The following is a 243,793-nucleotide window of genomic DNA, read 5'->3' on the forward strand; positions in this document are numbered from 1 at the left end:
ACCTGGGTGGCTCAGTCTGTTAAGCATCTGCCTTCGGCTCAGGTCATGATCCCGGGGTCCTGGGATCGAGCTCCACATTGAGCCTGCTTCTCCCTCTCCCTCTGCTCCTCCCCTCTGCTCGTGCTTTCTCTCTGGCTCTCTCCCTCTCTCTCAAATAAATAAAATCTAAAAGTAAAATAAAACGGGAGTCCCTTCAGCTCTCTACTTCAAAACTAGTATGTACTGGGCCCTTGACCGGGTACAGGGAAACAAAGACCAAAAGCACCCTGGAGGGAGGAAGGCAGGATACTGGGAGGGATGTTTTCCGTGCAGGTGTCTGAGGACAGCAACAGAGGGAAAAGCAGCTAGGGATGTGTGGGATCATCTGGGACGGCTCTCCAGGAGAGAAGGCTTTGTTCCATCTTCCACAGAGAGCACCTCAACCTCCACCAGCCATCTTTTGAAAATGTGCACTTGGCTACAAGAGACCAGAGATGAGAAGGATTTCCTGTTGCTAAGGGTTGGGATTTCAGGCTCATTTTCTGCCATTGAGGCATTTTATTTTATCTTACACAGAAGGACATAATTCACATTGTTGTTTCCTGTATACCATATTGAGATCCATTAAGGCATCTTGCAATCTGAAAGAATTCTATTTGCAGTTCCCTCCATAAACAGAATAATTGCCACCACCACTACCCCTCTGCCATTTACCTTTTTATCTGGCTCTATACACTAAATTTTCTAAATTTTATAGTTTATAGAGTTTGGAGTTAGTGTCATGTACCAAAGTTTTTGGCTTTTAAAATTTTCTGGCCTGTCATTGCAAAATCGAGGTAAACTCTTATTCGATTGGTGCCTAGTTTCATGAATTTGCTAATGTGATTCTTTGTGTTCTCTCTATACCGACATCTTCAGAATTCAGAGAGGTGATATGAGAGTTCTGGTGCTAGATGAAATTGGCCAGGCACCTTTGCAGAGCATGTTGCACAAATACCTGAAGAAATGCTTTTCTCTCTCTTCAAAAATGTCATTTTCCAGGCGCATGATCTCATTGCTATAGAATTCCATCTTTGGATAACAGCATAGCCAAAGTCGGTGCTTAAGTACTTTGCAGGATGACTGCAGAAAAATTGTTCTGGCCTTTGGAGTGTGTGGGGTTATGGGCTGGGGGCAGGTGTCCAATTACACTTCTTTCCTCCAGCTCTTAAATTGTCTCCTTCTTCCTGCCCTTGCCCCAAACCTGGATTTCACTGGAGAATTCATTGGCCTAAAGTGCAGAACAGATATTGGAAGTATTTAGATGCTGGAATACCAGGTGATCACAGGTACTTCTTGGCAGTTCTGCTTGATCTTGGTGGAAAAGTAATTCCAAATGAAAGATGTTGAACAGGGAGCCGTTCCCAGAACACAAAACAAGCTTTATTATTTTTTTATTTGTAATCATCTCCTTGAAATGGGGAAATTTTTAACCTTTTTGGTTCCCTTGGAGAAGAGAGGACCCAACTAGATTTCTTGAATTCTTCCTTACAAAGGTCTTTTTTTTTTTTGGTTCCCTAAGTACTTTTGCTGTTGGAAATAAAGAACTCGTCAGACTTAAGTCCTTCAGCAAATGTTCTAAACACCTAATTTGGGCCAACACCTTGTCCCGGGATTGGCCTGTTAACCTTTCACCCTTTACCCAGGCTGCCATGGGGGGATGATCCTCTTAGAATCCTCCCTAGGCAAGGCCACAACATGGGATTCTTAAGTCTATTTAACCTGGGGATTTGGGGGAGGCGGCTTTTCCACCCTGCATTGTTCATCATTGCCGTTTGTTTTCTATAGTTCCTCCCAATTAGTTGGCCAGGGCTTTGAAAACACATGTGATTTTAATGCCTTGTAGACCATTCCTCTATTCTGACAGGGAGAAACGAGAGCAGGCTCATGACACTTTATAAGATGTCATCATGCTTGCAGATCCAAGCGTAGTCCATAAAGAAATAGGTATCCCACATATTACATCGTACACAGACAATAACTGACAGGTGTAACACCATTTAGAATTTATAAATTATTTTCGATGTCTAACTTCCTTAGCTACTTAAAATAAACCTGTGGAGTAAGTGGCAATTATAAATGCCAAGTTTGCAGATGAGTAAACTAATGGCAAGGAAAGTCCAGGGACATTTCCAGAGTCACTTAGTTAGGTAAACCTTTTTTTTTTTTCAGATTTTTTTTATTATTATGTTATGTTAGTCACCATACATTACATCATTTGGGGGTTTTTTGGGGGGGATCTAGTACATTTTTATTGTTATGTTAATCACCATACATTACATCATTGGTTTTTGATGTAGTGTTCCATGATTCATTGTTTATGTATAACACCCAGTGCTCCATGCAGTACGTGCCTTCTCTAATACCCATCACCAGGCTAACCCAGACCCCCACACCCCTCCCCTCTAGAACCCTCAGTTTGTTTCTCAGAGTCCATAGTCTCTCATGGTTCATCTCTCCCTCCGATTCCCCCCCTTCATTCTTCCCTTTCTGTTATCTTCTTCTTCTTCTTCTTTTTTTTTTTAACATACAATGTATTATTTGTTTCTGGGGTACAGGTCTGTGATTCAATAGTCTTATTGCCTGTTTTCCGTTTCCTATCTCATTGGAATAATAAACTTTTAAAATTTAAATAATTTGCTGTTTCACTTGATTAATTCATTTTTCTTAATAAATAACAACCAGCTAAGGAAAGTAGGACTTACCATGATTCTCCTGTTCTCACAGTGTAAGATTGGCAAGAGCATAGAAAAATAAAAGAAAAATAAAGCATTGGAGTCAAATAGAAAATCTCAAAAATAGTGAGATCTAGTGCATTTGAGAACTTAAGATATGAGATGTTTGGGGCACCTGGGTGGCTCAGTTGGTTAAACATTTGACTCTTGATCTCTGCTCAGGTCTTGATCTAAGGGTCATGAGTTCAAGCCCCGTGTTGGGCCCCATGCTGTGCATGGAGCTTATGTAAAAAAAAAAAAGATATTAGATGTGGCATTCTATTTCAGGAAGAATACATGTTTCATTTTATAAATGGTATTGACTACCTTCCTGGAAGAAAAAGACCCCCTTATACACACCAAATTGAAATATTACAGATGGATTACATATTTTAATGCTTTAAAATAAAATTAAAATTTTAGAAAATTTGGGAAAGCATTTGTAGAAACCTGTTATGAGGGAAACCTTCCTATTCATAGGACCTTGAAGCCATGATGGAAGAGAGATTTTTTTTTTAAAGATTTTATTTATTTGTTTGACAGAGACACAGCGAGAGAGGGAACATAAGCAGGGGGAGTGGGAGAGGGAGAAGCAGGCTTCCCACTGAGCGGGGAGCCCAATGTGGGGCTCCATCTCAGGACCCTGGGATCATGACCTGAGCCGAAGGCAGATGCTCAACAACTGAGCCACCCAGGCACCCCGAGAGATGTTTTTTAAAGTGACAAATATACCGTGACAAAATTAGAAAGCAGTGGTAGCCTAGAAAAAAATAAGAAATACATGACAAACAAAACAATGTTTCTACTATTCTATATGCTCCCATAAATCTTAAAAGGCAAACCTTAGAATTGAGCAAATAATATAAACAGGAAATTCACATAAGAAAAAATCCAAAAGTCCTAAAATATAAGACAAAAGACTTAACCTCAGCAATCAGGGAGATGCCAAATATAGTAACAGTGAAGTACCCATTTTGACCCATCAAATCGGCAAAACATAAAAAGAGCAATACCATTGTGAATTGGAGAAGATGCTAGAAAACTGCCATTCCCACAAATTAATGGGATATCGGAATTTGTCTATTACTACAGGCTTTTTGGAAAGTAATCTGGTGATACATATTAAAATAGACTTCATTTTAATGTATTAAACTTCCATTAGCTCAAGCAATCCTGCTTTAAAAAAATACGTTCCATAGAAATAAAAACATTAAAATAAGGTTCTAAGTTCAAGGGTGCTTATTATAGCAATACTTATAATCATAGAAACAAAAATAAAACCTTAAGTATTCATGAATAGTGGTATCTAGTAAATGGTAAAACAAATGAGTATATCTACTCTATGGAATATTTTTCAGTCTTTAAACAAATTACTGTATATCTTTATCTCTTAACCTAGATGGATCCCATGTATTTATTAAATGAAAAAAATAGAAATTAATCTGGTATGATACATTTTTACTTTATAAAATTTTACAAGTTGTGTGTGTGTGTGTGTGTGAAGCTATTTGTGTGTATTGTGAACTTATCAGCCAATTTAGTCATGCACTAAATGTTACTAGGGTCATATTAGTAAATAATACTAACCTCTTAAAAGTTTTAGATAGGTTTGGGGCACCTGGGTGGCTCAGTTGGTTATGCATCCGACTTTTGGTTTCAGCTCAGGTGGAGATCAAGAGGTGGCAATCTCCTGGTCTTGTGATGGAGCCCCGAGTCTGGTCTCTGCACTCAGTGCAGAGTCCGCTTCAGATTCTTTCTCCTTCTCCCTCGCCGCTTGAGCAAGCATGCGTGCAGGCACTCTCTCTCCATTTGATAATATTTATTTAATAAATAAATAAAATCTTAAAAAAATAAAGTTTTAGGTAAGTTTAATAAGCAAGTCTCAGACTCTATCCCACTGCGTATATGAATATTTATAACAAGCAAGCACACACAGGTCATATCACCAGTTCTAGAAGCTCAGCTAAGTCCAGCTCAGTCCTTTAGTTCTTTTCCTCACCATCTTGCATGACAGGTTCACTTGAGCCAGATGTGACAATATGGCAGGAGCAGAATTCTGTTCTTCTTGTAGTCTGTATCAGGCCATCAGAAATTCTCCCAAATTGGACCAGTACTTTTTTTATATAAGATTTTATTTATTTGTTTGACAGAGAGAGAACACAACCAAAGGGAGTAGGAAAGGGAGAAGCAGGCTCCCCGCTGAGCAGGGAGCCCAATACAGGGCTCTATCCCAGGACCCTGGGATCATGACCAGAGCTGAAGGCAGACGCTTAATCGACTGAGCGACCCAGGCCCTAGATCAGTACTCTTTAGGATCAAGTCTTAGACACCATCCCTGAGTGAGCAGGGTATAGGCTTTGCTAGACATTTAAACCCTATCTGTGGGGCGCCTGGGTGGCTCAGTCGTTAAGCGTCTGCCTTCAGCTCAGGTCATGATCCCAGGATCCTGGGATCGAGTCCCACATCCGGCTCCCTGCTCTGCGGGGAGCCTGCTTCTCCCTCTCCCACTCCCCCTGCTTGTGTTCCTGCTCTCGCTGTCTCTCTCTCTCTGTCAAATAAATAAATAAAATCTTTAAAAAAAATTTTAAAAAACCCTATCTGTGCAGGGAAGTGGAGTGTCTCTAAAAGAGTTTAGATAAGTCATATATAATTGAATACCACCAATTTCACCAATGAGAACCCATTTTAAACATCTATCACGCTAACAAGCTACTAATTTCACCTGTGAAAAACCCATTTCTAACATTTACTATACTAATCAGTGAAATGTCTGTATTGATCAAAGATGAAGATTACTGATGCAGTTACAGTAGCCACATCTGAATTAGGACAGCTGACTTGGCTTGTGACTTAAACCAACTAACACAAACGACTATCACATTGTCTGGGTTCAAGCATTTTGAAACAAATTAGCTACATCATAACAGTATGATAGGGAGGAGGCAGGGTGTTCCACGCAAGAACAATTCATACTGGTTGAGCAGAAATGGGATGAGGATGGAGCTAGAATATTAACTTAGTCTTTATAGACCTTTATATCATTTCCTTTGACACAACACACATATCATTTTTGTACTTTAAAAATCTTAGAAACGTATTTTTGAAAGAGGCAGTAACATTTTACGAGTAAAAGCAAGGATTGCCTTTGCACATGCTCTTCTTTCTACATAGAACATCTCTCTCTTGTTCGTTAGCAGTGTTCTGCCTCCAGTTCTGATTCTGAACCCCATTTCCTTTGGGAAAGCTGCAGACAGTCACATGCTTGTTCTCGATGCTCCTAAAGCGTTCTAAATATTGCCCAGCAAAAGATTCATAACAATTCCTATTTGTCTGTTTTTCCTGTTATATTATACATTTTATACATGCCTTATTCAATGCTATGTCTCCTAGCACCATGCCTAATAATACTAAGTGCTTGCAAATCTGTGCTGAATTCATGAATGAATGAGGAAGTGAGTGAATGTTGAGATACAGCATTTAGTTTGCTTGTGGGACCTTTGCCTTTACAATGCTTATGAAATAGGCTTAATAAGATTTCAACTTTCTTGCTCAGCCAATTTATTATCATCGTTTCATGCAAGAATATATGCATCACTGGCATAATTTTCAATACCAACATCTGCAGTCCATAAGGAAGGAATAAAAATCTCCTCCTATAAGTTGTCAGGCATCATGGAGTAGGAGGTGAAATTATACTACTCCATACCTATATTTTGAGTCCTGGACTCACCATTTATTAAGTGTGGAATTTTGAAAGAGACTTTTAACAACTCACTCTGAGTTTCAATTTTGTCATCTGTAATATGGAATAAAAATCACTACTTCAAAGAATTACGGTAAGGATCAAATGAATGTGGAGACGCTCTGTGAACTATAAAGTTAGAGATACATATTTTTTATTATAATGAATGTAGGATGAAGTCTCACATTTCCTTCTGGAGCATTAAGGTTTTTCCATTGTTAGGACTAGGTGCACCATATTTAATCTTTTGGGCACCTCAGAAGGGAAGAATCATAGGATCATAAAATATTAGAGTCTGAAGGGATCACAAAATCCTAGGCCATCCTCCCCATTCTGTAGCTAGGAAAACTAAGGTCCAAAAAAATGTTCTGACTTTACTCAGGCCATAGGGCAAGTTGGTTCAACTGAGGTCATCATATGCAAAGGATCGTCTTAACATCTTTTCACCAACTCACTTTTTTGTGCTGCAAAAAGAAACTCATTTCAGGCAGAATTTGCCTTGCTTTGACAGAAAAAAGTACTCTTAATCCCAAGCACAACACAAAGACTTCTTTGAAGAATTTATTCATGTGTTGAGCAGTGAATTCAATTATTGCAATGACAAATGCAAATTTCCTTGAAAAAAAATGTGTCATCTGTTGGCCAATTCATAAACGAATCTTACTGCACAGTCTCCATGAGCTTGTGCAAGCCTTGTGCAACTCCAAGGAAACAAATATTAATGGCTATGAAAAAAGCCACAAAAACTCTAAAGTCTGACACAATAAAAAGAAAGACTGTGAACCACAACTCTGCCTTCCCATTGATACTGTGTTTGGGGAATTGTTTTGGGAAGAGAGCTTGGGGTTTTGTTTTTAGTATGGTGACAATAACTATCCCTTACATTTCTGAAGGCCTTCAGAATTTTCAAAGCGAGATCACGCACATTCTCACTTTGATCCTCTCAACAGCCCTGTGATGGAAGCATGCAATTTTCTAAGAAAATCCACTCATGTTTTTCAACTGATCTCCTCTTTTGTTTCAGGCATATTGCGACTCAAGGAGCTACAAGTCTCAAGTGCGAAGAGTCAGAATAATTCAGAAAGACAAACATAATGGTTGAGTTTTTCTAAAGGAGCTGTGTGTGTGTGTGTGTGTGTGTGTGTGTGTGTGTGTGTGTTTATGTGAATGATAAAGAAATAATAAGCAAATGTGGGAGGGAGTGGTGGAGAATAAGAATTGCAGTAACCTATGGGAATAGAATACATGTGACAACTGGATTTGCTCTTTTAAATTGTCTATTTATATGCTTCTCTTCAGATAAGGCTAAAGACTTTGTAACCTCAAAAAGATTTTATTTATTTATTTGTCAAAGAGGGAGAGAGAGAGAGAGGGAGGGAGGGAGAGAGAGAGAGCACAAGCAGGGGGAGCAGCAGGCGGAGGGAGAAGCAGGCTCCCCGCTGAGCAGGGAGCCCGATGTGGGACTCTATCCCAGGACCCTGGGATCATGACCTGAGCCGAAGGCAGATGCTTAACCAACTGAGCCACCCCGGCATCCCAATTTTGAGGAAATTTTAAGTTTAGCATGGCAGTGGTAGTCATGGTTGGATGATTTCTTCAGTAACAGACATCACTAGCTATGCAATAGCAACATTGGGACAATATAATATGGTGAGTAGGAGTGTGGACTCTGGAGTCAGACTACCTGAGTTCAAATCCCAGATTCAAAACTTACTGGTTGTGTGGAGTTTGGGTAAGTCACTAAACCTCCCTGCTTCATTTCCTCTTCTGAAAAATAGTTATAATAATAGTACTTACCTTATAGGGTTATTGTGAAAATTGAATGAGTTAGTATATATAAAGTGCTTGGAACAGCATCTGATACAAAATAAGTACTATATGTGTTTGCTATCATCATCATCATCATTGAGCATCAACATTGTTTCTGAATCTATGTCCCCGACCTCTCTTTGAACTAGGTATTAGAGTGCAAGGTGTGTCTTATGATGTACAAGGCTTTATAGTTTGGGGTCAGTGTTTTCTGAACCTTTTCACATAATAAATTGATGTGAAAGGATTTTGCAACCCATTTTGGAATTTCTTACACAGGGATTAGGAGTCCTGGCTCTAGAACCAGACGACATGCACAAAATCTCTTCTCTACCTCTTGCAAGCTATATGATTCTGGGCAAATTATTTAATCTAACTGGAGCTTGGTGTAATAATGGTACCTACCTCACTGGGTTGTTTGAGGCTTAAATGAGATAATATACGCAGAGAGCTTACCAAAAGGGCTCCATATAGTTGTAGAATTTGTCAGCATAAGAGGAGGAAGAGAAATATACTTTCACTCAGAAACTAAACTTCCAGGGGCACCTGGGTGCCTCAGTTGGTTGAGTGTCCAACTCTTGATTTCGGCTCAGGTCGTGATCTCAGGGTCCTGGGATTGAGCCCCACAGCAGGTTCCATGCCCCACGTGGAGTCTGCTTAAGATTCTCACCCTCTCCCTCTGCCCCTCCCCCCACTCACTCTCTCTCTCTCTCAAACAAATAAATCTTTTTTTAAAAAAAGAAACTAAACTTCCATTAAAAAAAGAGGAATCAAAAGAATAGCAAAAATGTAACAAAAACTTAACTGTGCCAAGTCTTATACTAACTCTGTATGTGCATTATCTCATTTAATAATGATGATAAATATATATATATCACTCCTGGTATATTTCTCTTATCTTTTATTCTATGACACAATTTTGAGATCATCTTTTTTCTCTGTCTTTTTCTCTAAACAATCACTCTCAGCTGACCTAGACTTATGACGCTTTAGTAAGAATGTTGAAAAAGTGAGAACTGTGTCAGTTTCTTCAACAGTTTTCATCAAGACATCAAATCTCCATCTTAAGGTGCTCAGGAAGGAAGGACATTATGCACTGTCCTGCTAAAATGTGCCCTCCGTGGTCAACGATGTGCTTACTTAATGGCACAGTGGAAAAAATATACATGGGGAATGAAAATAAAGAATGTCTCCTTTTAAGTGCTAACACATCTTGGACTGATCTCTTTTTTATTATTTTTTATGAGAGTATAGTTGACACACAATGTTACATTAGTTTCCAGTGTACAACATAGTGATTCAACAAGTCCACACTTTATGCTCTGCTCACCGCAAGTGTAGCTACCATCTGTCACCAGACAACTCCGTTACAATATCATTTTTCTGTGCTATACTGTTTATCCCTGCAATTTATTTGTTCCATAACTGGAAGACTGTCCCTCCCACTCCCCTTCACCCATTTTGTCCATCCCCTCATCTCTGTCCCTTCTGGCAACCACCAATTTGTTCTCTGTATGTTTGGGTCTGTTTCTGCTTGTTTGCTTGTTTATTAATTTGTTTTGTTTTTTAGATTCCACGTACAAATGAAATCATATGGTATTTGTCTCTGTCTGACTTATTTCACTTAGCGTAATACCCTCTAGGTCCATTCATGTTGTCACCAATGGCAGAATCTCCTCTCTTTATATGGCTGAGTAATATTCTATTATATATCTATATCACATCTTATTTATCCATTCATCTATCATTGGACACTTGGGCTGCTTCCATATCTTGGCTATTATGAATAATGCTGCAATAAACATAGGGATGCATATATCTGTTGAAATTAGTGTTTTTGTTTTCTTTGAATAAACACCCAGTAGTGAAATTACTGGATCATGTGGTATTTATATTTTAATTTTTTGAAGAACCTGTATATTATTTTCCACAGTGGCTACACCAATTTACATTCCCACTAACAGTGCATAAGAATTCCTTTTTCTCCACATCCTCACCAATACTTGTTATTTCTTGTCTTTTTGATTCTAGCCATTCTGAAAAATGTAAGATGATATCTTATTGTGGTTTTGATTTGCATTTTCCTGATGGTTAGTGATGTTGAGCATTTTTCCATGTGTCTCTTTGTCATTTGTATGTCTTATTTGGAAAAATGTCTATTCAGGCCCTCTACCCATTTTTAATCGGATTATTTGGGTCTTTTGTATAAGTTGTATAAGTTCATGATATATTTTGGATATTAACCCCTTATTAGATATATCATTTGTGAATATTTTCTCCTATCCAGTAGGTTGCCTTTTTGTTTTGTTGGTGGTTTCCTTTATTGTGCAAAGCCTTTAATTTGTCATAGTCCCAAGAGTTTAGTTTTGCATTTATTTCCCTTGCCTCTGGAGACATATCTAGAAGAATGTTGCTGAGGCCAATGTCAAAGAAATTACTGCCTGTGTTTTTTGCTAGGAGCTTCATGGCTTCATGCCTCACATTTAGGTGTTTAATCCATTTTGAGTTTATTTTTGTGTATGGTTTAAGAAAGTGGTTGGACTGAATTCTTGAGAAGATTCTCAGTTATAATCCCTGTGGTCTTCTTTGAGAGCTAAAGCTGACTTAAATAGATAAACGGCTAGCCTCAAAAGCAACTTGATTGAGGTATTGATCATCCTTTTGCTCTGAAGCAAATTCTGGATTGTATGTATGCCTGTTATAGATAATGTTGTGTATTTAATCTAATAACTAGACGTAGGCTTTATGCTTTATTTTCACAAACAATCTAGATAATGCAGACTTTTTTTGGCTGAAATTATCTAGACCAACATTGCAGTGAGAGAAATGTTCCATATCAGCAATATTCTATATGGTTGTCACTGCCCACATGTGGCTCTTGAGCACTTGAAGTGTGGTTAGTGCAACTAGAGTATTAACTCTCTAATTTTACTTATTTTAATGTAAATTTAAATAGGCAGGTAGCACAATTATCTGTTGCTCCGTGACTGCTTCTTTTAAGGTCTGACCACTGAGAGAACCTGGGAGCAGAAAAGGGCCTAGATGAAGCAAAACCCAAAAGAGTAGCAATCTAGTGCCTGGATCTTGGCTCCTCAAAACTTTCTCTACTAAAAGGAACCAGAGTTCCTTTGAGAAATGACTGATTCAAGGGCTGGGGCAAAGAAGATATAAGATGAGCCCAGAGCCTTGTTTAATCAGAAAGCAAGGATGTGTTCAAAGAATAATGGACACATGTTAAAAAGACACAGAAGAGTTCTGGTTTTGATCCAAATGGAACAAGCATCCTGCACTCTATTGCTTCCATTGACTACAACTAAAACCCTGGACAGAATGTGTAAAGCAACTATTAGAGGACTCCGGAAAGGGGGTGGAGCAGCAGACTGTGGAGGGAACCAATGTTTGAGGGATGACCCAGATGCGAACCTCTAAAGTTGCTTCCCTTTTTGCTCCTAGATATTCTGTCTCGGGCTCTAGAGCAGCCTAAAACCTAGAACTACAAGTGGGTGCAGACAGGAAGGGCTTTAAGAAGAGTCCATGCTTTGTAACCAGAGGGCTTAGAGAGGGGAGTCCTGTGGGACACAAGTCTTTTAACTTTTCCACTCTGAATGAGAGCCAGCAAGGGAATAGCAGGTCGCCCCACCCCCCCTTCAGTGACAGCAGCAGTGGAAGTGGCCCTGGTAGTGTGAAGCTTCTAAATTTTCCCCACCCTTTATCAGGTGAGCTCCGTTGGCCTGGGTAGAGGTGCCCACTTACAGGGCTGAGCCCTTGTGAGTTTCCATCATATAGCAAGTGAGCACCAGCAACAAAGGGTCATTACTGACATGCTCTTTCTGCCATGGCCAATAATTCAAGACAGTCTTATCTGCTTGAGTTGAAAAAGCTGAATCTTTTGTCAGTGCTCTGGATAGTAGAAACAAAGGAAGGAGACAGAATACAGAATAGAAAATAATATTGGGGTCTTGGTATAACCATGCAACAGGGAAGACTGACCCACTCTATTGCTCCCAAACACCTGCTGCTGTGTACTCCCTATCTGACTGTTATAAACAACCATCCACTGGGAGGCAGCCTGGAGGCAAGAGAACATCCACTGTTTCCACCTCAGGCTATTATGTTGCTTATAGAGGCCAAGGTGGCACCTAGTGATCAGAGTGGGAATAGAGTAGCAAGACTATTGCTAAGAGACAGAAACCACAAGGGTGGTGTCTACATTCAGGGACCATGAACAGGATTTCTGGCTTTGGGCCTTCGTCCACTGTCACTAACAGAACACTAACAGTCTAGCCCCCTACCATGGTTTTAAGGGTTGTTATTGCCAGAGAGAGATTGCAAGCTTCCAAAATAATGTGTTGAAATTGATTAGCTTCTTTTGCAATCCCTAGATGCCAGAGCTCAGAGCAATAGAAGAGAATTGCTAAAGCAGTGCAGCCTTCAGAACAGGAATTCCCCCAAAATGTACCTCCCTGGAGCGGCCATGAGGCAAAGGACAGTGAAGCTTCCATCACTTGCAAACTTAGCCTTTGCTAATACAAACAGAACTTTGTTTCTCTCTTTTCCTGGCTAGGATGTCTCAAGACGTATATCCTCCTCCCATATCTTCCCAGGCCCAAGATCTCCTCAGTCATCCCTCCAAGCTCATCCCAACCCTGAGAGTAGAACTGAAAGCAGAGAAGGAGGAGGGACCATATTCCCTTTGGACCCAGCTGACATCTGGATGTTCAAGCCTGGCCTGATACATTTTTCCCACTTTAAGAAATACCCCAGCTCTGAGAAACTTCCTCACGACTGATTGCAATTTCCTTATTATCTGTTAAACTGGGAGTTTGAACTAGATGGGTGTTCAGGTTTTTTTTCTCCCCAGATTCCTCTGGGACATGGGACTCAGGCATCTCATTAACTAAAGTGCACCCGATTTAAGGAGCCATGGCATATGAATGGGTCCTTCTAATTCCCTGGCACAATGCCACGGTTGCAGTAGGTTTCTTAGTGACTATTCCATTGATTACTAATCTGGGGCAAAGCCAACACAACTAAACCTTTCTCCATATAGGTTCATTTTGCCTTACTGTTCTTGCCTTGGGCTGTTGTAGTCTTTTGATGAAGGTCTTAAATTAACAAGCTCGTTTCACATCTAGAACTAAGACAACCCTTCCTGTTCTCCCCATTCCAAATGAGAACAATTTCATCCCTATCACTCCAAGATCCCTTGTCCCCAAAAGCTCAGATACCAATTAGCCCCCATTGGAGATTAATAAACAATACAATAATGACAGATAAAAAGACTAATTCTTTGGCTGAGAGAATCACTTTAATTAATTTAATCCCGGCTGAAAGATCAGCTGTGCTCAGGCCTGCTCACCAGCAGGGTCCATTTATCCCAGTCTGTCCCTTCCTTGAAAGCCAGGGTGTGCTTGGGAGCTGCACTTAAGCAACAATGAGAAACAGATTGGACTGTCAGGCTTCATTAAAGGTCATCATTAGTATTCCAATTTGAAGACCGTCGCTCTAGCTCAACCTTTCACCAATTCTTCCCTGGTGCATTGTGAAGTTTGGTTCAGCTGTGAAACGTGAAAATTCTCCCTGGGCTCCCCGCACCAGGATGAGTATCATTTGACGCTTCTCGCTCTGCAGCTTAAAGAGCAAATCCCCCGGGGGGAAGTGACAGTCCCAGGACTCTATCTGAAAATCAAGTCCTGTGCAGCTGCCTGGGATCCGAACATTTCAAGGGATGGAATTTTCTAGGAGTCAGCCACAGCAATCAGAAATAGGACTTGTCATCTTCTCTGGGAATCTGTTCCAATGTTCTCTTGAAAACTAGCTGAAAAAGACTTCTTAGTGGAACCCCAGCTAGTGACAAATAGGAATCACCATTATTACTCTAGGCCAAAAGCTCGGTAGAAGGACAGGAAACCACCCCCCCACCCCGCCACGGTCTGCCATTATTGCCCTCAAAGCACAGTCTCAGCTGGCTTTGGGGAGACAGTTTTCAGCCTGCTCACTGAGCACAGGATATGAAATGGGCATTTTCCTTCTCTGCAAACAGCCAATTTTTAACTACGTTCCCTCTGCTGAAGCAATTTTTATTTTTAGGTGATTGTGCGCATAGGGGTAAATTTTACATACTTTTTACCCTTTTTCCTAGTAAGTAGAGCAACAGCTTAGTCTCTGCCTGTTTTTGGAATTAGGTCACGTCCTCTGGGTGCTGCTCCATCACCTGTCTTTTCTGACTCCTCCTGCCAGGTTGTTTTCAGCGGCTTATTTTGGTTGTTTTTCTCTTGACCCTTTGAACCCGCTTTTCTCACATCTCAGTTGGTGCCGGGCCATGCTGTTCCTTTTTAAAACTAGGGTCTCTTTTGCACTGGATTCTAATCTCCAAATGAATTTGTCTCTGGAATGGATCTTAACCCTTCCTTCCCCCTTCCTTCCATGCCTCCCTTCCTTCTGTCTTTCCTTCCTTCCTTCCTTCCTTCCTTCCTTCCTTCCTTCCTTCCTTCCTTCCTTCCTCCCTCCCTCCCTCCCTCCCTCCCTCCCTCCCTCTTCCTCCTCCTCCTCTTCCTCCTTCTCTCTCCCTCTCCCTCTCCCCGACATTCTCTCTTCTTTCACTTGTCATTGTTCAGGTCGGTAAACAATGTCTAGGAGAGACAAAGTTAAACAGGAAAATAAGTGGACTGTCAACCACATTTGTCAACAAACACCTGATGTCCAGAGTGGTGTGTTACCGAGGACAAGGTTTCACTGGGGACATTTTCACAAAATCAGGGGAAAAGTAACTTTCAAGTAACTGCACTTATAAATGAGCCAACTTAAGCCTAAGTCTACCTTGCTGCAGTGGTTTCTGTTTCTGTTCGAGTGTCTTCTGAGGCTGTATATTTTGAATGGTCTGGCGTTAACCATAAGGATGAAGTCTTAACATTCACAGATCCCTCTGATGAACTCAGCTTCTGACAAAGCTCAGCTCATGGGCGCCTGGGTGGCTCAGTCGTTAAGCGTCTGCCTTCGGCTCAGGTCATGATCCCAGGGTCCTGGGATCGAGCCCCGCATCGGGTTCCCTGCTCTGTGGGGAGCCTGCTTCTCCCTCTCCCACTCCCCCTGCTTGTGTTCCCTCTCTCGTGTTCTCTCTCTCTGTCAAATAAATAAAATAAAATCTTAAAAAAAAAAAAAAAAGCTCAGCTCATGTCAGTGTTTCTGTGGGGCTTCCTCTGACACTCCCCTCTCCAATTAGAAGTCAGAGCAGCCTCATCTGTGCCCTGGAGCTGTCCAAGTACATCCTGAATGAGAGCAATTTTAGCACGTCATTCTAGCTGCTTGTTTATGTGTCTGTGAGTAACCTGCAAGCAAGGATGGCTTGTGGTTGTTCTCATTTGCTTTATTTTTTAAATTCTTATACCCTTAGCACAGGCCTGGCCCAGAAGGAACATTCAATACAGATTGACTCAAAGAAATTATAATCACCACATGGCTCTCAGCCCTCAGTCCACTGGATTGTAAGTTCCACAAGGACACAGAACGCAAAGTCTTGTTCACTGCTGTATTCCTTAGTGTCTGGGCGTATAGTAAATGATCAAATGATCAAATAATAGTTTTGGGGTTCCTTCCTCATCACGCAAGGCTCTATCCTTCTGGAACCTGAAGCAGGAATCATATTTTAAGCCTCTCATCTCTGCTCAATGGCAATGTTGATAATAATGGAAATCCCTGATTATTTATGCAACACTCTGTAGTTCACAGAGCTTGGCTGTATAACGTGTCCTGTTGGACTTATGGTACCAGTGCCTTTTGGAGGTAGTGAGTCAAGAAAAAGGGCGATGATCTCTTGGAGTTGTGTTGCTAGACAGATCAATCAGTTGATGGAGTGCCTGCTGCCTGGGAGATAACAGGTGCATGAATAGTCATCAAATGAACAAATTAATGATCATGGATTGAATTCACAGCGCTGTGTTAGGGGTCCTGGGAAATGTTTTTTAAAAAGGATGAGATATAGGTCTTTGCAAAATAGGCTGAGGGAACCCTCAGCAACTTTGTGCCCTGCCCTTCTGGCCCAAAAGGGCCCTACAGCCTTTATTCACCTGGATATCTGTGCTGTGTGATTATAAGTCCTACTAGTTATGAGGCGAAGAGATCCAATAAGTCATTGATACTTTAGTGTAAATTAGTGATAAAAGCTCCCACCATAGGTTGAATTCTGCTTCTCAAGTGTCCAGGGTAGGGCCGTGCATGGAGTAGGCAGTCTATAGATGTGTAGAATCTGATTGAAACAGGAGAGGAGAAAGAGGACCCAAAGAAGGGTCTTATCAATGGAAGGATTTGCAATATATCCTAAGGCAGCAGGGTCTGCTTGGCTTCCCTTAAAATCTAAACAGTTATTTTCCCTTTCTTCACCTAATCCACGCAAGATCCCATGCATTCTGCAGAACGGTAAGATAAAATAAATGCCCTTTGTTACAAAGCCTCGAGTTTGGGGAGTGGTTTATTATGCAGCTTTATCGAAGCAATAGGTGACTAACTTAGTGTGGCGCAGGTGCCTTGAGGGGCTGGTCTGGCTTCGGGCGGGGGGAGCGGTTGGGTTGGGAGGTGTGGATGAAGCGGGGGAAACTAAGCAGGTGGCGCAGGACTGCACCCCACTCCAACCACAGCAGCCGTACTTTTATCTACTTTACATACCAGGCGTTGAAGAAGGGCGTCTGAAGCAAAAACATTTTCAAACCAGAGTGCTATTTGATCTCTAATGGTTTTTACAGATTGGAGTTTCTAGGATCCTATGAAGACTTCCCAAGTTCTGAATTTAAATCTCACTAGAAATAAATGTGAATCCCAGAAATAAATACTATAGGGAAGGAGAAACAGCCTTCCCCACTGGACATTTCCTAAACTGCAGAGGTTCTGTCTGCTCATCAGACGCCCTGCATGTCACCTAAATGGGACCAATGAGAATTTGGAACTTCATTTGGTCCCTTCTTGGTACTCATTGGTGGTGCTGTCTGGCCACCCATATCATGCTATCTTTTAAACCTAGGGGGTCTTTTCCAGATGGCAGGCTCAGTGTTCTTTGGAAAATGCTTAATGCAGAACCCCCTGTAGTTGGCAGTTGCCATTATTTGGCTGCCCAGCCATTAGTCCCACTACTTTTTTTAAAATGCCTTTATTGAGATATAATTCATAAAGCAAAAACTGAACATATTTAATAGGTACAATTTGATGAGTTTAGACATATGCATACACCCATGGTACCATCACCACAATGACGGTAATAAATATCCTTCACCTTCAAAAGTTTTTTGTGTCCTCCTTTTTTCTTGTGGTAAGAATGCTTAATATGAGATGTACCCATGTTAATAAATCTTTAAGTGCGCAAAGCCATGTTAATTATAGGCACTATGTTGTATCACAGACCTTTAGAACTTATTCATCTTGTGTACCTGAAACTTTGTACCCACTGAACAACGATTCTCCATTTCCAGCTCCTGGTAACCACCATTCTACTCTCTGCTCTTGTACGTTTGACTATTCACATAAGTGGAATCCTACAGTATTTGGCTTTCTGAGACTGGCTTATTTCACTTCATATGATGTCTTCCAGGTTTCTCCATGTTACTGTAAGTGGTAGGATTTTCTTCCTTTTTAAGCCCGAATAAAAATACAATTTCATTGTATGTATATGCCACATTTTCTTTATCCATTCATTTGTTGATGAATACTTGGGTTTTCTCCATATCTTGGCTATTGTAGATAATGCTGCAGTGAACATGGACATGCAGATATATCTTTGAGATCCTGATTTCAACTCTTTCGGATATATGTCCAGAAGTAGAATTGCTAGATAACATGGTAATTTTATTTTTAATTTTTTGAGGAACCTCCATACTGTTTTCCTTAGGAGTTGCACCATTTTACTTTCCCACCAACATTGCACTAGGATTCCAATTTCTTCATATCCTCGCCAATGCTTATCTTTTTTTTTTAATAATAGCCCTCCTAACTGGTGTGAGGTGATAGCTCATTGTGGTTTTGATTTGCATTTCCCTGTTGATGAGTGATGTTGAGCACGTATTCATGCATCAGTGGCCATTTCATACATCTTCTTTGGAGAAATGTCTTTTTGAGTCCTTTACCCATGTTTTAATCAGGTTACTTGGTTTTGTTTTGTTTTTCTTTTCTTTTCTTTTTTTTTTTTTTTTTTTTGGCTATTGAATTGTAGGTAGTCTCACTTCTTATTTCCTTTCTGGATACTTCCCTTTTCTGTGTAGTCTTGGTAGGAAGTAGTAGCTAGCTCCTATCCTAGAAACCCAAGGTGCTAGATTTCACTCTCCATTTCATGTACAATAGAACAGATATGTGACTTCTGGTGGATCCATCTTGAGCAAGTAGTGCAAGGATTTGGGAGAGATGGATGTCATCTGCATAGACTTTGGACTAGACGTTGGTGTGGCCATTCCTGATGCTTACCCTTCCAGGAGTCTCATGCTTCCTTTACAGTCTCTAAGCCTGGTCCCTCAGCCTCCTGTCAATTCTATGAGCACCTAGTGTCTACCTAATGGGCTTCTTTCTTTTTTCCCTAATATAGCCAGAGTCTGTTTTCATTGATGCAATAAAAAATTCCAGTGATACTCTCTGTAAGTTCACTTTCCATCTGCCTCTTCCTCTATAGATTCCCATGGGAAGAAAATTGTAGATGTGCTAAATGTCTGAAGGGAAGAATACAGGCAAGAGACCAGAGCTAAACATCATGTTTATAGAGTCTCAGACCTCAGTTTCTCACTGAGTACATTTAGAATAAGAATAAATGGACTTGTGCTTTACCAAGTAGTTAGCTAAAGCCCTATAGTCATTATAAGCTGTTATAGGAAAATCTGGAATAGACAATGTTCTTTCAACCTTCCTCCTTCAGGGCTATCCACTGGTTCCCAATCTTTAGTGTGCCTAAGAGTTATCTGAAATTTTGTTCAAACATAAACATCCTGGATATCCTCTCCCCACCCTACATCCCAAGATTCTACTTCAATAGAATCCCTTCTGATGAAGGTGGTCTCGGGATTAAACTCTGAATAACACAGGAAGCCAGCCTAAAGATGAAGCCATTACACAAAGAAGGAAAAATTAGAGAAATTCAGACAGAAACAATGGTAGAGCCCTATTCAAGCTGTGCCTAAAATCTCACTCCACCTATAGAGTTGAGAAAGAGAATACATTCCCTGTGTTATTATTTTTAAGACTTTATTTATTTATTTTAGAGAGAGGGAGCACTAGTGGGGGGAGGAGCAGAAGAGGAGGGAGTGGGAGGGGGAAAGAATCTTAAGCAAACTCTGTGCTGAGTGTGTAGCCCGATGTGGGGCTCGATCTCACAACCCTAGGATCATGACCTGAGCTGAAACCAAGAGTCGGAAGCTTAACCAACTGAGCCACTCAGGCGCCCCTACATTCCTTGTATTATTTAAGCCAAAATTAAAATTTTGGTTTTCTGTTACTTAAAACTGAAGGCATCCTAACTGGTATGAAAATACTTTCATCTCATACATATGATTGCATAATCACAACTACCCATGAAGAAGGTTTTAGTTTTATTCCTATTATCAGATGATGAAACTAGCTAAAAAAGCTGGAATCTTTGCATAAATCAAGCATAATTTAGAGCCAGATCCATGGAGGTAGGTCTTCTTGAGGCATAGTGACCCTCTATTATGGAAAATAGGATTGTTACCCCTATTGATACTGATTTTGCATTCCACTACCTTCCTGAAGTCTTTTCTGAAAACTGGGCCCATTCTGATATTCATTATGTGCATATAATTTGGTTTTTCTTACATAGCCTTATGTTTCAGTATTTCCTTTTTTCTCCAACTCTCTCATGAGTTTCTTAAAGACAAAGACCACATCTTGAATCCCTCACATTCCCCAGAAGATGCTCGACCTAGAAGATTGCCAATTATCGGCTGACTGAATTATAACAAAAGGACAGGTAAACCCAAGGGTAGAATAAACTGGTTTATTCAAATGTGTAACTGAGTTCCAGTAGTTTCTGACACATAGTTTGTCCTTAAAAATTTTCACTGAATGAATATCAATTGAACTTTTCTGTTATAATGAGACTCCATGTCCATGAATTGGAGAATGGACTTTTTAGCAAAACATTGACAAACTAACAGTAGGTTAATATAGGGTCTCATCTTTTCTTCAAAGAATAATGCTTTGAGATTGACAAATGCTTTGAGATTGAGTAATTTGAAGATTCCGTGGGATGCTCTTAGCATCAGTGCTAGTGGCACTAACCATGAAATGTTTGTAGCTCAACTTTCACATAATTTAAGATCAATATTTCTGCTTTGTTGTGCAGTACAGAGCAAGAACTGCATTACACTCAATAAAAGTTACAGCATACTCAGACCACAGGTTAGGACCCATAGGGCAAAAAGAGTTAAAAATTAAGGAATCGAGAACCAAAGATTGAGATTCTAGATTTTATAATATGTACCTGCCATGTTTTAATAATATTAATAATTACAAAATCTTATATGTTGCCTAAGTCATAAAAGTTCAAAACTATGCTCTTAACTTGGCATTTCAACATGGCATGGTAGAATAGAAAGTAATTGTTTTAGACTAGAACACCTGATTCCATTTCCAGCTCTAACACATACATGGTATGGATGGACCTTAGGCAGGTCATGAACCTGAGACTTCTTTCCTCTTCTGTAAAATAGAGATGACACCAAAACCCCACTCCACTGAGTCATTGCAAGGGTCCAATTATGCAATAGGTGATGGAAAAGTACTTTATTAAATATATCATTTCGGGTGATTTGTGTGGCAAGAACAGAAATGTCAAAGTAGCTTAAATAAAGAGAGAAGGTATTGGCTTTCATAACTGGAAAGCCCTGAGATGGATTAGGCTTTGCTCTTCTCTGTAAGTGTATTTATCATTAGGTTGGTTTCATTCTTAGTTTTACGATGGCTGCCAGCAGTATGCTGGGCTATGGACTTCCTTGTTCACATCCTGGGAGGAAAGATGCTTCCTATAACCTTCAAACAAAAGTTCTAAGTTTTCTTGTGATTGGACTATTCCTGAATAACAAGAGAGGTCAGGATTATTCAGACTGGTGTAGAGCAATCAGGGCTAACCCCAAGACCAAAAGATGAGGTCAATATTACCAAAAGTACAAAGATGATAGAAAATGAGTAAAGTTTTCCTAAAGGAAAGTTAGGAAACTAGGGGTGGGGGGGAGGAAATAAACGCTGAGTGGATACAGATCTTTACTCCACTGTATACAAGCACAGCTTTATAGTTTGATTGATATTAGTATCATAGCTCAATTTGGTATACATCTGTGTATTTAATCTATTTTACAGTTTTGCTTTAAGATATTTAAGTGGTTTAACTCATGCTATTTCCTTCCTTACTTTTTGTTGCCACTTCTCAAATTACTGCAGTGCTTCCATAATGAGAGTCATATACACATTTGATTTGTAACATATGGAAATGCATGAAAAACTGGAAAGCCCTGTGCAAATGGCAGATACTTTTCCTGCTACTTTGCTTGTCAATATGGGCCTTTGGCTTTGGGGATGGTGACTACCATGTTAGGATTGTGTGATTCTCTGGATGGCCACATTCCTTGGAAGCTAGATTTATTCATAAAGGATATGCATTATAGGTTCCAAGATGAAACTCCTCCGCCCAGGCCTTATAAGACAATTTAGCCTCAGGCTTTTTTGAACAGGTGGCTCATTGGCTCTTAGTATAATAATACTAGTAATTTTGGTAACAGCTTTATTTGTATAATGACTGACAGTTCACAAAGTGCTTAAGAAGTCTAGGAGCTGTGGATGGATGTGGAAATTCTGTAGAATTTAGTCCTAGGTGTCAGATCCCTGAATGAGTGGTATGTCTAGTGTAGACTGAGAACGATCATAACCAAAATTCCTAGTAGCATAATTATTTAAGATCTAAACCCAATTTTATTTCTTTATAAACTTCCTAAATGTCTGCAGTCTTGTAATTATTGCATGTTTTCACATAGCTTAGCTCATTTGATTCTCACAATCTCTTTTGAGGTAGGTAAGGATTATTAGTTTATTTGCTTTACTTTACAGTTGAGGAAACTGAACCCCAGAAAGGATAAAGGACTTGCCAAAGGTCAAATAGAAAGTGTCAAGTCCAGATCTTTTGATTCCAAATTCACTGTTCTTTCTACATGCATATCAGATTCACTTTGGACTCCAGGAAAGGACTTAAACATTTGTGTTAGTAAGCGCATAGAATCAATTAGTAAGATAGGAATAGAATCCTGGGGAGTTTTACAAGGTCAGAAGTGTCTCCACCTTAATCCCAAGAGGCTGCAGGAATGGCTTAAAAACTCCAACTCTTAAATTCTGGAATTCTGGAATCCATATTTCAAGGGCAGATCATCATTCCAAGAGCTTTGATTACACTGTTAAGAATGACCTACCCATATTAAAGCATCTGTTTCTGACAATTAGCATGTTTTACTAACAATTAGGTTCACTTTTGAACCATGACTGCAGAGTGAACTAATGTTCTCTGGCAGTCCATCTTATCCCAGGGAAGGAGTAATACCATCCAAATGAATTCATGTTGGCCCTGTCAGAAGTGTGTGCTCTCCTCCACGCAATTCCAAGGGAAAGGGCCATCCAACTTTAAATTGAGGAATTTGGTTGGCAGATGAAGCCATTCATGGGGCCATTAACCATAGTTATCCAAGTTGATAACCATTACTCTCTTAGAATGGGTTTGATTTGAATCACTAGTTTTCCTACAAAGAACATATTTTTGGTTTTCATCTTTACTCCTATATACATACAGTCCTTGCAACTCAGATAGTTGCAGTGAATATTTCTTTTTTTATTTTAAGATTTTATTTCTTTGTCAGAGAGAGAGAGAGAGAGAGCATGAGCAGGGGGAGCGGCAGGCAGAGGGAGAAGCAGACTCCCTGCTGAGCAGGGAGCCCAATGTGGGACTCGATCCCAGGACCCTGGGATCATGACCTGAGCCAAAGGCAGATGCTTAACTGACTGAGCCACCCAGGCATTCCTGCAGTGCACATTTCTTTACCAAAGCACAATACATTTAATATGGTAATTTTGATATTCATTTTTGTAGAATGTTAGAAAACTGAATGATGGGATGCCTGGTTGGCTCAGTCGGTTAAGCATCTACCTCCGGCTCAGGTCATGATCCTAGAGTCCTGGGATCCAGTCTCGTGTTCGGCTCTTGCTCACCGGGGAGCCTGCTTCTCCCTCTGCCTGCCCCTCCTCCTGCTTGTGCTCTCTCTCTCTCTGTCAAATAAATAAATAAAATCTTTAAAAAAAAGAAAACTGAATGATGATTTTGTAATAAGCAAAGTGAATTAAAGCAGATGCTTTTGAAGTTACAGGGGAGGGTGGTAACATGGATGTGTGGGGGTTATTTTTTGTTGTATTAGCACAACCAGACTATTGCCAAAATTATCTTCAAATAAATGCTCATATTTTGGATGTTTTATCTTAATAAGCATGTAAAATTATTTTAACACAACAAGCACATGTTTATCTTAAAATTTAATTACTATGTTTGCATTTCATTCCAGTCATTTACATGTAACTGGATTTGTACCAAAAAGGGTATAAGGCAGGATGCTACATTTTAATTAAAAAGTAAGATTTTTAAAATGCATATATAGAGAATATTTCAGATCAACAGAAACCCAAAATACTAGCAGCTGATGTTTCACTCATCTTTTTGTTTATGTACAGTTTGAAAATAAACTCAAGTCTTTCCACTTTCCCATTCCCAAATGAATTCTTGATTCAGCCTGAATGTGTCCAGGCGAGTAGTGATGGTAGAAATCTTTCTGAACCTGCAGAATATTTACTGCTATTAAGTGTTAGACTCCCATGCAACAATCCCTAGGGGACCGGGGAGCTTCAGTGACTCCTTCTGGTCCTTGGTTCTCCTTTCTTTAAACTCGCCCCAGACAACATTGACTTGCTGACTGATTTATCCATAGCACAGTGATTTATTATGATTGACATCATGGGAGGATGGATGTTGTATGCCCAGGTGAATTATATTCACCAATTAAGGCTTAGCAGTCTTTTATATTGGAAAAATAAGGACTACATTATTATCATTACTACTGTTATTAGATCAGGTATGGGGATTTGACAAGAAAAATGGGATTATGAATTCTTGGCTTGCTGGGCTCTACTCATAAACCTTTCTTTGTTGTTGTGGTTGTTTTTAAGATTTTATATATATTTTTAAGATTTCATTTATTTCTTTATTTGACAAAGAGGTTGAGAGAGAGAGCACAAGCAGGGGGAGCGGCAGGCAGAGGGAGAGGGAGAATCAGGCTCCCCACTGAGCAGAGAGCCCTACATAGGGTTCGAACATAAGACCCTGGGATCGTGACCTGAGCCGAACCGACTGAGCCACTAAGGCACCTCTTAAGATTTTATATTTAAGTAATCTCTACACTCAACGTGGGGCTCGAACTCACAACCCCACATGCTCCACCGAATGAGCCAGCCAGGCGCCCCTCCTAAACTTTAACAACATCTTAACGTATAATAGGATATTTTCATCTGCTGTGTTTCTGCAAGAACTCTAATTTCTATATTCCAGTGAGTTATATTATACTGATCTCCATAGTCAAAGATGGTTTTTCAGCATGAGAATGAATGTGGCAGACCCAAACTAATTACACTTTTCACCCAGGAAGAGGAGGAAAATGAACTGTCTGCTGTTGTAATCAGATTATGTATTACTTGTCTTGTTCAGAAATGGGAAGCATTGTAACAATAAAATTTGGCAATAATAGTAATCAGTTCTGCTGCAGCTATTATGTCCCGAGCACTTCCTGTCTGTTGTCCTTTCCAATCCTCGCAAGAATCCTGTGTCCCAGGGCATCTATTCTACAGAAAATTTGTACCCTTTTACCAACTTTCCTCACGTCCCCTACTTCCCAGCCCCTGACAAACACCATCCCGCTCTCTGTTTTTAGTTTGACTTTTTTCCTTCCCTGATGGTATGTTTGTCATTGCGGTCAGCTTTGAGATATTTAGCACTTCACTGCCCTCTTGTGCTTTCCTCCGAGTTGACAACATCAAGACGAGTAAAATCCCCTCACCCCCTTCCTCCCACGCAATCTTTCTTTTTCCACTTCAACAGTTGAGTTTGCCACTAGTTTTACATTTAAATTGAGGTTTTCGAAGGCTCTTCGCAGATAATGGTGTCTTTGTCCACACTGGAATCCTGAATGCTTCCTCCCCTGCACTCAAGATTTTCTCCCCTTCATTGCTCTCTTAACAGTAAATTGCATAAAAGTAGTAAAAAGACCCCAAACCAGCCAGTTTCTAAGAGCTCAGATGTTTGAAAGACAAACTGCAGTAGTTATCAAGCTAAGTGGTTGACTGTGTTCTGACAATTCATTTTTATAATTACTCAATTATGAATTCCCATTATAAATAATTAATCAATGTTAAATGGATCTCCTGAGAGGAAACACATTTGACAAATGACCAAACTGATGAAAACCCCAACTCAAAGGCATACTTAAAATGACTTAAGAGGAAAAGAAACAGAAATTCTTCAAAATGACAAAAATGCTAAAAGATATATAAAAAAAAAACTCTGTCCCCAAAGTAAACCAAAACAACCAATTTTTGTAAAACCAATAACTGAGAAAAATTAGTTTTTTTCTAATTTAGTTTGCTCACCAAACCATATTTTGACTAAATTGTCCTAGGAGCCAACTTAATTTCAACCAAATTGCTTTCTTTCAAATCATATGTAGCTAAATTATTTCCAATTTGCATTTGGCCAAATCTTATGCTACCCTTACAAGCCAATCAATATAAGACATTCAGTCATCAAAATGAGATTTTTTTTAAACCTCTTTTACCCAGAAATGGCATGTATGCATTAAATTTATGTCTTCCTTTGTATATCTTGCTTGGTTTTTCAGCCTTTTCATAACCGTATAATTTGATCCTCACAAAAAGCTGAGAGATCATTCCTATTTTACACCTGAGGAAATGGAGGTTCAGTGAGGCTAAAGGATTAGTGGCAAGTCTAGGATGAGACCCCAGATCTTTTAGGCTCTATGCTATGGCCAGTTCCATCACAACAGTGACAAGAATGTAAACCCTTTTCCTTAAGGATGGAACGGAGAACAGAGTTGGGAACATTCACATTCTGTTGTGGTGTACTAAGCAGGAACTCACAGGATCCTGCTGTGGAATCTGAAGGAAAGGAGCTCCTTTTAAGGATAGAGTTGAAATATCTATCAGTCAATATGTGTGTGTACGTGTATTCATTTAGCTCCTACGATGTGATGATATGAAAGAAAGAAACAAAAAGGGATTTTTTAAGATTTTATTCATTTACTTGAAAGAGAGGTTTCTTTAGTGCCTATATTATGTCAGGCATCCTCCTAGGTGTTGAGGACATAACAGTGAACACCACAAAGGCCTGCCTTCATGGACTGTTCATTCTAGTAAGACTGTAGTAAATAGGAGACCACAGTAGGTAATTGAGGGATAAATGTGGGGGCTCTGAGAGTGACCTTGACCAATACTCAGAGAATGGAAGTCAGTGAAGGTTCTAGTGTATGGAAGTGTGCCTGTAACATGGAGTTTCAAATGACTGAGGTCATACTTTCTAAACATGTTACAAAAGCGCATATTTTTGTCATTTCTGGGGAATATCAATTTTATAGTAAGAGTAGGAGTAGAAATGTTTTTAGATCTTGATGCTTCCATTTATTAGCTGTGTGACTTCGATGGGCTACTTAATGGTTTTTACTGTTTCCTCATCTGTAGAATGAAAATCCTATCAGTACCTGTGTCATCTCTACCTCATAGAGCTATTATGAGGATTAAAAGATAAGACAGAAAAGACATGGAAAGTACTTTGCACAGTAACTGACACACATTTAAGAATTAATAAATATAGCCGCTGTATCAGTCAGGATGCTTTTGGTTGCAAGTGATTGAACCAAAAGAGAATTTATTGGCCTGCATAATTATATCTCCGTCTGTGATTTCTGCTGGACTCCCAAGGATGGGTAGTATCTGAATAAGAATGAATAGACACTGAGCTCTTAAATCTGAATGGGTCCAAACACTTTGCATGAATTATCTCAGTGAATCCTCACAACACCCAAAGAGATAAGTACTGTAACCACCCCAGTTTACAAATAAGGGAAGTAGGGCACAGGGAGCTTAATAGCTAGAAAGTGGCAGAACTGGGAATCAAACCCAGCTGTCTTACTCCAAGGCCTTTGTGCTTATCCCTTCCACAGACTTCCTCTGAAGAGTTTAATGGTGAATAGATGAGGAAGATAAAGAGAGTTCCAAAGACCATTACAAAAATTTTGACTTGTGAGTTACTAAGGAATTCAGCGGAAAATCGTGTGTTCACTTTTCGTGGCACCGACAGCATCTGACCAGCAGGCACCTACAAAGCAGCTAATAGATGTTTGCCAAATGAATTCATTCATCCCTAGAAAAATCTCCTTTACTTCTGCATTCTCCAACAATGCTTAATTATTTGTTTTTCCATTTGTGAACTACCCACCTCGCCCAAAAGTATTAGCCAGTAAACTTATGCATATAGTCATTTCATTAAAAAAAAAATCAAAAGAACTGATAGTGAGCATCCTTATACTACGTGAAGACCAAAGATTTTTCTATCCTGGGGGTTCCGGGAAAACACGTTTCCGCCTTCTTTGGCGCCCCCTGGTGCTTTGTGGCGGAAACTAATCAAGGGTGCCGAGGCGGGCAGGACTGGAAAGGCGTGAAACTGAAATTGGATCTGTTTTCTACATAGTACACACACACCCTTACAGATCACACGTTTGTTTTCTCTCTCTGAACGCTACTGCAACCAGTGCCTGTGTCAGGAATTGTAAAATATTATGTGACCTGGGCTTCCCTAGGTCCCCTAGGCCGTGATCTCCTGTATCAGTTTGACTTTCCTTCCGCTCCTGTTCCTAGATTCTGTCACAGTACTTAGATTTTTTTTTTAAACAAAGTTTACAAAGTTCTTCCCTGTAATAAGACATGTATTCAGTGCCTGTTTTATGCTAGATACTAAGTGCTTTATTTGCATCATCTCATTTAACCCCCTAACAAAACCTCCATGAGTTAGGTAATTATTATCATTCACACTTTACAGATGGGAAAACCAAGGAATAGAAAATCTAAGGAACTTGCTGAAAGTCACTTAGCTAGCTGGTGGCAGAGTCGGAACTTTAAACCAGGTGCACTAATGCCATGGCATATTCAGGTAATTAGCCTCTACTGCCTTCCCGTGTCCTGTCTAATTGGAATTTTGCCATCAATCTGTGCAGTAAGCTGGTTTTGCTGTTATCCCCCCCCCATTTATAGATGAGGAGACTACAACTAAAGACTTGACCAAATGTACAGCTAGTCAGTGTATAAGCTGGGGCTTATAACCTGAAATCCTATGCTCTTTCTATATTGCACAGAACTTTAAATAACCAAGGATGATCGTTATTTTAGAAAGTCTCTCATATGCATTACTTCCTCCTCTTTCCTGCAGTGATTCTCGGGTCCACACCTTCATCCCATGGGTTACTCTGGCGAGGGCTTCAACCACAAACCCTCTTCTGTCTTTATCCCTTCTCTGCACACCCCTGCTAGCTTCATCTTCATCCACTAAATGTAGAGCTCATCGAGCAACTCTTTTGCTTAAATTTGACTAACATTTGTCCCGTTTGCCATCTGTAGCGGGTTGAATGGTGCCCCCCACCAAAAGATATGTCCACATCCTGACCCTTGTGAATGTCACCTTGTTTGGAAAAAGGATCTTGACAGATGTAATTAAGTTAAAGATCTCCAAATGAGATCATCTTGGATTACCTGGGCAGTCCAATGACTGTCCTTGTAAGACAGAGAAGACACAGACACACAGAGGAGAAGGCCATGTACAGACAGAGGCAGAGTGAGAATACTGTAGCCATGGCCATGGAATGCCTGGAGCCACCAGCAACTGGAGGAAGCAAGGAACCGTTCTCCCCTACATCTTCCAGTGGGAACGTGGCCCTGCCACCACCTCGACTGCAGACTTCTGGCCTCCAGATTTGAGGGAGAATAAATTTCTGTTGAAGCTGCCCATTTTGTGGTCATTTGTCATGGAGGCCCTAAAACACTAGTATACTGTCTCTTCACTTCTTGACATTTAGGGCTCGAGACATCGGTGGCTTCCCCACTCATCCAGCCCGATGTCTCAGATAAACCCTCTGCTCCAGGCTGGTGCCCCTTCATGGTCTTCTGTATGGGACCCTCAGATCCCTAATGTGCTTTCCCTCGTGTTGCTTTCTCTTTACTGGAAAGCAGACATGCTATTCCAATAGAAGTTTTGGTAACTCATCAATCTCCCACCTTTGATCTTTTAAATGCCATCCATTTAGTACACTTACCCTAGATTACCCACCTGGAGTGCCATTATCTTTCCTATCTTGGACCCTGGCTAAAACAGAGGGTGAAGGGCTGGAGCCACTCACAGACTTCAGGTTATCTTGTGGGGTCTGAGAGAAGATCACATGAAGGAGACTAGAGTCAAGGGAGCCAACGGGACTGAGTCCTGGCCCTGTTGGCTGAGACCTGACTCTAGGCTATGCCCAAGGCTGTCACACACACTAATTTTTCATTTGCATGAGCCAGCATATTTTCTTTTTTGCTCCAAGCATTTTGAGTTGATATTTCAGTTGCTTCAGACAGGAAGAGTCTTAATTAGGTATAACTAAAAATATAGCTGAAAAGTGAAGATGCACGGATCCCTGATCCTAAAGAATCTCCATTTGACCTTAACACAGAATCACCTTCCAGTTCTGTTTCCATGAGGCCCAATCCTACAGCAGATAATATTTTCAGGTTTCTCTGAGATTCTGTCTCCCTTACACAATATGTGTATTCTCATAATATTCGCCATCTTTACTCAAGTAAGCATGGGTGAGTCTCTGCTCCTTCAAGCAAAATGAACATAATAAAACAGTTCTCTTTTTACAGATAACAAAATGGAGGCCAAGATAAATGAACAAACGTCATTTAAGTAAAGGTGATGTCAAACCTGAACTTGGCAGGTGGGTCTTCTCGCCCAGGATCTTTCTGTGTTCCTTTTCCCTCCTTCCCTTATGCTTTTCTCTTCCCATTTGCCATGAACTTTTGTGGCCTAGGACATGTCACATCATCTCAGGGCCTTGAAGCTTGCCAGCTGTCAAAGAAAAAAAGTCATGGGCTTGTCTTTTTCTGAGTTTCCATCTCTTGTCTCTATACTCACTTGGCATTTAGCATGTGCAAAACCCTATGAAGGTTTTGGGGATGCTTGATAATGTTAACATGTACTTTTATTTAGCTCCTCAACTATTCATAACTTGCCTTTTCAGGTGAGAGTAAATATATCTGGTATCTGATTCACCTTGGAAAGATCTATAGTGCCTAGTACAGCATTTAGCTCACATTAAAAAAATCAGTAAGTCCCCACTGGCAAGATTGACTCAAAGGATTTTAGGCAACTGCTGGCTAACCTGCGGAAACAAAATTAAGGTGGCTCCAACATGATAGAAGTTTACTTCTCTCTCACTGCCCACAGGAGGGCAGGCAGTCCAGGGTGAGTGAGTGTCTCTGTTTTAGGAAGTCATCCAGGGACTCAGGTTCTAACTTCTTGCTCTGCTATCTTCTAGGGTATTTTTCTTCCCATAGTCAGAGCTAGCTCACTAGCTGGCTCACTGGCTCAGAATGTACCACATTCACGTTCTGGCCTAATGATAGCAGGAAAGGGAAAGTGAAGGGAAAGCAGGTAACTTTCTTATTAAAATGTGATTCAAGGGGCGCCTGGGTAGCTCAATCAGTTAGGCCTCCGACTCTTGATTTTGGCTCAGGTCATGATCTTTGGTCATGGGCTCGAGCCCTGGAACTGGCTCCGTGTTCAGCAGGGAGTCTGCTTGAAGCTTCTTTCTCTCCCTCTTCTGGCCTACCCACCCCCCCCGCTCATGCTCTCTCTCAAATATATAAATAAATATTTTTAAAAATGCAAAAATAAATAAAATGTCATTCAAACAGGTACATATTATCTCTGTTTGTAGCTCATTGCCTAAAACATTGTCACATAGTCACATTGACTTGCAAGTGATACTGGGAAATATAGACTCTAAATGGACAGTCATGTGGTCAGATATAACTTGGGACTCTCTTGCTAAAAGAAAGACGAGGAGCCATTTAATCATTTAACATTCACTAAATGACTAAAATTAAAAAGATTGATGATACCAAGTGGGTAGGAGAATAAAATGGTACGTTCACCTGAGTGAACTCTGGTCATTCCTCTCGTAGGTATTTACCTAAGAATAACGAAAACGTATGTCCACAGAAATACTGGTACAAGAATGTTCATAGGAGCCTTATTCATAATAGCCAAAACCAGGAAACAAACCAAGTGTCCATCAACAGGAAAATGATGCAACATGTTGTGGGATATTCATACAATGGAATGCCACTCGGCAATACAGAGAAACAAAGTACTGATACATGAAACATCCAGGGCTGGTTTACCCATTTGGCACAGCAGGCACAGTGCTCAAGCCCATGAGAATGTTCTGATTTCTTTAAAATCAGGAGGAAAAGTGAACTTTTAGGCTGAAGAAAACATTTTATTAATGTTAATTAATATGGACATATTTGTTTTTATAGCAACACAGTTATAAGATAAAAATTTTTAACTATTTTTTATTAAGAAAGGCCCCATGAGGTCATTAGGGCTTGTGAAGGTCATAATGTAGCCCTACAAACAATAAGGATGAGTCATAAAAGCATTATGTTGAGCAGAAAAACTTGAGGTACCAAAGAGTATATGCTGTGTGATTTTATTTAATGAAGTTCTGTAACAGACAAAACTAGTCTGTATTAATAGAGATCAGAAAATGGTTGCTTCTGGGATGGGGAGGGATTGCCTAGAAAGAGGAATGAAGGTATGATTCCAGGATGACAGAAATGTTCTATATCTTCTTTTGGTGGGTTACCTAGGTGTATACACAATTGTCTAAAATCGTGGAACTGAACTGTTAGGACCGGTGCATTTTATTGTATAGCAGTTATGCCACAACTAAGAAAAAGGAAGAAGGGAAGAATGGACACTAGAGGGAAGTTAATAATCTCTGCAACAGATATGATGAATGAATTCTTGAGACAGCGCTAGCTGACAAGATTTTAAGTTGCATTTTAGTAGAAAAGCTGTAGGGACTCAAAGAGAAAGGTCTAAGCACCATGACAGGCCACTGGGGAACGAATCACTCTGCTCTGTATCATTCAAGGTTTTTAACTGCAAGCAAGAGAAAGTAGCTCTGGGCATTTAAGCAGAAACAAAATTTTTGGAAGAAGAACAGAAACTATAAAGAACAGGCTCTGAAAACAGGCAGGAATTGAGGAGGCAAAACATAGAAACGATCATACCATTAGTTGGCTGACAGATCAGAGGATGCCCTTACCCTTTGCCTTTGCCCACCCAACCAAACCCTATCTCAAGCTTTCACTGCATCTATTTATTGCTCCCCAAAGCGAAAAACCTATATGGCAGTGTCCTGACTCCCACTTACTTTGGAATTCCCAAAAATAGGGATAGAGTTTGAATGCTGGGCGGCCCCAAATAACCAACGTTTATAACACAATCTATCTCTGTAGTTTAGATTCCTACTTGTGATTCTAACTCCCTGTCCAGGACTTTCAAGATCCAGGGTGTGTCCAGTGTAGATTGTTATGTTCTAAACACCACTGATCTGGCTTGGGAGAGGGAACCACAGGATCAGATGTGGAAGATCACCCTGGCTCACCATCTGGGACCTGGGCAGGGAAACCAGTTACGCTGGTGAGCTATGGTGAGAGCGAGAGTTACACAAGAAAAATATCTGAAAGGCAGATAGGACAGGGCTTGGTGATTAAAATGGGCTATGGAGGGGCGCCTGGGTGGCTCAGTCGTTAAGAGTCTGCCTTCAGCTCGGGTCATGGTCCCACGGTCCTGGGACTGAGCCCCACATCGGGCTCCCTGCTCGGCAGGAAGCCTCCTTCTCCCTCTCCCACTCCCCCTGCTTGTGCTCCCTTTCTCGCTGTGTCTCTCTCTGTCAAATAAATAAATAAAATCTTTAAAAAAAAAATGGAAATAAAATGGGCTATGAAAAAGCCAGGAAAAAGGAGTCAAAAGGGACAGCCCAAATTTCTGTCTCCAAATTGAGACAGGAGGGAGGGGTGAGGAGTGTGAGAATGCATAGGCACAGTGAGACCCAAGAGAGGCAAGGAGGAGGTTTGTTTCATTTCTGTTTGGGGTGGCTGGGTGGGAAAGTTTAAGGTTTTGACGTAGTGAACTTCAGACAGAGCTGTCCAATACACAACTGAAATGACACGTTTTAGAAAGAGACCAGCGAAGGTCCAGTCTATTGGCTGAGGCCATGCGTAAGGGCGAGCTTAGCCTGGGTGGTGACACGAAGCGCGGAAGCTTGCGACACCGCCTGGCGCCGCGCACGTGTTCGCGGCCGGCCAGGCCCAGCGCGCAGACACCCGTCCGCGCCCACCCCCTCCGCCCTCCCCCAGGCCCCGCCCCCACTGGGCGGGGCGAGGCAGTAGCGCCGCAAAGTCACCGGAAGACACAATCGGGTAGGCGCGGGCTCAGCCGCCTGAGACCCCCGGGCGCACCTGGGAGGGGCACCAGCCAAATGGGGCGAGGGGACGGGGAACCGCCGGGAACGGGTGATGCCGGGACAGCCGGGCCCGCGGCGCTGAGCGCGGCCGTGGCGGCTGCGGCGGCGGCACTGGTCGCCGCCCTGCTCCTGCTGCGGTGTGAGGACGCGGGATCGGGGGCTGGCTCCAGGTAACCCCTCCGCGCAGGGGGCCAAGCTGGGCCCTCGCACCCCAGTGGGCGGAGAAAGGAGGAGTTGAAACCGGGAGTACCGTCGGGGAACGAGGCCTCTGGGTGCCATGGCACCTTTCTCCTGTTAGGGCCCCTTTGGAGGTGTAGATTGGCTCAGGTGCGGTGGATGGCCAGGGTGTCACGCCCTGCAGGAGATTCAGCACTTTCCCCGGGGCCCAGACTGCGGAGAATAACAATACCTTTTCCAAGCAAATAAACCACCATTGTTCCCCAGGATAAGCAAGGGCCATTCCTTAAACATCCCAAGACCAGCCGCTATCGATGTTATTTCTGCAGCATGGCCGAGACTGAGGCGCTGCCGAAGCTTCGGGAAGACTTCAGGATGCAGAATAAATCTGTCTTTATTCTGGGCGCCAGCGGGGAAACCGGCAGAGTGCTCTTAAAAGAAATCTTGGAACAGAGCCTGTTTTCCAAAGTCACACTCATTGGCCGGAGAAAGCTCACCTTCGATGAGGATGCTTATAAAAATGTGGTGGGTATTTGAGCTGGGACTCAAAAATGTAATTGCAGTGATTCTTCGGGGTGAACATATATTCATGCCTAAAGGCTGAACATTGCCCGGCCGGTGGTGGAGGAGAGGTGATCACAATGTGGCCGAGAATGGTCTGTGAGAGGCCCTCCTGGAAGCTGGAGTCCTGGTATAGGCCCAGGTTGGCCTCCTCACTCACTGTATGACCTTGGGCAAAGCCCTTCTCACAATCTAGACCCCTATAAGGCCGGCCTGGCTTGTAATGAGGGCTTGGAAGACAGAGAAGAGCAAGTTTTCAGGGCCATTCAAGCTGGGTTCTAGAGACAGTCTGGTAACCTGGGGCCATTTTCTCAACCACTTTGCTTGTTTTATTTACCTGTCCACCCAATATTAATGTCAGTGAATTGCAGGCAAGGTCTCTGGCAATAAAGGTGAGATTATTCACCTACAAGAATTTCCCTGCCTAACTTCCCAGGGCTGCAGCCTTGTAAGTGGAATATTCTCTTCATTGTCACACTTTCATGGTTAACCAAATGACATGCCAGACCTCCCCTAAATGTTTGTAGTCTGAGCTTTGTGGAGATTCCTTTCCCCATGTAAAGGGAGTTGTGAAATGCAGTAAATTAAACTATAATGTAATCCTGAGACCCCACAGCTATAGACATTGGTCCCACAGGCTTCACAGGTGGACCATTCCAAATACCAAGTGGTCTCACAAATAAATGTTCTTAATCCCTGTAGGTCCATGGTCAGGTCATTTTATGTCTATCTTATGTCCATCAGGACTTTACTGTTTAAAATGGACATCTTTGCTTAGACTTAGTTAATATGTGGTCTTCACAGTCTGGCTTCATGGAGTGTGTCAAATACCTCCAGTAATTAGAAACTGAAATTGAGTTCTGTGCTTTGATAATCGAGTTTTGGTGGCACGTCTTTTGGTTATGCACTTAACGGGAACATACTTTTCTTTAGCATACTCACAGTGCCAGAAAAATCCTTTTGAAAGAGCTGATGGTAAGGAAGGAAAACTACATTTTATTTGAACTCCTGGATGATGGGAACTTCTCAATCTATCTTTTTTAAGTTTCACAACAAACTTACGAGGTTACGTGGAGGTTCTTTTTTTTGTAAGATTTATTTATTTTAGAGAGAGAGAGTGCATAAACAGGAGGAGGGACAGCAAGAGAGGGAGAAACGGACTCCCTACTGGACTGGGCTTGATCTCACAATCCTAAGATCCTAACCTCAGCCATAACCAAGAGACAGACCCTTAACTGACTGAGCCACCCAAGCATCCCTACATGGAGGTTCTTTTTTTTTTTTTTTTTTTAAGATTTTATTTATTTTTTGACAGAGACAAGAGACAGCAAGAGAGGGAACACAAGCAGGGGGAGTGGGAGAGGGAGAAGCAGGCTTCCCACTGAGCAGGGAGCCCGACGCAGGGCTTGATCCCAGGACCCCAGGATCATGACCCGAGCCAAAGGCAGACGCTTAACGAATGAGCCACCCAGGTGCTCCTACGTGGAGGTTCTTAAATATGAGTGAGCACGAGAATTACAGAGGGTGCTTATTAAAAGTGCATTTTCTGCTTCAGAAGTATTGGTGCAACACCTAGGAATATGCCTTTTTTATCAAGCACTCACTGGCTGATTCTAACACAGGTGGTTCACAAATTGGACTGAAGGAAGGATTATCATTCCCATTTTGTTGCTGGAAAAACTGAGGCATATGACTTGGCCAAATAACTTGGCCAAAATTACATGCTTAGTAAGTAGCAGGCTCAAGAGTTAAACCGAGATCTTTGAGATTCCAAACACCATTCCTTGCCCTGACATTGTACTTCATTAGTATCCCTCCTGGTAGTACAGACAGGTCTTTTATTTTTCCAGAGAGAAAATTATAATTGAACCTGACTTTAGAGATCTGAATCACTTACAGTCCAGTTATGTATACCGTGGACATATAAGTGCATTGTTGATTTTGAATTCAGATTAATTGCTTTTTAGTGGGGGGAAAAATGAGCTTGCAAAAAATTTTTATAATATGATTATGCATTTTCCTTAATTTAATTTCTATTTATCTTATTAAACTTGGTTTGTCTCCCAGCAAAGTATCAATTTGGTAAATAGCATCTGTAACAGTCACTTGATCATAGGTCTTAAAAGCTACCCAGTACCTTATTTATATTGTGTAAATTATTAAGTGTATCCATGCTTCATATCTAATGCCCCAGTTTTCTGCCACTCTGCACAGTGCTGCTCTAGCTCTATCAGAAGTTTCTTACTAAGTAAAATAAGCACACTATGTGGAATCGCGATTCCCATGCCCTAAGAATCTGTCCTACTAAATCGCGACTCCCATGCCCTAGGAATCTGCCCTACTAAATAGACTAACATGGAAAAGATAGAAGGAGATTGGCAGAAGAGATGCCAGAGCAAAGAGCTTGCAAAATCTGATAATAAGTGGGCAGACTCTTCACTTATGTTTTCTAATTTATTCTTTAAATCTAGAGGGGTATTTTTCTCTCTCTCTTTTAATAACATCAAGTTATATACAGCTGTGTCCTTGTTGTCTAGAACCAAGAAGTGGTGGACTTTGAAAAGTTGGATGACTACGCTTCTGCCTTTCAAGGTCATGATGTTGGATTTTGTTGCCTGGGTACGACCAGAAAAAAAGCTGGAGCGGTAAGGAAGACATAGACCCCTTTCCCTTTGCTGTCTGGTAATGTCAACTATTCCTTTCTTGCTTACTCTTTTTCCTTACATCCGTAGTGCTTACATGTAATAAGCTCTTATCATTTATGATTTCATATGCTGCCATAGCCTTTGCTATACTTTGAATAGTACTGATAAATTCATCTTTCCTTCAAAGTAATCCTTGAGTTCAGTCCTTCGTGCTGGAGACATCATAAATATTTACAAGGTCTTGCCTCTTGCAAATAATTGCTATCACTCCGTCCCCTGACTAAGGCAGACCATTATGTCTGAGTAAAAGTAAATGGCTCATGCTGTTAGCAATAAGCTTTTTTTTCTTATAAATGTTTTAAACTTAAAGCATTCTCTCTCACATATATGATTTGCTTCAACCTGTTTTCATGCCAAGTTTTATTTTTTATTTTATTTTTTTAAAGATTTTATTTATTTGACAGAGAGAGACAGCAAGAGAGGGAACACAAGCATGGGGAGTGGGAGAGGGAGAAGCAGGCTTCCCACCGATGTTTTCATGCCAAGTTTTAAACTTATGATATAGAACATCAGAACAGAGGCACGATTCAGCTAGCCTTTAGTGATGACTCAGCCTTCAGTGGTGATTCACCCCAGTGGTGATTCAGCCCTGACTGACGCAGACTGTTCTAATCCATGTTTTATCTTCTTTTTAATGGTATTCTAAATCACATCAGCCTCTGTCCAGAAGTCCTAGGTTACTATCTAGTTAAAAGTCATTGCTTACTATGTAGAGCCTCAGCAAGTGTTAATACCTCTTAATTTATACCTTGACTATAGTTTATTCCTCTTGCAGAGGATTGTTGGAGCTAAATGTGTTCATTTATTTATTATTATTTTTAGAGAGAGTGTGCAAGAATGGAAGTTGGGGGGAGGGAGAAGGGAGGGGCGGAGGGATAGAAAGAATCTCAAGCAGGCTCCACGACTAGCGTGGAGGGCGAAGTGGGGCTCGATCTCACAACCCTGAGATCATGACCTGAGCCAAAATCAAGAGTTGGACGCTTAACCAGCTGAGCCACCCAGTTGCCCCTAAATGTGTCTACTAAGGTATTATGTTATTATGGTAGTAGTATCAGGATGCTACCATGGGGCCTTATCATAGATTTATAAACAGGCCCATGTATCAGAATCATTAGGAGGGCACATGGTTAAGAACTATTGGTTTATACCAACTAAGGAGTTCAGCTCAAATGTTTTTCTCTGGCCCTGTTGGTGATCCAAAGAATAATTCTATTTATGCTTTTGGTAGGGATGTATTTCCAAATCTTCTGCAGTTCTGTCATGTCCACTTTGGAACCCAGCTGGGTTTTGAGCTCTGTGCTGGGAAGTATGGATTATAGAGAAGTTTGACTCGCCCAGGAATTGGCACATTGTGTCTCCTAGAAAAGGTCATTATCCTGCTCAGCAGCTGGTACAGTCATTTCTGTCCCAGCAACAGTCACAAGCAATGTGCCCTCTAAAAAGCACTGAAAAACTTTTGTTCTAGTACACTGCAGGTTGAACTGTCTCAGGTGCCAAACTGATTTTGGTGGTTACTCAGCAAAATAAAAATGACTGCATTAGGCATAGAGCAGTTGATTTTCATCACATAAGGCAAATCTCATTATAGGGTGCTGCAAGAAAAAGTCGAAATTGCTTTGTTGCATTCAAATTTTGTAAAGCAATTTTAATCAGAGGAATTGTATGTCTTCACTATCCGGAATATTTTTTTTAGGTGAAGTTGGTTCCCCACCCGTCAGGCTACTCAATACCTTTTGTTCTCCAAAATCAGTTTGAAAAGATAAAAGTATTCATGGTAAGCAAGAGAAAAAAAACTAGTAAGCCAAATATAACCTCAGAAATGAGTTGGAGGTTAAATGGTTTAAGAGGATAGTGACAGAAAGTAAGCTGACATTTCCTCCAGAATGTCTTTTTTAAAAAAGATTTGATACTAATTTTGATTGGATGCAATATAAAGTTTGGAGGTCGGGATAACTTCAGGCAATTTAAGAGGTGACGGTTCACAGGTGGTTAGGTAATAATAGTTATTTGATGGGGGATTGTGCATTTCCAAGCTCACCCTACCTGGTATTCTGGGTCAGCAGCCCTGACAAAGAGCTCACAAAGAGCTCATCAGGTAGATACTGAGAAGCTAGTGCAAGCCTGGTGTCATTCTGTAGCTGTTTTGTAACTGGAATAGCCCACAGTTTTCCTTAGCGGTAGAACTTTCCAGTAGAAAAACTTCAAGAAATTCAGGGTTTCTGTCTCATTATTGACACCCTTGGGGTAGCCATCTTATTTCCCTATGATCTTCAGTGTGTGAATTTGCTGAGGCTCTTACACAAAGCACCATACCCAGGGTGGCTTAAACAACAGAAGTCTAGTGTCTCACAGCTCTGGCAGCTGGAAGTCTGAGATCAAGGTGTTGGCAGATTTGGTTCCCCTGAGGGCTATGGCGGAAGGAACTTCCAGGCTTCTCTCCCTGACTCCTAGATGACCGCCTTCTCTCCATGTCTCTTCATTCGGTGTTTTTCCTGAGGGTGTGTGGCTATGTCCAAATATCTCCTTTTTATAACAGCACTAGTCCAGGTAGATTAAGAACCACCACTCTCAGTATGACCTCACCTTAACATCAGCAATGACCCCGTTTCCAAATTAGGTCACATTCTGAGGTACTGGAGGTCACGACTTCAACATATGAGTGTTGGGGAAGACATTACAACCCATAAAATTCAGGCTATTCAGATTTCCCCTGAAACTGGTGTCGGGATAGGTCCGTTAGCTTTTTCAGCTGTTTGGAAAACCATTTCATTTAGTCGTGTTAGATGCTGATCTTTTTCACACTCACAGGCCCCAGTTGTCCAAAAGTGCAGTGGCTTCCTTACTTGGCCCCAGTCCAGATCTACTGGGTCAGAATCTCTAAGGCTGGAAGCTTGGCAGCTATTTTTAGCAAGCTTCTTGGGAAATTCAGACACAGCCAAACCTCCTCTTGTTGGACCTGCTTTCACAAAGCATTAGGATGTGTTAGTCTTCCTCTCCTGCTGCTTTTCTAGGTACTGGAGTCCCATATGGCCTTCACCTGGCTTTAAGAAGTAACTTGTGTGCTAGTGAAGGTTGTAATACCCTTTGAAAACCAGATCTATTTTGGCCTGGGGTGTGGAGCAGAAACTCACAGATGTCACTGAGAATAGCAGTTTCCCCTTATTTGTCTTCAGAGAAGGATGTGGTTCGTGAGTTTGAGGTGGTGTAATGTGGTTTTGCCTCTGCATTGGCTTCCTCACGGTCCAGGTTCTTGGATTCTGTTGAATGGACAATGCTGGTAATGCAATTAAAGCCGCCGTTGTAACATTTATGAGGCATCATTAGAGTCTCCTGGCTTCTGATTCGAATCAGAATGAAACATTCTTCTAATCCAGGGGCTTGCGGACCACAGGCTGTGGGCCACATACAGCCTACCTGTTTTTGTGTAGCCCATCGAGCTAAGAATGTTTTTATATTTTTAAATGGCTAAAAAATGTCAAAAGGGGAATAATATGTCATGACATGTGAAAATATAAGAAATTCAAATTTCAGTATCCATAAATAAAGTTTTATTAGAACACAGCTGCTCTCATTACTTTATATATTATTTGTGGCTGCTCTGGTACTGTGATGGCCGAGCTGTGTCACTGTAACAGAAGCCTGCAAATCTGGAAGTGTTTGCTATCGCATCCTTTACGGGAACAGCTGGCTGCCTCCTGCTGTAATGTGTACTGTTTGATTTGATGTAGAAGGGGCTTGTGAAGTCATAGGGCCCCCAGTGACTTGAGGCTCTCTGTTTGGATACCAAATAGCCATGGGGCCTTGGGTGTGCTGGGTCACTCCCCTGGGCCAGTGCCTCCTCATCGGTACTGAGAAGGAGGTGACCACTGACCCCGTTAGCCTGCAGAATTCTTTGACTTCCATCACCCAGAGAAAAGAATGCCCCAAATGGAAACATTTTGTGAGGACGTAGAGATGGACTCAGGAATCTCAGGTATGTTTGGTTTTCTTTTTCTATCCAGAGCTTTTTCTCTAACCAAGATCTTGGTTCTACCGCTGTACATCAAATATAGAGATGCCTTCCAGAAATACAAACAAATGGGGTCTCAGATTATACCATTTGTTGTTTGTCAGCATCTCTGTCTTCTAGTCTAATTTATAGGGCTGGCTTGAAATGGGAATAAAGAAGAAAAAATTGAAGCAGGAATATGGCTAAGTGCGCCCCTTTACAGAATGACAGATCCTCCCTCCTTGGAGAAGGGTGCCCCGGATGTTGAGTCATTGTGGCATGCTCTCTGGTCGTGCCCGTCACTGCTGAAATACCTTGTTAGGAGAAGTTGTTCTCAAGCCAACGTGTTCCTAGTTTTCAGGACTGTGTAAAGATTAGAAGAAATACTTAGTAGCTTTGGATTTTAATAAGATTTAAAGAGTAATTGGAGAATTTGTCTCCCTTGATTGTGGAGCCTGTGAAGGTAGCTCTGCTGGGTCATATTACATTGTGCTTATTCTTTTGAGTGGGTGATGGGAAAGGAAATTTATAGTGGGAACTTATTTAATCAATTCCTTTTTCTAGAAGGAACTCTGATTCCTAGCTTAAAGTAAGACACACTGACTATAGAATCATAAAGACACTGTAACAGAATGGACTTAATGCTCTCAGAAGAGATGTCTTTTCTCCTGCCATATGGTTAGGGAAACTAAATATGGTTTTTCTGGGAAAACACATGAAAACTGTGTTTCTGGGATATGAAGTAGCTTGTTTCTTCTATTGTTTTTTTTTTTTTTATTTTCACCGTTAGAGAACAAGAAAGGATGTTAATAAGATTTTAAAGATAGCTTCCTTCTATCCCTAAATGGAATCTTCCTCACTGCAGAGAAAATTAGTGTGTGTTGCTATCTCCAAGTCTGTCACCAGGATCCACGCTTAAGTTTGGTTTCTAAGTCCTTGAAAGCTGTTGACCCCTTTGCTTTTGAGTTTCATTCACCAGCTAAAAGGCCACGCATCAGGGTGGGGGAAGTGAAATTCAAAAATTGTGGGCTTGGAAAAGTGCAGATTTATAATCAGCTTGGGGGCTCGGAGGATTTGTGAAATCATTTTGGATTAACAGCCATTGATTGCTAATAAAACAATATTTAGCTTTGTCCAGAGAACAGCAGTGGAGAAAGGTCCGGGCACCTTGTCAACAGGGCCCATTGAATGGGGGTGACGGGCTAAGTGTGGGGGTTTCTGCAGCAGCGTGGGTGCTCGTCCTTCACAGGGCCGTTGTCAGTTGTTAGCCAGGCCCGTGAAAGGAAGGACGCCAGAGTCTGATGGCTAGGGTGGTATTGATGTGCTTTAGCTGACTAATCAGATTGAAAAAGTCCCATGGCACTTACGTCACTTTAATTTTCATCAAACAATTGGAGATGGCAGGACTCTATTAAGGAGAGGTTGATCCAGAACTAAAGCCAAATAAATTAGGGTCTCAGTTTAATCAAATTATCCCTTTACTGGCTCTGGATTAAGCGAGAGAGACAGCGTCGGTCCAGGGACTTGTGATTGGCTGAATCTTTCCTTTATTTTTAAAGAAGCTGATGAAAGAAAAAAAGCATTTTAACAGAGACAACGATGATAACGCTTCCAAGAAATAGTGCTAAACAGCAGCAGCAATGAAGAGGTTTTTATTTCACTAGTCAGCGCTGTGATTTCATTGTGAGTAACAGAGCTGGGCTCGAAATCAAAGTTTGGGGATTCCTTCTGCACACGTAAAATCTCAATTCGGAGAATGGCTCTGAGGAGACTCACGTCCCTCTCTCAGGAGGAGCAGAGCAGTAAACTCGATTTGCTTCACACGGGTGTGAAAGAGCCGCATCGTGAGCTGGAATCAGTGTGTAGGCAAGTCTCCTGTGAAGCTTGAAGTGCAAGTGTACAACACGGAAGGGGGTGGTGGTGATGTGTGGGTGAAGAATGACATTTATGTTACCTGCCCTGCAGGTAGTGGTTAAGATGTACTGTCACTGCCGACAGAGGACAGGAGAGACTTTGGGGGTAAGGGGGACATTCTAGTTCTTGATCTGGACGTTGGTTGCAGAGGGGGTTCAGGTGATGAAAAGTCACAGCTCTGTCCTTTCAACATGTTTGCTTTTCTTTTATAATCGACTTCCATACAAATCTGAAAAGGTGTGGGCCTGTTGTTTTAAGATTGAAATCTGTATTAGTTTCCTACTGCTGCTGTAACATACTGCCTCGAATCTAGTGGCTTCAAACAACATAAATGTATCATCTTACAGTTCTGTAAGTTAAGTAAATCCAACGTGGATTTCGCTGAGATAAAATCAAGGTGTCGACAGGGCCACGTTCCCTTCTGGAGGCTCTGGGGGCGAATCCACTTTGTTAATGTTTTCCAGCTTCTAGAGGTCGCCTGCATTCCTTGGTACGTGGTGCCCTCCCTCCATGTCCAGGGCCAGGAACAGGAGACTGAGTACTCCTCACACCGCATAGCTCATCCCTCCTCTTCTGCTTCCCTTTTCCACTTTTAAGGACTCTTGTGATTACATTGGGCCCAGTTGCAGAATACAGAATAATCTTATTTTGAGGTCAGCCGATTAGCAACCATAATTCCACCTGCGGCCTGAATTCCCCTTTGCTGTATAACCTAACGTATTCACGGGTATGGGGATCAGCACACAGACATCTCTGTGGGGCCACCCCAGTTATGAATGAGTCCTTTTCATTAGCTGGAGGCAGTGTGAGATAAGAAGGAAGATGGGTACAATGGAGAGCATGGCTCAGAGGCAAGAATATGCATTCCACTCTCCGCTTTCTCTTCTTACCACAAGTTCACCAGGTCACTGGCCCTTGTTTTCACATCTTCCTAATGAAGGGGTTGGACGTGGTGTTTCCTGAGGTACAAGACCCACCTCTCCTTATGAAATAAAACATTTAGGATCATTAAGTACCCTAGGGCAAATTTTTAATTAAAAAAATCATTAGGGTGGTAATATCTTCCAATTTGGAATCGTCATTATAGAAAACCTCACTATACAGTGGTAGGTCTAAAGCTCACTAGACTTTAGACTCTTCTCCAGTGCTCTGGAGTTTGAGGATGGCCAACATTTGTGGTAGTCCTGAGAAACTGTTGCTTCATGGCATTCCCTTATCTGGGTACAGGCATGTGTCCTTCCATGAGGCCCAGGCAATGAGTTTACATTCTGTTGTTTGCACCATTCTCCCCACTCCTCCTATTTATTGCCACTTAGGTTTTTTTTTCCCCCAATTGGATTTGCCTTTTCTCTGCTTTTATTGGACTTTTATTCATTCATTCAAATGTTTTTAGATTACCTATCATGTGCCGGGAATACACCGATGCTGAGATATGAATTAAGAAGAAAGACCCTACCACTGCACTCATCGGACTGAGTCTAGACCAGGGGGTCCCCAAACATTCTTGATTATATACTTGTCAGTAAAAAAAAATGTGAGGATTCACTCTTTACTGGTATATGAAGTATGTTGTAAAACATACCCCAAAATTGGAAATTAAATAGACTTTGTTCTCATAGTGCCTGGAGAGAGTTCTCAGCTATGCCCTGAGACCCCCGCCCATTAGAGCTGACACAGAGAAAATTGAGAATCAGAAAGTTATTAAAAGACAAAGAAATGTGTGACTTCAGGGTGTTTCTTAGCCTGGTCTTATTGTTCCTTTTGTTCCTTGCAGATTGGTTTGGTGTCTGTGTCTCAATGTCACTGTCCTTATTACTTCACTGGCCTTGCTGCCGCAGCTGGTCTGCCTATCCTGAGCATCACACTTGGAGCTTTTCCCAGGGCCTACGCTTGGATGCATTTTATTTAGATCTCCATTCCCCTGCAGGCCTCCTAGCCTGCCACCCAACCTAAATAGTAATCTTTAAGATGAACTCACAGCTTTTTGGAAATAACTCACATCCTTTTCCCCCTCAGGAAGGATTTGTTCGTGTTGATCGAGATTATGTCCTCAAGTCTGCGGAACTGGCAAAAGCTGGAGGGTGCAAACATTTTAACTTGCTGTCCTCTAAGGGAGCTGATAAGTCAAGCAATTTTTTATATCTGCAAGTTAAGGTTTGTGCACATTTCTATCTTGCATATACTTTGGAGAACCCTGGCTAAGTGGCACTACAAAATAATGTAAAATGCTAACTGATACAGAAATGCATTAAATGCATTATATTATGCATTTTCTATAGTGGCAGGGACTGTTTTTTGCACGGATATGTTTAGTAAACAGGAGTGATTTGAAAGATAATTTCCAATGTCTTTCCCTGTGTTGATTATCCAGTAATCATGAAATGAGTTGTGACAGCTCTGGTCTTGAATATCAGTATGGAATCTTAGCATTAGAAGAGACTTGGAGGCAGTGATTCTTAAACTTTTCCAGAGTAGATGATATTTTAGTATTGGGTATGGCTCTTGTCCTCAAGGTATCTCTAATATGCTTGTTTGGGGATTCCCCAAGGCTAGCCCCAAGTTTGGTAATTTGATAGAAGGTCTCACAAGATGCAGTATATAGTTACATTCACAGCAATGATTTATTACAATGAAAGGCTAGGAAGCAAAGTCAGTAAAGGGAAGGAGTGTATGGAGTGAGGTCCAGAGGAAATGGGTACAAGCTTCCAAGAGTCTTCTCTCAGTAGAGGCACACATGCTTAATTTCTTCAGCAATGAGTGTTGAGAAAATGAGAGAAATTTGCCTGAGCGCCAGAGTTCAGAGTTTTGATGGGGTCAATCACATTGGCACCCTGAGCCTGGAAAATGATTATAAACTTCCAGAAGGAAAGCAAGTGTTCAGCATAAGCCACATCATTTGTACAAATAGTTTAGGTAATGTAAACTACCCTATCAGTTAGGTAATGACGGGGACACTCCTGAAATCCAAGTTCTCGGACACAAGCCAAAGGTCAACCTTGCAGGCAGAACTTTGTAAGATTAAAATAGAGTCTCAGCCCTGCTATGTTAACTCTTCTATGCACCCTGCTAATAGAGACAAAACATATCTTTGTAAAAGCTAAGAGATTTGTCCACATAAACACTTGTATGTGAATGTTCATGGCAGCATTATTCATAATAGCCCGAGTAGAAACAACCGAAATATCCATCAGCTGATGGATGAATAAAATCTGGTATATACATACAAAAGAATATTATTCGACTGTAAAAAGGCATGATACATGTGATAACATGGGTGAACCTTGAAAACATTATGCTAAAAGAGAGAGGCCCATCACAAAAGGCCACAACTTGTAGAATTCTGTTTATATAAAATATCCAGAATAGGTAAATCTGTAGAGACAGAAAGATTAATGGTTGGCTAGGGCTTGGGGGGAAGGGATGGAAGTGAGTGCTAATTGGTGTAGGGTTTCTGGGGGGGGCGGGCGAAGAAATAATTCTAAACTTAGATTTTGGGGAAGGTGGCATGACTCTGTAAATATACTAAAAAACATTAATTTTTAATAAGTTTTTTAAAAAGCTGCTCAAGATTGTGATGCATCAGGTGAGGTGCCAAATGAATGGTATGAACAGGCCAAGAAAGAGGAGAGCATACCATAAAATTCACAAGGCCTTCAGATGTCCCTGTGTCTGGCATTTCTGTTCTTGGAGATGCCTGGCATGAAAATTCATGGTTGGTTTAACGAATTTAATTTAAAGCCGCCATATAGATGTAATCTCAGTCTCTTGAAATTTGATGGGATTTGTTAGGAAGACGGTAATACAGAGCATCTGTGGGTCTTCTGACCCACTGGAACTACCTGAAAACCAAAAAAGGTGGATGTTCATCAGCCTGCAACATTAATTCTAGACTAAGGGGAGGTTATTCTTTGATGGTTGAACTCCTAACATGTTACTTAGTCTCTGGATCTGTTTTAAAATCAGTCACATGAAAGGCTGGACTGACTAGGCAGCCATCCTCTCATTCAGGACATCAACTCTCTACTGCCTGTCAGGATAAACGATCTCTTCCTTAACTTCCCAGAATCTAGAATTCTAGATAAGGATACTTACAATTATTGAGACCCGCAGAAGCAGATTATCTTCAAAACCCCAAGTTATTCCCTCTTCAGCATTACAGTAAACTGGTCTTCTTGATTAAATACTAAAATTTGGTTTTGATTAACAGGGAGAAGTAGAAGCTAGGGTTGAAGAATTACAATTTGATCGTTACTCTGTGTTTAGGCCTGGGTAAGTATTCATACTGCCTAACAGTACAGTACTGTTTGTTATGCCCCAGAAGTTAGTTTTTCTTTTTCTTTTTAGTTTTTCATTTGAAGAGGCTGACAACTAAGATATCTAAGCTATGAAAGAAGTCGACTAGAGGTGTGGATTGCTTCTCCGAAGATCATACCTTCTGGCTTTGAAGGAAAGGGTAGACCGTTTGTTGGTGGCAGGTTCAGAGTAGTCTGGAATTTCCTGGGTGGCTTTTGCTGCCTTAAAAAAAAAAAAAAAATCCTCTTCATTCACCAAATAAAACCTTTCACCCATTGTATTAATCTGTTCAGGCTGCCATAACAGAATAACACCACAGACCGGGAGGCATAAGCAACAGAAATTTATTTTCTCACAATTCTCGAGGCTAGAAGTCCAAAGTCAAGGTGCCATCAGAGTTAGTGTCTGCTGAGGCCTCTCTTCCTGGTTTGTAGATGGCCTTCTGTCTGTGTCCTGACTTGGTCTTTCCTCTGTTGCACGTGGAGAGGTATCTGATATCTCTCCCTCTCCTGCAAGGATACCAGTCTTGTCCAATCAAGATCCCACCCTTATGACCTAACTTAATCTTAATTACCCCCCATAAATGCACTGTTATCAACTACAACCACACTGGGGATTAGAGCTTCAACATGAATTTGGTGGGTTGGGCACAGTACAGTTCAGAGCACCCTCTATGGTCTGAAGACAATAAACCATCTCTTCCTCTGCTTTTCTTTTTCTCTTTAGAGTTCTACTGTGTGACAGGCAAGAATCTCGCCCAGGGGAATGGTTGGTTAGGAAATTCTTTGGCTCCTTACCAGAATCTTGGGCCAGTGGGCACTCTGTGCCAGTGACAACTGTGGTTAGGGCCATGCTGAACAACGCAGTGCGCCCAAGCGGCGAGAAGAAGGAACTGCTGGATAATAAGGTCATCCATGACCTGGGGAAAGCCGATAGCTCTCTCACGCCATGACCACGCTGGAGAAATGCTTTCTACTGTAAAGCTCAACACCCGCCACCTCACTGGTACTTTTCAGGGACCAAAAAAAGTCAGTGTGCTTCACCAGTCTCAGCTGCCCAGATCCAATCAAAAATTACTGTGTTCTGCACCAGCAGTTCAGAGCCTGGTCAGACGTATGGATACATCACCCGGGGAGCTTTCAAAAATAGAGATTCGTAGGCTCTACCTCTAACGTCTGAAGAAGAATCTTCAGGGTATAAGGGCAGGAATCTGTTGGTTTTTTTAAAGCTTCCCCTAGTGGTTCTGGTGCCACTGGTGGGGCGGCCTGCTTTGAAAAGCTGCTCTGCAGCCAGAGTAGCAGCACAAACCTTATCTATTATGCAGATGATCTCTATTCTATTCTAAAATTGTCATTTGTGTCTTTGAGTAACCTGCCGCCGACTGCTGTATCTGTGTCAGTGGGCATCATGCCTTACTACTTCTTTACAATGTATAATAAAAGTCATTATATAACCGAGCTTGTATAATTCCTGGGAGAACTAAATATAGGAAGGAAGATAAATGGACAAGTCCTGGGTGATCGTTAGAAAATGTCCACGTATCGGTGGTAATGTGCAGCGTTTTGGCCAGTGGGATGATATAACAGTGCTAGTGTTTACCCGGTGCTGGCTAAGTGCCAACCTATGCACATGCTCTCTGTCCTGTAACCCTCCACAATTCTTATAATCCTGATGGGTGCTACTATCATCCCCATATCTTAGATGGGGAAACTCAGGGCCCAAAGCTGAAGACCTGAAGCTAGGCTATGGCAAAGCCAGGATTCTAACCCAAGTCAGCCTGACCCATAGCTTGTATTATTTTTAACGACTCTGCAAAAGCCTCCGGTATCTGTGTATTTCCAGGAAGTTCCAGTTAACAGTGACTGGATGAGTACATGCTATGGATGAATAAAATTGAAATATTTGTTTTCTTTTATAGGGTTTAGGATCCCAGTAATGATTAACCACAAAATGTTCACATAGCCATTAGAAGTGTATGTCATGGTGCCACACTTCAAAAACTACAGAAAAGGAAAGATACAGAAGGAAGGGTCAAAGTCAAGAGGAGTACACAGTGTTAATTTCCATCCAGGAACGAAGGATAATGGTGAAACCCTGTCTTAACCTCTGTGCTGAGGGAAACAGTGATTTGAATGATTCAGTCCATTTTTACAGGGTCTACAGTATGCCACGTACATTTCAAGCTTCAGTGGACACCAGACGATAAAGGCCATTCCCTTTAATTGGGGGTGTATATCTGTAGAAGGGATTGGACGTTCCCATTGTCAGTCACCCCGGAAAGAGACATATTTTAGGAAGGGGTGGGGTCGGGCGCCTGGGTGGCTCAGTTGTTAAGCCTCTGCCTTCAGCTCAGGTCATGATCCCAGGGTCCTGAGATCCAGCCCCACATCGGGCTCCCTGTTCCACGGGAAGCCTGCTTCTCCCTCTCCCACTCTCCCTGCTTGTGTTCCCTCTCTCGCTGTGTCTCTCTGTCAAATAAATAAAATCTTAAAAAAAAAAAAAAAAAGGAAGGGGTGGGGTCTTAGGATGTGGACTTTAGAAGGGAGATGGAACATTCCTCCTGCCAGGCAGGGTTCCTTTGGGCCTGGACTCTGAAGAGCCTTCGTGTTTGGGTGATAACAGGCATGGGTTCCAAGGAGTGAGGCATGAGGCGAGGGGACCCTATAGGGACATCCTGAGGCCTGTGGGCTCTAAAAGCTACCCACAGTGGCTAATTTTAAGTTATCCTCTCTATGTTATTTTCTTACCCACAAAACCTTCTGTCAGGTCACGTTCAACTTCCTATTCTGGTCTCAATAGTGAGATGGGATGTCACGGGTAGGGTCTGTCTGTGTTCATCTTTGGATTAGAAAGGAAAGTGGCTCCCTCCCAAAACCAGCATCGTGGTGAGACAAAAACTTAAAGGGACAAGATTCTGGCTCAGTCACCCTCCTAGACTGTGTGTTATTTACTTTAGTGTGTTAACATCGACTGACTGGGTGTTACAAAGGAACTGAGCAGATATCCCTCCAAATGTTATACACACAGGGAGAAGGTGGCCCATGCTGGAGGAAGAGTTTATGTTGGAAGGATAAAGCAAAAAGGTGGATGGGCCCAGGTACCAGAGGCCTTGAATTATTTAATTCAGCATCCTGAATGCTTCCTAAGCACTCCTGGACACACAGGCAGTGTGGATACATCAGGGAACAGTAAGTTTAACCTATTGGAGCCAGCAGCTATTCTGGCAATATAAGGACAAATATTCAAAACTAATACTTGATACATTCTGTCCTCTACAGATAAGAGAGAGGAGTACATTCAGAAGAGTTGAGCAATATAAGGCATCATTTTCACTCAGCAAATTTACCAAGTACCTACTATGAGTTAGGCCATCTATTATGTGACAGAGAAATGAAAGCAAAGAGACAAGGCCCTTTGAGACAAGGCACAGCGTTGGGGGTAAAACCAAAAAAAGAAAAAAAAAACAAGCAAATGGTACATGCTCAGTAAGAAACTAACAGAGGGCTGCTGGAAGGACAGTGGAAACTTGTTGAGAAATGGTGGTTTGTATTTGTAGAGCATTCTTAGCAAAAGCCTTGAGGTGTGAAAATGATTAAAGGCTGGAGGGTGGGTGAAGGGTTGGGTTGACATGGAAGTCAGGCAGGGTTATGTGGAGCCTGGTAGGCCAAGGTAGTCAATTTAATTGGATAAACATATGCCAGTCTCTGGAACTAGAGCTTGGTCAATTACCTACTGAAATTACTGCTGCCCGCTCCCACCTAACAAAGCATTCTGTGGTTTGAGTAGATGTTAGGAAGGGGAAAAAAGGCATGAAGCACGCAATGTTTGTGTTTTTCCCACCCAGCAGCCATTATGTCACTTTCTAAACGTATGGAAGAGCATCACTCCGTCGCTTAACCCAGCAGGTCAGCTGCTTCCCATTGTTTAGGATAAAGATAACCTTTAGCTGACCTGCTGCTTCCCATTGTTTAGGATAAAGTTAACACTTGACGTCTAAGCACTTTACATGTATTAAGTCATTTTGTCCTTAGAGTGGCTCTGTGGCTAGTGCGGTTATTATCCTTGTTTTGTAGGTGAGGAAGTGGAGGCGGTGAGAGGTCTTGATGTTGCTCAAGATCAGAGTGACAAAGTGACAGACATAGGATTCAGACTGAGTAGGTTGGATCGGAGTCCATGCTCTCACTTAACCACTGCACTTTAAAGACTAAAATCCTTAAAACAGTCCTCCAGGCTTTGGCACTTATGTGTGCTCTGTACCCCCACACTGGCTCCTGCAGTCTTGTCTCCCCACCCTGCTGCACCCCAAGGGAATCAGGGAGCCCAGGAACCAGAGTCGAGTCTCAGGCCCTTGCTTGCGCTCCGTTTCTCCGCCAACAGAGGGCGCCGCGGGTAGTCCGCCCCCTCCACTAACGGCCTATTCCTCGAATAAGAGACGCACAGAGGGCGCGGAGCCCATCGCAAAACCGCTGGGCGCCTGCGTCTCTGGGCTCAGGGGCGCAGGGGAGGGCCTCCCGCTAAAACCTGCCGCAGCGCGAGGAGGAGACAAAAGACACATCAAGGTCTGCGGCGTTCGGTCCAGCTTTCAGCGCCTACTCGGCGCGCGATACATCAACCTTGCCGCTGGCGGAAGCGGAGCACCGGCTCCCGCCCCGCCCCCAACTCACGTGACCAACAACCACGGCCTCGAGGCCGGAAGCGCTTCCAAGCCGGCGCGCGCGCGTTCTCGCGTTTGTTGGCGACACTCAGGCTCCCCGAGTTCCGTCCCTGCCTTGCGCTCGCGCTCGTTCGCAGGGTTCCGGGTCCGGCTTGCTCGGCGGCGGCTGCGCGCACGCTGCCCAGCCGGGTCCCCGCCCCCAGGCGCGCGAGATTCCGGGGCAACACAGCCATGTGCTCGTTAGCGTCGGGCGCTGCGGGTGGGTATCTCCGACCCTTTAGCGCCGTGTTCGCCCGGCACGCAGGCCGCCGGGCGGGAGAAAGACCCTCCCCTCCCGGCTGCGGTGCGGGACGGTGGCCTGGCTGGGAGGGTAGGGGAGGCGCGGGCGAGGGCCGCGGGGGAGCGGGAAGGAGGGCAGCGCACCCCCTACCCCGCTCCTCGTGCGCCCGGCTCGCACTGGTGTCCGTCCGGGGCAGGGCTAATCGTTTGCGTGTGCTAGGCGGCCGGGGCGCTGTGGCGGACGAGGACGACCTGCCGGAGCTGTCCGACAGCGGTGACGAGGCCGCCTGGGAGGACGAGGACGATGCTGAGCTCCCCCACGACAAGCAGCAGACCCCCTGCCTGTTCTGTGACAGGTTCGTCTTCCTCAGTGCCACGCGCCACCCGTAGGGTGCCCGGGCTCCGTGGGGCCGTTCGTCCGAAGTCCAGCCCGAGCGGCCTGCCCGCGAATCCTTGAACGGGTGGTGTGGAGTGAGGGTTTGTTGAGAAAAGGAGGAAGCACAGTGCTGTCGAGGGAAGAGCCATGAACTGGAAGCCAGGTTAGGCTAGCTTCTCTTCCACAGGCCTCAGTTGCCCCTTGTGTGAAATCTGAATCCGTGGTTCCCAGACCTAGTTGTGCGCCCTTGTCACTTGAGACTTGAAAAAGATGCTGAGGCCTGCGCCACAGCCCTCCTAAATCAGGGGTGGGGCCTAGGAACCTTCTCTTTTTATAAAGGCATTTTCTGAGGTGATTCTAACGAGGAACAAGTTTGCCAGTCACTAAACCACATAATCCCTCAGGACCCTTCCAGCTTTATCATTCTATACTTCATTAATGAGTACCGAGCTTCTCAGCTGTAATATTTCCACTGGAGCCGTCTGAAGAATCACCTTAGGTAGGGGCTCCCCACCCATTGAAGGGAAAGGAATTGATGCCTTTTTCACTTAGGAAAAAGACGATGCTATCAGTAATTTGTTCAAGGTCACAAAGCTGTGGTTTGTCTTATATCCAAATCCATGTTTTTTTTCCACCTAAAATTCTGCCTCTTCATCTCAGTAAGCTTTAACTTTGGTCGACTTTCTGGACAGGTGGGCGTGAAAGAGTCCTGCTTGGCATTGGCCAGTGTTACCTGAATAAACATTTTCCAGTTGCCCATAAATCTGGGCATGGTGCTGATTGGTGGTGTATTAGTTCCTCCTGATTGTCATTGTTCTCGCATGTAGCGCCCTTTGCATAGGTACAGAATGTCTCCATATACACCAGTTGTCATAAAATAATATTTTTTGAGCATCAGGGATGTACTTCTTTGTAATAGGCTAAGTACAGCAAAGTAAACATTTGTTGAAAACTAACTGCTGCGTATGGGCTGGGCGTACAGAGGTATGCAGCTCCTCCTCTGTGTATTCCTACCTTAAGTATCCTTCAGTTTTGCAGGTCACATAATAGAGAGGCTTGGTCCTCACAATGTCTGTAACACAAGTACTTTCGGAACACTACAAGATCACTTTGGGAATATGCCACCTATAAAAATTACATTTTATGCTTTATTTCTAAAAGGAGTCTGAGCTGTCACAGTTCAAAGCCTCTGGAAGCAGCATTGACACAGAGCAGAAAAGAATCTTCTGTAGGGAATTTTCATATCGAGAGAAACAATCTATCAAAGGGAGTTCTCTTCCTTAAAAGCCTTTTGATAAATTCAGTGCTGCTATTTGGCAAATAAATTAACCTTGACATTTAAAATGTAGTTAGTGTAGGGTGTAGAACGGGACTCAGAAGTACTGATTCCCTTTAGAAATGCTGGGTCCCTCTCATCTACAGGTATGTTTGTTTTTTCTTAATTGGATATAAAATAGGAATCAGCAGAATGGGGGATACATATTTAACATGAAATCAATATTTAGACTTTTGAGGGAACTATTTCATAAAGTTATTATTTGATTTTTCAGGTTATTTACATCTGCTGAAGAAACGTTTTCACACTGTAAGTCTGAGCATCAATTTAATATTGATAACATGGTCCATAAACATGGTGAGTATTTTTTAGAATAAAGAGAATTTTAGTTGTGAAATTTAAGTTCAAACTTTATATTCTTCCAGATCTTTCCTTTCCTACACAAGCTCAATGTAGTGAAAAATATAACAGCAACCTATCTTACGAAGTTGTTTTGACAAGTAGCCTTTGAGGGAGGACTAATTATAAGTCATTCTTCTAGATGAGATTCACTATATTTAAGATTATATTGACCACAACTAAAAAGGAAAAACAACCTTGGCATGTGATTGCATTTTTATCATATTAGAATTAGGGAGAGCAAGGATGGAGGTGGACTTTGGAAAAGGAAGTGGGTCATTGTGAAAAAAGCTTACCAGGTCGAAGCATAACATGAACTTCAGGGCATACAGGGTTGAGTTTGGCAAGAGTATAGAAAAAGGAGTGATGAAGTTAAGGTGATGAACAAAATATTTAGATGATTCTTTTGAAACTTGCATTTGAACATACTTCCCTTATAATTAAAGTCTTCTTCTTTAAATGGATGCAGAAGAGTTACACGATTCCACTAAAATTAACTAAATACAGAATTGGTTTTTTTTTAGTCCCTATATTTGCTATCAACTAGAAAAGACATTAAATATGTGATAAAATGTGTTTATAAATCAAATTCAACCGCAACTGCTTTTGTAAGACATGAATGACTTACTGGGTTTTTTTATGTGCATTTTTAAACTGAATTGGAATCCTACCTTAAATATAATTCTGCTTTTGTAAGACATGAATGACTTACTGGGTTTTTTTATGTGCATTTTTAAACTGAATTGGAATCATACCTTAAATATAATTTTGTAATTTTTTTTCACTTAATAGAGGTTTTTGTATGCTGTTGTGCATATAAAACATTTTTAAATGCTGTTATGTTTCTTATGACAACATTTCTCACAACAACTAATACCCAGTTGGTTAGATAGCCTGTTGCTTTTCCTTGCTTTAAACAGTGCTTCATTTCTGGAAAGAGAACAAGCCTCATTGTTTTTTAATTTATATCATTTAACTTCATGTAAAAGCTAGTATACTTTATATACTCCATGTCCAGGCAAAATTGTAATTTGGTAGGCACCCTAAATGTAGGGAATTTAGAGACTTCTGGCTCCAATATCAGCTGCCAAATACTTGGTAAAATCTACAACCGAATTTTCCTGATTTGTTTTGTTCTTACAAATGAGGATTTGAATTCTAAAAAGTAATTTCCTCCTTTTTAAAAATGCAAGAAAAACATTAAAAACTGTTATCCATGTGGCTGTTTCTCAATTAAAATTTTCAGAAGTATTTAAGTCACTATTTCTAGTTCTTAATAAGAAATTCAAAATATTTTTAAGTTGTAGGTTAGAGGTTATTATCTTACCAGAGAAGCCTCTATAGAATAGGTCAGTTAAACAAAACTCATATTAAAATAGGTGAATTATCTTTTTTTTCCCCATTAGGACTTGAATTTTATGGATACATTAAACTAATAAATTTTATTAGACTTAAGGTAAGTCGGTAGCTTAATTTACAATTTTGTTTGGAAACTAAAATACCACAGTGACTATTGGTGTGTTGATTTTAGAAGAATACAAAGAACTATATAATCCTCATATTGGGGGAATCCTGGACTTTAGGAACTAGTACAACATACAGCACCAAGTAAATGAATACACACCATGCTTAGTAAAGTTATCATTTTTAACTGTGTCCCAGAGGTGAATTGATTTTATGTGCAAAAGTAATTCAGTGTCAGGTAATACTGATACCCAATATTTCCCTAAATCAGAAATAATTTCTAGTGTGATTTCAAGTACTGTGGTTGCCTTCTTGTTCTATGTTTTAAATACTTAGTCCTTTTTTCTCTCCTGTTCTAATGAATGTTTATGATGCTACTTCCCCCAAATCCAAACAATAAAAAAGTATGTAAAATCATATTGCTTAATCTAAGCAATCATCCAATCAGGTTAATGAAATGACAGGTGAACATAGACTCCTTAAATAGAGATTTTATGTGAAGTAGACATGATTCCTTTTTGGGGGGCTTAATTTTCCTATTTTTTCCGGGGCGGGGTTGTGATTATATGCAATGAAAAAACATGCAATTAATTTTACGTCCAGAATCCTACAGTTGAGTATATGAATTCCATATACAACCCAGTGCCTTGGGAGAAAGAAGAGTATTTGAAGCCAGTATTAGAAGATGACCTATTACTTCAGTTTGGTAAGATGAACATACTGGGTCTACTTTAACATAGGGTCATTTGTAATGGCAAATCGTGGTTAAGTTTTCTAAGAAAATATATCGTCTCCTTAATTCTTTAAAGACCTTGCTAGGTAGTTGGTTTCAATAGCAAAGTTAAGTTATTTAAGAACTGATAATTACACTGACCATTACTAGAGAGAAATTTAGAAATACGAATTTCTTTACTGTGTACTAGATGTTCTGAAACATCGGGATACTTGAGAAAATAATTTTTAGTTGTAGACTAATTTTTCTACTAAAATTGACTAAAATTTTAATTTAGTTAAATTAACTAAATTTTTAATTTAAATTAACCAAAATTTTTAAATCTACTGATTAAAAATAATTTTATTTTTTTATTTTTTTCTGCTTCAAAGTAATTTTAAAGTAGATTTAATAATATTTGCTGCTTTTGTCTGATATATTTAGATGAGATAATTGATTTTTTTAAGACATCTAATTTACTGAGTTTTTTTTTTTCAAGATTTTATTTATTTATTTGACAGAGACACAGCGAGAGAAGGAACACAAGCAGGGGGAGTGGAAGAGGGAGAAACAGGCTTCCTGCCAAGCAGGGAGTCCAATACGGGGCTCAGTCCCAGGACCCTGGGATCATGACTGAAGACAGATGCTTAACGACTGAGCCATCCAAGCACCCCTGAGATTTTGTTTTGATGCAGAACAGATTCCACTCAAATTTCCATGGGCTTACCTGCATACACTAACTCTATAGCCTTCCTTGTGTCAGGGCCACTCTCATTTCTTGACTATAGCTTTCTTACTTAGTTATTTATTCTGTGCATTTGCTCATTCCCTGTTTTACTCTTTTTAAGATTTATTTATCTGAGAGAGAGAGAGAGAGCAAGTGTGTATACGCAAGTGGGTGGAGAGGTAGAGGGAGATAATCTCAAGCAGACTTCCCCTGAGTGTGGAGCTTGTGGTGGGGCTTGATCCCAGGACCCGAGAGATCATGACCTGAGCCAAAATCACGAGTCAGGCTCTTAACTGACTGAGCCACCCAGGCACCCCAGCTCATTCCTTATTGAACAGGGATCTTGTGAAAATTCTTTTGGCTTCTTATAGATACTTTATTGTTATAATTTATCAGGGTTAATTATGCTTTTTTTCCCCTTATTTATATTATCTTTCATGTTTCTTGTGTCAGGTGAGGTAGAGGGTTTGCTCTCTTCAGGTCAGTGAGACCATTCTGAACGGACATGTACCTTCACATACAGAAGTTTGACAATGTGGAGTTGAGCAGTTCTCTGATTAGTGAGAACTGTGGAGACCTACTCATTTCCTTGAGAAGGACCATCATTAAGTTGTGTGGCAGTGCGATGTAGTAGTAAGGACCTTAATGTAGGATTCAGGAACTGTGTGACCCTGGACAGAGCTTTCTGTTATTAAGTTTTCATCTGAGATTCTTTCTGGCTCCAAAATTTGGTGAGTCCCTGGTTGATTCTTTCTTGTTTTTACAATTTCTCTCTAATTTCATTTCTCCCAAGAGTGATCAAAGTGATCTCGTTGATAAATGACAGAGTGCCCACTAAGTGCTCTCCATGACTTCCTAAATTCAAAATCATTTATTGAACACTCACAGGATGAAAGTAGTACGTTAAATGCTTTAGAAATGTAAAGAAATGAATCTTTCCCATAGGGAGCCCACAGTCTTAAGAGTGTTTTGTTTTTAAACGCCTATCTTGTATTATGAGGTCAAATATGATAAATTTCGTGAGAAGTAGAAAAGGTAGTACTGTTCAGAAGAGGAAGAGGTTATTCAGATCAACAGATATTGAATGTTGTGTCCTGGTCACTGTGGGCACAGATCGGTATCGAATCTAATTCTTCAGTGATTTTTAAGTTAATTTCTTTCAGCCTTAATTTGTGAAAAGGTGATAATGACACCTACCTTATAAAATTGTTGCAAAGATAATGCATATTAGCACAGCACCTGTCAGAGGGTAAGTGCTTAATAAAGGAGAATTTATTGTTATTAGTAAATGAATAAGGCCTACAGGAGTTTGGATGAAGAAGCCATGATTGCAATCTGGAACACTTAAAGAGGCCTAGTAAAAGAAGGAGAACTTGAACTGGGCATGTCCTGGAGTGCACTGCCTGCCTTCTCTCAAATAGTCTGTGCTCCTAGCCCTTGGTGGAGAGAGATGGAAGAGAAAGTCATTGTTCTCTTGGCTCCAAGCTTGATTACTGACCATTGCACCTCCACTGCCTTTCAGTAAATATCTATCGAGCATCTGCTAAGTATTAGGCTTTGAGGATTTAAAGATGATTGAATTAATAAAGGAGATAACTAAGAAAATAGGCAATGCAAGTACAGTATAAAGGGGGACAAGTAACTTTACAGGGGAGAAACCTGGCAAACACTACCGTAGCCAGATAATCACATCAGCGATAAATCATGTTGATATTATCAACTCTTTATATAAATGTGATGAGAATGGCACTTTCCCTCTAGTCTTCCTCCCCAAACCAATAACCTCAGTCTAACCATGAAAAATCATCAGACATACAAAGTAAGGGTCATTCTACAAACTACCTGACCAACACTCCTCAGAAAACTGTCAAGATCATCAAAAACAAGGAACATCTGAGAAACTGTCATAGCTAAGAGAGGCTTAAGGAGACCTAACTGAATGAATTATAGTATCCTGGATAGGATCTTGATACAAAAAGGGGGTGTTAGGGAAAAATTAATGGATACGCACTTACTTTTTAACACAACAGTTTCACAGATAAGAATCTATTTTGAAGGTACCCCTCCAACATTCTGAAAATTCATGTACACAAATTTAGTCAGTATAGCATTGTAATTTCTAAATATTGACAACAATTTAAATGCTCATACATAGGAGAATAGTTGAGTAAACTCTGGTATATCCACACCATCTATTAAAAAAAAAACCCAAAGATCTCTGAACTGATAGAGTGATATCCAAGACATACTGTTAAACAAGAAAAGGCAAAGCTCAAAGGACTATCTATGGTATGATATTCTCTTCATGTAAGAAAGAGGGATTTGAGAAAATGCATGTATCTGCTTACTTGTACAAAAGAAATACAGGAAGGATAAACTAGAAACTAAAGAGAGTAGTGACTTGTGGAATTTAGTGGGACAGATACGGAGAGAAGGGCACATTGGGGTTGAGGTAACAGGGATAACGAGGGAGTGGCGTTTCTCTGAGGATCCCTTTTGTATAGCCCCGACTCTTAGGACTGTAGTAGTATTTCTCATAGCCTTCATGTAATAAAAACAAACAACAAAACAACCAGGTTGTGTGAGGGTAGTAGTGGTGCAAAATGGAATATAAACACTAACAAATGAACTCAACTATATTACAAAGGAATAATGTAACTGCTGAAGGGGGTGGCAAAGGAAAGAGCTGTTTGAGTAACTAAAATCTTGACTGGATATTGTGCTGAGGCTCCAGGTAAAAAGACTACATAAGTGCTGCAATCTAGTCAGTAAAGGTGTTTCTCGCAGGGTATGTATAAATAGCAATTCTGGGACTACGTATTGTCTATAGTAGCATGGACAAGTAAGTAAATATATTATGGATAATAAGAGGTAGCTTTCTTACTGTTGGAGGAGGTTTCAGATACAGGAAGTACAGAAGGATGAAATGAGTCCTATGGTGATAGATTGGGATTGGAGATATCAGTATAAATTCACAGTTTTTAATATACATACAGATAGATACAGAAATATAAGTGTCTGTGCATGTGTGGGTTAGTATATACACATGTATTTCCTAGCTCTGTTGAGAGAGCCTAGAAAAACCCCAGTAGCAATGAGTATGCCTATTGCCCAGATTTTAACACTATTGTCCAATAAAAGGAACCAAGGCTCTTTAGAAAAGTGATTGATTCCATGGATGGTGCAGGATGATAAAAGATGAGTCTGGAACAGCTTATGCCACAAAGTAAGGAAGTACTTGAAAAGATAGGGAGGGGGACCTTACACAAGAATACAGGAGCCAACCTGAAGGACTCTTCATGGCCACAGCTGGAGTAATTTGAGCAACACAGAAAGTGATAGTATTTGGTTTTAGCCCATAGGATAGAATAAATATCCATGGATCCATACTGACATAATCAACTAAATGAATAAACAGAGAAGGAGCAGCTCGAACTTAGAGTAAAATTTTCATTAATAAATATAGAAGGGAAGAGAGAAATAGAAAATCACCATTAGGCAAACACCATAGTAATAACTTGCAGAAAAGATCCACCAATGGAGGGGCATCTGGGTGGCTCAGTTGTCACACATCTGCCTTCAGCTCAGGTCATGGTCCCAGGGTCCTGGGATTGAGTCCCGCATTGGGCTCTCTGCTCGGCCGGGAGCCTGCTTCTCCCTCTCCCACTCCTTCTGCTTGTGTTCCCTCTCTCGCTGTCTCTCTCTCTGTGTCAAATAAATAAATAAATAAAATCTTTAAAAAAAAAAAAAGGATCTACCAATGGATGCTAAGATTAGTGGGCAAAATTTAAGATGAAACAGGATTTGCATAGTTCAGAGTATCTCCCCAAGAAATTTAAATACAAAGGAGATGTTAACTTTTCCAGGAGACAATACCACAACTGAGTGATCAAGGTTAACATCACCATTAAGTTCTCTTGGCACCTTGGTGAAATGCACTCAGGGTATAACATCATTTTTCTGCTGTTCTTGCCAAAAATGTGTAACTTTATTCCAATAATGAAAAAACATCAGCCAAACCCAAGTTGACGGACTGACTACAAAATCAGTACTCTACAAAAGTGTCAGATACAGTTCTTGGGTGCAGTGTTCTAGAAATAGGTAGTTAAAGGTGCTGAATATTTTAGTGTTCCGATCTTTTATATGTTTCTGAATTTTTCTAATTCATCATTCGTTGATAGGGGTGTATTTACATTTCTGTGACTGAAGAATTGTCTGTTTTTGCCTTTTAATTCTATCAGTTTTTGATTTTGTGAGGTTTATACTCATTTATAATTGTTATGTCTTCTTGATAAATTGACTATCCTTTGTGGTAGTTCTCAGCTGCCAAAATGAAGTATCCACGTGATTTGAACCTCCTGAGACAGAATGTAGATGTGGAAATTCATCTTCCTGAATATGGTTTAGGACTTTGAATTAGACTTTTGATAAATTATAGTTATGGATCTTAATGTTGACTGAATCCTTTGTCCTTTTCAACATTTAATATATATGATTATCTACATTATTAGTGTTGAAAGTTTTTACTCTTATTGCAGCAAAAAGCAAACAGAAACTTTCTAAAACAAAGAAATCAGTTCCTTTGTTCAGTTCTGATCTGTAATTTAAACTAACAAATTGGCTTATAAACAGTTTGAAGAAGTTTGAAAACAAGATACATAGAGTTGTAGTAAGAAGTAGAAAATACGGTGTACCGTCCTTAATGTATTTTGTTGTTCTCATTAATTTTTGGTGAATTAAATAGTGAATGAATCTATAGTTTTTTTTTTAAAACAGAGACTCGGCGTTCTGTCAGACTGATAGAGATTAGTGGCATACCATACTACTGCTTTCAGAAGTTTGACTTAGGCTCTAGTCTCTAAGTTATAATATTCTCATGTATTTGTTAAGCTTATTAGTTCTTTTTTCTCAACTCTATTTAGAAGTGTCACAACTAAAAACTGAATAAGAAAAAAAAGCCATGTTTCTCCCAGTACTGTACTGAAGAGAAAATATATCCACATTGTTTTTACTGCTTTAAGTTGATCTGAAAGTTAATTGGACTGGTTAATAGACACTGGGATTTTGACCACAGTCACTGACTCCATATATTAACTTCTGTTTGCAGAGTTATGAGTTCTACAGTGGAAGTTAATGAGTTTATACATAGTGAAATTAAAGTTAAGTCAAGAACTTTTAATATTAGGAATTAGGATATCAATAATATCAGCAATAAGACATCGGTGTATAGATTGTACTACCCTTTACCTAGGATGAATAAGTTACTGAATGTATAGAATTCTTTATGTACACACTGTCCTTAGTGAATATCTAAATGTAATACCTGTTATTCTATAAAGACCCAGAGTCTGAGAAGGGACCTTGTGTAGTGGCAAGAATATGAGCTAGGAGGGCAGGCGTGGGTCTGTATCTTAGTTTATTCATTCAATAGCCAAATGACTTTGGGCTACTCACTTAATTTCTCTGAAATTTATATTTCCCATGCCTTAAATTAGGGATAAATACTTACATCTTAGGTTTGTTTTGAGGAAGAAACGAGATGCAATGTGTGTACTTGAAAGAAACCTGGTGATCAGTACATATTAGGGCTTTTTCCTTTCACTTTTTTGTTTCTTCCTGCGTTTGGTTCAGTATAATTAATGCTTTTATATATGGTTAATTTAGCCTCCTAATGAAAAACTTTTGACTGTCAGCATGCTCTTTAAATGTAAATGGAAGCAGTCTGGATATTAAAGATTTATTTAATTAGAAGTACTTTTACAAATATTTCTCAGTTGGCTGCATAATAGGCACTTAGTATATATTGATAACATGTTTATGTTTGCTTCATTGTCAGAAGATGGCCTGATAATAATGTCCATTTATTTCTTTAGATGTAGAAGATCTTTATGAACCAGTGTCAGTGCCATTCTCATACCCCAATGGACTCAGTGAAAACACATCTCTTGTTGAGAAGTTGAAACATATGGAAGCCAGGGCACTGTCTGCTGAAGCTGAATTAGCTAGAGCACGTGAGGATCTGCAAAGAATGAAGTAATTTATCAATCTTAAAGAAAAGTAGTTATTTAGAGCCCAAAAGTAATGCCACTAATAATAAGGTGGAATGTGGTAAAACTTTTCATGTACTGGAAAGCACAATGTAGGTATTTAATTTTAAATTTATTTTAAATTAATTAATATGCAACATTTTCATATGTTATGTAGTTGATTAACAATAAAATTTTGTGGTTTTACTTGTTCTCACATACTTCTTTATAATTACTTTTGTACTAATGGTTATTGTTCTGGGAGTGTTGTCCTCTTGAGTGCTTTTGTTCTTTGGTATTGCCTTCCTTTGAACTACTCTGTATCTAATAGATTTTTCCATTTGCTTTTTTTCTCCTAGGCTTTTAAAGGGGAGTAATTAATATTTTTTAGGGTTGGGGACAATACAGGGTTGAAATTTTTGTTTTTAAAGAATCAAAGTATAATTACGTAGTACTTAATTAGAAAACCAGATACATAGGATGGTTTTCTCCAGTGAGTAAATTAGCCTTCTTCTGGCTTATTACTTCACAGAATTTAATGTGCATATGAATCACCTGAGAATTTGTTAAACTGTACATTCTGATGCAGAGGTCTGAAATAGGGCCTGAGATTCTGCATTTCTACCAAGTATAGCTTTAGCTGTTGGATTTGTAAGTTGGTTGCCATTCCCTCAGTGCCCATTTGATGGTTTGCCAGAAGGTCCAGCAGGGAACATAGTGTAGCTGATTGTGGTTCCCTTTCCCCATTTTGAGATTTTATGCTAGTTAATCTGATAAACAACGACAACTCTACTATCTGCCTCTTTGCATTTCTCCTCCATGTATACATTATAGATTCTTAATATGTTGTGATCAGAGAGGGAATTGAGCTTTAGAGCAGCAGTGGGTGGTGGTGGTGTATGTAAATAATTCTCAATTTGGGTCAACTTTTTGTCCATATAACCCTTCCATGAAATACGGTTTCAAAGAATATTAATAGTGTTGAAATATACCACATTGATCAGCTGCTAAAATAGGATTTTAGAACAATAGAAATAATAAAGTTGAATAAAGATAATGTGATTTTGTTCAGTTGGAATATACAAACAGCTATAATCTTCAGTTGGCAGTGTTTTTGTGGTTTGCAGAGGGAATGTTTACATACGGGTTTAAATATGCTGTTGCTTAAGATCCAGCAGGGGGAGCCTTCAGTTCCTTAAGATAGAATGTTGTGCTGGAAGGCTCATCCCACTGCATACCCCACTCCCTCCCCTTTCCTCTCCCTCAACCTCTAGCCTTTCCTCTTTTCATGGTCCAGTAAACCTGTCTCAAGGGTGTATTTCAAATTGATTACAGACAATTTGCTCAGGATTTTGTGATGAACGCAGATGTCAGAACCTGCTCGTCATCTACTGCCATCGCAGACCTCCAGGAAGATGAGGATGGTGTTTATTTCAGCTCATACGGGCATTATGGGATACATGAAGAAATGCTGAAGGTTAGAAAAGAGCACAAACGCACCAAATCCATACAAAAGGAAAAAGAAAATAAAACAAGTTCTTAATATATATGCTGGGAGACCTGGGGGTTTTTTGGGTTTTTTTAGAACTGCTTTTTAAATCTCTTTTGTGCTTAATAGCACATCTTGGGTTGAAAAGACTACAGGAGCATCACAGCCACTGTAAATTCCATTTAAGATCATTAATCTTTATTATGAAATCTTTACTTTTGCTTGAAATAGAACAGTGGAAAAAACTGCTGCTGGTTTTCGTCTTCTTAAGAGCAACTATTAAATGGGAACAAATAAATTATACGTTTGCCTTTTAATGTACAGAGGGGATGCTTAATTTTAGTGTTTTAAAAAGCAGTACTGACTTCAGTTTGGGCAAATAATTTTTTGGTACAAAGTTTAATTATAAATAATCCTCACAATTGTCATGGCATAACTTTTTTACATTTGAAATCATTGATATGTAGAATTTCCTAAATTGGTCAAATCAGATTTTTAAATTTGGTTGGTTTTAATTTTTATAATGATAATATCCATATAAAATATAAGTAGATTTCTAGCTATAACTAGTAATTATACATTTGATTACGTTATTATAGATTGTAAAACAGTAAGATGTAATTTTTTAATTCGGTAAAACTAAAAATATCTATAGTTGAACAAGTGTTGGAATGTAAAAAATTTATTGAAAATATTAGATGTTCATCTCTGTGGATTTTAGATGCCCCTACCTTTTCTTGAAAACCAACAAAAAATTCGTTCCTAAATCCTTCCTCACAAGATTATTTTATTTTGGAAAGCCCTGAGACTGTGTTCCTGTGACACAGATGCGTTTAAAACACCTAGGGATATTTAATAACACGTATGTATTTTGTTGAGTCAGGTTTGCAGGATCACAGAGTGGAGGTCTGCTGATTAATAGCAATTGTAATTACTTGGGGTGTTTTAAAGTAATGTCATGTTATTTCTCTACTAATGACATGTCACGGTTGTGCTTTTTGTTGTCACTTGGGTAATGGCATAGCGTTATAAATAACAGTTATCTTATAAGTGATAAATTATTTTAAGTCCAGAGTGAGTTTGTTTAAAAGAAATTGACTTACTCTGTTTTCTTTGTTAAAATTAATTTTATTGTGCCTAGAATTTTTTTTATTTTTTTATTGTTATTTTAATCACCATACATTACATCATTAGTTCTTGATGTAGTGTTCCATGATTCATTGTTTGTGCATAACACCCAATGCTCCACACAGACTGTGCCCTCTTTAATACCCATCACCAGGCTAACCCATCGCTCCACCCTCCTCCCCTCTAGAACCCTCAGTTTGTTTTTCAGAGTCCATCGTCTCTCATGGTTCATCTCCCCCTCCGACTTACTCTCCTTCATAGAATTTTTTTTTTTTAAGGAGTTCACTTAAGCCCATGTTTGTCATTTTAAATCGCCCCATCAATTTTAATGCCTTTGGTATGGAAATTGTGTGGGTTTTCAGACAGATAAGGTTACTGAGACTCCAAGGAGATAGTACATAAAAGTATCCTAGGTACAATCATCAAGGGAATCCAGTTTGACTACTTACTTCCCAATGTCTGTTCTGGACATTTGTAGCTGTATATCCATAACTAGAACATCTTCATACCTGATGGCATATCCCTAAGTCCTTTTGACGTACATATGGATTTAAGAAGTTCCAGCTTGAAGTTTCCAGTGCTAACCTTTTCCCTTTTAGAGAATCATTTAAGAATCCCTATTAATAAAATTTTCCATGCCTCACTTCCTGTTAGCTATTACACAATGTAATTACCTCTCCTTGGTGATGACTTGATTAAGTGTTCATAGGAAAAAGGATTTATTCCATGCAAAAAGAACTATTTATCCAATTTATATTTTGCTAACTTATATACTGCGGGTGAGTAGGAAATGTTTATATCAAGCTGTTTCTTATCAAAAACAGTTCTTAGCTCAACATAATCTGTTTAAGGTTGTGCTACTACCAGAATCTCACTTGATCTTTATAAATAATTTAAAATTGAGAAACCATGAATAGGATTTATTTTTATGCTTAGAATTGGCCTTGCTTTTTATAGGGAGAGTATTTGGATTTTTAGTTAGTTAGTCTCATATTTCAATGACACTATTTTGGCATATGTTGTGATTATAATTATAAATAAAGGTACTTTGTGATCTTACTTCCTGGAGTTCAGATGAAGATAACATTTTGGAATTCCAGAGATACAGTTGATGGAAGGATGGATTACGTGAACTTTCAAAATCCTTTGCCGCTTAATCTTTCTGAAGAACAGTCATTGTTGACTAATGTTGTAGATCTGAGATGCATCACTCTCTTTTTTCCCAAGAAAAACATTGTTCATCCTGGTGAACATTTATCACAGATCATAGTACCATTAGATAATTTTTCTTTACTGCATTCTTCTCATTGTATCTCCAGCCAACTCATGCATTCCTTCCACCTTCATGAGCCTGTCATTTAAAACATACTGTCATTTATATATATAAAATTTGTAGTATATACTTTACTGTAGTCTCATTCTTAAATTTTTTTTTAACACTTGCAGGAATAATTCCATGGCACTTCACTAGTCTTAAAAAATTAGTTTGCTTCTTAGTATTAGAGCTCTGATTTTATTTTTCTTTTGTGTTTCTTAGTTTTAATAGGCTGGTGAAAAAGATAATTTTTAAGATTTCTATCACCTTGTTTTGTATTGAAGTGTTAGTGTTTTCTTAGAATACATTTTTAGAAGTGGTTATGAGTGCTAGTCTTTTATTTGCTTGCATTTTCATGTTTAGTGGTTTTTCTTTCAAAACTTCAGTTATTAAATTGAAGCTCTGCTATGTCCAAGGCACTCTGTTTGGTATACTTTGGATTTTATTGCCCCAGAGTGAGCATGTGAATGAAAGCAGATGGATCTGTAGAAAGAGCACTTATAAAGGACTGTAGTTGAGGGAGCAGCGGTGCATGGATTTAGGACAGGAGCAGTGGTGAGGCAGTGTGATTGGCGAGAGCTTTCCAAGTGACTGCCTCCTAGACTGATGTTCACCCAGCAAAAATCACTGGTTGTAATATAAGATGAGTATAAAAATGATGGATGTATGGAATCGTATATATTTTTTTAAAAGACTTTTAAAATTCATTAGTTAATATGTGTAAATTTATTTAAACATTAGATTCTTTTAGTAAGTCTTAAAATAATTTCAGGGAAAGGTTTAATAAACCTTATTTAAAATTTTGTTCATAAAGCAATTAGAAATAATTCCATCAGAAAACATGGAATTCTAAAAAAAAAAACAAAACATGGAATTCTGCAATTCCCTGTTTTTATATCCTGTAATTAAGTAAAACAACTTGGCTTTTAATTTAAGACCTTTATATGCTTTTTGCCCTAAAATTGTTTTTTGAAGGGTATAGATTGCATAAATTTTGATATCATAGCATTTGCTGTAATATTTCTTTTTACCTAGTGTGAAACCCAAAACTGGAATTCCTAATCTATTTTTATCGTGCTCATTTTATTTACTTCACAGCAGAGGCCCTTACTGCTTAATTTGCTGGCCGTATATGTCTCAACTGAAGTAATTTAAAAGGGAATTGGCTCTATTCTTGAACTAAAATAAATGTTTGCATTCAGTGCCTGTCTCAGTCACAGGTCATGTGAGACTCCAGAGTGTAGAAGTCTCAAATGTGAGCTGCAGGGCTCAAATGATTTACCTATGGGATTATAGACTTTTAAGCATCATTTCCTACTACAGACATTTCTAGAAACAAAACAGGATTATAAATCAGATAGGTGCTGATCAGTGACTTTCTTAGAAAAACCATACTCCATGTGGCTTCATTTTTTATATGTAACTGTAGCTTTTACATTCACCTGTTTTGGTTATTTTTCTCCCATGTTTTAACATAGCATTTTAACATTTAACATAGTAGTCTCCCTTTACAACATACAGGTTGTCAGGCTCTAGATTCCAGGCCCTATTTGAAGGAGCAAAACATCATGTTCAGCTTCTGTTAGCTTTAATTATCAATTGAAGTCTTGAAATGATAACGCGTGTCAAGACAAAAATTTGTACATGTTTAAGAATTTCGACCTTATCTGACTTTAAGTAATTTTCTTTGTGTGTCGTTGGCATTTCTATTTTTTCTTGTTTTCTTTTAGGACAAAAAAAATAAGCTTAGCTTTCCAAGCAAACTAGCAATATGTGATAAAATAACAAATAACTTCCTAGAAATTTTTATATTTTCAGTCTGTCCTATAAACAGAATGCTTTTCTCTACTCTAGGACAAAGTACGAACAGAAAGTTACCGAGATTTTATGTACCAAAATCCACATATCTTCAAAGACAAGGTGAGTAGCATAGGCTATAGAATTGCACATTTCATGTGGATCTTGGACAGTAGAAGTCCTCTCTTGGGTCTCATGGTGCTAGCAGTTGATTTAGTGTACTCTGGCTTTATTTCATGGAAGACTTTTATGATGCTTCTCTGTGGTGCAGAATCCTGATAGCAGAAATGCTGATTGGTGCTGCCATTCAGTGTATAGATTTTTTAAATTGAAATTCATTAATTACAGTGACATGGTTTTAGTTAAACTTTGCTTCTCCAGATTATTTTGCTTAAACCAAACTGTTGATTTACTGTGATTCCTATGAATTTCAAATGTATCAGATAAGCCCTGTACCAAAGCATACTTTTAGTGATTACTCTGGTGTGTGTTAATTAGTTAAAAATTAATAATTTTAAGAAGTTATTAATAAGTAGGGTCAAATATTGTAAGGTAGAACTTAGGTCCTTTAAGACCTCATATACCCCTTCATGAGACACTTTGTATTTTACAGTTAGTCTTAATATCATTTCAGGGTATTTCAAAGATGAAATTTCACACTGTGTTTGTGTGTGTGTTTGTGTGTGTTTGAAATTTGTGTCATTTTTCTTTCCTCCCTTATGAATTGTTTTCATTTTTTCTTCTTCACTTCCTCGTTCCCTCCCTTTCTACGTTGGCATGTTTACCTAAAAGTTCAGATTTTCTGTTTGTTCTTTCTTATTGGAAATTAGTCCACTAATTTAGTCAAAGATACTATCATTTCTGCCACATATATACCTCTGGGAATTTTTCCCCACCCTTTCCACTTAAAGAATATATATATTGACAACATACCAGGTTTTTATAATTCCCCTTTCACCTTCATTTTAAAAGATAGTTCTCCAAGGTTATTTCATAAGCTTTACGTGATACTGCAGCAGTGACTAACAATCTTTATATTTTAAAAAATTTCTTTTCCTAATTTGCATATTGTTTGGAATATAATACAGATTGGCTTTTCATTTTCCTTATCTGTTTCCCAAGAGCTGTGTTTCACTTGTGACTTAGCTGAGTTAGACAGTTGAAATTTATATGGTACTCTGATATCTTTGCCAAAGCATTACCTAACATGAAAGGTTTATGATAATATGTATTTCTTTGTATTTACTGATCCCCTGTTATAGACAAATAGGTGATTTCATTTTTAAAATCTTACTTTTTATCATTTCTTTGTACTTAGCTTTTTTGTGTGCTTTTTATATGTTTTACAGCAGAGACTAAGAATTCTTTTATGTTTGGTTTTTATAGTTACACCCAAATGCTGGAACAATTTATTTAATATGTCTGAAAAACCACTTTGTTTCCCAAGAAGCAAATATGTTACTATTAAAAATTTTGCTTTATACTTATAGTTAGACTGTATCCAGATTTTTCTTTTATTTTTTCATTAATATGTTGTAGAGAAATTAAGCATGTATTGGCCTGGGTCATTAATCCTGCCTGGCTTCTCAGGAACGAGATATATAATAATTTTAGACAAGTGGATGGATCTCTTTGGGCCTCATCTGTAAAATGAAATCATTTTAATCCCTTCTGGTTTGAAAATTTTATGATTTTTTTAAATTGTAAAAGCACTGGTTTTGAGCCATCTTTTCATAATACTTTTTGATGCAAATACTATAAGAATTTGTTAAGTGAAAGTAAGTTAGAAGTATCTTTTCCAGTATGCTTCTGAATAGACTCTTGTCTTATGATATCTAAAAATATACTGAAAAGGCACAAATATTTATAATTAGAAGATTAATCATTGAGAAATTAAGTAATTCTGAATATTTCTATATGGAATGCATCTTAGTGGATTCATAGACATACAGTCACTTTCTGCTTCTAGTTTTTAATTTGTAACGGTATTATAGAAATGTTATGTATATATGTTATACATTTTCAGACACAATACATGCCCATGGAAAATATATAATGTTTCAGTTATTTTGTGCTTTACTTACTGCTCTTACTGGAGACATTAAATCTGCCAAAGTCAGAAAACAGCTTATTAATAATTTAGGAGTATTTTTCCTTAGCAGTTTCTCTAAAATGCTTTCATTTAAGTTAATCAGTGTGTAATTAGTTTTGCTTAGCACTTATGGCTTCTCAAAAATATACTGCAATGTAAAATATTATACCTATCAATTTTTAATTCCTTAAAAAACACTTTCAGGGTTTAATTTCTGTAATTAACAGTATTAAATAATCTAGCACTTTCATATTTTTAAATGATTTGGGATACTTTATCATACTATGGCTACAGATTTAGAAAATTTACTACCATGTGTTTAAGTAGCATTTGATAATTTATATATTGCTTTCAAACACGTTGTGTCATTGTCACTGTATAGTATACCTATAACTAGGCAGGGCAGGTATTTATCTCCTTTTGCAAATGTAGATATTTGAGACCAATAGGTTAATTGACTTGCCCTAAAACAGGCAACTAAACCAAAAACAAACACTTTCCTCCTAGTCTAGTGCCCTTAACCTTGTGCCACTGCACTTGAAATACCATTATGTTAAAATAGAATGAATAATTAGGGTGGGATGCATTATTTTAATTGACATTTTTCATACTTGGGTCATACAATTTTTGTGTGCCATGATAAGAATATGTTCATAAAATTATCTTTTTTAAATGTATGAAATAACTTGTTTTCCTATGTTTTATTACCATTGTTTTTGTTTGCTTTTATCTCCATTTGGTAGACAAACTTTATACAATACTAGCTTCTATATCATATAGTGCATAGTAGAGTTTATTTTCAAAAAGATGCTTATAATGAAAAATGTGTTTCTTCCTTTCTTCTCTTCCTCCATCCCTCCCTTCTTGCCTTCTTTCTTTTATTCCTTAGTACTGTTTGAATTCACAAACCTCCTGTGGAGGCCATATGGTTTCTCAGATTTAATTTAATTTGGGTGGCACTTAATCATGTTATCACGCACTCGTAATTAATTTCTATTTGTAGTCCATTGAAGAAATTCACAGTTAGGTGCCTTCACTATGCTTTTGATTATTATCTACAGTTAAATTGATTCACTTTTTTTCTTTTCCTTTTTTTTTTCCTTAGAAAAAGGAATCAAATTCCTTCATTTTATAAAATAATGTTAGTTTATTCTGTCATCATTTTTACCTTCCTTTGATTCTGTCAAGTTTTAAGTTTTAGTTTATTACCTAATTTTGAGTAGGTGTAATAATTAATATATAATTAAAAATATTTTTAAAAATATAGCTTTAGAAGCAGATTGGCCTATGTTTGCATGCTAGCTTTACAAATTACCAGCTTTATGATTCTGGACCTGTTCCCTTCCCTCTCTCAAGCTCTCTCATTTGCAGAATGAGGATTAAGTAAGACTTTTATATATATATATATATATATATATATATATATATATATATATATACACACACACACACACACAGACACACACACACATATATGTACATATATATAATACATACACACACGTGCATATATATGCATATGTATATAAATTATGTGTGTGTGTATAGGGTTACAAAAGAACACATACTTTAACTGGAGTATATGATATATATCCCTCTGTACTTAGCTTTCTTCATTCAGCAGCTTTTCTTAAAGATGATTCCTTATTAACATTCTTTTAATGACTTACATGTCCAATGGAAGAATGTCCATAAGTTTTAATGTTTTATACTAGAAACAATTCATATAAAAGTATAAAATATTTAAATTTGTTTTTAATATATGTGAGAGTATAATAATAAGATAAATTCCTTTTTTTTTTTTAAGATTTTATTTATTTATTTATTTGTCAGAGAGAGAGACCACGCACACAAACGGGAAGGGGCAGGCAGAGCAGGCAGAGGGAAAAGCAGGCTCCCCAATGAGCAGGGAGCCCGATGCAGGGCTCGATCCCAGGACCCTGGGATCATGACCTGAGCTGAAGACAGACGCTTAACCAACTGAGCCACCCAGGCATCCTAAGATAAATTCCTAGCAGTGGACTTCCTGGGTCAAAAAAGGTTATTTATATCTTGGATGGTGTTAGTGCTGCCAGTCTGTCTTTCCATAAACGGTGTTGTGATTATTGATATTTCCAGTCACCATTGCCAAATACTGTAGTATCATACTTCTAAATTCCACACTGACTTTTTATTTTTAATTTTTAAATTTTGCAAATATCTTATTTCAGTGAAAGTTTCTCGGAATTTATCACTTATGATTGTGTTATATATTTTCCCACTTTTATGCCATATAATATTTCAAACTAATGTACTCTAAGTGCATATGCTATTATAATATTTTCTTGCTGTTATGGTTAATACATTTTATTTGTAACTTAAGAAAATGTTTTTTGTTTGCAATGTCATATAGTTTCCACCTTAAAATCCTTAACTTTTTTGTATGTTAAAGTAGTTATGTTAAAATGTGCTGACTCAACTCTAGACGGGGCACATGTACAGGAAATAGATTCTCCCTCTGAAAGCATATGGGCCTTGTCCTTCTTGAAAGGGCACGGGTTAGGAGACACAGAGTAGTAACCTTTTGACAACTTTATTTCTTCAACAAAAATCAGGTTGTTTAGATTTCTCTCCTTTGGAGTCAGTTCCAGTAAATTATGTTTTCAAGATATAATGGAATGAAGCACTCTACTCGTAACAGTAAACAATACAGAGATAAAATGCATATGAACAAATTTAAATAATATGCAGGGGTTATATGAAAAAAAGCTTTTTTTAAAAATCTGAAGGACATGATAGATGATTTAAACAAATTGAAAGACTGTGTTCTTGAGTAGGAAAACTCAAATTGTCCATTTTCTCTAAATTAACTTAGAATTTTAGCTCAATCCCCATAAAAATACCAAGACTTTTTTTTAAAAACCTAGACAAGTTTATTCTCTTGTTCTTATGAAAAAATAAATATATAAAATTTTCCAGAAACACTGTGAAAAAAATTTTGCAGTGAGAGTATACCAGCCTTACTAGGCACTAAAACATTCTGTAAAGCTTCTGTAATTAGAATAGTTACTGGCACATGATTATGTAAACTAATGGAGCGGAGTAAAAATCCAAAATATATACAGAAATTTTCCTTAATGCTCAAGGTCCCTGTCTTAGTCCATTCTGGTTGCTGTAACAAAAATACCATGAACTTAGGGGCACCTGAGTGGCTCAGTCGGTTAAGCGTCTACCTTCGGCTCAGGTCATGATCCCAGGGTCCCAGGATCGAGCCCCACATCGGGCTCCCTGCTCTGCAGGAAGCCTGCTTCTCCCTCTCCCACTCCCCCTGCTTGTGTTCTCTCTCTCACTGTGTCTCTCTCTGTCAAATAAATAAAATCTTAAAAAAAAAATCCAAAATATATACAGAAATTTTACTTAACGCTCAATGTCCCTGTCTTAGTCCATTCTGGTTGCTGTAACAAAAATACCATGAACTTAGGGGCACTTGAGTGGCTCAGTCGGTTAAACGTCTGCCTTTGGCTTAGGTCGTGATCCTGGGGTCCTGGGATTGAGCCCCGCATTGGGCTTCTTGCTCAGCAAGGGAGCCTGCTTCTCTCCCTCTGCCCTTGCTCATGTGTGCTCTCTCTCTCACTCACTCTATCTCTCAAATAAATAAATAAAATCTATAAAAAAAAAAATACCATGAACTTAGTGGCTTATAAACAACAGAAATCTATTTCTCACAGTTATAGAGGCTGGGAGGTCCAAGATCATGGCACTGGCTAATTCCGGCGAAGGCCTGCTTTGTGGTTCATAGAAATGCCTTCTTCCTCCAGAGAGGAATCTTTTATAAGGGTACTAATTCCATTCATGAGGGCTTTGCCCTTATGACCTAATTACCTCCCAAAGACCTTCATTTCTAATACCATCACTTTTGGTTAGGATTTCAGCATATAATTTTTAGAGGGACACAAATATTCAGATCGTAACAGTCACATATCAAATTAGTAGGGGAAACACAGACTGTTTAATAGCATGTTGGAACAGTTGGTTAGCCATCTGAACAGAAGTACAGTTGAAACCATACCTCTTAGTATATACTATGATAAAAACAAACTTAATGAAACCATAAATGAACTAGAAGGAAATATATGAGGTTGAAATAGGGAAGAAGATGGGGAGGGTCAGTCTAATTATGATCAAAATTCAGAAGGAAGCCATAAAAGACATGACTGATGAGTTTTACTATAAGTAAAGAATTTCTACATTACAAAAGTCACTGTAAGCTGAATCAAAAGACTAAAATATATGCTGAGAGAAACATTCCAAGTTATAGAGGTCTAATCTCCTTAGCTTACAAAAAACTGTAATTTGGCAAGATTTATAAGAAAATTTTGATTAGAAATTTGATAAGAAAAAACTTAAGAACTGGAAAATAGAGAAAAGATATAAGTACATAGTTTACAAAAAAAGAACCGCAGATGGCTCTGCAACATAAGGAATGATGCTAAACCTCATAATAATGGAATTGCATGTTTTAACTAGACCAGTATATCATTATTTTGTACTTGCAAGATTGGCAAAAAGCCAAAAGTTTCATTGTATGTTCCATAGGCTAGTCTCACCTGTAAAGCCATCAGCACTTAAAACATTGCTGGTTGGATTGTCCTATGAAAGATAATTTATTTGATTATGTCTACCATGATTACAAATATGTATATTCTCTCTGACACAGTGTTTTCACTTTTAGAAATATATTCTACAGATTTACTCATGAGTGAATGGGGTTGGGTATAAGGTTATTTATAGCTTTGATTATCATAGTAAAATTTCAGAAACTACCTAAATGTCCATCAGTAAAGAACTAGATCAGTAGATTCTGGTATAGCCATAATATGGAATCTTATACAACTGTATGAGAGAAAGAAGTTCTGTAAATTGATACAGGAAGATCTCTACATTACATTGTTAAATACAAAAAGCAGTGTGTAGCGAGGGCAGTGGGTATGCTTCCATTTGTGTAGAAAGGGGAAGGAAAAAAATGTATTGTGTTATATTTGCATAGAAAGTCTCTTGAAGGATAAATAAGAAATAGTTTTTGGTGTGTAAACTATGTGACTATATTACCTAGTTGAAGAATAAAATAATTCTTGAACAATTTAATAAATTCTTAATTCTAGTTCTGTTTTTCTGACAGTAGCTTCCCATTACTCAGAATAAAATCCAAAAGTTCTGTGTGATATGGCCCTTCTTAACCCCTCACCTCACCTCCAAGCAACCTTTTCTCACCCAGCTTAGCCACATTGGTGTTGCTTTGCCTGGTATTTTGTGCCTTGCCTTTAATATCGTCCATGGTCAGAAGACACTCCTCCAGATCTCTGCATGGCATGCTCCTTTATTGCCTTCAGTTCTGTGCTCACGTGTGTCAGAAACATATTCACAGACCTATTTAAGATTCTGAAAAGATGTATCCCCTCTTCCCTGCTCTAACCTCTACTCTGATGCTTGATTTTTCTTTATAACACTACTATCTGACATTATTTTGTATTTGTTTATTCATTGGTCTTCTCCACAAGATGGTAAGCTTCATTAAGACAGGGACTTGGTCTTGTTTGTGGCCGTATCCCATCACTCTGATCAGTGCCTGCTCTTAACTGTGAATATTTACAGGAGAAACCTGAAATCATTTCATATTTTGGGATAAGTACATAGGATTTAGACCATCAATAATGAAAGACTTAAGGCACTACAGTTTTCAATAATTTCACAGAATAGTATACCTCTTTGTACTTTGCTTAGTGTGTGTCCTCAGCAATTTGTTTTTGTTTTTTATTGACAAGCAGGTTTCACTATACTATCCTGGAAATAACATGCAATTCTTGATTTAGAAGTAATTGCTTTTTACCTGTTCCCAATATCATCTTAAACTTTGGTTCTTATTGCCTTCACCAATGGTAATGAGTATCATTTTAATTTATTTTTATTTTTTAAAGATTTTATTTATTTGAGAGACAGATATAGTGAGAGAGAGCACAAGCCAGGAGGAGAGGGAGAAGCAGGCTCCCTGCTGAACAGGAAGCCTGTTTCGGGGCTCTATCTAAGGACCCTGGGATTATGACCTGAGCTGAAGGCAGACGCTTAACCGGCTGAGCCACCCCGGTGCCCCAAGTATCATTTTTAAAACTTATATTTTGAAGTTCTGGAAGCCAATTTATTTTTATTGTACCTGTATTGTTTAAATGAGTTGAATATTTAATTTTGGAAATGGAGGGGATATGACAATATTCTACATCTAGGATTCCTTTATAAACATTTTTTAGTTGTATTGGATCAAGCTATCCTGCTTAAGTTAATTCCTGCCTTTCAAACTTGAGAAAGTTTATTTCTACTAAAATTTAGAATTACTAAGCCTAAATTAGAGCATGCAGACAGTAGGGAAATTACAAACAGAATACTTCCCTATTAAATCTGTGGAAACTGCTTATTTCATATAAAACATCTCTTAATTTACATTGTTGCATCTGATTGTAGCAGCATATGGCCAAACATGCTATTGAGAATATGAAACAACTGGCTTAATCAGTAGAGTACAAGACTCTTGATCTTGGGGTCGTAGTTCAAGCCCCATGCTGGGCATAGAACTTATGTACCCCCCTCAAAAAAAGAATTTAAAACAACCCATTGTAATGATACCTTCAGTTTCTTCAAATAGAAATTACTACCATCGTTGATCTGTAAAATTTTAAAATTTCGTGGTCTGTTCCTTGCCAGTAATGTCAAAATATATGAATAGAACTTAAAATACTAGACCTTCTCAGTAATACCTGTTTTTTTTATTACACCAGGTAGTTCTGGATGTTGGTTGTGGAACTGGAATTCTCTCTATGTTTGCAGCTAAAGCTGGGGCAAAGAAGGTTCTTGGAGTTGATCAGTCTGAAATACTTTACCAGGCAATGGATATCATAAGGTAGATGTATTTTAAGGCTTGACTTAAGATTATTTTTAAATATGATGATTTAACAGGTCTTCTTGTCTTTAATAGCTATCTAATGCAAACTCAAGATGTGTCTTTTAGTAAAAATTCATTCCAGAATAGTAAGATTTTAGGTTAGATTGAGCTAGGCATGTTTGAGCTATAAACAGTCTTTTCACAGTTCTCATTGATGAGAATTATTTTTATATAATTTCCTATCTTTCCAATTATGGCTATAAATATGCTAATTATAATACAAAATTAGAAGTCGTTGGCATATAGAGTAATATTGTTAGAAGACTCAACAAAACTAAATATTTATTTCAGTAATGTTTCCTTTAGCAAATAACAATCAGACTAAAGACTAAGGGTTATTTTTTTTCTTTTTTACAACACTAACCTTTGTGCCTCCTTCAAATTAAAATAAGTAAATTCCAAAATGACTACAAACAAAGCAGAGTGGATTTAGTTTATCCCCTAAAACTTAATTTTATTCTCTAAAAATATCTCCTCTCTGAGGAATTAAGTTAGGTTAATCAATCAAGGATTGACTTTACAATTGGCTTATGTTGTAGTAAGAAGGCCTTTTATTTGAACTACAGCTTACAGAACTAGATTTCTTTAGCTGTATACTTAACAAAGCACCTTAGACTTGGAACTTCGGAGTAATTTTGAGAGTAAATAATAGGAGCTTCTCAGCAATTTTCTCCCCCACAGCCTCCCCCCTGCTTTATTGAGATATAATTGACACATAACATTTTATAAGTTTAAGATATACAGTGTATTGCTTCGATACCTTTGTTTATTGTAAAATGACTACCACCGTAACATTAGTTAACACCTCCATTGTATCATGTAATTACCATTTTTGTGTTGAAAATATTTAAGATCTACTCTTTTAGCAACCTTCAAGTATATAAATACAATATTACTAACTATAATCACCTGCATACATTAAATCCCCAACAATAGTTCTTAAATGGTCCTCCCATTGGTACTTATGTTCTCTTCTTAAAATTGATTAATATTAATTATTTCTTAATAGTATTAAATTTAAATATAGTTGTGTAAGATGTTTAAACTTTTAGATATTATCGCATAATGTAGAAGTGTAGTGTTGTGCTTCAAAGTGCAAGGTTTGAGTCAGGATTGGTTTGAATCCTCACTCCTACTTACCAGTTATTTGAACTTCAGTGAAATTATATCTAATCTCTTTGACACCTGCTGTTTCACTGTCAAAATAAAAATAATAATGAATACCTCATATGATTATGAGCAAGGTAAGTTACAAGTAAGATAAACGTATAAATTTCTTTGGCATATTGCTTGGCATGTAATAGGTATTCAAAAGTTAGCTACTAATATTACTAACAAGTACCAAATTAATGTTAATGAAAAAATTACATTGATCTTGCTTAGATTTTTCATAGTTTTGGGTTTGTGGTTATTATTTTCATACTGGAGAAAATGGCGTATGCGTTGCATGTATATAGGCAGCTCTGTAATCTAGTGAAGTTTTTCCTAGTTCTTAGCATACCAGTAAGGACATCATCATCATTTTGGCGTTTCCGTAAAGAGCACCCTCACTTGGTTGTGCATTGCCATCCAAACGAATATGAGAAACAGTGTTCTAAACAAGAGATTGTTTTAGAAGAATTATCAAAAACTTATTGTTGATAGGAAGATTACGATAAGATATTTCTACTTGAAGCCTAATCTTATAAAAGACCATGTATATTTATGTATTAATTTTCATTTTTGGTTTCTACAAAGTGAGACTAGCTGTGCTCTCATTATAATTCCTTTATGGAAGAAAAAGATAGTAATAACACTCATTTTACTTTGTATTGTTTTGTTTTGTTTCACTTTATTTCACATAGAATTCCTAGTGCCTTTTTACAAATATCTTTATACAATGATTATATTCACATTCATTGTATATAAAATTTAGTGCTGCAGTGTATGGAACTTTTACATAGGGCATTTATTGAGAATGACTTAGCACTCAGTTTTAGGTACTTCACTTTAATAATAAAAATTGCTAACATTAGTACTCTGTTGAATTTCCTTTGAGGTAGATATAATTACAGTATATGATTATCCTTATATATATATTTTTTAAGATTTTATTTATTTATTTAACAGAGCACAAGAGAGGGAACACAAGCAGGGGGAGTGAGGGAGAAGCAGGCTTCCTGCTGAGCAGGGAGCCCGATGCAGGGCTCGATCCCAGGACCCTGGGATCATGACCTGAGCCAAAGGCAGATGCTTAACGACTGAGCCACCCGGGCGCCCCATGATTATCCTTTTTATAGAGATTAAGAAATTGTGGCAGAGATTAAGTAAATCTCCTTATTTGTAGTGGAGCCAGGATTAGATCCCAGGCAGCCTGACTCCATAGTTCATCCTCACAGCTAATTTACTGCACTGTATCTCCGTTTGACTACTTACAGGGCATGTGTTAGTTGTATTCAGTAATTTGCTTTACTTAGAACCTATAGAGTTTGAAAATCAGACCTTTTTGCTTTAGATAAATTTTGTTTTGGATAAGCCAACATTAAACTGTTTCTTTGGAGATATTGTCCTTTGCCTACTTATATTGTGAAAAAGATAGTTATTTCCATAGTGTCTATAAGCATCTCTCCCTTGTCTTTTGTTTGAAATTTTGAAATTTATACTGTTGGGTAAAAGAACTTCTTTTCTTCTATTGATGAATGTCTCTCTAAAAGGATATGCAGGAAACAGTTTACTGTTAATATTCTCACAATTTACTGGCTCATTGTTCTACTGGTTGAGGAGGCAGCATAGCATTTCTCTCAGCATCTGGAATCACATGACTTGATTTCTGGTTTTGTTTTTGATTAATTAGCTACATAATAATGGGAAAATTACTTCTTTAATGTCTGGTTTCTTCCTTTATAAAATGAGGTTGATGGTGGTAACTATCTCATAAGATTGTTACAAGGATTGAATCCATTTATGGTCCTTTACAAAGTGGCTGGCATGTAATTGCTTACTAAATTTTATCTGTAATTGTAGTATTATTAATTAGTAGTAATAGTGGTATGTTTAGCTTGGTACCAGTGCCTCAAATAATATTTTATATTTTGTTGGTTGTGTTTCTAAAATAATCGCTCATTGTAGCTATCCCCCCAAAATATGGTGACTCTGTTTTCTGCATTTTTTTTTCAATTATTCATAGTCTCTACTCTCTTATACCATTAAACTTCAAGCTTTGGCCAGTTTTATTCTGTACTCACCCTTGAAATCTGCTCCCAACTTCTCTCTCTCTCTCTTTTTTTAAGATTTTCTTCTTCTTCTTCTTTTTTTTTTTTTTTTTTTTTTTTTTTTTTTTTTTTTTTTTTAGAGAGAGAGCTCATGCATCCATGGGGGACGGTTGGGAAAGACGGAAGGAGAGTGAGAGACAATCTCAAGCAGACTGCATGCTGAGCACAGAGCCTGACCTGGGGCTGGATCTCATGACCCTGGGATCATGATCTGAGCCAAAGCCAAGAGTCAGACGCTCAACTGACTGAGCTACCTAGGCACCCCCTCTCAACTTCTCTTATACTTGTCTATTATTGTATATTGGAGCTTTCTAGAATTATCAGTCAGTGAAAACAACTCATCCAGTTAGCAGGCTGTGAGTTGTCTTTGCTCTTCTGAGGCTATTTTGTCAGAGATCTGTACATAGCAGAGTTTCTATAAAATTCTGTAAGTTTACATCTGTAAAACACTTTAAATTCTAAGAGGGACACTTTTTTTTTTAATATTTTATTTATTTGACAGCGAGAGAGGGAACACAAGCAGGGGAGAGTGGGAAAGGGAGAAGCAGGTTCCCACGGAGTAGGGAACCTGATCCGGGGCTCAATCGCAGGACCCTGGGATCATGACCTGAGCCGAAGGCAGACGCTCAACCGACTGAGCCACCCAGGAGCCCCGAGGGACACTTTTAAAATGCATTTTTCATTACTTTTAAATATATTTAGTTTACAGTCCTTGAGTTACATTCAAAATATGATAAAATAATTTGTATTCCTTTATTTAAAAAAGATCTAATATTTCTAAAGAAATGAGTTTAGAATGGAGTAAATATTGATTTTAATGTAAACTGACATGTATATTAGAGCATATATGTATATGTCACATATAAATATATATTTTTTTGGCTTAAGAAGAAGGTCAGGCTTGCAGTTTTGAGGTTGCAGACATGAATAAAGTAGAACATAGGTTTTCAAAGATGTTGTATTAGCAGGGGAAAATAGAACGCAAAGTGAAATATGGAAGGAATGCAAAATTGTTTCTTATTCATGCTGTTGTACTTCGAACTCTGAAGTGAATGATCATTTTTTTTTTTAGAGATTTTATTTATTTATTTGACAGAGAGAGACACGGTGAGAGAGGGAACACAAGCAGGGGGAGTGGGAGAGGGACAAGTAGGCTTCCCGCTGAGCAGGGAGCCTGATGCGGGGCTCGATCCCAGGACTCTGGGATCATGACCTGAGCCGAAGGCAGACGCTTAACAACTGAGCCCCCCCAGGCGCCCCATGAATGATCATTTTAGAAACATAAACTTACCTAAGGATAGCAAAGCTATTGAATTGCCCGACAATTGTATATTGTATTCACCCTCAGGAAGCAGGGATAGCTTCTGGTAATATTTTTACTGTTACTCGGGCTGCCTTTGGCTTCTCATTGACTCAGCCATGGAATAGCTCATTATTCAGACTTCTGCATGTTATTGCAGGGGAGCTTTCATGAGAAGGTTGATCCATCATTCAGCTACAAGGCAATACTTTCAGTCTCACTCTGACATTAAAGATGCAATCTTTTATATTGCCTGTATCTAGAATACTGTTAGAAATGAAACAAAAGCCTAGAGAATATTTGATATGTTGTCATGTTTATATAAGTGTCCTCTGGATTCTAGGACAGGAGCTATATTTTCTTAATCTTTTTATTCCAAACACCTAGCAAGGTGTCTGATTCACGGCAAATGCATAGTAAAGGTCTTTGAGAAGAATGAACTTAACATAATGATTTTAAAGATAGTGGTAGCCCCTATATCAGATTTGGAACAAGATCACAAAATATACCAGGATAAATTCTTGAAATAAAGATGTTCCTTCGTATTTTGTTCCTAATTTAATAGAAATAACATAGGAGAGTGAGTTAAAGCTGCAGAGAATTTTGAACTGCTGATAAGGCTAAAATGGTAAAAAACATATTTGCTGCTCAAAACCCATAGAATTCTTATGAAGGTAATGAAGGTGATCAAGGCACTGTACAAGAAAATTAAATTCATTTTTTTTCCCACCCCACCAAACCCTTAGTTTCCCACCCACTCAGTGATCCTGTTTTGAAGGTCTCATGACTACCCAGTAGTCCAGTGGTTGACTGGGAAAACTCCTAAAACTCAATATAAAGTTGTATTCACAGTTAAGATTTATTATAGCAGAAGACACAGTTCAGGGACAGCAAGAAAAAGATATCCATCAGTAAAGATGTCATGTAGAGAGGCTCCCAAGTAATCCTTTATTTGCAAGAGTCACACAAGATGTACTTTTCTCTCTAGCTGCAAGTTTCAGAGACACATGTAAGATGTCTCTGCCTAAGGAAGTTTGCTTGAGTCTTAAGAGTCCATAGTTCTCAAAGAGAGCTAGTCATACAGGCACCTGCTCTATGACCCGCCCCCCCCATGGTGTAAATGCATGTCAGACACCAGATACACATCAGGAATATTCATGTTTACTTTAAACATGCTGTCATCCTGGTTTATCCTGGTCCATGGCTTAGAGCATATAGAATAGCATCATTACACAATAATTATGTGAATGTTCAGGACTTTCGTTAGAGTTTGGTCAAGAATTATTGCCATGGTTACAGAGATAAGACCTAAGAGAACAGACCTGCATTGATGCTTTTTTCGCGGGTAAAAATTGAAAACCTGGGATTCATACTTAACCTTTGCTTCTTTTTTACCAACATTCCTGTTGGAGATAATCCTGTTAACTGAGAATCCTTAATGTTTCTCAAATCCATTCCTTGTCTGTTATTGACGTGTCTTGAATCCATGTCTTAGTTCCCATTCTTACGTTTCTCATCTGAATTCATACAGCTGCGTGTAACCAGCTCTGTTATTTGTACGTTGCCTTTGCCTCCCAGCGGCTGTCATCTGTTCTCTCCAGGGCAGCCAGACTGATTTCCCTCCTCAATTCTCCTCCCCTTTAAGTAAAAAAGGGGAAAAGGATGTGTTTTGTGTTGGGAAGACATAAGAGATGATAAAGAAGAAACAAAAGATTACCTGTGATCCTAGTATGAGAGATCACTATCAGCATTTTGGTAAGACTTTTTAAAGCTTTAGGTCAGGAGATGAAATACATAAAAATGTGAGTTTTTCCAGAATTTCAGCTCTTCAAGGTTAGATAGGGATTTTTCTCTTTTTTTACCACCAGGAAAGGTAATGTGGCATATAGTAGGTATTCAATTTAAATACTTATTTAATCAGTGAATTTATAAATTAATGAATTTTCAAGACCCGGGACATCAAACAAAGCAAATCAACATCAAACCTGAAAGCCCATTTTCTCTGCTTGAATCCAGACAATTCTTTTCATCGTTTTTTTTTTAATGTATTAGAAGCTGAGTTACTGCTAATTTTAAACAATAAATGTTCTCAGTGTTAGTAATTCCACAACTACACACCTGTAAACACAAATGATACATTTGGGACGGAGGCAGTTCATTGTATTCGAGGAATACAAGCCTTATTCTGACTCCATGTCTGGGGCCTGCATTTGAAATGATCTGCCTGGTAGTATTTATTTTTCATGAGATATACTTACATCTACCATTTGTCTCAGATGGTTAAGAATCCTTGTTTTTAGGGGGCACCTGGGTAGCTCAGTCTGTTAAGTTTCTTCCTTTGGCTCCGGTCATGATCCCAGGGTCCTGGGATCAAGCCCCACATCGGGCTCCCTGCTTGGTGGGGAGCCAGCTTCTCCCTTTCCCTCTGCAGCTCCCCCTGCTTGTGTTCTCTCTCTGTCAAATAAATAAATAAAATCTTTAAAAAAAAAAAATCCTTGTTTTTTTGTTTGCATTTATGAATAGAGGACTAGATTTTTTAATAAAGGTAGCTGGAATGTGTTTTGTTTCTGAGGGAAGTGGAGGGAACCCTCTCTTTCTTCCATTGATTTTTTCAGTGTCTGTCATTTCTACCTTGTATACCTCTTAACCCCAGGGCTTGTGTTGTGAAGAATGGCCTCCACCTCCACTCTAATCTCTGCTGTATGCACCAAGCACTGGAGCCTTCTTGACAAGTTTGCCAATATAATTTAATCCCCCTTTTTCTCTCACTAAATTATCAGAATCTGCTGCTTTGATATCACCTTCTAAAATCTTTGCATTTATCAATTTACTGTTGTATTTTATATTGCTTTATTGTCATTTCATTGTGCTTTGAGGACAAAAGAGAAGTATCTGTGCTTGGGTGCCATAGTGAAATGAAAGCAAAGTACTATTATATAAACCTTATACATTTTTATATCAGGATATTCCCTCCCTACCCTTCCTTAGCACTTATGTATTCTTCTAGATGAATTTTGTCACAAACTTTAAATGCCACTTGCTTGATTACAGGTCTTCATTGCATGAACTTCTGTGATGCTTTATGCTGCTTTTATTTATCTCCCTACTAGACCATGTTCTTCTTTGGACCTACACCAGGTCTTTAATCTCAGTCACATTGGACAGAAGGACATTACACATTTGATCCTATGTTTCCCATTCTGAAAAATCCTGAAATGACTCTTTACTACCTTTAAATAAAATCTAGACTCTTTAGTATCACCTCTACCTCTCAACTTTGTCACTGTATACTTATTACTCTAATCATAGTAAACTATAGTTCTTCAAATTTGCCATTTCTCTTAACACACAGAGACACGTGCACACAGAGATGACCCTCCCTTACATATATGTATGTATATCTATATATATATATGTAGATAGATATATAGATATATATATGTCTTTGTGGGTGCTGTTTTCCTGGTTAAACTCAAATGTCCCTCACTTACTTAAGGACTTTTTATATAAGCTCTGTGATACCCTATGCTGTTTACTCTTCTCTCTCCCTTAGACCATGTTCTTAAATGTATGGACTGTGTCTTTCATCTCTGTATGCCCAGTATAAGATAATTAATCATGCTGATGTTCCTGTATCATGAAATAAAAGTTAAATTGCTACTTTTATGATAGAACAACCAATACTTTCCCATCTTATTTCCTAACAAAATTTTCACTCAGAAAAATAGATGATTTCAGTACTTATTGGATTAGTTAAGAGACTTATTTAAATACTCTTCTTATTACAGTGTCATATTTCTATAGATTAAAGCTATGCTAGTTTCTGAGCAGGTGATTCTAGAGATAGAATTTTTGGCATGCTTTTATGCTAAAGAAAGGTTTAGTGAGTAGCCACTTGAGAAAAGTCAGTAAAAAGTATAGTTTTTTTCATGAATGGGAAATCAGGTGGTGGTTAGGATGAGCAGTCTCAAAAGAAAGAAGTTATCTGTGTGAATGATATCTGTGTTCAGCTGTTTAATACAGAATTACTGGGAATTATGGCCTTTGTCTTTTTTCTGTGTATTGCCTGAAATGTTAATCTTTTCTGTTATATTTATATTTGAACAAGTAATTACTGATGCAAGTAGGATTATGACTTGTAGCAGACAATAAACAGCCTGAGCAGATGGCCTCTTACAGAACACATCTTGTTTCAGCGTTAGCAGTCTGAAGATATTTCTAGGCAATGGGAACATTTTACTCTTTTAAGAAGCTCACTTTTTGTTTCCTTTGAAGTGTTTGTAACCGTTAGAGCCTTAATAAATATTTCAGTAAATAGGGCATCTGGGTGGCTCAGTCGTTAAGTGTCTGCCTTCGGCTCAGGTCATGATCCCAGGGTCCTGGGATCGAGCTCCGCATCAGGCTCCCTGCTCCGCGGGAAGCCTGCTTTCTCCCTCTCCCACTCCCCCTGCTTGTGTTCCTTCTCCTGCTAAGTCTCTCTCTCTGTCAAATAAAGTCTTTAAAATATGTATATATATGTATTTCAGTAAATAGTAAGCAACTACAGCAGTTTTATCAGAAAGAATTTTATTAAGTACTTATTTGAAAAAAAAACAAAATATGATAAAACATCCCTTTTTTTATTTTTGTATGAAATGTAACATATGTATTAAAAGAAGAAATAGAACATTACCACACGATAGATAGAATCCCACCCACCTCCATTTGCCCTTTTTCGGTCAGATGCTGCCCTTGCCTGATTGAGGAGCTACTGTCTTGACTTTGATAGTAATTACTTCTTTTGTGTGCTTTATACTTTAACCACTTACATCGCCATCCATCTAAGATAGTTTACTCAACTCTGATTTTTTTAAATAAACAAAATGATATATTATGCATTTTTTTTGTCTAACTTGTTTTGCTCATTTTTTTTAGTGTTCATTCATGGTATGTATAACTGGAGTTCATTCATGTTTATTATTGTAAAGAATGCTATGGATGACTATATCACAATTTTCTGATCTGTTCCTGATGGACATTTTTTAGGTTTTCCAGGTTAGAGCTATTATGAAAAATTTTCTTACAAACTTTTTGTACATAACAGTTCTGGTTGGTATTGTCTTATCTTTTCTGTTTTTTTCCAGTTGGTCTTATAGAACCTCATTGCAATTTAAATTTACATTTCTGTGATGACTAATGAGGCCAAGCACCTTTTTAGGTGATTATTGGCCATTTGAGTTTCCTTTTCTGTGAAATATCTGTTGATACCTTTTCTCAGATTTTCTTGAGTTGGATCTTCTCCTTTATTTGTAAATGATCTTTATATTTTTAAAATTTTAGTTGTGGGCGCCTGGGTGCCTCAGTCGTTAAGCGTCTGCCTTCGGCTCAGGTCATGATCCCTGGTTCCTGGGATCGAGCCCCGCATCGGGCTCCCCGCTCTGCGGGAAGCCTGCTTCTCCCTCTCCCACTCCCCCTGCTTGTGTTCCCTCTCTCACTGTGTCTCTCTCTGTCAAATAAATAAATAAAATATTTTAAAAAAAATAAAATAAAATTTTAGTTGTTTATAGGTTTCATGTAATGCCGATGTCTTCTGTCATTCTTGGGTACCTTTTCACTTTCTTCATAGTGTCTTTTGATGTACTGAAATTCTCAGTTTCCACATAGCAAAATTCTTGTTTAAGGCTATTTGTGAGCTGAGTAAGAAACTTTATTGAGATATTCTCCTATATTCTGTTGTAAATGCTTTATAGTTTTGTTTTACATTTAGGCCTATAATCTCTTGGGCGTTGTTTTTGTATATGGAATAAAGTAGTGATTCAGTTTTATTCTTTTGTTTTTTGTTTTGTTTTTTTGTAATCTGTTTAAATGACCTAGTTGTCCCAGTCTCACTTACTATAGAGACCATTCTTTCCTCTCTGCTTTGCAGTGTCATTCATCTTTGTCAAGACTCAAGCACCCATATATAAGGGCAGTATAACCTTTATACTGAAATTCTACTAAAGCAGTAGAACAGAAAATTACAGATTACTCATTCATGAACATACATGCAAAAATCTTAATCAAAATATTAGAAAACTAATTGAGCAATATATTGGAAGGTAAAGTTTATCCCAAGAATATAAGGTTGGTTAAGTATGAGAACATCAGCCAGAACAGTCTACTGAGATCATCTCAATAGATGCAGAAAAAATGGTTTGATAAAATTCCATATCCATTCAATGTATCAATGTATTACAGTGCTTAGCAAACTAGAGCTAAAAAGGAATGTCCTAACATGATATATAGTATCTACAAAAAAAATACAAGCTCTATGGCCCATATCTTGATGAAGCATTGAAAGCATTTGCTTTAAGTTCAGGAACAGGACAGAGATACCTGCCATCACCTCTTCTGTTAACTCTGTAAAGGAGATCCCAGTACAGCAAGGCAATAAAAAGAAAGCTATGAGAACTGAAAATGAAAAAAGAAAACTATTCATATTCACTAATGGTATGTTTATAAATAAGGACTTCAGAAATAAACTATAGGGTGCCTGGGTGGCTCAGATGGTTAAGCGTCTGCCTTCGGCTCAGGTCATGATCCCAGGGTCTTGGGATCGAGTCCCACATCGGGCTCCCTGCTCCTTGGGAGCCTGCTTCTCCCTCTGCCTGTCTCTCTCTCTCTCTCTCTCTCATGAATAAATAAATAAAATCTAAAAAAAAAAATCCATATGAAATCAAATTTTAAAAAATAAACTATAAATAAATTATTCCAATAATAAAATTATCAAGATGCTGAATACAAATTAATATACAAAAATCAATTGAATTTCTATAAGGAACATGAAACAGACATTGGAAATTAAAATATGTCAAAGTATATTGTTAATATTTCTAACCTCCTGGATAATGCAAGGACATTAATTCACTTTTAATGGAAAATTCACCCATGGGTTGAATATCCCCCAGTAAAGGTTGTGCATATCACAAGTCAGCTGTTATAACTTCTTCTTAAAACATTTTCTGCGGGCGCCTGGGTGGCTCAGTTGGTTAAGTGACTGCCTTCAGCTCAGGTCATGATCCTGGAGTCCCGGGATCGAGTCCCACATCGGGCTCCCTGCTCAGCGGGGAGTCTGCTTCTCCCTCTGACCCTCTTCGCTCCCGTGCTCTCTGGCTCTCATTCTCTCTCTCTCAAATAAATAAATAAAATCTTAAAAAAAAAAAAATTTTCTGCAATAATTTCTGCTTAGGATAAGCCTGTAAAGACCTTAATGACCCTGCTAGGATATGAACCATCCTCTACAAACCTTGTTGCTAACTTTTCACTGTCTTCATTCCTCTTTTTCACACTGTTTTTCCAAAACCTTATAAACTGTCCTTCTCAGTGAGCTGGTTTTTGTTTCCTCCATTTTTTCTTTTGTCGATCCCCCTTTCTTTTGTATGTCAGCAACATCATTGTACTTTCTTTTTTACTTTACATTTTACTTTACATTTGCCATTCTTGGTAATTAAAGTAATCAGATACTACCTCTTGATTACATATAACAAGGTTGCATAAAATGCTCAAGAATGAGGAGTCACTGAATTCCACATCTATCATCATCTCTGTCAGTAGCATTCAATTATATTGTTATTGTAAAGCCAGTCTAAGTTTACTTGCACTCATAGCATTCCTTCTGCTTTAGAGGACTATCTGTGTGTTGGGAAGAAGGCAGAGCAGTTACCCTCATGGGGTAGGTATACTGTAGCCCAGCTCTTACTTACTGAGCAGTTTAGTTGCTGTACCACCTAGAAGTACCTGTTCACTGCAACATACGGATCTATCATCAACCCAAGTAATCCTTTCTACTCTGTTGTATATAAAATAAGTGATGCATCCTCCTGATTGTCCATGCCAATAATGATTCACTAGGCTTTTCTGGTACGTCTTTGTGAAATGCCCTATTTCTTTCACAAAATAGGCTCAGTACTCAGGAGTCCTCTGACTTTGTCCTCCATCTACCTGTATCATCTTTGGGATAACCCATAGCCTTAAGTTCATTACTTTCCTAGTGGATACTTAGTCTCCCCAAGTAGCCATATAAGCATAAGGAGGCCTTCCAGTGAGAAGAAAAACTGTTCTTACAGGTTTTTTTTTTCTCTTGGTATTATCTCCTCCCTGAAAGGACTAGAATTTGTCAGACATGCTAGTAACAGCCAGAGAATAGAACTTTTCACTGTCTTCCCCTCTGCCTACGAATCCCTGCCAGGCCAGTGGCCAGTTTCTCCGAGTCTGAGTTTTCCCATTTCATACCAAAGATGTCTTGGTAACCATCTGAGGATTAGATCCTTCTATTTTTTTAGTCCCCTCCTTTTCCTGGTTTAAAAAGTACCCTGAGCCTTTGTGATTCATGGATCTGTATGAGAGTTCTCCTACTAGCACTACCCTGAGCTAACATATTTTCCAAGAGATTCATACAAACCTTATTACCCAGAGATATTACCCAGTGTTAAACTTCATTAATAATTTCAAAGATATTAGCAATCAAGAGACTCATAGTAGGGAACAATCTGGTACATGGAGAGGGGCTCCTTACTTAGAAATCATGTCTACACTGGGTGAGAGAGTACATGCCTGACGTAGAGAAGGAAAGACCAAAGCATCTGCCTTTAACGTCCCAGACTTCTCTGTAATTAGGACCTCTTAGTTGCCTGTATTTTTGAAATTGTAAAGCTTGACCCTGATTAGAATCTGTGGTTCATGATCCTTTGTATTCACTCACCCATAAGTCCATCCTTTCTTATTCCTTCATATTTCACTATCTCAGATCATTTTCCTTCTTCCTGAACTAATTCTTTAACATTTTCTGCTCTTATGGCTGTAGCCAAACAAAATCAAAATGGTGCTGGTTTGCTCAAAATAAAATCTGCTTCTGTTTTGGAGATATTTTTCTCTGCATGGCGATTCTGGGTTGGTGTGAAAATGCTCTAGTATAGAAGTCCATAAACTTCAGCCATGGACCAGCCACCTGTTTTGTAAATAAAGTTAGGACAAGCCATGCCCTTTTGTTTACATATTGTCTATTGCTGCTTTTATCCAACAGTAAAACTTGAATAGTTGCAGCAGAAACCATATGGCCTGGAAGTCTAAAATACTTATGATTTGAGAATTTAATAAAAAGTTTTCCCACCTCTGCTCTTGTTCATTGGTATTATCATCCTATTACCTTCTGGCTTCTGTTGTTGCTATTAAGAAGTCATGTGTCAGAGTAACTTATTTTTATTGGAGGGATGAGGGATGCCTGGGTGGCTCAGTCAGTTCAGTGTCTGCCTTCAGCTCAGGTCATGATGCCAGGGTCCTGGGATTGAGTCCCGCATCAGGCTCCTTGCTCAGCGGGGAGCCTGCTTCTCCCTCTGCCTGCTGCTCCCCCTGCTTGTGCTCTCACACTCTCTCACTCTCTCTGGCAAATAAATAAATAAAATCTTTTAAAAAAAAGAGAGAAAGGATGAGAATTTTCTACAACTGACAAAAAGCATTAAGCCATAGATGAATCCAAAGAATCTAAGACTAATTTCTTTTAAATCCATGCATTACAGTACAACTTCAATAAATCAAAAACAAAGACAAAATCTTCAAAGAGTACACAAAGAAGGTGTCCCTCATCCTTTATTTCTTCAAGGATTTTTATTTGTTCTCTTTCTGTGACCTCATTTATTTCTGTTCTAGATCTTCTCACTGTATAGTCTTAGCTATGCTTCTGTAGTGCTCTAAAGCAAGTGCTGGCAAGCCTGTTGTGTAAATGGCCGGATAGTAAATATTTTAAAGTTTGTTTGTCACTTGTGCTGCAGTTAAATAGCACACTTCTAAATAACCAGCCCGTGGTTCAAAGAAGAAATAACAAGAGAAAGAATTTATAAAATATTTTGAACTGCATTAAAAGCACAGTGTATCGGGCGCCTGGGTGGCTCAGATGGTTAAGCATCTGCCTTCGGCTCAGGTCATGATCCCAGGGCCCTGGGATCAAGTCCCACATCGGGCTCCCTGCTCCTTAGGAGCCTGCTTCTCCCTCTACCTCTCTCTTTCTCTCTCTGTCTTTCATGAATAAATAAATAAAATCTTTAAAAAAAAAAAAAGCACAGTGTATCAGAATTTGTGGGATACAGCTAAAGCCATACTCGAGGAAATTTAAAGTTTTAAATGCTTATATTAGAAAAGAAGAAACATTTAAAATCCGTGATCTAAGCTTCCATCTTAAGATATGGCAGAGAAAGAAGAGTGAAATATACCCAAGAAAGAAAGTAAAGATCAGAGATCGGTGCAATACAAAACAAAACAATAGAGAAAATTAATGAAAATGAAATTTATTTAAAGAAGATAACATTAATAAACCTCTAACTAGAATTATCGAGAAGAAAAGAGAAGATACAAATTACCAATATTAGGATTGAAGATGGAAACATCACTATAGATCCTCTAGACAAAGGATAATGAAGGAATATTACAGACACCTTTTATGTCAATAAATAATGACAATTTAGGTAAAATGGAAAAATACTCTGAAAAATGAAAGTTATCAAAATTGATTGAAGAAGAACTAGAAAATCTGAATATACCTAGATCTAGTAAATAAAATGAGTTGGTGGGTGCCTGGGTGGCTCACTGTGTTAAGCATCTGCCTTTGGCTCAGGTCATGATCCCAGGGTCCTGGGATCAAGCCCTGTATCAGGCTCCCTGCTCAGCAGGGAGCTTGCTTCTCCCTCTCCCCCTACTTGGGCTCTCTCTCTCGCTCTCTCTCTCAAATAAATAAAATCTTAAATAAATAAATAAAATGAGTTGGTAATTACAGTCCTTCCCACAAATTAAACTGCAGGCCCAAATAGCAAATTTCTTATAACGTTTAATGAAGAAGTAATACTAAACTCTTGGAGGTGGACAGAACCCTTCACAACATAATTTATGAGGCTGATATTACAGTAATACTAAAGTCAAACAGATATTCCAAGAAAATAAACTACAGACCAGTATCCCTATGAACGCAGATGAACATCCCTATGAACATAAAATTTAAGATTTTATTTATTTATTTGCCGGAGAGAGAGCGTGGGAGAGAGCACGAGAGTACAAGCAGGGGGGAGTGGCAGGCAGAGGGAGAAGCAGGCTCCCTGCTGAGCAAGGAACCAGATGTGGGACTCAATTCCAGAACCCTGGGATCATGACCTGAGCCAAAGACAGAGGCTTAACTGACTGAGCCACCCAGGCATCCCATTTTCTTTTTTTTTTTAAAGGGAAACATACTTTTTTAATTTAAGTAGATTGGGGGGATATACAGTATTAGTTTCAGGTGTACAATGTAGTGATTAGACATTTATATACATTACAGAGTAATCACCATAGTAAGTCTAGGAGATGGAAATGTTTTTAACAGAAAATTAGCAGATTGAATCCATTAATTTATAAACAGGATAATAAGCTATGACCAAGTGGAGTTATCTTAGGAAGGCAAGGTAAGTTTAACATTTGAAAGTCAATATAATTTATCATATTAACAGAAAAGAAAGAAAAACTGTAGAATCATCTTAATAGGTGCAGAAAAATTATTTGTCAAAATTTGAAACTCATAAGGAAAATTCAGCAAACTAGCCAAAAAAGGACCTTTGTTACCTGATAAAGATAGGTAGTGTCATATTTGATAACAGTTAATGAATGTAGGGGATGTACACTCTCACCACTTCTATTCACTGTTGTCTTGGGGAATCTAACTTAAAGTGCAATAAACCAAGAAAAGGAAATAAAAGATTTGAAGGAAGTAAAACTTTCATGACTCCCAAATGACATAATCATATACATGTAGAATCCTAAGAAATTTATAAAATAAATCACCATGTTGTACACCTGAAACTAATATAACTCTTTATGTTAACTGTAAAGAAAATAAAGGAGTAAAATGTTAAAAAAAAGTAATGTATATATTAAAGAGGGCACATTCTGCATGGAGCACTGGGTGTTATGCACAAACAATGAATCATGGAACACTACATCAAAAACTAATGATGTAATATATGGTGATTAACATAACAATAAAAAATTTTTTAAAAAGTAATGTATAAAATAACCACTAAAAATCCCACAGTTATAGGATTTAAGGTGAAAATATGAAAATTATTTATACTTTTTATTAGTAGTCCCAAACAAGTAGACATTGAAACTTAAATAAATATATAGCATTTACAGTACAACCAAAGTCATCAAACATTTAGGGGTAAATTTAACAAAGTATGTCTAAGATATTAGCACTGAAAAGTGCATTACATTACCAAGAGCTGATGCTAAAATTCATATGAAAACACAAATGACCTAGAGTAGCTAAGAGAATTTTTTAAAAGAACAAAGTTAAAGGATGTACACTGTCAAGATTTTATGACTTAATTTAAAGTTGTAGTAATCAAGATAGTGTTGTATTGACATAAGGATGCATATTTAAATGTTGAGGCAGAATTGAAAGTCCAGAAATAAACTTACACATATATGGTTACTTGATTTTTGACAAATATACCAAAGTAATCCTTTGGGTTAGTGATTCTTTTTCTTCAGGGAAGTTGAAACTATCCCTTGTAATAGTTTTTCCACCATATCAGTTGGTATTATGGAAGAAAATGAACATGATACTATGTGGAAAAATTAATTCAAATGGAAACAAAAGTTTTAGAAGAATACAGGTGAAAAGACTTCATGTAGGCAAAAATGAACCACAAAAGAAAAAAAAATATTAATTGGTCATTGTCAAAATTAAAAACTATCTCTTCAAAATATACCATTAAAAAATTAAAAAGCCACAGAATGGGGAAATCATTTACTACACACAAATCTCAGACGGTTTTTATCTAGAATGTTAAGAACTCCTAAAATTCAATGATAAGAATACAACTGACTTGGTTTTTTAAATGGGCAAAAAATTGGAATAAAAGGCAATGTAGGGATATGGCCAATAAGCACATGGGAAAAAATGCTTGATCATTAGAAAAATGCAGTTTATAACAATGATGAGATCTCATCACACAGTTAAAATCTAAAAGCTTAACAATACTAAGTGTTGACAAGGATGTGAAGCAACAAGAATGTACATATACATTGCTGGTGGAATATAAAATTGTATATGCACTTTGTAAAACAGATTGACAGTTTCTTTAAAAGTTAGATACTTTCATTTGACAGATCAGTTTTACTTGTACACAAATGTTTATGGTAGCATTTTTCATTATAACCGAAAGCTAGAAACAATCCAGAATTCCATCCACGGGTATGTGGATCAACAAAATTGTTTTATCCACATGGGAATACTAAGCGACAACAGGGAATGCACTAGTGATATACACAAAAGTATGCATGAATTTATATATTTATAAAATATAAAACAAACCACACACAAAAAGGTACATTTGCTATGATTCCATTTATAAGAAACTCTACAAAATACAAATCTAATATGTAGTGAAAGAAAGAAAATCAATGTTTGCCTGTGAACAGGAGGATTTTCTGGGAAGGAGTGCTAATGGATATTTTCAAGGAGGTAGATACGTTCTATATATTGATGATGATAGCAATCACTCAGATGTCTCTTTTGGAGAAGTCGACAAAATTTACCCTTTAAATGAGTGCATTTAATTTTATGTTAATAATACCTCAGTGAAATTGGGGAAAGATCCTCCTTTGTTAGTAGAAAAAATCCTTTGTAATTTAGATGTATATCCTCTGAGGATTGAGTTTATTTTAACTAGATAAAAACTTAGCAGCTTGCTTTTAACTCTGAAATTATCTCCTTAACTGTTGTCTATTTCACATTTTAAAAAGGAAGGTGGAAAATATGTGCTAGTCTTAGATCAAGCATATAAAAATACCTAATGAGTGTCAGTGGACAAGGTTAAATAATTTAAGATTGTAGTAGATAGGTTCTATGCAGCATGTAATATTTTGAGGAAATATGTGCTGCTTTCACAAATATTTGATTCTCAGAATCAGCTGCGAAGTAGATAGGTCAGGCATCATCATTCTCTTTTACACATGGAGTACACCAGCTCAGAAGATTATGATATAATTTGATGAAGATCACTTAACTGACAATTACAAGGGGATCTAGGGTTCAAATAAAGAGCTTCTGGCTTTTAGTTCTCTCTCCACTGTGAAACACTACTTGCCTTTAAAATGTACTCTTGTTGTCTGGTCTGTATGTCTCTTTCCACCTCTCCCTTAAAACAAAACAATAACTTTATTATGTGTTCTTGATAAAATTCATATTTTTTCCAGGCTGAAGTTTTCAATATGGGTTCAGGGTATTGCCATATTAATCAGAAACATTCTTGGACATTTATGAAGTGATCAAAAGTAATTCTAGTGTTCAGGGAATAATCAAACAAATTTTGAACATACAAAATAATATGAACCGTTACCAACAAATTATGTAATTTAACTAGTTTTCTGAGTCTGTTTAACATACTAATTTATTTCATTATGATAATTTTCAGAATAAATAAACTTGAAGATACTATTACACTAATTAAAGGAAAGATTGAAGAAGTTTGCCTTCCTGTAGAAAAAGTAGATGTTATTATATCTGAGTGGATGGTAAGTGTTTGCAGAAAAAACTACTTGTGTTGGTTTTAAAAAAAAGAAAGCAGTGAATAAGGTAGTAGTTTTCTGCATTTAATTATGTTTGATAAATGTCAGAATAATGGCATTATTTTAAAAACAGCTACAATCTTTTTATGGTAGTTTATTCTGATATGGCACTTATTTACTGGCCGTTTGTAATCTTTTTAAAAAGAGAATAAATTAGCTTTTTTACTTTTAAAATCATAATAAAGAATTATTGTTTTTCTATTTTCTAAATTTGTGGAGATCTAAATATGTTTGCTGAAAAGCCTGTGAGGACTAGTAAGGACTTATTAGGACTGTTTCATCAAAATTAACATGATGTTGCCACTATTGCTCTAATACTGAATGTCCTATCTTTCTTATGTGAGGCCATGTAGTCAGTGTTCTTTATCACATAAAAGAGAATTTATTAGCGTGATTAAAATAATAAAATTAAGATACGTTTATAGCTTTAGAATTTGCTTTTGAAATCGTAAGTCAGGGCACAGAATGTTTATTTTTAAATGTATATGAAGTAAAACTAATGGTATTTGACAACTGATTTAACTTGTTGATATGCCAATTTGATGAAGACAAGTTAGCGTTTCCAGATAAAGATTTCTTAAGTTTTTGGAGAGTTTTAAAGCCTTTTTTTAAAAACCTGTATTTGATATATATATTTTCAGTAAATGAATTTATCAAAAAATGTTGGAAAAAATGCATTATGCTTTATAATTATCTATAAATTTTGAATAATCATAGCAATACTTCTAGCAAAATAGGGATTTTAGGGAGCTTTTGAAATGTTCAGATTTAATGTATAAGTAAATTTCAATCTAGAGCCAGTGACAGTCACTGTTGTTAGCAGTTACTCTTTTGTACATGAAAGAGTATGTTGATTTTTTTATGGTAGGGTTGGCTTTTAATAATTTTTAATCACAGTGTCATTATTTTTCTTATACCAGAGAATTTGTATTAGCACTCTGATTTCTTTTATGAATTGGGTGAAAAGATACGGATTTAGTTACATATAATTAAAAATCCAGCATCTTTTTAAGGACGACAAAAAGGTGCTTTGAAGAAGCACATTTGAGGCATTTACTCAGCAATATGTTAAAATAGTGTGTGCTAAATGTTGGCTGACCTGCTCATTTCTCCATGGACCATTTTACTTTTCTTGGAAAATGCATCTATTGAATTACTCCAAATTAGGATATAAGCAAACTGAGACAGACTTTACTAAACTTTCTGTCATCCCAGTTGAACGTTTTTCCATATCTGGTTATAACTAGTTGGATAGTTCTTGACCTGCCTAGCAGAATTATATTTCTAGATATTGATATTCTAGGAATTTTCATTTCAAAATCTGAAAGATGATCTAGAAGTACTAATATTCAATTGAAATCTTAGAGGCAGTTGGTATAATAAAAAATTAGCTGGATTGAGTGAATTTATGAGATCGTCACATTTACGATATGAACTTTATTGAAAAGCTGTGCTGGTCTTGGGCTTATTTGTCCTCAGGTGCATTTTACACTCTTCTGCCTGCTTCTGTACTGAAGGAGGGCTAGCTCTGCAGGCTGCTTTTTCTAGGCTCCAAGGACAACCATCATCCGCGGGGTTTGGGAAACCCAACGGGAAACACTGATAGGAGATTTAAAGAAAGGGAAAAGTCAGGGCATTTCTTTGCTTCTGTTTGCCTCTAGTTGTATTGCTGGCAGAAGCTGTTTCTTTTGTGACTCCAATTCCCACTGGACAAGTCTGTCATAATTCCAGTGTCCACTGTGTGACTCTGCCCTGGACTCTTGTAGCACTGCTTCTTCCTTTTGTCTCTCTAGCCTAGGAATGGTAGTTCCTTCCTGGTGTCTACTCATGTCCAGTTGTCTCAGTTCCTTCTTGATCACTTACCATATCTTTTACCCTCTCTGTAACCAACTTCCTGTATTCATTTTTCTGTTTTCATGACTTATGGTTTCTGTTCTCCTAGACTGTAATTGATGTAAAGGGTACCTTTCATTTTGGAGGACTGGTCAGGTCTGATCTCTGCCTTTATTAGGAAGGCATTATAATACAAATAATTCTGAGTCACTGGAACCTGGAATGAAAGCCAGTTGTTTGGAACCAAGGTGCTTTCAGAAGCCCTTCACTAAGGGAAGTAAATCAGTGTATTCAGGAAGTGTTAACTAAGAACTTTCCTTATTCCTCTTCACAAGGGTATAACTTAAGAGTTTGCATTATCTTACTGTCTCCCTTTCCTTATAGGCATCAGTGGAATTGAAGTCTAGCAGATCATGTTAAATGTGTTAGGTGGAGCATTAGACACCATAATTTATGGCCGTTATTCTAAGGCAGTCAACTTTGGATAGCCTTATTTCTCTAATAAAATTTGCATTAAGCTTTTTAATGGACTTGTAATGCAGTGTAGCAGTGTAGGTATTGTATGTTACAGAGATGTACATTTTGTTTTCTTCTCCTATAGTCCACTAACTATTCCATGTTAATCTAGATTTATTTTTTTGTCTACAACTATTCATGAACTTTGCTTTATTTTGGAAGATGTTCTTAGTTAAGCCTGCTTCTCCCTCTCCCACTCCCCCTGCTTGTGTTCCCTCTCTTGCTTTGTCTCTCTATGTCAAATGAATAAATAAAATCTTTAAAAAAAAATGTAATTTTAAAAGCCAAATCATTGCTGTTAGCATATTATTTAATAAGCCATCACTTGCCTCTTAGAGTTATGAATTTCCAGACTTAGGCTTTCTTTTAATTTTACATTTTCATTTTTTATTGAATGGAAATTCCATTTGGTAAAATTATTATCAGTTATATAAATAACTGATATTAAATTAGCCAATATTAAATAAATAACTGAATGAATAAATGACTTAAATCAATTTAATCTCTGTAAGATGTTAGTATTTATGCCTATGAGTATCTCCTTTCATTTTCCATATTTTACTCTACCAATACAGCCATTCTTTATGACATCTTATTTCTGATTGTCTAATAAAACTGTCCAAAGTAAGTGTCCCCAATTCTGTGCTACAAACGAGTTAAGCCAGATTGACTCATTTGGTGTTAGTGTTTTCCATCTATGTTTTCAGTGTGACCTCCTTATAAATACATAGATAAGATCCTGGCATCATCTGATACGATTGCCAGCAATGATTCTTGTTTGCACGTTTGTTTTTTCCATCATCAGGATTATCAGCAGAATTACACATTAGGTGAACTTATTGTCATGATCATTCCTGACCTACATTAAAATTGTCTGAAGTCCTTTTTTGCAATTTTTCTATCTTGGCTTGCTTTTCACAGAAGCTACCTAAAATTTCTCCTTACTCAAATATTCTTGGATGTGTCCTTGAAATTTAAGAATTAACTTTCCTACCCCATCTTCACCAGCACAAGTGTATCTGTGTAATACACATGCATGCACATACCCACACCCACAGTGTTATCTTTTGTTCATGCTTAATACTCTTTATTAATGAGTAGCATTTCAAGATATCATTTAAAAAACAACATGGCTTGTGATTTGGCTTATCAGCAATCCACAAACTGACCATAAAGCCTGTCATAGGTCACATTTTAAACTGGTGGATGTTGAAATGTTCTTGTCGTCTTTAGTCTGACAGTGAAGCCATGCCATTTCAGCCAACTGCCATGAGGATAGGTGACCTTTCTTGGTCTGTTTTTAACAACACAAATTATAGTGTATTGTAATTAATTGTTCATGTACCTTTTTCCATTCTCCTGAGACTGGGAGCCAGGATTTACTTGGTATGACCAGATTCTATCACAAGGCTTAGCATGATGAGGGAATGTACACCATAAGAGAACTTTACAACTTAGAAATTCACTGGCCATAGATATGATCTTATTTATAATTTGCTATACAGCACATGAAGTCAAGGAGGTAACATATGACAATATTGAGAATGTTGCTGTGGAGTCAGACTACCTAACCCTTCGCCCTGTTTTGCTGCTTTGGTTTGTTGCCTTGGGCATGTTACTGAACTTCTCTGTGCCTCAGTTTCTTTCTTTGTAAAATGAAGATAATAGTAATACCTACTTCATAGGGTTTTTGTGAAGATTAAATAAGTTAATAGATATAAATTTCTTGAAGCATTTTCTGCACATAATAAAATCTCAGTAGTTAGCTCTTTGGTTTTGAAAATTGTATAGTCTGTTAAGCACTTGCTAACTAATGAATGAACTGCCTGACTAGGTTATTCAGTAAGTAAAATTTGAAAATGGTAATATACATGAAGTAAAGACTATTAACACTTGGGTGAAGAACATTCCTAGTGCTTCCCCCCCTTGGTTTATGAGCCCTTTGTTAAAGCAGAAGAAGTAATGCTGTTTACTTCTACCTGTGAATGAAAGAAAGCTCCTAAAATTTACAGTTTTCATTTTCAGACAGTTGGGCATTTAATATAAACACAGTTAGATTATCCTATGTAATTGAGTTGGCACAGGTAGTGTGAAGTTTCTACTTAAAAGTTATCCATGAACAGATATTTGATTCACAAGAATGGAGTAATCATATAGATGCCACCAGTTTGTAATAAAGAAAACTTGCTCACATACACCTCAACCTGGATTTAGAGAACCTGCCAATCATGTGTTTGAGAAATAACAGATTAAGTATGGTGTGAAAATTTGGGAGGGAAAAAGCATTATTTGTATTTCTTTGGAGTGGAATGCAAAATTCTCACAAATTTTTAAGATAAAACATTAGCCTTCATAGCTTTTTGAGCCCTCCCAGGGCTGATTTTACTAAGTCCTTCTTACTTCCTTGGGAGTTTCAATTCATTCTCTTTTGCCATTTAGAGATACTTCAAGGGACAAGTTTAAGAAGAAACACTGCTTTTTGAAACTGATTTAAAAGGGCTTGATGAAGATAATTGTCCTCTGAAGTTTTCTTCTCTTGGGGTACAGATCTTTCACATGTTATATTTTCTTTAATAGAGTCTTCAAATTGGCAAAATTTAGATAGCAGAACTAGGAAGTCATTGTTCAGTTAGGTGAAGTGAGAATTAGGGCAGGAGTTAGTTACAGTAAATTTTGATCTGTTCTTATGAATGAATGTTTTTTTCTGACCTGTTTTTGGTAGATTATGTATTTTGAGTAAATTCTTCAGTAGTGGTGATACATCGATTTGGTCTGCTCCATTTTCCATTCTCTTCCCTTTATCCATTTTTAATACTAGAATATTTATTTGGGAATACCCAATTTAAAGTAACATGAAGTTGAATGAATTTGAGGCTACCTGACCTTCTCAGGAATTCAGTCTTCAGTCTTTTATTAATTTGTGCTTCTGTCCAATAAAAGCAAGTGACCAGAAACAAACCCAAGGCTTAATCTAGTTTCTCTTACTAGGAAATGACATGTAATTTATCTTGATCAGTTTTGCTAAAGTTTTGTCGTTTACTGCTCTTTTCAAAGAACCCGAATTGTGCTTTGTGTTGATCTGTCAGCATTTGTTTTCTATCATATTGATTTCTGCTTCAGTCTCTATTTCCTTCTACTCTCTTTAGAGTTTAATTTGCTGCTCTTTTCTAGCTTCTTGAAAAGGAAGCTTAGATCATTGATTTCCAGCTTTTCTTTTTCTAATATTTGGCATTAGACGCTAACATTTCTAAGTACTGATTTAGCTGAATCCCACATTCAAGTGATTTTTTTAAAGATTTTATTTATTTGTCAGAGAGAGAGAGTGTGTGTGCACAAACAGGGGGTACAGCAGGCAGAGGGAGAAGCAGGCTCCCTGCTGAGCAAGGAGCCTGATGCAGGACTTGATCCCAGGACCCTGGGAGTATGACCTGAGCCAAAGGAAGACGCTTAACCACCTGAGCCACACAGGTGTCCCGACATTCAAGTGATTTTTAAAAATAGTTCTAAGTATTACTTTTTCCTGAATTATTATCTTTTATGCTGTTATTAAAATAAACACTCAAGTATTATCATATTTGAGAGATAATCTACCATTAATAAAGCAGAGTCACTGGCACTCTTATTCTCCACATAAGTTGATGAGGTGCTCTAAGGAACCCTTATTGCAGAACCAGTAAACCCTGAAGAGCACACATTTTACTTTTTTTTCTTAGGGATATCAGTTTTGATGTCATTTCCTCTTTCCTTGTTCAGTTCTATTGTGACTAGTGTTTTTTAGAAGAGAAAACACACACACAGTTTTTTTTATTAGATAAGCAGTAAGCCAGAATGTGATGTGCATCACAGGCAATCACTAAGAGCTTGCAAAGACAGAAAGAAATCTCATTTTTTATACAGCCGACAGATAAAACCCATTACAAGCATGTTCCTGAGATAAAAAATAATAAGTTTTGTGACTGTTTTTAATTCCTAGTTTTTTCCATTTCATTACATAACCAGAAAAGAAAATTCTGGAATCCAATTGTATAAGAATTTGAAAGGCAGTACATAATTCAAATATTTAATAATATTTAAAGACTAACAGTTGTCACATTCAGTGTGCTTATGGTTCATTTTGGCATTCTGTGAAATTTCAGTTAATTTCTTTTGGCTATATTTCTGTTGGAGATCTTTATTTTTTTATTATTTTTCTGAGAGTTCCTTATTTATTCTAGTTGCCAATCTGTTGTTAGGGCTCTTCTCATATTTTCTGCATCTCCTGTTTTCTGGGCACATATTAGAATTTAACTCTCTGTCCCCTTCGAAGTCAGATGTGGCCCTATGACTTACTTTGGCCATTGAAAGTCGTATCCAGACAGAATGTTTAACATCCAGTACACAGTTTTCCATATCCCCTTTTTACACATCAGTTACTGTGGAAGCTTGTATTAATATAAACCCTCTGTCAGCCTGACTCCTGAGTAATTATAATAAGCAATGACTTGTCAGCCTGTAATGTAAGAAATAAATCTTTTCTGTTTTCAGTGATGATTTGGATACTGTTTATTAATGTAAGATAACTTAGCTTGTTGATGGATACAACTGATGGATTCCCTATCAGTTATTTTTGTTAGCGGCACATGGCTTATCATTGCATTATTTTTTGGTGTGATTTGATGAATAAGACATACTTAATGTATTAAGTTTACCAGAATTCTTTTATCGTTTGAGTTTTTGTATCTTGTTAAATAAATCTTTCTTGAATTGCCATTACATATTTATTAGACTTATCTATCTTCTGTGCCTCTTATACTCCTTCATATTTTCTATTGTTTTGACTTTTTTGGCTGTATTCTGGGTAATTTCTTCAGTTCAGTCTACCAACTTACTAATTTTTTCTGAAGCTCTTTTTTTTTTTTTTAAGATTTTATTTATTTATTTGACAGCGAGAGCAGGAACACAAGCAGGGGGAGTGGGAGAGGGAGAAGCAGGCTTCCCGCTGAGCAGGGAGCCCGATGTGGGACTCAATTCCAGGACTCTGGGATCATGACCTGAGCCGAAGGCAGCCGCTTAACAACTGAGCCACCCAGGCGCCCTGAAGCTCTTTCTAATTATCTGTTAAACTCATCTATTGAGTTTTATCTCATTTAAAAAAATTTTTTTTTTACTTCTAGAAATTCTCTTTGGTTCTTTTAAAATTTTGTTTGCTTGTTACTCCTATCTTCAAGCCTCTTAATCTCATAAATTGTAAACAATATCCAGCAGTTTTGCAGATCTGCTTTTGCTAACTTGTTTCTACTAGCCTTCATTCATGGTGCTTGGTGCTTGTTTACTTGAGTGTTTAGTACTATTTGATTATTCTGCCATATATTTTCTAAGGAACTTTATCTATGAAAAACTCTTTGGGGTGCTTGGGTTTTACCCCAAATAATTTGGCATTTGTTTTTGCTTTGTACCTGGTACATTTACAGATGCAGACCACTGTTATTTATTCTTTTTAATTTTTAAAAACACTTTATTAGGGAAAATTTCTAATGTAAAAATTTTAGAACAAATGTTTCAATGAACCTTATGCACCTATCACCCAGCTTCAACAATTGTCGGTATTTTGCCATTTTTGTTTTATTTATCTTTGCACTGTTAAATTTTTCTGCTATCTTTTTTTAACTGATAAGGACTTTTTTAAATGTATATTTATTATGCCTTTATTTATTATGTCATTGAGCCTAACAAAATTACCGATATAGGCACAATTCCATATTCCAAAAAAAATTCCTAATATTCAGTCTGTTTTCACATTTCCCTGATTGCTTCATGAATTTTATATATATATATTTTTTACAATTGATTTGTTTGAATCAGGATCTGAGTTATGTCTACACATTGCATTTGATTAATTTATCTCATAAATCTTTTTTTAATTAAGCTTTTTATTTTGAGATAATTGTAGATTATATCACATGCAGTGGTAAATAATCCAGAGAGATGCCTTATTCTCTTTACCCAGTTTCTATAACATCTTAAAAAATCTATGGTGCAACAGCACAACTAGGATATTGATACTGATACTGATACCATTGGATACAGAACAGTTTCATCACTACAGGAAGCCCTCCTGTTATCCTTCTATGGCTGTACCACCTCCCTCTTCCATTCACCAGCCTTGACTTCTGGCAGTCACTAATTTGTTCTCAATTTGTATGATTTTGTCATTTCAAGAATGAAATGGAATTGTACAGTATGTGACCTTTTCGGGTTGGCATTTTTCACTTAGCTCAATTCCCTGGAGAGTCATCCAAATTATTGTACATATCCATAGTCTCGCCCTTATTTCTAAGTACTTTTCCATGGTATGAATATACCAAAGTTGTTTCAACCATTTAACTTTTGAAGAATATCCAGTTTGGGGCTATTACAAATAAAGCTGTATGAACATTTGTGCATATATGATTTTGTGTGAACATAAGTTTTCATTTCTCTCAGATATATGCCCAAGAGTATAATAGCTAGTCATATGGTAATTGCATGTTTAGTTCCATAAGAAACTGCCAAACTGTTTTTGCAGAGGGGCTGTACCATTTTATATTCTTACAGCAATGTGTGACTGTTCCAGTGGCAATATCTATCTACATTCTTGCCAACATTGTATATTGTCACTATTTTTTATTGAAGCCATTCTGATAGGTGTATAGTGATATCATTATAATTTTAATTTGCATTTCCCTAATGGTTAATGATGTTAAACATCTTTTCATATGCGTATCTGCCTTGTATCTTTTTCAGTAAAATATCTGTGTCTTTTGCTCATTTTCTATTTGGATTGTTTATTTACTGCTGAGTTTGATAGTTCTTTTTTACTAGTTCTTTATTGGATATGTGGTTTGCAAATATGTTTTCCACTTTATAGCCAGTCCCCTTAACAAAACCTTTCACAGAGCAAAAGTTTTTAATTTTGATAAAGTCCAGTTTATCAGTTTTTATTTTTATGCATCATGCTTTTGATATCAAGTCTAAAATCTATAGTCTATACATTCACCTCCTCCCTTTTTTCTTGCCATTCTTTGAAGAAACTTGGTCAATTGTCCTGTAGAAATTTCTACTTTCTAGATTTTGATGATTGCATCCTCATGGTGTCACTTAATATGTTTTTCTATCCCTTGTATTTCTTGTAAACCAGAAATATGGGGTCCAGAAATAGAGGTTTAACAAATTAAAGTTGTTGTTCCCCCCCCCGAGAATACTTCATGGGGGGCAGTGATGGTTAGTTTCTGTTGCATTGAATCAGGGGACTCAATGTCTGGTTGTCTCCTTCTATTATGTTAAGGTTGATCAGTGGCTTTTTGGAGCTGTTAGCCTAATCTGTTCACTATAAACCTACCTAATGGTTTTAGAAGCTGTTGAAAATGATTTCTTGGATTCATTATTTCATTAAAAGTTGCCACGTTATGATATTCTACCTGTACCAATTATTCTCTATTTGTTAGCTGAAATTATTCCCAAAGTACTTTGTCTCCTCAAATATTTGGTTATGAACTATAGTTTGAATAGGAAAAATAGGATAAAATTTCCATATTTTCTATTTATTTGCCATTTTCATAGTAATGAATTGTCATGCAATGTCATTGCTTATATATGTTTATTTTAGTGGACAGATGTAGCTGTTTTTTATTATGAAGAATTAAGAGTTTATACTGATTTTTCCAAATTAAGATTATGGAATTTTTTAAGTTTTTAATTTTATACTTGTATTTCTTCTGTACAGAAAATCTTGATTTCTAAGATAATGCTAAATACTTGTTGACTTTATCATGTAATTGCCCATTGTAGTTTTACAAATTTTATACCACCTTTATTACTAACAGTAAGGCTTCTACATGCAGTTGAAGATTTCTTTGTAATTTCTTTTGTTCTAGAATATAGCTCATGGGAAATATACAGTCTAACTACTGTGTTTGAAAGTCATTTGAAGTAATTATTTTCACAGGTTAGTATGTCACCAACATGACATACACTCAGATTTATTTATTTCCTTGTTCTTCAGTTTGGGACATTGCTTTTTCCTTTACTTAGTTTAATTTTGTGTTTTAATTATGAAGAAATGATGTGATTCTATTTCTTTTGTCCCTTAGTGAATAACCTTTTTATAAGGTTTTGACTTTTTAGAAAAAATATTAGATATGTATGTATTTATATTTTCACTCTTGTCACACAAAAGTTAGCATATACTTTATATGTTGTTAGATGTGTGTGTGTGTATGTACTCTGATATAAAGTACTATCTAATACTTTAGTTGTAATTTTTAAAGTAGAATATCCAGTTATAATTAAGATTTTTTTTCAACTGGTATGAGGGTTGGGAACATGTTTAGAAATTAATATTTATTGGGGCACTTGGCTGGCTCAGTTGATAGAGCATGCAACTCTTGATCTCAGGGTTGTGAGTTTGAGCCCCACATTGGATAAATAAAAACTTTTTTAAAAAGTAAAAATTAATATTGCATTTCATACCCTTATCCTTGGAAACCGATTCTGTAATTCTGGAGTAAGACCCATATGTGCATTTGGAAAGATCTTGAGATGATTCGGTTTTGCCTTTTTCTTTTTTTTAAGATTTATTTATTTATTTGAGGGGGGAGCATGTGAGCAGGGAGGGGCAGAAGAGGGTGAGGGAAAGAATTTCAAGCAGGCTCCACGCTGCTGTGGAGCTCGATCTCACAACCCTGAGATCATGACCTGAGCTGAAACCAGGAGTCAGACACTCAACCAACTGAGCCACCTAGGCACCTCCAGTTTTGCCTTTGATAGGCTTGCTTTTTGGACCATTTGCTGCAGTTTGAGGAAGAGAACCAATTTGACTGTCAGTCTTTTGTTCATTAAGTGAGAGTGCCATCTAGTGGGGAAAAGACTTTTAATATGACAGAAGTTTTTTGAACTTTAGAAGAGTATGCAGAAGGAATTATCTCCTGTGCTGTTATGTTCTCCAGAAGTACATGGCACTTAAGAAGTGAGAACTATATGTTGTGAGGTATGAGAAGAGGGAGGAAATAGTCTTGCAGGAGAGTAGCAAGCACATAATAGTTGCTTAATAAATGGTAGCTACTACTACTATTTTCATTCTTCTTGCGTGGGAGGTAATGATCAGGTGAAGTAATAATGAAATAGCTGCTCTGACAAATATTTGTTATATACATGTAAAATTTTATTATTGCTTTTTGACTATATAATTACACAGAAGTTACAAATTTCATCTTGTCTTTACACTACCACTCAAGACTTACACTGATTCCCCAACAAAATCTGTTACCAAATTCTTGTGTATCCTTCCTGAAACATTATAATACGTTATAACATATATCTCTACCTCTTGGCATATTGATTCATTTCTTTAACAAACATGAGGCTGCTATGTACCTGGCAGGATAAAGCAGTGAACAAAATAGATGACAAGCCTCACCCTTATATTTAGTGTAGAGTAAGCATATTCTGCATATTGTTCTACACCTTGCTTTTTTCATCTTTTAAATCTATAAATTTCCCATTATGACTGTAGCTGTATTCCACAAATTTTTTGTTCAACTCAAAATATTACCCTGTGATCTCTGCTTTGATGAATGAATTATTTAGAAGTATATTTAATTCCTAAATGTTTGGAAATTTTTTAGTTATCTTTCTGTTACTGATTTATGATTTAATTTGGTTGATATCAGAGGCCATACTGTCTGTATTATCATTACATTAAATTTGTTCAGACTTGCTTTATGGCCCAGAATATGGTCTGTTTTGTTGAATGTTCTACATTCATTTAAATGAATGTGTATTCTGCTGTTGTTGAATGGACTATTATATAATTGTCAATTGGGTCAAGTTGGTTGATAGTATGATTCACATCCTTTAAGTGCTTATTATTTTAAGTATCTGTTCTATTAACTACTAAAAGAAGAAGAATGCAGTTTCTACTGATAGTTCAGGAGTTGTTTCTCTTTTCACTTGTCAGTTTTTGCTTCAGATAGTTTTATGGATAGTTTTATGTAGTTTTTAGGTTCATACACATTAGAATTGTTATGTATTATTGATAAAGTTTGGCTTTTTTTTTTCCTTTACCATTATGAAGTATTGTCCTTTGTCCCTATTAAATTTGGTCCTTTAGTTTACTTTAGCATTTTTGCAATTAATTGTATACTATTCTAGACACATTTTAACATTTATAAACAGATCTGAGTGTATGTTCCTTTTGCCTTCTCCCAGACTATTGCATATTATATAACTAGTCATAAAATCTTCCTTTTAATAAGTTGTGAAATACAACATGCACAGAAGATAGCATAAACTTACAGACACAGTGTAAGAAATAGTTATATAATGAACACCTGTATAATCATTAGATCAAAATATAGAAAGCGGCTGTCAAGTATCTTTTCAACTTTCTTCAGATATCTTTGTATGCTAATTTCATCTTCAGATGTCTCTTACAATATCTTTTCAAATATTTTAAAATAACTTTTTATCTTTTAATTGTATCTGTTACAACTTCTTTCCCATCCCAGAGAGGTTACCACTCTCCTGACCCTGTGATAATCATTTACTTGCTTCCTTTATGTTTTTGCCACTTAGATTTACATTCCAAGGCAGTGTAGTTTATATTTTCCAGTTTTTGAGATTTATGTAAGTGGAATCAAAATATAAATATGTTTCTGTATTAAAAAATAGTTTTTTGCTTTCTTCACTAAGTCACATTTGTAACATTCATCAATATTGCCAGTATGGATAATTTGTTCATTTTCATTTTTGTATATTCTATTGTGTGACTATATAACAGTATGTTTATTATTCTGCAGTTGGTGGACACTGGATCATTTCCAGTCCTTTCACCATGACAAATGATAGTGCTGTTGTATACAGGTACATGTATGCCATTACACTCAAGCGTGCTTTTCTACCTGTATATTTAGAAGTAGAATTGCCAGATAACAGGGTGTGCTGCTCTTCTGCATTACTAGATGATGCCAAACTTTTCTAAAAGTTGTAAAAAAAATTTTTATTGTTCCATAGACTTGTCAACACTAGACATTGTATGACTTTGTAATTATTGCCACTCTGCTAGTCAGTAGTAGTTTCTATTGTGTTTGAATTACTGATGAAGTTCACCATCTCTATATGTAATTTGGCTCTTTGGATTTCCTGTTTTGTGAAGTAATTGTGTATAATTCTTTGTCCATTTTCCTTTGGATTGCCTTTTTTTTTCTTAATGATTAGTGTTCTTTGTCGGAAGTAAAGATATGTGTGTGTTTGATATCTTTTCAAACTCTTTTTAATTCTTTTTATGTTCTTTGATGAACAGAGGTTCTGAATTTTAATCTAGTCAAACTTATTGGTCTTTTTCTTTATAGTTAATACTCCCACCCCACCCCAGAACATGAAAATATTCTCCACAAACTTTATATCTTTTTAAGCTATATGTAAGTCTTTAATTCACTTAGACAGATGTGGGAATAAAAATTGTAAGTCTTTCTGGAGGCATTTTGATGATACAGATCAAAATCTTAAATGTGCATGTCCTTTAATCCAGAAATTCTGCTTTAAGAAGTTTATCTTGGCCAAATACATAAAACATTGAAACGTTGTCTGTGTGTGTGTGTACATATACATGTTCAAAACGTTATTTTTCTTACTCTACAGTAAGTGAATGCAAAACATACAGATATTCTTGTTGCTTGATAACGTCAGCCACCTTGCATTTGCCAAGTGTGCAAGTGTAGTATCTGTCTCAGTCATTGTAGAGCTGTCAGTAAGGAGGATACCTCAGTATCTCGGTATCTTCATTATCACATTTGTGATAAATTCATTAGCATTAGCATATTTTAAGTTGAAAGAGTCAAGGGATAGACTGGGGAATCTTTGAAAAAACTACAATTCAGGTATTCAGTGTGTAAGGCTATTATAAATGTAATGGTGAAATAAACAGGTTACATTATATCCTGTAAAAACTTAAGTTTGGTACATTTTTAGCAGAGAGCATTACAGATTAGGAGAAAGTGCTTATCTGATTACTTTTTGGATATGTCTAGAGCAGTGGTTCTCAGTGGTGAAGGGTATACAGTTTTGCCCCCCTGGGGATATTTGGGTATTGGGAAATGTCTGGAAACGTCTTAGGTTTTTACAGCAGTTGGGGGGGTTAGGGAGGGAGAAAGACAGGAGGAGAGTGCTGGTGGCCTTTGGTAGGTAGAAGCCAGGAGTACTAGTACACATCATACAATGGACAGGATTGCCTCTACAATACAATATTATCTGGCCCAAAATGTCAGTAGTGCCAACGTTGAGAAACCCTGCTTTAAAGTTCTCGTTCCTGTGCATTGATAGTAATTCAATTTCTAAATGAGATCCTATTATGAAGGCCACCTGACCTAGTATGGGACATCAAGGAAGATTTTCCTTAAAAGGTGTCATCATTAAGAATATACTTTGTCACATGGATATACAATAGACACGTCCTTAACCAGTCTGCATTTCATTCAATAAATTAATGATGTTCTGCATTCTCTCTGTATGACATGCTAGATTCCATGGCTAACTGAACACTTAAAGCTGATAAATTACCTTCAGTGTGCTGCTCCTGTTTTGCTCCTATTAATTGTTACAGGTTTACCAAGAGCTTATTGTGTTTGTTTCCCTGCTTCTTTGCATAATATCAGTTAATATTAACTTAAACTATTGAACAGGATTGTAAAAAAGATTCCTGTTAAGTAGTGAGTAAAACGACTGTGACAGAATAGAAATGGGAAGCTGGGAATTATAGAACTCAGAGATTCTCCATACCCTTAGATTCTTTTTTCTATTTTAAAATAACCCAAACTGGAAATTACAATCCATTATGAGTGTGGTTTTTGCAAGGAAGATTGTGAAGATCCTAATTAATAGATTCCCCCTCAAAGAGTATTAGTAAACATATCTACATTTATTTGTATTTTTTTCTTAAAATGTATTGCTTTCAGTTAACAACCAACTAGTAGTCCCAGCCACATTGGATAACAGTTCTATCTACAGTAAGTTTTATAGAATTGAGAGTAGTATTGGAAAAAAGTGTCATAAAATATTTATTATGCTTCAGAAATATAAAAATTGGGTTTAGATTTTATAGCCTTGTTTCTTTGTTAGAAGTAATCTTTTATTTTTATCTTTAGATAAATTAAATTATTGAGTATTTGTCACTAGACTTTCTACGGATTAACTCTTCATTTTATCTGTAACTCTCCCCTGCCTCTCTTTTTTTAAATAATTAATTACGCTTAAGAGTGTATCAGTAACTCACTTATTTGCACTAAAAAAAAGAGAAAACCTTATACTGAAGGTATCACAAGTTTCTTTTATCATTAATTTATTCTCAGAAGATATGAACAGACATTTTAAAAATAAGGTTCACATTTCAATGAATAATGATAATATCTTAGTCCCAGATTTAATCCAATGTGTACCTTTTGTAGTAATTAATTTTTGAAGTGTAAATGCAAATTTTAATTTTAAAAAGTAAATCACTTTGGAAAGAAGCGTGCCCCATGAGCATCATGGGAGAAAATATTGGGTGTAATTCTCTTCCAGATGGCACCCCTACAGGTGAGGCAGCAGCCTGTGAAATTACAGTCTGAATTACACTGCAGATGAGCCGGACATTTGGAGCAGCTCCTTTTGATATCAGTAATAAATGCCTTGGTTCAGAATCAAGGACAGTTCCCAGGAAATTAAAGGCTATTCTATCACGTAGGGAGCCTATAGTAAAACGAAGTTTAACAAAATGGAAAGTTGAGAGAAAGGACAACAGTTAGCAATACATATATGAATCTTTTCATCTGCTAGTATTTAAAGCTAGATATATTAATTTATCTCATAGATACCATATTTTGGTTCTACATATATTCTAATATTTGCATGGATTTTCTAAACTGATAATTTTCATAATGGATGGTGGCTAAGAGCCAGTTGCCAACTAAGCTATCACTGTGACATATTACGAATCATATACCTATTATAAATTCTAATCTTGTTTAATATGCTTTATGGGAAATTTTCCATTTCAGAACACTTGAGTCCTTAATTACAAAGGTAGTATATAATACAAATACTAAATCTTATTTTTAATTAGGTAAATATATTTAAGAAGCAACATAGGATAGTTATTCAGAACGTGACTCTGTAGTTAGACCAAGGTTCAAATTCTGGGTCATTCAGCTATTTCTGTGACTGTTATAAGTCCTATGGTTTTAAGCTATTTAACATTTGTAAGCCTTAATTTCCTTATCAGTTAAATGGAAAAAACAATAATGTGCTTTAGGAAGATTTAAATAATCCTTATAAAGACATTTAATACAATAAAAGTCAGCAATTATCACTGCTATTTTGAGAATTTTAATTTTAGAAAGCAAACAGCATTTAAAAATAACCAGTTTTAGGGGTGCCTGGGTGGCTGTCAGTTAAGCATCCAACTCTTGATCTCAGCCCAGGTCTTGTTCTCAGGGTTGTGAGTTCAGGCACCACATTGGGCTCCACACTGGGCATGAAGCCTACTTTAAAAAAAAAAAAAAAAAAAAAGCTTAAAATAACCAGTTTTATTAAATACCAGAAAAATAAGAAAAAGCAGGTACTGTTTCATTTTTAACAAATATAATGATGTATGATATTAATGACTCTTATTCTTTTATTCATTTAAAAATTTCATACTGAGTTCCTGCTGTCTACCAGCCACATTTGTAGCCCTCAGGAATATAGCTTTAAACAGTATAGATAAAATCTTTGTTCCTCTTGGAGCTTACATTTTAGTCAAGAGTTAAACACAAAAATAAACCACATTTTAATTCATGAGGGTCACAATGAAATACAAAGTAGGGTAAAGAGATGGAGGTTGATAGAGAAAAAAGATGATATTTTATGTGGAGACATCAGGTAAATCCTTTTTGAGGAGGTAATAATTGAGCAGAAATCTGACTGCTGAGTGAAATGAATGACCAATAAAATTGTCAGTCTTCACTGAAGGCTAAATGTGAAGAAATGTGAATCTATTCTTGGTTTGAAGGAATGCTTTTCTGTTGATTTACTAGTTCAGCTAGTCTTTAAGTTAAGGTTTACAAACTACTTTGACAGAATAGAAGCCTCATCATATACTTACATAAGCAATACTTTGATACTGAAGTAAAAAATATAGATACAGAATACCATTGTTAATTGTACATCAATGAAGAGAGAAAAGGGGGATAAAAATGGGGAAAGATGAAAGAAGAAATTAGCCTTCTGCTTCTATCCATGTTAGGCCAATTCTACCACATGGTAGCTGACCCCACATAGTGCCTTCTACCAAATTTAAGAATCACGTGGTACGGTCTTTCATAGGTTTTATATGTTAACCCTATGCCAAGAACTGAGCTAAATCCTTTACCTTTATCAACAAAAGCATTTGATTATTTGCTTTCAGAAATTCACTGATCAGTAATGATGACTGACTGAAAAAATGGGAAGGAAAAACATGGCATTTATGAAAGGGTATTTTTGCTGCCAAGGATGATTATCTTCTTTCTTTTGTTTGTTTGCACTTGATTTTACTGTTGAGTTTAGCAGCAGTAAGAATTGAATCATAAAACCAGGGTTTTGTAAGGGGAGCAAAAAATTGTCCAGTATTATTCATCCAGTCATGTGACTTAAGTCATTTAACTTTTCTAGTGTTGATGTCTATAATGTGAAAATTAGGTCATTTGAATAGTTAAAATCTTAGGAACTATCTCTAATACGGTTTGATCAGAATTGTAAGCTTAGCTAATGTAATCATCATAGGGTATGTGGAAAAATGCTTATTGATGTTTTCTATTTTAAATAGAAGCAGACATATGGGAGCATCTTAAGTGCAAATACCAAAATTTGAAGTATTAAATAAAACTGATTTTCTTTTTTTTTGTCTTGGGGGGGGAAAAAATCCCTGTGATTATCTTTGTGAGAAGAAAAAGTTGGAATTGGCACTAATTTGGCCAATGTGACCAAATTACTTTTATTGGGTTTTAAAATTGTATTTCTTAATGTAAAGAAATTTTGAGTGTTTTGTATTTTTTTGTATGTGCACACATATACATAGTCTTGGTTGGTCTGAAAAAAAAGTGACACAAGAAAATGTATTCTCTTAGACCCCTGGAAAAAGAAAAAACAGGAATTCCAGTTCTGAGTCATGGATTCTAATATAGGACCATTGACTAAACAAACGAGATGATTTTGGCCAGGCTGGTAAAGCTTTATTCTCTAATTTATTAAATATAATTTTAAAATTTTGATTAGTCTTCACAAGCATATTTTTTAAAATTTTTTTATTATGTTAATCACCATATATTACATCATTAGTTTTTGATGTAGTGTTCCATGATTCATTGTTTGTGCATAACACCCAGTGCTCCATGCAGAATGTGCCCTCTTTAATACCCATCACCAGGCTAACCCATCCCCCTACCCTCCTCCCCTCTAGAACCCTCAGTTTGTTTTTCAGAGTCCGTCGTCTCTCATGGTTCCTCTCCCCCTCTGACTTACTACCCTTCATTCTTCCCCTCCTGCTATCTTCTTCTTTTTCTTTTTTCTTAACATATGTTGCATTATTTGTTTCAGAAGTACAGATCTGTGATTCAACAGTCTTGCACAATTCACAGCGCTCACCATAGCACATACCCTCCCCAATGGCTATCACCCAGCCACCCCATCCCTCCCACCCCCCACCACTCCAGCAACCCTCAGTTTGTTTCCTGAGATTAAGAATTCCTCATATCAGTGAGGTCATATGATACGTGTCTTTTTCTGATTGACTTATTTCACTAAGCATAACACCCTCCAGTTCCATCCACGTCATTGCAAATGGCAAGATCGCATTCCTTTTGATGGCTGCATAATATTCCATTGTGTATATATACCACCTCTTCTTTATCCATTCATCTGTCGATGGACATCTTGGCTCTTTCCACAGTTTGGCTATTGTGGACATTGCTGCTATAAACACTGGGGTGCACGTACCCCTTCGGATCCCTGCATTTGTATCTTTGTGGTAAATACCCAGTAGTGCAATTGCTGGATCATATGGTAGCTCTATTTTCAACTGTTTGAGGAACCTCCATACTGTTTTCCAGAGGGGTTGCACCAGCTTGTATTCCCACCCACAGTGTAGGAGGATTCCCCTTTCTCCACATCCCCGCCAACATCTGTCGTTTCCTGACTTGTTAATTTTAGCCATTCTTACTGCTGTGAGGTGGTATCTCATTGAGGTTTTGATTTGGATTTCCCTGATGCCGAGTGATGTGGAGCACTTTTTCCTCTGTCTGTTGGCCATTTGGATGTCTTCTTTGGAAAAATGTCTGTTCATGTCTTCTGCCCGTTTCTTGATTGGATTATTTGTTCTCTGGGTGTTGAGTTTGATAAGTTCTTTATAGATTTTGGATACTAGCCCTTTATCTGATATGTCATTTGCAAATATTTTCTCCCATTCTGTCGGTTGTCTTTTGGGTTTGTGGACTGTTTCTTTTGCTGGACAAAAGCTTTTTATCTTGATGAAATCCCAATAGTTCATTTTTGTCCTTTCTTCCCTTGCCTTTGGTGATGTTTCTAGGAAGAAGTTGCTGCGGCTGAGGTCAAAGAAGTTGCTGTCTGTGTTCTCCTTTAGGATTTTGATGGACTCCTGTCTCACGTTTAGGTCTTTCAACCATTTGGAGTCTATTTTTGTGTGTGGTGTAAGGAAATGGTCCAGTTTCATTCTTCTGCATGTGGCTGTCCAATTTTCCCAACACCATTTATGGAAGAGACTGTCTTTTTGCCATTGGACATTCTGTCCTGCTTTGTCAAAGATGAGTTGACCATAGAGTTGAGGGTCCATTTCTGGGCTCTCTATTCTGTTCCATTGATCTATATGTCTGTTTTTGTGCCAGTACCATACTGTCTTCATGATGACAGCTTTGTAATAGAGCTGGAAGTCCAGAATTGTGATGCCGCCAGCTTTGCTTTTCTTTTTCAATATTCCTCTGGCTATTCGGGGTCTCTTCTGGTTCCATACAAATTTTAGGATTATTTGTTCCATTTCTTTGAAAAAGGTGGATGGTATTTTGATGGGGATTGCATTGAATGTGTAGATTGCTCTAGGTAGCATTACATCTTCACAATGTTGGTTCTCCCAATCCATGAGCATGGAACGTTTTTCCATTTCTTTGTGTCTTCTTCAGTTTCTTTCATGAGTATTTTATAGTTTTCTGAGTACAGATCCTTTGCTTCTTTGGTTAAATTTATTCCTAGGTATCTTATGGTTTTGGGTGCAATTGTAAATGGGATCGACTCCTTGATTTGTCTCTCTTCTGTCTTGTTGTTGGTGTATAGGAATGCCACCGATTTCTGTGCATTGATTTTATATCCTGCTGCTTTACTGAATTCCTGTATGAGTTCTAAGCAGTTTTGGGGTGGAGTCTTTTGGGTTTTCCACATACAGTATCATATCATCTGCAAAGAGTGAGAGTTTGACTTCCTCTTTGCCGATTTGGATGCCTTTGATTTCTTTTTGTTGTCTGATTGCTGTGGCTAGGACTTCTAATACTATGTTGAATAGCAGTGGTGATAGTGGACATCCCTGCCGCATTTCTGACCTTAGGGGAAAGGCTGTCAGCTTTTCCCCATTGAGAATGATATTCGCTGTAGGTTTTTCATAGATGGCTTTTATGATATTGAGGTATGTACCCTCTATCCCTATACTCTGAAGAGTTTTGATCAAGAAAGGATGCTGTACTTTGTCAAATGCTTTTTCTGCATCTATTGAGAGGATCATATGATTCTTGTTCTTTCTTTTGTTAATGTATTATATCACGTTGATTGATTTGCAGATGTTGAACCATCCTTGCAGCCCAGGGATAAATCCCACTTGGTCGTGGTGAATAATCCTTTTAATGTACTGTTGGATTCTATTGGCTAGTATTTTGGTGAGAATTTTTGCATCCATGTTCATCAAGGATATTGGTCTGTAATTCTCCTTTTTGATGGGGTCTTTGTCTGGTTTTGGGATCAAGGTAATGCTGGCTTCATAAAATGAGTGGAAGTTTTCCTTCCATTTCTATTTTTTGGAACAGTTTCAGGAGAATAGGTATTAATTCTTCTTTAAATGTCTGATAGAATTCCCTTGGGAAGCCATCTGGCCCTGGGCTTTTGTTTCTTGGGAGATTTTTGACTGCTTCAATTTCCCTAGTGGCTATAGGTCTGTTCAGGTTTTCTGTTTCTTCCTGGTTCAATTTTGGTAGTTGATACATCTCTAGGAATGCACCCATTTCTTCCAGGTTATCTAATTTGCTGGCATAGAGTTGCTCATAATATGTTCTTATCACAAGCATATTTTTAAATATATTTTTTAAATAGCTCTTAATTTTTTAAGTTAAAATAATAAGATTTATTTTTCTAAACTTTTATATGTATTAACATATGTAATCTTCAGAACAGCCTTATAAAGTAGAATACCATAACTGTCCCTTTACAGATGAAGAAACTGTGGTACAATGATGTTAATTTGTCCAAATTCATATAGAGAAAGGGACTCCTTGGGGTGCCTGGGTGGCTCAGTCAGTTAAATGTCTGCCTTCGGTTCAGGTCGTGATCCCAGGGTCTTGGGATCGAGCTCCCCACCCCAAAGCAGGCACCCTGCTCAGCAAGGAGTCTGCTTCTCCCTCTCCCCCTGCCCCACCGTCCTCTTCCCCCTTCCCACTCATGCTTATGGTCTCTCTCTCTCTCTTTCTCTCTCTCAAATAAATAAATAAAATCTTTTTAAAAAAAGAGAGAAAGGGACTCCGCTGGGATTTAAATCCAGGAGTGCACTCTTTTCACCACTATATTATTGGTATTGACTTTAGCACCAGTTTAAAATACGCCACAATTTAATCTCTGATAGATAGCTAATAATAACTTTATCATAAATGCAGTAAATAAGCATGTTGTTAGAAGGAGCTACTTTCAGTTACTGATGGAAAAGACTTTGGTGTATTTGTGGTACATGGAAGTAAGACAGTTTGGACATGGGAAGCAAAATACTTAGCTTTTTTGCCAACTACTTTGAAAGTTAATACTAAAAACAGTTTGACACAATGCCAAATCAATGACAAACTAATTTTTTTTGCCCCCTTCCAAAAAAGACTGGACTATAAGGAATACTTAAGTTTGTATCAAAATGTAAATTAATTTATTTTAATTAATGTTTTAACATGCAGTAATCTTGCAAATAAGGACTGTTTTTTCCCCAACCTATTAACATGTTTTACCAGCTGATCTTTTTCCTTTGTCTGTGCACACATATACATAGTCTTGGCTCGTCTGAAAAAAGAAGTAATAGAAGGTAAATAGAATACTTCTCTTTTAATAATTCCTTGGAATCAATTAAAATTCACTTTAATTAACAGATGAATGCTTATTTATAAGCAGTTGTGTGCATAGGTCTGCATGAATTATGTCAGATTGATAAAGATTTCTTAGTTGACTTCCAGAAGTTCCTTGTTCTTTGAATACACAGATGTTATTAACAGTAAACACACTTGTAAGAGTTAGACGTATTACAGAGATACTCTAACCAGAACAGTTTCCACCAAATCCTTAATTTTCCTGATGTAAACAAATTGAGAAAAGGCTTTGTTCCTAATCTTTCTTTTGTAGGCAAGTATTTTCTTTTCAATGAATTGGTATGTTGCTGGGATTGGGTAAACATCAATGTAGAGTTGCTAGTGGCAGTTTAATTAGGTTTTTTTTAAGCGATTCAGGCTTGTGAGCTACATTTTCTATAAATTTAAATGTGCTGTTCATCTCTTGTGAAGATTTGGGGCACCTGGGTGGCTCAGTTGGTTAAGCGACTGCCTTAGGCTCAGGTCATGATCCCAGGGTCCTGGGATAGAGTCCCGCATTGGGCTCCTTGCTCAGCAGGGAGTCTGCTTCTCCCTCGGGCCCTCCCCCCTCTCATGCTCGCTCTCTCTCATTCTGTCTCTCTCAAATAAATAAAATCTTTAAAAATAATAATAATAATCTCTTGTGAAGATTTTCCATCCCAAGTTGCAGGTTTTTCCTCTTCTAGAGACCCCTTTAAAAAGTCTTTGTTCGGGGCACCTGGGTGGCTCAGTCATTAAGTGTCTGCCTTCAGCTCAGGTCATGATCCCAGGGTCCTGTGATCGAGCTCCACATCGGGCTCCCTGCTCAGTGGGAAGTCTGCTTCTCCCTCTCCTACTCCCCCTGCTTGTGTTCCCTCTCTCGCTGTGTCTCTCTCTGTCAAATAAATGAATAAAATAAAAATAAATAAATTCTTCTTTAAAAAATAAATAAAAAGTCTTTGTTCATGTGATTAAAGAGTATTGCATTTATCCTGTCAAACAGTTATTTGTGCACAGAACAAATGAGTGAGAACTTAGAATGCTGTCATTAGGGCAGAATTCATGTTGGTTTACTCTAAGCAGTAAGAAAGTGTTTCATGTGCTAAGCACTTGACTCTTCCTACTGCTCTGGGTAGTTGGGGGATAGGCTCTCAAAGGAGAAAGACTGACTCAAGCTGTCATTGATCCCTTACTCATTATACCAGTAGTGGTAAATTTTCTTTTCACCTGTGCTACGGTTATCCTTTCTTTTTTTTTTTTTTAAGATTTTATTTATTTATTTGAGAGAGAGAGCATGAGAGGGAAGAGGGTCAGAGGGAGAAGCAGACTCCCCGCTGAGCAGGGAGCCCGATGCAGGACTCGATCCCGGGACTCCAGGATCATGACCTGAGCCAAAGGCAGTCACTTAACCAACTGAGCCACCCAGGCACCCTATGGTTATCCTTTCTTGGTAGAGGATTCATTACTGGTCTCTAAAATCTGGCGTACTCCAGGGCTGTATTTCATGAACATAGAACACTAGTTGTGCAAGATACTGATAGGTGTAAAATAGGAAAAAAAAAAAAAAAAAAAAGATTTGTAGGCAAACCTACAAACGTAACCATGTTACGTTAAGATACGGTTAAGATATATTCAGTAGACCTCTTTACACTACCCAGAACTATCAGTGTGCTAATGTGCATTATGAACATGGTTAAGATATGTTCAGTAGACCTTTTTACCATAACACTACCCAGATCTGTCAGTGTGCTAATGTGCATTACGAATCTCAAGATGAGGATAAAGCATCTGGTGTTTCTTAAAGATTTCCTTCCTTCCTTTTTTTTTTTTTTTTAACGAAAGAGAAAGTCACTGGGCAGGAAGCTCTGGGAAACGCTGTTCTAGACTTAGGCTTTCTTAACCTTAGCCCTTCAACTTTTGGGACTGGACAGTTCTTTGTTGTGGGACTTCCTGTGCATTGTAGCATGTTTATCAGCATTTCTTGGCTTTATATTACTAGATGCCAGTAGCACCCTTCCTTCCCTCCGAGTTGTGACCATCAAAAATGGCACTAGACATTGCCAGATGTCCTCCAGGGGACAGAAATCTGGTTGAGAACCACTGTCTGAATTAATATTGCAATATTCCAGGGAGTTAGAGGGTACATTAACAATTTCTATCTCAGATTTTCCTTTTAATGAGGAAGAAACAATGGTCTAGAAAGTGGAAGCACAGATTAAGAAGGTTCAGTACATTCGACCATAATAAACTTTCTGGGTCCACTTTATACCCTGACCTGATTTTTTTAAATGTACTTGGAGAATTTAATGCAAAAAGTAACTTCAAACTTTGCAGAAAATTATGTGGTAGATTCAAAAGCATATCTTTTGTAAAAAGAGTAGCCCAGATATTTAAATTGATATACTTAATGAAGATATTGATTACACATTTCTAAATCTTTTTTTTTTTTATGTTTTTTATGCAGGGCTATTTTCTTCTTTTTGAGTCTATGTTAGATTCTGTCCTTTATGCGAAGAACAAATACTTGGCAAAAGGAGGATCAGGTGAGTAAAAATTCTAGTTTTAATAATGTAATTTCAGTCTGGCAGAATCAAGTGAACCTTTGGATTTCAAATAAACTATGCATGACTGAAAAAATTCCCAATAGAAATGAAAGATGTTTCCATTAGATGAAGCTTGAAGACAGTCGTTTACTATACTGTTGGTAGTAGAACATTATAGAAGATATGCAGGACTTCAAGTTAATGGTATCTCAAGAATGCTTTTTATAAAAATACTAGTGGTAGGACTAGCTTTGGAAGCTATTTGCTGTTGAAATGAAAATCTAACAGAAACCCCTTTTGATTTTTAATCCTTATGACATTTGGTCTTTTTTTTTCCCCAATAGAGTATTACATACTAGGTTGGCTATTACCTACTGTACTGGAAAATTTTCCATGACTTCACGAAATATATAAACCTGTCATCTCTGTGATTTAATGAGAACATTTAAAAAGTGATTGGTTTCTACTAAGTTTATGAAGTGCAGCATACCCAATCAGTACTTTTATACTGGACATACTGGACTTTTTTATCAGTATTTTTATTAGATCGCAATAAATTTAGAAAGCTTTCTCATATTAATTCTGTATACTCTAAATGAGAGTATGTTTTGAGATTGTGTTTTTATAAGCCTTCTGCTATGAACAGTTATATACAAACAGTCCTTTTGAGGGCAGGGATTATGTTTTGTCCATCTTTTACTCTTGAACAAGCTCTACTGCTCCTGGAACATAGATAGAGCATCATGTAAGTTTATTTAATCAAATCATTAAAACTGAATTGAATAGCATCTGTCTCCCTTCATTCATCTCTCCCTGAACCTTCACTTTCTCAAAGCTTCAAGATCAACAAATGGTTTCTGTGGTCAGAGTACAGTTGGTAAAATTGTTATGTAAAGGGGCGCCTGGGTGGCTCAGTTGATTAAGCGTCTGCCTTCAGCTCAGGTCATGGTCTTAGGGTCCTGGGATCAAGCTCTGCTCAGTGGGGAGTTTGCTTCTCCCTGCCCCTCTGCCCCTCCCTTTCCTTTCCCTCCCCTCCCCTCATGCTCTCTCTCTCTCTCTGTCTCAGATAGATAAATAAAATCTAAAATCTAAAAAATTATTATTAAAAAAATAGATGAAAATTGGACATTTTGAACTAGTGACATAAAGCACCTGATCATAGTTATGCCTCTTGCCCATCCATATTCTGTGAAATCACTTTGGCAATTATGGTACAGTAAAAATCAGTGAGGCCAAAACCTAAAGCACAGAAAATTCTCCAGTACAATAGAAGTCTTTTATAATAGCTTTTAAATGGTTTGCCTATCTTTTTCAAAATACTTTGATTTATTTTATCACTATGTTTTCTGCAAGCATTTCAAGATGTATTACTGATCTCTGACATGAACCTGGCTAGAATTTTTAGATATACTTTACCCTACAAAAATTGGCTATATCTTTTTATAGTTGCAGTGGCTTTTTTTAAATGACTTATACTTAATGACTGAAACTAATTATTATCTACCATTTGTTGATTGTCTACTAGCTGCCAAAAACTATACTTTTATTTATATTATTACATGTCTAATCCTCACAACAGCCCTTTGAATTTTAGAAACAAAGGTGTCCTAGAGGACACATATTAAGTGGTCAAGCCTTGACTATTTTTTTTAAAAACTGAGATCTGCCAATTCCAATATTCGTGTTCTTTTCAACATTCCTTTTTGTTTCCCTACTAAAGTGTACTTTATTGAATCTGATTCTTACCTTGAAGTTCTAGGGAAGATTCAAGAAACTGTTTCCACACCTCCCTGAATGGTATTCATTGATCTTACTGAAGGACTGACAGCAACTTAATATATTTAAATTGAACTCTCGATGAAATTCATTAAGAACTTACAGCATGAAAATAATGAGGTTATAGTTGATTAAACAGTAGCAGAGTATTTCCCATCATCAGGGATAAAGTGGAGGCTCCTAAGTCTAGTTCTTTTCATATTTTTATGTACCTAATATTAGCACTAAGGTAATCTGGAGGCATATTGAGAGGTCAGCATTTAACTGCCTAGGCTGTGCTATTGAATGTTGCTTTTAAGAGAAAAGAAGGCAAAGTCAGAAATGAGTAACATGAAGTAGACTATTTAGCTTATTTTGTGTTTGAGTATGCCTGATGAATATCTCCAGTCATCTAGGTGCTCATTCTTCTGTTACAAAGCAAATTTTTCTTTATGTTTTTTCTAAAAGAAAGATTTACTAAGCAATTAGTGTAATGATTTTAGAAAGAATGATTGAATTATGAGAGAGGGAAAATATTAAAGATTCGTAAAAGCATGAAGGGACCACAACTGATATTTTTCCATGAATTTACGTTCAATTTATGTCTCACTATATATACAATGGTATGAAGGAAGTCCTTTATAAAACACAGTCAGCCAAAGTATTTCTTCTCCCTGTTATCACCAAGCAAATTCTGCAGTATTTTGGAGGTACTCATTTACTGCTGTTACTACTAATAAAAATAATTTTATAAAGTTAATGAAAATGTATTTACTAAAGATTGCTTCTACTATTTTTAGCTAAGATTTATAAAGCACTAGTTGTGTTCAGAAACTGTAGTGTTTTACATTCAGCTAGGATATAGATAAAGAGGAAAACTAAGGAAATGATTTGCTGTGGGTGGGGGGAATGGGTTAAATACCCAATGGGTATAAGAAGGGGCACTTGTGATGAGCACAGGGTGTTGTATGTAGTGATAAATCACTAACTTCTATACCTGAAACTAATATTGTATTGTATGTTAGCTAGCTGGAATTTAAATTAAAAATTGGGGGGAAAGAAAGATACACTGTGACCTATGCATATTTTTACAACTAGAATTAAGACAAAAACAAATGTATGTTTTAGGATGACTACAAAGAATGTATGTATTTTATACCCTAACAATGTCAAATACTGTATTTTACAAAAATTGGAATGAGAATGCAGGAGGAAGGTAGGAAGAAGTGTATATACTTGAGTTGCATTATCTTTAATAGCAGGAATACATGGACTCTTATTTAAAGGTGACAAATCAAGTAATAGAATTGTAAGCAAATTTAGCACTACAGAGTTAATATTAAAATAATACTATTGATTAAATTTAGTGGTGAAGCTTGTGGTGAAAGATTCTGTCTATATCTTGATTGTGGTGGCGATTACATGACTGTGTATGTGTTTATCAAATCATGTAGAATAATACACCGAAAAAGCCAAAAAGAGCAAGTTTTATTATTGCGTGTAAATTATACGTTAATAAAAGTGACATTTAAAAAAAAGTGAAGTACCATTTCCCACCTTGAAGTCAATTGGATTATGACATGGTTTGATTTCTAACTCCCAAAAAATATATTAAAGCTGTGTACTAACTCTGTGCCCACCTCTGTATTTGCTGTTAGTATCATCAATACATCTACCTTTTGAGTTTTAAAAAAAAATTATGAAAAAAAGAGAAGGGGAGGAATAAAGAAATATACTAATTTTATCATTGTTCTTGATAGGAGATTAATAAATAGTGTTGAAAATAGAGTACCAAAGGTATTCTATAATGTAATTACGAAGTTATCTACTAAAACAAAAACACAAAACTTCCTAAATATAAGAACTAATACTGAGGAAAAAGTAAAAAAGACCATGTAGTGAACTACTTAAAAACAAAAGAAAACAGAAATTACAAATACAAAAAAAAAACAAAACATAAAATGGTAGAGTATGATCAAAAAATGTTTTTCGTATCCATCAATGTAAATGGGTTAAACTCACTTATTCAGAGAAAAAGAATTTCAGTTTGGATCACCAAAAAAACCCCAATTTTATATACTTAGAGAGGCACATCTAAAACAAAATTATTTGGAAAAGTTAAAAGGATGAAAAAAAGATAGTTAAGCAAATGCCCTCAAAATGAAAGTAGAAATCATGGTGTTATTGATACCAGGGAGAGAAAATTAGAGCAAAATATTATATAATCAATCATATGAGTAGGACTTAGAGCTAAGGCATAAAATCATGCCCATATTCTTAGATACTTAAAAGGTTTTTGACAAAATACAATTTACACTCTTGATTTTTTTTAATGAGAAAATATGAATAATCAGACACTGGCTTATATGGCAAAGTATATTTATGTCAGGTGAAAATCTGTATCATGTTTAATGGGGAAATACTAAAAACATTTCCTCTATAGTCAAAACAGGATTTAGGTGGCTACTATTACACCATTTTTTAATATTTTACCAGAGGTACTAGTCAGTGCTATTAGAAAAGAGAAAGAACATAGAAGATAAATCAAGAAGGAGAGAAAACTAATTCTATTTATAGATTCTCTGATTCAAACCGAGGCACTTCAAGTGAATCAACTGAAAAATGATAACAAATAATAAAATAATTTAGTACATTATTGAGCTACAAAATAACATCATTAGAAATAAGCAAAACTTATATGCCAGCAGCTTTACTACTAAAAGAAGGAAGATAAATAAATGGAAAGATAGATGTTCTTAGAAAAAGAGAATCAGTACCATAAGGATACTGATTTTCCCAAAATTAATTTAAAATTTAGTGTAATCCAAAACCATTGACATTTGTTGAAGATAGATAAGTACATGAGAGTTAATTATGCTCAAAAATATTTGATATTTTTATAGGATAAATTTTATAAAATTGTAATGTAATTCCAACAAACAGCTTTGGTGTTTTTAATTAGGATTTTTAAATTTTTTGGTAGTAATGGCAAGGAAAACTGAGAAGGGTACTGGCAGGGGGAGCAGGGGACAGAAAGACTTGTGCTACCAAATTTAAAACATTACAGAGCCTCAATAATTAAAACAATGTTCTTAAATGGACAGATGAATTGAACAGAATTGAGAATCCTGGTATAAACCAAATAATATATGGTATATCATATAATTTACTGTAGTAAATTATGTTGAGACAGTTAGGTAGCCCTCTGTGTTAAAAAAAAGAAAACATAGGGGCTCCTGGGTGGTTCAGTAGGTTAAGTGTCTACCTTCAGCTCAGGTCATGATCTCAGGGTCCTGGGATCAAGCCCTGAGTCTCCTTGTGTGAAGCTCCCTGCTCAGCAGGGAGTCTGTTTCTCCCCCTCCCTTTGCTCCTCCCCTGCTTGTGCGTGCTCACTCTCTCTGTCTGTCAAATAAATAAATAAAATATTAAAAAAAAAAAACACAATAAATTATAAAGTAAAAAATCCACACAGTATAAATATTACATGAGTCAAGATTAAGTGCAAAAAAAAAAGGATAAAAATACCGGAAGGAGACATACAAAGTTGGGGAGGGAAACTTTCTAAATAAGAACTTAGATTCAGAGGCCTTTATTGAAAGAAAGATTGATAAATTTGATTATATAAATAAATTTCTAAATGACAGCGTACGCCATATGCAAAGTTACACAAGAAAGTACAGACTGAAAAAATTTTCAATTCCTGTCACCAACAAAAAGCTAATCTCCTTAACACTTAAATAGATCCTACAAATAAGACCACAAACTCAATAGAAAATTGAGCAAAGAATTGAATGGCAGCTCACAGAAAAGGAATACAGATGACTTTTAAAAATGTCCTCAGTGGGCGCCTGGGTGGCTCAGATGGTTAAGTGTCTGCCTTCGGCTCAGGTCATGATCCCAGGGTCCTGGGATCGAGTCCCACATCGGGCTCCCTGCTCCTTGGGAGCCTGCTTCTCCCTCTGCCTCTCTCTCTCTCTCTCTCTGTCTCTCATGAATAAATAAATAAAATATTAAAAAAAAAATAAAAATGTCCTCAGTCTCTGCCCTATTAAGAAAAATGTCCAATCTGAGGAATCTTTGTCTTACTCAAGGTTTCACTGTATACTCCTGTGTTTATCTTGAAGTTACAGCTTTGACATTTAGGGCTATGGTTCATTTCAAATTAATTTTTGTCTATGGCATGAGGTAAGGATAGATGTTAATATGTTCTAGCACTCTTTGTTGAAATGATTATCCTTTACCATAAATTGCTTGGCATCTTTGCTGAAAATTAATTGACCATATATGTGTGGGTATATTTTTGTATTCTGTTCATTTGATCTGTAATTCTCTTTTTCCATCAATACCATAATAATTATTTACTGTAAATTGCTTTGGCAGTTTGGTCCTTGTGTGTGTGTCTGTGTGTATGTTTTTTTAAAATAAATTTTATAATCTTACCAGTTTTGAATCTGTCAATCTATCAATTTTAACAAGATTGCTAGAATTATGATAGGATTGGCTTGAATGAGTAGATCAACTTGAGAGTAATTAGCATCTTAACAGTTTTGTCTTCCAAACCATAAACACAATATATCTTTTCATTTTTTAAACTCTTTAATTTCTCTTGGCATTATCTTGTAATTTGCAATTTAGAGATTTTTCACATCTTCTGTTAAGTTTATTCTTTCTTAAAAAATCTTTTTAGAGAGAGAGTGTGTGTGTTGTGTGTGCACGAGCAGGACGGGGGTGGGGGTGGTATCAAGCCAACTCTGCACTGAGCATGGAGCTCTTCACAGGGCTCAATCTCACGACCCTGAAATCATGACCTGAGCTGAAATCAAGAGTTGGACGCTCAGCCAACTGAGCCAGCCAGGCGCCCCTGTTAAGTTTATTCTGAAGTATTTAAATTTTTTTGTCATTTTTACAGGTGGAAATTTTTAAATTTCATTTCTCAGTTGTCTACTACCAGTACAAAAATACAATTGATTTTTGTTTATTAACCTTGTATCTTATGACCTTGCTAAGTTTACTTGATAGTTCTAGTAGTTGTTTTGTAAATTCCTTAGGCTTTTCTATGTGACCAGTCATGTTGTTTGCAAATACAGTTTTTTACTTCTACCATTCCATACTTTCTACCTTTAATTTGTGGGGTGGGAGGTGCTGTAACTCTTTGAATAAAATAGGAAACAAGTCCATTGATATATAAATAAATAAATGAGGGGGCGCCTGGGTGGCTCACTCGTTGAGCATCTGCCTTCGGCTTGGGTCATGATCCCAGGGTCCTGGGATCGAGCCCTTCAGCGGGCTCCCTGCTCCACTGGAAGCCTGCTTCTCCCTCTCCCACTCCCCCTGCTTGTTTTCCCTCTCTTGCTGTGTCTCTCTCTGTCAAATAAACAAATAAAATCTTTAAAATAATAAATGAATGAATGAATAATCTGAAAGTTTGATTAACAATGGGATAGTTACCTAGTTTCAAAGAACCTCCCCACAAAATAGCTACTAACTACAAAAAGAGTAAATTTCAGTGTAGAAGCATAGCAGTCTCCACCTTCATCAAGTAATCAGGGTTGACATTCTCAGGAATGGGTCAGATTAAAATTGTGGTCTGATAGGAGCATATAGAAATAATTCATTTCTTTGAAACTTCCTCAGAACTGGTAATAGTTTTGTAAAATCATAATTGTTGCATAGAACATTTAGGAGGTCATCATAGGAGATATCTTCTTCCATATTAGTAGAAAAAAATGTTGTTTTTACTGCCTTTATCACAAGCAAAATGAAAGATTTTTCTCCCTCACAAAACTAGACTCACATTTCTTCTGGGGTTCTTCAGAATATACATCTTTGAGTTGTAATTATCAAGATTTTGAAGTTGAGGACTACGTCCAGTACAATGCACAATTACCAAGGCCGTCAGTTCCTAACTTACTGTTTTCTGATCTTGACAGACCATCATAATCACTGGGCCTTTTGTTAAAAATATGGATGTTTGGGCCCCACATCAGATCCTTTTGAACCAAAATGTAGGAGGAGTCCTATTTTAAGAATTTGTTTGTTTTAGAATTTATTTGAAATATATATTTTCCTTTGTATCACTCGAGATTACTGTTGGAAGAAATAGAAATCTATCTTGGCTATTCAACAGAGTAGGACTTTATTAAAAAGTAGGTAGGGTGGCTTATTAAGTTTTTGTGAGAACTAGAAAACCAGGCTGGAAGGTTATACAGCCAGGAATAATGTTTTAAAATTATGTTACAGGCCGGTTTAGAAGTAATACCACTACCCTAATATTGGCACTAGCTGACATATTACATTGCTGATCTTACCAACAGTAGGCATTTCTGCCTCTGAGAAGTAGCCAGAATTTTAGGTGCTTATCATTCATTTGTGGATATAGGTCATATGTGCATGCCTAACCTACAAGGGAGAGAGGGAAAGCAAGCTTCTGTCATTTTCAGCCTCCATAGAGGGAGGCTGACCCTGCCTTGTAACATAGAGAATTTCACAAATAGTTCAGAAGGGGGCAGCTAAAAAGAGTGCCAGATATATAGGTGTATATGCTTCACCAATAGTTCTGTCTCTCTCCACAGTTCTGCGAATTTGCATTGGAAACCTGATCTGTGCTAATAAACTGCCTCTGTTACAAAGTCCCCATGTGCTTCTGTCCCTTCCTAGCTATACTTTATGTGGAAAGCTGGACTGCACAGCTTACTCACTGCTCCCTCGTTTCTACTAGCTTGCTTTCCTTTTTAGTGTTTCTTTTTGTACCATGATCTCCTTCCTTAACTCAGCTCTAATAAGTAAGTAAAGCTGAATGTTTCCATTTTCCTCACTTTGCCCTGAAATTTTATTAATCTCCAGTCTTTCTCAACCCCTTTCACCTTCCTCTTTCTCTTTCAACAAGTGCCCATTTACCTTGGGAAAATGGGGTTCCTCTTTCCCTTTCTTCCATTTGAAAAGCATAAAATGTAGCATCATGCATAATGGAAAGCATATGGATTTTACAAGTAGACCTTATGTTGAATCCCTGCTTTGTCAGATAACTAGTTAACCTAGTTAGCTGATTAAGACTGGTAATTTGGGCAAGGTACTGTACTGCTACCAACTTCAGTTTTCTTATCTGTAAAAGGATTAGAAGCTAGATAAATCTAGCTTTATAGAATCAAAATCATTAAATGGGATGCTTGAAATGAAGTGGTTGCTCAAAAAGGTTAATTCCCCTCCTGAGTTACGTCTGGTAAACTATAGATTTACAGTGAAGTGAACTATAGCTGGCAAAATGAGATTAGTGTTAGGTTTATACCTTATAAAAGTACTGAAATGAATTTAAGCATCATGCTATCAAGACTTGACTTTCACATAGTTCAACTCAGGGTAATCAGCCACTGCTTGTGGTTCATAGTGCTTGGAGATTTCCTTTAGTGTTTCCATAATTCACTGTCTACTTTCTTATCTTAAATCTGCGTTTTTCCCACATTTGTTATTTTTGTTTTGTTCAGTGATGTTGCAGTAGTATCATTTTCTACTGTTTTTCAATACATAATTTTTCAGTGTATATTGCAGCTAGCTAAGCTGGGCCTAGTCACTATAAGTTAATGATGGGAAAATGTTTCCAATTTCCAAATAAGAATTAATTTTTTAAGACATCCTTATTATATAAATTGGAAATTGAGGGGCACCTGGGTGGCTCAGTTGTAGAGCGTCTGCCTTCAGCTCACATCATGATCCCAGGGTCCTGGGATCGAGCCCCGCATCGGGCTTCCTGCTCTGCGGGAAGCCTGCTTCTCCCTCTCCCACTCCCCCTGCTTGTGTTCCCTCTCTCGCTGTGTCTCTCTCTGTCAAATAAATAAAATCTTAAAAAATAAATAAATAAATTGGAAATTGATTTTTAAGCTTATTCAACTTCAGAATTTTTGCTGATTTAGTAGCTTAGTAGTATACTTCCCTTTATACATATCAATCATTTTGTCATTAACTGTTAATTTACTAAAATCTTTCTCCATATTGTTAGCGTGTATTGTGAAAAGAATAGTTTATTTTGACTTATTATCTCCTTTTGTTCTAAACCTTTTTACTCTCTGGTTATTTATATACATGCAGTGATGCCAGTACTTACTAGGAATTGTTTCTTTATGCATCTCAGTTTTACCCTTTAGTGTCCCAAAGTTTGTGAGGCATTTCTAAGGGATAAAGGATTTCCCATCTTTATCTATTCACCATGTGAGCTGTTCTAGTGACAAATGAATTCTGGGCAGTGAATCGAGAAGGACACAGATGTCAAAGCCATGAATTTATAAATGGTCTGTTAAGAGGGTGCTTTGTCCAATCAGCGCTTTGTTAATTTCACCTACAAGAAGGTATAATTACTCAATTATGCTTCTATCGGACAAAAATCAAATGACAAATGTGTCAGAATGTGAAGGTAAAGGGTTAGTCAAGATTCTGGCAGGTGGCCCAAAATTTTAGCCAGCTGTGAGGAGGTGGATATGGAACTAAACTGACCTGTAACACTGATTACAGGTCCTTTATGAATATTCATACCTCTTACTAACAAAGATAAAAAATAATTTCATTTCTAAATGCTAGCAAATAAAGAAACCATAATTTTCTGTATCTTTGTGAAATATAACTACCTTGAAAAATGTACCTCAACACTAGAAAAAGTAAAGTCATATTCCGTTTCTTCTTACCAAAATATTTTTAAAGTTTTTTAAATTTATTTTAGTAAATTGTAGTTTTTCCTTGTGAAAAAGTTATCCTTATTTCTTAGTAATATTACTAGTATATCATAGTGCTTGATATAGAGCCAGAGGTCGGCCAACTTTTTCTACAAAAACCAGACAATAAATATTTTCAGCTTTGTAAGCCCTCCAGTCTCTGTTCCAACTACTCAGCTTTGCCTCTAGAACACAGTGCAGCCATAGACCATAGGTAAATAAATGAGAGTAGCAATGTTCCAGTTAAACTGTTTACAGAAATAGTCAGGGGGCTGAATTTGACCCATGGGCCATTGTTTGCCAGCCCCTGACTAATGATATTTTAAATTTTTCACTAAGATTTTTAATAATATCTGAAATAAAAGAACTCTGAGCTATGTTAAGTAACTTGAATGTCTGTGCACTACAAGACTCAGAAGGATATTCAGTTTCCCATAGACTATAGTGTGAATGGCACTCCCTGAAGTAGTACAATATGGTGGCTCTGATAATGACCTCCCTCATCCATTTCTCCCACATCTATATCAGGGATATACGTATCTGGCTTGCTGCCTGTTTTTGTAGATAAAGTTTTCTTGGAACATAGCCAAGCTCATTTATGTACATATTGTCTGTGGCTGGTTTCACAGTTCTAGCAGCAAAGATAAATAGTTTCAACAAAGACCATATGGCCCACAAAACCAGAAATAGTTACTTTGCAGAAAATGTTTGCTGATCCCTGATCTGTACCCTAACTATATTCCTTTTTAAGGATGGAGTTACAGGGCAAAATGTGGGAAACTTGTATGATTGTCTTACTAAGTCCAACAAAAGATCCATAAAGAAGTTGCCAGATATCTAAAGTTACTTTAGAATTCTGTTTCTGCTTCAGTGTTTCCCATCTGAGGATCTGGTTCAAGAAACTAAACATGCTTTCCTGTAGCTCAAGCTCTTGCTGGTTCAGCATAGTCAGCAACAAATCAGATACCTCGAAGAATTTCTATTAGTCAGGATTTTAAACACAGTCAAGAGACTTACCCTGTGTAGGTGGAAGAGGAGGACCGGAGAAGTAACTCAACGGTCCATGCTAGCCCCATACCCAGTACTCTAGCCCAGTGCAGCTATCACATCTGCCTCACATGCCCCTGTAGGGAGGACTTGAGAAACTTCTTATCAGTGACATAGCACGCAAGTATTTTTTCTGGGTATCGCACACGTCAGGCTTGAAAGGAGCAATTGCTTTGATGCCAAGAGATCTTATCATGGGCTTTATTAGGAAGATAATTTAGTGCTGCTGTCATTGAATAATAAATTCCTAAGGCTGTGGATAGAAACAAAGTTTGGCAGAAGGGGAGGCTTATTTCTCTGCTGTTTAAAGACTAGTTAATAATCATGGAATTATTTCTTTTGTGCATTTCTTTGGTACATATGTACTTGTTTTCAGTTTATTGATATAAGAAAATGTGATTTCTACTTTAATTCATGAATCCCCTGAATTTTATTTGAAGGACAAAATTAATTTTGTTATTTATTTGTCAGAGAAAAATATTTTTTAATTAATTAATTTATTTAAGAGAGAGAGCACAGTGAGCGAGAGAGAACACAAGTGGGGGAGGGAAGGGGCAGAGGGAGAGAGAGAAGCAGGCTCCCCGGTGAGCAGGGAACCTGATGTGGGGCTAGATCCCAGGATCCCGTGTTCCTGACCTGAGCCGAAGGCAGACGCTTAACCGACTGAGCCACCCAGGCACCCCCAATATTATTTTTTTTAATTTGGTGCTATACAGACTTTTTACCCTTGTTATTAGAATAGTTTCTTCCTGAATCACTCTTCTGTCATCTCTCTTAATACTTACTCTCCTGGTTTTCTTCTTGCTTTGGTGGCCCCAGCTTCTCAGCCATTTATTATCAGCCTCCTTCCCTTCTACACATCCCTCAGATTCTGGTACTCATCTTGGGAGTACCATCTAGGGAGAGATGACCTCATGAGCTCCCGTAACTTACACTTCCATTCATATGATCATCATCCCAAATTTATATCTTGAACCCAGATCATCTCTTAAATTTCAGTCCTGTTTATTCTGCTGCTTATTGGATATTTTTACCCATTTGTCCCATAAGCACTGAACTCTTTTGTTCCTCTTGACTCTGCCCTTATTTATTCTCTAATGTAAGGGTTAATACCAAGATCTGCCCCGCTGCTGAAGCTAAAAACTTGTCCATGACTCTTCCCTCTTCATTACCTCCACAGCCAGCCAATCCTGTGAGTTCTTCCTCCTCAATATCCCTTGAACAATGTGGGAGTTAGGGGCATCACCTGCCCCACCTCCTATGTGGTCAAAAATCTATAACTTTTAACTCCCCCCAAAACTTAACTACTAATAGCCTACTGTTGACTAGGAGCCTTACCAATAACATAAACAGCTGATTAACACATTTTGTCTGTTATATGTATTATACACTGTATTCTTACAATAAAGTAAGCGAGAGAAAAAATGTTATTAAAATCATAAGAGAAAATACATTTATAGTACTGTACTGTATTTATTTAAAAAAAAATCCATGTGTAAATGGACCCGTGTTGTTCAAGGGTCAGCTGTTTATATCTCCCCCTTTCCATTCCCACAGCCATTGCTCTACTGCAGATCATGCGGGTTATTACAACTATCTCTTGTTTAGTCTTTGTCTTAATTTGCATCTTCCCATTCATTCTCCACATTGTACTCCATCTGGCTTTTCCAAAACCAAAATCTGATCAGGTTGTTACCCTATGTAAAATTGTTCACAGGCTTGTCATTATTCTTAGAATAAAATCCGGTTTACTAACATGGTTTATCCAGCCATGTTTTCTTTGCTCCCTGCTTACCTTTATAGTCTTATATCTCACTCTCTTACATTGGAGTGTATATTAATTGTGACCCCATATGCACACTGCTCACTCTGCCTAAAAACTCCCTCCCCACTCCTAATTTATGTGGTCTTCAATTCTCATATAATACCCACACCCTTGGGGCACCTGGGTCGCTCAGTCATTCAGCGTCTGCCTTCGGCTCAGGTCATGATCCCCGAGTCCTGGGATCAGGCCCCGCATTGGGCTTCCTGCTCTGCGGGAGGCCTGCTTCTCCCTCTCCCACTCCCCCTGCTTGTGTTCCCTCTCTCGCTGTGTCTCTCTCTGTCAAATAAATAAATAAAATCTTATAAAAAAAAAATACCCACACCCCTGCTATAGCCAAATCTGAATTAGCTATTTTTGCTGTGAGCTCCCTCAGTACCTTATACCTCCCCTTTATTAGTATTTATTACATCACCATTAATTGCCCCTTTTTAAATGATTTGTCTCTACATGTTTCAGAGTAATGTATAAAGATTTAGTATCTTTTTAAAGTTAGCATATTGTAAGTTTAACAAATATGTTCATTTCTGGTTTATTCAATTATGCTCTCTTGCTTTAATTATTGTAATAACCCATCATTGAAATCCTTATTTTAATCTTGCCATCACTGTAATGGAAATCTTTTTTTTAAAGAGGCTACTAGAGGGCGCCTGGGTGGCTCAGTTGGTTAAGCGACTGCCTTCGGCTCAGGTCATGATCCTGGAGTCCCGGGATCGAGTCCCACATCGGGCTCCCTGCTTAGCAGGGAGTCTGCTTCTCCCTCTGACCCTCTTCCCTCTTGTGCTCTCTGTCTCTCATTCTCTCCCTCTCAAATAAATAAATAAAATCTTAAAAAAAAAAAAAAGAGGCTACTAGATAGAACTTGGTTACTTTCCCTGACCTATACCTCCATTAATCCCCCACTACTAGTAATCAGTTGCTAGTAATTCATACTGATGATTTTGGGATTTATATTTAGCCTTTAAGTAAGTATATTTTGCCACAAACGGAGATAATGATAAATTGTTGAGTATTTTATCTGTTACAGTCTACCCTGATATTTGCACTATCAGCCTTGTGGCAGTAAGTGATATGAATAAACATGCTGATAGAATTGCTTTTTGGGATAATGTTTATGGCTTCAACATGTCCTGTATGAAGAAAGCAGTTATTCCAGAAGCTGTTGTGGAAGTTTTAGATCCGAAGACTCTTATTTCAGATGCTTGTAGTATTAAGGTAGGTGTTTTTTACCAGTTTTATTTTAACAGAATTGCCATTTTTACTAGTTTTCATTTATGAGTTCAGTATTTGAAATTAACATATTGATATTATATATGGTCTTTCAAAACAGTGATTATTCTTCCTATATTAACCAGTCTAATGTACCTTGAGGTTACAGTATTTACCAGTTGACTATATCATCCTTTGGAATCACTTCTCTGTACATCGCAGTTCCTTATACTGAGGGGTTTTGAAGGCGAAAAGTCCTTCTATATTATCATTTCTGCTTCATCACCACCTCCCTGGCCTTGTTATAATTTCTCATTTACAGCCAGATTATTCATTCATATCATATATTCTACACAGTTTAACATCTCACATTCAAATTTCTTCCACCTTTTCAAATTAAGTAATTACAGTAAATTTGCCTATGAAACTAAAGCCCTACTCTGTTCACATTTCTCAGTTAATTCCTTTTGTGTTTTAAAATCTTATTGTTGGGGTGCCTGGGTGGCTCAGTTGTTAAGCATCTGCCTTCCGCTCAGCTCATGATCCCAGGGTCCTGGGATTGAGCCCCACATCAGGCTCCCTGCTGCGGGGGAAGCCTGCTTCTCCCTCCCCCACTCCCCTGCTTATGTTCCCTCTCTCGCTGTGTCTCTCTCTGTCAAATAAATAAATAAAATCTTTTAAAAATAATAAATGAATAAAATAAAATCTTATTGTTCACCATGCCAATCTCTAGTTTTATTGTGAATTTTGCTGGGTCATATTTACATAGGTTAAATAATAACTTTGCAGTGAAAAGTCATTGCTTTTCTTTTTTTTTTTTTTAAGATTTTATTTATTTATTAGAGAGAGAGAGAATGAGAGATAGAGAGCAGGAGAGGGAAGAGGGTCAGAGGGAGAAGCAGACTTCCTGCTGAGCAGGGAGCCCGATGTGGGACTCGATCCCGGGACTCCAGGATCATGATCTGAGCCGAAGGCAGTCGCTTAACCGACTGAGCCACCCAGGTGCCCCAAGTCATTGCTTTTCTTAAAAAGTCCTTAATTTCGGGGCGCCTGGGTGGCTCAGTCCATTAAGCGGCTGCCTTCGGCTCAGGTCATGATCCTGGGGTCTTGGGATCGGGCCCCACATCCGGCTCCCTGCTCAGTGGAGAGCCTGCTTCTCCCTTTCCCTCTGCCTGCCACTCTGCCTACTAGTGCTCTCTCTCTCTCGTCAAATAAATAAATAAAATCTTCAAAAAAAAAAAGTCCTTAATTTGTTTTAATAGATAAATTTAGTTTGTTCAGTTTTAGGTTCAGAACATTGCTTTTTGTAGTCACACTTTCATAGCATCAGTAATTGTTCTCTGCATAAAATGGATATTCAATAAATATTTAATTTTCTTAATAGATAAAAAATATTTAAAGTTGGCATAGAATAATAAACTTAAAAATTTTCTCAACAAGAGCAAGCTGATTAAAATTGCATTTAGCTTCTAAGAAAAAACTATAGCCTGGTTAATGATTATAGTACTGTTGAGGGCTCTGGTACACTGATAGTAAGAGATTTACTTGTATTCTTTGATTATGGGTAGGAGTGTACAGTTCAGTCAACTCAGCCTCAAGGCTGTGAAAAAAGAGGAGGGTACTGGGGGAAGGGGCTCATTTTTCTCTCTAGTGCTCTTTGTTTAATGCCAAAAACTGCTGTGAAGAAATAGTTGAAGTAGAAAATTTTAGACTGATAATGAAGGTATTTAAAATGTACACATACCCTTTCTCTTTTTTTTAAACATTAATCAATGTTTATTTACCTGTTTGTTTAGGTAAATATATTTTGTTCCACGTTCCACAGTCCTCTACAAATAGAAGGCAACCACACTATAACTTCTTTAAAATTTTCTCAAGCTATTTAAAAGAGGCTCAGTTATATAGTCCTGTGAATTGTGTATGCTATGTCATAATCTACTCATGGCAAGTCAGGCCTTCATGGCCTCCCTCTTGTCCCACTGCCATGGCCTGTCCCCATCTGCTCTCCATAGTGAAGTGAAGAAGGACTTGAACCAAGGCAGAACAGGAAAATAAGGCTCTTTGGCCATTGTTTTCCTGAGTTAAATCTTCTTCCTTGGTTTGGCTCTTTGATTTTATCCGTTACAGCTTTTCCTAATATCTAACAAACTTTTCTTCAAATGCAATTACCAAAAAGGAATCCTAAAACACCTTATCCTTTTCATTAGCCTATGTTTTCAAGTTGGCATTTCCTATAAGAATGTTGACTCTTACCATGCATAATTTATAGCAAATGTGTACCACTGGTAGTATACAAAATGATTTTAGTTGGAAAACAAGAAAAGAATTTTATTTGAAAATATTTTAGTGTATCTTAGAAAAACTTTAGCACATCAGAGCCATGATTTGATATATAGTGTTCTTACAAGAAGTCTAAGTAAAAAAATGCTAATTTGGTTTATACAAAAATTAACTAAATGATAGTGCTAGTAGCCTTTAAATTTGAAAACAACTCCAGAAGTGAGGTTTGAATGATTAAACTTTGCAAAACATTGGTTTACTGCATAAAAAAGGATATTTATCTGTTTGGTTTTGGTTTTGTTTTCACTATTTTTACTAAATTCTTCCTTCCACTCTTTTTTAATGGGTAGCAAATAGATTGCCATACAACATCTGTCTCAGCTTTGGAATTTTCTTCAAATTTTACCCTGCAAATTACAAAGACATCCATATGCACGGTAAGCTGTTTCATCTCTTTTCACAAATCTCACTAGCAGTGCAGTTGATTGGCAGGCTAATGAATTAATTACCAGACTTGTGATAAATGAAAAAGACTATTGCCCTCGACAGTCTGTCTTTGCCTTTGTTAGGCTATTGAACGGATCTGTTTTGATAGGTCAGTAGACTTCAAAAAAGTTAGTTTAGTTGAGAGGAGAAAGTAGTAGGACACCATGTTTGCACAATGATTTTTCTTTATAGAGTCTTCCTTATTGCCTCTCATGTAACTAATTGAGAGCACTCATCTTTATCTTCATAGACAAGTTCATGTCCTACACCTCCTAATAGCTCTTAACACTCAATGTAGATGGGAATAAAATATGTTTATTTGGTATAATATTTTATATTCCTGTATAAAATATAATAAATGATGATATACCTTTCTTTAAAGAAGCATCCTGGTGTAATGGGCATTAGAAAAGTTAGTCTGGATTCACATTTGGTTCTGCCACTCACTAGCTTGTTACTTTGCTCAAGTTACCTAGGTAATCTGTACCTCAGACTAATCAACTGTTTTAAGAAAAATGGCAATAATTTCTATCTTGTAGACTAGTTACACAGATTAATGAATTAATATATGTGGAAGCACCTACAAAGTAGCCAGAAATGTTAGGTTATTAAAATATTTTAATTTTTTTCTTTCTCAAATAATTTCTAAATATATATTAATACTAAGATAACAATATTTTTTACGAGGAGACTCAGAATGTTAATAAAATGTGGGCCTGTACTTAAGAAAGTATGAATTTACATAGGTGGTATTGATATAAATATTTATATTATTTAAAAAATTAATTGTATAGTTTTTGAAATACTAATTATACCTTAAAAATTAAAATTTTACCTAAAACTGTATGGTCAGTAACTGTGTGAAACAGATTATAGTCATGTTGACTTGGACTCTTGAACGTGATTTTTTAAAAGATAGACATACAAAAGATTTTATGGCTTCTTAAAAATTGTTTCTGTTCATTTTGATCCAATAATTATTTTCTATCCAAGTGAGTTTAACAGTGTGCTTTGATGTTTTGAGGAATTCTTTTCATTGAAATTGGTTTTACAGTTTTTAAAAGGTAAATATCTAGATCCCAGATTTATGATTTCAGGGCACCCATTATATTTAACTGATAAAAACAAAATTTCATTTTTCCCATTCATTTCTCCCAGATTTTCCAGTTTTCCTTTATATTAACTGAAATGATTTGGTCAATTGAAATTACAGACTAAAGGTTTTAACTCTTAGATTTGCTCTGTGTTTGATGTTAGTAATCCTTGAGAATTAAAAAAGACCTCTTGATTAATGACAGTTGATCGATCTATAAGGGAATTCTTAGATAGAAATTGCCGTATTACCAGTATTATTAAATAATATTATTTCAAATCTTCTTTCAGTGTCCTTCACATGAATCAAAGTAGAGCAAATGTAAAACTGTAGTGAAGACCTGAAAAACTGTTTTTAGTTGTGCATATTTTTTAGCCTTATGTAGACAGAGGGGTTTACTGAGTTTTTTTGAAATGTTCTTTATTTTTTGGGTTATTGGTCAGGGTTCTTAGTTTCAGACAACAAAGTCCAAATCAGCTTCTTAAAGCAAAAGGTGATTTACTGAAGAGTTAGGTAACATAATTCCAGACACATTGGGAGAGCTAAAGGAATAGACAAAATACTCTTAAACCGCATCTTAGAACTAGCCTGCTACAAAGCAGCCTGTACCACTGCAGCCCATGTAAACCCTAGAGCCCTCGGCCCTTTCAGTAAATGGTAGGCCCCACTGACATCCCCAGATGAGCAGAACTCTTCACTACCATCCTGTTCCTATCCCCCCTGCCCAAGTCATGCTGTTCAGTTCTTCTGTACAGATCTTCATTCAGCACCTCTGGCTGCACATAGGTCAGGTTGTACACTAGCGATTAAAAAGTCTTAGGAAGTAGTTTTAGCTGCAGTAGTGTTATGCTACGAAAGAGTTTCACAATGCATATATAGAATTCTTTTCTATTCTTGTTATTTGACATAGAGAACAAGAAGCTTTATGTTGAAATAAATTATACTTCTTTAATGATCTTGGTTTTATTCTGTATATTTAAAAGAATAAAATAGAAATAAAACACAAAAAAGCTGGTAAAGTCTGTTTAACACAAAAATTATAATAGAAATTTTTGTATAAAAGAACAAATCAAATAGATACTTGCTGCATTTGTTCCTGTACAGAGTTCCATAAGAGAAATGAATGAAAAAGAAACTGTTATATTACCTTATATCTGTAAAGAGCCTTTTAGATTTATATTTTTATTCCCAACATGCCTGAATGATTTTAATATAGAAGTCTGGAAATGAGGTAGGTCTGGGGTTTAGGTAGAAGGTGGCTGAAAGTTGAAGTGGACTTGTGTATGTCTGATCACTGCTGAAAAATGTACTTCTGTAACTCACCTTTGAGAGGAATGTATAGTTTCAAACCATATTTATTGGATGCACACCAGGTACTAAACATATAAATTTTAGTACTTATTCAATGTTAACCCTTCTGAAATCATTCTGTCAAATAATTTGTCAATATAAATTGTCTTGGTGATAATGTCTAAGTCATTGAACACTTGCATGCCAGACAATGTGCTAATCACTTTAAAATCATTATTTCATTTAGTCTTCTTACCTGCTTCATTTGAAGCAGGTACTAACATTCCCATTTTTGGGGGGGTGAAGAAAAATAAATCACTATGTCTTATGAAATATCCTGACCCCCCAAAAAACTCTGGTGGGATTGTACAAACTATTAAAGGAAGATACAGAAACTTATGAATGAGATATTCAGGATGTGGAAGAAAGGAGGTAGCCTGTTGCATTTGAAACAGATCTGAAAAATCTGAAACATGTTGCATATGAAACAGGTCTGAATAATGTGATTCTCAGCCAATAGTCTAGCAATTTTTGGTAGGGAGAGAGAAAGAGATCAAAATGCACTCTTTCTCAGAGATAGGGGTGACAAATTTATATGATAAAATAAGTCACATATCCCATCCTCTTTGCTGCAGAGAGAAAGTAGATCTTCGAATTTTTTTTCCTTCACATTTTCAGAGTATATTTATTGTTATTTGGTCTTAGGAACTTTCTTTACTTCCCAGCATGTTTACCCTAACGTGAGCCTGGCATGAGTAAGGTTTTGTGGCCTGTAATGCCTTTATTACAGTTTCATTATTGGTGAATCCCAACTATCCATCCATATCTACTCCCAACTATCTTTTGCTCTTTGAGGTGGTGCCAAGTCCTTACACTCTTCTGCTACCAACCATCTGGAGCTATTATGCAAGCCTAGTCTATGAGTCTACTTTTGAATAGATAGATTATTCGCCTGGTTACTTGGGAATAATCCACAACAAAGGTATTAAAAAGGATGAGTGCCTAATTGGAGCTTTGTTTCTCCATTATATTATAAGAAGAATTAGTGAAAATACTAAAAATAATTTTAAAAAAGCAATGCATGTCAAAGAGATGGAAAAAGTTACTTTGGGGAAAAAGAGGTATGGCTTCTTTAGATAGAGTAAAGAAAAAAGTATCTGCTTTTGTACTGCTGAGTACAAACCTTCAAATATATTAAATACTTTCTTCCTTGTGCTTAAAACTTGAATGCATAGCCAAAAAGTAAGATGGATGATTTCTCTGAGTAGTTAAGCCCATTTTAAATATCTGCATAACCATTTATTTCTAATGAGATTCTAAATTTGTAGCCTAATTAAAATATTAGAGGAAATTGGATTTTTCAAAGTAACAAGATGCTAAGAACATCCCCTTTGCATTTAATTTCAAAAGCATGTGTGCTGTAGACTGATAGTGTTTTTAGATGGCTTTCTCAAGTTTGTCAGAACCTTTAATAGAAAACATCTTTTCTTTGCAGTCTTCACCACCAACACACACCACAGAAGAAATTTGATAGCATTTTTAATGTGTTTTGCATTAATAAACTTTTTTATGTTTTGGGGAATTTAACAGGACATAATAATCATATATAAGTGTCTTGGATCTTGGTTAAAGGATAATTTTCCAGTGAATACTTGTAGCACATACACAGCGATTTTCTGAGCATTTTTTAAGTATCATATATTATTGACAGTTTAGGTCAAATTGCCTTTGCTTTTATGATGGGATATGAATTTAGTTAGCACCTGACTGTCTATCACAATAGCCTGCCTGACCTTGCAGTAAATGAGCAATAAAGTCCATTATTATATGGGAAGTTTATAAGTGTTCAAAAGCCAGTGGCTTAAAGCCATACAATTTAGAACTAATATGTTTTATTTTGTCAGTTCTAGTGTATTTTTAATGTCATTTATGTATTTGTATAATATTCTCCCTTTGTGTTCCAGCAGCATTTATATTGGCATCTGTCTGTATAAGCTCCTTAAAGATATAGGCAAGCAGATACATTAAATGACTCTTCATACTGCCTTTTGTATAACAAATGAGTTGTTTACCTTAAAAAGGAAAATATTTAATATGATTTTATGAGATTACATACATAAATCTGACATAAAGATTTTTATTTGATACCTTATCTCTTAGAGCAATCATTTCTGTATATTAATTTCAGCATTATATTTTCTTTTATTCTACATCTCTGTTAGCATGCACTGGAACAGTGACTGGTACAACAATGTTCAGTTTGTATAAACTTTCCTTAATATATTTCTAAACCTCATTTAACAAAGAACAGCATTTTTCCTAGGCATTTTTCTTTTACTACAGTTGCTAAATTAAAGATGAGCCACTGGAGTAAATAAAAACTAGCAGACTTTTTTTTATATTTGTATTTAAAAACCTCTTACAATAAAGTCTTTTGGATTTTATCAGAGTACATTAATATGAGTACAGAGGTACTGAGAGGTTTTTAATTTTTTATCAAAACTTTTAAGATCATTAATATAAGAATTTATATTAACAGACATTTCAGTTTGTTAAACAAATTTTAAATACTGACTGTGTCCCAGGCTCTTGTCTGAAATCTGCACAAACACGCGTGCGCGCGCGCGCGCACACACACACACACACACACACACACACACACACACACACACACACACACACACACACACACACACACACACACACACACACACACACACACACACACACACACACACACACACACACACACACACACACACACACACACACACACAACCTGTTCTCTGTCCTGAAAAGGCACTTATGTGAGAGGAGACAGGGACTAAGAAAATTTCAGTATCACTATAAAATTATGAGTCTAGATATATACACAGAGTGGTTTGGGAACAGGAGCACAAAAGAGATATTTTCTGGAGGAAAAATTGTAGTTTTAGGTAATTAAATTTTTTAGCCAAGATTCTATGAGGAAGAAAAAAACACTTAACCCCCCCCAAAAGATTTTATTTTAAATGAGGAAACCTGTTTCCAAGGATGAGAAGATTGAAGGAAAAGACTAAAGTCTAGTAGCCATTTAAGAAGTTCACTTTGGGATAATTTCTGTTTATCTCTTTTTTAATTCACTAGTCTTTTCTTCATCTGTATTCTTTCTGCTATTAAGATAGCTGCTAAATACTTTCATGTTAAATATCATGTTTTTCAGTTCCATAATTTCTATTTTTATTTTTTGAGTTATAATTCTTTCATTGTTTTAACCAGTTTGGTCGATCTTTTTATCTAAATTTCTTAACATATTAATAATCACTCTTTTAAGGTCTATTTGCTACTTCCCTAAGGCAACTGTGATTCTACTTCTGTTATTTTTTTTTAGGTTTTATTTAAGTAATTTCTGCACCCAAAGTGGGGCTCAAACTCACAACCCCGAGACAAAGAGTTGTGCACTCCTCCGACTGAGCCTGCCAGGCACCCCTGTTGCTTTTTTTCTTTTAATTATGGGTCGCCTTTTCCTGTTTCTTCTCATATTTCATAATTTTATGTTTTGTGCTAGCCATTATTTGAAAGGATAATACAGAGTAAAATAGTGATATTTTCCCCTAGAAGGGCTTCCACTTAACTTCTGCCTGGGTTGGTAGGATTGAGGGGCTGATACCTATTATCTAATCTGGAATTGAGCTTGGTCAGGGCTGGGTACCACGGGCCCAGGATCAGGGCACTCCCTCTCACCAATTTCCTAGGATGACAATCAAAATACAGCTGAGTTTAGGGAGAAAGACAAAGCACAGGATATTGGAAAATCTGATCATCGGTGGATCTCTCAGTTACAGAGCAAGGAGTTTGCAGGGGGAGGAAAGGTCCTGATACGGATTTGGCATGGCTCATGATCTAGTTGAGAATTGGCAGACACAATGAGAGGGTGAGTTTCAAAGTGAAGAGTAAACTGTCTAGTTGAGCCTTCTCTTCTTAAGAGGGCATTAGCTCTCAGGATTAGTTGAAAGGTCTGTTGTTCATATAAACAGGTTTTCTTAAGGTGCCTGAAACAAACAACTTCATCTTCCTGGGCAAGTTTCTGGAATAGCAGAGAGTTGAATAGTAATGTCATGTTAATGTGACAGTGAACTGTGTGCTTGTAGATGATTTTGGCTTTGGGATCTAAGCATTGCAAGAAAACCTCTCTGCCTGCTTTGCAGCACAACCACCAGCCTCATCCGCCTTCTGGGTTTACTTGCTCTACCTGTCAGGCTTCTCCAGATTCTAGTGTACCATACTAGCTCAGACCTGCCCATTAAAAATTGACTGGGTTCTCCTTGTTCCAGCTAGGTTGCTGTGCCTGTGGCATTTTTGCTGCTTTTCCCAGTAAGGGGCCCAGCTTTGGGTAAATGCCCTCAGGTATGAAAGCCACTGTTTCTCTCTGCTCAACTAAGGAGGGCTGGCTGGCTCATCCCTCTCTGGAAATAGTTTATCTAGACTTCTTTGCCTCCAAGATTCTTCGGTGGTTCTAATGAAAAATATGATTGTTTAGTTTAGCGAAGTTTTTTTTATTTTTGTTGTTATATCAGAGTGAGGATCTTTTGCAAACCTCTACATCCTAACTAGAAACAGAAGTGCCTGCATGCATTGTTTTTAAAAACCCAATCTGGAAAATCTGGGCTTATGTATTTAAGATTTTTGAAAGTTAGGAAAAGTAAATGAACATAAATTTAGTCCATGAACTAAAAAATAAATTGTGTGTTACCTCCCAGTTCTCATTTTGGTTTTCTTCCCTGTTTTTAAGGCTAATGCAAGTGTTATTAAATGAAACTTTAAAATGTTTAAAATTCAAACTTTACTGATTCCTTACTCATAGTATTCTTTGTTTTTATTTTGCTTTTTAATTAAGCTTTAGTTTTTTCTAATAGCTTACCAAAAACTTCAAAAGAGCCTATTTTCTTTGTAATTCTGTTCTTAAATCTTCTTGGAAAATCTCAGACAGTAGAAACCTGCTAATTCCAAACTCATTTCTTGGGTATTAAATCAGCTCTTAGTACTTTTAGGTGTAAATTGACCTAATTTTGACCTTGCAAAACTAATCAGCTAAAGAAACTAATTATTAAAACACATCTGTGCTGCTTAGAAATCGTAAGATTTGTTTTGAACTTGCATCATAGATTTTAGTGGGACATCTGGTATATATTTTAATAGGCTTCATTAAGTAAATTTTATGTGTTGGTGGGAGGACGTTTCTAATCATGTGATTCTACCTCTCCAGTCAGTTTTAGGTTTCTCCTTATATAAATGACCATATGATCTAGAGCATGGCCATAACTTTGTACTCTTCTCTGAAACCTGAACCTTTGTAGTTAGGCTTCAATGGTGGTGACAATATTTAAATCTCTTCAGTTATTCTCGGAAACTGTTTTTGAGTACCATTATGTGCTAAGAGCTGTAAGGCATTGGGAATATAATAACAAGCCAAAACAGTTCTTTTATTCACAAAGCATAAATGAGGGAGACAGATATTTAAATTCATTTTATGGTTACATGTGATAAAGACATTCTAGTTATATAAGAAAATGTCAATATTTTTTAGAGATTTAAACTGAAGTGTGTGTGGGAGAAATGACATATCAGGCATTTGCTTCAAAACAGTTCAGCAAAAAGAAGGGGACAGAGGAAGAAAAGACGAAGTAAATTTACCAAATAGTGGTAACTGTTGAATACAGGTGATAGGTACTCAGAGGTTTTATAATTGTGTGTATGCTTAAAATTTTTCATGTCGATGTTTTTAAAGAGTAATACTAACCGGACAGCATTCTAAGAAATGCATAGGAGTGAAAAGGCAAAGATACTGTGCTAAGTTGTTACCATACAACTGCTACAGCTACCAAAGCTGAACGCATGCTTATTCTATAGCTTAACTATTTCACTCTTAAGTCTTTACACAACAGAAGTGTGTTCGTGTTTGCCAAAAGACATGTACACAAGTGTCCATTGCACCCTACTTCATTATAATCCCAAACTGGAAACAAGCTAAACATTTATCGGCAGTGAAATGGATAAATAAATGTAGTATATATATGGAGTAGTATATATCAATGAAAAAAGATGATCTTGAGTTTACACTACAACATGGATAAATTCTTCATGAACAGGAAAAAAAAAATCTGGAAAGTTTAAAAACATACCCTGGAGCACCTGGGTGGGTCAGCTGGTTAAGCACCCGACTCTTGATTTCAGCTGAGGTCATGATCTCTAGGTCCTGCAGTCAAGCCCCACATCAGGCACCGTGGTCAATGGGAACTCTGCTTGAGGATTCTATCTCCCTCTTCCCCTCCCCCCAACTTTTGCACATGCATGCGCACTCTCTCTCTCTCTCTCTCTCTCTCTAAAATAAATAATAAATCTTTAAAAAAAATAAAGCATGTTTTTTAATACAGCATGGCACTCTGTTACAAGCTGTCTACTTCATCTGGAGCCCAGCCAAAGAAATGATGATGTGTGCCATTGCCAGAAGAACTGGTTGAATTGAACTTAGTGAGGGATGGTTTAGACATTAGACTCTAATGTAAAACTTTACTAAGGGATTTTCCAGAGTAATTTTGATTACCTGATTTTTCCATTATATGATTAATTCTTTTTTTAATTTAATTTAATTTTATTATGTTAATCACCATACAGTACATCATTAATTTTTGATTTAGTGTTCCATGATTCATTGTTTTCACATAACACCCAGTGCTCCATACAATACGTGCCCTCCTTAGTACCCATTACCCATCCCCCCACCCCTCTCCCTTCTAAAGTCCTCAGTTTCTCAGAGTCCATAATCTCTCATGGTTCGTCTCCCCCTCCAATTAACCCCCCTTCATTTTTCCCTTCCTTCTCCTAATGTCCTCCATGCTATTCTTTATGTTCCACAAATAAGTGAAACCATATGATAATTGACTTTCTCTGCTTGATTTATTTCACTTAGCATAATCTCCTCCAGTCCCATCCATGTTGATGTAAAAGTTGGGTAGTCATCCTTTCTGACGGCTGAGTAATATTCCATTGTATATATAGACCACATCTTCTTTATCCATTCATCTGTTGGAGGGCATCTAGGCTCTTCCCACAGTTGGGCTGTTGCAGACATTGCTGCTATGAACACTGGGCTGCATATGGCCCTTCTTTTCACTACATCTGTATCTTTGGGGTAAATACCCAGTAGTGCAATTGCTGGGTCATAGGGTAGCTCTATTTTTAACTTTTTGAGGCACCTCCACACTGTTTTCCAACGTGGCTGTACCAACTTGCACTCCCACCAACAGTGGAACAGGGTTCCCCTTTCTCCACAACCTCTCCAACATTTGGTGTTTCTTGCCTTGTCAGGTTTTGCCATTCCGGCTGGTGTAAGGTGGTATCTCAGTGTGGTTTTGATTTGAATTTCCCTGATGGCTAATGATGATGAACATTTTTTTGTGTCAGCCATTTGTATGCCTTCTTTTGAGAAGTGTCTGTTCATTCTTCTGCCCATTTTTTTACTTGATTATTTGTTTTTTGGGTGTTGAGTTTGAGAAATTCTTTATAGATCTTGGATATCAGCCCTTGTCTGTAGTGTCATCTGCAAATATCTTCTCCCATTCTGTGGGTTGCCTCTTTGTTTTGTTGACTGTTTCCTTTGCTGTGCAGAACCTTTTTATCTTGGTGAAGTCCCAAAAGTTCATTTTTGCTTTTGTTTCACTAGCCTTTGGAGATGTATCTTGAAAGACGTTGCTGTGGCCAATGTCAGAGAGGTTACTGCCTATATTCTCCTCTAGGATTTTGATGGATTCCTGTCTCACATTGAGGTCTTTCATCCATTTTGAGTTTATCTTTGTGTATGGTGTTAGAGAATGGTCAAGTTTCATTCTTCTATATATAGCTGTCTAATTTTCCCAGCACTATTTATTGAAGAGACTGTCTTTTTTCCATTGAATATTTTTTCTGCTTTGTCGAAGATTATTTGACCATAGAGTTGAGGGTCCATATCTGGGCTCTCTATTCTGTTCCATTGGTCTATATGTCTGTTTTTGTGCCAGTATCATGCAGTCTTGGTGATCACGGCTTTGTAACATAGCTTGAAATCAGGCAATGTGATGCCCCAGCTTTGTTTTTCAACATTTCCTTGGCGATTTGGGGTCTTTTCTGATTCCATACAAATTTTAGGATTGTTTGTTCCAGCACTTTGAAAAATTTCATTGGAATTTTGATCGGGATGGCGTTGAAGGTATAGATTGCTCTGGGCAGCATAGACATTTTAACAATGTTTTTTCTTCCAATCCATGAGCATGGAATGTTTTTCCATCTTTTTGTGTCTTCTTCAATTTCTTTCATGAATGTTCTGTAGTTCCTAGAATATAGATCCTTTATCTCTTTGGTTAGATTTATTCCGAGGTATCTTATGGTTTCTGGTGCTGTTGTAAATGGAATCGATTCTCTAATTTCTCTTCCTACAGTTGCATTTTTAGTGTATAAGAAAGCAACTGATTTCTGTGCACTGATTTTGTATCCTCCTACATTACTGAATTGCTGTATGAATTCTAGTAATTTGGGGGTGGAGTCTTTTTGGATTTTCCACATAAAGTATCATGTCATCTGCGAAGAGAGAGAGTTTGACTTCTTCTTTGCCAGTTTGAATACCTTTTATTTCTTTTTGTTGTCTGATTGCTGTTGCTAGGACTTATAGTACTATATTGAACAATAGTGGCGAGAGTGGGCATCCTTGTCTTGTTCCTGATCTTAAGGGAAAGGCTCTCATCTTTTCCCCATTGAGGATGATATTCGCTGTGGGTTTTTCATAGATGGATTTTATGAAATTGAAGAATGTTCCCTCTATCCCTATACTCTGAAGAGTTTTAATCAGGAAAGGATGCTGTATTTTGTCAAATGCTTTTTCTGCATCAATTGAGAGGACCGTATGGTTCTTCTGTCTCCTTTTATTAATGTGTTCTGTTGCATTGATTGATTTGCGAATGTTGAACCACCCTTGCATCCCGGGGATAAATCCCACTTGGTCATGGTGGATGATCCTTTTAATGTATTGTTGGATCCTATTAGCTAGGATTTTGTTGAGAATTTTGGAGTCCATTCATCAGGGATATCGGTCTGAAATTCTCCTTTTTGTTGGGGTCTTTGCCTGATTTGGGGATTAAGGTAATGCTGGCCTCATAGAATGAGTCTGGAAGCTTTCCTTCTGTTTCTATTTTTTGAAACAGCTTCAGAAGAATAGGTATTATTTCTTCTTTGAATGTTGGTAGAATTCCCCAGGGAATCCATCAGGCCCTGGACTCTTGTTTTTTGGGAGGTTTTTGATCAATGCTTCAATCTCTTTACTGGTTATTGGCCTATTTAGGTTGTCAGTTTCTTCCTGTTTCAGTCCTGGTAGTCTATAGGTTTCCAGGGAGGGCATCCATTTCTTCCAGGTTGCTTAATTTATTGGCATATAGTTGTTGATAGTAACTTCTAATAATTGTTTCTATTTCCTTGGTGTTAGTCGTGATCTGTCCCCTTTCATTCATAATTTTATTAATTTGGGTCCTTTCTCTGTTCTTTTGGATAAGTCTGGCCAGTGGTTTATCGATCTTATTAATTCTTTTGAAGAACCAGCTTCTAGTTTCATTGATCTGATCTACTGTGTTTCTGGTTTCTAAGTAATTGATCTCTGCTCTAATCTTAATTATTTCTCTTCTAATATGTGGCTTAGGCATCGTTTGTTGCTTTTTCTTTAGTTCTTTAAGGTGTAAAGTTAGTTGGTGAATTTGGGATTTTTCTGTTTTTTTGAGTGAGGCTTGGATGGCTACGTATTTCCCCCTTAGGACCACCTTTGCAGTATCCCACAGGTTTTGGACTGATGTGTTTTTGTTCTCATTGGTTTCCATGAATTGTTTAAGTTCTTCTTTGATTTCCTGGTTGACCCAAACATTCTTGAGCAGAGTGGCCTTTAGCTTCCAAGTATTTGAATTTCTTCCAAATTTTTTCTTGTGATTGAGTTCCAGTTTTAAAGCATTATGGTCTAAGAATATGCAGGGAATAATCTCTGTCTTTTGGTATCAGTTGAGACCTGATTTGTGACCTAGTATGTGGTCTGTTCTGGAGAAAGTTCCATGTGTGCTTGAGAAGAATGAGTCTGTTGTTTTAGGGTGGAATGTTCTGTATATATCTGTGAGGTCCATCTGGTCCAATGTGTCATTCAAAGCTCTTGTTTCTTTGTTGATTTTCTGCTTAGATGATCTGTCCATTGCTGAGAGTGGAGTATTGAGGTCTCCTACAATTAACGTATTATTATCAATATGACTCTTTATTTTGGTTAACAGTTGGCTTATGTAGTTGACTGCTCCCATGTTGGGGGCATAGATATTCACAGTTGTTAGATCTTCTTGTTGGATAGACCATTTAAGAATGATAGTGTCCTTCTATGTCTCTAAACTACATACAGTCTTTAGCTTAAAATCTAATTTGTCTGACATAAGAATTGCTACCCCAGCTTTCTTTTGAGGTCCGTTGGCATGGAAGATGGATCTCCATCCCTTCACTTTCAGTCTGGATGTATCTTTAGGTTCAAAATGAGTCTCTTGTAGACAGCATATGGATGGGTCCTGTCTTTTTATCCTCTCTGCAACCCTTTGCCGTTTTATGGGAGCATTTAGGCCATTCACGTTGAGAGTGATTATTGAAAGATATGAATTTATTGTCATCATGTTGCCTGTGAAGTCCTTGTTTCTATAGATTGTCTCTATAAATTTCTGTTCTATATCACTCTTGGGGTCTTTCTCCTTTTATAGAACCCCCCTTAATATTTCTTGCAGGGCCGTCTAAGTAGTTACATATTCTTTCAGTTTCGCCAGTCTTGGAAGCTCTGCATCTCTCCATCCATTCTAAATGATAGCCTTGCCAGATAAAGTATTCTTGGCTGCATTCCAGGTTGCTTAATTTATGCATATTCTTCTCATTTAGTACCCTGAATATGTCTTGCCAGCCCTTTCTGGCTTGCCAGGTTTCTGTGGATAAGTCTGATGTTATTCTGATGTTCCTCCCTCTTCCCCCTAACTGCCCTTATGATGGTTTCCTTGGTTCTAAGGTTTGCGAGTTTTACTATTACGTGCCGGGGCGTTGGTCTCTTTTCCTTGATCTTGGGAGGGCTCCTCTCTTCCTCTAGGACACAAATGTTTGTTTCATTCCCCAGATTAGCAAAGTTCTCAGCTACGATTTGCTCACATATATCTTCTAGTCCTCTCTCTCTCTCTCTCCACCCGCTCCGGGATCCCAGTAAGTCTGACATTGGAATGTTTCATGACATCTATGTAACTAATTCTTTACATAATATATGTGACTCTACTGTAAAAGGAAGCTTTGTCTCATATTCAGAGGGATTCTATCTAGTCTGATATTGTTTATATTTTGATTAAAGCCCAGGTGTATCTAATGCATTACCTACAAAATCTTAGATATTTCCATCTGACCCCCCCGCAATCTTTCGTTTTTCCCAACCACAGAGTCTAGCCTTCTGAGCTAAGCCCCAGAGGATTTTTTTTTTTAAAGGTTTTATTTATTCATCTGACAGAAACAGAGACAGCGAGAGCAGGAACACAAGCAGGAGTGGGAGAGGGAGAAGCAGGCTTCCCGCCGAGCAGGGAGCCCGATGTGGGGCTCGATCCCAGGACCCTGGGATCATGACCTGAGCCGGAGGCAGACGCTTAACGACTGAGCCACCCAGGCGCCCAAGCCCCAGAGGATTTTAGCCTTTTTAAAATCTAGATTTCTTCAACTAATTTTCTGTGGTTAGTTGCCTTCCTATCTATTTTTGTATTCTTGCCTTGGAAACATACCATTAAGAAAAGTTTAATTTTTAAAAAAGATATGTTTCCCACTTCCTATTAACTTTGAGGTGTGTGTTCATTGATTAGAGTAGCGGGATGAATCACCTGCAATATTAAACCATTATTTAAACATGCTCAGAGAGAATGCAGAAGTCCACAAAATGAGAAACTCTGAAGTTGAGTAAAATAACGTGTCCTTAGAGTGAATAGAGATTCCTGTGCTTGATCCTCCTTTGAAAGCCATGCTGTAAATAATGCCTCTGAATCTGCATTTTTAATGGTCCGTTAACAGTGATTTTAAAGCCTCTAGTTGAGTTATATTATAAAAGGATTTGAGCATCATATTGTCTAAAATATAATTTGAGTGGAGTGTTGAAATTCTTCTGCTATATTACAATCATAATGTAATTCTAGATAGGAATAGGGTCTTGCTTGAAATCATCAATGCCAAGGGTCAGAATAAATTTGAGAGAAATAATCACACTCAGGCAGGACTGAAATACTTATCTCAAGCACAGCAATAAGCATAAAAATGGTTTCTTTATCAAATAATCAATAATAGTGAACTCAGATTAGACGTGTCAGGGGAGTTCCTCCCTATACTTATCTCAGAGGCTGCCAATTAGCATTATTAGGTTGTGATAATAAATGAGTTTGACCAGGTATTTTCCTCTTTGATTGAGGCAGTTATCCCCAGAATAATGACCTATAAGGAAGTAATCTCAGTTTAAGATTTCCTTTGACTTATGTTGTGGCAGAAGCTGTCGTGAATATTGGCATTCAGAAATTCTGAACATTCAAAACACCTAATGTTTCCAGCCATCTGGTGTATATGTATGTATTCACAGGAAGGATCGGTCTTTATTGGGAAATGAGTCAAGAATTGGAAAAATAAATTTTGTTACAAATACCGTATGGCTCAGAACATATTAGTTACCAAAATCAGTCCATCTTTCTCTTTTCTAGAAGACTGAATGAGAAAAGGGCCAATCTTTGAAATGGTAGGGAGTTTTCTAAAAATGATTAAAATCAAAGAGGAAAATTTAAATAGTGTTAATGTAACACTGTGGTTAAAAGCTTCAGCTTTAGGGGCGCCGGGGTGACTCAGTTGAACATCTGACTCGATCTCAGCTCAGGTCTTGAACGCAGGGTCGTGAGTTTGGGTCCTGTATTGGGCTCCTTGCTGGGTGTGGATCCTCCTTTAAAAAAAAAAAAAAAAAAAAAGCTTCAGCTTTAGACCCAGTGAACTGAGTTTACTAGTATGACTTTAGAAAGAGGTATTTAACTTCTCTGAATTTCAGATTTTTCATCTGGAAAGCGGAAATCATAACACCAATACCTACCTCCAAGTTATTATTTTGAGTGTGATAAATGAGATAATGCACACAAGCACTTACCCCTATGCCTGGCACATAGAAAGTCTCCATAAAATAATCCAATTAATATTTCATTCATTTTCCTGTCTTGTTGCATTTTTAAAGAAAGGGTTATTTGTTTAGTTTTATTTTTAACTTATCCATTTGGTTGTGGAGATTTTAGATTGTGAGTATTGATACATGGAATTTACTTCTTCCATCAAAATTGAATAAGTATAACTGATGTGGCTGTACATACCACTTCAAAGACTAGGGTTTTGTTGTTTTAAGATTTTATTTATTTCTTTGAGATAGAGAATAAATGGTGGGGAAGGGGCAGAAAGAGAGAGAGAGAAGCAGACTCCCTGCTGAGCAGAAAGCCCGATGCAGGGCTCGATCCCAGGACCCAGAGATCATGACCTGAGCCAAAGGCAGACACTTACCGACTGAGCCACCCAGGTGCTCTCAAAGACTAGTTTCTTTGCAGGCAAAGGTAATGCAATGAAAACTCTTTAATCTGTCCATATACCTGACTATCTGATATACTGGAGAAATGAGACCTTTTTTCAAAATGTTTCATTTATGCAAATCAGCTTCTCAAAGCAAAATCACTTCTTTTCTACCTACAGTTTTGCAAACAGTCACATTTTAAATTTCTAGATCACAAAGACAGTGACATAACTATTACAGAATGCCCTTAGCTTTAACAAGTAATATGTCCTGACTGTCCTGAAAGATTGCACCATAGCATTCCATCTGATTTCTTACTCTTTTCTCCTCATCCTTTCATTCGGCATCCAACCCCATGGATATAGGATGGGCCAGAGTCAGTCCTGGGGCCCCAACAATGTAAGTGATTGTCTTACCCAGCAGTGTGCAGAGAAGGCAGTCAAAAAAACACTGAAATTACAAATATAAAGCCAGAATTTATGACAACTGTATAATTACCTTCTTTGAAAAATTGCAGCCTCTAAAGGACAAACATAAATGAATGCTACCAGGTATTTAGTTCTCACTTCAGATGTTGGATACTTTTTTAGTAGGACTCAGATGGGGAGGTGGAAACCATCCTTTTCCTCACTTTTTTTTTTTTTTTAAGATTTATTTATTTATTTGAGAGAGAGAGAGATGCACATGAGCAGGGGTGAGGGGGAAGGCAGAGGGAGAGGGAGAGAGAGAATCTCAAGCAGACTCCCCACCAAGTGCAGAGCCTGATGCGTGGCTGGATCCCAGAACCCTGAGATAGTAACCTGAGCTAAAATCAAAAGTCAGTTGCTTAACCTACTGAGCCACCCAGGCTCCCCTACCTCACTTTTCAAAAGAGAAACTACCCTGTTCATTTCTGGAAAGTAAAGTGCACCACATCTTCTACCTGCCCTCTTTTTCCTGTCTGTCAGAGTTTCTTTCAGTGTTCCATTTCTTAATTTATACTCCCAAAGGCCTGTAAAAACAAGTAGCATTTGGTAGAACTTGATCACCTAGTCACAAAAATGGGTTTTAAGAGTTTTCAGTTTTAAACCTCTTCAGTCATCATGAAACTGGTATCTTTTTTGTTCTGCACTGATTTTTAAATTCAGTATATCTGTTTTGTTCTTAAAATTTACAATGTTTACTTACCATTGATAGTATTTTCTGCCATTTGAGGAACTAGGAATGGGCCATAGAGCCTTTAGGTGGGTAGTTTTTAGGGAACATTGAAAAGCAGCATGAAAAATGGAATATAAGGAAACAATAAACATTGATATAAAACAGTGAGAAACTGATGATATGTCAGGAAGCAGGTAGGAGATAGAAATCTAGAGAAGAGAAGCAGGCGCCTGGGTGGCTCAGTTGGTTAAGCGACTGCCTTCGGCTCAGGTCATGATCCTGGAGTCCCGGGATCGAGTCCTGCATCGGGCTCCCTGCTCGGCAGGGAGTCTGCTTCTTCCTCTGACCCTCTGCCCTCTCGTGCTCTCTATCTCTCTCATTCTCTCTCTCTCAAATAAATAAATAAATAAATCTTAAAAAAAAAAGAAATCTAGAGAAGCAGTGGGCTGCAAATTTTTTAGTGGCAAGCACATGCACACAAAAATACTTTTCAAGACAATTTTCACTTAAGCAACATGTATTGAATAGTACTGTGTGTACTAGAATGCTAGTTCTGGCTTCTGTGTTAGGTACTGTGAGTACAATACAATATAATCTCTGACTCCCAGGACCTTAGTTTAGGAGGAGAGGCCAACATATAAATAGATAATTGTAATATGGTATTCTATAAGAGAATTTAATAAGAGAAGCATATAAAAGATATACCCTTGGCCTGGCACACTCTTACCTTCTTGTTCTCAATAATCCTACTTATATTTAAGATTTTACCTTAGGCATGGCTTCTTCCAGAAAGCCTTCCTAATACCGTATGCACTAGATTAATGGAGAGCAAGTAATTGTTGTTGGTGTAGACTTCAGGGAATATTTCCCGAAAGTAGTTGACATCAAATAGCAATTTTGAATTTAAAAAATAAGTTATAAGAGAAGTAAAGCATCATGATTTTCTTTTCCCAAAGGCTGATAGGAGTTGAGCATATTATATCACTTGATTATTCATTTATTGGTTCTCAATTAGCAAATCTTTCTTAATTGTCTATAGTCCCTGCCTTTCCTGGGCTCTTTCATGCCTTTGTAACTGCACAGTTGTCTTCACTGTTTAGGTGGAGTGTCCAGGTGTTGTGCTTGGGCAGTGAGGATATGGAGGAGAGCACAGACGTTGTGAGACTGCCCTTAAGGGCCTTTTGGGCTCTGTAATTAAACCAAAAGCACTATGAGCTTGGAAAGTGTTATTACAGGGAGTGGCGAAGCATCTATTCTGTGGGATTAGGGAAGACTGCCCAGAGGAAGTAACATTTAAACAGACACATAGTAAACGAGGAGAAGCTAGTTTAGGGAATGGGGGAGTGTTACAGGCAGGGAGCCTTAAGTAGGAAGAAAAAATGCAGTAATAAATCTGTCTCCTATAATGGTGGACTACATAAAATGGAGTGACCCTTTTGCTGAGAACAACTACAAAAGCTAAAGAAAATATAAAATACTATCTGTTTGAAGATAATCAGAGAGATAAATTAGTAAAGCATTATCAAGCTAAAACTCAGAAAAGAAGAAAATACAAAGAAATGAGACTGACATTTGGGACTGTTTTTGCCCTAAAGGCATTTACCAGCTCAGAAGTAGCAGCTAAAAGATTTGTGTAGCCCTTTGATAGCCTCACATGGATAGGAATACAAAAATCGGGCCTTTGTGATTCCCCAGTGCTTTGCATTGTGACCATGAAAGACTGCACCCAAGAATAGGGTAAAATTACAGATAAATAAACCCTTGCATGGACTGCAGCCTAGCTTCAAATCATCTGGGTGGCCCAGGAAATTCTCAAACCCCATTATTAGATTAAGATGATCTTCATGTTTGCTAGCACCCCCAGATTCCTTGCACAAAGATTCTTTCCAGAAGCTCATTCTCATTGGTCTTAAATTATTTCTACAGTTTTTCAAGTATAATGTTCAGATCATAATCAAAGGTAATCAGTCACACAAGGACACAAGACAACATAAATCAATAACCAGTTGAAATAGTAAGCAATAAAAACAGAGCTCCAGGTGCTCCAGGTTTTAGATATGTCAGATACGGACTTTAAAAATAACTCTGTGGGGCACCTGGCTCGCTCATTTGTTAGCACATTTGACTCTTAATCTCATTCATGAGTTCAAGCCTGATGTTAGGCATGGAGCCTACTTAAAAAAGTTAGAAATAAAAATAACTATGCATACTAAGTTGAAGGACAAAAGAAATTGTAAATTTCAAGCCAAAATTGAAAACATTTAAAAAGAATTATAGCAGATTTGAAAAGGAGTCAGATATTCTGAAACTTAACTAAAATGAGTTTAACAGCAGATCTTTTTTTTTTTTTAAAGATTTTATTTATCCATTTAAGAGAGAGAGAGTGAGAGAGCCGAAGAGGGGGTAGGGTCAGAGGGAGAAGCAGACTCCCCGCTGAGCAGGGAGCCCGACGTGGGACTCGATCCTGGGACTCCGGGATCATGACCTGAGCCGAAGGCAGTCGCTTAACCAGCTGAGCCACCCAGGTGCCCTAACAGCAGATCTTAACACAATGGGCACTCTGATTTTAGGTCAGAAGGAAATATCCAGGGTTGCCTGGTTGGCTCAGTCGTTAAGTATCTGCCTTTGGCTCAGGTCATGATCCCAGGGTCCTGGGATCGAGCCCCGCATCGGGCTCCTTGCTTAGCAGGAAGCCTGCTTCTCCCTCTCCCACTCCCTCTGCTTGTGTTCCTATCTTGCTGTCTCTTTCTGTCAAATAAATAAATAAAATCTTAAAAAAAAAATGAAATATCCAGTAGGAAGCATGGAGGGATACAAGATGAAGGTATGCGAAGGGCAAGAGATAGAGAGGATAGAAGTCCTAATACATCTTTAAATGGGAGTACCAAAGGAAAGGAGGTGAGAATATTTCAAAACAGTATTTGAAGAGTATTGAGCTGAGGATTTTCCAAAACAGATGAAAGACAATGAGCTACAACTCAAGAAGCACAACATAACCTAAATAAGATTCTTTTTTTATTTTGTTTTTATTCACGTATAATCACAATAGTGTTACATTAGTTTCAGATGTACCATATAATGATTCAGCAATTCTATACATTACTCAGTGCTCATCAAGATAAGTGTGCTCTTAATCCCTTTTATTTCACCCATACCCCCATTCACCTCCCCTCTTACAATCACCAGTTTATTCTCTGTATTTAGGAGCCTGGATTTTTTTTTTGGTCTCTTTTTTTCTTTGTTTGTTTTGTTTCTTAAAGTCCACATATGAGTGAAGTCATACAGTATTTGTCTTTCTCTGACTGACTTGTTTCATTTAACGTTATGCCCTCTGGGTCCAACCATACTGTTGCAGATGGCAAGATTTCATTCCTTTTTATGGCTGAGCAATATTATACACCACCTCTTCTTTACCCATCCATCCACAGTGGGCACTCAGGTGCTTTCTTATGTTGGCTATTGTAGATAATGCTGCAGTGAACATAGGGGTGCATATATCTTTTCAACCAGCAGTAATCACATTTCAAATTAGTGTTTTTATATTCTTTGGGTAAATTACCCAGTAGTGGAATTAGTGGATAATATGGTAGTTCTATTTAATTTTTTGAGAAACCTCCATTCTGTTTTCCACAGCGACTGCATCAGTTTGCATTCTCACCAACAGTGCATGAGGGTTCCTTTTTCTCCACATCTCGCCAATACTTGTTTCTTGTGGTTTTTATTTTAGCCATTCTGATAGCTGTAAAGTGATATCTCGTTATGGTTTTAATTTGCTTTTCCCTGTTGATTAGTGTTGTTGCATATCTTTTTGTATGTTCATTGGCCATCTGTATGTCATCTTTGGAAGAATGTCTATTCGAGTCCTCTGCCCATTTTTAATCCGATTATCTGGATTTTTTGGCATTCAGTTGCATAAGTTCTTTATATATTTTGGATATTAAGCCCTTATCAGATATATCATTTGTAAATATCTTCTCCCATTCAACAGATTGTCTTTTTGTTTTGCTGATGGTTTCCTTCACTGTGGAAAAGCTTTTTATTTTGTGTAGTCCCAATAGTTTAATTTTGCTTTTGTTTTGCTTGCCAGAGGAGAGAGAGCAACAAAAATGTTTCTATGGCTGATTCAGGGAAATTACTGCCTATGTTTTCTTGTAAGAATTTTATGGTTTCACGTCTCACATTTAGGTCTTTAGTCCATTTTGAGTTTATGAATAAGATTAATTTTTAAAAATTCATCCACTTCTAGATACATACCCAAGAGAAATGAAAACATATGTCCGCACAAACACTTACACATGAGTGGTCATAGCAGTATTATTCATAATAGCTAAGAAGTAGAAGCAAACCAGATGTCCATCACCTGGAGAATGAATAAACAAAATGTAGGTCCATACAGTAAAGTAATATCTGGCCATAAAACAAAATATGTATTGGTATGTGCTACAACGTGGATGAACCTTGAAAAGGTTATGCTTAGTACAAGTAACTAACCACAAAAAGATCCCATTTATATGATTCCATTTACATGAAATGTTCAAACTAGGCAAATCTATAGACAGGTCTCGGATTAGAGGGGGAATGGATACAGAATTTCTTTTGGGGGTAATAAAAATGTTCTAAAATTAGGTTGTGATGATGGTTGTACAACTCTGAATGTTCTTTAAAAAATTGAATTACACAGTTTATTTAAATAGGAAAATTTTATGGTACGTGAATTATATCTCAAAAAGAGGGAGAAGAAATCACCTACAACATCCTAATAAAACTACAGAAATCAAGAAGAAAATCTTAAAAGCAGTCAGTGGGGCTATGACTAGAGCACTGGAATTACCTTCAAGGGAGCAGTAAATAGACCGGTAAGTGATTTCTCAGCAGAAACAGTAGAGTTGAAAAGATAATACAGTGATGATGTCCTCAGTGTACTAAAAGAAAATAACTGCTTACACTGAATTTTACCCAACTAAAATATCTTTTAAGGATGAAGCTGAAATAGGTGGGCCTGGGTGGCTCAGTCGTAAAGTATCTGCCTTTGGCTCAGGTCATGATCCCAGGGTCGTGGGATCAAGCCCCTAATCAGGGCTCCCTGCTCAGCCAGGAACCTGCTTCTCCCTCTCCCATTCTCCCTGCTTGTGTTCCCTCTCTAGCTGTCTCTCTCTCTCTGTCAAATAAATAAAATCTTAAAAAAAAAAAAAAAGAATGAAGCTGAAATAAAAATATATGAACAAATAAAAAGAGAGAAAGTTTGTTCCAGGAAACCTATATTAAAGAAAATACTAACAGGAATTCAGGCAAACAGAAAATGACCCCGATGAAAGCCAAAATACAGGAAAAAGTAAAGATTAACAAAAGTGTTAAATATGCACATACCAGTAGTTCCACTGCTGGGTATATACCCAACAACAGTTAATACATATGTTCACCAAAAGACATGGTCATAAAAGAATGTTCAGGGGTGCCTGGGTGGCTCAGTGTGTTGAGCGTCCAACTCTTGATTTTGTGTCAGGTCATGATCTCGGGGACCTGGGATTGAGCCCCTGGTCAGGCCAATGCTTCTCTCCCTCTGCCTCTTCCCCCTCCACTCGTGCTTGCACTCGCTCGCTCGCTCTCAAATAAATAAATCTTAAAAAAAAAAAAGAATGTTCATAGCACTATTCATTAAAATCTTGACTTAAAACTACTTAGTGCCTGTCAGTCAATCTTAGACTGTATAAATAAACTGTATAGTCAAATATGCCTTACAGCCATATAACAGTTTAAGTAAAATGTAACAGTATAAGTGAATCTAAGAAACAATAATGAGGAAAGTAGCCAGTCCACAAAATACTACATGATGTGTGATTCTGTTTATGTTGAAATATATAATAGAGAAAATGAATCTGTGATCTTAGAAATCAGGATAGTAGTGAGGTTACAAGTGCTGGCGAGGATGCGGAGAGAACGGACCCCTCGTGTGCTGGTGGTGGGAAGGTAAATCGGTGCAGCCACCGTGGAAAACAGTGTGAGTTTCCTAAAAAAATTAAAAATAGAATTAATATATGATCCAGCAATCCCACTTCTGAGTATATATAAAGGAAATGAAAACAGAATCTCAAGGAGATAGCTGCCCTGCCATATTCATTGCAGTCTTATTCACAGTAGCCAAAATATGGGAGCAACCTGAGTGTCCATCAATAGATGAGAGGATAAAGAAGATACACACACACACGCCTATATACACACATACACTGTGGACTATTCAGCCATCAGAAGAAGGAAATCTTGCCATTTTCAACAACACGGATAGACCTGGAGGGGATTAAGCTAAGTGAAATTAGAGATGAATACTGCATGCTCTCACTTACATGTGCAATCTAAAGAAGCCAAACTTACAGAGCAGAGAGTAAAATGGTAATAACCAGGGGATAGAGGATAGGAGAAATGGGGAGATGTTGGTCAGAGGATACTAACTGAGCAAGTTCTGGGGATCCAGTGTACCTCATTATGCGTATACTTAATAATACTGTGTTATATACTTAAAAGTTATTAAGAGAGTAGATCTTAAGTATTCTCACCACAAAAAAGAAATATTATTTGACACGATGGAGATGTTCATTAATGCTGTGATGGTAATCATTTTTGCAATATATAAGTGTATCAAATCAACACATTGACACCTTTAATTTACAATTGTTAGGTGTCAGTTATATGTTATATGTCAGTTATATCTCAATAAAGCTGGGGAAAAAAAATCAGAATAGTAGTTACCCTGTAGGGGTGGAGGTGCCTAGGATTGGCTAGGGCGAATTACTAGGGTGCTGGGATGTTCTGTTTCTTGATCTGAGTGTGGGTTTCATAGCTGTATTCTCTTTGAAAATTTATGATGTTCACTTAAGTGCACTTTTTTGCACATACACTGTACTTTAAAAGGTTTTTAAAAGTGAAAATATTAAATGTCAGTGATTATTGAGTGTATAAAACAGCATCTTGTGTTTATAGCTAGGAAGAAATGTAGAGCAGTTAGGGCATGTAAGCTATCAATTTATGAAATGTCAGAATTAAAGTACTTATGTTGTAGGCTCTGAAGAGGTGATTCCTTCTCCCCCCGCAAAGCACTTTAATAAGCAATTTTGAAATTACAAGGGACCCAGATAAGTAAATTTAAGATAAATTTCAGTTATAATCTAGGAATATTTTAAGTAGGTCACAAATTAATTATATTGAGTTTTTCAGTAAAAATACCTTTTTAAAAATATTTTTAGACCTATTGTCTGTTTTGCTACTTCCCCTATTGCTTGGTCTATTTCTAAACACTACTCAATTTGGCAGTATCCCTTGAGGAATATATGGCACTTAATGTGTATTGTTCCCTAGAGGAATCATGAAAGAAAGAAAAGATGCAAATTTTCTCTTGGGATAAAATAGAAATTAATTGAAGAAGAAAGAGTCCATAATTTAAGGTATAGTTAATACTGGGAGAAAATCATATATAATTTTCATATTTGTTGATTACATCTTCTTAGTTTAAATACCAGTTATTACTAGCAGAGTTCATACTCTTTATGCAGCAGCTTGCATGGCTTATGTTTATGTTATCATCTTGTTTTTTATATACAGTGATATAAGCTATAGTAATCATTTTTATGCATTTTCTTAGGCTTTCTTTACTTGCTTCAGACTCATCATCAGTTGGCTTTTGAATTCTGTATTAAGATTTTGAAAGAAATACTCCAACAAAAAAATGAATTGTATTTTTGTGATAGTGATTCTGCTGCATGGATTACAAACACTCTATCTCCATGCTTGGATAAACTCCATCAAAAGCACATTATCCTCCTACTTCTGTGGCCAGCTGCCTAATTGTATCTGCTGTAACCACACGCTGTTGGAACATGATACCAATGAAGAACAGAAATGATAAATTACTCCCTGCAGGTGATAGTGATAATGATAATTTTTAATTTCCTTCTTCCTCATAAGGTCTAGTCTGATCTTATTTCATTGGCTGCCGTCCTGTTACATACACACATGATACATTTTCTTTAAAGAAATACTCATCACACCAAAATACGTGAGGAAATAATTTATTTTGATTCTAAGTCATTGTTCTTCAAATGAGCATGTATAAAATGAACTGCATCTACCTTTGTGTATCTGGGATAAACAAGCAAAATATGGCTTAAAACAGATTTTTAAATATTCAATTTACACATACTTTGAGTTCTTTTCTTCCTTTTTGTGAAATCCTCAAAGACAAAACAAACATTTCATTTTGAAAGACTATATTCTAATGCTTAGGAATGTTTAAGATGCACAACAAAGCTACATGCCTGAATTCTTTTCCTGTATATGTGGAGGATTCCCACCAAATTACAAATGTGATCAAACTGTCCCAGAAGTTTGCTGTATGTGTATGTATTTTCCTTTTCTTCTGTTTTATTCTATAATAAGCATTGTTGTTGTTCTTAATTACCACAGATTCTCCCTTCTCTCAGTCTAAGGACTTTTTAAAAATTTTTCTGACAGTGGTATAATTCAGTGAAATTTTATTTAACTGTGACCTTGCCTTTGCAGATTAACCCAGCTCCTACCAATATTTTATTTTAATGCTTATTTTCCCTTCAGCAGTTCCCTTTGCCCCTGACAAGGTATACATGTGGAACAAAAGATAAATTTATTCTGTGCTCAGGCCTTATAACCTATCTGATCTTTTTCAAGCACGTGTCAAGCTGTGCTCCAGTTATTTATTACCATTGCCTATTAGTCATCATTTTCAATTTCCTGTGGTGGTTGTTTATTCTTACATTTGAATGACTTCCACAGAGTGTAAGTTCATTGAAATTAACATTTGAAAGACCTAGAGATAGCCTGTCAAAGTGATGGTAACAAGGTGGTGAAACTAATTGAAAAATAGAGGCATATTTATGTTTTTCAGCAGAATAAATAGCTTTGTCCCCTAATCTGCTGACATATTTGATTGGTTATAATGGCTTTGCAGAAATAAAAACACTAATCATAGTTCAGTTGGGTTTTATAGACTATGATTCAAGTTTAAGGTTTTTTCCTCTTTTTTTCTAATATTTTAATTATTAAGGACCACTTATGGGTGGGGGGAGCCCTTTCCCTTTCAGTAGCATTCTGTTTGAGGGTTAATACCCATTTTAAAACCAGAAATGCCCTTTGGTTTTTTCAGAGCAAGAGTTTTCTACTTGCTTAGTTATATGAATCTTTTTGGGTTTTTGTGGATTTTTTTAAAAGATTTATTTATTTATTTTAGAGAGAGTGCAGGAGCAGGAAGGGCAGAGGGAAGGGATCTCAAGCAGACTCCATGCTGAGCGTGGAGCTCCAGACAGGGCTCGATCTCACAACCCTGAGATCACAACCCTAGCTGGAACCAAGAGTTGGTCGCTTAAACAACTGCGCCACCCAGGTGCCCCAGTTATGTGAATCTTAACTGTCTGATGAGTTGATTATCTGCACGTAATTTTTTACTGCAGGGAATTTCTTCCTAACTTCTCATGCTTCTGCTTCATATGTGCTATAGAACTGATTTTGATATTACCCTCCACCATTTATACATTTCATACTTAGATCACATTTTCTGACAATGTAAATTGTTATTATAGTAATGTTCTTATTGTGTTACAGTTGGGAAAACCTGTCATTTTTTTTTTCAAATTCATTTAGTTCCTATTACATATTAGATACTGCCCTAGCCCTTGGGGGTACAGAGATGAGTGATTTTTGGGTGTTGCTAAGGGAACTGATACAAAGGTAATAGTTAAATTGAATGTCTCTCCATGCAATACTATAGATCATTTAACTCAAGTTTTAGAAATAATGTATTATGACAGAAGCTGTTCATTTTTATGGGAAATATAAATTATAGGTAAGGATAAAGAATATGAACATTCCAAATCTATCATCCACTTTCAATAGCTTGGTGAATATCTTTTCAGATATGTACATATATATTCATATTTGCATAACATATAATAAGTACCAATAGTATATATCTTATTCTTTTTACCTAATAGTATATTGTGACTACGTTTCCAAATTGATAAATATTTACCTGTAGGATTACTTTTGATGGGCAAATGTTATTCCATCATATGGAGGTATTAAGATTTGTTAACTGGTCACCTGTTGTTGAAAATTTGGGCTAAAATTGGCATCTTATGGCTAACTCTTTGCAACCATACTTGATAAATTTCCATAGTATATTTTTTTGAAAGTTTAGATTACTGGGTCAATGAGTGTATGCATTAAATAAACATTTTGATTGAGTCCATAACATATACTTAAACAACAGAAAAGTGCACAAATCTTAAGTGTAGTTTGGTAAAATTGCACAAAGCGAGTATCCCCCATGTATCCATGCAGCAGTCAGCTGAAGAAACAGAATATTATCCACAGCCCAGGAGCGTAACCCCTTTCTAGAATCTACCACTCTTGAAGGGTAACTACTATTGTGACTTAAAACACTGTAAGTTGTGCTGTTTTGAATTTTCTATATATAGATAGAATCATAGCATGTGTACCACTTTCACTGTGACTTTTTTTAAATTTTATTTTATTATGTTATGTTAATCATCATTCATTACATCATTAGTTTTTGATGTAGTGTTCCATGATTCATTGTTTGCGTATAACACCCAGTACTCCATTCAATATGTGCCCTCTTTAATATCCGTCACCAGGCTCACCATCCCCCCACCCCCTCCCCTCTAGAACCCTCAGTTTGTTTCTCAGAGTCCATAGTCTCTCATGGTTCATCTCCCCCCCCTTCATTTTTCCTTTCCTACTATCTTCTCTCTTTTTTTTTTTTTAAACATCTAATGTATTATTTGTTTCAGAGGTACAGGTCTGTGATTCATCAGTCTTACACAATTCACAGCGCTCACCATAGCACATACCCTCCCCAATGTCCATCACCCAGCCACCCATCCCTCCCACCCCCCACCACTCCAGCAACCCTCAGTTTGTTTCCTGAGATTAAGAATTCCTCATATCAGTGAGATCATATGATACATGTCTTTCTCTGATTGACTTATTTTGCTTAGCATAATACCCTCTAGTTCCATCCACATCTTTGCAAATGGCAAGATTACGGGGGTTTTGATGGCTGCATTATATTCCACACAGCACATCTTCTTTATCCATTCATCTGTTGATGGACATCTTGGCTCTTTCCATAGTTTGGCTATTATGGACATTGCTGCTATAAACATTGGGGTGCACGTACCCCTTTGGATCACTACATTTGTATCTCTGGGGTAAATACTCAGGGAAATCCAAATCAAAACGTCACTGAGATACCACCTCACACCAGTCAGAATGGCTAAAATTAACAAGTCAGGAAACGACAGATGTTGGCGAGGATGCAGAGAAAGGTGACTTCTTTTTAATATAAATGTTTTGTCTTCTATTATGTATTGCTAAGTTCCCTCTGGAAAGGTTATTTCAGTTTATTTTCCTAGTATGCATGCTACTTTCCCCACTAACTGTGGATATTATCATTAAAAAAATGTTTTCCCCATCGTGATCAAGGAAAATTGTATCTGATTGTTTCAGTTTACTTATTTTTCTAAATAGGTCAAACATGTTTTATATATGCTCATGATTTGATTTGTCTTTTATAAATTTCCTGCTTTGTCTTCTAATTTCTTTTGACAGTTTTCTTACTAATTTGTAGTAGCTTAATGTACAAAAGACAGTGCCCCTTTGTTATATATTATATATATATAACAAATATTCTCAGATTTCTTCATCTTTTAATTTTGACACTAAAATTTTTATTTTATTAATGTTTTTATTAAAGTATAATTAACATACAGTGTCATTTTAGTTTTGGGTGTACAACACCTGCTGCTCCCTCTGCTCTCCCCCTGCTCATGCTTTCTCTCTCTCATTCTCTCTCTCTCTCTTTCAAATAAATAAAATCTTTAAAAAAATGAGTCTGGGTTTTTTTGTTTGTCTCTTTGTTTCTTTGTTTTGTTTTTTAGATTACACATATAAGTGAAATCATGTGGTATTTGTGTTTCTGTAACTAATTTCACTTAGCATAATACCTTCTTGGTCCATCCATGTTGTTGAATGGCAAGATTTCATTCTTTTTTATCCTGAGTAATATTTCATTGTGTGTATGCATGTACCACATCTTCTTTATCCATTCATCTATCTATGGGCACTTAGGTTGCTTCCATATCTTGACTATTGTAAATAATGGCTGCAATAAAAATGGGTGCATGTATCTTTTCAAATTAGTGGTTTTGTTTTCTTGGGTAAATACCGTATAGAATTAGTAGATCATATAATATTTCTATTTTTAACTTCTTGAGGAACTTCCCTATTGTTTTCCACAGTGGCTGCACCAATTTACATTCCCACCAACAGCCCAAGTGTTCCTTTTTCTTCACATCCTCGTCAATGCCTATTATTTCTTGCCTCTTTGATTCTCGCAATTCTGACGGGTGTAAGGTAATATCTTATGGTTGTGATACTAAAATTTTAAACATATTAAGTTTCTGCCTATGTGTGATGCTTAAAAAGCCTTCTTCACATCCCAGTTTTATAAACACTTGTATATGTATATGTATATATTCTTCCTCCTCCTAACCACCCACCAAACCCCCTTCACTGATCTTTGTGATTACATCTGCTTACATGGAAAACCCCACCAAATGATGTTATGTCATGTTTGCCTTAAACAATCATAAGTATTTTAAAGGAATTCAGAGGGAAAAGGTAATCTTTTGTATTTACCAAACTATTGATCATTTCTGTTGTTTTTCTGTTATTTTTGATTTTTCAGGTTTTCTCCCAGTATTATTGCTCACCAGCCTGAAGAACTACCTTTAACATCTCTTCTAAAAAGTCTTTTGGCAATGAATTCTTTTAGTTTTTCTTTACTTGAAACTTTCTTTATTTTGCCTTCATTCCTGAAGGATATTTTTGCTGGATATAGAATTTTGAAATGTTTTTCCCCTCTCCAGTGTTTTTTTCTTTTCCATCTGGACCTCCAGTTATGTGTGTGTTAGATGCACAGGTCTCTGAGACTCTTGCATTTTATTTCAATCTTTTTCCCCTGATTTTTCAAAGTAGGTACTTTCTGTTGACTTACCTTCACATTCAGTGATTTTTTTTTCTCTGTCATCTCCATTCTGCAGTTCACCACAGGGAGTTTTTTTGTTTTGGTTATTGTTTTTTAATTCTAAAATTTCCATTGGTTTTTTTTTTTGTAGTTTCTTTTTCTCTACGAGAATTCCTATTGTTCGCTTCATTTCAGTGTGTTTTCTCTAACTTCATCTCTGTCACCTCATAACGACATAGAATTCCTGTCTTAAAGTCCTTGTCTCGTAATACCAGCTTCTGGACCATCCCATAATTGGCATGTGAGCAGTAGCTCTTCTCTTGAAAGTTAAAGACATTTTCCTGGTTCTTTGTATGTTGAATAATTTTTTATTGTGTTCTGGATGTTATGCATGTTATGTTGCGTGTCCTTTCAGCCCTATTATAATCATCTGGGGAATGTTGTTGATGTTTGTGTGAGCGGGCAGTCGACCAGTTAAAGCCAAAACATTAAGTTCTGTCAACCGTGTCTGGGCAGGGGGTGGTTCGCATCTCAGTCTCGTTCTCTAAACATTTGCTATAGTGTTTTGGGCTTTCATGCACAAACGCTGTTTAGTGATTAGTCTGACTTGTAGAGGTTTTTCAAATCTCTGCTTTGTTCTTGAGATCTTTATTTGTTGGTTTTAGGTTTTTGAGGCTTGTGCCAGTGATTCAGATTTTAGTTCCATTCTCTCAGCCTTTGTTATGTTGATTTGGATCTAACCTGTAGTTCAGAGGTCAGGCTGAGACTTGTGCAGGTTCATACAAAGAAGTAGGGTTCCTCTCCTCCCCCATATGTATCACACATACTCCATTTTTTTCAGTTGAAAATTATTCTATCTAAGGTTAGTTACTCGCTGATTTCATAAAGTGTCCTGATGACATAATAAGACTAGCTGAATTTAGGAAACTGAAGACTGAAAATTTTAACTAAAATTTATTGAGAACCTGCTATCTGACAGACCTGTGCTAGGTAAGGGGCACAACAATATGAATTACACATAGGCTTTGCTCTTAGAAAACACTGCAGTCTGGTAGCACGACTAACTATAAGATAGTATGGTAAGTATTGTAATAGAATTGTATATAATCACATTCTTTTAGCAAACATTTATTGTGTACTATGGGCCAGGCACTGCTCTGGACACTGGTGAACAAGACTGGCATACAGGAATAAATTTAAGAAAACAGTTGAATTAGTCTGTGGAGGGATACCAGGAAACCAGCTGAAAGAAGTCATGTTTTAGAAATGTTCTAATTAACTAGATGGTTTTCTATAATAATCTGTATCTGAGTACCGCATTGCTTTATATTTGTCTATTTGACAGTATTATAAATAGTACTTTGAATCTCTCTTGGTATCTAAAATATAATGAACCTCAGTGTTAAATATTGAACTTGTTTTGGGCCCAATCCGTATTAACCTCACAGATCAATAAAACTTCACATTCTCAACAAAAAGCAGCAGAGTACACAAATCAGCTTTATAGTGATTTTTCAATCATCGGTGTCCTATTTTTAACACTTTATAAGCTTTTTTTATTGCCACTTTTAAAATAGATTAAGCTAATTCCATTAGTGAAAGAAAAAGGGATGGTATCATTTAAATTTTAAACAAAAAGAAATGAAAATTACATATCCTCATCTGAATATTCGTCTTTTAGAGACCTTTTTGTACTATCACAGTAATCCTTAGAGTGACCTCAGAGGTTCTCCTTTGGGTATTTGCTTAAACATAAGTTTTATTTGAGTACTACTATATATTTTTTGTTTATCTTCAGGAAAAAAAAATGTGACATTTAAAAATTCTGTTGACCTCATCACAAAAGTATTCATAGTACTCTGCTTTAAAATTAGATGCACAAGATCAGAAGAAATTAAATGAGATCTTTGTATAAAAGAGTATGTTTAAGTTAAATTTATTGCTTTGTCACAAACCACCCTAAAACTGAGTGCCTTGAAGTCACAATCATTTAGATTTATTTGTGTATGATTCTGCAGTCTGGACTGGACTTATCCTCTAGTTCTTCTGCTGGTTTCTCCCCAGGTCTCTCAGGCTGCTGCAGTTGTCTGGTTTGACTGGAGCAAAGAGCTCCAAGATGGCTCAGCTTGCACAGCGGCCTCTCTTTGGGAGAGCATGGGTTAGCTAGGGGCTGGCTGAGGCCTCTTCCTTAATGTGGTCTCTCACTCTTCAGTAGTCTACCACAGTCATTTCTCTAATAAAACACATATTGATTATTTGATTAGCCTTGTTGCTCTTATTATTATATTGTTTCTGTGGGGGAAAGCCAAATTATATTACTTTATTTTTACATGTAACATCTTTTCCAGGAAAAAATAGTGGCCTGTCATAAATTTAAGAGGTATCTAGTCTTTGAAATGGTTTCTTGTTGCCATGTCTTGAAATACTGAATAATTAATTGTTATGTCATGTAATTAGTTTAATAATTATTTATATTCCCTTTTTTTTCTTTTAACAGGCAATTGCTGGCTACTTTGATATATATTTTGAGAAGGATTGTCACAGCAGGGTAAGTATCATGAGTTTTCTCATAAGAATTAATTATGTGAAATACATTGTATTTTTTTGTGTGTGTGCCCCAAGGTGTTTGATCATGAGCATTTTGCTGTTGTAAGCAATTGGAGCTTGTATTTGATGTAGTAGATTAATGTAGCATGATATTAAAAACCAGATACTTTTGAACTCTACGAATGCAGGTCGTGTTCTCCACGGGCCCCCAGAGTGCCAGAACACACTGGAAACAAACAATATTTCTATTGGAAAAGCCATTTTCAGTTAAAGCAGGTAAGAAAGAGGGCGCTTGGGTGGCTCAGTCGCTTAAGCGTCTGCCTTTGGCTCAGGTCATGATCCCGGGGTCCTGGGATTGAGTCCCTGCATCAGGCTTCTTGCCCTGCGGGAGCCTGCTTCTCCCTCTCCTCCCCACTTGTGCTCTCTCTCACTATCTCTGTGTCTCTCTCTCAAATAAATAAAATCTAAAAAAAAATTTTTTTAATTAAAAAAAAGCAGATAAAGAAAAGGGGGAGAAATGACTTACTCATTTTGAAGTAAACAATATTCCTTCATTCTACAATGACTTTTTGTGTGTCCACTGTATTTGAAGCAATATAACATGCTAAGTAAGGTAAGATGTTCTTAGAGCTGCATAAGTTTTAGATGGCATATCATTTCATTAAAGTAGTGATTTAAAGAAAACTCTAGATTAGATTTATAATTCCTGCCAGTTAAAATGTGCTTTAGTATGTAGCTTTTGAGTACCACAAAAAAATTCTGAAAACTTTTCTTTAAGCAGTAACTAATATATACTAAGTTGCAAACATAACTAAAAATACTTTCACCTCCAAAGTGACTGAAGAGAAATATCACCCATAGAAGTGAAGTGTAAATTAAAGAGAATGCCATTCAGTACTTATGGTGTTCAGTATATATGTCTAGGGGCCTCTCCACTATCTCCACCTGCTCAAATCTTACACGGTGCTCAAGGACCGGCCCAATTCCACATTCCTCTGTCTTACACCGCATTGATTGCTCACTCTGATGAGAACCTACAGTTCTTATGTACCTACACCCTTAGCTCCAAAAGTTAGAATTTGACTATAGAACCTTTTTTTATTTAAATTGTTTATTACATATAAGTTGTTCTCCCCCACCTTCACTGAAAGCTTTCTGACTATATGAAACCTGAATGTACAACAAATTTCAATGAAAAGATACTCAACATCACTAGTAACCAGGGAGAGAGGCCAATTAAAACTATGTAAGAAACTGTTTCTTATCCATCACTACAGGAAAAAAACATAAAATTTAACAAGGCTAAGTGCCTGTAATCGTGTAGCCAGATGGAACTTTTATATTTTATACTCTTCTGCTGATAATCTTTATTGGTACAACTTGAGAGAACAGTTTGCTACCATCAAGTTAAGTATAGATGTATAAATATCCATCACTATAACCACAGTTTTTTTCTAGGCATATATTCTGAACAATCTCCCCTTCAGCCTGTCTACAACAATCTTAACAAAAGTATGGTTTGTAGAAGTGAAATATTGGAGGCAACCTGAATGTCCATTAAAAAAGATATATGGTAGTTGCATACATTAAAATCTCTGTAACAGATAAATCATATATTTGTGAATATCAGATCAGCAACATTAAGCAAAAAATGTTGCAGAATAATTCCTACAATACACTGTTTCTATGGAGTTTAAAGACATTGAAACAGTTACACCTACACATGTAGTAAAATAAGAAGCGATACTTAAAGATGATAACTGCGGAATTCAGTACAGTGGCTACCCCTGAGGAGAGAGAGAAATAGCAGGGAATGTAAAGAGGGTTCAGTGCCATAGATCTGAATTACTCCTTTTAGATTGAGGGAACTGTGGGAGAATGTTAAGATTTGACAAAACTGAGTGGTGGGTCCGGGTGGTCATTATATTGTTCTATATGTTTAAAATATTCCATAAAATTCAATTATAGTTTGATTTCACTGTTGATGCATAAATTGAATTTAGTAGATGCAGATAAACACTATTAGAGTAAAGCAGCACCTTGTTGTCATGTTTTCACTTTAAGATTGCAATGCTACGGAAATAAAACCTTGATGGTGTCATTTTCTCTTTCTCCAAAAAGCTTGAGCAATAGCAAAACTGAAGTGTGGGGAACACAAATGAAATTTTATTACATTTTCATTTGTTTTTGTTTGGTTAGTTGGTTGGGTTTTGTATAGCTTTGGTATTTGGATTGATATTTGGAAACTTGAAAATGTTGCTTTCTTCTTCATGGTAACCATTTTATTATCTTAATGCTAAATTTTAAGGGTAGTGCTAATTCATTCATGTTTTAATCTTGAGGGAGACTTAAGATAGCATTTGAATTTTCTCCTACCTAATTACAACAAAATATTATTTTATGTCTAGTGAAATTTTGAAATCCTAACTATTCATTACCCAGTAATCCTTAGAGTAACTGATTCAGCTTTTTTAGAATACTATGAAGGAGGTGTGTGATTTTAATATTGCCTTCTTGTCTACATTCTGTATTTCTTACACTGCCATTATATATGTGCTTGTATTTAAATGCAAGACCAGTACACCACAAAATTTTGGAATCTCCTAAAATATAACTGGGAAAGACTTGAAAGGGAAATTTCAAAGTAAGGAAAATGGGGTCATTCTCAGCTAGAAGGGATTATATAAGGAAATACAACACTTTTTTTTTAACCCTGCTAAATTCTGATGCTAGTACTAATGAATAGAAGCCAGAAGTTGCAAGGCAGAGTACTGAAGAAGACATGCTAATCAGAAAATGCCTCCAGAAATCTACACACAATGTCCCCTTGAGTTTTAGAGGAGAACTAAGATGTATGCATGTAGGATGAAATGCCTGAGGTCAAGCAAAGCATCCGGGGCAGCTGTGAACAAATAGTTCTGAGTTTACATGGGGCTGTGGGGTATGAGTTTCAACCAGCTAGAGTGGGAACTCCTTTTGGACTCTATTCAGTCCAGAAAGACCATAGCTTCATAGTGGGAATAAACTGTCCCTAAAGTAAAGGCTAACCTGTATGCTCCTTAACAAAGCTTAAAAACAAGCCTTAAAAAGAAAAAAAAAAAAAAAAAAACGAACCCAAGTAACTTTATTGGCAACAAAGGAAAACAAAAAACATTGAACAACATAAAATTCATCATGGCCAAAACTTCCAATAAAACATTGAATGCAGGAAGATATCAGTTGATAGAAACAGACCCAGAAATGAAATTAGCACACAAGCATGTTGAAACATATTCTAAATACTTTTATATGAGAACATATTTAAAATCCAAATAGAACTTCTAGAGATGGAAATTATAATATCTGAAGTGAAAATGTCATTCAGTGCAATCAACGGAAAAAACAGGTCAGTGTTCTTGAAGATGCAGCATAAAATGTATCCAAAATGAAGCACAGAGAGGGAAAAAAAGATTTTTTAAAGAAACATATCCACAGTATCCTGTGGGAAAATATGAAGCACTCTAATTTAAATGTGATAAAAGAAGTCCCTGAAAGAAGCAGGGGCAGAAAATATATTTGAAGATACAATAATGGCCAAATTTTTTTCATTTGATAAAAGCTATAGCCCACAGATTGAAGACACTCAGTGAACCCTAGGTAAGATCGATACACTGAAAACAGCACCGAGGCATACTGCAAACCAGCTGCCCATAAATAGTGCTAGTAATAGAGTCTTCCCGTGACCCAGAGATAAACTAAACAGAGGAACAAAGGAAGAATAATTTCAGAATCTTCTTCAGAAATTGTGTAAGCCAGATGATAAATGACATTTTCAAAGTGCTGAAAGAAACTGTCAACCTAGATTCTATATTTAGAATATATTTCAAAAATGAAGGCTAAATAAAACTTGCCCAGAAGAAAAACACTGCGAGAATTCATCTCCAGCAGACCATCAGTACAAGATAAAGTAAGTTCCTCCAGTGAAAGGAAAATATCACCAAATGGAAACTTGAATCTAAACAAAGGAATGGGAAATGTCAGAAGTAGTAAATGTGTGAGTTCCTAAAAAAGACTTTATTTTCTCACTTTTTAATTTTGTAAAAGATAATTGACTAAAGTAAAAATAATGTATTACGGGTTTCAAAACATAGCGACATAAAATGTATGGCAGTAATCAAAAAAATTGAGAAAATGGAAATATATTAAGTTCTTACACTGTACATAAAGCAATTTAATGGTAAATTATGGTAAATACGTATATTGTAAACGCTAGAGGAACAGGTAAAAAAAAGTTTAAATCAAGCCACAAAATAAAGCTGATAAGCTAGTAGTGAAGATAAAATGGAATCTCAAGCAAAAGATTTAGTTCAAAAGAAGATGCAAACATAAAGAAATAGAAAACAAATGGTATGGGGCACCTGGGTGGCTCAGTCGGTTAAGCGTCTGCCTTCAGCTCAGGTCATGATCCCAGGGTCCTGGAATCAAGCCCAGCATCAGGCTCCCTGCTTGGTGGGGACTCTGCTTCTCTCTCTCCCTCTGCCACTCCCCCTGCTTGTGCTCTCTCTCCCTCCCTATCTCTCTCTTCCTCTCTGTCAAATAATAAAATTAAAAAAAAAAAAAATGGTGTGATGGTAGACTTAAATTCAAAATGAATGGTCTGTATATCCACATAATGGAATATTATTGAGTGCTAAAACGAAATAAACTATGATGCTATGAAATGACATGGAGGAATCTTAAATTCATATTCCTGAGTGAAAGGAGCTTATTTGAAAAGGCTACACACTGTGTGATTCCAGCTATATGGCATTCTGGAAAAAGCAAAACTGCAGAATGAAAAAGTAGTGGTTGCCAAGGGCAGGGGATAGAAATAAGCAGAGCACAGAGGATTTTTAGGGCAGTGAAAATAAGCTCTCTCACCGAATGCAGCTTGAATAAACCAGAATGCAGGGAATAGCTATTTGAGATCTCTGAAAAGTAAATTGGAGAAGACCAGAATTCAAATACCCTGAACTGGTGATAAATTTATGATTTGTTTGCCTCCAGTATCCCCCAGTCTGGTCTCCAGACAGCCTGAAACCCAGAATTAAGGCATCAGCGCAGACTAGCTCCTCTAATTCTAACTTGAGGAATGGGGAAAGGATCTCCTAATGCTTAGAGAGAGAAATCCACATTTTTCTCTATTCTCTTATACCCTCGCCCCCAGATAACCCCACAGTGGCAGCAGTGGGGACCCACAAACACCTTAAACTCTGAGGGATGGTAAGTAAATGAGTGGGTGTGGCTGTGTTCCAGTTAAACTTTATTTACAAAAACAGGCAGCCAGCCTCAAAGCCTTTCATAAAACAAATCTCCAGGCACAAATTGCTTCATTGCAAATACTTCCAACCACTTCAAAAAGTAACACCAATTCTATACAGTCTCTTCCAGAAAATAGAAGAGAGCTAATTTTGTAAGGGCCTTAATACAAAAAAAGACGAAAATTAAACTACAGAACAACATCTTTCATGAATATAGATGCACAAATTGTCAACAAAATACTAGCAAACTGAGTCCAGCAATATTTTTTTAAAAAGAACAATACACTATGACCAAGTGAGGTTTAGTCCAGGAATCCAAGACTGATTCAATAATATAAAATCTAAAAATATTGTAAAATCATTTAATACAGTCAACCATGCTAACAATCTAAAGAAGAAAAACCACGTGGTCACATCAGTGGATGCACAAAGGCATTTGACAAAATTCAATATCTATTCATGATAAATACTCATAGCATACTAGAAATAAAAGAGAACTTCCTGAACCTGATAATAGGCATCCACACAAAGTCCACAGTTAGCATCATACTGAATGGAGCAAAACTGAATGCTTTTCCTCTGGGACAAGGCAAGAATGTTCACATTCACCACTCCTATTCTCTTATATTGGAGGTCTTAGCAAGTGATAGGAATGAAAAAAGAAGTAAATGTCATTGGAAAGGAAGAAATAAAACTGTCATTGTTTATAGATAACATGATTGTGTCCACAGTGAATTCTAAGGGATCTTCAAAAAAAAACTGCAGAACTAGTAAGAATTTAGAAAGGTAGAAATTGACAGGCTGGGTGCCTGGGTGGCTCAGTTGGTTAAGCAACTGCCTTCGGCTCAGGTCATGATCCTGGAGTCCCAGGATCGAGTCCTCCCCCCATCGGGCTCCCTGCTCAGCGGGGAGTCTGCTTCTCCCTCTGACCTTCCCTCCCTCTCATGCTCTCTCTCTACCATTCTCTCTCTCTCTCTCTCAATAAATAAATAAAAATCTTTAAAAAGAAACAAAGAAATTGACAGGCTGATTCTAAAATTTGAATGCAAATGCAAAAGACCTGGAGTTACCAGGCAATTTTTCAAAGAATCATATTGGAATCCTTTTACTATGTGATTTCTAAACTTACTAAAAAGTTATATTAAACCAGACAGTAAGGTTTTATACTATATATAGACATAGAGATTAATATAACAAATAGAGAATCCAGAAATAGACCCACTTTTGTATAGTTAATTATATTTTTCCAAAGGATTGGTGTAATTCAATGGGAAAATGATAGTCTTTTCAAGAAATGGTGCTTAGAACAACTAAATGTTTGTACAGGAAAATAATCTCAATGCTTACCTTATACTGTATTCAAGAACCAACTCTAAATGCGTCAAAAACCTAAATATAAATGTATAAAACTGCAAAATTTCTAGAAGATAACGTAAGAGATAAGAGACCTGGGGTAGGCAAAAGTTTACGAGGGTGAGGTAATGGTAAAAGTCATTGAACTGAACATGTAAAATATGCACGTTTTACTGTATATAAATAATGCCTTACTAAAGTTAATTAAAAAAAAAAAAACCTCACTGGACTATCAATATTTCCAGGATAAAATCCAAATTCCTTACCTTGGCCCTTTACAGTCTGACCATTTTTCATCATTTCCAATCCCACTGTGTTATATTCCACATCATAAGCCCATCATATGCTCCAGCTCATATGGACTTACACAAATTGCTCATTTTTTAGCTAACTTTCCTATCTTTTCTTACTCCTTACCTTTGTCTAAGATAGTCTACATAGAAAGCTGTTTTGACCTCTTTCACTTGATAAATTTCGATTTTTCTCTTTATTACCCAGCTTATTTCTATAAATCTTTCCTCACCTTAGAAAATTAATTGCTGTCTTCTTTGTTCTCCTAAATCAATTCATGCATACATCTATTATCACATCTCAGTATGCTGTAATAAAGGGTCTAATATATGATGAGTTGTCTTTCTCCTTTTTGATCTGATGTAGTATTTGCCATATTGTAAATATTTTGCTGAATATACAAGTAAGTATAGTAATATTCATTGTCATTGAAATCTCATTTCCTCTAATCACCTTGGGAGACATCATGCCAGAGGCGTTTACTGGCTGTTTTATTTGGTTGTCCCAGTTTGTCAACTGTGATGTTCTCAAAAATTTTATCATACTATTGAACTTCAATAGATTGGTATTCAGATTTATCTTGGCATGTTTGAAGAGCTCTCTGTAGTTGGGTTTAATTAAAACTAAAAGTAGTTTTGTACTCATTATGCTCTAAAATTATTAGATAAAATTAAATAAAGCTGAATGTCTAATCAGAATAATTTACTGTGTATATAAACCTTGTCTTAGTATTCAGAAAGTAATATAAGATTTTTTAAATAAAATATTATGCCTTTCATCATGCTGCCTAGATTGTGGGCCATGGGGGCAGGTGTGTGAATATCTTCAATAATGGTAAATCTCTTTTTCCACCCTTCAGGGTAGACTTGATATTTAGAAAGTAAGAAAAGATGTTGTGTGAATAAGGAATTTCTCAGACTAAGAATTGTACATTTGGGGGCGCCTGGGTGGCTCAGTCAGGTAAGCGGCTACCTTCGGCTTGGATCATGATCCCAACGTCCTGGGATTGAGCCCTGCGTCGGGCTCCTAGCTCGTCAGGGAGCCTGCTTCTCCCCCTCCCTCTGCCTGCCTGCCGCTCTCCCTGCTTGTGCTCTCTCTCTCACTATCTCTCTCTCTCTGTATCAAATAAATAAATGAAAATTAAATTAAATAAAAAGAAAAAGAATTGTACATTTGGCCAAAAACAAAATGGAACTATAAAATAATAAACCTAGTTTGTTTTGGTGTTTGGCTTTTTTATTATATTTTATTCACAACCTAGATCTAAAAATATTTCAGAAGAAATGCTGTCAACATTTGAGCACTTCCAGCATTCTGGGAGTAACAAACCACCCTCCCAGAATAAATACTTTAAGGTAGTGGCTTTAAAGTACTTAAAGAACACTTACTTTAAAGTTTAAATTCAATGTGTTTGTCCCCTTTCCTTTAATGTACAATTTTTTATTGTACAAACTTATATGACAGTGTTTACTGTAAAAATCCAGATCTTTTTCATGTAATTTGGCTTTGAAAATATAACTAAAATCAAGCTATTTTTCTTTATATGTATCTAGTAAGCTTTTATATAACGGAAAATCCATTTCTCTTTTTTCTTTCATTCTTTAAGCTGTAATAGTAATAATAATGATTTTTAAATTTTCCCCCTTCTGGGGAAATGAAATTTTATTGCTCGGGAAGAAATTAATTTTAAAAAGCCACTAGAACAGAATTGAAATGAAATCAGTTTTGTTCTTTGAACTGCAGCACTGCTTTGTGATACTAATGGCCGTCTGCCGATGATAAAAAACAGGGTGAAAACAGCTCAACTGCACAGACAGTGTCCTTTGCAGCTCTCACCACTGTATACACACTTAACAGCATCGGTCATTTTATATCTATTTGACACTGATTAATTACTACCATCCATTCCGTTATTACAGCCACTGCCTTGGCATTTTTGTCAGGCCTAAACAATTGACGGGAGTTCAGCAGTGTGAATTATGTATTTATTTCTGTGACCCTTCATGCTATTTAATTAACTTAGATAAGTGCTGTTTGCACCCTTACTTTGAAATTAAGATTATTACAGAAATAGTTACTTTGCTTGTATTTCAAGACATGAAAATTATACTAGCTTATAAGGTAATTACTGTTATGACTCTTTATTCAGTGTTTAATATTGATGCTTAAAATTTTTTCTTTCATGAAAATTTAACGAAAGTATCCATTACTAGTTCATCTTGACCTGTGCTATATTTCTAAGCTGAGGGCTACATAGAACTCTTAAAAGTATCCTTTAAACTTGAAATGAAGAATTTGATGACCTGCTTCATAAGCTCTATAGAACATTTCCATTTTGAGCTTTATCCTAAGGATTGAATAGAACATTTACAAACAAGCCAACTTTCATTTTTTTAACACCTCCAAGGCACTTAAACAGCAGCAACTATTAGAGGACATGCACTAAAAAGAAACATTTGCAACAATACCTCATATACCTCAACAAAATCACTAACTTGAATGCACAAAGGATTTTTTTTTTTTTTTAGGTGGTGGTTAAACATTTGAAATAATACCCATCACCACCGATAATCACTGAAATGCAATCAAAGCAGTCAGATTCTGGTGGTTGTTTAAATAACAAAAATATTTTTATTCTCTTTTACTCATTTTTTTTGTTTGGTTTCTAATAACACCCAGTGTTGAAGAAGATGGCAGGAATGTAAAACCTGGAATATACTTTATGCCTTTTTTGAAAGTATTCCACTTCTGATCATTCATCCTAAGGAATCAAATCAAAATTCGCTTTTTAAAAAATATTTGCTCTTCTCAGAAGTGAAAGTATAGTGTTTTAAGTTGCCTTTTTTTAAAAAAATTATTTATTTATTTTGGGGGGAGTGCAGAGGGAGGGAATCCCTAAGCAGACTCCCTGCTGAGTGAGTGTGCAGCCCGACAGGGGGCTTGATCCCACTACTCATAAGATCACAATAGGAGCTGAAACCAAGAGTCAGATGCCCAACGGACTGAGCCACCCAGGCGCCCCAAGTTACTTTTCTTTCTTTAGAGTATTTTGCTTTGGAGTTTTGTTTTCATTTTTGTATAACCAAGTCTTTAACCTTTTCCATTTGGTTTCTGACTTTGGTTTCATACTGAAAAAGATTGTATTACTATATTTACACATTTCTGTTGAATTCTTTCCTCAGTGACTTAAAATGCCCCACTTACATGTACTAAATCGCCATAACGGATCTTTTGGTTTCTCTACTATATTCCATTTATCTCTGAGTCAGTTTATTCCTAAGTTGCCACATTTGTTAAAGTTTTTTTCCATAATTTACATACAATAAAATTCACATATCTTCATTGTATACTTTGATGAGTTTTGACAAATGTATGCACCATCCTAATCAAGATAAAAGATTTACATCACTCTAAAAAAGTTTCCTCCTTGGGGACGCCTGAGTGGCTCAGTCAGTTAAGCGTCTGCCTTTGGCTCAGGTCATGATCTCAGGGTCCTGGGATCAGGCCCCACATCACATTGGGCTCCCTGCTCAGCGGGGAGCCTGCTCCTCCCTCGCCCTCTGCCCCTCCCCCACTTGTGCGCGCTCTGTCAAATAAATAAATAAAAACTTTAAAAAATAAATAAAAATTTAAAAAAATAAAATAAAAAGTTTCTTTGATCCCCTATGTGATTAGTCGTTCCCAGCTCCAATCCCCAGACCAAGACAACCCCTGATCTGCTTTCTGTCACTATATATTAGTATTACTTATACTAAACTATTAGTATTCTTTTAAAATGTTACACTTCTTTGCTTAACATATTTTGAGGTTCATCTGTGTATCAGTAGTTTGTTCCTTTTTATTCTTAAATAGTATTCCTTTATATGACCATACCACAGTTTACTTACCACATTCACCTGCTGCTAGACTGTTGTTTCTAGTTAGGGGCCGTTATGGATGGAGTTGCTACAAATATTCATGTAAAAACATGTCTTTGTGTGGACATACATTCTCATTTCTCTTGGGTGGATACCTAGGAAAGGACTTACTAGGTCTTATGGTAAGTGTATGTTTAACTTTATAGGAAACTAGCAAATTTTTTCAAAATCACTGCACTTTTCAATGTTCCTACCACCATAGTGGGGTCAGCTGCTCCACATCCTTGTTAACACTTATAAAAAAGGTCAGCCATTTTAATTTGTCATTCTTTTGTCTGTAAGCTGTCTTTCTAATTAGCGTTTGCCTGATGACTAATGATGTCGAGCATATTTTCATGTGTTTACTGGTCATTTGTATAATTTGTGTGTGGGAGGTGTCTCTTAAAAATACTTTGCTGAATTCTTAATTGGGGTGTTTGTCAACTTACCGAATTAAAAGAATCCTTATATACATGGGTACAAGTTCTTTGTCAGATATATGTGTTGCTAATATTTTTATCCCAAATCCCAGCATTTCTTTTCATTTTCTCAATATCTTTTGAAGTTTGTATTTTTGTGTCCTAATTAAGAAATCTTTGCTACCCTAACATCATAGAGTTTTTCATACATGTTTCTTCTAAAAATGTTGTAGTTTTGCCTTGTACATTTAGGTCTATAATGTATTTCGTGTTAATTTTAAGAGTAATAGTTTATTTTTTCCCAAACGTACATTAGGCTGTTTCTTCATCATTTCTTGAAAAGTCTGTCCTTTTCCAATTTAATTACTTGGCTCCTTAGTCAAAAATTAATTGACCATATATGGATATGTCTATTTCTGAGCTGTTTTGTTCCATTGATCTGTGTATCTGTCCTTATGCCAGTTAGACACTGTCTTCATAAGATGATAGAAGTCCTCAGGCTTTGTTCATTTTCAAAATTGTTTTCATTATTCTAGATCCTTTAAATTTCCATATAAATTTTAAAATCAAATTGTCAATTTCTTACCCAAAAAAGCCTGTTAGGATTTTGATTGGAACTGTTTTGAATCTATAGATTACCTTGCAGAGATCTGACATCTTAACTGTATTGTTTGTATCCTTCATCCACAAGCAGAACATATGTCCCCATTTACAGTTGACCCTTGAATAATGTGGTCAACCTCCTGTACAGTCGAAAATCTGCATGAAACTTCTGACTCCCCAAAGTCTTAACTACTGATAGCTTCCTGTTGACCAAAAACCTTTCCAATGACATAAACAGTCGATTAATACTTATTTTGTGTTTGTATTATATACTATATTCTTAAAGTAAGCTAGAAAAAATGTTAAGAAAATCTTAAGGAGGGGCGCCTGGGTGGCTCACTCAGTTAAGCGGCTGCCTTCAGCTCAGGGGGCGCCTTGCTTAGTGCCGGGGACCTGCTTCTCCCTCTTACTTTGCCAATCCCCCTGCTTCTGCCCTCTCTCTCTCTCTCTGTCAAATAAATAAATAAAATCTTAAAATAAAAAATCATAAGAGAAAATGCATTTATAGTACTTTACTATATTCATCAAAAAAAAAAAATACACAATTAAGTGGACCCATGCAGTTCAAATCTGTTGTTCAGGGGTCAACTGTACTTTTATGATCTTAGCACTGTTTCATAGTTTTATGTGACTAAACATTGTACATACATTGTTACATTTATCTCACATATGCTTTTTTTTTGATGCTGTTGTAAATGCTCATGGGCTTTTATTTCAATTTCAAATTCTAATTCTACATTGCTAACATGTAGAAATGCAATTTTCTACCCTAAGATTGCTAAACCATCTTACAGTTCTAGTAGCTCTTTTTGCATACTAGGATTTTCTCTAAGACCATGTGGTCTGCAAATAAAGACTGTTTTGCTTCTTTCCCCCCCCCAAACTATCCTTTTTTATTCCTTCCCCCACACCTTCATGCCCTGACTAGTACATCCAATACAATACTAATTAGAGGTGGTCAGAATGCCCGTCCTTAACCTCAGTTCCAATCTGAGGAAGAACACATTCAGTCTTTCGCCACTGAGAATGTTATCTGGAGTGGGGTGCCTGTGTGGCTCAGTTAAGTGGCCCACTCTTGATTTTGATCTCAGGGTCCTGGAGCCGAGCTCATCACTCAGTGTGGAGTCCGCTGGAGATTCTCTGTCCCTCCCCCTGCGCTCATGCACTCTCTCTCTCTAAAATAAATAATTAAAAAAAAAAAAAAACATCAGGCACCTGGGTGGCTCAGTCCGTTAAGCGTCTGCCTTCAGCTCAGGTTATGATCCCAGGGTCCTGGGATCAAGCCCCACATCAGGCTCCCTGCTCAGTGGGGAGCCTGCTTCTCCCTCTCCCTCTGCTGCTACCCATGCTTGTGCTCTCTCTCTCTCTGTCAAATAAATAGGTAAAATCTTAAAATAAATAAAATGTTATCTGGAGTTTCTCATAGATTCCTTTTATCAGCTTGAAGAAGAGTCCTTCTATTGCTAGCTTGCTGAAAGTTGTTATAAATTAATTTTGTCACATTTTTTCCTGTATCTTATGAGACAGTAATATTTTTCTAAAGGATTTTTGAATCTTTGTTTATGAGGGATATCTAATAGTGTGTTAAGTCTTCCATATTCTTTCTGGTTTTCTATCTAGTTGTTATTGCAATTATTGACAGAGGAGAGGTGAAATTTCCAATGATAATTGTGGATTATATGTGTCTTCCTGTGGTTCTGTCAGATTTGCATCATGTGTTTTGAAGCTCTGTAGTCATACAATCATACATAAAAGTCATTATGTCTCTTTATAAATTGAATGATCATTTTGAAATATGTCTATCTCTGGTTATGTATTTTTTCCTGAAGTCATCTTTGTCTGAAATTAATACTGCCATTTCAGACTCTCTATGATTAATATAAAATTACATTTTACTTTGACCCTTTATATTCAAAGTATATTAAACACATTACAGTTAATGTTATTATCTGTGATACTAGATTTAATTCTGTCATTTGCTATTTGTTTTTTCTCTATCCCCTCTATCATTTATTCCTTTTTTCCTTCTTACCTTTTTTTTTTGATTGAATATTCTTTCATTATTTCGTTTTATCTCCACCGTTAGCTAAATAACTACATGTGTTGGGTTTGTTTTTATAATTGTTGCACTCAAGTTCCAGCATGCCTCTTTAGCTTACCAGACTACCATCAAACATTAGTACACCATTTCATTTATAGTTTAAGACTCAGTAATTTTCTTCCATTTACCCCCTCCAATCCTTTGAGCTATTGTAAAAATTTCACTTCCCCAAATATAGATTATCTCCCAATACATTGTTGTTATTTATGCTTTAAATACTCTGTTTTGTTTTAAATTAATTTTAAAATTTTTCATTTTTTAGATCTACTTTGTTCAAAAATTAAACATAAAATTGCCCTAAAATTTAAATCGATTAATTTTTTCCAAAATGAGTGAAACATCTCACAACAATAAAAGAGAAATACTAGGTATACATTATTACTTTTCTGCTACACTGTATTCCTTGAATTCTGTTTTTTTTTATTTATTAACATAATAATGTATTATATTTGTTTCAGGGTACAGGTCTGTGATTCACAGCGCTCACCATAGTATCTACCCTCCCCAGTGTCCATCACCCAGCCACCCCATCCCTCCCACTCCCCTCCACTCCAGCAACCCTCAGTTTGTTTCTGTATTCCTTGAATTCTTAAACACATCTTTTACCTTTCTTCTATAGGTGAAGCCTTGAAAGGAAAGATCACAGTCCACAAGAATAAGAAAGATCCACGTTCTCTCATTGTGACCCTCACATTGAATAATTCAACTCAAACTTATGGTCTCCAGTGAAAAGACTACAAAAAGCACAACTAACTTGCGGTTTTTAGTATGGGGGTGGGTTATGGGTAGGGAGTGGAGAGAGGGGGTTTTATGTGAGCATGTGAATGGATGATGGATCCTTTCCTAATGAGTCTCCTCAATACTAGAGACACATGGTAGGAATCTGATATAATTCAGCTAAGGAAAGGAACAACAGATCCTAGTGGACCACCTACATAATCACAGTCTTGGAAGTCCAGTCAGCAAGATTTTACTAAATGTAACCATTATATTGAGTTTAGCTATACTGAAAATCATTTAAATAGGCCTAAATTTGAAACAGAGATAGTCTTTTGTTGTTTTTAATGTTTCTTGCTATAAATTTTAAACACTAGTAACTGATTAGTTATTTAGATAATGTTTTATTAAGCTAGTAACTGTACACAAGCTATTATACATTTTATTGCAGATTTCTACTCTGAGGAGGAGTTTTTAATTGTATTATTTGCTAGAATATCAGAATATAATTAAAGAACAAGTGGGAGCGACTAAAATACGGAAAAGAATGTCACACAGATCATATTTGAAAGACAGCTTAGTTGATTATCCTCTAGTTCTGAACTTCTTGTTTTGTAGCTTCTTTTCTCTTTGCAAATATTCTTTCACCATACAATTTTCTAGTACTGCCCAGGAAATCTTAACATCAATATATGTATCCTAGGTTTCATACAAGTTTTTAAAGGTTGGGCAAAATAAGTACTTATTTACAAATATGTTACCTTTTTCAAACTAGATTTATGTGCAGAGTTAAACATGTAACTGTTAGTATACCTACAGTTGTGTTATTTACAGTTATTGACTCAATTTGAAATGCAGAATAGAAAACATTCAATAAAATATGTACAACAACTATTAGCATTATAAAATGGTATTTTAACATACTAAAGCCTTTTATAAAATCAGAAGCATTTAAAACAAGTCTTAACAAAGGAATCATCGTTAAGAAAACAGATTTAAGGACAGCTAGGTCATATACTTTTTTTCAGTTAACAGCTGGTTCTTTTTCAAACTAAGACATACACAAGGCAGCATAGCGTAGTGTTGAGCAGTGTGAGCTCTGGAGTCACTGCCTAGGTGCAGGCTCTGGTGACAGCTCTTACTTGCTGTTGGATCTCAGTCATGTTCCTTAACCTCTCTCTCCCTTTGTGAATGTGCCAGTTCATGAGTTAATACATTTCAACTACTTCAATCAGTGGCTGGCACATAGAAGACACTCAGTAAATGCTAGGTGGTCTTATCATTAGGCAGTCAAGGATCCCTTTCATGGAATATGTGCTATCTACATTAGATTCGTTGGGGAATCGAATACTACCCTTAAGTACATGAATGGGTGGGAAAATTTTAACAGAAATTAATATTTAATATAGCAAAAACTATTTTGAAAATTGTCTCTTGGTCTTAGAAAACTGGACTACTAGCAATGGGAAAATTAACCCCTTCAAATGCTGTATTTCAGACCATCATCTTTTAAGTCTTGTTCTTATATAAGCATGATTTCTGTTTTCACTGGGGTTAAACCAGCCAACTTGTTTTTGATTTAGAACATTAATAGAAATATGTGGTGCTTATAATATAGCTCAAAGTACTTTAAATTTTGTCTGGAATGACTTCATGTACAAATTTGAGTGTGGAAGAGTGATGAAAATAAGGAACCCCTGTGAAAAGATTTAATGGGTTTTTAAAGTAACCAAAAACTGTCTAATTTTTTTGCTTTATTTTTCTTTCATGTAAGTGCATAACAAAATATTTTTTACTATTTAAAAAAGTATTTCTCAAAAATGATTTTTTTTTTTAAAACTCTTGTTAGATTTGCCTAGGATTTTCACCTAGTGGCTCTTTTGATTTTCTCCTGGTTATAAATAGGCCAACCATAGTTGGTAGATCTCTGTTCTTTTCAGTTTGCCTTCCCAGGCTGAAACATTCTAATGTGTGCCAAACATTTTAAGAGAACATGAGAATCCAGATGTTAGCTCTTTGATTGGAATTTCAGCCGTTAAACTGCTACAAAAAATTAAAATTTCATAGCCTATGACAATGATACACTGTCCTTTCATGCTGTGACAGATGCACATTTATGGATAGCAAACTACTCTGTGCCAAGGATTTTATTTCATTTCCATTAAAATACATTTTCCTTCCTGTTTTTCTTTGTGAAATTAACATTGTTATTTTGTAATGTGTAGGATGCATCCAACTAGTCATCTCTGTTTACTAGAACAGTATTTTCTGGAAGGAGTATTTCAACAAAACAACTCTTGAAGGTGTACAGCATTGCCCAAAGTGGTCCAATAAGGAGCCCCAAGTGCTAGGAATACATTGTGAAATAAATGAGGGAGCTGTCATTTCACTTTGAAATGATCCCTGTTTGAGAGGGAGGACAAGTAATTCTGGTCCTACAGGGTTATTTGCTTCTTACCACTTAATCTAGATTAACCAATCTGGTCCACCTGTGTTTTCCATTATTCTACCTTTCTTTCTTTTTAAAGTGGAATATCTAAAATGTATTGTGTGAAGTTACTGACTTGAGATCAGCCCATACTAATCTGACCAGTCAACTATCAAGTGGAGGGAGTGTGCTAACAGTACTGCTAAAAACTCTGAATAGGAAAGATTAAAACAGGATCATCTATCACTTAGCTCCTGCCTGTCATGCCAGAAGTGATCATTTAAGCTGCTTGGCTGTAGCATAGATCCAAAACATCTAGAGATTCAGATTTTTCTGTGAAGAATATCTCAAAAACATATTAAATATACAATACTGTCACGGAATTTGGATCTATGATGAAAGGCAAGGTCAGTGAGATAGCTGAGGTCAAGCATTGCCTACTGTGGGTTGGCAAACTATAGCCTGGGGCCAGATCTACCCCATTGCTCATATTGATAAGGCTTTATTGGAGCAGAGATAAGCTAATAGTGTAAGTAGAATATTTCTTCACAAGATTCATTAATGGCTGTGGCAGAGAATATACACCCAATAGAACACATTACAAAGACTAGTTTTTACAGACTTGAAGCTAAGCAACTAGATTGTACTTCATTTATGAGACTTAGAGGATTAACCAAGACTTACCCTAATTTAAAATATATATAGATACAGTACTTACATAATTGAGACTGGTGTCTGGAATTATAACAGTACCCTGTGCAAAGGAAATTAGTACAAAACTTTGAAGCTGATTATCAACTTGATTTAGAAAGTTTTAATAAGGGCACCTGGGTGGCTCAGTTGGTTAAGCGACTGCCTTCAGCTCAGGTCATGATCCTGGACTCCCAGGATCGAGTCTCACATCGGGCTCCCTGCTTAGCAGGGAGTCTGCTTCTCCCTCTGACCCTCCCCCCTCTTGTGCTCTCTCTCTCTCTCTCTCTCTCTCATTCTCTCTCTCTCAAATAAATAAAATCTTTTTAAAAAAAAGTTTTAATAAGACCAGAGAGAGGTGCAAACAGAACTTTTCAAAGTTAGAGATGGTTGAACCCCACCCACGAGCTACAAACTAAACTAATGAAGGATTTCTGTGAATCTCACTAATCTCTGGGTGTCTTTAAAAGGGTTCTGGACCCAAAACTAACTGCCAACATTAGGAGAGACAGTTGGGGAAATTGCTTTATATCAGCACTTTCCAACATGCCTTGAGGCTCCCAATGCCTGCCTTGTTTGGTTCTCACCCTAGAATGTGGTGTTCCTGTTGTATTAATGCACAAGGCCCCATGGGATGGTATGTAAAGTCCCTGCCCAGCTATCATATGAAGCCATGTTGCCTTGGAGGCTCATGTGTTTTTAATGATTTTGTGTTTGTTTCCTTACTATAAAGTAAAGGCAAATTTTTCCAAGCAGAATGATGAATAAGCGAAGTAAAGTGTCTTAGCAATTCACTTGTCCTTTCCAATAGTTTTGGGTGCAAAAAAAAAAGCCTACCAAAGAAACAGTTTTCATATAGTGCCTTAACATCTTGGCTAATGTGGGACAGTTAGCATTTATTTAGCTCTAGAGTATAGCTAAATATAAACAAAAATAGTCTATCATTGAGTTCATTGTAATTTTTTAAAATTAAGATAACAATAGCTTAAATAGTAAAGGAAGATGAAGCCCCAGCCTCCCTTGTTCTGCATCCCAATCTCCTATCCCTGTGCAGTTCTGTATGTCTCCTCTTTTTGCGCTGAAATCCCTTGCCCTCCTGAGGACATTGCTTCCCCCGAAGGCCTCTTAAATAGGCCTCTTAAAAACTGTCCTCTCCCACACCACTTAACCTCCCTACACTTGGATGTGCAATGAGTGACTTCCTTGCTTTTGGTTGTCAGTTAAAAGACCATTCTCTCCAAAATCCTTCCTACCTCCTCCCATCTTTATCCTTTGTCATCAAGACTGTAACAAACCATCTTACCGATCAGCTCTCCACCTCCAGATTGATCTCCATTCCTTGAAAGTTTTAACTGCCACGGCTGCCCCACACTGCTCCTGCTTAATCAGTGCGATGTAAGATTTCCTGTGAATGACCCTCTTATACGCTGACCTTTTGTCTCATTGACCTCATCCAGTGATCTTGCCTTTTACCTTAACTCAGCCCCTCCTATGGTCATCCTGTAGAACTGGCCAAACCAGAACTCAAACTCCTGTATAAATCTCAACATTAAGTATCATTCTGACCACCTCTTTTCAGCACACTCTCTTTTGTAATCCATTCCAGCAATTCTTCAACTCCACCAAGACCAAAATCCATTCATTCATACCACATGTCTTCCGTCCCTCACCTCTTCATGTTTACACCTCTCTCTCGGATCAGTTTAAAATCCATAGTCCATCATTATAAACACCCCCTTTCATATAGCTGCAACTTCTTCACCTCTCCTTCACTTTTCTGTACTCTTGACTAAACCACAGTTCTGCTTCTAACCCAAACACATGACTGCACATACGCAGCTCAGTGAGGCTGGAGGAAAACACTCAACCATTCTGATGGTCTAAAATTTATGACTCCTAATCTCAGGTGTCCAATAGTCATTTCCCTGGTCTGTTTATCTCACAGACTCCTCAGTGACTATTTTATACCTTCTCTCCTCCAACCTCCAGAACATCCTCCTCATTCTTTCAGCTGAAGTCCTTGTTTCCTGTTTTACCAAGAAAGTAGGACAAATCTGAGAACTTCCACAGGTTTCCATACCACATGCCCCAGCCAATATTTATGCCTGTACATTGCCTCCCCACTAAGTGAACTTCCATTGCTTCTAGCTAAGCCAGCTTCTCTCCCTGTGTCCCACATCTCCTCTGAGTAGTTCAAAGTTAATTGCTTCAGCATGTTTCCCCTGTATCATTAGATTTTCCCTCCACCTCTCCAGTTAACATACAAATAGGTTATTATTTCACCGATGATATATTTTTTTTAAGTAAACTTCATGCTGGACATGGAGCCCAACACAGGGCTTGAACTCATGACCCTGGGATCAAGACCTGAGCTGAATTCAAGAGTGGGACGCTTAACCAACTGAGCCACCCAGGTGCTCCTATGATGAAAAAAATTTAACTCCACTTTTCCCTCTGCTATTGCCACATTTCTAGTTTTCCTTTTACATTGAGACCACTCAAAGAGTTTTCCATGTTCATGGTCTCTGCTGCTGCTCTTCCCATTTTTTGAACAACTGTATTGAGGTATAATTTATATAAAATAAAATACACGTTAAGTATACAGTATGACTTGGCAAATGTATGCATATACTCATCACCCCTGTTAATATTTAGAACACTTATTTCACACCAAAAAGTTTTCTTGTGCTACTTTGCAGTCAACATGTATCCCCACTCCCTTTTCCAAGCAAACACTATCCTGATTTCCATCAAGATAAATTTGTTTTGCCTGTTTTAGAACTTCATGTAAGTGGGGTCATACAGTATGTACTCTTTCAATCCCACCTTCTTTTAGCACAGTGTTTTTTGAGATTCATCATGGTTATGTGTGTCAACAGTGCCCTTTTATTACTGAATAGTATTCCATTTTATAAATGAAATTCTACTCGTCTGTTCATCCATTCACCTATTGGTGAACATTTGGATTGTTTCCAGGCTGAAGCCATTATGAGCATTGACATAGAAATTTTTTTAAGCCCATGCTCACCAGGATTACTGCCTCTGTCACTTCATTGAAACTACTCTTAACACGGTCACCAGTGAAGTGTGCATGTTGATAATTCCAGTAACCAATTCGCAGCCCTCATTTTATTTGAGTTACCAGTAGTATTGGATGCTGATGATCATGCTCCTGGAAACATTCATCTTGGCTTTCCCCACTCTTTTCCTTCCTCGTGGACCACTTCGGTTTCCTTTGTTGGCTTTTCCTCACTTTTCAACCTTTACATGTTGGCACCCTAGTCCTGAGATCTCTTCTGCCCATCTTCCCTCCCTTGGTGATTTTATCCAGTCTTACTGTTTTAAATACCTAGATGTTGATGATTCCTCAGCGTGTTCTCCAGCCATCTATCTCCCACTACAGACGATAGCCAACCGCCTACATGACATGTCTACTTAGATGTCTCCTGGGCATCTGAAACTTAACATGTTTCAGAACTATTTCTCATCTTCCCCAAACCCTGCTTCTGCTATCTTTCTCTACCTCACTTAATGGAATTTCTTCTTTTATTAGCTCAGGCCAGAAAACTTAAGGTCATCCTTGACCTTTATCCTCAACTCCACATCCAAGCTGGCCAACAAACTTTATCAGATCTACCTTTAAAATATATCCAGAACCAAAATAGTTCTAACTACTTCCATCACTGCTATCCTGGTCCAAACCAGCATCATCTTTCACCTCAATCATTAGTTCTCAAAATGTAGCCAGCAAGACGCCTGGTGACTCCAAAATAAAACTTGCAGAAAGTCCAGGAGATCAAAACTATTCTTGCAATAATACTGATACATTGTTTGCCTTTTTCACTGTATTGGCATTTATACTGATGATGCAAAAGCAATTGTAGGTAAAAGTGCTGGCCCTTTAGCACAGAAATCAAGGCACCAAACTAAATCATTTTATTCTTCACTACCACGTACTCTCTTTAAAATGTCCTTGGTGACATGGTAAATATTAATTTTATTAGATCTTGACCCTTGAATACATGTCTTTTAATATTCTGTATGATACTAATAAAACCGTTTTTGCTGCATGCTGAAATACAATATTTGTCTCCAGGGAAAGCACTTGTGCAATTGATTTGTGACCTAAACTAGCCACTTTTTTCATAAAATATTATTTTTACTTGAAAGAATGACTGAGAAACTATGGCAGGCATTGTCCTGCAAAAGAAAAAAAAAAAAAACTGACCTTAGCACTTCAAATAAAACAACTGGTAGAATTTGTTGCTAATGATAAAATACTAGTTTTCAAGCTAAAATTGGAATTTTTGAAAACCTGTATCTATCACTGTGAGCTTAAGGGCTTCCCAATCCTTAAAGACTTAAAAATTAGTGGTGTAGGGGAAGAAAAACAACTTTTTGCTCTACTCTTAAGTTCTCAACTATGACCTCTGTAGCAAAAGACAGACTAACAAGAGAAAAGCATACAAATTTATTTAACACCGATATGTATCATTGCACTTCACTTTATCGTGCTTTGCAGATTTTTTGCAAATGGAAGATTTGTGGCAACCACTATTAGTGCCATTTTTTCTAATAGCATTTGCTCACTTCTTGTCTCTGTAATTTTGGTAATTCCCACAATATTTCAGACTTTTTCATTGTTACTATATTTTTATAATGATCTGTGGCCCGTGATCTTTGATGTTACTTTTGTTAATTGTTTTGGGGCACCACAAACTGCACCCATATGAGACAGTGAACTTAAATTGATAAATGTTCTGATTGTTCTGACTGCTCTATGGACTAGCCATTCCCATCTATCTCCCTCTCCTTGGGCCTCCGCTATTCCCTGAAAACAACAATATTGAAATGAGGCAAATTAAAAACCCTACAGTAGCCTCTAAGTGTTGAAATGAAAGGAAAAGTCACATGTCTCTCACTTTAAATCAAAAGCTAGTTTAAGCTTAGTGAGGAAGGTCTGTCAAAGGCAGAGACAGGCGAAAAGCTAGGCCTCTTGCACCAGTTAGCCAAGTTGTGAATGCAAAGGAAAAGTTCTTGAAGGAAATTAGAAGCTCCAGTCCCGTGTACACACAAACTGTAAGAAAGTGAAACAGCCTTATTGCTGATAGGAAGTTTTTAGTGGTCTGGATAGAAGCTTCAACCAGCTACAACTTTGCCTTTAGCCAAAGCCTAATGCAGAGGAAGGCCCTAACTCTCTTCAGTTCTGTGAAGGCTGAGAGAGGTGAGGAAGCTGCAGAAGAAAAGCCTGAAGCCAGCAGAAGTTGGTTCATGAGGTTTAAGGAAAGAAACAGTCTCCGTAACAGAAAAGTGCAAGTGAGTGCTGATGTAGAAGCTGCAGCAAGTTATCCTGGGGATCTAGCTAAAATAATAAGGTGGCTGCACGAAACATTTTCAGTGCAAACAGCCTTCTATTGGAAGAAGGTGCCATCTAGGACTTTCATAGCCAGAGAGAAGTCAGTGCCAGGCTTCAAAGTTTCAGAGGATAGGTTGACTCTCTTATTAGGGGCTAATGCAGCTAGGGACTTTCAGTCAAAGCTAGGGTTCTTTGACCATTCCGAAAATCCTAGGGGCCTGAAGAATTAATGCTAAATCTACTCTGCCTGTGCTCTATAAATGGAACAACACACCCTAGATGACAACACATCTGTTTACAACATGATTTACTGCATATTTTAAGCCCACTGTTGAGATGTGCTGCTCAGGAAAAAAAAAAGCTTCCTTTCAAAAATATTACTGCTCATTGACAGTGCACCTGGTCACCCAAGAACTCTGATGGAGATGGACAACGAGATTGATGTTTTCATGCCTGCTAACACCACATCCATTCTACTGCCCATAGGTCAAGGAGTAATTTTGACGTTCAAGGTTTATTTAAGAAACACATTTTGTAAGGTTAGAGCTGCAACAGATAGTGATTCCTCTGATGGGTCCGGGCAAAGTAAACTGAAAACCTTCTGGAAAGGATTCAGCATTCTAGATGCCATTAAGAACATTTGTGATTCATGGGAAGAGGTCAAAATATCAACATGAATAGGAGTTTGGAAGAAGCTGAATTCCAACACTCATGTTTGATTTTGAGGGGTCCCAGACTTCGGAGGAAGTAAATGCAGATGTAGGGGAAATAGCAAGAGAACAAAATTAGAAGTGGAGCCAGAGATGTGACTTTCTGAAATCTCATAATAAAACTTTGAGGGCTAAGGACTTCCTTCTTCTGCTGAGCACAGAAATGGTTTCTTGAGATAGAATCTGGTCCTGGTAAAGATTGTTGAAATGACAACAGATGATTTGGAATGTTACATAAACTTAACTGATAGAGCAGTGACAGAGCTTGACAGGACTGACCTCCGTTTTGAAAGAAGTTCTACTGTAGGTAAAATGCTGTCACATAGCATCACATGCTGCAGAGAAATCATTTGTATATGAGTCAATCAATGCAGCAAACTTCATTGTTGTCTTATTTAAGAAATTGCCACAGCTACCCCAACCTTCAGCAGCCACCACCCCGATGAGTCAGCAGCCATCAACATCATGGTGAGACCCTCCAGCAAAAAGATTGCGACTCAGTACACCAAAACAAATGATGTAATATATGGTGATTAACATAACAATAAAAAAAAAAAAGGTTGCGACTCAGGGCACCTGGGTGGCTCAGTCGTTAAGCATCTGCCTTGGGCTCAGGTCACGATCCCAGGGTCCTGGTATGGAGCCCCGCATCGGGCTCCCTGCTCCACAGGGAGCCTGCTTCTCCCTCTCCCACTCCCCCTGCTGTGTTCCCTCTCTCGCTGTGTCTCTCTCTGTCAAAAAATAAATAAAAAATCTTTAAAAAAAAAAAAAAAGATTACGACGCACTGAAAGCTCAGATGATGGTTAATATTTTTTAGCAATGAAGTATCTTTAAAGTATGTACATTGTTTTTAAACATAATGCTATCGCATACTTACTAGACTACAGTACAGTGCAAACATAACTTTTACACACACACAAAAAAGAAATTCAGTTGACTGGCTTTATTGTGACATTGGCTTTATTGTGGTGGTCTGGAACTAAACCCACAATATCTCTGATGTATGCCTCTATAAGTTTTACATAACACAGAAGCCTTCACAAGGAAGTAAATGAAGACCCAAAGTAACAAACCTGAAGGTTTTATGCTAGGTTTGATGTAGAATGGAAAGTTGTGGGGGGCGCCTGGGTGGCTCAGTTGGTTAAGCGACTGCCTTCGGCTCAGGTCATGATCCTAGAGTCCCAGGATCGAGTCCTACATCGGGCTCCGTGCTCAGCTGGGAGTCTGCTTCTCCCTGTGACCCTCTTCCCTCTCGTGCTCTCTCTCATTCTCTCTCTCTCAAATAAATAAATAAAATCTTTAAAAAAAAAAGTTGTGGGAAGATGTGATAGGACAAAGGTAAGCTAAATGTAGTAAACTGGGGGAAACAGCAAGGCCTTTTCGTCTGAGACCTATCCTCTCTGTGTTCCTTCATTTTTGGAGATACTCCTCTCCTCCCAGCACAGGAGAGCCCCTCTCACATGAGGGTTTTATGGCCTGCTTCAGGGGAAAGTCCAAGAGTTTTTTCAGAAGGTGGGAGAAATCTTGAGAATGGTCAAATATATGTTCATTCTAATGACCACTGTTGAACACTGTGGGTACACCTATTTACTGAGAAGCAACAAATCAGAAGCAGAGCTAACAAAATAGAAGGGAGGGAGGAAGGGAGGAAGAACCCTTCCTGCATGTGCCATTTTCCAAATTCCTTCAGCCTGAAATATTCCTTGTGCCAAGATGCTGTATTTTGGGGTACATGTCCTGAACCTGATCAGAAGTAATAATAACATCCTTGATTTTTGGCTATATAATATGTATCAACATTTGAAAGATCTGCATAATGCAGTGAACTAATATTCTCTGCCACCCAAAATGCATAAGGTTACAAATACTCATTCTAAGGACAAGATAAGCCTTGGATTTTAATGAAACAATATAAAATTTTAGATTCCACATTGCAATTGACCTTTCTTAAAGGTTTTTTTTACTTAAAAGTAGTTTTAAGAAACTACTGCTTGTCCAGTTTGGGTTGGCTATTAAAGAAGATTATATGAGTCCATATTTTTTCATACACCTCAACCAAAACAATGTATCTTAATGGACTAAATGCAGAAGGAGCTATGAGAATCCAGCTGTACTTCTGGTAAACCAGAGAATAAAGTGATTTATAAAAATGCTAAACAATATCACTTCTTACTAAATATTTTTTGTTTTGAAAATACAGTTATTTCCATAAAAATATGTTAATTTTGTTAACATGGGCCTATTCAGTGAATTAAGCAAATATAAATGTTTCTCAGTTTTAATTTCTAATATGGTAAAATATCAATACATGTAACCCACTTGAACAAAAGCTTTTTGGGGCTCTTAATAATTTTTAAGAAGTAAAGGGGTCGTAAAACCAAGAAAGTTTGAGAACCACAGACTTAGATTGTTTTAAGACCCTCCTAACTGGTCTTTCTGCTTCTGACCCATTCTACCCTTCCCCCTTCTACCGTTAGTACATCAGCTGAGGTAATCCTTTTAAGATATAAATCAGATTGTTACTCATTTACTCAGATACTCCCAGCAGCTTCTCAACTCAAGTAAAAGCTAAAGTCCTACATTCACCTACAAAGCCCTTTGCACTACAAAGTAACATCCTGTTACTCCCTAGAACCATTTCCTACACTTTCCCACTGACTCCTCTCCAGCTGTGCTCACACTCCTTTCCATCCTCACACTTGATGGGCACAGCGTCTGTCTGAGGCTGTTCCTTCTGCCTGGAAAGCTCTTCCCACAGATGGTCACCTAACTCACGGCCTTGGCTCCTTCAGGTCTGGGCTCAAGAGTCCTTTTCTCAACAAAATTTCTCTGCCTGGCCAGAGTAAGAAAGTGTAAAACCCATGGTCACACTCCCAATTCCTTTCCCTGCTTTATTTTTCTCATAGCACTATTGCCCCTAATATACTATATGTTTTATCAATTTATTTTTTTTTTAATTTTCTTTCCCTTCCTCTAGAATGTAAGTGCCAGGAGGCCAGGGATTTTTGTCCATTTCATTAACTGCTGTATTGTGCACTGGTGCATAGTAGGAGCTCAGTAAATATCTGTTGAATGAAAAAATGAATGACCAATAATCTAGACTGGTAGTTTGCTATAATTAACCAGTGATACTATGGCAGTTTCTTCTCTTTAATCACTTTTTTTTTTAAGATTTTATTTTATTTATTTGACAGAGAGCGAGAGAGTGAACACAAGCAGGGGGAGCGGGAGAGGGAGAAGCAGACTTCCCGCGGAGCAGGGAGCCTGATGTGGGGCTCGATCCCAGGACCCTGGGATCATGACCTGAGCCGAAGGCAGATGCTTAACGACTGAGCCACCCAGGCGCCCCTAATCACTTGTTTTGTTATCTATGAATTACTTCATTTTGCCTCTCTGAATTAGACCTTTTACCTCTCATTAGTGCACAATTTATATACTTTTTTCTCAACCACAATGATGTTTTAAAACTTCAAAGCCTGGGGCACCAGGTGGCTCAGTCAGTTGAGCGTCCAACTCTTGATTTAGGCTCAGGTCATGATCTCAGGGTTGTGGGATCGAGCCCCACATCGGGCTCCACACTGGGCATTGAGCCTCTGTAAGATTCTCTCTCTTTCACCATTCCTTCCCCCAGTCATGCTCTCCACCCCCCCTCAAAAACAAAAAACAAAACTTCAAAGCCTAGGACCATCAAATGGTTCAGTAAAACCCTGAATCTGGTTTTTCATTACAGCTCCCCAGAACATGCAGACCTGCATTTTAGGGACAAGTGGTTAAAGCTACCAGTAGAGAAGATTTCTGAACCAACAAACTAGGAGTGATTTTTGGTTTTTTAGTATAGTATAGTTGACACACAATGTTATACTAGCTTCAGGGGTACGACAGTGATTCCACAAGTTTACACATTATGCTATGCTTACAAGTGTAGCTGCCCTCTGTCCTGATATATCACTATTAACAACATATCCTTTTCCTTATGCTGTGCCTTTAACTCCGGTGACTTGCTCATTCCATAACTGGAAGCCTATATCTCCCACTCACGCACTTTTAAATGGTTTTTAATTTACTTGCATGTTGATCCTTTTAAAAAAAGTAGATAATCTGGTGTATTTTAAAATTGGCAAAGGCTAATTCTGCTGTGTTGGTGTGTGAAAACTGCATGGATATAGTTTAAACTTCCTTAAGATTGAATATATTATTTCTTTTTTTTTAAAGATTTATTTATTGTTTTAGAGAGAGAGAATGCAGAGGGAAAGGGAGTGGGGGAGAGAGAGAGACTCTAGAGCAGACTCCCTGCTGAGTGGGGAGCCAAGGCAGCAGGGCCGGATCTCACAACCCTGAGATCACAACCTGAGCCTAAATCAAGAGTCAGATGCTTAACCGACTGAACCACCCAGGTGCCCCTCAAATATATTATTTCTAAAACATTTTAATATTGTTTCATTTATTAATTAATAGGGAAACAAGGAAAAATAATGAGTAAAAATCTCTTCAACACACAACTACATTAATAATATCAATAATTAGGAATAGTTTAGCTAATGAGAAATCTTGATCAGAAAACTTTGTTAAACCCTATAGATATATTGGGGCGCCTGGGTGGCTCAGTCGTTAAGCATCTTCCTTCAGCTCAGGTCATGATCCCAGGGTCCTGGGATCAAGCCCCGCATCAGGCTCCCCGCTCTGCGGGAAGCCTGCTTCTCCCTCTTCCATTCCCCCTGCTTGTGTTCCCTCTCTCGCTGTCTCTCTCTGTCAAATAAATAAAAAATCTTAAAAAAAATTTTTTTATATCCTATAGATATAGTTTTATAGCAATAGTGACAGCAAGGATTTCTTTTAAAGTGTTTTTAACCCCATTTCTTTTTTTTTTTTTTAAAGATTTTTATTTATTTGAGAGAGAAAGAATGAGAGATAGAGAGCACGAGAGGGAAGAGGGTCAGAGGGAGAAGCAGACTCCCTGCTGAGCAGGAAGCCTGATGTGGGACTCGATCCCGGGACTCCAGGATCATGACCTGAGCCGGAGGCAGTCGCTTAACCAACTGAGCCACCCAGGCGCCCTTAACCCCATTTCTATCCAAAGGTTTTGGAAAGAACAAAAGCTTTTGTATGGTTTAAGAAGTGGCTTTGAGATGTTTTCGGAAAGCAAGCAGTGTATATTTTTCCCTCTTGGAAACTGGACCTGAGACCACAGGAACATGAGTGGAGCCCCAGGTCTTTCATGACTGTGCGTCTCCAATGACTCTCCTGCTGGGACCCTAATAGGATTTATTCTCCTTACACCTTCATCTGCTCTGGCTCCTCATGCGGTTCTATGGTATTTGGTTTAATGAGATAACTCCTGTGATCCAGGGCAAAAAAAAACTATATTTTCTTTAAACAGACAAAGGATAGCTGAGGGAATTCAGAATTCTGTTCTCCGCTGTCATTTAATGTGGCCAGTATTTAATGGCAATCCTGAATATGCTGAGCCTTGAAGATGACAGTAGTCAATCTCAAAATCTCTGCCATGGCTGGGCAGACTGCATCTCAAAGAAATCTATTTAGCGCTGGTAATGTGGAAAGACAGTAGCTGGGAGGGGTCTGCAGTGGGGTACGGTAAGAACTTGAAATAATCTAGTGTCCATGGAATAAGCAATAAAAGTGTATATGTGAAATGTTTAACTAATGATGGAAATAAGAGTAATAGACACTGGGAAGGTTATGGCAGTAGAAGTAAGCACAATCCTCCTCTATCAGAGAAAAGGAACAGATGATGTCTAAAATGGATGCATCAAAATATAGAGATACATTATTTAGGAATATAAAGGTGATCACAAGAAAAATTTTAAATTATTTAATAAATTTAAAAATGTTGGTTCTTGGGAGGAGTTGCTCCAGAGGACTGGAGCAAGGGAATCTTGTTTTACTATTATTATGATCTCTTCTCTTGTAATCTGATTTTATAACCAAGTATATATAGGTAATATATATAGTAAAATATACATATATGTGTATATATATATAGTATAAAACATTTTTATATAGTATAATAATATATATAGTAAAAATAAAATATTTAGGTAGTAGATCTGATCCCCTCTGATAGTCAGGATGGGGCTGGAGAGAGAGAAGGAACAGGGTCTAGGATGGCCGGCCAGGGGGCTGATATGGTATATCTGATTTTGCTGTTGGCCATGTTCAGGTGTGAATGATGAACAAGAGGATTTGCGTGGCCTGCAGAAGTCCTGGTGCCCTAGCCTTCCTGTCCAGATGTTTTGGTTATCTCTGGAGGGTGAGAATGAGGGATTTTCTTTTCCTGCTCAGCAGGAAGCCTGAGTCTCCCTCTCCCGCTCCCCCCTGCTTGTGTTCCTGCTCTTGCTGTGTCTCTCTCTGTCAAATAAATAAATAAAATCTTTTAAAGAATACGATAATCTCGGGGCACCTGGGTGCCTCAGTTGGTTAAGCGTCTGCTTTTGGCTCAGGTCATGATCCCAGGGTCCTGAGATCGAGCCCCACATCGGGCTCCCTGCTCTGCGGGGGGGCCTGCGTCTCCCTCTCCCACTCCCCCTGCTTGTGTTCCCTCTCTCACTGTGTCTCTCTCTATCAAGTAAATAAGATCTTTAAAAAAAAAAATCTACCATTTAGATTGGCATATTGTAGTCCCTAAGAAGTGTTGGAGTGAAGAGACCTGTTAGCCTCAACCCCAAGTTTCCCTTTGCATGTAACAGTATTCATTCTCCTGCAGGATGGGTGCTCCTTCGAGTCCACTTTGGGACATGCTGTGCATCTGGGGAAATCCTAGCAAAGCCATTAAAGCACCAGCTCTGGAGCCAGACCACCTGAGTTTCAGTCCTGGCTCTACCATTTCCTCGTTGTGGGTCTTTGAGCAAATAGAAACATAGCTCAGCTACAACATAGGAATAATAGTAATTCCTATTTCCTATGGTCATGGTGAGGATTAAATGAGTTAGCATATACGTAAAGTGCTTAGAGCAATGCCCGGCCCCTGAGAAGTGCTACCCGAGTATACGCCGGGATTACCCTTGTTGTTATACCACTCGGCCTCTAGCCCAATCCTCCATCTCCCGACTCTCAGGTTTCCCAACAAGCAGTATGGAAGAAGGCAAGGGTCACTTGACATTCTTTCCTAAGTTCAAAGCATTTCTAGCCACACTAGAAGGATTTAGGATTTGTCATTTTCTTCCCAGAACCTGCCCACTCGGACTGTGATTTTAGATTTTATATTTAAATAAAAATGCCCTTAGTTAGAAACTAATTAGATAGCCCGGGACATTGATGAGAGAGGAATTTTCTCTTGCCATCAGGAAGATAATGGTGACTTTTAGCAGGCCTCTTCCTTCTGAGTCAGCATCAGCAGCAGCAGGAATCGTCACTTTTCACAGAAGACTGGCTCCAGGGCCTGGCCTTCCCAGCTCTCCTGCATCCATGGCTTCTCCCTGGCACCTGAAGGGCACAAACCCCTCCACTGCTTTGCCTTCTTGCCAACTTTGCGAACTGCATTCTGCCTGAGTAAAAGGGGTGGTGGTAAGGTGACGGCACACGGAATCCCACAAGAGCTGGGTTAAGGGAAGCGAGTTGTGACTTCACCTTAGTTTTGTGGAAATCTGACTTTGTTTGAAAAAAAGTGAGTCTAGGCAAAGGGCATGAAGAGGTCACTCAAAAAAAACACATAAAAGACCAACAGACATAAAAATATTTCTAACCTCACTAATAATAATCAAAGAAATATAATAAACTTAACATATTTCTTATATTAGGACAAAGATTTTTTTTTTCTAATTGATAAAACCTAGTAATGGCAAGAATATGAGGAAAACAGCATTCTCTGACACTATTATTAGGGAGTATAGAATCTTTTTGGAATACTATTAAATATAAATCAATATTTGAAATGCATATGTCCTTTGACACAGCAATTTGACTTTAGAAATTTATCATAAGAAGATAAAACTGGGCCAGGAAACAGAAGTATGTGTTCAAAGAGGCTCAAAATGGCTCATAAGTATTAAAAAATGGGAAACAAAACAATTATGTATGGGATAGATTAAATTATTGGTCTCAATTCTTCACCCCGATCTGCACTCACATGTCTTCATCATAAGCAAGGTCTATTTCCCCATTCTTTGACTTTGGACTTGGCTATGTGGTGTGCTTTGAATGGTGTGTGGACAGATTCTTGGCTCCAGAAGGGTGAGAGACATATGCAGGAGGGCCACCCTTGCCCCGTAGACAGAGCAGCTATAAACTGAACCTGAACTACCCAGCTGAGGACAGCCTAAGTCCACCAACTCCAGCCAGCCTGCAGACATGTGATACTTGTATAACATTATATATATCCATCTGCATCTGTATGTGGAATTTATATGGAATATGTAAAATTATATAAATTATGTATAAGTCACTACAACTGAAGGGTGATTTGTTAAGCAGCAGTTACTCACCAGTACAGTCCATTGGTAGCACATGTATGTGATACCACACTATGCAGTTTTCGGCGATGGTATGATTTATACTTACTGGCATGGAAAGGTGTCTACCCAATACGGTAAAGTGAAAGAAATCAGATTTCAGAACACAACCAATCTAGGTACAGTTACACACACACAGATACAAGAACAGATGTTTTGGTTATTTCTGGAGGGTAAGAATGAGGGATTTTCTTTTCTCTGTAGTTTTGTATATCGCTTTTATTTTTCAAAGAGCACCCATGTTTTTTAGAATTGGAAACATGGCAACAGCAACGATTGTGATCTATACTGAGAGAACAGAAAAGATGAGTCTTTCTAGAATAAAGAGAAATGCAGTTAGGAAAAGAGGAGCCCAGATTACACGCAGCCTTGAAAGGTGGACAGAGTTCAGGTGTGATATATTGAGAACTAGAATAAACCTAATAGTTAGCATTGATTAGTGCTCACTCTTGGTATGCGGATAAGTGAATGATCTCATGTAGTCCTCATAGCAACCCTATGGGGTCATAATTTCAACTTTCCTCATTTTACAGAAAAAGAAACAGGTTCAGGGAGGATGAATAACTTGCTCTGGATCACATAGCTTGGATTTGAACCCAGGTCTGTCTCCAGAACCCATCGTCCTTCCAGTATGCATGCTTATTCTCATTGCATGGCTTTGAGTGAAGGAATGGCACAGAGGGGTGACAAGGAGGCACTAGGTATGGAATCCAAACACCCGAGCTCTTACAGCTTGAGGGGCTGTGGATAAAGGATAGGTGAAGGGCATTATAGTACAGAGGGTAGGTCAGAGAATCAGCCACAATCAGAGGTCCAAACTGATCAGCACTTAGGAGCTGAGTGATTGTGCACCAGTTACCTAGGCCCTTCTAACCTTGGCTTTATCCTTCCATGAAAATGTAGAATAATTAATAAACACCTCCTTCATCGTCATGGGAATCACTTTGGTGCGTGGCACATGAGCCCCCAATCAGTGGTTGCTAATATTTTAATATAAGTAAAATACTTTGGAAAACAGAAAATGCTCAACAGATACTGATAGTTGCAAGCTACAGTTTTTTTTTTAAGATTTTTTTTTTTTTGACAGAGAGAGAGACAGTGAGAGAGGGAATGCAAGCAAGGGGAGTGGGAAAGGGAGAAGCAGGCTCCCCGCGGAGCAGGGAGCCCTATGCGGGGCTCGATCCCAGGACCCCGGGATCATGACCTGATCCGAAGGCAGACACTTAACGACTGAGCCACCCAGGCGCCCCTGCAAGCTACAATTTGAATGAACACAATATTTAAGGCAGGGAGACATTCCAATGGAAGAATCCATAGGACTTGGCAACTAGTTGGCACCTGCAGATGAATGAATGTGACAAAATTAGAAGGTCACCAAAGTTTCAAATCTGGAAAAATAGTGATGATCTTGATGAAGAAAGCTTCCTTGCTGATTTGTGAAAAATGTGTTGAAAAGTCTGTGGCAACGAAGGCTGTCTGTGAAGGATATGTTCATTCATTCATGCACAGATACCTATCGCATGCCTGGCACTGTAGGACACTCAAGCGCATCATGGTGTGAGGTGGTGGGGGGGGACAAATCTCAATCAGATGATCACACACATACATGTAAAATGCATCCTGTGATCAGTGCAGAGAGAAGAGGTACATGGGGTCATGAAAACAAAGACCCGGGAAGTGTTTCTTGAGAAAGTGATGATTCAGCTGAGATCTGAGGGATGAAGAGAAATTTAAACAATTTAGTTCAGGGGTGCCTGGGTGGTTCAGTCGTTGAGCGTCTGCCTTCGACTCGGGTCATGATCTCGGGGTCCTAGGATCGAGCCCCGCATCGGGCTCCCTGCTTGGCGGGAAGCCTGCTTATCCCTCTCCCACTCCCCCTGCTTGTGTTCCCTCTCTCGCTGCGTCTCTCTCTGTCAAATAAATAAATGGGATCTTTTTTTTTTTTTTTAAAGATTTTATTTATTTATTTGAGAGAGAGAGAATGAGAGATAGAGAGCACGAGAGGGAAGAGGGTCAGAGGGAGAAGAAGACTCCCTGCCGAGCAGGGAGCCCGATGCGGGACTCGATCCCGGGACTCCAGGATCATGACCTGAGCCGAAGGCAGTCGCTTAACCAACTGAGCCACCCAGGCACCCTAAATGGGATCTTTAAAAAAAAAAAAAAAATTAGTTCAGGTGGTCACTTTGCAGATGTGAGATCAGCTTCCTAAGAGGCAGTTTATGTTTGGTCATGTAAATCAGAGGTTCTTAAACTTGAGTGTGCACCTGAATCACAGGGAGGGCTTGCTCATATACACGCTGCTGGGCCTTACCCACCAAGTCTGATTCAGCGAGTCTGGGCTGGGGCCTGCGAGGTGATGCCGGTGCTGCCGCTGTGGGACCTGCTGTAAATGAACACCTACAGCACCTCTTGCCAACTAATAGAACTAAACACGATCAACTTCTAACAAATGTTTTCCAGGTTGCGCACCACAAAAATCAATTTCCAAAGTCTTTTGGTTGAAATGTTTTTACACCAGGTTGAATGTTAACAGTACATGTTCAACCTTTCTCTTTATTGAAAAATGAAAAAACAAAAAAACCACCACCATAATCGTACCCTTGCCCTGCAGTTAGCTCTGGGTGAACAAATGTCAGAGCACTGTAAACAAGGCTAATGGAGTCTTTGAAGGGGAAGAGGAGTGCCTGGCCCCCGAGACCGCTGTGGGTGCAGAGCCAAAAGGGGGTGGGGGGCGGCTGAGCTGGCCGGGGAGTGGGTTGGTTCGGGATGATCCTATCATTTCCGGCATGGGAATTCTGTTCCTTGGAGGCTGGGAAAAGGGAAAGCTATCAGCCATCAACCACTGATCTATTTTAATACTTTGCAACAACACCACACAAGAAATGCATGAATATATCCTCTTCTAAACAAACCAAAGCAGTAGTGATAAGGCCTTCTCAGCATTCGTTCTTCTCTTCCTTTCCCCAGAACTGATTTCTGGTGCCAGTTTGGTGTTTGTTTCCAGACTCTCTTCTATGCCGTTTCTATGGGAACAATTGATTCTGGTTTCCGGGGAAGCTATCACGCTCTGCGTCGTTCCACAACTTACCTTTTTCTCCCATTCATCGGTATGTCCTATGGATTTTCCCATGTCAGCACAGAATTCCAACCATGCTCTTCTTGTTTTTTGCATTTACTGCATAAGATAGAACTAACGAAGTTCCTTTATAGATATGCAGTTAAGCTGCTTCCTCGCCTGCCAGTTTTGCTATTTTGTTCTGTTTTTTTCAGAGCCTACAAGCCATGCTGGAAGGAACATTCTTGGATGTGCCTTCCCATAGGCAGGTGTGGGCGCTTCTTGAAAGCATATATGGAGAAAGAGAACCACGGAGGCCCAGTATTTGAGTGTTTTACGTTTTAACAGATATTGCCAGACTAGCCCCCTACTCCAGCTCACAGGGGGCACTGCTTCCTTATATGTGTGCCAATAAAATTGGTAATACCAAACATTTCAGTGCCACCACATTGGTGGGTGAAAAAACAGTATTTCATTCATGTTTTAATCTTCATTTCCCTCATTACTAATAAATTTTAGCATATTTTCATATTTCTACTGTCCGTTCAATTTTCTTAGCTGCGAATCACCTAGTTCACCGGTTTCTGAGGACTCACCGGCTCATGGGTGCCTGTTTTGGGCACCTCTTGTCTACTCCTCCAGATCCCGTCAGCCCACTTGGGACTCCAGCCACCGTGTAGTGATCGGTTCAGCACAGACTTCAGCCTGCTTTGAGCAGGGACACCTGTCAGTCCCTCCCTTTGGGCTACCTCTCATGCCCCAGGCTTTTTCTGATACCCTGGGTTGGACACCTGAGAACTTGCTGGAAGTGCTGGGCAATTAACCCCCTCGGGCCACTGTGACCAAGGGGGGACTGAGCCAGTGGACATATGCTTCCCCTTTCATCCCTGGAAACAGTCCTGAGATGCATGCCATTAGATTCCCAGAAGCTCCCACGCATCATGGGGTGGCCGACTCCACAACACATCCTCATAGTGTATGTTTCACTTCCCCTCATCCCTCCCTCCTGCTCCTTGGGATCATATTCCCAAATAAACTAACTCCATGCAGGCCTTTATCTCAGGCTCTGCCTTCAGGGAGCCCAGGCTAAGACCTAACAGGACAGAGGTATCTCATCTGTCACCTGTTGGTCTCCAGCACAGGACCTCAGGCTCAGCCCCCTAATCCACACCTTCCTCCTCCCACAGTATTTCTGGGAATCCTCAAGGCCAGCTCCCCTGTTTCCATGAGTCTTCCCCACGTGTTCTTTGCTCTGGGACCCTCACTGATCATCACTGCCTGAGGAACCGCTGAAGGTACTCTATATTGTCCCTTCAGATCCTGCCTGCACCTGATGAGGATGCATTCCTCCTCAAAGCACTGTTGGTGTTTTGGGAACACTGGTGTTCCCACACCTGCAGCCCTGAAGAATGAAGGCAGCATTGCATTCCTGGAGCATTTCCTCAGGGAAGCCTACAGGGCAGTACGAGAGCTCATGGGAAGAAGAACATGCCCTCTAACCATCTCTTGTCACCTACCCCTTTGGCAGGCTGCTTGGGTCCATCCTGCTTGGACCCAATCTCCTCCAGCTTGCCCTTCTGCTTGCCCTCTATAGGGCTCAGACACAAGTCCTTGAGTCCAGGATGGGGACCAAGAGCCTGGCAGATACCCTACCCCCTCCCCAACCTTGTCTTCTCCCCTAAACAACAGCCTTTTCAGGATTAGGAAACTGAACTCATCTGTTTATCGCATAGATATCTGAACCCCATTTTAGACTATAGTCAAGATATCTGGTGTACTTGAAAGATAAAGGGCCCCGTGCATTTTACTAGTGTGGATGTCTGCATCTCAGAGAGAATCATTTCACTGGGCCTGAGACATGCCTGGTAATTTTCATTCACTGGGACTTGGCTCAGCTGTTATGGCTCCAAAGCCTTCCTTGTACCCCTCCTCCAGGCAAGGTTGGGCATTCCTTTTGCTATCAGACAGAACCGTGTATGGGATCTAACTCCTGTCTCTGTTGCAGTCATTTCTAGTGGTGACACTCCCATCAGACTGGCCAAATCTTCTGGGGGGTAGAACTATCACTAACAGATGGATTCAGACACAGACCAGCTAGCTGAGTAAGACAGGGTAGCACAGAGGCAGCTAAATGCTTGTTGTCCCTTCCTCCAGGCTGTATGCTTCATGACAACAGAGTCCATGTTTACTGCTGTATCCTCATACCTAGAAGAGAGCTTAGAACCATATATGCCCCATCAGTAGTTATGGAATAAATGAATGAACTACAGATCTATTTCCTTATGTTTTCTCTCTGGAGACATTAACTGGCTTGATTTTCTGGTTTTCTTCCCTTCCCAGGGAGGAGGAGGGCATGGAGCAAATCTTCTTCCCCCCCTCTCCCAACCCAATGGTGTACTACAGATGCATTTTTGCAAATGTAAGCTTGAAACTCAATGTCAGGCAAGCCAAAAGTGCACCCCAGAGAGCCAGGGGGAGCAGTCATCCAGAAACACGGTACTACGGATGGGCTGAGAGCAGGTGAGAACTTGGCCACTGAACTGAAACTGTAGGGCAGAAGGTAGAGGGTACTGTGGTATATTTTTCTTTTGATTTATTGCTTTTGTAAGAAGTGGCTCATGTACCCAGAGAATTATGAAGATAATGTAAAAATCACTACACATCCTGCAGTCCTGAGGGAACCACTGTTAATATTATGAGCATCCTTGCAAGAATTTCTGGATGCATGTGTTAGGTTATGTTCACCTACAAATGACTGACAACGAAAATGATGATGATGTAAACGTGATCACAGCTCATTTCTCTCTCACGTGGACGTCTGCATAGGTGTTTCAGGATTGGCAAGGATCTCCACTGTGTCAGTCACCCCGGCTCATTCCGTCTTGTCACTGTATTGTATGTGGCCTCCATCTTATGTTCCCAAGGACAGCATCTGCATTCTAGAGGAATGGAAAAAAGGAAGGAAAGGGGGGGGGGGGAGGAGGAAAGGAAGGAAGAAAAAAAAAAGAGAGATTGCAAGAAAGGCCAAAGGAATACATATATTTCTGCTTATATCCCATTGGCCCGAACTAAGTTACATAGCTGCAAAGGACACTGGGAAATGTAGTCCTTTTTCTGGCAGCCATCTGCTCAGCTACAAATCCTATTACCATTAAGGAAGGGAGAAACGGATATCCAAGGGTATCTGGCAGTCTCTGTCATAGTGTTTATGCAATAACACGTAACAGGATCCAGAGACAGTATGATATAGATCACAAGCTCTGGAAATAACCAAGCGTTGAAATCTGGCTTTGCCACTTACTCTTCAGTTTTCTTGTCTGTAAACTTGGGGATTATAACAGAAGAAACCTGTTCCATAGGACTGTTGTGATGATTGATGAGCTAATGTATGTAAAAGGGCTTAGCACAGCGCCTGACAATAAGCTCTCAGTAAAGTAAAGCTCAGCTCTATGGTTCTACTCTTCTGTTCTTTTTTTTGTTTTTAGCACTCCCCAGTACAGCATGGATAAAGTTCTAACTCATCATCTGTAAATTTACTTATCTTATCTTTTTAACGACTTCATAGGATCCCATTCTGTGGTGAGAACATAATTTATTTAACTAGGTCCCCCCCTTGATCACCATTTTAGGTTGTTCCTAATTTTTGCCATTATCAACGATACTTGAATCAACATTATTTTGCCCTTGTATGATTATCTCCTTAGGGTAAATTTCTAGATGTGGGCTAGCTGGGTAAGGTTCATGCAAGCAATTTTGATAAGTAATGACATTTCACCAAACCTGGATATTATTAACAGCTAGCTCCTGAGGACATGGAGCATTCCATTATAACCAAGTTTTGAGCACCTACTATATGCTGAACCTTGTGCTAGTTGCTACAGAGGGTCCAGAGTTAATAGCCATGCCCTGCAATCAGGGAGGAAATAACCAATCAGGATTTGTGAATACAAAATTTGGATGCTGTGAATATTGATGACCTGGGGCTCAAGCTAGGGTGGGAGTCTGAGAAGGTCTCCCTGAGGAAGTGCTCTATCACCTGGGACCTGAGGCCCAAAACATGTATGGGTGTGGGGAAGGGGAGGATTGGAGCAGGAAAGCATTATCAAGGGGGAAAGGAAAATGTGTGTCGAACAGATAAGATAATGGCTAAGAACATATACTCTGAAGCCAGAGCTTCTTGGTCCAAGTCATGGCCCTGCTACTTATTACCTGAGAATGACTTCTTTAGGCCTCAGTTTTCTCATCTTTACAATGGGGGTGATAGTAATTACAGGATTATAATCAAGATTGAAGAAGTTAATACACAGCAGTATTTAGAAGCGTTCCTTGCACCTAGAAAGCACACTGTGTCAGCTAGTTTTAATCCTTTCATCTTCCTGCCTTTGCTTAAAAGTCAGCCCAAGACTGAGAGTTCAACAGTCAGCATCAAAGCCGCCCATTTGTTTCCCCTGTTTTCCCCAAGGGTTTCCTCTTTCATTCTTTCAACCTGCGTTACGGAACACCTCCTAGAGGGTAAGCAAAATAGTAGCAGACCCAGGCTTTGAGAAACAACTGTCTGGTGGTGAGAGATAACTTGAAATTAAAAATCTCATACAAACAGAAGCCCATTTAGCTAGGAACCAATCTGCATTGGGCAGAGCACCACAGGGTGATCTGTGAGGGCTGATCAGGGGCAGGTCCAGCGAGGACATGAGGGAGAAGCCAAGACCTAGGGGACTAGGTGACTAGGGGGTTAGGGGAGAGAGGAGACCGGCCGAGGGAGCAGCCTATGGAAGGACCCTGAGAAGGGCTCGTCTAGCACAGGGGAGGGACTGAAAGACAGCAGTGAGCTAAGTGGAGGAGTGAGTGAGGGCATAGGAGGGCTCCAGCCCCCAAACAAAGACCACCTTGGAGTCTCAGGGTGAGCGAGCCGTCTGTGTCCCATCATGAACAACCTCTGTAGCCTCTCCAAGGTCTTCACTTTTGCCACCCGAAAACTACCTTCCTTCCAGCCACTAGTTTCTCAAAACTTCCTTGTACTTGGCTGCCAAATAATCCTGAAGCTCAGGAGGAGAGTCCATAGGAGCACTTCTTCAGGAAAGAAACAGCATGTATTGAACACCTAGTATGAGCCAAGGCATGCTCTGAGCCTTTTACCCATCTTATGTCATTTACTGCCTGAGAATCTGTGCAATAAGTAGTATTTCTCCTTTTGAGAAATAATAGAGACCCAGAGAGCATATGCAATTTGCCCGAAGTCACACAGCCTCTCAGACGGTAGAGTCAGGTCTCTGAAGCCAAGGGTGAATAGTTACTCCGTATTGCTCAGGCCGTGGGGCAATCCTGGTGTTTCACATGGGCTTGTTAGAATCTCAGGAAACCACCTGGCTGTGCAGTGTGATACTTTCAGGCAGCAGCAAGCTGAAAATTACAGAAACCTCTTTTCAACCAAGTGTAGAGTTCATTAAGCTGCAGGGAGCTCTCAATATCTTCAGCATTTCCCGGCAGCTCTCTGCTCCATGAATAAAGGAAAGAACTAATACCCATCCCTAAAAAGGTGAATGAAAGCTTTTGCTAACTAAAATACTGCAGATGAGCGTCTCTCCCATTTGGCCGCAATTACCTCGGCTGGTCCCAAGTTACATCATTGCTAGTGAAATGATTAACAAAATAATGGTAATGATACCAATGGTAAATTAAATGGAAATAAAAGGAGCTTAGTGTACTATTCAATTTCCCACTTGGGGACCACTCCTAAGTTGTGTTCTTCAGCTTCCCACTGGGAATTTCCACATGTAAATAAATATGCCTGGTTGAAACTGCAAACTTAGACCTCTGTACAGGCCTAACCCTGGGATTGCCTCTCTCTCCTGCCGGGGAGAGTTCCCGAGGCTAATGTCAGTGAAGATGGATTTCCCCTCCCCCCAGAATGTTCCAGTGAATTATGTAAATAGAGACAAACACCTTATAGGACTGACCTCTGTCACAGAATTTGACATCCTCCTGCCCTAGCCAAACCAAGTGGAAAATTGGATTTACAGAAAACGAATCAGGACTTCCATTGCAGCCCAGATGCTTTGTGGTGTCTGGGTTCTTGCCACCACAAATCAACACAACCCCACCAAGAGAAATTACCAACAGATGTGACAAGGAATGGGCATGACAGTTGGGGTCCACTTTGTGTCATCAGCAGGTACCTATCTTGTCAGAAGCCCTTTTATTAGGGTTTCAGCCATAGTCATTAGTTTTTCTAATAGTTCACCCTACAAGAAGAATGAGAGCGCTGGGTTTAAAATCCAGCTCTGCCTCTTATTAACTGTGTGATTTCAGACCTGTTACTTAAAAAGCACTCTGGGAACCATTTCCTCATCTTTAAAATAAGGATAATAATAGTACCTATTGACGATGTGGCTTTGAGAAGTGGAAAGGGAATACATGTTGCAGTGCCTGACCCAGACTAATTGCTCGAGAAATGAGGTCTGTTCTTACTTTACTATTAGCCCCCAATTAAAGGTTGATTCCATTTCAGGATGAGTATAAATTTGGTTTTAGACTCTGATTTTTAACATGACTTGAGGCTGCCTTAGGTCTTGAAGCTCTATTGATATCAGCTTGTATAAAATTAAGCTGTTCTTTTAAGAATTACCTGACACTTATAAGCAACGTAATTTGGAGCAAATCGTACCTTCACGGGGCCTTAGTTTCCTTTTTTGTTCAACTGAAATTGAACAAAGATAGAATTATAAGACTCTTAGAAGATGAAATTATAAGACTCTTAGAAGAAAACATAGTAAACTTTCATGACCTTGGATTAGACAGTGAGCTCTTAGATATGACAAAAAATGGACAAGTGGTAAAAGAGAAGATTCACAAGCTGGACTCTATCAGAACTGAAACCTTTTGTGCTTCAAAGGACACCATCAAGAAAGTGAAAAGACAACCCACAGGATGGTAGAAAATATTTGCAAATCATATATATTGGATTAGACATGAATCCAGAATCTATAAAGAACACTGACAACTCAACAACAAAAAGACAAATGAAACAATTTTTGAGTGGGCAAAAGATTGAATAGACATTTCTCCAAAGAAGACAGGCAAATGGCCAATAAGCTATGAGAAGATGCCCAACATCCTTGGCCAGCAAGGAAATCCAAATGAAAACCATGAGATCGACAGTAACAAGTATTAGTGAAGCTGTGGGGAAGTTGGAACCCTCGTACATTGCCAGTATAAAAATGTGAAAAGGTAGGGGAGCGGGTGGGAGGATGGGTCAGTCTGGTGATGGGTATTAAAGAGGGCACGTTCTGCATGGAGCACTGGGTGTTATACACAAACAATCATGAAACACATCAAAAACTAATGATGTAATGTATGGTGATTAACATTAACAATAAAAAAATGGAGCAAAAAAAATAAAAATGTGAAAAGGTGTAGGAAAACAGACTGACAGTTCCTCAAAGGATAAACATAGAGTTACTTAATGACCCAGGAGCTGCACTCCTGCCAGCCAAGAGAAATGAAAACATCTGTCCACATGAAATCTTGTACAGAATATTCACAGCAGCATTATTCATAATAGCACCGAAGTGGAAACAACCCAAAGGCCTACTGACTTATGATGAAACTTGAAATCATTAGGCTAAGTGAAAGCAAAGCCAGTCACAAAAGACTACATATTATATGATTCCATTTTTATAAAATGTTCAGCATAGGCAAATCCGTAGAGACAGACTCCAAAGGGCTGGGAGGAGGAGGGTTGGGAGAAAGTAGGAAATGACTGCTGGTGGGTACAGTTTCTTTTCTTTTCTTTTTTTTTTTAATTTTTATTGTTATGTTAATTGGTGGGTACAGTTTCGTTTGGGGGGGTGATGAAAATGAATTTTTTAAAAAGATTTATTTAGGGCGCCTGGGTGGCTCAGTTGCTTAAGCGACTGCCTTCAGCTCAGGTCATGATCCTGGAGCCACGGGATCGAGTCCCGCATCGGGCTCCCTGCTCAGCAGGGAGTCTGCTTCTCCCTCTGACCCAACCCCCTCTCATGCTCTCTCTCTCTCAAATAAATAAATAAAATCTTTAAAAAAAAAAAGATTTATTTATTTATTTTAGAGAGGGCAGGGGAGGGGCAGAAAGAGTGGGAGAAAGAAACCCAAGCAAACTCCCCACTGAGCATGGAGCCCAACAGGGGGCTTGATTTCACTACACTGAGACCAGGACCTGAGCCAAAGCCAAGAGTCTGACACCTAACCGACTGCACCACCCAGGTGAGCCGGTCATGATAATTATTTAAAATTAGATTACGGTGATAGTTGGTCAACTCTGCATATATGCTGAAAACCACTGAGTTTACATTTAAAAAATTCAATGGTCTGGGGACATGATTTATTTGGACCTTGTCCAATTTAACATTTTATAGAATAAAGCGGATCTTGAAATGGTGCTGGGCCCTACAGGAAAAGAATTCATGTTTGTGCACCATGAAGGATTTAACTTAGCCTGTGTACAGCGACAAAGCCCACCTTCCTACTATAAAAATTAGCTAATTCACGGGTTAGCTGCTGCATATGCAAACTGGTGGTCAGGCACTTTATAACCACTGACGTTTGTTGGGATGCTCATCCTATGCCTGCTCCTATTCTACCCACTTTCCATGGGTCTCATTTAATCCTCACAGCAGCCCTAGGAGGGTTCAAATGAGAAACTGAGGATCGGAGGATTACAAAGATAGGAAGTTGAAGGGTTAGATGCAAATGCAAACAGCTTGACTCCAAGGCCCTTGGCCATACTTCTTTCTGTCCTGCTGGCTTCCTCTATACATCTACCTGGGTGCAAGGAAAGTGTGTGCTTAATCAGCAGTGAGCAAATAACGCAGTTAAAAATAACCTTATCATTTCTAGCTTTAGTTCTTAAAAGCACGTGGGTGGTATGATCACTCGTTTTTTTTAAAGCCGTGAATTCAGCTTCCCTGGATGCTCAGGCAGGCACTGCGATTTGCTTGCAAGGCACACACTCTCGGCTTCCCAGGGCGAGATAGGCGCCTCTTATCAAAACCAGGCTGACTGTTCTTTTTAATTTTTCCTTGGTAAATGTCTGTAATGGAGCAGCTTCCCAGAGGGCTCCTAGAGCTCCGGATTACTCCACAGCTGGGAAGTTTGCTCCAGAAGCCCTAAAAAAAGCCAGATTTCAAAGTGCCTGTCCCACAGTCCGCAATTCTCCATCATAAACACCAGAAAACGCCTCTGGGAAGGTAGCGAGCTGGAGGCGGCGGCAAATTGCGAGGCCCCGCCTTCGGCGCTGTTGGTCCTGCCGCGGGGGCGGGGGGGTTAGCTCGTGCCCCTCCCCGGCCCTCCTCTTCCTGCGCACGCTGGCGGCTGGGCCTCGCGCTACAGCAGCCTTCGGCAGCCTGGAACGTTCGCTCGCCGCGGGCTTGTACCTGAGAAAGCTCGGTGCAGCTCCATAGATAAAAGGAAGGTTGGTGCCCACCCTGGGCATGAGCTGCAGGGCTCCACATAGACAGCTGGGCCTCCAGCGTGTGGGCGGCCCTCTGGGCCAGGCGTCCTGCCCGGCCCCTGCCCGCGTGCTTGCCCCGCGCACGCGGCCCGCGGTCCCGGCAGGCCAGGCAGCCGTGTCCTAGGTGTGTGCCCCAGTCGCCAAGGCCCAGTGGACCTCCGTGGGCACCAAAGGCTCCTTTGGGACGACGCTTCCTTTGCAGATACCTAGCGCTTTTGCGGACGAATTGTCAAGGTCTGTGCTTTAAAAACAAAACAAACACCCAAGCCCTAGAAATCCAGAATTGTATGATGACATGACCCGGGGTGAAAAAAATAGCCCCAGAACATTGGATTCCCTCCTCCTCCATACCCCCACTTCCAGGAAGGGCTTCCGGGTGGGGGAGGCGGGGGTTGGTGTTGGAGGCTTGCTGAGCCCAACCTGGGGATTCCCTGTCTACAACCCACTTACAGGTGGGCCCAGAGGGTCCCAAGGCCGTGCTTGTGCCCCCTTCCTGCATGGCCTGATCTCCCAGCGTCAGATTCACTGCTCTAGTGAATGTTTCTTTAACTGGCGAGGCAGCCCTGAGAGTGGGAAGAACCTGACACCAGCAGAGCCAGATCATGGAGCAAATCAACGGTCTCCAGTCCCTGCACCGAGGGGCAAGAAAGCACCGAGGAACATAACGCGGTGGAGATCGTTTTATTTCCCAGGACTCCAGGGAGGTAAAGTAACACAGGCACATACTTCGGTGAACCAGCTGAAACGGGTGGAGGTGGTGAGACCTCCCCAACTCCCTTGCCTGATCACAACAGGTAAGTGCTGCCTACTTACCTGGACGGTAGGTCAGGTTAATTGGAAAGGAGGCAAGCCTGGGCCGGAGTTGCTTGGGCAAGCAGAAAGGAGCCTGAGGTCTGCTCTGTGTTCATCCTTTTCCCTCCCCAGGCTCAGTCTCTATAGGACCACAGAACGTCTGATTGAAGAGACATCTAGTCAGGAGGCTTTCAAGATCCCCCAAGAGCAGGTTGGGGGGGGGGGTTGCGCCTTGTGCAGACCTCCCTTTCTGCCTCTGTAGCGTGTGGGGAGGGACCTGCTGGGTCAGCCTGCAACTCTGACTCACTGTGAAACCCAGGCTGAGTAATAGAATCTGAAGCTCTTCCTGTACATTTTCAAGATGGTTCTCTTGGGTTTTTTATTCCTCTCAGTCTCTCTGCTTCTGGCCTAAAAGAGCTAAGCCATAGTCCCATGATCAAAGCAACTGGTGCGAGACAATTGCCTTGATTTGCTGTTGGCTTCACCTCTGCGTTACCCTCAGTAGCCTTTCTAATGAAGCCACTCTGAGCACAAGATTTTGAAACTCACAGGTATCAGGGCCCTTGAAGTCATCAGTCCTTCCCAATCTGTCCCAAGCCCCCCTTACTCTAAAAAATATTTTATGTACCCTCTTTACTATCCTGAAATGAAACAAATAATATAAGCAACCTGTATATATGATTTTTTAAAAAATCATCCTAATATTCTTACTATATTAAATAGGAGAAGTTAAAGTAATTTATTAGGAATATATACTTTAATATGGACGTGTTTGGGTACAACCCAACCAGAGACATAATGAAGAAGTCAGCCTCCTACGCACAAAATCATGTATACGATTCAATGTATATGTCTGTGTGAGCTGCAAATGCACAGGGATGTATTGGTGACTCAGACACTATGAGTCGTGTCAGTTTCCCAAAATGAGTTCCAGCATTGGTGGTTCAGGGGTTCATTTTGCGCTGGCCAAAATGAATTCCAAAAGAATTTAAACAACTCTTTTTTTTTTAAAGATTTTATTTATTTATTTGAGAGAGAGAATGAGAGATAGCACGAGAGGGAAGAGGGTCAGAGGGAGAAGCAGGGAGCCCGATGCGGGACTTGATCCCGGGACTCCAGGATCATGACCTGAGCCGAAGACAGTCGCTTAACCAACTGAGCCACCCAGGCCCCCAAACAACTCTTGATTAAAGTAATATTACTAATAGAGTAACCCAACAAATTCTACTCCTAAGTATATGTTCAAGAGAAACAGAAACACACGTCCATGCAAAGACTTGTACAGGAGAATTCACAGCTGCATTATTTACAGCAGCCAGAACAGGAAGACCTTCCAAATGTCTATCCGCTGGCAATGGGTTGAAAAGCAAAGGGTGGTGCACTTCAGTGGAATACTATTCAGCAGTCATAAGAAGCAAGCAAACTAATCACCCATGGCACAATGCAGCTGAACCTCAAAAAACATTACGCTAAGTAAAAAGAAACTCAAAAGGCTATGTGTTGTATGATTCTGTTTATGTGAAATTTCTAGGAAAAAAAATCTATTGAGACAGAGAACAGATCAATAGCTGCCTGGGGGTGGAGCAGGAGTTGACTACAAACAGGTGCAAGGAATGGAAATGTTCTGAGTCTGCACCATGGTGATGATGGCCTGGCTTATCCAGGCTGCTGACATCACTGAAGCGGTTAAATACTTCACTGGATTGATAATGCTTTAGAAATGAGTGAATTTTATCGGATGTAAATCACAACTCAATACAACTATTTTTAAGATGTACTCTACCCTTGATTTACATGGTAATTCCATTTTTTCAAAAATTCGACATACACCAGTTGTGCCAAAAATGAATTGTATTCATATTTAAAGCAGAGCCAGATTTTAGCATCAGATAATTATGAACAAGTTTTTCCTGTCCATGAGTGTCCAGTAGGACATGGGACAGTTGTGAGGGACAGTTCGCTGTGAGGGACTGTCCTACATATTGTAGGTTACCTACTATTCCTGTCCCCTGCCCACTGAATTCCAGAAGCAGCCTCTAATCACTGTGACACTGAGAATGTCCCTATAGAAGTCCACATCACCCCCTAAGAAGTAGTTTCATCCCCACTGACAATTCCTGATGTAGTCCAATGTCACATGGGGAGACTGAGGCCAGGTGAGGGTCAAAACTTGCCCAGGGTCCCAGAATAAGTTAGTGCTTAGCAGCATTTGACCCAGACATTCTTTTTTTTTTTAATATTTTATTTATTTATTTGACAGAGATCATAAGTAGGCAGAGAGGCAGGGAGAGGGAGAAGCAGACTTCCTGCTGAGCAGGGAGCCCGATGCGGGGCTCGATCCCAGGACCCAGGGATCATGACCTGAGCTGTAGGCAGATGCTTAACGACTGAGCCACCCAGGCGCCCCTGACCCCGACATTCTAAACCACACCTCGGATTCTCTGGCCTGTATCAGACCTATATCATTACTCTTATTTTTCTTTCTCTCCGGACTGCTCCATCCTTCTGGTACCTAACATGTAAACAGCTCAGGCTCATTCAAAGTTATATAATAGAGGAGGCAGGCAGGGATCTAGGGATTGTCAGTATTATGCTAGCCCAGGAAATTCATCATCAGGGAGCTCAAGCCATGGGGGCAGCTGTTTCTATGAGTCCCAAACATGAAGCTTCAGTGAGTGTATGGGCCCAGGGATGTCAGGTACCCTCCACGCAGGCTGCAGTTCCAACCTCTCTTCCTGGGGCAAACATTACTAACAGATTATGGCACGCCTCCCTTCTGAGACTGGATGCAGACTCCACCTCTTTCTCAAGACAGCCATTGTTAATTGAAATTTTCAGAAGAGACAGTTACTGTCCTAGAGGTGCTGGGTCCAGAGAAAGGAAATGGACTGGGTACAGGTATGAGACAAAGAGCCATCATTAGTCCAGGAGGAGGAGAAGGCTTCTGGGTGTGATAAACAAAGGAGCAGACCAAAATGAAAGACCAGACAAGGACACGGGAAACAACATTTCAGCCTTTGGTTCAGACAGATGGGTCCTCAGAGAGCAGATGCTCAGTAACTGCTTGATGAATGACCACTGAGAGAAGAACAGGGACCGTCTGTCCTGGTTTTATAGCAACATCTTGGTCGGAGCCCAAGTAGGTAGCTGTGTGTTGCTCCCCGAAGTGAGGCTGGAATCCAAAGGTCTCTGAAGCTGATCTCATAGCCTAAGCTCTCTGGAGAGTCCTTGTTTTATGTTAGAGGAGACTCATCCTAGATCCAAGGAGTTCTCCAGCACAGATGGATGTGATCACAAGAACAGGTTTCTCTTAGAGGGAACCAGAGACATGCTATGTCTAAGAGTTGGGGAATAGAGTCTAGTGGCCAAGTGCATGAGCTTTGGAGTCAGACAGACGTGGGTTGAGATCCCAACATGGCCAATTACTAGCTTTGTGATCTTGAGCAAGTTGCTTAACTTCTCAGAAGTCATTTTCTCATCTCTCCATGGGATCTAATTCACAGAGTGTTGTGAGGGTTAAATGAATGGACATTCAAATATCTCTCTGGCCATTTGAAAGTAGCCATGAAATTTAGTGAGGATGGCCTGCATCCCAAGCTTCAAGGATAGGTCACAACTGATCTAATCACTTCAGATAATCCCAGCCCTGTTGCTACACTGATTGGTTTGGGGATGAGTTACCTGGGCTGTGCCAATCAACATGTGGTTTTCTCCTGGTTAATTCAGTTTGGTTCAGTCAGTAAAATTTAGAAATGTTGTTTGGGTGTTAAGAGGAGGACTGACTCGATCTCACTCTCTTTTTTTCTCTGTCTCTCTTTCTCTTTCTAGATATGAATGAGGCATTATATGGCCTCAGCTTCTGCCAGAAGCTCTTTTGTGTCCATGAATAAAATCTGACCTGCAGAAATGCAACACATGCACTAAGTCAGAACTAGATCACAGAGAAACCAAACCAGACCCCTGATCAAACTTTACCTGACCCAGGATGATCTGTCCCTGGACTTTTTTTTTTTTTTAAGATTTATTTATTTTTATTTTGAGAGAGTGAGAATGAGAGAGAGAGAGAGTACATGAGAGGGGGGAGGGTTAGAGGGAGAAGCAGGCTCCTCGCTGAGCAGGGAGCCCAATGCGGGACTCGATCCCGGGACTCCAGGATCATGACCTGAGCCGAAGGCAGTTGCTTAACCAACTGAGCCACCCAGGCGCCCTGTCCCTGGACTTTTAACTCAAAAAATGGATTGGTCTTCCTGTTACTTAAAACGTAAAGGGTTAGCACTTGTAAGCGCTCAATAAATGCTAGCAATCAGAACTATTAGTATTTTGATCAAGAGGATTACTAACTGAAAACCAAAAAAGGGTTTGACATTTTCATCCCAAGATACAGCACAATTTTTCCAATGGCATTCAGCTATTTCACACCTTTATCAAACAAATTAATTCAACAAATAATGATTGAGTTCCTACCACGTGACCGGCCTGGTGCTAGGTGAGCAGCTATAGTGGAGAGCCAGACAGATTAGGTACTGCCAGTTGCCCAGACCCACTGGCCCGAGAGCCTCACCCCATCACCACCCCTCTGAGGGGTCTCCTTCCTACTGAGCTGAGAGGGTGAGCTGCATGCATCCCTGAAAGGAAAACCTTGCAAAATGGTAATGCATGGGGAAGCTCTGCGTGACACCCAAGCAAGCGGTTTTTAGTGTGGCGTCGGCAGGACTGACTCCTTCCTTCCTGCCTCCCCATACTCCAGCTCGGCCAGGTAGACCCTCCTCACCTTCCTCTCCTCTTGCGCCTTCATCTGCCTTCAAGACATCACCAGAAGCCCTCCAAGATGCTTCCTGGCTGAGGCAGATGCTCACTGTCCTCCTCATGGGACCTCACATCCGTTTCCCTCCCCTGGTCGCTTAGTCACTCTGGGGCTCCTGGCTTCCAGCTGCTCGTACTTCCAGCCGTGACCTTGCCCTGCCCTCCAGGCTGTGGACTCTTTCAGTTCACCTTTACCTGTGCCTTCCAGCCCACTGCGCTGTCTCAAAGGTTTGCTTTAAACCTGCCCATAGCCCCACTTGCCCACAGGTGGCTTATAGGGGTTCTGAAGATAATTCCATTATGCTGAGGTTCCTGACTTCTTTTGTAGCTCCTGGCCCCCAGCCTAGACTTGCCTCGTGCCTAAATAAATTCCAACTTTAACATAATGGGGACAGTGCCTTGTCCTGACTCAAAAGCTACATTGCAAAAAAAGGGGAAAATGCTGCATTGCTATCCCATTTTCCCCAGCCTTGCTTTTCCTTTGGTCGTATACGCTGAAAGCAAACAAGTAACACATACTTAAGGCGGGGGGCGGGGCTCACGTTATAGCATTTGATAAAGTAGAACGTTAAAGCCTTCCATCTGTTTTCCCTGAGTCCCTCTCCGAGACAACTGTGCTACCAGCTGGCTGTGTAGCTCTGACCCCAGGTAGTCCTGGATTCTAGAGGCAGGTCCCCTGGATTCAAATCCCACTCTACCACTTATTAGCTGTAGATATTGAACAATGTAGCTAACCTCCCTGAGCCTGGTATACTTATGTGTAAAACTCAAATAATAACAGGACCTACTCTTGAGGTTGCCTGGGATGGGGGTGGATGGACTAAAAATAAGAAAGGCAGGAAAGTACTTAGAACAGCAATTGGCATATGGTTAAATGCTTAATAAATGGAAATTATTATCTACCTCATTTTTAGTAACAGTCATGCAGGGTGCCATAGTTGCATGCCTTTTATTATAAGCTCATGTGGTTTATAGGTTCACTGACCAGTTACTCCAGAATTGAGATCCGATACTGAGAATGAGTATTTGAAGTTGGGGCCCCTTGGAAAACCCAGGATCTATGGTTTTGGTTTTCCTGTTTGGAATCCAGTGACATTGTTCATCCCACCTTCAGGTGTTCACATGCTGGCTAGCAGATATCGCAAGAGACCATTTTCTAGCAAGGGTCACCTTTGCATTCTTCTAGATGTGTTCTCGAACTACACACCCTTTCTTTCCTCCCAAGTTCTGTGTCCTGGGGAACCAGCAGCTTGGATGGCCACCTCTGCTCTGAGCTGAGCTTACTACCAATTAGAATCAGAGCACTTTTTCCCCCTGCTCTTCAGCATGCTAGGCTGGCAACACACTTGCTTCCTAGCAGGTTAAAGCAATCCCAAAGTATCTTTGAATAGTTCTCTTTCCTAGAGAAAAAGAAAGGAAAGAAGCAACAGACCAGATGGATCTAAATTGAACACACTTTTCTTGGCACTTAATTTCCCTTACACCGAGCACAAAAGTCATTTGGGGGCCTTCTGGGAATACTTCCCAAGCAACGCCTGGAGTTGTAACCATTTGACAGCCATAAACCATATTGAGCCTCACGGGGCTTAGCTCCCCACCACCACCCAGGAGCGCGATCAGAAACTACCATTTACCCTGGGAAAGCGTCCTGTAAGTGGCACCAACCAATCTTCCCCAATACAAGCAGACCACAAGTGGTGCTGACAACCATGCTCAGCAGAAGATGCAGGGGAGAAGGAGAAAGAGCCAAGACAGCCCCTCAGAAGCAAATGCTCCACCTTCCCCAATTAAGATGTCCATGCCTCTGTTGTCCCTTTTTGTTCATGGTGCTGTCCCATGGCCATCTCCAGATCAAAGGCAGACAAATAGGAGGTGGGATTCCTAGTCGTTGTTTCTTGTTCACCACCTGTATCCAGCCAGCTAGCTGGTTGAGTCTACTCAAGGATGGGTCTTAGATCCATCCCAACTTTTGCTTCTCTGTGGTCTGTTTTCTAGTTCAACAAAATGTACTGGAACTATTGGGGGCTTTATCGGCACTCAGCTGACAGAACACACCCCAACAGTCCTCCTTATTAATTGTGGGACCTCCAGCAAGTCACTTCACCTCTCTGAGTCTTGGTTGTCTCATCTGTGAAAGGGGAAAACAATGCCCAATGTGGTGTATTACTGTACAGATGAAACGAGAGCCGCATCATAAGTGCTGATATCCACTAGTGCTCAATAAGTATCTATTGGACGATGAAGAAGTGAACAGAGACTTGCAGTTAAATGGGATGGAATTGCTTTGTATGTTTACTTTTTTTCTCTTCCCCAAACCATATCAAAATGGAAATAGATAAATAGAAGTGTAAACTTACAGGGACGCAGAGAACAAAAACAGCATAACCTTGATCTGTGACCCCTAAAGGCACAGGAAACAAAAAAGAAACCGTCCGTGTGACACCTGCCTATCAGTCCTTGCGTCATGGAACACTCCAAACATGATGGCCGAGAACCACAATCATTTGCTCGCAATTGTGTGAGTTGGTTTGGGCTGGGCTCAGGTGGGGGTGCTTCTGCTGGTATTAACCGAGTTCACCCCTTTGCAGTCAGAGGGGAGCTGGGGTGACTGAGGGCTGGGCTCTGCTGGGTGGGTCAGCTTCTCCCTCCCTGTGGTCTCTCACTATGCAGGAGGTGGCTTTTGCTTCTTCACCCAGTGGTCTCAGAGTTCCTAGCAGCCAGAGGATATCACCCAGTGCACAAGCTTCTGCTTGACTGGTGTTTGCTAATGTCCCATTGGCAAGTCACAGATTCAGTGTGGGAGAGGATTGCAGAGAGTCAGGATGCCTTGATTCATGAGGGAACATTCTGCAACATTATTGCACAACTTCTGAAGCACATTCACCATCTTTCTCAGTTAAGAGGATCGTGTCTCCGTTGCCTCTCGATAGAGATGCTCTCCAGTGGTACTGACAGAGTCAGAGGTAGATCGAAAGAGATAAAAGCAGGTGCACAAGTGAGATTGACTTAGCCAACCAGAGAAAATGGAAACCAAAGTCTGAAGTGGGGGGACACCAAGAGGGAAACTGGTGCATGCTATGGATCTCCAGGGAGTCAGAAATTGAAGGCACCAAGTACATCTGAAATTCAGAGCACAGGTGGGCCTCAAACAGAGGAATGGGCTGAACGCCTGCATAAGAGGCACTGTCCTGCCCCTCTGCATCTTTGGTCCTGCCCCGCACAATCCAGCGAGTACCCATCCATAGCCCAGAGTTAAGATGGACCCTGGGCAAGGTGAAACCAGGATTCTTACCTCAGGAGAACAGGCACTGATGAAGGTGGGGGCACCGTACTAAAAACTGGGGGGTTACTCAGCTAACAGTAAAATAACAATAATAAGAAAATTAGATGATGCCACAGGTGATTAATAGAAACTCCAGAGAGAGAAAAAATATGTGAAGAAGTTATCAAAGACTTCAATATATTTCAGTACAATTTCACAGTTTAAGGAAATGAGTTTCCAAATTGAAAAGGCCCACTGAGCACTTTGCAGAATTAATTTTAAAAGAAAAAAAATGTAAAAAAAAAAGAAAAAACACAACTAAGGGAAATACTGTGAAAGTTCAGAATAGCGGGAATAAAGAGAAAATCCTAACAGCTTCCACAGAGAAAAGATCAAACAATCAGCAATGAAAACAAGACCCACAGAGGCTCAGAAATCCACGTGGCATCAGACTTAGTGGCTACAGCAGGTGCTAGAAGATAGTGGAGACATGCTTTCAAAATACTGAGGGCAAATGATTTTCATACTAGAATGCCATACTTAGCCAAGCTGTGATTGTGGTGGTAGGCTAATGATACTTTAGACATTAAAGACCTGAAGAAGGGCGCCTGGGTGGCTCAGTTGGTTGGGCAACTGCATTCCGCTCAGGTCATGATCCTGGAGTCCCGGAATTGAGTCCCGCATCGGGCTCCCTGCCCAGCAGGGAGTCTGCTTCTCCCTCAGACCCTCCCTCCTCTCATGTGCTCTCTCTCTCTCATTCTCTCTCTCAAATAAATAAATAAAATCTAAAAAAAAAAAAAGACCTGAAGAAATTTACCTTACATGCATCTTTTCTTAGGAAGTTACAAGAAATAAGTCACAGAAACCAGAAAACAGGACCTGCCCGTTAGTAGCATATTGTCTCTTGTCTCAGAACTGTGAACCCACACTTGTAATACTCTATCACATGATGCCGGACCGAGACTCTGAAAATCCCTTCCGCCTCGGCCAGCTGGCTCCCTGTTAACTTGTGCTCATAGGGAAGGGGTTTGCCAGAGGGGCACAGGAGGGCTGGAGAAGGAGGAGGGGACGTGCTCCCCCCTGTTTGCTTCCTATCTGCAATTCCTGAGAGGATCACGCTGGCCACCTCTTCACCCTGGCAGAAGAACCTTCTTGAAGCAACAGCTGAAGCCAGTTTGCAGTTTTCCCAACACTTGCAGAATCCACTTTACTGTGTCCTAGATCGCGATACCAGCACCAGCCCAGCCACCGCCTTCACTGCCCCACCCCCGCCTTCCCCGCACGCACATGCAGTCCAAATTACGGGTATGGTTTCTGAAACCTGAGGGTAGTGAGAGGAGACCCCAGCCCGACAGGCTGTGCATCAGACTGGTGGGTTGCTTGAACGGATAGCCCCAGTTGGTGACCTTCCTGCATCTATCTATGCTCTTTGCAGACTGACTTCCAGAATCTTTCATTGAAACATGGAATCTGTTTCTCTAGACCTTGATTCTGGATGGCCACTGTGACTTATTTGGCTGGGAGAATGAGATGGAAGTCATGGTGAACCAGTTCCAATCCTAGCCTCAGGAGGTCTTGGGTATTTCCTTTCTCTTTCTTTGGAGTCCTTGTCCCCACCATGCAATCTGAGCTAACCCGCTGGAGGAAAAGAAATCATGGGGCATGCCATCCTGCAGCCAGCTGCCCCACCCCTACCCTCCCAAGCAGGGCTGTGGTTAACTGCAGATGCCTGAGGGAGTCCAGCTGAGCCTGGGAGGACCAGGGCGAAGAGCTCAGCCCAAACTGCCAACCTGCAGGACTGTGAGCTGAATTAATTGATTGTTGTTTTTAACCACTACATTTTAGAGTGATTTGTTGTGCAGAAATAGCTAATTGATTCACAGGCTTAGTTAGAGAGCAACCAGTCCATTTTGGAGCAGGAGGCCTCAAGACTCACCAATGGATGTATTCAGGAAACAAAACATCCTTAGATAAGCTAATGTGTTTGAATATGTTGAAAGAATATTTACATTTCTAGGGGAGAGTTAAGTAATGGTTGCTTTTAGATTCATTTGTAGAAAGCTAGGCAATTTATAATGAAAAAAATTGTACAAGAAAGACAATGCATCATAATGTTTGACAGGTCTCACCTATGAATAATATTCACACAACCATAATAAAGCAAACACTGAATATTGTTTTAACCTTAGATTATGGTATAATGATATTGGGAGGCTGGGGGTGGGTGTGACTCATGCACATGTGTGATGGAAGATGAAGAGGTAAAACGGGGAGAAATCTAAATCCTATCTTCCATGATTAGAAGTTAAGAAATAGCAGAGTGAATATGTTGGAAGCATAGAGGTAGATTTCAGAAGAAACAACTAAGTTAAGTAGATGGCTCTGTGGAGTCACAGTGTTAGTGGGGTGAGTTGGGACTTACTGTAAGCTTTGTGGAACTATTTGATATGACTGTGTGTGTAATAAATAAATAAATATGTGTATGTATATGTGTGTGTGTATATATACATATATATATAATAAAATTCAAATTTACTAAAATGAATGGCCTTTGTGGTTTTCCTTCTGCAGTAATTGCCAACTCATTATTGTGAACTTGATTCCCAAGGCTTGGAATCAGCAGTTCTGTCTTTCTGTGTTTTTACTAGTGGAAATGCAGATAATATTCCTTAAAGTTCTCTTGTGTCCCATGGGCCCTTGCTCCCAAATCTAATCACCATCTTTAGTTCTCCCTCCCAAATACGGCAGCCCGCCTATCTCACCATCATGTGTGTACGAGAGCTGAGGACATCTTCCCAACCAGTTTCCCTGTCTCTTGTCTTTCTTGTTCCCTTCAAATATTCTTCACTGAGATACCAGAAATGATCTTTCTAAGCAAGTCATCTCAGGTCATGGCCCTGTCTAAAATTCTCCATCTACTCACTAAAATGGCATGCTTGGTCCTTCATGGTCTGGGCTCTCACCTTTCCAACCTCATCTCTTGCCACCTGTCAAGCTCGTCTCCAGCCGCATAGCCTCTTCCCACCCCTTGTTTTTGTCATGTTCTGGTTTTCTGCTTAGTTTTTGCACATGGGATTCCTTCTGGCAGACGCTATTGGTTACCAACTCAAAATTCACTCTTCCTTCTCTTTTTACCTACAGATTCCTAGAAATCCCTCTGTCTCAGGGAAGGCAGGCCCTAGTCTTAGTCTGGAGGTGCCCACTATATAACCCAGTTCTGGCTAATTATTTGGAAGAGTTCTGGCTATGGAACATCAGGAAAGGTTTTCCCTTCGTGATAAGAGGAAGGTATGCAAGCAAAAACTCCCAACCCCTTGGAGATGGGTTAGAGACCTGGACCTGCTGTAGAGCAGTGGGAGGAAGAAAGGGGGTGCCTCCTGGAACTCAGGCTTCCTACAGTCTCTGCACCAATGATAGAAACACCACCTGACATTTTGCTGTAGAAAAATAACTCCTCGTTTATGCCACTGCTGACTAGGACAATACTTGAAGCTGAAAGTGTTTATAGTGGATATACCTACACTTCCCAGCCTCAAGCCTGCTCATTAAAGAGCTCTGTCCCTGACCCTGTGCACCTAGAGCTGCTTTAATTATAGCACAATAGCTAACAGCACCAGCTCTGAAGCCAGACTGCCCTGGTTCTTCACCCAGCTCTACTGCCTACCAGTTGGTAATCTTGGACAAGTTATTTCTCCTCTCTGTGCCTCAGGTTCCTCATCTATTAAATGGGGATAAGAAATTATTAGCTTTATCTAATTATCATAGGGAGTAAACGAGTTAATATAGGTAATGTACTTTGTACCTGGCTCCTGATAATCATTCCCTTAAATTTTACTGTTATTAAATAGCAGTATATTAGCTTCATCATACTCAATCACAATAGCCTAATAATTCTTTTCCCTGATAGGTTGTAAAGTTAATGAGGGCAGGGATACATCTGTCTAGTTTATTATATTCTCAGGGATACTTTGTCTAGACATACTGCCCAGTCAATATTTACCAAATAAATAAACATAGATCATACGACATACAGTATACAAAAAGTAAACCAAGTCAAACATTAACCCAATTGGAAAGGTTTTGTTCACCTGAAGTCAGTGAAGGAGTTACAAATGCGTAGCTTTGTGAGTTCTAGAAGGCTACTGCAGGAAAAATTCCCATCATTGCTTCAAAAGACTAAACACCCATGTGCTCATCAGACCCCCAGTGAGCAAACTTCATTCCATCAAGGAAAAACCACAAGATCAGCCAAAAGATACTCAACAGCCAGTGTTGAGCCAGATGTCTGTAAGCAATTGCCTTGGCCTTGTCCACATTTGGCCTTCTGAAGATGGAGACTGTATCAAAGATAGGATGTGGGAAATAACAATAAATCAAAGCACACCAATTCCAGATAACTGTTTCTCCAGTATCTTTTTTATTTTATTTTGATTTATCATGCTTTTCCTTGCCATTCATACCAGTAGCAGAGGAACTCCTACTCTCTGGGCTTTCATTTTTTTATAATTTATTTATTTTGGATTATTTATGTATTTGACAGAGAGAGACACAGTGAGAGAGGGAACACAAGCAGGGGGAGTGGGAGGGGGAAAAGCAGGCTCCCCACCAAGCAGGGAGCCCGATGTGGGGCTCGATCCCAGGACCCTGAGATCATGACCTGAGCTGAAGGCAGATGCTTAACGACTGAGCCACCCAGGTGCCCCTCTCTGGGCTTTCAACTCATCCTTATCCCTCACTTGAGCTGGAATGTCATGACAAAGTTATCCTTTACAGTATGTGTGTGTGTGTGTGTGTGTGTGTGTGTGTGTGTGTGTGTGTGTGTGTGTGTGTGTGTAAATAGAGAAGAAAAATCTAGCACAGTATTTAGGATTTTCTGTTTAGTATGCAGTTTTTCCCCCTCATGTCTGCTGGTAGGTAAGACAGGGAAAAATACTCCCTGCGGCTTCAGAAAGTTTCTACCATCCATCCTCCTGATAAATCACTTTCTTATCTCTTGCTTTCCCCTTCACCTTGAGCAATTATGGCATCTTTATTTGCAAAAGCTCAGTAATTGGAAAACTGCTTTATGAATCTGCTAACCTTTTCTTCCATAAAGGTTTTTTTCCCCATCACACAGAAAGCTAAGGGAAAGAGAAGAGAAAGGGAAAAAAAAAAGTATGTATTTTGTGAGATCTAAAAGGATGAAAATTGAACTTATTTAATACTCCCACTAGTTACTTTGCAAGAACTTGAAAAAGGGGCACAAGAATTTGAACCTTTGGATAACAAGGCTGAAGGTACATGAGGGATTTTCTTTTTTAAAAAATGTATATTTTGGGGGGCACCTGGGTGGCTCAGTTGTTGAGCGTCTGTCTTTGGCTCAGGTCATGATCCCAGGGTCCTGGGATCGAGCCCCGTGTTGTGCTCTCTGCTCAGTGGGGAGCCTGCTTTTCTCTTCCACTCCCCTGCTTGTGTTCCCTCTCTAGCTGTCTCTCTGTGTCAAATAAATAAAATCTTTTTTAAAAATGTATATTTTTTGTTTTATGAGTAAGCTCTAGGTCCAAAGTGGGGCTCTTGAACTCATGACCCCAGAATCAAGAGTTGCATGCTCTAACGACTAAGCCAGCCAGGTGCCCCCATTTTAAAAAGATTTGTAGCCTCTGCATTGATCAGACTTTAAACTACCTTTGTCAGAGGGTATTAGCTCCAGAGATCACTCCATAACAAAGAGAAATAACAACAAAAGCAATAATAGCAACAGCTCACATGTGTCAAGGACTGTGCTAAGCACTTTATATATATTATTTCATTCACTCCCAACAAATCCATGAGATAGGTTCGATTATGATCTCACTTCCCAAAAGGAAATGAAAGCATAGAGAGGCTAAAAAATCACTTGCCTGAGGTCATGGAGCTAGTAGTAGAGGAGCTAACACCCCAAAGAGGTCTGACTGGAAAGTGCACCCTCTCCACCAATGTGGGAACATATATAATATGGGTTACCAGCATGGGACAGTTATCTGGAGCTGTTGTAAAACTCCCTCTGGTCTTCTCAGAGCATCTCCCTTCCAAGTACAAGGTTTTCATCAAAGAGATGGCCACACACAAAGAGGGAAGGCAGGAGGTGCAAAGTACAGTTGGCACATGTGCTTTGCTTGCTCCGGAAGTATTTTTAGGGACGCTTGGGTGGCTCAGTCAGTTAAGTGTCCAGCTCTTTGATTTCAGCTCAGGTCACGATCCCAGGGTCTGTGGGATCAAGCCCCAAGTTGGGCTCCACGCTCAGTGGGGAATCTGCTGGAGATTCTCTCCCTTTCCCTCTGCCCCTTTTGTGCTCACGCTCTCTCAAATAAATAAATCTTTTTTAAAAAAGTATTTTTAAAGACAGTGTTATTAGGCAGGTATTTTTCATTTGCAACAACAAAAATTCCCATCCCTTTCTAGGACCCTTCATAAACCCAGAGAACGTTCTATCTGCGGAGGGAGTGCCTGCACATCACCCTCATCGGCCTCTTGCTAGCTACATGATCTTGTGCAGGGGCTCCGCCTCTTTGTGCCTCCTTTTTCTTGTCTGTGAAGTGAACATAATAATAGCACGTCCCTCAAGTCATGGACCCAGAGGGCAGAGCTCCAGCCACTGAGGATTTTTCCCAGGCCTTGAAACTTGGTGGAATTTTCATTGATGGGTTTTAAAATTTTGCAATTCTTCTTTCTTCTTTCCATCTTCTCCCTTGAGGAATGAGGATGTCTATAACTGCCTGCCCCACCATTGTATTTTGGAAGTTTTCTGATTTCTAATTTCCCAGGTTCCCAGATGGAGAGGAATTTTGCTCTAGGATGGATCATACAGAGTCTCACGCATACTTGATGTAGATGACTTAAATGGTGAGATTTGGGACTTCGGACTGGGTGATATTTAGATGAGATTTTGGACTTGAGTTGATGCTTTCATGGGTTGAAATTTGGGGGAATGTTGGGGTGGGGTGACTTTATTATACATGTGAGACAGATGTGAATCTTTGGGGGCCAGAGGGCAAATAACAGGAGGCTGAAAAATACCCCCCCAAAAGATATCCATGTCCTAATCCCCAGAACCTATGAATGTTATCCTATATGGGGGAAAAAAAAGTCTTTGCAGATGTGATGAGGTTAAGAATGTGAGATGGTGAGATTATACTGAGTTATCCAGAAGGGTCCTAAATGCAATCACATATATCCTTATAAAAGGAGGGCAGAGTGAGATTTTTCACACACAGAGAAGGTAATGTAGAGACAGACTCGGCCCTAAGCTAAGGAATGCTGGCGGTCTCTAGAAGCTGGAAGAGGCAGGAATAGATTCTCCCCAGAGCCTGTGGAGGGAGAACAGCCATACAAACACCCTCATTGTAGCTCAGGGATACAGACTGCAGTCTTCTGGCGTCCAGAACTGGGAGAAAATAAGTATCTGTTGTTTTAAACCAGCATATTTATTGGGCATTTGTTACAAAAGCATCCCACTTCCAGGTACCGGAATCTCTATTCGCTTCTTGTGGCTGCTAGGGTTATTGGAAAAATTAAATGATTGCATACATAGAAAGCCCTTAGAACAGTGCTTTAAAATAGTTGTCCTTTGTTTTTGTTAGTATTGTCATTGTTATGGGCATTGGAATGTTTTCAGGAAATAGAACTTTGTGGGGTCCTTCACCAGGGGTCCATGGATATTCTGGAGTGAAATATGAATTCCTAGAATTTATTTATAGAACTCGAGGTGTATGTGCATATGTGTAGTTGTATATCAGTTTGCCAGGACCACAGATTGGCTGGCATCAACAACAGAAATTCATTGTCCCCTAGTTCTGGAGGCTAGACACCTGAGATCAAGGTATCATTTGGCCAGACTCGTTTCTTTGAGGGCTGTGAAGGAGGACTCTGTTCTAAGCCTTCTCTGTATCCCTTCGTAAGATCTTCCCTCTAGGTGTATCTGTCTCCATGTCCGAATTTTCCCTTTTCTCATATGGATACCAGTCATACTGGATTAAGACCTACCCTCATGACCTCATTTTAACTTGATTACCTCTGTAAAGACTTACCTCCCAATAAGGTCACCTCTGAGGTCCTGGGACTTAGGACTATAAAATATTTTGGGGGGAGGACACAATTCAACCCATAACAGTGTGGATGTTTCCATGGCTTTCATCAGATCTCAGAAGTATCCAATACACATGCTCATACGTGCATAGTCACACTTGCTTACAGAGAATAAAAATCCTCTCAAAGGATAAAAGCCTAGAAGGAAGGCAGCAGTTAATGAATGGTTTTGGGGAGGGACTCATCTCAATAGGCAGATGTCAGCTTTATGTGGTTAAGCAACCTTAACCCGTACTTGGAAGTAGGCAGTTAATTTGAAGGCCATGCATGCAGTGGAAGAAGCACAGGCCTTAGATAGACACCCATCTGCTTCGACACCTTGGCTCTGTATGGCCTCACATAACTGACTCAACTTCTGAGATTGTTTCTTGGTCTGAAGAATACCGCCTGCCTTAAGGCTATGGATATGAGGCACCAAACTCATTGTCCTGATCCTAGCAGGCATGCAAAGACCTATTCTCATTATGAGTGGGGTACAGCTAATGAATGGGAGCCAGCTCCACAGCAGCACAGAATACTGGAGTAGTGGTGGTGACTCACGCTCTGCCCTCAGTCGGATGCTGCTTGCCTCTTGTAAGTGAGCTTGGCAGGCCAGGCTGACAGAAAATGGCGCTCAAGAAAAACGGCCCATTGGTCTTCCAGTCAACCAGAGTGGCAGGTAATCCTATAGTCTGCCCCCACTTGGGGCAGGCTCAGTTTCATGCTGTATGGAACATGCCCTGTGGAACATACCCTAACCTTAGACTTAGGGTAAAGTCTAAGTTTCTGTAACAAAGAAACTCCAGAGGGCAGCAGCTTAAATGAGATAAAGGTATTTGTGTTTTATGTCATAGCTAAGCCATTCTCACCACGTGGGTCTTACTTGTGGGTCCAGAGTGGTGATTGCAGCTCTCATCATCTCTCAGCCAACAGGAAGGGGGGGTATATGCTCAAGGTTTTTAAGGCAAGACCCTGAGGGCACACAGCATTTGCTCATACCCTGTTGGCCAGAACTTGGTGACAAGGGCTCACTGAGCTATAAGGAATATTTGGATATGTCATCTCTAACTGGATTGCCAGGTGCCCAGCTAAACTCAATTACTATGGAAGAAGAAGAGAACAAATGGGGGGGTCGGGGTATGGCTAGCAGATCGCCACATCTGGCTCATGGGATCCTTTCCTCATTTGAGGTTCATCAGTGGCCCTGTCCTTAGATAAGTAACCTTCTTGATCATGCTCCTATTCAGGAAACACCCTCGTTCTGCAACATACACACATACATGGACACCTGTATGATTGAGAACATATCTATGGGCCTCAAGTCCATGAACAGTGGGATAGTAGAGATTCAAGTTCTTATGATTGCATGGTATTTTGCAGTTTACTTAGTTCTCACCATTCTATTATCTTATTTGATCTTCACCTCAGCTTTGAGAGTTAGGCAAGACTTATTATCTCCATTTTAGAAATGTAGATATTTTTCCAGTGCTATGGCAACTTGCCCAGCTCAAGTGCAGCGTGCCCACAAGAGCTGGGGATTAACACCCTCAGGAACAATCCTCAGCCGGTAAGGGATGAGAGTCTGTGACAAATCGCCTCCTACATTCCTTTTCCCCTGGTGGGAGAATTCTGACAGGTGTCGCACATGGTACCTTAACTACAATTGCCCACAGTGGTAACTCACTAACGCTCCCTTTACTGACTCTTCTCCCATCCCTGTCTTACTTCCCTTGCTCCCTCAGCTGGAACCACCTCCCAAATAATCCACCTACATCAAAGGCCTTGTCTCAGGGTCTGGCCTCTTAGAGTCCTTTCCCAAAGCTTCTCAAACTGAAGTTGAGATGTAGCTATCTCTTTCTGCTTGGGTGATATTCTATAAACATGGGTACATAGAATTCTGGGTGAGTCTGAAAACATGTGGTAGAGGGATGAACAGGGTCCAGAACTCAAGAGAGAGGATCCTGATGCTGTGGGCAGCTTGGGATCCGGCCCACCTTGAAGTTGGCTGCATTTTGACCTTGACCTAGCCATTCCTTGGTACCTTGAGCTTCAGATAGTTTTGAGTTGGTTTCTATCCCTTGCAAACAAAAGAGTTGTGGTGGGATGATGTTAATTTTCTTCTTTCTGCTTATATTTTTCTATAATAAAAAATATTTTAATGCCCAAAATGACAGAATAAAATTCAAAAGGGAAAAAAAAGGTATTAGAAATGTCTTTGACAGTGTCCCCTTGAATAACCCATGTGAGGGTACAACCCACCTTTTTCTCTTAGTATCAGTGAAACCAGGCCTTCATGAAACAACAGAATCGCTGAACTGTGAGTTGTCACGGGCAATCACACTTCCCAAATGCTCCCACAGATGTGAATGACTGAGGGTCTTTCCTCTGTCAGCTCCACCAATCACCCAGACTCTTAGAATGGTTTGGATGTAGCTTCTCATTTGGCCCCAAAGCTGTGCCCAAGTTAATGACTTGGAAAAACATGCTATCATCCATATAATCCGTAAAAACCAGAGAGAGCCTGAATCAGGCATTTCCACTGCAGAAGAAGCATTCACAAATCCTGCACGTTTCAATAATGTTTGCATTATTTCTCACAACTGTTTAATTAGATCCTGTGTAAACAGATGGGCTTATGTCTTTGGTCCTAATAGTTGTAAAATTTGGATAGTATGCATCCTGACAATTACAAGTATTGGTAGTTACCAAGTAATATTCTTTCCACTTAAAAAATTTCCTTTATGCTACAGAGAAAGCTGATTTAGTCTTTATGGGAACATACTATGGCTTTTTGTTCCCATGGCTTTTTCATAGCCAGAGGTATTCACAGATTGCTGGGCAACACTGGGAAGAGGGATGGAAAAAACCACGGAGCACAGTCACCCCCTGCTCAGAGCTTGGGTGCACCTCCATGTACAGCTCTGTGTCCGTGTCTTGAGGCAGACCTCAGAAAAACCAGTCCAGGTAAGATAGATCCAATTTTCAAAAATATGCAATCCCTTTAAGTAGTAACTTATATATAATCTATAATAAATATTGGAGGGGTGCCTGGGTGGTTCAGTCAGTTCAGGGTCTGACTCTGGATTTCGGCTCAGGTCATGATCTCAGGTTGTGGGATCAAGCCCCACATCAGGCTCCGCACTGGGCATGGAGCCTGCTTAAGATTCTTTCTCTCCCTCTCCTTCCCCCTCTGTTCCTCCCCGCTCCCTCTCTAAATATACATATATATTTAGAAACAATCCAAATGTGAAATAATTGTTTATTAGTTAAATTGTGGTGTACTCATCCTATGAAATCTGTGTGGCAATTAAAAATGATAATGTAGATTTTATGGAATGGGGCAGAGGTATATCAACTATATATTATAAGTGAAAAAAAGCAGATCACAAAAGACTATGAACAGCATTATCTCAAATTTGTAAAAACAAAAACCATCTTTCTATACATGGAAATCTAGAAAGTCTTACAGCAGAATGTTAATAGGATATATTTTGGGGTGGTGGGAATATATATTTCTATGTTCTTCAAGCGTTTCCAAATTTTCTATAATGAACATGTATTGATTTTATAATGAGAGAAACAAAATAAGAACAAAAACTAATTAAAATACAAAATGATATGTTTTAGGGAAGACAGGTGACATAAGAAATCAGGAGGCTATTCTATGATTTTTTTTTAAAGATTTTATTTATTTATGAGAGACAGAGAGAGAGAGAGAGAGGAAGAGGGAGAAGCAGGTTCCCAAGGAGCAGGGAGCCTGATGCGGGACTCGATCTCAGGACCCTGGGATCATGACCTGAGCTGAAGGCAGACTCTTAACCATCTGAGCCAACCAGGCACCCTATTCTATGATTTTTAAGGCATTCATTCAAAAACACTAAGTACCTACAGGGTGTCAGTACAAGTAGAAATACAGGGCCTTGAAAAAGTCAAGCTTTTCTGCCTTTGAAGAGTTCACAGTTTAGAACAGCACTGTCTAATAGAATTTTCTGCAATGATGGAAATGTCCTCTGCACTGTCCAGTGCAAGCAGCTATTGGGTACTAAGAATGTAGTTAGTGTGACTGAAGAATGGAATTTTACACTTTATTTTATTTTCACTTAATTTAAACATAAGTAGCCACAGGTGGCTAGTGTCTTCTGTAGAAGAAAAGACACACATGGAAATAATTAGAATGCATTAAATGCTAGAGAAGCACACAGGATGGAGATATTAACTCTGCTCATTCAAAGCCTCTGAAAGGAGATACATTTTGGGGGCGCCTGGGTGGCTCAGTTGGTTAAGGGACCGCCTTCGGCTCAGGTCGTGATCCTGGAGTTCCAAGATCAAGTCCCGCATCAGGCTCCCTGCTCAGCAGGGAGTCTGCTTCTCCCTCTGACCCTCCCTCCTCTCATGTGCTCTCTCTCTCTCTCATTCTCTCTCTCTCAAATAAATAAATAAAATCTTTAAAAAAAAAAGGAGATACATTTTGGACAATGGGTCTAAAGTTATAGTTAGGAATTCATTCTGGAGGGAGAACATTTTGGGCAAAAGATACTGCAGATGCAGAGACTTAGACATGACTGGGCCTGGAACTTTTTATTTTTTTAAGATTTTATTTATTTATTTGACAGAGAGACCTCGAGAGAGGGAACACAAGCAGGGGGAGTGGGAGAGGGAGAAGCAGGCTTCCCGCTGAGCAGGGAGCCTGATGCGGGGCTCTATCCCAGGACCCTGGGATCATGACCTGAGGTGAAGGCAGAAGCTTAACCACTGAGCCACCCAGGTGCCTCTGGGCCTGGAACTTTTAAGAAAGAAAAAAACAAAAAACAAAACAAAGTCATCAGGCAAAGATCATGTCCCATCAAGAAAGATAGGAAGAGGGGTACTGGGGTGGCTCAGGCATCTGCCTTTGGCTCAGATCATGATCCTGGGTGCTTCTTCTTTGGGCTCCCTGCTCGGCAGGGAACCTGCTTCTCCCTCTCCCTCTGCCCTGCCCCCCTGCTCCTGCTCTCTCAAATACATAAATCTTAAAAAAAAAAAAAAAGAAAAGAAAGAAAGTTAGGGAGAATAATACCTAGACAACAATCCAGTAATATTAGATCTACAGAAAGGAATCATTTTGTTACTTGTCTAGGGGAATACTGTCACAATTCAGGTAGTAACTTTCAAGCCCACTAACACCTGATATCTCAAGTAGAAGGAGCTCTTTGTCTGAGCCAAACTCTATTCTAGAAGTTTTCATATACTTTATCTCATTTAATCACCACAGAAACCCCAGTTTACTGAAAAGGAAAGCAGGGCTCACAAGATAAGTAACCACCGAAAAACATTCAGGTAGTAAGCGGCTGACCTTGGATTCAAACTCTTGACTTAGGTCTAATTTTAAATTACCACAAAAAGATCAACATATACAAACATATCCTGTTACCCCCACCCAGGAAGACCATGAGATTGAAAATAGAAACACTCTGAAATAGAATGCAGACCCTAAGAGGTTATGTTAAAAGATTTCATGGATCATTTCTCAGCTCTAATGGTGATATCCCAGGAGACAACTTCCATCATGATAAATTAACTCTGGGCTGTCTTTCAAAGATCATAGACTGAGCTGGCCATTGTTTGATATGGTCTTATCCTGTATTGAGTGCTGCAGATTACTAGAGCCAACAGTACCAAATTTGGTGCCAATGTCCATCGCCCCTTAGGCCCAATTTACAAGGGTACCACCAAGTGACAAAACCATAGGGTCCTGAAACTTATCTGTGTTACTTACTGGTATAAAGAGTCTTGAGGGGCGCCTGGGTGGCTCAGTCGTTAAGCGTCTGCCTTCGGCTCAGGTCATGATCCCGGGGTCCTGGGATCGAGCCCCGCATCAGGCTCCCCGCTCGGCAGGGAGTCTGCTTCTCCCTCTCCCACTCCCCCTGCTTGGGTTCCCTCTCTCTCGCTGTCTCTCTCTCTCTGTCAAATAAATAAATAACATCTTAAAAAAATAAATAAAAAATAAAGAGTCTTGAATTTTCAAAGTCCCATGTCCTGGACCAATGTCTTCACCACTGTGCCTTTCTGAACCTCGTTCAGATTCGACTCAATAGCCTTGGTTAACTCCATCAACTGCTTTTATAGTGATTCTTCCCAACATCTGTTCCGCTCTACTTGTGGGAATTCCTGCTAGGTTTGCATGACTTTGAACTCAATTTTTTTTTTTTTTTTTTTAAATCTCACTAACTAGGACAGCAACAGAAGGCCAGGGGGAAAAGGAACATTCAAGAGAAAACAGAAAAAAAAAAAAGAAAACAGAATCTTCTTTACTAACCCTGTAGAAATAAAACAGCGATTTTCTTGTACTTCATATGTTAGAAATTTCTTATTTCCAATAATGATTATATTTGAGATTTGACCTCTGTTACAAGGCTGGTATCTCCCATTTTGGGGTTTGGGAAATTTTAGCAAATGGATAAACAGAGAAGACTTGAACTTGGAAGGAGAATACTAATTAGTGAACCAAACATATGCAACTAGTAAAGTGGGACTACTGGAAGAATGATAAGAAAAAGGAGCAGAGGAAAGAAGTGTTGTTTACCAGGAAGCATTGATGTTGTCATTAGAGAAGAATTAGAAACTGGAAATTTTCAGTTTAGTGTAATTTTAGTTTATTTCATAGTTGAATATACATTACAAGGGTGGGGGTGGGAGGCTCAGATCATCTTCATGTTTTCCAAGACCATGTCTTCTAATGGTTCCAGCCCAGCAGAGCTAGCAGATAAAAATGCCAGGACTTTAGAAGGAAGACTAGCCAAATATTAGTGGCTCGGGTTCTTAATTAACTGAATTCATTTTTCTGAGCTCTGCTCCTCAGAGGAAGACAGTAAAATAGATGGAGGCTGAATACTTTCTAATAGAAGTAGCCTGTTTGGTGACTATCCTCATTAATTAAAGTAGAGGGTGATAGGGCTGAATTTTAAAAACATTTTTTATACATTTTTTTTACATAAATTGATAAATATGCCAATTACAACCGTTTTTTAAGTATGGTCTTTCCCCTCTTTTTCCTGTTTTTCTGTTTTTGTTTTTGTTTTTTTTACCTCTTCCCCCCTCTCCTCTCCACTCCACTCACCCCAAAGCACCCTGGCCACCAGTATCAGTGTTTTCACATTGTACTGGATCTCTCTCTCTCTGTCTCTCTCTCTGTCTCTGTCTCTCTCACACACACACACTGGGATCATATTATACACCTTTTAATGCATCTTGCTTTTCTCACACAATATCTCAGGAAAATCTGAGCCAACTGTGTGACTCTAAATCATGCTTTTTTAACAGCTGCAAATCATTCCATATTTTAGCTATACTATTCATCTAATGTGGGTATTTTTTCCCTGGGCTTTCATTTGTCAACCACACTATAATCAACATTCCTGCACTGAGCTTTTGTTTTTTTTGGTAGATTCCTAAGAGTGAGATTGCTGGATCAAAGGAGAGCACAGTCCTTTCCTTTTTCTCTCCCTTTAGAAGAATAGATGCTAATAGACTTTGTTTCTAATTTGCAAGTGACCTTGAGCACTCACTTTTCCTCCCTCAACCTCTGTTTTCACACTGGTAAGGGAGACATGTGGGACTATAGATGACCTTGAATGTCCTTTGCAGCTTGTTCTAAACTTATCTGCGTCTGCGCCCACTGCCCTGTGTTTTGCTGCAGTGAAGTGAGAATCATCTCTACTGCTGACTCAGGAACAAGCGTCCTGCCTGTCTGAGTCTCAGGATTTGGAACCTACATTTTGCACACAGACTAGTCATTTAGCTGAGCCACTGATTTCCAACTTCAGACTCTACTGAAATGCCTTGGTGAAGGAAGCTGTCCTTGATTAGTTTGGTTCTCCCTGATACCCGAGGTCCAAATGAGAACTGGACAGCAAAGGTCATTGTCATTTTTCTTGAGATTTACCTTGATCCAAAAAAAGGTGTCTCAGGACATGTTCATAGCAGCCTCTGTGTTTGGGCATTTTTCCAGGATGCTCCCAATTTTCTTTTAATGAAGATAAATACTTGATTATTGCATGACCAAACCACTGAATGAGAAGGGAAAATGTTGCAAAATGATTACTTTGTAAGTAATCTTTCTACTCTGTGCATGTCTACCCATTTTAAACCTTCTGGACCAAGGAGAAGCACCTTATTTGCTAAATCAGATGGACTTCAAACAGATAATTTTTCCAGCCTGAATAATAGCAGTTGCTTATTGATAGCAAACCAGGCAGCTGACCTGTCTAGGCACTTCACATGCCTATTTTCATTTAATCCTCAAACAACCCTTGAGGTAGGTTAATATTCTCATCATCCTCATTTTACAGATGGAGAATTTACCCCCAAGGTCACAGAGGCTAGGAGGTGGTGTAGTCTGTCTGCAGGGTCCATATTCTTAGCATGAAACAACACTGTAGTGAAACTGGGCAGCAGTGGGCAAGTGGGACAAAAATACTGCAGGGCTTCTCAACTCTCTTGTTAATGCCACCTGAAGCCCACACTGAGCCCTCGCATCCACCTTCTATACAGGTTTAGGGCTCGAAATCATCCCAACGCCCTGTGCTCACATTATATCCTGAAAGGGGGGTGGACTGGAGTCAACACAGATCTGGGCTCAAGTCCTGGCTCTGCCCGCTGGCCTTCGGCAAGTTTCTTCCCCTTTCTCTCAAACTAGCCCCTCGGCTCTTTCTCACCTGCTGTCCCGAGGAGGAGAGGAGGCTGGTACCGCCAGCGCCAGCTCACCCCGGAGCTGGCACTGGTAAAAGGCAGGCTCCTCTCGCTCCTGTCTTCTTCCCTGGGGCCGCAGAGGGCAGCACCTTGAAAGCTCTGGGCCACCCTCCAGGCCCTCTCCTGCCTGGGTTCCAGTTTGTCCCCTGTGTCGTGGCACAAACACCGGGTCGGGACGGCCTCTTCTTCAGTAGACGCCACCCCCTACCCCCGCAAATGCCGGATAGACACGGATTTTCAAAAAAATAGCTATTTATTTGCTTATCTGCAAGGAGCGAGGGGCAAAGTGATCGAAGGCGAAATCAATTACTATTTTTCATCTTTGACAAAGTAATTAAGGCCATAGTGACTGGTTAATTCTGACCAAATGGCTACGCGGTGATGGATGCGGATTTACGGCCTCTTCGGCGACCGCGCGCGGGCCAGATTATCACTCCAAACAGGCGCCGCGGAGGGCGGGGGGGCGGAGGCCCGAGTCCG

The 243,793-nt window shown here is 38.5% G+C and overlaps 3 protein-coding genes across 9 annotated transcripts; all 3 read left to right on the plus strand.

Moving 5' to 3' along the window:
- Positions 1–33,843: 33,843 nt before the first annotated feature.
- HTATIP2 (HIV-1 Tat interactive protein 2) lies at positions 33,844–49,095 on the plus strand. Of its 4 annotated transcripts, none has more exons than XM_027578125.2 (6): positions 33,844–33,942; positions 34,493–34,688; positions 37,262–37,369; positions 45,348–45,485; positions 47,539–47,600; positions 48,351–49,095. In XM_027578125.2, the coding sequence occupies exons 2-6, from the start codon at positions 34,494–34,496 to the stop codon at positions 48,574–48,576; spliced, it is 729 nt and encodes a 242-aa protein (XP_027433926.1). In that variant the 5' UTR covers positions 33,844–33,942; position 34,493; the 3' UTR covers positions 48,577–49,095. The 4 variants fall into 4 exon arrangements, with proteins under 4 accessions (XP_027433926.1, XP_027433924.1, XP_027433922.1 ...); XM_027578123.2 differs by having other exon boundaries at positions 33,886–33,942; positions 34,431–34,688; XM_027578121.2 differs by lacking the exon at positions 33,844–33,942 and adding an exon at positions 33,952–34,156.
- A 3,251-nt stretch (positions 49,096–52,346) lies between these two features.
- Positions 52,347–190,804, plus strand: PRMT3 (protein arginine methyltransferase 3). 4 transcript variants are annotated; one of them, XM_027578120.2, is made up of 16 exons: positions 52,347–52,537; positions 52,778–52,913; positions 54,484–54,566; positions 56,015–56,064; positions 56,676–56,778; positions 63,385–63,544; positions 64,873–65,014; positions 69,324–69,389; positions 78,165–78,286; positions 97,336–97,435; positions 122,663–122,741; positions 137,092–137,279; positions 139,904–139,990; positions 172,747–172,797; positions 172,985–173,072; positions 187,358–190,800. In XM_027578120.2, exons 1-16 carry the CDS (start codon positions 52,510–52,512, stop codon positions 187,465–187,467), a joined length of 1,593 nt encoding a protein of 530 aa, XP_027433921.1. In that variant the 5' UTR covers positions 52,347–52,509; the 3' UTR covers positions 187,468–190,800. The 4 variants fall into 4 exon arrangements, with proteins under 4 accessions (XP_027433921.1, XP_027433918.1, XP_027433919.1 ...); XM_027578117.2 differs by lacking the exon at positions 56,015–56,064 and having other exon boundaries at positions 52,377–52,537; positions 187,358–190,802; XM_027578119.2 differs by lacking the exons at positions 52,347–52,537; positions 52,778–52,913 and adding an exon at positions 52,939–53,096 and having other exon boundaries at positions 187,358–190,802.
- A 16,657-nt stretch (positions 190,805–207,461) lies between these two features.
- Positions 207,462–227,554, plus strand: LOC113913617. Its single transcript, XM_027577885.1, has 5 exons — positions 207,462–207,490; positions 210,501–210,680; positions 217,691–217,881; positions 218,100–218,441; positions 227,343–227,554. The coding sequence occupies exons 1-5, from the start codon at positions 207,462–207,464 to the stop codon at positions 227,357–227,359; spliced, it is 759 nt and encodes a 252-aa protein (XP_027433686.1). The 3' UTR covers positions 227,360–227,554.
- Positions 227,555–243,793: the final 16,239 nt, after the last annotated feature.

The sequence above is a fragment of the Zalophus californianus genome, chromosome 11 (genome assembly GCF_009762305.2).
Source record: "Zalophus californianus isolate mZalCal1 chromosome 11, mZalCal1.pri.v2, whole genome shotgun sequence".
NCBI lineage: Eukaryota > Metazoa > Chordata > Mammalia > Carnivora > Otariidae > Zalophus > Zalophus californianus.

Excerpts from the sequence above, each read along its gene's own strand:
- LOC113913617 (XM_027577885.1), top strand. The coding sequence starts at position 207,462 with ATGCCGGTGCTGCCGCTGTGGGACCTGCT. Across the intron at positions 207,491-210,500 it reads CTGCCGCTGTGGGACCTGCT|GGAGGAGGAGGGCATGGAGC; the intron begins GTAAATGAACAC and ends TTCCCTTCCCAG. Across the intron at positions 210,681-217,690 it reads TACGGATGGGCTGAGAGCAG|GCGTCCTGCCCGGCCCCTGC; the intron begins GTGAGAACTTGG and ends CCTCTGGGCCAG.
- HTATIP2 (XM_027578121.2), top strand. The coding sequence starts at position 34,002 with ATGGGGCGAGGGGACGGGGAACCGCCGGGAACGGGTGATGCCGGGACA. Across the intron at positions 34,157-34,492 it reads GGATCGGGGGCTGGCTCCAG|CATGGCCGAGACTGAGGCGC; the intron begins GTAACCCCTCCG and ends TTATTTCTGCAG. Across the intron at positions 37,370-45,347 it reads CCAGAAAAAAAGCTGGAGCG|GAAGGATTTGTTCGTGTTGA; the intron begins GTAAGGAAGACA and ends TTTCCCCCTCAG.
- PRMT3 (XM_027578120.2), top strand. The coding sequence starts at position 52,510 with ATGTGCTCGTTAGCGTCGGGCGCTGCGG. Across the intron at positions 56,779-63,384 it reads TGACCTATTACTTCAGTTTG|ATGTAGAAGATCTTTATGAA; the intron begins GTAAGATGAACA and ends TTATTTCTTTAG. Across the intron at positions 173,073-187,357 it reads GCCATTTTCAGTTAAAGCAG|GTGAAGCCTTGAAAGGAAAG; the intron begins GTAAGAAAGAGG and ends TTTCTTCTATAG.